The sequence below is a fragment of the Parasteatoda tepidariorum genome, chromosome 9 (genome assembly GCF_982258835.1).
Source record: "Parasteatoda tepidariorum strain Cologne lab strain chromosome 9, Ptep-v5.0, whole genome shotgun sequence".
NCBI classification, from domain to species: domain Eukaryota; kingdom Metazoa; phylum Arthropoda; class Arachnida; order Araneae; family Theridiidae; genus Parasteatoda; species Parasteatoda tepidariorum.
In genome coordinates this window covers 15,242,104-15,448,000 of record NC_141763.1, presented here as the reverse complement: position 1 = coordinate 15,448,000, position 205,897 = coordinate 15,242,104, and the positions used below count along the sequence as shown (strand labels likewise).

Here is a 205,897-nt window from a genome sequence, read left to right as displayed (position 1 = left end):
AATATCGAACAATATTGTTTTGCAATATTGAATATACGTTATAAAAGGGGTCCATTTTTATATAGTACAATATTTCGCTACGATATTGCACAATGTTCAAAGCTAAGTTTTTACGATATCGCATTTGTGAATCGTGCTACTTGGGATTTGGAAGAGATTTGTTGCTTAAAACTATATGAAATTAAAATGCCCGCCTTTAGTTATAATTTTTAATATATATATAATTTTTAATATATTTAATATATATATAGTATAAAAGTACTTTATGACATATGGGGCATTTATACAACTGATATATTTCCATGTACAATTATCTAAATAATTAAATTTTTAAAGGCATAGTTTTTTTAAAATTTTAAAGTTTCGGAATATTTGTTCCGATTATGACATTTTCCTTCTAAAAACTTTTTATCTTATTCACCATATCACCGACGTCGATTCTCTCCTATCATCGGCAGATGGCAGCACAATAGTCGTCATTTATAACTTCTGAGTGTTGATTTATGCTTATGTGTACTAAGAAGTTTATTATATACGATTTCATTTAAAATTTAGAAAAAAACAATTCTTCTCAATGGTTTAAGTTATCGATAATATGTCATGAAGGGGAAGAATAAAAAAGATTAAAATTACACGAATAAAGATGATAATGATGATTAGCATAATCCCCTTGATCATAGTGTAAAATAAAAGTATTTTTAATTGAATTTCAGTTACATTTCTATGGTTGCTTGCGGCTTCATGATATCCATAATAATAAAACTCGGATTCTTTTGCTCATCAATACAAGTCAGTTAGGAAAACGAAACTAAACATATTTTTTATTTGACCAGAAAAAGAGAGATTCAAATTTAATTACTCGATGTAATCTTTTTTTCTTTTTCTTAAAAGAAATTTTTTTAAAAAAAATAGCAACGAAAATTAAAAACAAACGCAGTTAATACGGCTATAAATCTACCGTCTGTAACTGCCGGTCAAGTAACCCGCAGTTAAGAAAACTACGGTCAAAAAATAATGGTGGAATCGCTTTTGATCTCTCGGTCAAAGTTTCCAAACCGGGTTTTTGGAACTGGGAGTTAAGCGTTAGGTCAGAGTCAATGGTGAATACGGGGATTAGAATACAGCATCAATGACATACAAAAGGTGGGTATACGCTCGGTGAAATAGGAATGTAATTACTAAAGAAAACAGAAATAAAATCTAAATGAAATTTTAAAGAAAATAGATGGTAGAAAATAGATTCATAAAAATCAAAATCCAATTTATATGTAAATATGAGCAGAAATTATTGTTCCTGAAAATATTTCCAAAATAATATCCTAATTTTGTTTTAAATGTAAAGGAAATTTAATTTTGAAGAATATATTTATTTTCATATTTTAACGTTCTAGAATTTCCTTTATTAATTCTTAGCTACTAATTTCTACTTACTAATTTCTTAATAAAATCTTAAATAATAACAAATTTAATGTTTTATTGACATTCCATTTTGTCAATTGGATTAGCCTTTATTTGGTAGATCTCCAAGAACTTTCTGCATACCCTAAGAAACTCTTTGAAGTTTGGTATGGTGTTCTAAATTATGTTTTTCACAATTTACCTTTTGTTAATTCCAAAGAAGCTTCATAACCATATCTGTAGGCTAGAGTGAGTGATTTTTATAAGTCATATCTAATACCAGCTGAATGAATAGTAGAAATATTTCTACACAATATAATGAATTTTTATTGTCTTATTATTTGTGTTATTACCACCATTCGCATTCTGTTGACCTCTCATCATAGAAATTGAAAAGTATGGGGCAGAAATTTTCAAAAATTGATTTAAAAATCGAAGCAAAATTTATTGGTTACATTCTCACGAAAATGCAATTTTCGGTAAAAAACACTACGACAAAGTCAATAGTTTCCAAATACTTGATAGTACACCCACAGTAATCATCCCTAAACAGTTTACAGAGAGGTTGGAAAAAAATAAAGACTTAAAACATAAACAATTAAACCTATGCAAAGACAGAAAGTTCTTACATATCTTTTAAATGCTCGAAGTTTTATTGACGTTTAATTTTGTAAATTGATGGAACCTTTATTGGCTAGATGCCAGGGGGAGTTCTCCGTTTGACTCTCCAGGAACCTTCTACATGCCATTAAGAACTTCTGTTGATTCCAAAGAAACTTCATAACATTCTCTGTAGGCTAGAGTGAGATTTATCATATCACTTTCAGATAAATATGTTGCCAATGCTTGAATTGTATCACTGTTTAAATTCACTTTATATTTTTCTAAAGAACAATCAGATATCTGCTGCCAAGTGTAAATTTTCTCATTACATAATTCCTCTAATATACAACTTTTTTTTAAAGAAGCAATGATAAGATCTTTACAATAAGGGTATTGATTAAATTTTGATAAAACTTTTTTAGTAAGAAATGTCTTTAAATCATCTTCATTTACTTTTGCAGTACAGCATTGCTCATTTATGTACGAAAACAGAGTATAATTTTCACTTATCCCTTCTCCCTTCATTGCATTTAATTCTTTTAAGCAACCCTGTTTGTATGCAACCAACTCGTCATAAAATGGAAAATTGTGATAAAGTTTCAAACTCAACAAAGAAGAATAGGTACTAAAATCAGCCAAGTTAGGTTCTGGTTCAGCATTTGATATTCTTTTGATGAGAATATACTGTATCAAAAGCTTCGCTACAGGCATTATCTTGTCTAAAAATCCTACACAGTCATTAGCATTAGCCCCAAACTCAGGTAGCATGTTTTCAGCACATAAAAGTGTACAGGTGTTTATAATACCTTCATCGAGGATACTATTAAGTTCATCATCAACATCTGCTCCATTTGATAGTAATAGATGAATTGTGCACTCTTGAAAATTTTCATTCATCACCTCCAGCAAATCATATAAATCATCTCTATTATTTATTTTTACTGAACCAATATCTTGAAGTGTCATCACACGACCTTGTAAAGACTGCATTCTAACTAGGGAAATCAATTGTATGAATTAGTCAAACTTAAACAGTAAGATAAAGACAAAATATATGTGGGCACACAATCCAAAAGTATCAGCAAGCTCATAATATTTGTGATAATAGAATAATTTTATTAAATGGGGAGATTTCCAAATCCTGATCCGAGCCAAAATTATCGCCAAGTCTTGGCAGAGGCTAAATTGTAGCCACCCTCCGGCAAACATCTACATATCTATAAGATTTGCAAATTTAAAATCTATTTGGCAATTGTAGTTGGCGCGTCAGATCAAGATACGGAAATATCTCCACATTAAGAACATTAGAGAAAGATTAATATTAATAGTTATACACCTTTCGAGTTCGTCCCCTTTTGTGATGTTTTTTTTTTCTTGCGGGCCACTGCCCGGAAGATGCCAATACTTGGCGATTATTCTGCCACAGATTACGAAAATCTCCCCCTACATACATATACAGTAATTATCATATTAAGTAATAATAATTTCGCTCCAAACAAAATTACATTAAATGATTTCCTACTGTCACCGCAATCGTCTATTTTCGTTGCATTTTAAACTCGTTGATTGTAAAGCGATAGTCGCATCGAGGGCGCTAACGATGGTATCGCTAATCTTTGGTTCTTTGGGATAAAGTGTCAGCTGTGTCTCTCTTTGGAAGCAGCCTGCATACAACTTAATACAGACTTTCTTCTACCTTGCTACCAATGGTATTTTCTCCCCCCCCCCACTGTAATTTTTTTTTTTACCCTGGGATACTTTTTATCATATTACAAAAAAAAAAGTTTTAAAAAGTGTCTCCAAAATTGGATAATCACCATCAATGTATCCGCGCACGACTTGCGCCTATATTATCTAACTATGGTCACTAAATTGAGTTGTTACGCTCCTGCATGCATTAAAAGAAATATCTATTCTCATGATAAATTTTAATCTCTATACATAGTAGTACATTAATACTAGATTTTTAAGGAGAAATGCTATGTAACCAGCAATATAATTTAATGCTTTTTCTTGGGAATTGATCATCTTGTTTCCCAAATTAAGATCAATATCCAAAGACATAGGAATGGAGTTAGTTAAGTTATGCATTATATCTTCAACGTTGTCTGGAATATCATTCTTTTCGGAAACTATATATATATATATATATATATATATATATATATATATATATATATATATATATATATATATATATATATATATATATATATATATATATATATATATATATATATATATATATTTATTTATTTATCTTTTAACCGCTTTTTCTAACAATTCCTCAGTCAAATAACAATCTATTTCTGATTTTTTTATTTCTGTGCATACTTTTGACGAAAGATTCGATAGCTTATTTGCAATTAACAAGTGTTTATATCTTTTAATTACTTCGATAGGACTAGGATGGTCATTACATCCGCCACGACCTCTTATTTGGCTAAACAAACTCTCCAGAGCATCTTGAGTTAATCTAGTAGTTAAAATGTATCCTACTCTGACGGATTTCAAATCTTCTAATAATGAAGATGTAGAGATAATAATTGCTTTTTGAAAGTAGACATTTGTTACCGCGCACTCCCATTTTGCTTACAACTTCTCTGACTTCATTTAGAACAAGTGATTGAAATGAAATTGAATAAAACCTAAATTTCCGAAAGCAGATTTCATACTTTTTGCTGGAGGGGACACTAAGCTGTTACTGTTCATCAAATCAAAAAAATCATCGATTAATTTAAAAAAATCATGTGCTTTCTTGTTTCCTGTAAACTTTAGTAATACTTTTGCTATATCGTGGCAGAGAATAACACCTTTGCTGTATAACTTTCCGGCTATAATTACTTTTAACTAATAGATATGACTCTTTAAGTTTGTGGTACAATTTTGTTTCTCCGGTATCTTTCCTTAATACTTCTTCAACAGTTCCAGAGTGGATAAAAGATTCATTATCTAAAATTATTTCAGAGTCCAATAAATGATTCCACAGTAACTTTACGTACTGAGGCATATCAGCAAAAACAAAAATTTTTGACGATAGTCCGATAAGATTTAAAAAATGAACAGATTCAATTGTTATTTGGAAATTCTTCCAAAGTGTCCCACATCCTCCTAAGTCAGAAACAATTGCTTTTACTTTGATTTAATTATTTACAAGCTTTATATGATTTTGAAAAGTAAGTTAATATTTTACATTTTGTTAATAATTTTAAACTTTTGTAATCCACTTAAAAAATCTGAGGTAAATCATTATAGGAAACAACGAATGTCTTGGAATATGTCAAAAGGAATGCTCCAATATTAGTTAGAGCTAATTAATCCAAACGTTCCGTTCATGAAGTAAAAGTGCGAGATTTGCGCCGCCGTGATGTCACAGACGAAAATCGGGGGTTTGGCACTGCGAGAGTTTCTTCGAAGGAGTGAACCAGCCCTTCTTCTCTTTAGCCCTGGATGCGAGGTCCATCATTAAGACTGGTTTCGGCGAGAGAAAAGTAGACTTCTTTCTTCGGTCTATTTTATTTTATTTTATAACCGTCGGTGAACAGCCGACCCAATTTCATGGGTTTACGACTACTTATGTTCAACTCCGAAGCCTTGTAATTTTGAACCAATCCTGAAGACAAGGAAACTCCTGGATCAGTACCCCCAGAGGTTTTGATTTGTTATGGGAACATGGAGGACTTTGACACGGAGAGTCTTCGGCCGGCGAGGATCGAACCCTCGACTTCTTGGACACGGGTCCAGCGCCCTACCGACCAGGCTATCCCGGCCTCTCTTCGGTCTATTCTATTAGCTCTAGAGTGAAGAGAAATGAGCATTCGCGCTTGAAACATCGTTTAGAGCAAAGATACGCTTCGCGATCGCTCTGTGTCACAGAAAGAAGCATCATGTTTTTTAGAGCTTTTAGACTTCATTCGATTTCTCTACGGAATATTTAAAACGCGCGCACTACATTTATAAATAATTTCAAGGGCAGCGCGTGCCTAGACAAGCGAGAGAGATAGAAAGTAACGCCTTATCGATATAAAAGGAGTGCGTTGCGTCGGCGTGACGTGAGTCAGTTGAGTAGAGTAATCGAAGGATTTTAGTTCAACTGCAAAGTAGTGATTGTGAAGGTATTTTGCATTTGTTTGTGTCGTGCTATATCCATAATTGTTGTATCGAGTTCCATTGTTGTTATGATTTTGCCATAATGCAACAAAAACGTAAAGTTGATAGTGAGTGTAGAGTTTTTCAGTCTAAATGGGAAATTGCATATTTTTTTCATAGAACAGAAAAGTAAACCAATGTGTTTGATTTGCAATCAAACAGTTGCTGTTTGTAAGGAGTTTAACTTGAAGACGCACTATGTTACGAATCATATATCAAAATTCCCTTGTTACACTGAAAAAATTAGAATGGACACATTGTCATCTTTAAAATCTAAACCTCAGTGTCAACAATCGATGTTTACCAAAGCTAATACTGAGAGCGAAGATGCCCTGAAATCAAGTTTTGTTATTGCATTAGAAATTGCGAAGAGATCAAAACCTTTCACTGATGGTGATTTTATTAAAGACTGTATGTTGAAAGTTGCCGATGTTTCATTTCCATTTCAAAAATCAATAATTCAAAATATTTCGCTGTCAAGAAACACCGTTGCTTCAAGAATAAATTATTTATCTCAAAATTTGGTTCTTCAAACTGAAGGAGAAAATTAAGGAATTTATAAACTTTGCGCTGGCTGTTGACGAGAGCACTGATACTGTTGATACAGCTCAACTTGCTGTTTTAATACGAGATATTAACAGTAACTTTGAAATAACTGAAGAACCATTAAAATGCGTTCCATTGACAGTTACTACAACAGCAAATGATATTTATTCTGCAATTCAGCATTTGATAGCAGAATATGAACTCGACTTGACAGAGCCGTTTTTATGTTTATAGGGGCCCTGGGCCTGTCATTATCTGGGGGCCCTTTATGAGTAAATTTAGAGAAAAAAAATTCAATTTTGAATGATTTTTAAAAATTATTAGTAAAAAACATGTAAATTAATTATAAAAGCTTATATACATTATTTTTATCGAAAATTTAAGGTAAAAATACTTTTCGCGCTTTTTGAGAGGCGAATCTTCTAACACATCGTCAAAATCAATTTCCTATAAAACATTTTGCTTTGCAGCTCAAAATCTGTAAAAGACTTAGAAAACATTAAACTATAAAGGTGTGTAGAAAATATGCAAGAAGTTAGAAAGAATACAAGAACATACAATTTGATTATTAGTTTTTTTTTTCTTTTTTTTTTTATAATCGCCGTTGAAAACTGACTCAATTTTGAGCCAATGTTTAATTACTTAGGCTTGAAATTTTAAAACCAATCCAGAAGACAAGGAAACTCCTGGATCAGTACCCTGAGGTATTGAATTGTTATGTGAACTTGGAGGAGTTTATGACCACGACAGATTTAACATGCACCAGTCACCATTTTATATTTGGGTATTATTCGACCGGCTCAATTCGATTACCCATTCTCACGAACACGATTCCATAGCCCTACCATTAATCAAGCTATCGTGGCCAAATTATTAGTTTATTTTATATCAGTCATTGAGCAGCCCACTCGATTTCGAGTTTACTACTACTAATGTTTAACTCAGAATAATTTTGAACCCAATCCATGAGACAAGAGAACTCCAGGATCGAGTATTGGAAGAAATTTTTGCCTTCGTGGAGGACGTTTTGATGGAACTAACCCATTTTTGTGTTACATAGAAAGGAAGAACACGAGTACCTCCCACGGTTAGCCTGACGGCAAAGGGACTCTAACCCATGATCCGCCTACCACTGAGGATATTTCACGTCAGCACTGTATTCGGTAAAAGCCGAGTGTGGAATTCATATCGATCAGCCATCACGGGGATTCGAACTCGGTGCACCTCATTCGGAGGAGAATGCACTATCCCTTGAGTTCATCTTTATTAGTAATAACTCTGCGGCAGGTACCAATTTTCATTGGAAAAAATGGGAAATAAAATTGGAAAATTTTCATTTTTATAGATTGGTACCAATTTTTCAATAAAATTGGAAAATTTTCATTTTAATAGATAGGTACTAATTTTAATGATTTGCCTAAATTTAATTATCTTCAAAATGTAAATGGCAATTCAATCGTAATTTTTGTAGAATAAAAATGGAAATAAACCGTTTTTCCTCTTAACCTGCAATGATTGCAGAAGTAACCACGAGGGTTAGTGAGCAAAATAAACAGGGAGAGGAGCCTTCTAGTTTTTAAATAATTGTTAAATTATTAGTTATTAACATGCATACTTAAATAAAAATACGAAAAACATTTTTCAGTATTAAGAAATAATAATTAAAAACTGTCATCAGCTGGAATAGAACCCACGATCTCACAGCTTTGTGTTAGATTTCATAATCATCAGCCCCAAATATACACACCTGCCTTGTGGATATTTTTAAAAATTTTTTTTTAAAAATTTATTAAATTCATTGGATATTTGGCATTCTTGAAAAATGCTTTCCAAATTACCATTTTTAACATTTATAACAAGTATCTTCAGTTCATTTAGAAGTAAACCATAATTTGACTCATCTTATTCATTTTCAGCCTATGTATATGCGCCAAAAATAAATTCGAAACTAGACTAGATGCAAATTTAACTGTCTGATATAAAACCTTTTTTAAGATTGATAATGATAAAACGATGAAAAATCTACATTTCTCTAATTAAATATTTTAAAAATAGTCTGTTTTTAGGTTATAATATTCATAATTACCTTAATAAACTTTAATCGTAATGTCGGGGTTTCGCCGATAGAAGACATTTAATATATCAATGGAACACACTTAAACTTTATATCAAGTATCAATTAGTTTTAGAATTACAATTATAGAATAATTATTATAAGATTATTATACAATGAAAGGTTTTAAAAGATAAATATTTGTTAATATTTAATCAAAGAAAAAACATTACCCATATTGAAATCTAACGAATAGCCCCAGATAAATTTTGTGACAAAAAAAATTGAAGCCTGATTGTTTTTCTGAATTTTAGAAACACCTTCTAGTTTTACTATTCAATCAAATTGATTGGTTTCGAAGTCTTTCATCCTACCTTAGCCACTAGTGAATCAGTATATTTCGATATCATTTTCGTTTCGTTTTGACTAAATATTAATTTATTTGCGACATTTTTATTATTTTTTTACTACATTTTTGCGAGAAGTTTAAAAATATAATATTGAGGGCATTAACTGATTTTTTTTTTCTTTTTTGTATGATTCTTTTACTTATATCATCCACACCCACAAGCAACTGTCTGCTCTAAATACTGCGATAATATAAAATGAGATAGCAGAAAAAAGAAAAGGTATGGAGTTATTTAAATTCATGTTCAAAAGTATTAATTGTTTTTCGAATTGGCAATTTCAGTCATCTTTTTGGTATTTAAAACTGCAGGATATCACATGAAAGTTTTAAATATATCATTTTTACTTTAAAGTAAAATGAAAAAGAATTCTGATCCTTAGGAACAGATATTAAATAGTCTCATGATCGAAGGATGGAGCATAATTACCTTTTTAAACAAATCAAATTTTGTTTTCACCTTCTAAACTAAAAATTTGCTTATTTTTGAATAATTTATTAATACTCTAATTGTCATTATTAATTGTTATTATTTATTAATACTCTTTCTGGTGCATAAAAGGGAAAAGAAATGCTCGCGATTTTTCCATTTTCATTTGTTAATATGAAAAATAAAGTAAAAAAAAATCTCTTTTTTTCCCCCTCTCCTCTGATTTATCTCAAAAGATGCCTTATTTTTAATCGGAAAGAAATGTTCGTGATTTTTCTCTTCTCATCTGACAATAATCAAAAATTAAGAATAATGAAGTAAAAATTTTTTTTCCGTTTCTCCAGATATTTCCGAACGATTTTTTTCCTCATCCAGAATTATTTTCAAACGACGTCTTTCTGGCGCATAAAAGGGAAAAGAAATACTCGCGATTTTCCATTTTCATTTGTTAATATGAAAAAAAAAGTTAAAAAGAATCTTTTTTTTTTTTTACTTTGTTGAACTAGTTTCAAAAGATGCTTTTCTCACTCATCATAGGCGGAAGAAATGCTCCTGATTTTTCTATTCTTATTTGAGAGAAAAAAATTCAATAATGACTACCTCCAGCTAGAATCTAAATTCGATAATATTAAAAATAAAAAAAAAATTGAATAGATAAGATAGTTTGCTCTAGAAATCACGTTCTTTTTTTTAAAAAAAAAACTCTATATTGTACATTTAAATAAACGTTTGATTGACTAAATAAAAATCTCTATATAGTACATTTATTGATAACATTTTTTGATTTCGCTACAATTTCAGTTTTTTTGCAAAATAATTAATAAGTGTGCTAATTCCATCGAAATATACGTAGTATGGTGATAATTCTTTTTTTCGGAAATAATTGCTACGAATGTATGCGTGTTTTTTTTTATTTTTAATTAAATTATTTTTAATTAAAGCTTTCGAGAATTTCTTTTTGACAAATATTATTACGGCACGCTAAAAGTTCAAATCGCTGATTCAAGAGAACTGATTCAAGAGAATTGTTCTAGGAATTTTCCGTGTTTAAAAAAAAAAATCCCGATGTTCTTTTATACAATTGAAAAAAGCTTGAATCACCTATCGCAAAACTTAAACTAATTTGTTTTATTATTTTTAATGTGACAATTTCGTCGTATTTTGTAAATTTATTTTATATTATTTATTTATTTTTTTTCCCAATTTTTCGGCATAGTTATTTATCGCTTCACATTATTTCTACACGTGAAATTTGAATCGCGCATTTAAATAATTATTATTTCACGTGTTGAATTTATGCTAATAATATCAATAATTTCATATTTAATATAATTCATAATAATTCATACCATGTCATATTTTCGATCAGGTTTTCAGCGATAATTGTTATTAATTTTCTCGGGGTTTTTTAATATCCTATTATAACTCTGAAAACATGGGAAATTTTAATCGCGCATTGTAATTTTAATTTTTATCGTCACGATTCTATCGATTATTTTTTTGTTGCAATTATTGCTATAGATTTCCACTTAGTTTTTAAAATCTGATATTTTTAATCCCACAATTTTTATTACAACTATCAAATCTTGAAACAAAGCATTTAGTATCCCGTTTTTGAAGAATGATTCGAGTAACTTCGCCGTCGATCTTTTTCTCGGTAGTTAGTATACTATGGATCTTGGCGAACAAAGAACACAGGAAGAGCTCAAATGATCAGAAAGTCGGATCCACAATCGTGGTTGCCGGGAGAAAAGTGTTGAACCAAGCAGACTCCTCAATTCTACTTTTAACATGTAAAGTCTATGGCTGGCTTGTCATACTTTGAATCAATTTTTCTTGTTTAAGAATCGGAGTGATCAATTGAAAAAAAATACTAATAATTTTTTCAATCTTTCCTATCCACGAAAATGTAGGTCAATTTTTTTTAATCTTTATTACTTTTTGTAATACATTATTCCCCCTTTTTCTTAAAACTTTTTTTCTTGTTTTTTAAAGATGTTTCAGAATTAAAAAAAATTTGCTTCTGAATAAAGTAAGATTAATTAAAATCGTGACAATGACGTAAAGATCTTCCAATATACTAGAAAGCATCACAAAACTGCAGTTTTCCTCTTTAAAAAAAAAAAAAATAAATAAAATATATATATATATATATATATATATATATATATATATATATATATATATATCGTACACTTATTTGTAGGTTTAAAAAAACATTTACATTATAAAAATTTAAAAGGCTGCAATTTTTCCCATCCATAAATAGTTTTAATTACTCCAATAGCTGGGATAGTTTATTTTTCCACAGTAAGGAAAAAAATAGCTAGTACACAAGAGCGCACATCATCCAAACATCAACAAGCACTTAGCCTTGTGTTTAGGGCTTTAATGTACAGTCAGCAAAAAAAAAAAAGATATCACCCTGAATAACTTTCGTTCTAATGATCAGATTTTCACGAACTAAGTTACGAAATCAGACACAAAAACATACTTTCTCCGAATAAACATATATTTTTTTTTGCATATTTGGATTCTCAACCTTAAAAATATAGGGGGTAGCCGCAATCTGGAAAATATGGTCGCCATAGTTTAGTCTGGAGAATGCACCCCTTAATGTCAATTTCACTTTTTAGTCATATTTTTAAACCTAATATAGCAATTCAAAGAAAATTTCACCCCGTCATAAAACTCATTTACCCAAAGATAATTTCATGAAAAAATAATTTTTTATGATTGTTAATTATTTTTTATTATTTAATTAAATTGAGGATGAAAAATTTTTGAATTATAAGGTATGGATTTTTTTTAAACTATATTAATCTACTTATTTTTCAATTGAAAAATCTAAAGTTTCAACTGTTTTTATTTATTAGAAGCTGAGAAAAATTAAAATTAATTATTTTTAAAAAAATAATTTGGCGACATTGAAGAAATAATTAAATGGAGCGATTGATATTAAAATGTGATAAACTTGCGAGGAACTTGACTTCGCGCGCATAGCGTAAAATTTCATTCATATTTTTTTGGCTAATAATCGTTTGCTAATCTTTCCATTTTTTTTTTTTAAGCTATAAAATACGATGTTTCTTTTTCAGTCGTCTAAAAATCTATTTGCAATTTAGTAAAGAAATTTGAATAAAACATTTTATTGAATAAAAAACATTTTATTCAGCGAATGTGGAGTTTTATAAAAGCATGCTTCTGATAAAATATGATAATACAACAGATTGTGCTTCTTTAATGTGATTATTTTTAATTTTTTAGTTTTCTTTTCTCAATAACTGATACAATTTCAATGATACACATACGCATGAATAAATTTGGAATAAAATATTCATCAATTTCTTGAATATATATTTTATAAATATTAATAAAAATACGTAGTCAACATTTTTAAGCATCTCTCACAACATCGCAAATTTCTCAACATCTTATAGGATAAACTAACCAGTGAAGGAATACTTAAGCTCAGCTTGCCTTTAAAAAAAATCATAAAAATTTCAAAACTTCTAATTTTAGCTAAATGATGGTGTCGACATATTTGTTATTAAATGCAAATTATGTAAAAAAAATTTAGATAACTTTCATAATATTGTTTTAAGCTTTTGGTGGTTGAAATAATAAGTAGTAAGATAACCAAGTGATGGAACAGTTCTTACATTGAATAAATTTTCCAGTGAATGAACACTTAATTTTGAGAATGTTTGATGCTCGTTAGGAATCCTTAGGCCACACAGATATCTGTCGCCCTGTAGATGCTTGAATTGAGGGATGTTAACACAGGCGGGCATTAAGAAAAAAAAAATCTTTCAAGTTTTCGTGCCCCTATTTCAGTATCTTACGAGCTCTGTTTAAAAAGAGAGTGTCATATCAGATATATATTATATATATTAGGAAAACAAAAATAGTCATAGTAGCAGTATTTGGTGGTAAATGTAGCTTATCGTAATTAAAGAATATGCTGTGCGACATTTTATGGTGAATTTGCAAGCGTAAGTTTCAGAATGTATCGAAACATGAGGATGCTATTTGCTAATCATCTTTATCCAAAGAAAACCATGTAACGTAAATACCTAGCATAATGAAGCGATATTTTAAACAATGAATCATACAATATGCAACATATTATTTCAATATCTTATTCTTAAACTAAACATATTTCAATGTTTTTAAAATGCCACTAAACATTCAGCAATTCCTTGAGTTATAGAAAAAAGAAATATCGTAAATTATAGAAAACCTTGTGAATGTGCATTAGAATTACGATACAATCTACATTTTATTTTTCAAGCACTTTTTTGTCTTCAAACTTTCATGCCTAGAAGACTCGATTAAAGCTGTAAAAATGATTATCCCTAAAATTTTGTATATAGCTATTATAAGTTATGTTAATTTGATTTTAGTATGAAATCCTCGAATAAACATAGCAAAAATAAGATAATCTAAATAATATCAGATAAAAAGTTCATGTATTTAAATTCTAAAAACTTAGAAAATCATAAATAATTTATAAATCGATTCAAATTTTCTTTTCAAAGGAGATTATTATTATTATTATTATTTTTTTTTTTGCTTTTCGAACATAAATCAACTTAAAAATTGTCTATTGCCTAGAAACTTCGAGATGTTTTCTATTAACTATTAATTAAACCTCTCTGAGCAATCACAAAACATTATTTCAATTTTTTTACAGTCAGAGATTGGTTGCCTAGCAACGTAGTAAACTTAAGCGTTCCTCTTTTGAATGAGACAATGGGTTATCTTAAAATATTCATATGCGCAGGCGACTTTTTTTGGCGGTTTTCTGGACTATCGCCAAATATATAAACCTTAATTGCAACCCAATTTACGACCCAATTTTTTTAAAATTTTGTCTACCCCCCCCTAATTCAAGTGTCTAGATTCCAAATACGTAAAGAAAAATATATGTTTATTCATAGAAAGTACGTTTTGTGTCTGATTTTGTAACTTGATTAATAGTTAGCACTAATTAATTAGCATATTTGAGGTCACCCCCAGAAATCATTAAGATTGACACTTAGTTCGTGAAAATCCGATCATTAGAACGAAAGTTATTCGGGGTGATATCTTTTTTTTCTTGCGGACTGAACATACACAACACTAAATATTATGACACTAAGTATAAAATATGAAAAAATACGCATGTATTGTAAAATTCATTAAAAAAAAGGAAGTAAAATAACATCAGTGGTCATAATTAATATTCACGAGAGAAAAATACAAACGGTATCAAAATATAATGAACCGCTGCTTAGGAACGCGACACTGAAAATATTGAAACCAGTTTGATTGCCAGATGAAATAGAAAGAATGAGAAATGTGATTATTCTAAACACCACGAAATTTCATCACGATAAATTAAAAAATAAAAATAAGTTGTAATACTTAGAGCTAAGCTTCTCTTTGTTACTTCTCACAGTCAAACTGGTTTTGATGTTTTCAGATCTGATTCCTTAGTTGATTCACTAAATTTTGAAACTATTAGTCTTTTTTTATTGCTTTAACATTAATCTGTAATTCCTAATTAAAACACTTTTTAAAACTTTTTTTCGCAATATTCAAAAAATATATATTAAAACTAGTGATTATGCAATATCTTATGTATTTAATAACCAGAAATTTTTCGAATTCATATTAAAAGTGTGTAATGTAATTTTTATTCACAATTTTTCGCTCTTTTATGTTGATAGAACAAAGTATGTAATCAATGTGTTATTTTAATTTCTCTTCCCTGACCCTCTTTTGCCATTCATGGAGAAGAGTTTTCTGAGTAGAAATTTCTGCACTGTAAACTTTAATTAACGTAGTTATAGTTAATTAAAATCCGCATTAGCATTGCATGGAGAGGAAAAACCTCCCAGGGTTAGTGATAAAATTTTGTAAAGTATACTTGTCTCAATCTGTTGTTATGTTGTAAGTTTTAATTAAAATCAATAAATGCCTTTTCTTTCAAAAATTGGGGTATCGTACTTTTTTTATAAATTAATTTCGATTATTTTGAAAAATCTTTATATTAATTACAGTGAGCAACTTCAAAAATCTATGTATTAAAATGTAAAATAACATAGAATTGTTCTAGTTTGTTGTTTTTAATGATTTATTAGAAAAATAAATTTCAGCTTATTAGTCGAAAATGTTATAATTTATTTTTACGACACAACGTTTTATTTATTTTTAAACACAACGTTTTTACTACGTAATTTGTATATCTGTTATTAGAAGTATTTTGCAGAAACTCAGAAAAAACTCTGCCACAGGGTAAATAATAATTGTAAAATTCAATAAATGATAGAACATTAATAAAATCTAAATTTCTTTAACATAAAGAATTTCGTTGCCAAAATAACTGTTGAAAAAAATTATTTATGAAATGAATGTATTTTTAATATTATAAAATAATAGTTTCTAATATAAGAATATTTTATTTATAAAATGCAAATTTGGCAGAAACAAATTTTTGATGAACTTTCTTATTTCAATTATCATATTATTAAATTATATTAGTATTGTTAAAGTCTCTTTAAAAGTAAAATATCTGTCCTAGTTAAAGAATTTTTGATCTTTACAGCAATTTTATTTTAAACCACTGTTTTTAAAATTTATATTGGTTATGTAGGTAAATAGATAATTTTTAATTTAAATTAATATTCATCAAAATTTATTTAATTACATCAAATCATAATCATTATTTTAGAAATCTTCCTATTTTGTGAAAATTTCGGCTGTTGTCCCTGCATGTAACACTAATACATGGATTAAAAGAGATATCTATGCTCAGGATAAATTAAAATCAATAAAAATATTAAAAATAAATTTTATAATCTAAAAAAGAATTGAGAAATAAAATTCATTATAACACCAACGATGTTAAAGTGATTAAAATTCCGCTTAGATATGTAAAAAATCACACTCGATAAATTGAATTAATACTTCTCACATTTCAATATCAAAAATTAATGTCAATTTCAAACACAAAAGTAATATATTTCAAATTAACATTAATACCAGTTTTATTTTAATTTTAATAAAATAAAAATAGTAGAATAAGAAAAAGCCTATTATACACGTGCGTTACGAAAAAAAAATTAAGGTTCAATATATTTTGTTACATTACTATAGAATATTAATTACATTAAGAAAATCTTTAAAGAAAAGAAATATCAAAATAATTTATAATCCAAATTAAATCTGATAAATTCCACTTACTAAATTTATTGCCGACTGTATTTCCAGCTTATTTTTCCACTTTCTTAGAGGAACTTCCTTAACTCTTATCAGACACGGAATGAATAAGAATTTCATAGTACGGTACGGGGCGAGGGAAGGAGTGGGACTATCACACTAATGCGCATGCGCGACACATAGGTGCACGTCTAAACTCGCAGCCTACGAACGCGGACGGTGACGTCACTATTCACCGACGTCAATAATATACCCCCGTTCGATCAGGATCAGGCATAGATCAGGGCCCTCAAAAGGAGGAGAAGTTACAGGCAACAAAAAATTCTACCCCCTTCAAATAGTGACATCAATTATTGAACTCTCCTCCTTACCGAAATTCGACTACGGGAGGGGAAAAAAAGTTGGAAGTACAATTCAAAGAGACTAGTTTAAAAGGGTAGCTACAAAATTGGCTGTTTTTCGCCAAAAGATATTCTTTCTCAATATTCTCTCATTCCTTTCTTTTTTTTTTTAATTCTTCCGATTGTTTACATAAGTATGATATTGATAGAAACTTATTTTCATAATTTAGAATCAAAGTTTCTTTTCCAAGCACATATAATAAATAAATAAGTAATAAATAAATAAAAATTATATTGAGAAATGTTAAATAAATATGTTTAAATGGGCCAGAATTCGACGGATTTATATTAAGATCCCTCTTTATGCGGGAATAGCTGATAAGTTTTGGTTTAATTCGTTTAATTAGAAGACAAATTAAAAATGTGAATCTCTAAATATTATGTTTCAATTTTGAGGATTTCCCCAAAGTGGGAATCAAATACTGTTTGCACCTATTTACGTTAAAATAATTTTATTATGAAAGTATTTGTATTCAACAATTGCAAACATATTGACATATTTGTATTCGTGAGTATTTTGACAAAGTTTTTTTTTATATATATATATATGTATATATATATAACATTTCTTACTTTTTGGAGAAAAAAAACGAATTAATAATATTTAAAAAAATACAAAATATATATTAGTTTTCAAGTTACAATTATAATACGAAATAGCAATGGTATTATAGAAATTAAATAAAGTTTTTTACTCAATAAAAAAATTTTTACGTTTACTCAATTATTGAACATAAAAATATTGAATAATTTTAAATATTATAATGTTTTATGCTTGAAATTGAGATATGGTTAGAAATTTTACATTAAAAAGTAAATGCTATTTATTTCATAAAAATTAAAATAATTAATATTTATTTTAAAAAATATCTATTTTGTTTCTAAGGCAAATGCCTCAATTCAAGTAAAATCAATAGAACCTTAGTCTCTTTTTAATTTATTTTAAAAATTTTTGTTCGAATTTTTCTTTAAATTGTTTTTGTTCTATATGACACTACATTTAAAAAGTCAAAATATCCTATTTTTCCGTTCTTAAACTCAGCAATTTTTTCGCTAATAAATAGTTCTTTTCTTGCTATTTTTCGAGGTCCACTAGCCTCGGCAGTGTTTATTCTAATGTAAGTATCACTTTGTATTAAATTAAAGTTTTTGACAAAAAGAAAGATGTTACGGTTTGTTGCTCCAAAAAATGAACTATACCTGCTGTGAAAACTCTCACAAGAATTAGTTGTTCGCCACAGATCAGAAGAGTCAGCTGCCCACATGGAAAGAGGATACGGCGTGTTATCATCTACGTCGATGTAGTTTTTTGCTAAATAATCAGAAAATTCCATCACTTCTGATGTCTGATTCCCAATTAATAAAAAAAATGCCACTTCGACATCTTCTGGACCTAAATATGTAAGACCAAAACAATAGCGCTGCCATCTTCCAGTTGGAGAATCTCGGTCTTTGTGGTGCCTACTAAGACCTAATTGCTGTATTTTTCTCCACCTGAAAAAGATCACTCTTGTAGTATTATGAATTTGAAATAAGTAATAAACAAATAAAAAAACGCAATGTTGCAAAATGCAAATACAAATTAAAGAGCATGCACTACAGTATATTTAAGTAGATGTTTTAAACTTAATACTAGATTAAAATAATAATAATTCATTTTAAAAGTTTGAATGCGTGTTAAATATGAAAGAGGGACAGTGTTTATTATGATTTTTACAATTTGCAGCTAATTAAAATTAAACAGATCAACAAATCAGTATGTTTTAAAGCTTAAAATTCTATTTAGGATTTGTTATGTACTCCGATTTGTCATATATTTCATAACGATATTTTATTTTCATTGTTTATTTTATCGAGGTATGTCATTTTTTACGTTTTTTGTGTTATTTGTATTATTTATTTATCAAACATTATGCAAAAAAAAAAAAACACGAAATCCACCTCCGGTTTTTTCCACAAAATAATATGTAAACTGGGTGGTGAAAATCAAAGTAAAAATTGATAACTATTTCCTTATTAACTTCTTTGTGTTATAGATTGCGTTGCTTTAACTTCTTCACTTAATATGTTCACTTAAAAATTATCCTGGCTTAGGATGGCAACACGATGGTGTTGTTTACTCGAATATTCAAGGTTTTAATAAAAAAGCAAAGTAAAAAAAAGCTTATGCAAACTATAAACAGAAGTTATGCAATGTATGATTGATATCGATATATGGTATTAATATGTTTGATTTGAAAATCATTTAAAATCAATGTAAATTAAACTAAAATGTGCATTGATATGAAATAATGAAACATTAGTGTTCTTCCTCCTTAATTATTTGAAGAAATATTTCTCCTAACTCAGAATAAGTTCACAATTATGTTATTAATTAGTTTATTAATTGTTTATTAATTGATTAATTGTTTTGCACATTAATTTAATGAGCATATTTTAAGCGTATTTAATATCCGTCGTCGTATTTTTGGGTTTACGACTACTTATGTTCAACTCCGTAGCCTTGGAATTTTGAACCCAATCCAGAAGACAAGGGAACTCCTGGATCGAATAATGGGAGAAATTTGACTTCGTGGAGGACTTTTTGACGGAGCTAATCCGCATTTGTGTTACATAGAGAGGACGACTGCGAGAACCTTCCACGGTTAGCCTGACAGCAAGGCGACTCTAACCGATGATCTGTCTATCACTGAGGATATTTCACGTCAGCACTGTGGTCAGTGCAAACCGGATGCGGAATTCGTATTCGCTGGGATTCGAACCCGGTTCGCCTCAATGGAAGAAAAACGCTTTATCCCCAGAGCCATCGCATTTTGCAGAAGTTTTAATCTTAACGAAAATGGAACAACTGTTTTAGTAAAATTTTTCCTACGTACACACAAAACATTATTGATATCAACAAATTTACCTTGTAAGTTATCTTTCCTTTGGGCTTCAACAATTTCATTCAATTTTAACAAATGTGAAACATGAACATTATTATTTTTACCATCAATTTTGACAAGTGAATGAGTTGCATCTCTCGAAAGCCAATCAGCTTCAAAATTAGCAGAGCCTTTTGTGTATTTAATATCATATTCATACATACTTAACAATAATGACCATCTAAATAATCTACCTTTTATATTTTTAACATTTCTTAGCCAAACTAAAGCAGCATGGTCAGTATGTATGGTGAATTTTTGTCCAAAAAGGTAATGATGGAATTTATTTAGAGAATCGACAATAGCAAGACTTTCAAGTTCTGTAATTACATAGTTTTTATCATAGTCCCTTAATGAACGAGAATGAAAAGCTACAGGATGCAATACACCACATTCATCTGTCTGTTTTAACACAGCACCAATTCCAAATAACGATGCATCAACAAAAAGATGACATTCATGATTAGGGTTAAAAATTTTCAAAATCGGTTTACAAATAATAGCATTCTTTAAAAGTTCAAAAGATTGTTGACATTTTTCTGACCACACCCATTTTACATCTTTCTTTAACAAGTTATTTAAAGGATGTCGAATACTTGCATAACAATCAATAAATTTATTGTTAACATTTATTGATCCGAGAAATCTTTGCAATGATTTTACATTTTTAGAGGGCAATAATTTTTTAATCACTTCAATATTATGGTTATCGGGTGATACAATTCCATTTTTAATTTCATATCCTAAAAATTCTATTTGTTTTTGCAAAAATGAACATTTTGAAAGTTTTAATTTTAAGTTTTCTTGTTTACAAATCTCAAAAATCTTTTTAAGATGGGTTAAATGTTCATCATAAGAATTAGAAAATATAATGATATCATCAAAGAAGTTTGTAGCAAATTTAATTTTATGTTTATTTAAAATTCTACGAACTGTACGTTGAAAAATGCTCGGGGCATTCTTCCAGCCAAAAGGTAATCTTAAGTATTCAAATAGACCGTTGTGAGTAGCGAATGCTAATTTCTCAGTGTCATCAGGATGAATACGAACATGATGATATCCCTGTGATAAATCTATTTTAGAATAATAACTACTATTAGACAATTTTTCTATTAAAGTTTGTATTAAAGGTAGAGGTTCAGAATCGGTTTTTGTAATTTGATTTAATCTTCTAAAAATCAATACATAAACGACTCTTTTTATTTTCATCTTTTTTAAACACTAAAGTTACTGGGACAGCATAAGGGGATGAACTTTCTTTTATAATGTTATTTTTTTAACAATTCCTCTATTTGTAAATCAATTTCTTGTTGTTGTTTTGGGGATGTTTTGTACGGCCTTAGAGATATAGGTAACTCTGAGATCAACCTGACTCTTTGCGGTTCCATTCTGATTTCTCCTACGTCATGTTTGTGTTTCGCAAAAATATCATCATAACTTTTTAAAATTTCTTTTAAGTCCACATTTTCCATCTCGCTTCCATTTTTTATTTTTTCGCCGATATTAACCAGATAATGTGTGCACCCATTACCTAGATCTATCTTCGAATCATTTGAAATTTTTGGACATTTTCTCTTTTTCCTATTTTTCTTTTATTTTTGTTACGCTTTACATTATTTTTTTCAATGTTTACTTTTACTGAAACATCTTAAACTTTTATTTTTTCAACTCTTTTAACCTTAACATTTTGAGAATTTTGCTGTCTAATTTTCAAAGATAAATTGTCACTGTTAGAATTAGCAGAGGTGATCAATCTCTTACCAAATTGAGTAACAACTGGCCCGACACAATCAATAAACAAACAAAAATCTTTGCAAGTCTGCAACCCTAGCAAAGCATATGGTAAATCAGTATCAATTACAAAAAACTTCACTGAATTAACAATTTCGCCTAACTGAAGGGGAAACTCACAAATTTTGTTAAGCGTTAGTTGTCCTTTCGTTTGGGTAACCTTTAATTCCTCACATTTTTTAATAGGAATATTCAATTTTAACACCAAATCTTTTGGTATAACATTCAGTGTTGACCCGGTATCAACATTCAATAATATCTCTTTGTTTACCTTTTTATTTTGTTTTGGCTTTGGACGTCCCTTTAGGTATTTATTTTCCACTTTACCTCCATTTAGGTATTCATTTTCAACTTTATATCCATTTAGGTACTCATTTTCAACTTTATATCCATTTAGGTACTCATTTTCAACTTTATATCCATTTAGGTACTCATTTTCAACTTTATATCCATTTAGGTACTCATTTTCAACTTTATATCCGGATATTAGTAATTGCTATTGGTTATTTGTCATATTTTGGATGTTTATATCAACCACATTATTAGGGTTGTTTACACACGTGGAGCCCATGTGAAATTGATTCAAAAGTCCTTTCTTTGAGCAATATTTACATTGATTTAAGGGGCCGTTCAAAAAGTACGTACATCCCGAAGGGGGGGGGGAGGGGATTTGCTATTATGTACGGTTTTGTACGATGGGGAGGGGGGGAGGTATTATACAAAGTACGTACTTTATAAACATACACCAAATTTAAGTTTGACTTTATCCTACACACTCCTTAAGTAAATATTTAATTTTATTTAAAACATAATTATTTTAATTTTTATGAAAAAGGGGGGTAGACTAATAAAATGTACGTACTCTAAGGGGGGGGGAGTAAGACCTTCTGTACGGTAATGTACGAAGGGGGGGAGGGGTTTGAAATTTCTCCATTTTTGTGTACGTACTTTTTGAACGCCCCCTAATGGGTTCTCTTGTGTTGTATGATGTATTTAGGGTTTAGTCACATTTGGGGTCACATTTTTATTTTTAGGACAAGCCAGCGCTTTATGTCCTGGTGCACTACACTTAAAGCACTTAATGTCATATTTCGGGTTTTCTAACTTCTTCACATATGGTCCTTTATTAGCTTGAAATTTATTTTTATCTAAGTCACTTTTAATTTTTTTATAAAGTTTAAGTTTTTGTTTAAATTCAAAAAGATTACTGGCTCCATAAAGAATTGTTTTATTATTTGTTTGGTCTGGTATTCCCTGAATTATGTAAGTGATTAGAGCTAAGTCATCAATATCACTTTGAGTAGCTATTTCTCTCATTTTTAAGAAATATTCTTGAAGAGTTTCATTATACCTTTGTTTTCATTTCTGCAACATTGCATGTACTTCTGCACTATTGCAACTAAGTCCAAATTCTTCAAGCAAAAGATTTTTTAATTTTTCATACGAATTTAACTGAGTTTCACTTCAAATTAAAGTTAATGCTTTTGTTTCATACATACTATTAAACTCATAGTTCGTGCCCAGTTTGAAGTTTATAGGTTAATATTTTAGAGAGTTACGGGGTGTGATGTGTGCATGCCTCTAGATACAATTTTTGAACCTTTTTCAGCCATTATTTGCTCTTTAGCAAAGAAAAATAATTCTTTTTATATATCGAACCCTTTATTCATTTCGCTAACTCCCAAAGAAAAAAAAATTATTTTCTTATACAGAACTATTTATCCACGTTAAATAATCGAAAAATATATAGAAAAAATAATATAAAATAAATTTTAAAAAAATGGAAAGCCGACCCTCGCAGGGATTCGAACCCAGCGTCTCCGGGACTACAAATCTAACTTCCCCAAAGCGCTACTAACTTCGCCACGTTTCACATGCCAGTCTCACGAATATTTAGCTTAAAACACCTCCTCCCGGTTAGTCAACAAAATATATTTTGGGTCATTGTGGGCCCACTAATAGGTCTATAAAAAATTTCTTTGGTTCAGTTGTTTGGTAAATTAAGCTCTAAGTTCGTGCCCAGTTTGACGTTTATAGATTCATATTATAGAGAGTTATAAGGTGTGATGTGTGCGTGCCTCCTGATTCAATTTTCGTCCCTTTTGCTGCCATTATTAGCTCCTTAGCAAAGAAAAATAATTCTTTTTATATATAGAACCCTTTATTCATTTTAAAATATTGAAAAAGAAGTTAAACAAATAATACAAAATAAAATAAATAAATAAATAAAAATTATCCGAAATTTATCCCTTTATAAGCTATTATTCGCTAACTCCCAAAGAAAAAATAGTTATTTTCTTATACAGAACTTTTTATCCACTTTAAATTATCGAAAAATATATAGAAAAAATAATATAAAATAAATAAATAAAAATGGAAAGTCTACCCTCGCAGGGATTCGAACCCAGCGTCTCCGGGACTACAAATCTAACTTCCCCAAAGCGCTACTAACTTCGCCACGCTTCACATGCCAGTCTCACGAATATTTAGCTTAAAACACTTCCTCCCGGTTAGTCAAGAAAATATATTTTGGGTCATTGTGGGCCCACTAATAGGTCTATAAAAAATTTCTTTGGTTCAGTTGATAGGTAAATTAAGCTCTAAGTTCGTGCCCAGTTTGACGTTTACAGATTCATATTATAGAGAGTTATGGGGTGTGATGTGTGCGTGCCTCCAGATACAATTTTTGACCCTTTTTCTGCCATTATTAGCTCTTTAGCAAAGAAAAATAATTCTTTTTATGTATAGAACCCATTATTCATTTTAAAATATTGAAAAAGAAGTTAAACAAATAATACAAAATAGAATAAATAAATAAATAAAAATTATCCAAAATTTATCCCTTTATTAGCTATTATTCGCTAACTCCTAAAGAAAAAATAGTTATTATTTTATACAAAACTTTTTATCCACGTTAAATAATCGAAAAAAATATAAAAAAAAATAATATAAAAAAAAAAAAAAATGGAAAGTCGACCCTCGCAGGGTTTCGAACCCAGCGTCTCCGGGAATACAAATCTAACAACCCCTAAGCGCTACTAACTTCTCCACGCTTCTCATGCCAGTCTCACGAATATTTAGCTTAAATCACCTCCTCTCGGTTAGTCAACAAAATATATTTTGGGTCATTTTGGGCCCACTAATAGGTCTATAAAAAATTTCTTTGGTTCAGTTGTTTGTTAAATTAATCTACAAGTTCGTAACCAGATTGACGTTTATAGGTTCATATTATAGAGAGTTATGCGGTGTGATGTGTGCGTGCCTCCTAAAACGATTTTTGTCCCTTTTTCTGCCATTATTAGCTCTTTAGCAACGAAAAATAACTCTTTTTATATATAGAACACTTTATTCATTTTAAAATATTGAAAAAGAGGTTAAACAAATAATACAAAATAGAATAAACAAATAAATAAAAATTATCCGAAATTTATCCCTTTATTCGCTATTATTCGCTAACTCCCAAAGAAAAAATAGTTATTTTTCTATACAGAACTTTTTATCAACGTTAAATAATCGAAAAATATTTAAAAAAAATAATGTAAAATAAAAAAAAAAAATGAAAAGTCGACCCTTGCAGGGTTTTAAACCCAGCGTCACTGGGACTACAAATCTAACTTCCCGAAAGCGCTACTAACTTCGCCACGTTTCACATGCCAGTCTCACGAATATTTAGCTTAAAACACCTCCTCCCGGTTAGTCTACAAATTATATTTTGGGTCATTGTGGGCCCACTAATAGGTCTATAAAAAATTTTCTTTGGTTCAGTTGTTTGGTAAATTAAGCTCTAAGTTCGTGCCCAGTTTGACGTTTATAGATTCATATTATAGAGAGTTATTGGGTGTGATGTGTGCGTGCCTCCAGATACAATTTTTGACCCTTTTTCTGCCATTATTAGCTCTTTAGCAAAGAAAAATATTTCTTTTTATATATAGAACACTTTATTCATTTTAAAATATTGAAAAAGAATTTAAACAAATAATACAAAATAGAATAAATAAATAAATAAAAATTATTCGAAATTTATCCCTTTATAAGTTATTATTCGCTAACTCCCAAAGAAAAAATAGTTATTTTTTTATACAGAAATTTTTATCCACGTTAAATAATCGAAAAATATATTAAAAAAAATAATATAAAATAAATTTAAAAAAATAGAAAGTCGACCCTCACAGGGTTTCGAACCCAGCGTCTCCGGGACTACAAATCTAACATCCCCTACGCGCTACTAACTTCTCCACGCTTCTCATGCCAGTCTCACGAATATTTAGCTTAAATCACCTCCTCTCGGTTAGTCAACAAAATATATTTTGGGTCATTGTGGGCCCACTAATAGGTCTATAAAAAAATTTCTTTGGTTCAGTTGTTTGGTAAATTAAGCTCTAAGTTCGTAACCAGATTGACGTTTATAGATTCATATTATAGAGAGTTATGGGGTGTGATGTGTGCTTGCCTCCTGATACAATTTTTGTCTCTTTTTCAGCCATTATTAGCTCTTTAGCAAAGAAAAATAATTCTTTTTATATATAGAAAATTTTTTTCATTTTAAAATATTGAAAAGGAAGTTAAACAAATAATACAAAATAGAATAAATAAATAAATAAAAATTATCCGAAATTCATCCCTTCATTAGCTATTATTCGCTAACTCCCAAAGAAAAAATAGTTATTTTTTTATACAGAACTTTTTATCCACGTTAAATAATCGAAAAATATATAAAAAAATAATGTAAAAAAAAAAAAAAAAATGGAATGTCGACCCTTGCAGGGATTCGAACCCAGCGTCTCCGGGACAACAAATCTAACTTCCCCAAAGCGCTACTAACTTCGCCGCGCTTCACATGCCGGTCTCACGAATATTTAGCTTAAAACACCTCCTCCCAGTTAGTCAAAAAAATATATTTTGTGTCATTGTGGGCTCACTAATAGGTCTACAAAAAATTTCTTTGGTTCAGTTGTTTGGTAAATTAAGCTCTAAGTTCGTGCCCAGTTTGACGTTTATAGATTTATATTTTAGAGAGTTACGGGGTGTGATGTGTGCGTGCCTTCTGATACAATTTTTGTCCCTTTTTCAGCCATTATTAGCACTTCCGCAAAGAAAAATAATTATTTTTATATATAGAACCCTTTATTCATTTTAAAATATTGAAAAAGAAGTTAAACAAATAATACAAAATAAAATAAATAAATAAATAAAAATTATCCGAAATTTATCCCTTTATAAGCTATTATTCGCTAACTCCCAAAGAAAAAATAGTTATTTTCTTATACAGAACTTTTTATCCACTTTAAATTATCGAAAAATATATAGAAAAAATAATATAAAATAAATAAATAAAAATGGAAAGTCTACCCTCGCAGGGATTCGAACCCAGCGTCTCCGGGACTACAAATCTAACTTCCCCAAAGCGCTACTAACTTCGCCACGCTTCACATGCCAGTCTCACGAATATTTAGCTTAAAACACTTCCTCCCGGTTAGTCAAGAAAATATATTTTGGGTCATTGTGGGCCCACTAATAGGTCTATAAAAAATTTCTTTGGTTCAGTTGATAGGTAAATTAAGCTCTAAGTTCGTGCCCAGTTTGACGTTTACAGATTCATATTATAGAGAGTTATGGGGTGTGATGTGTGCGTGCCTCCAGATACAATTTTTGACCCTTTTTCTGCCATTATTAGCTCTTTAGCAAAGAAAAATAATTCTTTTTATGTATAGAACCCATTATTCATTTTAAAATATTGAAAAAGAAGTTAAACAAATAATACAAAATAGAATAAATAAATAAATAAAAATTATCCAAAATTTATCCCTTTATTAGCTATTATTCGCTAACTCCTAAAGAAAAAATAGTTATTATTTTATACAAAACTTTTTATCCACGTTAAATAATCGAAAAAAATATAAAAAAAATAATATAAAAAAAAAAAAAAATGGAAAGTCGACCCTCGCTCCGGGTTTCGAACCCAGCGTCTCCGGGAATACAAATCTAACAACCCCTAAGCGCTACTAACTTCTCCACGCTTCTCATGCCAGTCTCACGAATATTTAGCTTAAATCACCTCCTCTCGGTTAGTCAACAAAATATATTTTGGGTCATTTTGGGCCCACTAATAGGTCTATAAAAAATTTCTTTGGTTCAGTTGTTTGTTAAATTAATCTACAAGTTCGTAACCAGATTGACGTTTATAGGTTCATATTATAGAGAGTTATGCGGTGTGATGTGTGCGTGCCTCCTAAAACGATTTTTGTCCCTTTTTCTGCCATTATTAGCTCTTTAGCAACGAAAAATAATTCTTTTTATATATAGAACACTTTATTCATTTTAAAATATTGAAAAAGAGGTTAAACAAATAATACAAAATAGAATAAACAAATAAATAAAAATTATCCGAAATTTATCCCTTTATTCGCTATTATTCGCTAACTCCCAAAGAAAAAATAGTTATTTTTCTATACAGAACTTTTTATCAACGTTAAATAATCGAAAAATATTTAAAAAAAATAATGTAAAATAAAAAAAAAAAAATGAAAAGTCGACCCTTGCAGGGTTTTAAACCCAGCGTCACTGGGACTACAAATCTAACTTCCCGAAAGCGCTACTAACTTCGCCACGTTTCACATGCCAGTCTCACGAATATTTAGCTTAAAACACCTCCTCCCGGTTAGTCTACAAATTATATTTTGGGTCATTGTGGGCCCACTAATAGGTCTATAAAAAATTTTCTTTGGTTCAGTTGTTTGGTAAATTAAGCTCTAAGTTCGTGCCCAGTTTGACGTTTATAGATTCATATTATAGAGAGTTATTGGGTGTGATGTGTGCGTGCCTCCAGATACAATTTTTGACCCTTTTTCTGCCATTATTAGCTCTTTAGCAAAGAAAAATATTTCTTTTTATATATAGAACACTTTATTCATTTTAAAATATTGAAAAAGAAGTTAAACAAATAATACAAAATAGAAAAAATAAATAAATAAAAATTATTCGAAATTTATCCCTTTATAAGTTATTATTCGCTAACTCCCAAAGAAAAAATAGTTATTTTTTTATACAGAAATTTTTATCCACGTTAAATAATCGAAAAATATATTAAAAAAAATAATATAAAATAAATTTAAAAAAATAGAAAGTCGACCCTCACAGGGTTTCGAACCCAGCGTCTCCGGGACTACAAATCTAACATCCCCTACGCGCTACTAACTTCTCCACGCTTCTCATGCCAGTCTCACGAATATTTAGCTTAAATCACCTCCTCTCGGTTAGTCAACAAAATATATTTTGGGTCATAGTGGGCCCACTAATAAGTCTATAAAAAATTTCTTTGGTTCAGTTGTTTGTTAAATTTATCTACAAGTTCGTGCCCAGTTTGACGTTTATAGGTTCATATTATAGAGAGTTATGGGGTGTGATGTGTGCGTGTCTCATAATTCAATTTTCGTCCCTTTTTCTGCCATTATTAGCTCTTTAGCAAAGAAAAATAATTCTTTTTATATATAGAACACTTTATTCATTTTAAAATATTGAAAAAGAAGTTAAACAAATAATACAAAATAGAGTAAATAAATAAATAAAAATTATTCAAAATTTATCCCTTTATAAGTTATTATTCGCTAACTCCCAAAGAAAAAATAGTTATTTTTTTATACAGAACTTTTTATCCACGTTAAATAATCGAAAAATATATAAAAAAAAATAATATACAATAAATTTAAAAAAAATAGAAAGTCGACCCTCACAGGGTTTCGAACCCAGCGTCTCCGGGACTACAAATCTAACTTCCCCAAAGCGCTACTAACTTCGCCACGCTTCACATGCCAGTCTCACGAATATTTAGCTTAAAACACTTCCTCCCGGTTAGTCAAGAAAATATATTTTGGGTCATTGTGGGCCCACTAATAGGTCTATAAAAAATTTCTTTGGTTCAGTTGATAGGTAAATTAAGCTCTAAGTTCGTGCCCAGTTTGACGTTTACAGATTCATATTATAGAGAGTTATGGGGTGTGATGTGTGCGTGCCTCCAGATACAATTTTTGACCCTTTTTCTGCCATTATTAGCTCTTTAGCAAAGAAAAATAATTCTTTTTATGTATAGAACCCATTATTCATTTTAAAATATTGAAAAAGAAGTTAAACAAATAATACAAAATAGAATAAATAAATAAATAAAAATTATCCAAAATTTATCCCTTTATTAGCTATTATTCGCTAACTCCTAAAGAAAAAATAGTTATTATTTTATACAAAACTTTTTATCCACGTTAAATAATCGAAAAAAATATAAAAAAAATAATATAAAAAAAAAAAAAATGGAAAGTCGACCCTCGCTCCGGGTTTCGAACCCAGCGTCTCCGGGAATACAAATCTAACAACCCCTAAGCGCTACTAACTTCTCCACGCTTCTCATGCCAGTCTCACGAATATTTAGCTTAAATCACCTCCTCTCGGTTAGTCAACAAAATATATTTTGGGTCATTTTGGGCCCACTAATAGGTCTATAAAAAATTTCTTTGGTTCAGTTGTTTGTTAAATTAATCTACAAGTTCGTAACCAGATTGACGTTTATAGGTTCATATTATAGAGAGTTATGCGGTGTGATGTGTGCGTGCCTCCTAAAACGATTTTTGTCCCTTTTTCTGCCATTATTAGCTCTTTAGCAACGAAAAATAATTCTTTTTATATATAGAACACTTTATTCATTTTAAAATATTGAAAAAGAGGTTAAACAAATAATACAAAATAGAATAAACAAATAAATAAAAATTATCCGAAATTTATCCCTTTATTCGCTATTATTCGCTAACTCCCAAAGAAAAAATAGTTATTTTTCTATACAGAACTTTTTATCAACGTTAAATAATCGAAAAATATTTAAAAAAAATAATGTAAAATAAAAAAAAAAAAATGAGAAGTCGACCCTTGCAGGGTTTTAAACCCAGCGTCACTGGGACTACAAATCTAACTTCCCGAAAGCGCTACTAACTTCGCCACGTTTCACATGCCAGTCTCACGAATATTTAGCTTAAAACACCTCCTCCCGGTTAGTCTACAAATTATATTTTGGGTCATTGTGGGCCCACTAATAGGTCTATAAAAAATTTTCTTTGGTTCAGTTGTTTGGTAAATTAAGCTCTAAGTTCGTGCCCAGTTTGACGTTTATAGATTCATATTATAGAGAGTTATTGGGTGTGATGTGTGCGTGCCTCCAGATACAATTTTTGACCCTTTTTCTGCCATTATTAGCTCTTTAGCAAAGAAAAATATTTCTTTTTATATATAGAACACTTTATTCATTTTAAAATATTGAAAAAGAAGTTAAACAAATAATACAAAATAGAATAAATAAATAAATAAAAATTATTCGAAATTTATCCCTTTATAAGTTATTATTCGCTAACTCCCAAAGAAAAAATAGTTATTTTTTTATACAGAAATTTTTATCCACGTTAAATAATCGAAAAATATATTAAAAAAAATAATATAAAATAAATTTAAAAAAATAGAAAGTCGACCCTCACAGGGTTTCGAACCCAGCGTCTCCGGGACTACAAATCTAACATCCCCTACGCGCTACTAACTTCTCCACGCTTCTCATGCCAGTCTCACGAATATTTAGCTTAAATCACCTCCTCTCGGTTAGTCAACAAAATATATTTTGGGTCATAGTGGGCCCACTAATAAGTCTATAAAAAATTTCTTTGGTTCAGTTGTTTGTTAAATTTATCTACAAGTTCGTGCCCAGTTTGACGTTTATAGGTTCATATTATAGAGAGTTATGGGGTGTGATGTGTGCGTGTCTCATAATTCAATTTTCGTCCCTTTTTCTGCCATTATTAGCTCTTTAGCAAAGAAAAATAATTCTTTTTATATATAGAACACTTTATTCATTTTAAAATATTGAAAAAGAAGTTAAACAAATAATACAAAATAGAGTAAATAAATAAATAAAAATTATTCAAAATTTATCCCTTTATAAGTTATTATTCGCTAACTCCCAAAGAAAAAATAGTTATTTTTTTATACAGAACTTTTTATCCACGTTAAATAATCGAAAAATATATAAAAAAAAATAATATACAATAAATTTAAAAAAAATAGAAAGTCGACCCTCACAGGGTTTCGAACCCAGCGTCTCCGGGACTACAAATCTAACTTCCCCAAAGCGCTACTAACTTCGCCACGCTTCACATGCCAGTCTCACGAATATTTAGCTTAAATCACCTCCTCTCGGTTAGTCAACAAAATATATTTTGGGTCATTGTGGGCCCACTAATAGGTCTATAAAAAATTTTCTTTGGTTCAGTTGTTTGGTAAATTAAGCTCTAAGTTCGTGCCCAGTTTGACGCTTATAGATTCATATTATAGAGAGTTATTGGGTGTGATGTGTGCGTGCCTCCTGATTCAATTTTCGTCACTTTTTCTGCCATTATTAGCTCTTTAGCAAAGAAAAATAATTCTTTTTATATATAGAACCCATTATTCATTTTAAAATATTGAAAAAGAAGTTAAACAAATAATACAAAATAGAATAAATAAATAAATAAAAATTATCCGAAATTTATCCCTTTATTAGCTATTATTCGCTAACTCCTAAAGAAAAAATAGTTATTTTTTTATACAAAACTTTTTATCCACGTTAAATAATCGAAAAATATATATAAAAAACTAATATAAAAAAAATAAAAAATAAATGGAAAGTCGACCCTCGCAGGGTTTCGAACCCAGCGTCTCCGGGACTACAAATCTAACATCCCCTAAGCGCTACTAACTTCTCCACGCTTCTCATGCCAGTCGCACGAATATTTAGCTTAAAACACTTCCTCCCGGTTAGTCAAGAAAATATATTTTGGGTCATTGTGGGCCCACTAATAGCTCTATAAAAAATTTCTTTGGTTCAGTTGATAGGTAAATTAAGCTCTAAGTTCGTGCCCAGTTTGACGTTTACAGATTCATATTATAGAGAGTTATGGGGTGTGATGTGTGCGTGCCTCCTAATACAATTTTTGACCCTTTTTCTGCCATTATTAGCTCTTTAGCAAAGAAAAATAATTCTTTTTATATATAGAACCCTTTATTCATTTTAAAATATTGAAAAAGAAGTTAAACAAATAATACAAAATAGAATAAATAAATAAATAAAAATTATCCGAAATTTATCCCTTTATAAGCTATTATTCGCTAACTCCCAAAGAAAAAATAGTTATTTTCTTATACAGAACTATTTATCCACGTTAAATAATCGAAAAATATATAGAAAAAATAATATAAAATAAATAAATAAAAATGGAAAGTCGATCCTCGCAGGGATTCGAACCCAGCGTCTCCGGGACTACAAATCTAACTTCCCCAAAGCGCTACTAACTTCGCCACGCTTGTCATGCCAGTCTCACGAATATTTAGCTTAAAACACCTCCTCCCGGTTAGTCAACAAAATATATTTTGGGTCATTGTGGGCCCACTAATAGGTCTATAAAAAAATTTCTTTGGTTCAGTTGTTTGGTAAATTAAGCTCTAAGTTCGTGCCCAGTTTGACGTTTATAGATTCATATTATAGAGAGTTATAAGGTGTGATGTGTGCGTGCCTCCTGATTCAATTTTCGTCCCTTTTGCTGCCATTATTAGCTCCTTAGCAAAGAAAAATAATTCTTTTTATATATAGAACACTTTATTCATTTTAAAATATTGAAAAAGAAGTTAAACAAATAATACAAAATAGAATAAATAAATAAATAAAAATTATCCGAAATTTATCCCTTTATAAGCTATTATTCGCTAACTCCCAAAGAAAAAATAGTTATTTTCTTATACAGAACTATTTATCCACGTTAAATAATCGAAAAATATATAGAAAAAATAATATAAAATAAATTTAAAAAAATGGAAAGTCGACCCTCGCAGGGATTCGAACCCAGCGTCTCCGGGACTACAAATCTAACTTCCCCAAAGCGCTACTAACTTCGCCACGTTTCACATGCCAGTCTCACGAATATTTAGCTTAAAACACCTCCTCCCGGTTAGTCAACAAAATATATTTTGGGTCATTGTGGGCCCACTAATAGGTCTATAAAAAAATTTCTTTGGTTCAGTTGCTTGGTAAATTAAGCTCTAAGTTCGTGCCCAGTTTGACGTTTATAGATTCATATTATAGAGAGTTACGGGGTGTGATGTGTGCGTGCCTCCTGATACAATTTTCGTCCCTTTTTCAGATATTATTAGCACATCCGCAAAGAAAAATAATTCTTTTTATATATAGAACCCTTTATTCATTTTAAAATAATGAAAAAGAAGTTAAACAAATAATACAAAATAAAATAAATAAATAAATAAAAATTATCCGAAATTTATCCCTTTATAAGCTATTATTCGCTAACTCCCAAAGAAAAAATAGTTATTTTCTTATACAGAACTTTTTATCCACTTTAAATTATCGAAAAATATATAGAAAAAATAATATAAAATAAATAAATAAAAATGGAAAGTCGACCCTCGCAGGGATTCGAACCCAGCGTCTCCGGGACAACAAATCTAACTTCCCCAAAGCGCTACTAACTTCGCCACGCTTGTCATGCCAGTCTCACGAATATTTAGCTTAAAACACCTCCTCACGGTTAGTCAACGAAATATATTTTGGGTCATTGTGGGCCCACTAATAGGTCTATAAAAAAAATTTCTTTGGTTCAGTTGTTTGGTAAATTAAGCTCTAAGTTCGTGCCCAATTTGATGTTTATAGATTCATATTATAGAGAGTTATAAGGTGTGATGTGTGCGTGCCTCCTGAATCAATTTTCGTCCCTTTTTCTGCCATTATTAGCTCTTTAGCAAAGAAAAATTATTCTTTTTATAAATAGAACACTTTATTCATTTTAAAATATTGAAAAAGAAGTTAAACAAATAATACAAAATAGAATAAATAAATAAATAAAAATTATCCGAAATTTATCCCTTTATAAGCTATTATTCGCTAACTCCCAAAGAAAAAATAGTTATTTTCTTATACAGAACTATTTATCCACGTTAAATAATCGAAAAATATATAGAAAAAATAATATAAAATAAATTTAAAAAAATGGAAAGTCGACCCTCGCAGGGATTCGAACCCAGCGTCACCGGTACTACAAATCTAACTTCCCCAAAGCGCTACTAACTTCGCCACGTTTCACATGCCAGTCTCACGAATATTTAGCTTAAAACACCTCCTCCCGGTTAGTCAACAAAATATATTTTGGGTCATAGTGGGCCCACTAATAGGTCTATAAAAAAATTTGTTTGGTTCAGTTGCTTGGTAAATTAAGCTCTAAGTTCGTGCCCAGTTTGACGTTTATAGATTCATATTATAGAGAGTTACGGGGTGTGATGTGTGCGTGATTCCTGATACAATTTTCGTCCCTTTTTCAGATATTATTAGCACATCCGCAAAGAAAAATAATTCTTTTTATATATAGAACCCTTTATTCATTTTAAAATAATGAAAAAGAAGTTAAACAAATAATACAAAATAAAATAAATAAATAAATAAAAATTATCCGAAATTTATCCCTTTATAAGCTATTATTCGCTAACTCCCAAAGAAAAAATAGTTATTTTCTTATACAGAACTTTTTATCCACTTTAAATTATCGAAAAATATATAGAAAAAATAATATAAAATAAATAAATAAAAATGGAAAGTCTACCCTCGCAGGGATTCGAACCCAGCGTCTCCGGGACTACAAATCTAACTTCCCCAAAGCGCTACTAACTTCGCCACGCTTCACATGCCAGTCTCACGAATATTTAGCTTAAAACACTTCCTCCCGGTTAGTCAAGAAAATATATTTTGGGTCATTGTGGGCCCACTAATAGGTCTATAAAAAATTTCTTTGGTTCAGTTGATAGGTAAATTAAGCTCTAAGTTCGTGCCCAGTTTGACGTTTACAGATTCATATTATAGAGAGTTATGGGGTGTGATGTGTGCGTGCCTCCAGATACAATTTTTGACCCTTTTTCTGCCATTATTAGCTCTTTAGCAAAGAAAAATAATTCTTTTTATGTATAGAACCCATTATTCATTTTAAAATATTGAAAAAGAAGTTAAACAAATAATACAAAATAGAATAAATAAATAAATAAAAATTATCCAAAATTTATCCCTTTATTAGCTATTATTCGCTAACTCCTAAAGAAAAAATAGTTATTATTTTATACAAAACTTTTTATCCACGTTAAATAATCGAAAAAAATATAAAAAAAAATAATATAAAAAAAAAAAAAAATGGAAAGTCGACCCTCGCAGGGTTTCGAACCCAGCGTCTCCGGGAATACAAATCTAACAACCCCTAAGCGCTACTAACTTCTCCACGCTTCTCATGCCAGTCTCACGAATATTTAGCTTAAATCACCTCCTCTCGGTTAGTCAACAAAATATATTTTGGGTCATTTTGGGCCCACTAATAGGTCTATAAAAAATTTCTTTGGTTCAGTTGTTTGTTAAATTAATCTACAAGTTCGTAACCAGATTGACGTTTATAGGTTCATATTATAGAGAGTTATGCGGTGTGATGTGTGCGTGCCTCCTAAAACGATTTTTGTCCCTTTTTCTGCCATTATTAGCTCTTTAGCAACGAAAAATAACTCTTTTTATATATAGAACACTTTATTCATTTTAAAATATTGAAAAAGAGGTTAAACAAATAATACAAAATAGAATAAACAAATAAATAAAAATTATCCGAAATTTATCCCTTTATTCGCTATTATTCGCTAACTCCCAAAGAAAAAATAGTTATTTTTCTATACAGAACTTTTTATCAACGTTAAATAATCGAAAAATATTTAAAAAAAATAATGTAAAATAAAAAAAAAAAATGAAAAGTCGACCCTTGCAGGGTTTTAAACCCAGCGTCACTGGGACTACAAATCTAACTTCCCGAAAGCGCTACTAACTTCGCCACGTTTCACATGCCAGTCTCACGAATATTTAGCTTAAAACACCTCCTCCCGGTTAGTCTACAAATTATATTTTGGGTCATTGTGGGCCCACTAATAGGTCTATAAAAATTTTCTTTGGTTCAGTTGTTTGGTAAATTAAGCTCTAAGTTCGTGCCCAGTTTGACGTTTATAGATTCATATTATAGAGAGTTAGGAGGTGTGATGTGTGCGTGCCTCCTGATACAATTTTTGTCCCTTTTTCAGCCATTATTTGCTCATTAGCAAAGAAAACTAATTCTTTTTATGTATAAAACACTTTATTCATTTTAAAATATTGAAAAAGAAGTTAAACAAATAATACAAAATAGAATAAATAAATAAATAAAAATTATTCGAAATTTATCCCTTTATAAGTTATTATTCGCTAACTCCCAATGAAAAAATAGTTATTTTTTTATACAGAACTTTTTATCCACGTTAAATAATCGAAAAATATATATAAAAAAAATAATATAAAATAAATTTTAAAAAAATAGAAAGTCGACCCTCACAGGGTTTCGAACCCAGCGTCTCCGGGACTACAAATCTAACTTCCCCAAAGCGCTACTAACTTCGCCACGCTTCACATGCCAGTCTCACGAATATTTAGCTTAAATCACCTCCTCTCGGTTAGTCAACAAAATATATTTTGGGTCATTGTGGGCCCACTAATAGGTCTATAAAAAATTTTCTTTGGTTCAGTTGTTTGGTAAATTAAGCTCTAAGTTCGTGCCCAGTTTGACGTTTATAGATTCATATTATAGAGAGTTATTGGGTGTGATGTGTGCGTGCCTCCAGATACAATTTTTGACCCTTTTTCTGCCATTATTAGCTCTTTAGCAAAGAAAAATAATTCTTTTTATATATATAACCCATTATTCATTTTAAAATATTGAAAAAGAAGTTAAACAAGTAATACAAAATAGAATAAATAAATAAATAAAAATTATCCGAAATTTATCCCTTTATTAGCTATTATTCGCTAACTCCTAAAGAAAAAATAGTTATTTTTTTATACAAAACTTTTTATCCACGTTAAATAATCGAAAAATATATATAAAAAACTAATATAAAAAAATAAAAAATAAATGGAAAGTCGACCCTCGCAGGGTTTCGAACCCAGCGTCTCCGGGACTACAAATCTAACATCCCCTAAGCGCTACTAACTTCTCCACGCTTCTCATGCCAGTCTCACGAATATTTAGCTTAAATCACCTCCTCTCGGTTAGTCAACAAAATATATTTTGGGTCATTGTGGGCCCACTAATAGGTCTATAAAAAATTTCTTTGGTTCAGTTGTTTGTTAAATTAATCTACAAGTTCGTGCCCAGTTTGACGTTTTTAGGTTCATATTATAGAGAGTTATGGGGTGTGATGTGTGCGTGCCTCCTGATTCAATTTTCGTCCCTTTTTCTGCCATTATTAGCTCTTTAGCAAAGAAAAATAATTCTTTTTATATATAGAACACTTTATTCATTTTAAAATATTGAAAAAGAAGTTAAACAAATAATACAAAATAGAATAAATAAATAAATAAAAATTATTCGAAATTTATCCCTTTATAAGTTATTATTCGCTAACTCCCAAAGAAAAAATAGTTATTTTTTTATACAGAACTTTTTATCCACGTTAAATAATCGAAAAATATATAAAAAAAAATAATATAAAATATTAAAAAAAATAGAAAGTCGACCCTCACAGGGTTTCGAACCCAGCGTCTCCGGGACTACAAATCTAACTTCCCCAAAGCGTTACTAACTTCGCCACGCTTCACATGCCAGTCTCACGAATATTTAGCTTAAATCACCTCCTCTCGGTTAGTCAACAAAATATATTTTGGGTCATTGTGGGCCCACTAATAGGTCTATAAAAAATTTTCTTTGGTTCAGTTGTTTGGTAAATTAAGCTCTAAGTTCGTGCCCAGTTTGACGTTTATAGATTCATATTATAGAGAGTTATTGGGTGTGATGTGTGCGTGCCTCCAGATACAATTTTTGACCCTTTTTCTGCCATTATTAGCTCTTTAGCAAAAAAAAATAATTCTTTTTATATATAGAACCCCTTATTCATTTTAAAATATTGAAAAAGAAGTTAAACAAATAATACAAAATAGAATAAATAAATAAATAAAAATTATTCGAAATTTATCCCTTTATAAGTTATTATTCGCTAACTCCCAAAGAAAAAATAGTTATTTTTTTATACAAAGCTTTTTATCCACGTTAAATAATCGAAAAATATATAAAAAAAAACTAATATAAAAAAAAATGGAAAGTCGACCCTCGCAGGGTTTCGAACGTAGCGTCTCCGGGACTACAAATCTAACAACCCCTAAGCGCTACTAACTTCTCCATGCTTCTCATGCCAGTCTCACGAATATTTAGCTTAAATCACCTCCTCTCGGTTAGTCAACAAAATATATTTTGGGTCATTGTGGGCCCACTAATAGGTCTATAAAAATTTCTTTGGTTCAGTTGTTTGTTAAATTAATCTCCAAGTTCGTGCCCAGTTTGACGTTTATAGGTTCATATTATAGAGAGTTATGGGGTGTGATGTGTGCGTGCCTCCTAAAACGATTTTTGTCCCTTTTTCTGCCATTTTTAGCTCTTTAGGAACGAAAAATAATTCTTTTTATATATAGAACACTTTATTCATTTTAAAATATTGAAAAAGAAGTTAAACAAATAATACAAAAAAAATAAATTAATAAATAAAAATTATCCGAAATTTATCACTTTATTAGCTATTATTCGCTAACTCCCAAAGAAAAAATAGTTATTTTTTTATACAGAACTTTTTATCCTCGTTAAATAATTGAAAAATATATAAAAAAAATAATATAAAATAAATATAAAAAAATGGAAAGTCGACCCTCGGAGGCTTTCGAACCCAGCGTCTCCGGGACTACAAATCTAACTTCCCCAAAGAGCTACTAACTTCGCCACGCTTCACATGCCAGGCTCACGAATATTTAGGTTAAAACACCTCCTCCCGGTTAGTCTGCAAAATATATTTTGGGTCATTGTGGGCCCACTAATAGGTCTATAAAAAATTTCTTTGGAACAGTTGTTTTTTAAATTAAACTCTAAGTTCGTGCCCAGTTTGAAGTTTATCGGTTCATATTATAGGGAGTTAGGAGGTGTGATGTGTGCGTGCCTCCTGATACAATTTTTGTCCCTTTTTCAGCCATTATTTGCTCTTTAGCAAAGAAAACTAATTCTTTTTATGTATAAAACACTTTATTTATTTTAAAATATAGAAAAAGAAGTTGAAAAAATAATTCAAAATAGAATAAATAAATAAATAAAAATTATCCGAAATTGATCCGTTTATTAGCTATTATTCGCCATATGACAAAGGAAAAATAGTTATTTTTATATACAGAACTTTTCATCCTCGTATCGAAACATATATAAGAAAAATAATATAAAATAAATAAAAAAAATTGAAAGCCGACCCTCGCAGGGTTTCGAACACAGGGTCACCGGGACAACAAATCAGCCTTTATTTGCTCTTTAGCAAAGAAAAATAATTCTTTTTATATATAGAACACTTTATTCATTTTAAAATATTGAAAAAGAAGTTAAAAAAATATTACAAAATAGAATACATAAATAAATTAAATTTATCCGTTTATTAGCTATTATTCGCTATCTCCCTAAGAAAAAATAGTTATTTTTTTATACAGAACTTTTTATCCACGTTAAAATATCGAAAAATATATAAAAAAAATAATATGAAATAAATAAAGAAAAAATAGAAAGTCGATCCTCGCAGGGTTTGAACCCAGCTCCTCCGGGACAACAAATCTAACTTCCCCAACTTCGCCACGCTTCACATGCCAGTCACACGAATATTTAGCTTAAAACACTTCCTCCCGGTTAGTCAACAAAATATATTTTGGGTCATTGTGGGCCTACTAATAGGTCTATAAAGAAATTTCTTTTTTACAATTGTTTGTTAATTTAAACTCTAATTTCGTGCCCAGTTTGAAGTTTATAGTTTAATATTTTAGAGAGTTACGGAGTGTGATGTGTGCGTGCCTCCTGATACAATTTTTGCCCCTTTTTCAGCCATTATTTGCTATTTAGCAAAGAATAAATAATTCTTTTTATATCTAGAACACTTTATTCATTTTAAAATATTGAAAAAGAAGTTAAAAAAATAATACAAAATAGAATAAATAAATAAATAAAAATTATCCGAAATTGATCCGTTTATTAGCTATTATTCGCTATCTCCCCGAGACAGCTGGTTTTCGAAACCTTGCACCTTCGCTCGAGGCATAAGTCACTAGCACATGGTCTTAGCCGTTTGACTACGCTTATACTGGGGTCGTGCTACTATATAGCTTCAAGTGCCCTCTTGCGGTTAGCTAAACAAAAGACTTAAGGAGTCAATGCGCCCCCCCTGATTTATCTATAAAAATTTCCTTTGGAAGGGTGGTTCGGCTCATAGAGGCCTACTGTCGTTCAGAGTTTGAAAATTATAGCTTATTATTAAAAGGGTTTAGTTGGTCTTGAAATTTCAACAATTCCCCCCCCCCCCATTTTACTTCTTTTTATTTTTTATTCCATTATGCGTTCTTTTTCAAAGAAAGACAATTGATTTTAACTCCTTTGGCATGCTAAACTATCGTGAAAATATTGTAAAACAAGTTTTAAAAAAATAATATAATATAAGTAAACTAATTTTCCCGTTTTTAAGCATTATTTAAATTTCCCGAGTAAAAAAAACTATTTTTAATATATAGGATCCTTTAATATATCGAAAAACACATTAAATAAGTAATATAATGAAAAATAAGTAAAAGAAGAAAGGAAATTTTTCTTTAAAGATTGACCACTGCCGGGGTTCAAACCCTTGCCCCCTCGCTCCAGGCATAAGTCACTAGAACACGGTCTTAACCGTTGGGACACGCTTATGCGGGGATTGTGCTACTACATAGCTTCAAGTACCCGGGGGCCACTGCGGCCCCCTAATTTATCTATAAAAATTTCCTTTGTCTGGGTGGTTCGACTCATAGAGGCTTACTTTCGGTCCGAGTTTGAAAATTATAGCTTAATATTAAAGGGAGTTAGGCGGTCTTGAAACTTGAAACTTTCTCCCGCCATTTTATTTTATTTTATTTTTTATTCCATTATGCGTTCTTTCACAGAGAAAGACAATTGATTTTATACAAAGAACACATTCCGTTTGCTAAACTATCGTGAAAATATGGTAAAACGAGTTTAAAAAAATAATACAATATAAATAAACTTATTTTCAGGAATTTTTCCAGTTTTTAAGCATTATTTGAAGTTTCCAGAACAAAAAAAAATATTTTTTATATATAGGATCCTTTGATATATCGAAAAACACTTTAAATAAATAATACAATGTAAAATAAACAAAAGAAAGAAAATTAAAAAATTTTGGACCACGCATTATATTACGCCTTTTTGTTCCCTACCAGAGGAAATAATTATAAACCTCATAAGGGGTACACAATGTGGCCCTGTAGTTTACTATGTATGTATATCTAAAATAGTCTTCTGAAAAGCTTTAAAATGAGGAAATTCGTCTTCTAAAGAGCTTTAAAAATTCGAAGTCATTTTTCAATATTAACTAACGCAAGGCCCGATATGAGACCTTATTGAGCCATAATATTTTAATTGGACCACGTATTATATTACCTTGTAATAGTGTTCCCCACCAGAGGAAATAATTATAGACCTCATAGGGGGTACACAATGTGGCCCTGTAGTTTACTATGCACGCATATCTAAAATAGTGAGCTCGATCGCTTTAAAATGATTAAATTCGTCTTCTAAAAACCTTTAAAACGAGGCGATTCGTTTCAATATTAACGCCTGTAAGTCATTTTTCTATATTAACACAGTGCCCGATATCAGACCTTAATATTCACCCATAATATTTTAATTGGACCACGTATTATATTACCTTGTAATAGTGTTCCCCACCAGAGGGAATATTTATAGGTTAATTAGGGGTACACAATGTGGCCGTTTTGTTTACTATGCATAAATATAATAGTGTGTTGAATAGCGTTAAAATGAGAAAATTCGAAGTCAATATTCTGTTTCAACAGATAGCCGATATCTTATCTTAATATTGACCCATAATATTTATATTGGGCCACGTATTATATTACCGGCTACCTGTGCACCCTGCCGGAGGAAATAATTACAGGCTTATTTGGAGTATACAATATGGCCCTATAATTTACTATGTATTTTAGTATAAAATAGGATGTTTAATAGCTTTAAAATGAGGAAATTTGATTTCAATATTCCGTTTTAACGCATGGCCAGATATCTCCCCTTAATATTGACCTATAATATTCAAATTGGACCACGTATAATATCACAGGTTAATAGTGTACCCAACAGAGGAAATAAATATAGGCTTATTAGGGGGTACACAATGTTAAGTATGTGCAGGGATAGTGATTGAAATTCCAAGAAATTTTGATTTATAGAAGTTTTGGAGACAAAGAGGTTAGAGATAGGCAGGTTGATATAGGGCCATGTTGTAATACAGAATATTGAACTCGAATTTTCTCATTTTAACGTTATTCAACGCCCTACTTTATATATACATACATAGTAACCTATAGGGCTACATTTTGGTCCCCTATTAGACCTATAATTATTTCCTCTGATAGGGTACACTAGTAAACGATAATATACCTGAATACGATAATAGGATACCTGAATACGATAATATGATATCTAATTTGAATATTGTGGTTCAATATTAAAGTGAGATATAGGGCTGTGTTTTAATACAAAATATTGACTTCGAATTCCCTAATTTTAACTCTATTCAACACACTATTATATAGGATTATTCATAATTCCCTCCGGCGTTTCGAAGCGTTATAGTAAAAAAACGAAGATGAATACGGCAAAAAAGAACATATGAAATTATTCCGAAAGTATTCAAGTTTTAATTTAAGCAGTTGCCGGTAGATGGCAGTAACATGTACCACTGAAGCCAGTTGTAGTAAAAAAAAAGGTGTTTACAAGCGGAAGGAATTATGAATAACCGTGTATATATCCGTAGTAACCTCTAGGGCTACATTGTGAGCCCCTATTAGGCCTATAATAATTTACTCTGGTAGGGTACACTAGCGCCCGGTAATATAATACATGGTCCATTTTTAATATTAAGGTGAGATATAGGGCCATGTTTTAAGCCTATAATTGCTTCATTAGGGTATTTCCTCTTTACAATGTATATAGTTAAATAATATACTGTATTAATACTTGGCATTATATCCCTCTTAATATGGACCCATAATTTTCAAACTCAACCACGCATTATATTACAGAGTACCCTACCAGAGGAAATAATTATCGGCCAATTAGGAGGCCTGTGATGATGCTATCACAATCCACCCAAATTTGATACAGTTTGGCTCTCCTCTAAATTTAAAAGCATTAATTTTAACGGTGCCTTGCACCTAGTTTATCTTAACTACAACCGAGTGTTACGCCAAGCCGGTTCCCCGGATGGACGCTATCATTCAAAGATTCGAAGTGTTTTTTTCACTCTGTGTTGGTGATCGAAAAATTTTGTAAGATTCTCTTTCCTTCTCTGCGTGCTCGTTTTTCTGAACTTTATGATTGTCTGCAAATCACTAAGGTTGCGCATCTTATGCGAATCTGGTAATTAGGATGTAACAAATTTTATATATATATATATTTATTTTTGAGATATAACCAGCCGAGCATGCAGAGAAGGAGACACGTGTTCCCGGATAGGAAATACACGAGGTGATCCAGTGCTCCTCTTTCCAATGAATATGTTTTTTTGTTGAATGGTGACAAATAAATGATTAGCTGTGAAGAATCCAGGACTCTTTATTTTTCTTGGACCAGTGTTCCTGTGGCCCCACTCATACGACACGTGCACATGGCAGCAACGTACCAATCTGGTGCCGTGACCAGGATGGCTGTCTGCCAGATAATCTCATCGTAAAGTGTTTTTGAAGGTAAATATTTTGTTTCTTGAATTTCGCAGAACCATTTTCAATTTTTTAAAAAGTTAAACGGTAGTGTTACTATTTTAAGCATGTATTTATATTTGTTTGGGCATCTAAACTAAAATGTAAAATTGTTACTGTATATATATAATTTTTGGTTGTAAACATACATTTTATGTATTCACAGATTTTAATTTTATTACATTAATGCGTACTAGATCTAGCATGGCTGAAGCAAAACATTTTAATGTAAATATTCAAAATTTTACGGGAGACAGTGAATCTATCTCCTGGTTTCTTGAACAAATTTGTGAGGTAAAGTCTTTATTTGGATGGTCAGAAGAGGTGGCCCTTCTCTTTTTAAAGGGTAAACTAATAGGTACAGCAAAGGAATTTGTAGCCAATAATCCAAAGTTTGCAAATGCCAATTTCGAAACTACTTGCAAATATTTGAGGGAGTATTTTGATTCAGAATCTAATCCCACTAATAATCTTTTAACACTAAATCAATTGTTTTTATTACCCGGCGAGAACATCAAATCTTATGCTCATCGCATTGAATCGTTGGTAGCTAAAACATACACATCAGTTACTGATAGTAAAGCACTCAATCAGATTAAAGCCCTACAATTTATTAATGGAGTGCCACAAAATTTAAAAGAAGCCCTAATAATGGAAGACACTAATGACTTTAATAAATTAGTTACTAAGGCTACAAAATTCTCAGCTGCAAAGGCCACTCTTCAGACTTTTGAAATGCATAATATTTATAAGCAACCAACTGTAGTTGAAAATAGTAAATTTGATGAAATTCAAAGACAATTAGATTCTTTAACTTTAAAAATTAATCATATTAAGTGTCAATTCTGCTGTGAAGCACACAGTCTGGCTGATTGCCAAAAGTTTAGGGATTCTTTTCAACAAAAATCTGTAGAAAGTATAAATAGTATTAATTCTACTGTTCAACCATCTCACTCTGTTGTGATGTGTTTTTTTTGCAATAAGAAAGGTCATATCATGGCACAGTGTAGATCATACCTAGCTACAATTAGACCTAATTCTAATTTTCAATATCAGCACCCCAGGTATATCACTCCTAGATATCCTTACCAAAATAGATATCCAGGCAGTCGTCCTCAAAATCAGTTTCGACAAAATTTCCAACGTGACAATCAACAAGCTTTCCAGCAGGGTGGTTTTAAGAAAACTAAACAAAATTCTAATATGAATACTGTACCTAAACAAATGTATCGGGATAATTTAAACTAAATCTGAGGAATCTTGAAGGTGACCTGGTTTCCTCACGTTCACAGAACTGTTCACCGAAGAAAGTTTTTCATAATTATATGGATTCAAAAATGTACTCTGAAGAATATGCAAATGTTGGTGAATTTCTTGATAGTTTTAATAATGATAAACCTCATGAAATAATTTACATTAATAATGTTTTTGCTCAAAAACACCTCCCGATCATTAATATTAATTTTGGATCACAAACTTTTAAATTTTTACTTGATTCTGGATCTAGTGTCTCTCTCATGTCTAGAGATATATACTCAATAGTTAAATTATCCAACAAAACCCGATTATTGTCAAGTAATGTAAAAATTCGTACAGTAAATTCTGAGTTGTCATTTTTGTTTTGCTCAGAAATTTCATTCAAAATTGATAAACATCATTTCAAAACACCTTTTTATGTTTCTAATTTCTCTCATAAAATGTTTGATGCAATTCTCGGCTATGATTTTATTACCAAGCATAATGTAAAGATTTGCCCGCATGAGAATATGGCAGAATTTCAAAACTTTAAAATTAATTTATCTGATATCAATGGAGAATTTTGTAATAGTATTGGTGAATCTAAGGCCATTCTCAATCAAAAGATTATTTTGGAATCTCAACAATCTGCTCAAATTTCTTTAAAAATTGATAAATTTAATAAACAACATAAAACTTTTCTTTTTGAACCCGAATTGGATAACCCAAATATTGATATTTCTGCATCATTACATAATGTGGAAAAACCGTCATTTGTAATTGTGATAAAAAATATTGGTAATGACACAGTGCGCATGAATAAGCACACAAAATTTGGTAAAATAATTTTTGATCCTGATATTGAGGAACATAACACTCCAGAGGACATTAAAGAAATTACTGTTGATGAATTTTGTAGTTTTATTTCTGCCTCTCCTGAAGTACTTCAGATGAGAAAAAATGAATTAAATATAGGTGATTTTGATATAGCACATTTAACATCTGAACAACAAAATAAGTTGTCTGGCTTATTTATTCAAAATTTTGCTGCCTTTTCTAATTCCATGAAAACGTTAGGACACTCTGATCTTATAACTCCTGAAATTAAATTTAAGTCTAATAATCCAATTAAATGTCAGCCATTCACTATTCCATATGCAATTCAAGATCAAGTGAAGCAGGATCTTTTAGAAATGGTTGAAGCAGGCATTATTCATCGTAATATTTCCTCTTGGTCATGCCCCCTTATTGTTGTAAAAAAAAGACCTGACCCTAAAAACCCAAGCGCCCCCGTTAAATTTCGCTTAGCATTAGATTTAAGATTATTAAACACCATAATTGAGTCGTCTACCTATCCTTTGCCTCGTATATCTACGATTATTAATGAAATTTCAGAATATAAATTTTTTAGTGTAATGGATATGCCTCAAGCTTATCAACAGATTCACTTGCCAGAGCACTTACAAAACAAACTCACTTTCACAACACCTTTTGGCACTTTCGGAAATAAAAGACTGGTATTTGGCTTAAAAACAGCCGCCAGTATCTTCCAAGCCCTAATTGATACCATCATAGATGAGTTAAAAAATAATGGGATGAAAGGAATATTTGCATATCAAGATGATGTTATAATTGGTGCAAATTCTTTTGAGGAGATGTTAGAGAAGATAAAAGCTATTTTAGAAATTTTTATTAAATATAATTTAACACTTTCTCCAAGAAAGTAAACATTTTTCAAAACTGAAACAAATTACTTAGGATTTAACATTTCACATAAGATCATCAAGCCCATCTCAACAAATATTGCCAAAATAACAAAATTTCAAACTCCTAAAAGTGCTTCTCAACTAAAATCTTTCTTAGGTGTCTGTGGCTTCTACCGCCACCTGATTTACAACTATGCAGATATCACTGATATATTGTTTAAACTTGGCACAACCAAGTCAAAATTTAAATGGACTAGTAGTCATCAAGAAGCATTTGAAAAGCTTCAAAACATTTTCTTTTCAGAACCATTTGTACATTTGCCCAATTGGGACAAGCCTTTCTTGTTAAATACTGATGCAAGCAAGCAGGCTATATCTGGTGTTTTATTGCAGGAATTTGATGGACAACTCCATCCCATTTCTTATTACAGTAGAGCCCTTTCTCCCTCGGAAAGAAATTATCCGGCAATCAAAAGGGAATTGTATGCTATATATAAATCTGTAGTTGCTTTTAAGGATTATTTATACAATAGAAAATTTAAAATTTTAACCGACTCTAAACCTCTCCTGCATTACAGAAAAGTAACTTCTCCAGCCGACATAGTTACTCGTTGGCTTTTGGAATTATCTGAATATTCATTTGATGTAGAATTTATAGCTGGGAAACGTAATGTTCTGGCTGATTACTTTTCTAGAAGAGAAGATCCTAACCATAGAATAACTGCCCTAAATGTAAATAATCAAAATGATTTAATTCTCCCCTTTGTTGATTCAAATGTTCAAATTGAAAATGTAAATACAATTCAAAATGAAGACCCAAATAATGAAATTTCTAACGACACCTTCTACAGAGAACAACAAAAAGATGATTTCCTCAAGGAAATTATAGATTTATTAGAATCTCCTTCTTTGATTAATGCAAATAAAACTAGAAATTTTTCGATTGACCCTGAAACAAAATTGTTAATTTATGTCTCTAATAAAAAGGATTTATGCCATTTAATTGTCATACCTAAATGTTTGCAAGGCAAAATTTTAAAGATTGCACATACTTCTCATTTTGGTTTAAAAAAAACTTACGAAATTATCTCTAACAGGTACTTCTGGAAAAATATGTATCGAGATACTAAGAATTTCGTCTTATCATGTGATACTTGTATCCGAAACAAAATTTACAATATTCCTAAGGCTCCTTTACAGAATGTCCCTATACCTAAAGCACCAGGTGAATTTATATCCTTAGACATTGTGGGACCTATTAAAGATTGTGGGTATGCTTTAACAATATTAGATCATTTTTCAAAATTTTTATCCCTATATCCTTTAAGAAATCTAACAACGGAGACAGTTTCTCAACATCTCATTGAGTATATATCTGTACATGGCAGACCAGCAATGGTACTAACAGATCTGGGTACCCAATTTAACTCAGAAGTTTTTCACTGTGTAAATAAAACTTTAGGCATATGTTTAAATCACACCTCTTCCAAAAATCCCAAAGCAAATGGTGCTTCAGAGGCTTTAAATAAATCTATAAAATCATCTCTTGTAACCCTTCATGAGGCTGGTGTATCTTTTCGGAATTCTTTACTAATTCATCAAAACATGTATAATGGTGCAATACACCCTAGTACAGATTTCTCACCATCCTTTTTGCATTTTGGAAGATGTGTCCCTCTTTATTTTGACACATATAATCCTGAGGTGGAACCTCGACAGTTGCAGAACGCCTCATTTATTCAAAATTTTATCTCCGACCTACGAATTGCTTATGAAAAGGCTTATGGCAATTTAAAACAACAACAAACTTTCCAGAATGAAAGACAGATACAGAAAGCTAAACTTAGAATTTTTAATATTAATGACATTGTTTATTTAAAATCGAATGATACCTTTAAACCAAAATTTCTTGGACCATATGTAATCATTGACAAGCTAAGTGATGTGAATTTTAAAATCCGGCTATTAGATAATGTTTCCAATGAAGGCTTTGTTGTCCATTGTGACAGGCTACGAGGGTCTGTTCAAAGACTTACACATCTTGAACTTAATTATTCATCTAATGCTCCCCATTCCGTGAGTAATCCTCATCATTCATATAATATTAGATCTAGATAAAAAAAAAAAAAAAAAAAAAAAAAAAAAAAAAAAAAAAAGAGAGAGAGAGAGAGAGAGAAGAAATCTTGCATCTCTGCTGCAGACACCATTAAACAATTTAATTTGTACTCCCCAATTAGTAATTTTTGGCTTTAAAAAAAAAAAAAAAAAAAAAAAAAGAAAAATATCAAACATGAGTTAATAATTGTTTACTTATTGCTGGCAATAAAAGTAGGCGCGCGACTACTCAAACATTATTTTCAAATGGTTTGATGGCAAAATTTTAATGAATCTCAATATATTTTTAAAGAATTTTACTTGTTTAAAGATCTTTTGTTGCAGTTTTGGGAGATTTAATTTCAATTTTTCTCTGTGAATGTGAGTAAACTAGCACCTTACATATTCAAATTTTTTTACATTGCATAAAATTTTATTTTGGTAATGTTTTTATTAAGTATCTAGCATTATGTAGTTATTTCTTTTATTTATTGGTCATAATGTTGCTTGATAATGATTCTTTAAGTATTAAACTATGCAAACTTAATCAGGATAGTGTTGAGAGTCAATATTGAAAGAATATTAAAACTCTAATAATAATTATGTCTAATATAAACTTTTAATAAATAAAAATATAAATAAATGGAAATATAAATTTAAAAAAAAAAAAAAAAAAAAAAAAAAAAAAAAAAGTTTTTTTAAATTTGTTTCAATTTAAGCTTATTTTAATAAGTTTAGTTTCTACTGTACAAATTGCAGTACCTTTTCAAAAAAAAAAAAAATGTATTTTATTTGTTTATTTTTTAATGAAGAACAAATGGACTGTTTACAAATTATATTGTTTACATATTTGCAAATATCTTATCTTTTGAATAACAGCAACATTTATTGTTTGAAATATGACATTGGAATAATTTTTTTGTATTAGCAAATCACCTCTAATGAGGGCTCATAAAAATTTGTTGTGTATACAAATTTCATTTTAACAAAAAAAAGGCTAAAATGCGTATAAATTCGAATCTCAATCAATTGGTTGTTTTGAGTCAATATATATGGAATACCATTGGTTATTTAAAGATATATTTGCTATTTAATGAACATATACTTATTGCAGTATTATTTTTGGTTTCAATGTATTTGATATTTCAATTAGTGATCTTTTTAATTTAACATTTAAATAATGGTTCTGCGGAATTTACCTGGAAACAAATTAAATTTTTTTGCGAGAAAAGCCCACTGCACATGGTAAAAGATACAATCTTCAGTTGAAAAGATTACTTACTGGTACTGTGAAAAACTTTATGATTTTTTTAACACTTTTGAAGCTTCTGAACTTATCTTCCTCCATGACAATCTTATATGAAAGGTGTTAAAGTGTTATCTTCAATCCTTAAGTGCACGGTCTTCATCAGTGTGTGATCTTCAAGTGCACAGGATGTGAGTTGTGGACTTTTTGTATAGTGTGATCTTTTAAAGAAAGAAACTTACTAGATTTGTACATTTCGGACGGTACCAACTACGATTCCAAGATTTATGATAATCAAATTCAGTGGACCAGTTTCAGTGATATTTAAAGGAAAAAGAATATTTCTTTTTAGACTGTTTATTACTGCACATGTGTGGGCAGCTTTGTGTTTTTTTCATAATAACCCAGAAAATTTTTCATGTTTTTTTATATACTAGATATTTCTTTTCAGTATTGTTTAATTGATACACTTTTATTAATATGTGGTTTCATTGATATTTTTAGTTGCGAGCACTGGAACTCTAATTTAGTTAGATATGTTTAAAAAAATATATATATGGTTAAAAAAAAAAAAAAAAAAAAAAAAAAAAAATTAATATGCAATTTTTTTCTCCATTCCTAGGGGGAATTTGTGATGATGCTATCACAATCCACCCAAATTTGATACAGTTTGGCTCTCCTCTAAATTTAAAAGCATTAATTTTAACGGTGCCTTGCACCTAGTTTATCTTAACTACAACCGAGTGTTACGCCAAGCCGGTTCCCCGGATGGACGCTATCATTCAAAGATTCGAAGTGTTTTTTTCACTCTGTGTTGGTGATCGAAAAATTTTGTAAGATTCTCTTTCCTTCTCTGCGTGCTCGTTTTTCTGAACTTTATGATTGTCTGCAAATCACTAAGGTTGCGCATCTTATGCGAATCTGGTAATTAGGATGTAACAAATTTTATATATATATATATTTATTTTTGAGATATAACCAGCCGAGCATGCAGAGAAGGAGACACGTGTTCCCGGATAGGAAATACACGAGGTGATCCAGTGCTCCTCTTTCCAATGAATATGTTTTTTTGTTGAATGGTGACAAATAAATGATTAGCTGTGAAGAATCCAGGACTCTTTATTTTTCTTGGACCAGTGTTCCTGTGGCCCCACTCATACGACACGTGCACATGGCAGCAACGTACCAAGGCCCTTTACCTCATGGCCCTATTAACACATGACCCGATATCTTTTCTTACCATTGACAAATTGTATTAATATCATATTCCATTAATATTGTATTCCATTGACAAATATTTTTATTGGACCAAGTATTATATTACTAGAGGAAATAATTATATGTTTATTATGGGGGTTCACAATGTGGACCTATAGGTTACTATGAATGTATATATGTAATTGTGCGCTGAATATTGTTAAAATGACGAAATTCGAGGTTAATATATAAATTAACCTTGAATGCCATCATCAATTGCAAGAATTGTTAATTTTTGTTCAGTAGAATAAAAAAAAATTTGCCTTATTCATTATTGAATTTTTTGATTTCTATGTTGTTATATCTTGATTTAGAATATTTTTTCCTGGTTTAATTTAAGCAAGGATTTGTATAGAATATCTATTTCAGCAACATAAAAATAAACAGATGAAATTGACACTCTTCAGTCCAAAATCAGTCTTGAGAAAAGTCATGAGACTAAATTTCATCAATTAAACTTATTTTCATTTGTTCTTTATATTAAAATGTTCCTTAACCGCTTCCCTTAACAATTTTTTTGAAACAAAAAATCCAAAAAATCAACATATTTTTTAAATTCATAAATAAATACCATGAACTAAAATAAATCATAATGCACAGGTTCTAAGTTGAAATTTCAATTTTTTTAAGCACAAAAAATATTTAATTTACAATCAGTTTCAATCACGTGCAACGCATGCACTCGATTGCTAAAGGCAACACAGGAGTGACCACGACCGTGAACTTAATACAGCTCTCACGAACAGCACTGAAAAGCGCAGTGATCTTAACACAGCTTCTCACGAAGCAGCAATGAATCAACTAGTAGTATCCATTCATCAAATTCTATCCCTGCTAAAATTCTGGTAGGGGAGTACTGTAGTGTGTCAGTGTTATTTTAGTGTTGAATTGAATAAATTAAAAAAAACATAAAAAGGAGATACTTTTTTAATTATTTTATGAAGAATTCGTAATGAGATATTATGAAGATTCTTAATGAGATGCATCATAAACTATTTTAAATGAGATGATGATATAATTCAAAGCCAACAATACTATTCATCAAGCTGATACAGTTTTTTTCCTTCTTTTGGAAAGCAAACACTACATACATACCTGTAATAAAAATTATAATTATAATAATTCAGCTTAAAAACATTCTTTTGTAATCACTTTATTTATTTAAAAAAGATGACAGTAATAACACCACAAAAGTTTCAGTGAAAATAATCTTGACTGGGCAAATTTACACAATATTACATAATACAGTAAATCCACGCTAAAACAATATTTTGGGGTCCAAATATACATATTGTTGTAGTGTTATATCGAGGGCCAACATGCTTTGGGGACACAATAAGATTTTTTTTTTAAATTTTAATTTTATACAATATGTATTAACTTTATACATTATGCAAAAAATTAATTTGAAGTGTGTTAATTATCGTTAAATATTAAAAACCATCGAAATTAATTCAGAAAATAAGATCGTGAACATACCTAACAAACCATTTTTATTGAAAATAATCTAATACAGACAAACCCCGCTATAGTGAACCTTCAAGGGATCGAAATTTCGGTTCACTATAACCGGGAGTTCACTATATCCGTTACGCAGGCAATTTAACTAATGGTTCCCGAACTATTCCCTTTTATTACACATTATTTAAATAAATGACTGAAAAATATTATGTAGTAGCGAAAAATGTGTTATTTTTCATTACTCTTCGTATTGCTTACAAAAAAATTTTTTTTAATCTTTAGCTGATGAGCAATCCTCAACATCAGATATGGAAATACTTCCCGACTCTCAGATAATTTTTTCTGAATTTCTGTTATTCCGCTTTTTAAACCTGTCGAATCTGCCATTCGAGCACATAAAAGTAGTCTCATAAAATCGCTTAGCAAATTCATCGATATTTGTCCAGATTGTTGCGGCTTCATTGAATGCTGAAGCACTTCAGTAATGTTTCTTCAATATCCTTGTGATCTGCTTTTCTCAACCAATAATGAATAATTTACTCATTCCCTCTGACAGAAAATGCATATTGATCCCACTGACACCTTACAGGTGCATCATCTGCCTGAGTTGGAAATATCTGCTTGGTTTGTTTAGGGATTGGAAGTGAGATAAAAGAAGCTTATAGCTAAATTCCCCTCTATAGATGGTTTTAAAAATCGGTGTATGTGTTTATTTTAAAGTAAAAATTTCAAAATTATTACAAAAAAAATGAAAAAAAAATCAGTTGAAGACAGAAAAAAGTTCATTATATCCAACTTCCTGACTTTTTTGGTTCACTATATCCACAAAAAATTACATTATACGTGTATAGCAAGGCACGGGACCGAACATTTAGTTCACTATATCCGGGACTTCACTATAAACCATGTTCACTATAGCAGGGTTTGACTGTATTTGTGTTTGTTTATTCATTTTTTTGACAGTTAAGTCAACCAACAAAATATGTATTGAGTCCAAAGCACGAAAATGATTTTCGTTTGTGAATGTTGCTCCACCCACCCTCTGCAGAAAAGATTCTTTCTGGTGTGATGCTTGTGGTCATTTGTGACTCATGATCAGCTTTTAACATAAAGGAAATGAAATCGGATAGGAATGTTACATCTTCTCAAGAGATAAGGAAAGCAATATTAAGAACGGAATATCTTGGGGTGGTCAGCAGTGAAAAGATGGAAAAAACGACAAAAGATGATAAAATAAGATTTTTTACATTATTTAATAATTAATAATAAATGGAGAAAATAAGGTTGAAATTTAAAAACAAAATCGTTTGTTGCTTCAGTACCAGTAGTAGTAGTAGTTAATTTACGTCGCACTAGAGCTGCACAATGGGCTATTGGCGACGGTCTGGGAAACATTCCTGAGGATGATCCGAAGACAGGCCATCACAATTTTGATCCTCTGCGGAGGGGATGACACCCCCGCTTCGGTAGCCCGACGACCTGCACGCGAAGTCGAGCACTTTATGGTAGAACAGTTTAACGAGGACCAATACCGCACACCCTCGTTCCCTACTCAGACTGATCCAAGTGGTCATCCACCCGCACACTGAACGCAGCCAGTGATGCGTGACATCGGTGATCTGCTGGGAACCGTGTCTTACCGATCAGTGCACTGCGGGACTATTTTGGGAGTAACTGTAAGAAAATAATCGAACAAAATAGAATAATTACGCTTTATATTTAAGCTATGAGCATTCAATGTATATATAAGATAAACTAAATTTATAATTAAAATAAAAGAAATAGTTTGATTCGACCTTCTTAAAAAGAAGTTTGATTTAACATCGCACGCTACTGTACTAGTTATGTAATAGTAAAAGAAGATAATAAAAAAAGTAAAGTTAAATAATAGTAAAAGTAGCTTAATAATTTGCTTTGCAAGTTCGTACCTATATTTGTTTAGATTTATTTATATAAAATATTTCATTCTTTGAAACTAATTAACCAAACTAAATAATTGAATTAATAAGAAGATAATTGGATTAATAATTGAAGGAATAGAAGAGAATTCAATTTGATATGTTTATGAAACATAAAACGCATTAACTTAACGCCGTCTGTAATATTTTAACACATTATAACTCTGGTTCATATCATGAGTTTAATCTGAAATACGGATTTAATTTTTTTAAACTTTATTTATATCGTTTTTTTAAAGAATTTAAAGAGTTATTTTGTGCTGTGCACTTAACTTGATTACTATTAAAGTTTATATGTTAAAGAGGATAATTTTAGAAGGTGACCAAGCTGGTCGCTAAAGGCAGCAAGGTAAATATAATTCATATTTTACGAAAACATTAAATGAATTTTTAAAAAAAACTAAAACTTATTTTATTAGATGACACGATTACATGAGCCGTTTATTGAACACATTGATTAAAATCATGAAATAAAATAAAAAGCTTAAAATGCTATGAAAAATTCTACACGATTCCTCAAAAACAAAAACGTAATACTTTTTACAATTGATCTATAAAAAACCAAGTTAACGAAAACCAAGTTACGGGAAAACGGTAAAAGCAAGATGAAAATCAGTAAATTTACCTTCCGTATCAAAAATTTAAATTGTAAAAATTATGTACTTCTTGAAAAAATATTTGCCTTAGAAAAAGGATAAATAAATATATTTATTTAGTAAAAGCTGGCTTGATTTAGTATGACTATTTTTTATTTAGTTTCACACAACAGATTTATTTATAGCTATTTTAGATATTCCACTGTAGGAAAAAATTTCAAGTTGCGTAGATTAAGACATAAAAAACCTATTACTAGAAACTTATATTAGGTATCTATATTAGTATATAAGGAACTTGTTTTTATAGTACCAGTAGTACTTATAATCGCTATTACTTCAGCCCTTCTCGTGCTAATAAAAGTTCCTTTGTGTGGCACCTACACTTACTGCTTTTTTACTTTTGAACTTAAAAAAATTATGAAACCAATAAGCAACGAATTAAGTTACTCAAAAATACATTTTAAATATTGCCTTTCCCTAAAATCAGTTTGATCATTTAAATAGGTACGGTCATTAAAGGCAACAAAGAAAGTCATTTTCGCTAATTCTTGAAATAGTGAATACTGAAAAAATTATTAGTTTTGAATAAAATATATAATCTATTAAAAAATTATTAAATTGCAATAACTTTTTCACGGTATTAGTTATACCTCAACCAATTAAAATTCATTTTATAAAATGGCCCAAATCGTATGATGTACCAACCAATCAAAATTCGTTTTATATGATCTCATAATGACGTCATATATTCTAAACTTACCATCCGATCAATTGCTAACAAATTGAAGATAGAACTGTCATAATTTTTGTACTGATTTTCTGAGCGAAATTGTTAAGTGAAAATGTTCAAGATGGTAAAGAAAACGTAAGTTTTATAAGTTCTATTTTAATAAAAATGTAAATATTATGACTACGTTTTAAAAATGTCATTAAAGTATCTAAAATAGTTTTTTAAGCTTTGTAAACATATCGATTCACTGTCAAAGTAAAATTTGACAATATAAAAGAAAATCACGATGTATTTTTAATTATAATTCTAAGACGCTTTCAGTTATTTTGACATCCTAATTGGGAAAATGTAAATGAACTAAACAGCTAACATTAAACTATTCTACTTAAGTACTTGGTATCTCTATTAGATATTTACATTTTATAAATCGTTGAGAAGCGAAAGTTTTCAACTTGCAAAAATGGAAGAAATATGATAAATAATAAATTATGTTTTCGTAGATTTTATATTCGTAGTTGTTGGTATTATATATTTCAATTTTTAGCTTATTAGTTGTAATACTTGTTCTAGTAGTGTAATTCAAGCTTCTAATGTAATATCTTTTATTGCGCTTCTTAATTTTAAGTTATGAAATAATTAATGAGATGATCTCATAATGATACGTGCTTATAAAGTACCAATTATTCATTCCCTTTTGATGCCAATGACTTTGATGCAATAGGTTTTACTTTGCTCAATTGTTTACATTTTAATAGTAAACAAAATTCTCTCGCTACATTTAATAACTTTCGAAATAAATTTCCTCTGCTTAAGCCAATGAAACTTTTTTTAAGCACTTTGATTTTCACGAGAATTAAATATTTTGTTTTCTCTTTGAGGTAAGTCAATACAAAATAAACTGGCAATTCAAAACAAAGTAATACCGGTTCATCTAAATGGTATTACTTTGTTTTGAACTACGCCCATTAAGTTATTAAATTATATTTGCTTACATAGTTTACATGCATCCTATATTCTTCTTCATAACTGCTTCAAATAACATTTAGCAGTTTTATAAAGGAACTTCATTCAGCTTCATCACCAAAATTAATGGCCATACAGCTTCATCGCCAAATTTGACGAAGCAACTAATTTATGCGTTATATAACTATAGATAAGAGAAACACCGTTTCAACCAAATACTGTTACTTAAATCTTGGAAGATAAAAGTTTTAAAAGGCAACACAAAACATTTAGAAGATGTTAAATAAATGAATATTTAAAACTTAAGCCCCATCAGTTTCCTGGGCATTAATGCAGGGTTATTCATAATCTACTCCGCCTGTAAACGCTATTTTTCCTTACTGCAACTGGCATCAGTGGTACATGTTACTGCCATTTACTGGAAACTGCTTAAATTAAAACTTGAATACTTTTGGAATAATTTCATATGTTCTTTTTTGCCATATTCGCCCTCATTTCTTAACTATAACGCTTCGAAACCCCGGAGGGAATTATGAATAGCCCTGTATTATAGGTTCATAGCCTCAGTTTTAATGCATATTTCTAAGATTTAAATATACATGGTCTTAAAAATGTTTAAAGAAATAATTGAGGTAAAAATATACTTGAGGGTGCCCCTTGGCGAAATTGGCGACTTATGTTTGGCACCATTCCTGTTTGCGCGAAACACCATGGTTACAGGAATGGCGGCCAAAACATAATGATATTTCAATAAAACATTGGAAAATTTCAACAAAACTCAATGAAATTGCAATAAACCCAATGTAAGCAAAATTAATAAACCCAATAAATTGCATTTTGAATCAAAACAAAAATTAATGGAGTAAGCACAGAAAGAAAAGGAAAAAAAAAATCCCACAAACAGGACATTTATAATTACTAATTAAACCTTCATTCATACACCAGTCAATCACTGCTTTTCTTCCATTGTTATTCAAATCGTACAGAAACTTAAGATTTATCTTATTTACCGTAGTCGCATTTTTAGGACCAGCAGCAAAAGTAACCTTACCAGCCGGTACTCAACGTAGAACTAACGGACCTCTGAAATTACATATAACGTTGAACATTTAAAAATGAAGCTAAAATCTAAACCTATCAGAATCACGATTGGGTTTCAAAATCTCCCAGCTTGGCGATAATGAAAAAATTTCATTCTTCTTTCATTCATTTGATATTTTCAAAATAATTGTCTATCGTTAATTAATATGTTCCCAATCGCTAAGGAAATGTATTCATTAAGTCTCAAGGTTTCGTGAAAAAAAAGTTTGATCATTTAGTATTCCAAAGCTCAAAAAATTTGGGAACCTCTGTCTTAAACTATAACACTTTATCTTTGAGCATTGGTGCGGTTAAGAAATTATGAAAGATTTGGAAATCTCTTTGACTCCTCATGAAATTTAGCCTTATCGACAAACTTAATCTATGTGACAAAAAGTAATATTCAATTTTTGAAGTTCTTTTTATTCAAAATTATTCCCATATTTACAATATTACATTTATCCAAAATTATTCATTATTGGCTACTTTATACTTTATATAATTTCATTTGATAAAAAAGAATTGCCAATTACATAATGCAAATAAGATCTTGATAACTTATTTATATTTGGTATTTTGATTTTATTTTCTTAAATACGTAAAAACTAATATTTCATTTGAAATAGCATTGTCATAAGTGTAAAGAGGTACAAATACAAAAATGCACTTTTTTTCCTTCATTACTTTTTATGTGTTTATTACTTCTAAACTGTTAGCTCTATCGTCTTGGAAATGGTGTCAATAGATTAAGCATAAAAAACCTGCATCGGAAACGAAATCTTATAAGTTTAAAAGTAGGGAGTAATTCTATAAAACTTCTTTCTTTCTCCCACTGAAGTCGGTCGCATTCAGAACATGGACATTCTAATCACTTAGTATGAGGAGGATAGTTCACAGTTGTTTCTGGTTAGAAATTTCTTTTTCTGGATGTCCAGTTTAGTTTTTCACAATTTTTGATTAATCTTTGTCTATTTTTTGAAATTTACAATTAAATGACAAGTTTTGTACAGTACTATAAATACAATCAAACTATCTAGTAGAAAACGAGAGTAAACTATCTCGTAAAGTAAACTATCTCGTTGCAAAAAAACGGGTAATTGAAAATCCGATATTAGGAAGTAAATAATTGAAATAAATCCCCTGTTCAATAAAATTTGTAATTTTAAGAAGAGAAATTTTAAAATTTAGAGACATTCAAAAGGTAAAGCATATAGAAAAGTCTTCCTTTTTCAATTTTTAAATATTTTGGCCAAACCGCTGTATAAAAAATTAATGAGTTTTTTTAGGAGTTTACCTGAATTTCAAACTATAATACAATTTATAGTTAAAATTTAACTAGTTTGATTTAAAAAAACTGCTTAGAAATTACATAGGGTTGACCGATTTTTAGAATGACAGAGCTAAAAATACAAATGAAAGTGCTTCCGTAAATGTTAAGTAGATGTTTTGGTCTAAACAGCTGCGATATCTTATTAACGCACTACTAAATGAACTGATAAAATTTTTGATTAAAAAAGGTGTTAAACTTGTAAAAAAATTTAAAAATTCTTAAAAATTCCCTTTTAAACTATGAGAAGTAATTTCAAAAATATCTGCTTTATCAACCAATCAAACTGCATTTTAAAAAATGGCAGAAGACTTCAAATACCAACCAATCAAAATTTAGTATCAATGATCTCATGACGTCATGCATTCACACCATCACACCATCAGATTAATTGCTATACAATTCATATGATTGAACTGTCCTAGTTTATATAATAATAATTTTGTCATAAATTAAAGCGAAGATGTTCAAGAGTGTAAGAAAAACGTAAGTTTTATAAATTCTGTTTTAATTTAAGAGTAGATATTTTCAAACTTCTATGCAAATTACCAACATGTAATTAAGACACTTTTCTCTTATAAACTCTGTAAGCTTTAATAGTCACTTGTCAACTACTATCTGACAATTTTAAACAAATCGTGAAGTATTTTAAATTATAATTCTGTATTCTCATTTAGTCTTTAGCTGTATGTCATCTATAATAGAAAAATGTATATTAACGTTATACTTTTCAATTTCAAAGCTATCAGTCTCGACCATTACATCCTTATATTTTATAATATAGCTTAAAATTGAAAGCTTCTGACTTGCGAAAAGAAAAGTAAATTATAAGTAAAGAAATAAAAAATTGCATTTTCGAATATATAAGATCATTATTATAAAACAAATGCGATGCTTGTTTATTTAGAACAAATTATTCGATTTTCTGTTTTGATTACATTAAAGTAGTAAACAAAAATAAAATTCCCGCGCTACGATAAATATATTCTAAAATTAATTTTGCCAGCTTAAGTTAACGGAAGTATTCATTATAGATATTTCTCACGCGAATAAAAGTACTTGGATCTCTCTTTATGTTAACAAGACTTAGCTTTGCATTTAAACAGTACCACTTTGTTTCTCATTTCGCTCATAAAATTATTTCAATATATTTTTTGATGTAGCTTGCATATATCCTTTAAGAAACGGAATAATTCATTAAGTTTAAATGAACTTCGTGACTGTTTCAAATGTTAATTTGCATATATATAATTGAACTCAAATACAGCTTCATCGCCAAAATAGAAATTGCCGAGTGTAGGGTAGACTATATTATCTAGGTTAGTGATTTATATTAAAAAAAAGACTACAAAAGCGAAATAATGTGCAAACACATAAAAAATCTTGGTAGTAAATATTCCAAATCTTTAAATTTTAGTAGATAAAAAATAACACATAATTGAAAATGATACATAAATAAATGAAAATTTAAAACTTTAGGTCTGTCGATTAATAATAGCTAATATAATTCACTAATATGATAGCTTCATAAATTAATACGTATAGTTCAACTATATTTTTTATTTATTTATCAATAAATGGTGTCAGAAGAGTCGATTAAATTACAATTATTAAATATATTCCACTTTTAGTTTCATTTAGTCAAACGTGAAATATTTAGATTTTTCAGAAAAATCCTAGTACACGCTTGCACAGTGGGCCAGCATCCAAAGTTTCATGGCCAAAATTAGTTTTTCGATAAAATTTGTTTCAAAATTTGGTTTTTTTTTTACTTAGCGGTTTTTATGTGCAGGTAAATTGAATTCATAGTTGAAATTTTGAAATACACTAAAAATACCAACAAGAAAAAACAAAATGGTGACTGAAATATGGCGAGCAAAAATAAAATAAAAATAATATAGTACGTTTAAATAAATAAATATAGCAATGAAAATATAATTTTCGTAATTTTATATTAAAAATGAAAGGCAAATTATATTTCTGAAGTAATGTTACAAAATAACGGGAATTAATTACAAAATATCGCGAAAACATGAAGGAAAAAAAAACATAATTTTTGTTTTTCGGTATATTTAGTCCTCCTTTGCAAAATGAAGCAGGTTTTTTCGAAAGAGGAAACATCAAGGAAGACAACAACAAAAAAGTTTAGCTAATTACCTCGTGGAACTTTTTGGAACTATGTTTCGAATGTCATTCAAACATTGTGAAATGTCAAATGATAAAATATAAACTATAAGTTTGTCAAGAGTATTAACTAATCCAACACATTGAAAAATTGTACTATAATTTCAGACTAATTACCCTGATAAAAATGTAACAGTAAGGTGAAATTGCTATATATATATATATATATATATATATATATATATATATATATATATATATATATATATATATATATATATATATATATATATATATATATATATATATATATATATATATATAAATTTAAAAGTTACATTTAAGAAAAATGTACATATTTTTCACTACATTGTACTCTCGTCGGTTCGAAAAGTAAATTGTAATGTTTGGAATGATTATGAATACTTAATTTGGGCTATATTAAAACTGCCTACACATATTTTAGTTGAAAATTTAATTTTGACTTTTGGCCAAAGATCATGGTTTTCTGGCCCATAGTGGCTTGGCGCAATTAGGAAAAATGTCGCTTATACCTAAAATGACGTTATAACGATTTCTGCCAAACATTGGCGTTGGCAAAAGTATAGAAAATCGTAACTTGAAAACGGCATTTTCAAAGTTAAAGATCTAAAGCAAAGTACAATAATATACTACTGCTGCTATTTAAAGATTTGTAGCATTGTGACCGACACTCTTTTCATGGTTTCTTAAGTACTTATCAATTTTGAGAAGCTCTAAAAAATTAACAAACTACAGATAAGTGATTTTAATGTTCAATTAATTGAATTAACAGGTATTACTGATATTGTGCTAATTGATATCTAATAAGTACATTTGTAACAGGTGTTTTTGATCCCTTCTTAGAACGGATTAGTACCAATTTTTAAAGCGTGTGATCACCAAAAGTTCACTTTAGTAGTACTCCAAAATATTTTTGACAGAAATTTTTAAATTCCTAAACTAATCTTCTCTTTTAAATATTTTATATTTACGTAATTTTTATTAAATTATGTATTTAAAAGGCTTGCATAGGAAGAAAATTCAAAACATTGTTTTTTAATAATTACATTATGAATAAATTATGCATGAACAAATTGCATTAGTATGTCAAATAGACTAAAAATATTTAAATTGATCAATGAATAAGTATGTTTTTTTGTTAGCTTTGTTTCGTATTACTCTTTTTTATTTTTATTTTAATTCAAAATATATTTCAGCTCACTCACTCTCAGTTTATGCATACACTAATATCAGAGTGTTGCCAAGAGTGACTAAAGTCACAAAAAACTAATATAATTCAAAATTCTATTAAAAGAAATAAAAATTAGCTACTTTTTACAGTACATATTTTCAGTTTAGTATTGAAAGTGAGACCAAATTTTGTTTTCGTTTAAATATGACTAATTTGAAATATTAGTAATAGTGGTGGTTGCGAATGAATAATTACTACTTTGGGATTATCCAACGCCTCCTACAACTGAAAGCCTCCACGCGGTTTCTTTTAGGTAGTCCGATCAGACCAATATGAAAAAAACTAGTGTAAGAAAGAGCCATTTAATACAAAATCTAGTAAAAATAAGAAAGTGGTAGCAAATATGTCTTAATTTTTTCTCTCAATTTCTTAATATAATTGGTTTGTATTATTTACTTGTCTACCACGACAGATTCAATTCTCAAATGTATATGATAAATTTCACTCAAATACTATTAAAGATAGAATTTAGGCTCATGTGCACAACTGGTTCTCTTTTAAAACAGTCTGCGCAGACTACTTATAAAACACCGTGTGGAAGCTTTCTAATGTAGGAGAAGATGGATTATCCCGTCGAAAATTTTCGCTAAACCCGATATTATCGCCAATATGTAGCTTCTACTCCAATAACAGCAAATTTTATTATCTTTACTGTGCAATCCTTGACTATGCAAGTTAATTTTCTTCAGCGTGTTGAAGTATACGAGGGTTGCTATTTATATTTCTGGCCTAATAATGAAAAAACAAACATGTAGGATCGAAATTGGTTTTATTGTTTTTCAACATATTCTCCATGATGATCAATACACTTTTGCATGCGTTTGAACCAATTTTCAAAGCACTTTTTCCAGTCCGATTGAGGTAACTCCAAAACATGCGTCTTGAATGCATCAACCGCTTCTTCGGGGGTCGAAAATCGTTGTCCACGTAATTTATTTTTGATGTGTGGGAATAAGAAGTCATTGGGTGCCAAATCAGGGCTGTACGGCGGATGACCCATCAGTTCGATCTTTCGCTCCGTCAGAAATGCCTTTGTTTGAGTCGATGTGTGAGAGCTCGCATTGACATGATGAAGAATGATTCGCCTGTTCTGCTTTTTTCAAATTTCTCCGATGACTTCTGGCAAACAAATGGCCGTGTACCATTCAGAATTGACCGTTCAGCGTTGCTCTAACGCCACTATTGCCACATGACCGTTAATGCCGAAGAAACAGGCAATCATTTGTTTCGATGTGCTTCTTCCTCGAACAACTTTTGTTGGTTTTGCCTCGTCTTGAAAGACCCATACAGTTGATTGCTGTTTTGTTTCCGGCTCATATGCTTAGATTCATGATTCGTCACCTGTGTAGATGTTATACACAGCCTTTGATGTACCTTGAACGTATTTTTCCAACATTTTCTTGCACCAATCGACACGAGCCTTTTTTTGAGCGTTTGTCAGATTATGCGGGATCCAACGCGAACAAATTTTTTTTACGCTCAAATGTTCACGCAATATTTTATTGATGCTAGTCATACTAATGTCCAAAGACGCCTCTATCTCACGGTATGTCACGTGACGATCTTGCTTTATCAGTTCACGCACAGCATCGATCTTTTCTGGCACAACAACGGATTTTGGACGACCTGCACGGGATTCGTCCTGGATCGAACATCGACCACGATTAAATTCGTTATACCAATTTTTTACAGTGCTGTAAGATGGCGCTTTATCGCTGAATAAAGAATTAAGTTCATCGAAGCACTCTTGTCTTGACAATCCACGTCGAAAGTTATAAAAATAATGGCACGAAAATGTTCACGATTCAATTCCATTTTTTGAAAGAGAAGAACATTTCAATTTACTGTTAACAACACAAATGAAGCTATAATGGTAAATCGTCTGCTGAATTTATGTTCAAAAATATCAAACTTTCGATTAAAATCGTCTGCGGTCGCCCAGCAACACTTACTGTTGCCAAGGCCAGAAATATAAATAGCAACCCTCGTACTATTTTTTTACTCTGGTGCTTAACGATTCGAATTTGACTAGCACCGAAGAGATTATTGTTATTTAACACAGCGCAACTACCCAAAAACATTTGAATTCGTATGCAAACGAATTTATGTGGCAGCGACTGCACCGGAATAAGGACTTGTTTGTTTGCGCTTCGAAAGCTATCAAGGATTTTTTTGCCACCAAATTGATTGATAATAATATATATGGTTAGATTCAAAAATAATTCAATGTGTAATTACAAAAAAAAGAGGTTTTCACTTCATTTTGATTTAATTTATTATACTTTATTATTACGTACTTTTACTCTTGCATTTTTACGTTATCATTATTTTATTACTATTATTACTTGATAAATATAATGAGTTTAAAGTGTTTGTTTTGGAAAATGCTTTTCATTATGATGGTGCCAAAGAATTCACAAATTAACGGGTCGCCGGGATAATCCCAAGCTACCAAATAACTAAAGAGATAATAAATAAGTAAAAGTGAAACCAGTTTCTACCACTTTTTACACTTTTAGTCGCCTGTGGTATTCCTGTGATTTCAAATTAAAGCAAGCTCTCCAGACCTGTGAATTTAACAGTGTGATATAAAACCTAATTTTGAGACGCAAAGAAATTGATAATTTAAGATATTGACCAATTATATATTATTGGTAAAACGATATGATGAAAAAATTTCATTCTTCTTTCATTCACTTGATATTTTCAAAATAATTGTCTATCGCTAATTAATATGTTCCCAATCGCTAAGGAATTTTATTCATTAAGTCTCAAGGTTTCGTGGAAAAAAAAGTTTGATCATTTACGATTCCAAATCTCAAGAAAATCGGGAACCTCTGTCTTAATTTATAACACTTTATCTTTAAACATTGGTGCAGTTTAGAAATTATGGAAGATTTGGAAATCTCTTTGACTTGTCATAAAATTCAGCCTTATCGGCAATTATAATCTATGTGACAAACAATAGTATTCAATTTTTGAAGTTCTTTTTGTCCAAAATTATTCCCATATTTACATTATTACATTTATCCAAAATTATTCATTATTGGTTACTTTACACTTTATATAATTTCATTTAATAAAAAAGAATTACCTATTGCATAATGCAAAAAACATCTTGATAACTTATTTATATTTGGTACTTTGCTTTTAATTTTTTTTAAATACGTAAAAACTAATATTTCATTTGAAATAGCATTGTCATAAGTGTAAAGAGGTACAAATACAAAAATGCACTTTTTTTCCTTCATTACTTTTTATGTGTTTATTACTTCTAAACTGTTAGCTCCATCGTCTTGGAATTGGTTTCAATAGATTAAGCATAAGAAAACCTGCATCGGGAATGAAATCTCAGAAGTTTAATAGTAGGGAGTAATTCTATAAAACTTTTTTCTCCCACTGAACGCAGTCCCTTAAAAACATGAACCTTCTTATCACTTACTATAAGGAGGATAGTTCACAGTTGTTGCGGCTTAGAAATTTCTTTTTTTGCATGTCCAGTTTAGTTTTTCACAATTTTTGATTAATCTTCGTTTATTTCTTGAAAATTACAATTAAATGACAAGCTTTGTGCGGTACTATAAATACGGTCAAAATGAGTATACTCTTAGAAACCGAGTTATGTTCATCGCAAAAAATCGGGTAAATGAAAATCCAATATTAGGAAGTAAATAATTGAAATATATCCGCAGTTCAGTTTCTAAATTTCCAGAAAAGAAATTTAAAAATTTTGTTACATTCAAAATTTTTTATTGACTATTGAAAATCAAATATTAGGAAGTAAATAAATGAAATAAATAATAATTAATTTCAAGAAAAGAAATTTCAAAACTTAGTGACATTCAAAAGTTAAGGCGCAGGAAAAACCCCTCCTCTTTCCATTTTTAAATATTTTTGCTAAACTGCAAGATAGAAAATTGATAATAAGTTTGCTTTAGAGCTTGGCTTGAATTTTTATAATGCAGTTACAAATAATTATCAATTAACAAGTTAAAAACTGCTTAAGAATGACAGGTTTATGGAATCTTCGAAGCTAAGCATATAAATGAAAGTGCTTCCGAAAATTTTAAGTAGATGCTTTGGTTTAAACCGCTGCGAAATCTTAGAAACGCATTATTAAATAAATTGAAAAAATGTTTAATTAAAAAAAGACTAAAAAGCTAACTTCAGAAATATTTGTTGCATCAACCAATCGAAATTCATTTTAATAAATGGCAGAAGACTTCAAATACCAACCAATCAAAATTTAGTATAAATGATCTCATGACGTCATACATTCTAAACATCACACCATTAGATTAATTGCTATACTATTCATATGATTGAACTGTCTTAGTTTATATAATAATAATTTTGTGATTAATTGAAGCGAATATGTTCAAGAGTGTAAGGAAAGCGTAAGTTTTATAAATTTTGTTTTAATTAAACAGCAGATTTTTTTAAATTTCTATGCAAATTACCGTAATGTAATTAAGACAGTTTTCCATTATAAACTTTTTAAGCTTTAAAAGTCGCTTGGCAACTACTATCTGACAATTTTAAACAAATACTGAATTATTTTAAATTATAATTCTGTATTTCCATTAAGTCTTCAGCTGTATGTCACCTAGAATAAGAAATACTTTTATACTTATATACATTATACTTTTCAATTTCAAAGCTATCGTTTCAGCCATTAGATCCCTATATTTTATATATAGCTCAGAAGTAAAAGCTTCTTACTTCCGAAAAGAAAAGTGAATTATAAGTAAAGAAATAAAAATTTAAATTTTCGTTTATATAAGGTCATCATTATGAAAACAAATGTGATACATGTTTATGTGGTACGAATTATTAGATTTTTTTGGTGATTAAAGTAGTAAACAAATATAAAATTCTCGCGCTATGACAAATAATTTCTAAAATAAATATTACCTGCTTAAGTTAGCGGAAGTATTAATTTATCTATATAATTCTCACTCAAAATATATACTTGGAGTTCTCTTTATGTTAATAGAACCTAGCTCTGCACTTAAATAGTACCACTTTGTTTTGCACTTCACTTAATAAGTTATTTAAATACATTTGTTTACGCAATTTTCATAGATTCTTAAAGTAACGGAATAATTCATTAAGTTTAAATGCTCTTCGCATTTGTTTCAAATGTAACTTTGCACATATATAACTGAACACAAAGATAGCTTCATCGCCAAAATAGAAATTCTCGAAGGATATGATATCTAAATTATCTACATTAGTGATTTATATGTAAAAAAAAAAAAAAACTACAAAAGAAAAACTCTGTTACGAACGCATAATAAATTTTAGTAGTACACACATTCTAAATCTTTAACTCTTAAAAGACAAAAATAATGCATGATTATAAATGATAAATATATAAGTGAAAATTTAAACTTTACCTCTGTTGATTTAGTGTCCATTAATATTATAGTTTAAAAAAATGAATACGTATAATTTAAGTATATTTTAATTTGTTTATCAATAGATGGTGTTAAAATGGTTTATTAAATACCGATTATTAGCTATATTCCAAATTTAGTTTCAGTATTTTTGAATTATGCCTTTTGTTTAAAACGGGTGTTTGCGTTTTAAAAGTTAAGAAAAGAAAAATCGTCGCACTCAGCAAGCGAACAAATTCTTAAATAAATTTCATCTGTTTTCTTAATGCTTCAAATTTAAATACAGTTAGGCAAACGTGAAATATTTAGATTTTTCTGTAAAATCCTAGTATACGTTACACCCTTGGAGCGATAACCAAAATGAGGTTTCAACGATTTTCGCCAAGAATTGGTGTAGGCAAAACCATAGAAAACCATAACCTGAAAACGGCAAATAAATTAACATAACATTCAAAAAGAATATAAATGAAAAAAGTAATAAAACACCGAATCTCACCTTATCTACAAACACGGATTATAAACTTTATAGAATTTCAAAATATCGCTAAAGTCGCCAAATCCACCGGTTAACTTGTACTAGGATTAAGCCGATTTTTCCTCACAGAATTACATCTTCAAGACTCTTCTAAATAGAACAGTTTCCTTTTTATACCTCTCATATTGAATTTTATAAAGATAATTCAGATCTTTTTTTCTAAATTTGATAAATCGATTAACTTAAATTAAATGTACTTTTTTTTACCCGATTATCAAATTTCTTTGCGTATGTAACCTTAATTGATCTTTATCGCTCAAGAATAAATTTGCTATAAAGGAAATTTGAACTGTCATACCGTATTCGATCAAGTACCGTATTCGATCAAGAAGGTGGGAAATAGAGCTTTAAAATTTATAATTTTACAAGTACTATATACAAATTAATCTGTAAATTAACCTTTTTTCTGAAACCTGTTTAACACAGTTGTGGCATCAAATTGAAGTAAATGAAAACAAATTTATCGTAAGAGCGTAGAAAACAACACAATCCATCAAATATTTAACTCAAACCAGCTTTGCAATCTTAAGCAAAACTTAGATATAGACAGGCTGTTAAAATTTTCAAATTTAATTTTTTTTAAATATTTGTTGCCTTTTTTCAATTATTACATTAATAGAACATATCGCTGGTTCAAAATTAAAACGACACTTCTGCAAACATAATACGTTGCAGTAGTGTCGTTTTAATGTTGAGCCAGAGACATGTTTTTAGAAAATCAGTTTGACCATAAAATTAACATTGTATACTCGATAATAGGAAAGTAATTATTAAAGACCTTATAATGTCTCAGTGAAACTCGTTTTTAGGTAAATTCGTTTTAAGCTGACAAACATCATAGAAATTATCGTTCAAATAATTGAAAAAAGCGTCTGCAGTTTAAATTTCAACCAAACTTAATGCTAACTCTATGCAACAAATTCCTTCTCCACGCTTTTCTCTCGAACGCACGAAAATTTTTTAAACATTTCTAGTAAAGGGAGCTGAAATTATCATTTGCAAACACTTTTTTATTCTAGGATCTTAATACAAATACATTATGAAGATAGTCTCACAAATACTTAATTTTATAACCATAGGACAAACAAATTGTTTTTATCATCGATAAATTTCTACAAACGAAATTATGTTACTTGTCGGTATTCTTGGCAATAAATATTTTGTTTAAACTGCTTAAAACTCTTTCTTACTTACTTACTTATTCTCTACGTGCCTTTGGGCACTTAAGGCCTCTAGCATATCCCTCCAACGCCTCCTGTCTCCAGCAATAGATCTTGCTTCCTCTCAGCCAGATATTATATATTCTTTTAATTCACCCAAACATATGCGTTGGATGGTAAGTCTGGGTCTTCCTCTTGTTCCTTTACCACCAGGGGCCCATGTAAGCGCAACAGATGTAATTTTTTCTTTGGGCATTCTAAGGATATGTCCGAGCCAGCTCCATCTTCGTTTTTTAATTTCATCTTCTATTGTTTTTATTTTAGCTTTCTTTAATAGATTTTAATTTGATACTTTGTAAGGCCAGAAAATTTTAAAAATAAATCTTAAACATTTGTTCTGAAAGGTTTCTAATTTTTGTATTTCGTTCTTAGTCTGTTTCCAGGTTTCTGCGCCATATAATAGTACTGCTCTAACAATAGCTTTGTAAGCAACTATTTTTGTCTTTATTTCAATATTTGACTCTCTCCAAAATTTATGTAATCCCTTAAAACATGTTCTTGCTTTGATTATTTTCTGTCTAATATCTTCACTACTTCCACCTTTTTTTATCTACAATAGAATCTAAATAGCTAAATGACTCTATGTCATTTATTTCGTGATTTTCGATTTTAATTTTGACATTTTTCTTTTGATTTATTCTCATTACTTTAGTTTTCTTCTTGTTTATGAATAAACCTACACTATTTAAATATTTGTTGAATTTGTCTGTTTTAAGCTGAAAGTCTGTACATTTGGATGAAATAAGTACGATGTCATCAGCAAAATCAAGGTCTTCTAAAGTAGTTGTGAAATTCCACCTTATTCCTCTTTTTTCATTTTTCAAGCTGTTTCCCATAATCCAGTCTATCACCAATATAAATAAAAATCTTGATAAAACACATCCCTGTCTCACGCCAGTTTTTACCAAAAAGAATTCAGTTAATTCTCAAAAAACTCTTTCTAGTTATTTTAAAATAAAAATCATGCGTTAAATTTCAACCAAATATCTGTAAAAAAACTCATTTTACTTTCAATTGTCAACAGCAGCTTCCGTTTTTATAAAAACTTAATACTGGCTATCTGTTAGTACAGTAACTTGATATTTATAAACTACTAATAGTTTTAAAAATAATATATATTAATGTAATATAAATAAATGTAAGTTCTAAGTACATGTTTGCATGATCCAAAAAATATATCCTCCAAATAAATCTTATTTGCTAAACATAAATTTGTAAAGATGGTTTCAAAAAAAGTAAACTTGTGTCAATTCATTATCGAAATGAAAATATTTTAAGATTATTCAAAAATTTGTCTTCATTTTTTTCTTTCTATAGGTTTTCAACGAAGAGAGCTTACAACCTTGAAGAGCGGAACAACATGTGGTTGGAAAAGACTTACGGTAGAAAAGATCACAAGACGAAAAGGAGACAAAAGAAGAAAGAAGACGACTTAAGCACGACGTACCTGTTGTTGAAAGGTCCCGAGATCTGGATACCAGGTAAAAACTCTGATGTGTTCACGTGGAAGGAACGTGGAACCTACAACCAAGAAGTCTACGAGAAAGTGATGAATTGGTTGAAATCTCAGGATTTTGAATCATCACCCATCGCTCAAGACCAAGAAACAGTAGAGCCAAAGAAGACACGAAAGGTCTGGTCCACCTACCTGTTTTCTGCCTTGTAAGTATTTCACAACAAAATAGTTAGCTATAACAATTTCAACACGGCTTGGGAACCTTAGCTGCCCATCACAATGTCAACACGGCTTGGGAACCTTAGCTGCCCATCACACAGCAGCCCGGCTTGGGAACCGTAGATGCCTAACACAATGTCAAAACACGGCTTGGGAACCTTAGATGCCCATCACAAAGTCAAAACACGGCTTGGGAACCTTAGATGCCCAACACATTGTCAAAATACGGCTTGGGAACCTTAGATGCCCATCACAAAGTCAAAACACGGCTTGGGAACCGTAGATGCCTAACACAATGTCAAAACACGGCTTGGGAACCTTAGATGCCCATCACAAAGTCAAAACACGGCTTGGGAACCTTAGATGCCCAACACATTGTCAAAACACGGCTTGGGAACCTTAGCTGCCCATCACACAGCAGCCCGGCTTGGGAACCGTAGATGCCTAACACAATGTCAAAACACGGCTTGGGAACCTTAGATGCCCATCACAAAGTCAAAACACGGCTTGGGAACCTTAGATGCCCAACACATTGTCAAAATACGGCTTGGGAACCTTAGATGCCCATCACATTGTCAAAATACGGCTTGGGAACCTTAGATGCCCATCACAAAATCAAAACACGGCTTGGGAACCTTAGATGCCCATCACAAAGTCAAAACACGGCTTGGGAACCTTAGATGCCCAACACATTGTCAAAACACGGCTTGGGAACCTTAGATGCCCAACACATTGTCAAAATACGGCTTGGGAACCTTAGATGCCCATCACAAAATTAGAACACGGCTTGGGAACCTTAGATGCCCATCACAAAGTCAAAACACGGCTTGGGAACCTTAGATACCCACTACAATGTCAACACGGCTTGGGAACCTTAGATGCCCATCACAAAATTAAAACACGGCTTGGGAACCTTAGATGCCCATCACAAAGTCAAAACACGGCTTGGGAACCTTAGATACCCACTACAATGTCAACACGGCTTGGGAACCTTAGCTGCCCACACACTTTCAACACAACCCCCTCCGAAAGGTCCCACCTTATCGCGGTGGAGGGGTTTAAAGTTCCCATTTTTTAAATGGTGCAATAGATTATTCTTATGAAATGTCTGTACGTTATTTAATAAATGGGAGCTAACCAAGTGGACCTACCAAGTATCCTCTTCTTTCACCAATAGGCAACACAACAAAAAAAATGTGTAAAAAAAATTTATATATCAATATTCGTATTACAACTCATCACTGATAATTTTTTTCACCCGGAAATGGAATATGCATTACTGTATCAGAGTGGCCAAAATTTAAAAAATATACCTTTCAATTTCAATTAAATTGTATTAAATTAGTTAATTTTAATTCCTAGATTAAATTTTGGAAGATAAAAGTTAGTCAAAACAATCTGCATCTAAAATGTTTCCATACCACTTTTTAAACTTCTCTCGGTAGTGGGCATCCTGAATTATAGACTAGTTTAGAGGTTACCAAGTGAATAAATTTGTGCCTTTATTTAATAATTTCATATAAACTTTTTTTATTAACATTAATTTTTAGGATTAATTTTAAATGCGGCTAGTGCACAATGGTGACCAAATAACCACAATACCATTGATCAAGAATTTGTGCATTCTTTAACTCAGTGACGTTGACGTAAAATTTATGCAATGTTTTATCACGTTTATTTGTTTTAATTTTGCTCTTACTTATCTCAAAAAGTTTCGTGTGTTGCAGAGTTCAGATTAAATTGATTTTGGTTGTATTGAATGTAAGGTTTAATAGAACGTCTGACAAGAAACAGGCTGTCACAAACCTTACAATGCACTGTAGATCGAAATCTAAAATACAACAAAACTTTATTTGTTGAATAACCACAAAAGTAAACACTAAATGCATAAGTTTCCTTTTTATTTTAAAAAATAAATTGTAACAATTTGAGTAAAAAAATGAATGTGTTTTTGTGATCATGCATTTTTTTTATTAAAAATTTCAAACTCTTCTTAAACTGATAGCATTTAATGAATTTATGTATTAAAAATATATCTTCAATTTCTAAAAAAATATTTTTACGGTTTTGTCCCAATAGAATAGGCGATACATCTGTGTAGTTTCTTTACCTAGATGGTGTTGTAGGATATATTGGACAAATGTATATCGGACTAGTTTACAGAAATTTATCTTTAATTGATTGAAAATAATTTGATTTTGAGATGCTCATTTATACTAAACTAATTAGAATGATTGATATTTTTAGATATTTATGAGAGGAACTTCGTTCGTTTTTTATTTCAATTAATACACATTACTAACATTAATTGAGCATTGATATGAATAATAATATGACGAATTGGTATGAATAATATTCCAAAAGCAAATAAGTGTCTTTTTTCCACAAACGTTCCTATTAAGTAGATATTTTTTAGTTCAATTAATATATATTATCGAGCCGTGGTGGCTCAGGAGATAGAGGGCTCGCCTCCCAATGAGGTGAACCGGGTTCAAATCCTGGCAATGGCTGGTTGATTCCACTTCCGCACCTGGCTCGCCCCGTCGACAGCGCTTACGTAAAATATCCTTAGTTGTAGATGGATCATAGATTAGAGTCCCCTTGCCGACTGTCTAAACGGGGGAGGTTTTCGAGGTTTTCTTCTCCATGTAACACAAATTCGAGTTAATTCCATCCAAAAGTTTTCCACGAAGGCAAATTGTTTACCCGATGCTTGATCCAGGAGGTCCCTTGTCTTCTTGATTGGGCTCAAAATTACAAAGTTACGAAGTTGCAAATCCAACTTTGGCTCGGCTGTTAAACAACAGGTAATAAAATAAAATACATATTATCAACATTTATTAATAATCATTGTTGTCAATAGTATGGAAAATTTTTACGGTTCCTGTAAACAAATAAGAACCTTTACTCAATGAATTTTGCCTTTTAGTACATACATACACATGACACTTTTAGTACATACATACGCATACATACACATGATAAATATGAAAATATATACATATGAGAATAAACTAAGAACCAATCACATAACGGTAAATAGAAATTGTGGTAACCCAATGCTGACTTCATTCAAAGCAGAGAAAGCAAGAAAAGAATATCATGGTAACCAAAAATTTTACTACGATTGAAATTTGTCGCCAAATCAAGGGGCCTTCGATTCTGCACTTTAACCCTTAAATGAATTACTACAATTTATACTTACTAACAATAATTTATTACAAATAATAACGAAAAAATATCAATTACTTGTAATCATGATTACAAACAGTCACAGTTTTTCTAATACTAGTAAGTACCATAATTACTATTGTAATTGAAGGGTTAAAGGCGCATCAAAATATCTTTTCATTCACAATATCTTGCTATTATTCACAATATATTGTTCCACATGAGATGCATATCAATTTCTCAGAGAAAATTATCGAAGCAAAGAATAACATTCAGATAAAAAAAAAAGAATGTTTGATTTTTAGAGGAGAATAAATATTAAACAATATAAAGTGGTTTCTTCTGATATTACTGATGGTAATTATCGTTTAGACCCAAAAATAAGCTTCATTATGTAAAACTTCTGCAAAATGGCCGTTGTGAGCTAAGGATCGTTATGTTTAAAGCTTTGCAATATCGTTTTAAAAGGCAGGATGGAGTCAATACGGAAAACATTGCACATAGGTCGCCTTCATTTTTCAGACCAGCTGGTATCCAACGAACTGAAGCTGGTGGGATTTAAGCTGTTACCACTGCATTACACATCCTCTCGATAATAGCTAAGAATACGTAAAAAACTGCTTGGGGAATGATTAAAGAACCACATAAAATGGCTCAGAAATTTTAATAATTTGATATCTACGTAAAGAATTATAGGGCTTGGGAACCAAATGAAATTATTTTGGAACCTTTATGCCTTGGTAAATAAATGGGGGACCTGCACAATTTAGGAAGCATAAGAATGTGTTAGGCACATACAAGATTTAGGAATCCATATGGCAGAAGACATGATAAATGTTTAGTTAGGGAAATAGTTAACTATGCAAAATGGGTTGCGAGCCTATTCGTTTAGGAACCACATAAAATAACTAAGAGACTTACATTGTCAGGGAAGAATACGAAATACCTATATTGCTTGGAAGCCATACAAAATAACTTAGAGATATATGTGGTTTGAGAATTTGTGTGCATTCAAAATGACTTAAAAATTTATGCAGTTAGGAAGTCATATAAAATGGCTTATGAACTCTTATTTTGAACTGTTGGGATTATATAAAACAATTAGGGGTCCCATATGGCATGAGAAAACATAAAAATAGTTTGGAATATCACATGGCTTTTTATCCATGTAAAACACTGGGGAAAATATATGTCTTGTGAGTCACGAAAAAAGTCATGGAAACATATATGGCTTAGGAGCGACATAAAATGGCTTTGGGACATAGCTAAGGTAGTTAGATAATTTCGGAACCATATAAAATAGTCAGGGGTTTACTTATAATAGGTTTTGAAATCATGAAAGAATATCTTAAAAACCATATAAAATAGCTTGGAAACATATGTGGCTTAGAAACCATATAAAATGATTTGGGAAACTATATGACTTGCTAAACACATAAATTCCCTTCAGACTTATATTGCTTTCAAAAATATAAAATAGTTTGAAATCTTGCATGGCTCGATACCCATGTAAAAAATTTGGAATATATATGGTTTGAGCAGAACGAAAAATGTTGCGGCAACTTAGACTTAGGAATCGTAACTGGCTTCATAGGACTTCTTATGGCAGCAAATATATAAAATTGATGAAGAAATTACATAGAAAATGGAGCTATAGAAATAACTTATGAAGCCAAATTTTTGACAGTTATAGAAAATGGTTTAAAAACTTACTTGTCCATCGAACCGTAAAAGAGGATTTGGGAATCGTAATCGCACTTCATGCTATTTTAAGATATATATATATATATATATATATATATATATATATATATATATATATATATATATATATATATATATATATATATATATATATATATATATATATATATATATATATATATATATATATATATATATATATGTAAAATGATGCAGTCGGACCGAGCAGGGAAACAGACACAGGATTTTAATTAAATCAGAGTAACTTTTATTTAATCATTCTTAGTTGAGTGGGAGCGAAAAAGTGATGTTTACTCCATCAGCAAACAGTTTTTCTGGTAGGGAAAATCTTGCAAAAAATCCTAAAATGTCTATATTTAGGGAAAAGAGGGAAAACTCAGAAATTACTATTGGTTAATTAAATATATCACGCGATTCTCACAAGGCTTAAAAGGAAAAATATCTTTATTTAAATTTATGTATAGTTGGCTAAAAATAGATTTAGAAACAGGATGTGGTTTCTTAAAAGTATCATAAAGTGCTTCGATTTGAAGAATTAAGTAGTAATAAATTAGGAGTTGTTTTATAACGAAGAAACTAACATAAAAAGATTAATTGAAGCTTTTTATGTTACATCCCCCCTCGCCGAAAATTTTTTAACTATTATCAAAAATTTTAAAATTTATCTTTTTGCAAAACTTTCCCTATGATGACACAATAAAAAAAATCAAATTGTACTTTTAACAAGATTCCAAAGTAATATGAACTATAAAAAATACATATAAGTACACAATATAAAAAAAATTTCATGAAAGTCTCGAGGAAAAAAAAATTGATGTAGCGCTACCATCAAAATGAAGTGTTAGATCTTCATTTTCAATAGTTTTTTGTGATTTAAGTTTTTTCAGTCCTTTTTGAAATCACAGTAAATAGAGTTATTACTCATGCTAACACAATTAAAATAAACTTTTCACTATAAGAAAATTTTTTTAAAAATTTTCTAAAAATGCAAATATTAAAAACAGGAAAATACAAGTGATATGAGATATACAAATACCAATTGACACTTTTTCCAAAAAAAATTTTTCTTCAGGATTTGTACATCTTGAAAATAAAATGTATAAAAAAATTTGACACAATGGTCTTTAATCTGAAATTTAGGATTTCAGTGTTGTTAGGGGAAAATTTTTGCTGGATTAGGGGCTGTATTCCCCAAAAAGAGGAAAACAGTCCCTAGTCTCAACAATGATGTGCTGGAAGATCCTAGTTTCAATAGATGCTTAAGTTTAAATTTTCTTGGTTTTCACCACAGAGAGAAACTACCATCGCCCCAGATCCTTTAGATTGGGTAAACATTGAACTTGAAGAAAATTTGAAAGGTCGGATCTTCCAGAAAAAAGGGGACCACATGTTCATTGAACCATGTGTAATGTTGTCATATTCGGTGTTTTTAATTTATTTTAACAATGAAAAATCATTAAATTTAATATAAAATATAGTCAATTCCATTTAAATAATTACATGTTTTTTATTTGTGACATAATTTCAGTTTGTCAGGTGGGTGGTACCTTCGCAATTTTGATATATGCACTATTTCTGAATTTTCTTTATTCTGAATATTCCTTTTATTTATTTTATAATTAACATCAGAAATTTTTTCAAGAATTATATATGGACCGGAAAAAGTTGGGGTAAGTTTCCTAGTATTGGGGTATTTAAAATCTTCATACATTACAGTATCATTCGGGGAAAATTCAATATGAGTGAATCTTGCATCATAATAAATTTTATTTTTTTCATGATATTGTTTTGTTCTTTCAACTGCAATTTTCCTTGCTTCTTCTATTGGGGGAAAAATTTCTTCAGATAAAGGATGATTAAATGGGAGAGTGCCAAACATTAAATAAGCTGGGGAAAATTTAGTTACTGAATGTGGAGTTAAATTATATTCTTCGGTTACTTCTTTTAATAATTTAGGCCAAGGAATTTTTTTAGAAGAATCATTAATTTTACATTTTAAACGTGTTACAATGGTTTGTCCTAAACGTTCAACTTTTCCATTAGTTTCGGGTCTATGGGCTGTAGTTAACAATTGTTTGATTTTGCTATGTTTAAGAAATTTTTTAAAGTGGGAAGAAGTAAACGCGGCATTTCTATCACTCAAAATACTGTTAGGGGTTTGAATTTGAAAAATTTGGTGCAAAAAATTTACATAAGTTTCCGTAGTTATTGATTTAGATGCAAAAGACCACATATATCGAGTGTGATGATCAATTACTAAAGTTAAATATTTTTTGGTAGAATTGTAATAATTAAAACCACCTACACTATCGATTGCAATTATTTCAAAAGGTTTGTCAACTGGGGGCATTTCCTGAAGTAACCCAAATCTTTTCTGTCTAGGTTTTTTATTAATTTGACAAGTATGACAATGTTTGTTAAAATTTGTAATGTCCAAAGTAATATTTTCCCAATAGTAAACAGGAGTAAGTAAATTAATAGTTTTTTGAATTCCGGGATGGCCAAATTTTTTATGAGTAATTTCAAGTAATTTATGCCTTAAAGAAAATGGAACAACAATTTTGGTAAAACCCTTTTTACGTATACACAAAACATTATCTATTTTAATAAAATTTCCAGTTAAATTATCATTTTGTTGGGCTTCGCGAATTTCGTCTAATTGCAAAAGATGTGAAAAATGGCTTACATTATTTAAATCAACATTACTATTGTGTTCAATATTGTCAGGAATATCACGGGATAACATGTCAGCTTCAAAGTTTAAGGTGCCTTTTGTGTATTTTATATCATAATCATACATACTTAATAGTAAAGACCATCGGAACAATCTACCTTTTAGATTTTTAACATTTTTTAACCAAACTAAAGCCGCATGATCTGTATGTATGGTAAATTTATTTCCAAATAAATAATGATAAAATTTGTTTAATGCATCAACAATAGCAAGACATTCCAGTTCTGTGATAGCATAATTTTTCTCATAGTCTCTAAGAGAACGAGAATGGAATGCTATTGGATGTAAGACACCTGAAACATCTGGCTGTTTCAAAATTGCTCCAACACCACTTTGACTTGCGTCAACAAAAATATGACATGGTAATTTAGGATTAAATATTTTCAAAATTGGTTTACAAACTAAAGCATTTTTTAAAAATTCGAATGCTTCTTGACATTTGGGAGTCCAACACCAGGGTATATTTTTCTTTAAGAGATTATTTAAAGGTGCTCTAAGTTTAGCATAATTATTTATAAATTTGTTATACACATTTATTGAACCTAAAAATCGTTGAAGAGATTTAACATTAGTTGGAGGTTTCAAGTTTTTAATTGCTTCAATGTTGTTGTTATCAGGAGTTACTACACCATTAGATATTTCATATCCCAAAAATTGAATTTTAGTTTGCAAAAAAGAACATTTAGAAGCTTTTAATTTTAAGTTTTCAAATCTACATATTTCAAAAATTTCCTTTAGATGATTTAAATGTTCTTCAAAATTATTAGAATAAATTATGATATCATCAAAATAGTTAGCTGCAAATGAAACTTTATATTTAGTGAGTATTCTACGTATTGTTCTTTGAAAAATACTAGGGGCGTTCTTCCACCCAAATGGCAATCTTAACCATTCGTATAACCCACTATTGGTGACAAAAGCAAGTTTTTCAGTGTCCTCAGGGTTGATTGGAATTTGCCAATAACCACTTACCATATCTAGTCTACTAAAATAAACACTGTTCCCTAATTTATCTATAAGAGTTTCTATAAGAGGTAATGGTTCTGCATCCGATTTAGTAATTTGATTTAATTTTCTGAAGTCTATACACAATCTACTTTTTTTATTTTCATCTTTTTTATAAGCTAGAGTTACTGGAGCAGAATAGGGAGAAGAACTTTCTTTAATTATATTATGCTTTAACAATTCTTCAATTTGTTTATCTATTTCCTCTTGTTGTTTTGGGGAAGTTTTGTATGCTCGTAAGGATACTGGTAAGTCTGATGTTAATCTTACCCTTTGAGGTTCAATTCTTATTGTCCCTACATCATATTTATCTTTAGCAAAAATATCTGAAAAATCTTCTAAAATTTCCTGAAGTTGGAAATTTTTTTCATCATCTTGAATTTGCATAATTCCATCAACATGGTTTTGACAATGTTGCGCACCATTATCACATTTAGTCTCAAGAACATTTGAAAACTCAAGATTATTTTCAGTTTTGCTATTTAAATCGTTATTTTTAAGTCTACTTTTTGTTTTATTTTTCTTAGAATTCTCTTTGTTAACATTTTTATTTTTGTTTATTTTCACGTCCAAAATCTTATTTTCCATAACAAATTCTTCCTTTTGTTTATTTTTATTTGATTTAACATTTTTTTTTTTATTTCTACTTTCCTTATTTTTATTCTTAGCTTTATTTTCTTTTTTGGTATTTTTATTGCAATCATTAACCGGGATTTCAGGAGAAATGTGTAAAGACAAGTTGCTTTTATAATCCGAAAAAGTGATCAGTTTTCTCTGATTTTGCATTACAACTTGTTTATCACAATCAATCACAAATTTAAACCCATTACATTCCTTTAAACCCAATATGGCATAAGGTAGATCAGTATTTAAAATATAAAATTCCACTGACCTAGCTATATTTCCAATTTTTAAATTTAAAGTACAAGTGTGGTTAAGTTGCAAAATACCTTTTGTTTGTTTTACATTAACACAGTTCTTTCTTTCTTTTTGGACATTAAGTTTTTCAAAAAGTTTAGTTGGGATGATATTTAAAGTACTACCTGTATCAATATTTAACAGGATAGTTTTATTTGTCGTAATCGGGTATTTGTCACTTTTATAGTTGTCATAAGTATTTTGTATGTATCCGGATACTATTCGCGATCGCAACGAACTATAGGGGGCGTTGTTGTATGAGACGCTTACCTGCGATTTCCATATGAACCGTCATTCAGTTACTCTGGAGACGTCGTTAATGTAGCGCGTAGCATTGCAACGTTCCTTCTTTAATGTGGCTTATTAAATTTAAAAAAGAAAAATGCTTGATCTTCTTTCTTGTACAACCGAAAACAAAATGGTATCTCTTTTTATTAGAGAAGGAATATCCAAAACACATCGGAAAAATATTTGTACATTAACAGAAAAAAATATGTATATTCTTATAAGAGTTAAAACCTAATGCCCGAGAAATAGTATTACTAAATTTAATGATATAACATGAAAGGCCCATTTAAACTTTACATTCTATAGTTTTAAGAATCATATTAGTTCAAAAATTAAAATGAACAAAAAGTATACATAAGCCTCATAATTTTATGAAATTTAATTTTGTAAACAACGTTTTTTGACAACAATTTTTATCAAAAAATTTCAAGTTTCAATAAAAATTATTATTTAGAAACTAAGAAACGTAAAATAAAGAATGCTGACGAAACAAAAAAAAAAAAAAAAAAAAAAAAAACAATTCTTTTTTGTCGCCATTTTTAGTGCTACGAATATTCGTCTTTGGGATTTGCCAAAAACAAAACAAGATGCAATTTTATTTTTTCAGGAGGGAAATATTTTACCGAAAAAACGAAAATGTACCAATTCCCACAACATAAAACTTTATCTTGGCAAACGTACGTTTTGGAAATGTTATTTCATTTGGAATCTAATTCATCAGAGTTCATATGGCGATATGATTGTTTTGAATCTATGCTAAACTCTATATCAGCTCATTTTCCACCGAAATCCAATTAACTATTTTGATTTTAAATAAAGTGTTTTATTTTATGAACTGTCGCAAAAATTTTAAGTGTAGATTGGCGGCACTTAAAAATCGCCAAATCTGTAGCGGCGGTGGCGTTAATACGTCGTAAGTACCGAATTTTTATTCCATACTTTTCTGAATCATATTATTTCAAACATTGGAATATACAAGAAGTATACATAAACACATAATGTTATACCATTTAATTTTTCAAAAGTATTTTGAGAACAATTTTTATCAAAAAATTATAAACTAAAAAACGGAAAATAAAGAATTCTTAGGATAAAAAAAACGATTTTAAGAATTATTAACATTGAAATAAAAACTTTCATATTGTTTCTTTTTTTATTATTCTTATAGTTCTTAATCAGACGTAAAAAACCATTCTGTAGAGAACCATCATCAAATGAAAAAAAAATATTTACAAGCAAATTTTTTATTGTAAAAATCATTGCACTTACCTGATTTATGATTCCCGGAGAATTCCAAAATGATAAGTTCCTTGTTTGAAAACTTCATTCTCAAATAATAGATACATAGTTTATACCTTCATTACTTTTAGATAACATACTACACAGCAAAATTTTATAATTGATATGAATTTGAATATGTAGCTAAAACTAGAATAGCTGAATTCTAGTTGAACTTATTCTTTCAAAATTAAAAAAAACTTACCAAGAAAACGATTTAAATTAATTAAGAATCAGCACAAATGGCACTATTTCAAGTAACTTGAATAATTTTTTATTGTTGTTTTCCGAATTATATGGATACAGAAATATATGCTATTCTATAACGAAGGAGAATATGCTATAACTATTACAATTCTGTATGTTCTGAATTCATATTTATTCACTGGAATGACGAAAGCAATGTTGACTTCACTTTAATTCGTAATGAATAGAAGACAGAAGAAATGCATTTTACCTTAATACACACATCTGTAACAATATCCGAAATCGGAAGTCATCAGTTGCAAGTTTGTTGATAATAGAAATTAAAAATTATTCAGGAATTTTTCTTCAAATGTTTGGCGTGTTCTGTTCCTGAAAGATTTACTAATATTCTGGAGATTTTTTTCAAGTTCTTCGGCCTTTTCCTTAGGGAAATTTTGTTTCTTATTTGCTGCTAAAAATGGCGTCTGATTCAGTCAATGACTTTGATGGAACTAAATGAAAACGTGATAAATTAATGTCCGATATTTACAGGCTCCCGCTAGACGGCGTACTCGAGCGTTGCGATCGCGAATTAGTTGTCAATTTCGTGGTTGGTCACTTTCTTGTTTATGCTGAGTTTGATTCTCAGTCATAAAAGAATTAGGTTTGTTTACACAATTTTGGCCCCAATGATAAGCATTGGTTATACCGAGCTTATCACAGTATTTACATGGCTTAGGAGGCAACTCCTGGGAAGCCTGGGCGAAATGATTAGTTTGTTGTTTATTTCTTTGAAACTTTTCATTTTGAATTCTAGGTCTAAATTGGGATTGTTGGTTATAACTTTGATTAGGCCGGGGAAAATTTTGATTTTGTCGAGGATTATAATTTGGATTACTTGAGTTGTTAAAGAATGGCCGCCTTGGTACCCAGCCTTGATATTGTGGTCTATATACATTAAATTTAGATTCTGGTAATTTTTTAGTTTCAGTTTGGGGTAAGACCGTAGGTACATCGTGAATTATTTTCGAAACAATAGTGAGCCATTCAATTGGGGTTTTAGGTTCTTTTAAAACCAAAAGTGTTCTGATTTGGTGGGGCAAACCAATAGATAGACCCTCAATTATATGTTCATTACTTAAATTTATTTTTCGACCCAACTCTACCTTTTCGGTAAAATACGAATTTAGGTCTTTAGCTTGGCCCGAAAATTTTAGATTTTGAAAATCGTTAAAGCCAAATGGAGGTGAAAAATAATGCTCTCTAAAAATTTCAACTATTTCTTGATATGAATTACAATTAAGACAGTTATTAATATACAATTTTAAAACTGAACCCTTAATGAATTTTTGAAAATTTCTAACTTTCCATTCGTCATTACATTTAGCATCTAGAGTTTGTTTTTCGAAGTGTTTGAGCCAGGATGTGAATTGAACACCAATGTCAGGCTCAAAAACTAGTATGTCTGGTTTATCCTGTACACTTTGATCCATACTTAATTTTAGTAAATTATCACTCAATTCTTTTTCAGAATTATCTGTATTGCTTTTGGCATTTTCATCCATTTTAAATTTGTAATTTTTGCCACTCCGTAAGGGCATTCAAATAACCAAAATACATTTTAACAATTAAATATAGCATTTAGAAGTAAATTAAATCTCATAGTTGCTTATTTATCGTTACTTTACGATAAACACTAAAACAAAATTTTTTTTTTAAAAAAATATTCAATTGATCATATATTACAACACATAATATAATTAAAACGAAACTAAATATCCTATAACATTTTTATGCTAATCATATTAAATCAATTTAATAATATAATATTCCTCGAAGAATAAGTAAATTTCAATAATTATAAGTTTTTGAAAATGCATAAATAAACAATCAAAATAAGAACAATGAATAAAAATTAATAATCATGTAAAATTCATAATCATAAAAATTAATAATCATCACAATGAAATATCAAGAATGAGAAGAAAAAAATTTCCGAATATAACCAAAATCTATTATTATTTTCGCTGTTCAAACACCACATATTTTGATAATCAAAAAATATTTGTAAATTATTATAAGCACGGATCGAAGTAAAAGCACGGATCGAAGTAAATTTTCATTATATGAATACCATTGAAGAATTTTCCATCGAGGATTATCACTAAACACTGGGAATCACTGCGCGAATCACTGTATTATCACTAAACTGTACACGCGAACAGAATCGTAGCCATTAAGATGAACTTCTGGAAATGTAGAATCGCTGTCACTTTGAAATAAGCAGGAACTCACAAATATGGAACAGATGGTCTTTAGAGGCATGGAATTCTCGAAAAGGGTAAACGAAACATTTTTTTTTTCTTTCTTAATGTTTTCTCCATAGTCGCACCATTCCAAGAGTAAACACGAGAAGAGTTAGTAGAAAAGGGGAATAAACCATCTTCTTCGTTAAGATGAGTCACTGACTAACGCCGAAATTGATAAATTTGCAGACTATGCTTTCAAGGTTCATCCAAATCCAATTAATTTCGCAGCATTGGCAATGAACTGCTAAGCATTCTCTGTGAAGTCTTCGATCCGTTCGTTAATAGGCTCAAATCTTCTAACATAGTAGAAGTGTGTTCTTTTAGTTATTTTTTTTTTTTTTTTTATGTTTTGAAGAAGCATTTAATATTATCCTGCGCCCGCTTCATCAGTTCTTAAAATCCTGCTCGGCTTGTAAAATGATGCAGTCGGACCGAGCAGGGAAACAGACACAGGATTTTAATTAAATCAGAGTAACTTTTATTTAATCATTCTTAGTTGAGTGGGAGCGAAAAAGTGATGTTTACTCCATCAGCAAACAGTTTTTCTGGTAGGGAAAATCTTGCAAAAAATCCTAAAATGTCTATATTTAGGGAAAAGAGGGAAAACTCAGAAATTACTATTGGTTAATTAAATATATCACGCGATTCTCACAAGGCTTAAAAGGAAAAATATCTTTATTTAAATTTATGTATAGTTGGCTAAAAATAGATTTAGAAACAGGATGTGGTTTCTTAAAAGTATCATAAAGTGCTTCGATTTGAAGAATTAAGTAGTAATAAATTAGGAGTTGTTTTATAACGAAGAAACTAACATAAAAAGATTAATTGAAGCTTTTTATGTTACATATATATATATATATATATATATATATATATATATATATATATATATATATATATATATATATATATATATATATATATATATATATATATATATATATATATATATATATATATATATATATATATAAATTTATATATATATGTGTGTGTGTGTGCGTGTGCGTGCGTGCGTGCGTGCGTGCGTGTGTGTGTGTGTGTGATATAAGAGAGTGAAATGATAACACGCACATAGCCAATCACAGAATGCGGTTACTAACGCACAAAACAGGCAATCAAAATTGAGAATGCATGCGTGTGAAAAGGTAATAACTTGCGTGTGAAAAGGTAATAATGCTGCCTACTGAAATATTACAACTAAATTCACCAGCGAAACCCCTGCTGCAATTTTTATTTTGTTTTAAGTGATGGTATAGCTGTTTTCCATTGTTGTCTGTGCATTTTTATTGAAGTGGACTGATCGTTAAGACACGGTTCCCAGCAGATCACCGAAGTCAAGCATCACTGGCTGCAGTCAGGGTGCGGGTGGGTGACCACTTGGATTAGTCTGCGTAGGGACCGAGGATATGCGGTATTGGTTCTCGTTAGACTGTTCTACCGCAAAGTGCTCGACTTCGCGTGCAGGTCGTCGGGCTACCGAAGCGGGGATGCCATCCCCTCTGCAGAGGATCAAAATTGTGATGGCATGTCTTCGGATCATCCTCAGGGATGTTTCCCAGGCCGTCGCCGATAGCCCATTGTGCAGCTCTAGTGCGACGTAAATGAACTGCAACAACAACAACACTTTTATTGGCCTGAAAATCACGTGGTAGCATCCAGTTTTTCCTCATTCCATGTTGCAGTTTTTCCTCATTCCCATCACTTCCATGTTGCTTATGTGAAACTACATTTTCAGTTAGGAGAATTATTAAAACAAAACATCGAAATCAATTTAATTCTTTATCTGTTATATGTGTTGTTGTAACTAGATTTGACACCTGGAATTAACATATTAGTCTACAACAAATAACAACCAAAATTAGATTAAATTCATTTATTTATGTTTGAAAGTTTATTATTTTAATTTTTTCGTATTTATTTATAGTATTTTGCTACCCACTCATGGTTTCCTAATTTCATTTCTCTATTTTGTTATTAGAATAGAAAAATTAATTCTTGTATTAGAATTCATAAAAATTTTATTTATATTTAAATAGGTTTCGTCTTTAACAATTTAAAATTCGCGATCGCAACGAACTATAGGGGGCGTTGTTGTATGAGACGCATACCTGCGATTTCTATATGAACCGTCATTCAGTTACTCTGGAGACGTCTTTAATGTAGCGTGTAGCATTGTAACGTTCCTTCTTTAATGTGGCGTATTAAATTTAAAAAAGAAAAATGTTTGATATCCTTTCTTATACAACCGAAAACAAGATGTTATCTCTTTTTTTTTAAAGAAGGAACATCCAAAACACATCTGAAAAATATTTGTAAATAAACAGAAAAAAATATGTATCTCCTTATTAGAGTTAAAACCTAATGCCTGAGAAATAGTTTTACCAAATTTAATAATATAACCTGAAAGGACTATTTAAACTTTACATTCCATAGTTTTAAGAATCATATTACTTCAAACATTAAAATAAGCAAAAAGTATACATAAGCTTCATAATTTTATGTAATTTAATTTTGTAAATAAAGTTTTTTTACAAGTAATTTTATCAAAAAATTTTAAGTTTTAATAAAAATTATTATTTAGAAACTGAAAAACGTAAAGTAAAGAATGCTTACGATACAAAACAAAAACAAAACAATTCTAAAAATTCAGTATATTGAAATAAACGACTTTCATTTTTTTCTTTTTTGATTCATAATCGGAAGTAGAAAACCATTCCATAGAAAACTATCATCAAGAAAAAAACTACTTAAAAGTAAAATTTTTTATTTTATAAAAATTAACGCTTACCTGCTTTATAAATCAGAAGAATTCCAAAATGATTTGTTCTTCAATTTTTGTTACCATTTTTTAGTGCTACGAAAATGCGTCTTTGGGATTTGCCAAAAATAGAACAAGATGCAATTTTATTTTTTCTGGAGCGAAATATTTTGCCCATTGTCCACCGAAATCCGATAAACTACTTTGATTTTAAATAAAGTGTTTCGTTTTATGACTTGTCACAAAAATTTTAGGTGCTGATTGGCGGCACTTAAAAACAGCCAAATCTGTAGCTGTTGTGGCGTTAATACATAAGTACCGAATTTTTATTCATACTTTTCTGAATCATATTACTTGAAACATTAGAATATGCAAGAAGTATACATAAACACATAATGTTATACCATTTATGTTTTCAAAAAAAGTATTTTGACAACAATTTTTATCAAAAAATTATAAACTATAAAACGGAAAATAAAGAATTCTGAGGATAAAAAACGATTTTAAGAATTCTTTACATTGAAATAAAAACTTTCATATAGTTTCTTTTCTTATACTTCTTAATCAGACGTAAGAAACCATTCTGTAGAGAACTATCATCAAATAAGAAAAAAAAAGTTTTACAAGCTAATTTTCTTATTATAAAAATCATAACACTTACCTTCTTTATAAATCCGTAGAGTTCCAAATGAAATGTTCTTCGTTTGAAAGTTTTATTTTTAAATAATATGTGCATAGATTATCCCTTTATTACTTTTAGATAACATACCACACATCAAAATTTTATAATTGTAAGATCTCGATATGAATTTGAATATGTAGCTTAAAAACAGAACAGCTGAATTCTAGTTGAAATTATCTATTCTTTCAAAACTAAGAAATACTTACCAAGAAAACGATAAAAAAAAATTTATTAATCATCAGCACAAATGACACTATTTCAAGTAATTTGGTTGATTCTTTATTGTTGTTTTCCGAATTATATAGATACAGAAATATATACTGTTCTATAACAAAGAAGAATTCTATAACTATTGCAGCTCTTGACGTTCTGAATTCACATTTCTTTATTGGAATGACGAAAGAAATGTTGACTTCATTTTAATTTGTAATGAATTGAAGACAGAAAAAATTATTTTACCGTAATATACACATCTGTAACAGCAAGTGATCATGAAATTGTAAGTTATGTTGTTGGTAATAGAAAGGTTAAAATTATTGAGAAATTGTTCTTCAAATGCTTGGCGTGTTCTGCTTCAATGTTTGGCATGTTCTGGTTAGTTTTTTCAAGTTCTTCAACTGTTCCTTAGGGAAATTTTTATTTTTATTTGCTGCTAAGAAAATGGCGTCCGTCATGGCCGATGATTTTGATGGAACTAAATGAAAACGTGATAAATTAATGTCTGATATTTACAGGCTCCCGATAGAGGGCTTACTCGAGCGTTGCGATCGCGAATTGTAAGGAGTTTGTGAATGATCAAAAAGAAATAGGTCAGAAATTTGTTTAAGTGCCACAATGTGATAGTAGTATAGGTATTGTAACGTATCTCTCAACAAACACACAGACAAATATGATTATAAACAAAAACAATTTATTAAAACACAACAAAAACAAAAAAACACACAAATTTCCAATCATGATTCAACAGAAGAGGGAAAGGATCTCCCACGACTTACTCGCTCAAAATTTACTGACTGACTGACAACCACGCATGCGCAGTCCGCATCTGCCCAGCTGTGGTTAGGGAGATATTACAGACTCCTCCCTTCCCAAGAACTTTTTCAGGTAAATAAATGAAAAAGTTAAACTTTCAGAAATGTTACATTACTTTAACGTATCAAATATATAAAATAATATCAATATCATATATGAAAACGCAGCACATATCAATAACATATATAAAAAACACAGCATACAAATACAAATATTCAAACATCATTTTTTACAGAATTTCAGATAAACACATTATAAAGAAAATATTAATCATTATCTTTATAAAATAAAGAGATATATGAAAATATAGCACATAAAATAAACACAAATGAAAAATGAATAATTTTTAAATGTTATGATTATTGTGATTTTAACCTTCACTTTTATGCAAATTATTAACAAATCGTTATCATTTTTTTTCTCTAATCTAAAGGAGCTCTACTTAAACTATCCGCGTTATTATTCAATTTCCCAGCTTTATGAATAATTTTAAAATCATAAGTTTGAAGGAATAAAGACCAACGCATTAAGCGTGGATTTGTACTTACATTTTTTTTAACCAAGTTAAAGGATTATGATCAGTTTGAATGGTGAAAGATCGTCCATCAATATAATAATGCAATTTTTTTACAGCAAAAATAATGCAAGCACACTCTTTTTCTGTTGTGCTATACTTTTTTTCAGTGGGAGAAAACTTTTTACTTAAGTATAATATAGCATGTTCCTTCTCCCTTTTATCATACTGTGTCAAAACAACCCCCATACCTAAGTCGCTAGCATCAGTTTGAATGATGAGTTCGTATCAAAGTTAGGAGCATACAGAATAGGCTCACTTGAGAGTTTTCTCTTAAGTTCCTGAAAAGCATTTTCGCAGTCATTATTCCATTGAATGAGTCCTTTTCGAACTTTACCCTTTAAAGTTTCTGTCAGAGGGGCAACGATTGATGAAAACATGGGTATATATTGTCTGTAATACCCGGCTAATCCTAAAAAGGCTCGGACTTCTGTTTTACTTGTTGGTTTAGGAAACTCCCTAATAGCCTTTAGTTTCACTTCTCCAGGCGAACGTTTTCCGTTTCCTACAATATGGCCAAGATATTTAACTTCACTTTGAGCAAACTGGCACTTTATTGGTTTAATTGTTAAATCAGCTCTTTGAATTCGGAGAAAAACTTCCTTGAGGTGCTCGAAATGTTCCTCCCAACTATCTGAAAAAACTGCTACATCATCAAGATATGGAACAGCATATTTTTCACAGCCTCTCAACAATTGTGCCATCATTTTGCTGAAAGAGAATGGAGCATTCTTGAGTCCACATGGCATTCTAAGAGGTCTATAAGTCCCAAAACTAGTACTGAAGGCTGCTAATCTCTGAGCATTCGGAGTCAAGGGGATTTGCCAATAACCTCTAGTTAAATCTACTAGAGTAATGTATTTTGCTGAGGACACCCTTTCAATTAATTCCTCAGTATTAGGTAAAGGATAAAATTGTGTTCTGGTCACTGCATTTAATTTGCGATAGTCCACACACGGTCTTGGATTTCAACGACTATCATAGGTGAAGTGTAGTCTGATTCACAGATTTCAATAATACCACACTTTAGCATTTTATCGATTTCAGACTTCAATATATCAGTTTGCCTAAGAGACATTTTATAAGGCTTAGAGAGGATAGGGGTATCAGAAGTCAGTATAATATCATGTTCAATCGAAGTGGTTTTTCCTGGTATGTTTGAAAAGTTCTTTGCAAACTTGTTTAACAATTGTTGAAGTTGATCAATTTGTTGTGAAGTCAGTCTTTCTTGAAGACTACTGTTGCATACAATGTCATTAAAATTATAAACGTTGGGACTTGGTTCAATATGCGGAAAGTCTATATCACTATCCACTTCACTTTCCTCAATTTTCACCGATACTAAGTTGACATATTCACTTCGTTTATAATAAGGCTTCAGCATATTAATATGGTAAACTTGGGATCCGTCTTTTCTCCCTGGTAAGTTTATGACGTAATTTGTTTCAGATATCTTTTTTTTTACAGTTCCAGGTCCTAGCCACTGAACAGATAATTTATTTGGTCTTGACGTTGCTAAAACTAAAACCAAATCTCCTTCGAGAAACTCACGCTTGACAGCATTTTTGTCATACCATAATTTTCTTTTTATCTGTACTTCTTCCATTTTCTCTATAGCTAGTTCTTGACATCTTTTCAAGCGATTAATTAACTGAAAAACATAATCTGTAACTTGGTTGGATTCTATGTCTAATCCTGTCCATTTTTCATAAAGCAAAGTTTCTGGTGTTCTGAGTTGTTTTCCATGCACTAATTCTGCGGGTGAGAATCCGGTGCTTTCGTGAGTCACTGTTCGAATGGCGAAGAGTGCTGAGGGTAGATGTTTTTCCCAATCATTTCCTGCTTCCAAACATAAAACTCTCAAAATACGTTTTATTGTTCTGTGAAATCTCTCGACAGGATTGGATTGCGGATGATGTACAGAACTATGGCATACCTTTATACCGAAACGATCAAAAAATTCGCTGGTTAAATTGCTAACAAATGATGTCCCTTGATCACACTGAATTTCAACAGGAAAGCCTGATCTACTGAAAATATTAAGTAATGCATCTGTTACTGATATGGAAGTTAAATCAGTAACCGGTATCGCATCAGGATATTTAGAAGATAAACAAATGGAAGTGATGATGTAACGCTTCCCAGTTGGTGTGATGGGAAGAGGACCACAAGCGTCAATATTCAATTTGGAAAATACTTCCTGAATTATAGGCACAAGCTTTAAGGGAGCTTTCTTTTTCTCATTCGGTTTGCCAGCCCTTTGACAACTGTCACAAGATCTTACATAATCTTCAATATCTTTATAACATTTAGGCCAAAAGAAGTGACGGTTTAGCCTATCCTTCGTTTTTGTGACTCCCAGATGACCAGAAGTATCTTCGTGGCATAAAGTCATAATCTTGGCTCTGAACTTTTTTGGTATCACTATTAATTCCTTTATTTTCCCATTATGATCTTCTTGAATTTTCATTAATAGTTTATTTTTGATGGAAAACCTTTTACTTCGATCTTCAACTTCTTTATTTTGATTGGCAATTTCGAAGAGAGGTTGCAAATCCGGGTCTTCTACCTGTAAATTGGCAAGCTGATCTGTATTTATTTCTAGCAGTGAATCTCCACTTTCATCAGGAGGAGGAAATTGGAAATCATTCTCGATCATTGATTCAGAAGTAGATTCGAAGTTTTCAGCATGTTCAACTTTTTCTGGCTCCATTGCAGACGTAGTATCCTTAAAAGTTCCTTTTTCTGTGACGATTATTTCTTCTTGACAATTGTTCTCTCTCCTCTGTTTTCGTAATGTTTGTGCTCTTGTTTCAACAGTATTTATTGCTAGGGGTGCAGACATTTCTCTTAATTGGGAATCAGTAAGTAGAGACGCTGTACGATTTCCCATTATATAGCGTCCTTTGTCTAGTTCATGACGAACAACAGCGGCCTTTGTACTTAGGTCTCCACTTGGAAATGAAATTGTAACTTGTGCAAGAGGCAAACACACAGGGCCTTCATCAAGAGGTTGTTGCACCCAAATTGTCTCACCTGTAAACTTATTTGGAGATGTATATTTTCTACATATGACATCGATACTAGCACCAGTATCTCTTAATATAGGCATTAAGTGGCCATTCACTTTACCAACAACGGTATACGGAGCTAAATATTCATCTTCTATTCCTTCCACGATTCTGTTGATATTTACAATACCTTTTGGATTCCTTAGTGTTGGACACTGAGGACGAAGATGGTTGCTGGATCCACATTCATAGCACTTCGGAGTCCTTCGTTGATCAAATGTTTTATCTATCCCTGTTTCCCTACGATCATTTATGCGGTGGACATCCTTGTTTCTACTATCTATATATTCTTCTCTTCTATCATACACATTATCTTTCTTAAAGTTCTTATATCTTTCAGACAAAACTCTATCAGTTCTATAATTATCATATTTCGTAAAATTTCTGCCATATGCTGGCGGACTTGGTAACACTTTTGGCTTTGTAGGAATACTTCTAGAGTCTTTTGATTTTATCGTTTTTCGTACGTCATCAAATTCTTCTAACTTTCCAGCAAGTTCTACTGGAGATGTAATGTTACTCCATTCATCCAAATAGTACTCTTTAAATTCTTGAGGAACTCGTTTCTTCATCTGGTCAGTTATAATCAAATCTTTTAACTTTTCAAAAGTATCTACTTTTAATCCCGTTATCCACCCATCAAAATAATTAGAAAGTTCGTGATAGAAGTCTGGCCAAGTTCCTTCAATTGATTTTAGATGCTTCATAAAAAGTTGACGAAATTTTTCAGGTGTAAGCTTGAACCTCTTCAGTAAAAGTCCTTTAACGTGTTCATAATCTTGGGCTTTATCATCAGGTTCACGGGCAATAATTTGTGTTATTTCATAAGGAAGTAAACCCAACAAATGTGTTATCCACAACTCTTTTCCTATTTCCGCCCTCCGTGCTTGGCGCTCAAATAACACCAAATACAAACTAATATCTTCTTTAATGTCATATTTATGAATTAACGAGTGTATATCTTTTGAATTTCGCGCACCTTCTACTTGAGGAGTGCCAGCCATCTTTAATTTAACTTCAAGTTTCATTCGCTCCAACTCAAATTCTCTCTCTTCTTTTCGCCGCATTGCCTCTGCTTCAGTTGCTTCTTTTAATTTCAACGCCTCTGCTTCAGCTTCCTCCTTCAACTGAACCTTCTTCTCCTCTTCCTTTCGTTGTTTTCTTTCCTCGATAAGGGTAAAAAATAATTCTTTAGCGAACTCCTCTTCATACATATCATCTTCTGTTATGGCTTTTTTCAGTGAAATTATTGTCATAGTTGGATTAACATCTATCTCTAACTCTGATGCTAACGCTAATAAATCTTCCTTTAATCCCTTGCCCAAGAATGCCATGGTTAAGATTGAATGATAAATCAAAAATTTAAGCCAACGAATTTTTACTTAAATGTGTAGATATTTTACCAAAGAAAAAATTATACCCTTGCTAACTCAAAGTAAATAAATATATTTACCTCAATTAAGTACTTAGCTAAACAATAAAATAATCATAAAATTTAAATTGAAACAAAACTGTAAATTTTATGACACTGTAATTTTATATTTTTTTTAAATAGGTTATTTAATAACAAGGAACAGCAATGATGAGAACCAACCCAAAAACAATAAATAATAAGAAAAATATTATTCACCCGAGAAACAAAAATTTTCATGACTAAATCCAATTATAATGAATAATGTATCTCATAAAAATATTATATCAAAATATAAATCGTCATTTAAATCCTTAATTAAGCTAAAAGAAATGTCTAAAGATTGATAAAACAAAATATAAATGCTTCTACTCTTTACCTTCATAAACTCAAACACAAATTTGAAAGAAAAAAATATATAAGCAATCAGTATCTGTAGAAAAATAGATTTATGAACGGATTAAATAACAGCTCTTTCAAAAGTAATAAATACATCAAAGCAAGAAAGAAGGGGGAAAAAAAAAAGTATTCGATTTCTTTCGAAACCGCAATGATGAGTAAGCCAATTTTCCCCCTACTTCCTGTTTAAAACAGAAATGTTTCTCATGCTTCGTTATTAATTTTATAATGATTTTACTTACAGAAATCACTTAATTTACTACACTCAATACATAGAAAACTATATAAATAAATATTTGCACTTTTCTAAGAGAAAAACAAATAACTTTCTTCAATATTATTATCAAAAAAATGATTAGATATACAAAGTAATTATTTTACACTGTTTCAAAAATTTTTTCGACACTTCTATTATATACTAGCACTCAAAATCAATATACTTACTGTTCTATTCACATAAAAAAAATTGTCAAAACTCTTTAAACAGTACCGGTTTGTACACAGAAGACAAAACTAAATTTTACGATCAGGATTATCACTTTAATGTCTCGACGATTTTCACTTTTTATATCTGGACGATATATTTTCGCATTATATATCTGGATGATATATTTTCACATTCTATATCTGGACGATATTATATCTAGATATTATTTCAGATATTATAAGGAAGGGTACCTTTTTTAACAAATCGGAACACTTGCATTCAGGATGAATATTACTTTGTAAACAAATCGAACGAAAAGATAATACTGGTATAGGCCAACCATTGAATTATCTCAAATATAACAAGGAAGGGTACCTCTTTCACAAATTGGAACACTTGTATTCAAGATGAATACTGCTTCGTAATTAAATCGAAATCGGAACACAAATAACACACACAATAGCACATTCCTTAATCTTCGGTGCAGATTTTCTGCTTCGTAATTAAATCGAAATCGGAACACAAATAACACACACAATAGCACATTCCTTAATCTTCGGTGCAGATTTTCTATCTTAAACGATCTCAAGGGTTGAGATTATCTTTTTGCCAGGATTTTTATTTATTTCCATCATCAAATATTTGCACTGATTGGATTTTTAATCACCGAACCACAACGGTTCAGCCACGACTTTCGTATCTCGTCAGGTGCCTCCAATTTATTTGTCTGTAACGTATCTCTCAACAAACACACAGACAAATATGATTATAAACAAAAACAATTTATTAAAACACAACAAAAACAAAAAAACACACAAATTTCCAATCATGATTCAACAGAAGAGGGAAAGGATCTCCCACGACTTACTCGCTCAAAATTTACTGACTGACTGACAACCACGCATGCGCAGTCCGCCTCTGCCCAGCTGTGGTTAGGGAGATATTACAGTATCTCAATCCTGATTGGTTGCTCAAACGTGGCATTTGCTTACGTTAGCAACTCTTCCTTCCATTCTATTTCGAGTAAGCAAGCCCGTCAAGCATCAATTCTCTTAAATGGCACATTATATATTATTACACAAAGGTTTTTTTCGCAAAGATTTCAATTCTTTCACTATACATTTACAGAGAACATGCCATGAAGCCATGCATAACATAAATAACCTAATTATGCAAAATGCCAGGAACCAAAATCAAAATTATTTCAATGTTACAATAAAGTACATAAGCATATAACAAATCTAAGTTAAATAAAAAACGTGAGCGAGAAAGATTTATATTTTAATAAATTTGATGAGCGACACTTCGCTGCATTTAATTAACTTCGCATTAATTAACATTCTAACTTACATGGAGAAACTTAGCTCAACTTTAACACGCCATTTTGCTTATGAACTATCCGCTGTCGCTGACGTTATAGGTCACATGTGTAGGTATCCGTGATTTTCTAATTCTTGAAGTGCAAGTACCCAATTATGTTTAGGTGAAAATGAAGCTAATATTTCAACCTAAACGGTCTGCAATAAAACTGTAAAATATTTTACCGATTTTTCGAATAAATTGGATTCAGAAACGCTGATGCAGAGTTTGATAAATTAATGTTAATTCAAGTATTTTGTAAAAACATGTGAGGCCTTAGCAATAAAATAGTTTCCCCCAAAAATGAAAAAGAATAACAAAAATATTACGTTACACGTTACAGTTAAACTTAAACTGTGCTTTAATAAAAAAAATAACTATCTATTTAATTGGTATGCAGCAGCATAAATTTCCACATTTATTGACTTGCAAATATATCAAATCAGCAACAAACATCTAAACTCTCATATTCTAAAATCGCCATTTTGAACTGAATAATTTGACATTTTAAGCTTTAAGGCGAATCTCACGTTCTGAAACAAAGTGAAATTAAATATTATTCAACTTATTCTTAAGATGAAGGTTCTCAAGTGGATAAGGAAGACTGTGTAAGTGTTATTTTTAATACAACCCTATATAGTTTAATTTCTTATAGTTCTGAGATAAAAATATTCTTCGATTACAATTAGCTTGATTTTATATTTAAACAATTTTGTATCAGCATACCGCATTCTAAGTTTTTAACTCTAAAACGTTTCTGATGTATTTTTCTTTCAAAAACTGTATTGATTTTGTACTACTGAATAAACAGTTTTGTATTACGTAATGTAAATTTGTGTTTTAATTTCTTTAAAAGAAAGTTTGAAATTTCTTTCCTTGTTTCTACTGCAAAACATTTAATTTGATTTTTTATTAAAATAAATCATATTTGATATGATTATTTAAGATAAAACTAAATACTAAGTACTTTGAAGTATTCTGTAGTTCACAAAATTTGACGAATTAATAAATTCGAAAACATATTTGTTAATTTCAATTTCTGCTTTGAGTTGCATTTTCAATAGGGTAAAAATTTGAATCTGAAGTAAATAATATCTGTTATATGTAGGAATTGGGTAAAATTCTAGAATAGCCCACCTCTTGGCAACTTTATGAAATCTCGTCAAGTTGGTGATTACTGGTATCAACGTAGCTTTTTGAGTATTGAAAAAAAAAATTTAGATTACTTCAAGTTTAAAGTATTTTTAATGGAATAAAATATAACATATTTTTATAAAATGTTTGTAAATTAAATAATATGGTTAAAAACTGAAATAATATTCATGATTCTAACAGCTAGAGCATAAAGGGTTAAAAAATGAGACCCTTTTACCTCTCTTCTAACGAAATCACGTAGGTATTATACATATCAAATAACCTATCACGTATAAGAATTATGGTTGAAATTAGAAGAATTCTCTCCGAAATATCTTCCGGAAACCGAGATTTTAAAAAAAATCACCAAGGAGTGGGGTATTTTAGGATCCACCCAAAAATTTAATAAATGCTTAATCCATCCGCGGTTATGATTTGTGTGTTTATTTTAAATAATACGTTTAATTAAAACCATGATGCAAATAAATTGCCAAGAATGAAATAAAATCTAAAGTTGTGCGGGATTGCAAAAGACAACATACATAAAACTTTTCATATTTTGAGTGTTACCTGAATTCAAAGGTACTATACTTTATCTAAAGAGCAGTAAAACAACTCACTTCAATATTATTGACACCAGTGATGTGTAATTAATTGATTCTGATAATAGATAGTGCTCATAAAGTCATAATAGTTTATGGTAATAGATACCTGATGTACTAATATAAGTACCGTGGTAATTTTTTTTCTGCAGCGAAACGGAATAGTACATATTTGAACATATTAATTACCGTATAACAAACTAGCCTAAAAGCTTTTTATCCAATATTTCCTAGCATAATTACGTAAAATTTCAATTGCGTTGAACTTAACCATTTCCAGTGCAGTTTAGCCAGCCTGGCAACACAATTTTAACAAATGTTACAAACTACTAGAATTGTAAAACTAAGTACTTTAAAATGTTTAGAAACCATTATTCTATAAACTGTAAAGAGTATGACGATTTGCTTAGAATATACTGTCTAAAGACTCACTTGCTAAAGTCCTGCCGTCTAAATCGAAATTTGCAGTTTCAGAAAGGATTTAAACAAACAAACAAACAGTTAACATTATGCAAAGTACTTATTTTAGCAAATTAGGTATCGATTACACATATATAATTAGTTTCTGAAGTCAATAATTGTTTGACGACTTGGTCTGATAATATTTTGAAAGTGTCTTTTGGATTATCGCCAATTTGGTCACCAGGATAAGCGATGTTAGTGAATCAAATATAATTCTGCGTGAAATAAATTCATAAGCTTTAAGATACCTATGATAGAAATTTGCTTCTTTACTCTCAGTATATCTTTACTCGAATGGTTATTATTATTGTTGAAAAATCAAGTTTAAAAAACACGCATTTTTCTTAAACCTCTTGCATGATGACTTTTCTTGTCTATATGCCAATCTAATATGTGAGTTAAATTGAAAAATGGTAACAAATGTGTGTTTAAACTGGATAATTTACATTTAAACCTTTAAAAAACAAAAATGCCATAGAAACTTAACGAATTACTAATGAGGAAGTTGGGATTCAAAACATCAAAACCTCTTTGATTGTCGAGGAAAAAAGAATAGATTTGAAAGGCGATAATTAGAAACTCTTCCAAATTCCACCAGATAATCTAACTGAGAATGATTTTTCAAACTGTTTTGCTGAACGGGGGATTATGACAGTTAAATTACTAATCTAGTTCAGCTATGGTGGTGTAAAGATTAAATACACAAAGAAGAATTGAGAGTGCAAAGTTTTAAAAACTTGAAAAGTTTCAAAAAGTTTATCCAAAAATACAGAAATAAATATATTGTTAATGAAGTTTATGTAATAGTTCAATAAAAAATGAGCTAGTTATTTAATTGGTACACATCAGCATGATATGCCACTTTTATAGACTTGACTTTTCAATCAGTAACGAACATCTTAACTCTCATGTTCTAAATTCACCATTTTGAACAGATTGATTGATGTATAAATTCAAAGGCGGATATTAAGCTTTGAATTTGATTGAAATAAACTTACTTTCGAACTAGAATAACGATGAAGGTATTTAAATGGATAAGAAAGACTGTGTAAGTTAATTTTTTTATATATATAATTTCATCTAGTTTTACTTTATACCCATCGAGAGAAAATATTAATTTTCTAATATTATAATTTGCTTATTTTAATATTAAAATACTTTTTTACAAGAATATCGCATTTTTATGCTTTGTTTTGTGCATTTTATATTGATTTAACTTTATGGAGTTATGTATTAGGTATTTCAATTTTGTAACTCAAATTTAATAAAAAAATATTTGAATGCATGTTTTTTTTTCTTACTCGTAGTGCAAGACATTCATGCTATTAGTATATAAGGTATTGATTACCACATTAGCAGTAGTATCTGTCGTCAATAATTTTTTAGCAACCCGAAACGAAATAGCACCTAAAGTATTATTTCCGAGTACACTTATTTCACATAAATTTTATGGTCAAATAGGTATTGTGGAAAATAGAGTGATAGTTTTTATAAATATATGTCTGACTTCATAAACTTATTTTATATGTTCTTTAAGTTGTAATTATTGTATTTGTTAAAAGAGAAAATGGCAAAGATGTTTGTCTTCTAATGTTGATTAAATAAAAATGGTGAAAGTTAATGCATCGTGTCAAGTTATTTTCTACTAGAAATATTGTAATCTTGCAAAATATAGAAATTAAATGGAGTAGGCTGAATAAATAGGCTGAGTATGACTGAATGAAACAATATTCAGGGAGACACTAACGACATTTGTGGTGACCGGCGGACGTGATTCTTTAAAAGGTACTGTGCCATTAAGTTTTAAATTATAGAACTCATGATAAAGAAACGCTCGCCAATTAGAGGCAATTTCACCAAAACTTACAATGCATTAACTAAATTGTTGGCGGAAGAAAATCCTCAGGAGGAAAATATTAGAGTAAGTTACGCTAACTTAGAAAGAATTTACCAGTCTTTGGCGATATTGGACAATGAAATCTGCGACACGTTATTAGATACTTCCGAACAGCAAAAATACGATGATGAATATAATGCCATCGAAGAATATAATAAAAATGGTGAAAGCTAATGCATCGTGTCAAGTTATTTTCTACTAGATTTATGGCAATCTTGTAAAGTATAGAAATTAAATGGAGTCAGATAATAAATAGGCTGAGTATAACTGAATGAGAGAATATTCAGGTAGATAGTAACGATAGTAATAGGTATCTAAAGTACTAACAAGTATTTTATAACCGTTGCTGATAAGCCAACCAAACGTTTTTGGGTTTACGTCAATTAATGTTCAACTCCGTAACCTTGAAATTTTGAACCCATCCCAGAAGGCAAGAGAACTATCCTTGATCAATCATTGGGAGAAATTCGCCTTCGTGGAGAACTTTTTGATGTAGACCCCAGCCCACTGTCAATTTCACATGTATAGAATATTTTTTCAAGTCAATGGGCCATCGGACATTAATTGTTATATTAAAAAAAGATTATTTTCAAAGTTTCAAGTATTTATGCAGCTGGTAACATGGTAAACAACAGTTTTGAAAATATGTTGAATACAGTAGTCATGAAATTAAGAAAAATTGGTTGAATGTTTCGATTAAACTTCATTTTAATACTAAAAAAATAATTTTTTCTATACATACAGCATTAAAGTAGATGGTCTTAAGTTTAATTTGCACAAAGAAAGAAGTTTATATGTGAAAAATTTTTCGAGTAATTACAAATTCACAACAAAATTGGATTTCGGGTAGCCCCGCTCACATGAATGTCGGGTATCACCGCCCAATTTTATTTCGTCGATAAATGTACGGTTGCAAGGATTATTATTTTATTGCTTCGATATTGAATGTTATATGCATTTTTAACGACAAATATATGTCTTAATATTATATGAAACATAAATTTATATGTTTAAAAATGCAAATTAAATATTTTTGAAATGTAATTGATATATCCAAATTAAATTTAATATCAAGAAATCACAAATATTATGATAAACTATTTGCTTACTTATTTATTTTCACTTATTTGTGAACGAATCAATCTACAGAATCATTTGAATGCAATCAAAATAAATACAAAGTGAATTTGTAATTTTATAAGAAGTATTTTATATTAAGTTTATAAGAGGAAGTCAACCAAATAAGTTTATATTGAAAAACAACTATTGTTATAAATTATTGTTACTTAAATTAAATTATTTTCGTTAAATATTTAATATAAATATATAGTATTAATATTGTAATATATTAATATGCATTAATAATGATAAAATGTATATCATTTGTTGTTATTAAATGATAGAATTCACTAGAAGTATATAAATATGTAATAAATAAAATAATTTTGTGATTAAAATGATAAATGAGGTTTATCTATTGTTAATACATTGTTCATTCTCATTTACACCTGAAAAAACAGTCAAAAAACATAATTTTTGTAACTGGGTGGGGCTACCCTACACATTTTGAAAAGAGCTGAAAAACATGTTTTTTTAAATTTCTGTTTTTTTAAGTTGAACTATTCTTTTTTTGGTTTATTCTTTTTGTATTAGATGATAAAACAATTAGAGGAATTATGATAAAACAATGATAAAACAATTAGATGCATTAGATGATAAAACAATAGAAACATACAAAAATATTGATTATTACTCAATATTATACAGAAATATAAGCAATACTCCTTAAGTGAGCGGGGCTACCCGACTCTCCCCTAACTCTAATCACAATTGCTTTACATGGAGAGGGATACAACGGAAACTTCCCACATTTGGCATGAAGGCAAGGGGATTCTAACCCATGATCCGTCTACCACAGAGGTATTATACGTCAGCAATGTGATCGTTGCAAGCCGGATGTGGAATTCGTATCGACTAGCCTTCGCTGGAATTCAAACCCGTTTCACCTCACTGGAAGGCTCTAGCCCTTGAGCCATCACGGCTCTAATATAAATATTGAAGGTTGTTGACGGCTTCTCAGTTTTGTGCCAAAAAAAAAATTCTTCTCTTATAATGTTCTTTGGGATTATCCCGTCGACCTGCTAACGCTCGCCAAATCGTTTGGCGCTAGTTTTTTACAAAATCAACATTGTGAACGCAATAAATTTATCAAATCATAATAATAAACAAATAATAAATTAATTTTAAGTAGTAAATAAGCTACCTTTTGGCAATAATATCGGTTTTGGCGAAAATGGTTGAAGGGATAATCCCAAAGAACCTGTATTTCTAATCCCCTTGCTAAACTAATGAGTTAATCGTATATTTAAGCCAAGAGCTAGTTTTTGCGAAGATTTGTTATTTTTAACTTAATAATTTTAATTTGACGAATAAAGAGTGACGACGTAACGAGAAAGAGCGAAAATCCATGTATCATTACTCTTTTTCCTTACTGTCCTTCTTAAAGTTTCAAAAACTTGGATATTAGCTTAAACATATTTGTCTGGAATGAAGCTAACTAGTATCTGTATAAAAACGTCAAGAAATTGTTTACAAATTATCTTTTTTCGATTGAACTTTGCCTTTAATCATAATTTTCCAAACATGTATGCCAGATTTAAGTCTAGCCAAAACATTTTCAAATTATTTGTTATTTAACATATTCTTTCCTTGCTCTATTTCATTTCTTGGTTCAGAAGAGTGTAGAACAGGAAGCATCATAGATTGGGCAATGTACCTTGAAACCATTACTGTTTATGAAATTTTCCATTATATAACTATTCCTATCTAGATTCCTTATTATTAGACAATCTCACCTTTAAATATTTTTCCTGTTGTCTACAAAACATAAAAAATCGCCAAAATAAGAGGAGCACCCAACTGTAAAGTTTACCATTTTATTGTAACTCTGCACATGTTTAATACCTTAAATAAGGATTATAGGCATGTTATTCGAGTGCGCAAAAATTAATGAAACAAACATTATGAAAATTTGATTTAAAGGTATGGATTTCAAAATTGCTTTTTTAACTCTTTAGTTTCTTTCTTGTTGCTGTTCTCTGTACCAGAATTACGAAAACTACATTATTTAAAACTGTCAATTAAAAACCACTAGCTGGTTCTTCATAAAATTGGTTCATATTATAATAATAATTATTACATTTATTTCGTAAAGTATTAAGACATTGGCATTTTGTCTACTACAGTTTTGAACTTTTGGTAATAAAAGTTGCTTTTTTATTCCCGATCTTGGCGAAAATAAATGGATTATAATAATGTTGTAACTGTCAAATTATTAAAAAAAATTACATCTTGAAAGTGTCTCTTTACAAAGATGCAATGTTTTTTGATTTTCTTTTTTTTTCGGTAACAAAACGCAATTTGACATTTAAAAAAATGGCTTGAAATTTACAAATGCTTGATATTTTACAATAAATCTAATTAAATTACTCATTTCAAAATTTTGCCAACTGTGTTTAATTAAATATAATTAATACATTTATAACGTTTTCGATAGCTTTGCCAAAAAATCGAATGTTTCTCCTCAAAGTTGTTATTTTTGTAGAAAAATCTTCACAAGACATGCGTTTTCACAAAACGTTTTACATCATATTTGAATGTCTACTTCATACTTGATTGAATTTTAAGGCATGTTAAACGGAAGAGAAAAATAGTAACGAATGTATGCTTGAAATCTATTATTAATATCCAAGCTAGGAAAAAAAGAAAATCGCGATCGAAATCTAATCAGTAACTACAGAAATAGGCGGAACAAAAACATCAAAACCTGTTTGATTGCAGGAGGAAATAACAGATTTGAATGACGATTGTGAGAACATCTACAAATTCTTTGATTTGTTTCTTCTGTATCAGGACTTTATGGCAAACAGTGGAGAAATATCATATAATATTCATAAAATTGAGTGTGACATGAATTTTGTTACTTAAATTATTTATTTATTTTATTAGAATGATACGTAACTGAAAAAGAAAAATAATGAAATTACGAAATAAAATTAGTCTTTATGCTCATACCTAGAAATTAGCGTAAATATTCTACGATTTAAATAGTTGTTAGTTAAGTATTAAGAAGTTGAAATAAGTATTTGACAGCATAAATTGATTTATTTGTTCACCTACATATCTTAAAAGCAGCTTGAAACATCTAAACTCTTACCAGTGTTTTCATCGCAGAAAAAAAATGGGTGAGAATTTCTCACCCTTTCTCAAAAACAGGGTGAGATTTCAAAAAGCTAAGTGAGATTTCTAAAAATTAAAAAGCAAAAACACAAAGAGACATGAAAAAAATCATTTCTTTAATTATAATAAATTTTTAATATCTTCTAATCTTTAAAGTATTGAATATTTTTGCTGCATCATCATATGGAAAATGTTCTATATCTACTTTTTCATCAGCTATTCTCATTAGGTAACTCAAATGCGTATTTATTTCGTTTTGATCGTTTCTACCCACATTTGTTTCATTTTCATTTGTCCGTTTCGGAGTAGAAGATATTGCCTTTACAAGGTATTTGTCCATCTTGCATTAATGCGCAAAAAATTTTAACGTCTTACATGAAGAAACCTTACCTACAGTAAACACGTGGTTGCAGAGAAATGCGTTCTGAAAGAGGTTCGGAGGGATGGTGTTCTGTAGTTCTTAAAGATTTTAACAATACTGGTAAACAGGGAAGCTAGATAATGGGGCAGATGTTGAAAATAATGAAAGATCCAGGAAGAAAAGTGAAACGGATTTTATTCTAAATGGCGCAATGAGAAATTTTTTTCAAAATGCGAGAAATTCGCGAATTTCGAAATTGGTTTATAGAATGCGCGAATTTCTCGCGGTAATCATTTTTTAATGCGAGAAAAGAAAAAAATATGCGAGATTCTCGCGTTCTCGCGCTGTAGTGAAAACACTGCTTACCAAACATATCTTGTTCCAAATGCTCCATTTTGAAAAAAAGTGATTGACGCTTTTAGCTGGAACTTAATTTTAGAGTTCATAATATCATTGAAATCGATAAAAGATTAATATGAAGGTTTTTAAGTTTCTTAGGCAGGTTGCGTAAGTGCATATTTTAATGAATTTAATACAATTTATATTTATGTTCCAGTTGTAATTCCAATTATGCGATAATGTTTTAGTACTATTATATGCATGATTTGATTATTAATATTTTTGTATTATAAGATGCATTGTGATTTGTATCTTTTTTACCAAAATGTTTTGTAAATATTTTGTTTTAACATAGAGTTTTGTTTTACCTATGTTGTTATCTTTCTGAATTTTAATAAAAATTATTAAATACTGTGTTTTTTTACTCGTAGTATAAAACATTTTCTGAGATAGAACACACACAATAATTTGATTTATAATAATTTAATCTAAACTAAATTAACATACATATATATTTTAATTTCAATTATCTGACAAAATTTTTAGTCAGAAAACAATTCTTTATCTAAAGCCAGTGACTATTTTACATTTCGCATAAAAAATTTACCAACTACTTTCAATGTTACTTATCAAATTAACATTCAATCGTGATAAAATGTGCACAATATAGGAAAATATATTTATGGTAAACATTTACAATTGAGTGACCCTTTTTGACGGTTTTTCTTACACAGTGAAAATCACTTACAAGTAAAATTTCCTTTTAGTAATGTTTCAGTAAAAGCCCCAAGGTGCTCTCCTAAATCCAGGAGACGATATTAATTATAAATAAAAAAATATGTTTTGATTTTTTTTTTCGGAAAAATTTTACAAAATTCACTTCTTGCAAAGCATGTAAGAGTTTGGATTTCAGAATTCAATTTTAGAAGAATATTTATTAGTGGATATTTTACTAGATATTGAATATTTTGAGTAATTTATTAGGTTTTGAATAATTTTTCACTGAAGCAATGATAAATAAGTAAGATAGTATTATCTTATAAGTTAAAATTTTTACTCAGGAACACATTAGAAGACTAATTTGTAATTTTTCTGTTATATTCTATTATACTGTTGTGTAGCTTACTTTACCATCATGGTAGAACAACGTCGCCATACTCTGGTTAGACAGCTTACCAATAATACATATAATTGTATCAAATATGACAATATCGTGTTTATTGACGATAATATTGCGATCTTTATTGATAACTATGAACTTTAATTATGATAATATGGCTGTCAGTACCATAATCATTTTCATTGTGCGGATCCTATATCAAAAGAATAATAAAGTTCATATTATACACAACACTAATTATTGAATACCACAGGAAGTCTTGATAAATTTTAACTAGGCAATGAAAAAATTGACCCATGCAAAAACAATATTTATTATTTAAGCTGGTTCGCACGTATTTTCTCGACGACCATTTTCGGCAAATCTGAAAATAAATATGGAAATAGTTGACATTAAAATATTACTTTTTAATGCATGTGAAAAGTTATATTACAGATTTTCAAATTTCTTTATAATCAATTACTATGTAGAAACAAATTTGAAAGAAACTTAAATGACTTTGGTTCAACGTTAGCAAAAATGGTTGACGGGATAATATGTAAGTACTGTTAAATTGAAAAGATATCCTGATATATTTTAAAAAAAAGATATTTTCTTTACAACATATCGTGATATTAAAATCAGTAAGATTCGATTAAAGGGACCAATGTTCGTATTGGTGATTATAAGAAAAGCAGTTGTCAAAACACGATTCATATATTCGATCATCATATTGTGCTAAGTAAATATATTTATGCTTCTCAAGTAGCTAATGCAGCCTTTAAGACTCCAAATATTTATTGCCAGGATTTTCCAGAAAATATAGCTATTTCTAGTCCTTAATTACAGCTGAAATTAAAGTCTAGTTCACAGCAAATCACGGGTTTTAATGAATGAGATGATTCAAATCAACTCACCCAGATACTCGCAAATAAAACACTATAGGAGTCACAAGCAGACTAAATACTCTTTCCTTTTCTGCTTGGCACACTTCTATTTAAATAGGCTTGTGGAGGAAACTCACGAGATTTCGATATGATTCTTGACATTTCTCGTATAACTTCGTAAATATTAGCCTTTGAAACTCGAAATTTCCATAACTACCACTTTGTCGCCAAATGAAGTATGAATAACGTGCAATCCTAATAATTTTTCTGATTAAATTATTTTTTTAGGGTCCGTCTGATATATTTAGCCTCATGACTAAAAGAATATTTACGAAATTACACAGATATTTAGACATTCGTATCACTTTAAAAGATTGGTGTTGTATTTCTTTTCACATAGTATTTGACGAAAGTAATTTTATTTTATCTACAGAGTCACTAACCAAAACAGCAAGTTACGAATCTATGAGCAAACAGATGCATAAAAATGTTTTTTTTTCTTATTTTTTTTATCAAAAAAGTTTTACGTTTCGGGAGTTAATTTTTGTGTGAGAGAAATTCTATATTACTTAAAATTTGCTTTAAATGTTTCGGTACAAATTTAATTAGATTTAAAAATCTAAAATTGAATCAAAATTTTGGAAATCTTGGGATTTTTCAAAGCGTATTCTCTTTTTAGAATTTACAAAAGCTAATTAATTTAATATTTCGAAGCCAGGCAGATTGATAGTACATTTCGACCTAAAACATACATTATTTTGCTGCGATTATGAGCTAAACTATTTGTTGACGATTTTTTTTTATGTAATAGAAGGTGATGTAGTAGATATAATTTCATTTCTTGATATTATTGGTTTTGCATATCATGAATACATGAGATCCCATCTTGATTCGAATTTTTTTTTAAAATCAAAATTATGCATAAGAGCATTTAACTTTATAATTATACATATTATCGTAACATTAATAGAAAATAAACCGACAATCCAATAACTTATTCAGAGTCTACTTTTTGAATCCTTATCATAAACAGACTTGTTGTAAGAGAGCGTTTCTGTCATAAGGGGGAAAAGAAACTTCAAACAATGGATTGCCATGTTGTCCGAAACGAATGTCCCTACATACTATTCGTTCATGATTTCTATCAACAAACTGTAGAAAGTGGTTTCTTTTGTGTGCGAGTTGAACATTTCAATTTCATTAACAAAGACCATCAAGAATGAAATCTAGTTAACAGCATGAATAGAAAGATTCAATGAGAGTTTGATTAAAATGATAATTCAAGAATTCGCAATTTTTGAACGAAGCAGAAAAATTAATAATACCCTATAGAAGCCAGTTGGAATAAAAATTTGCGATGATAAAATAAATCAAGATAATAAAATATAGAATATCACAATATCGAGAAGGAAAGTACAAAACTAGTATTATTATGAAGTAGTTGCAGGTAAAAAGGAAGACGAATTCACTAATTTCCTTGTTTCTCATCAAGTTAATTAAAATTTAGAGATGCATATCACATAAAAATGTTTCCTACGAGTTGCATTTAGACAAAAGTATTATTTAATTTAAGATAACTAAAACTGGAAACAATGTTCAAGTCCGGTATTTTTACGTTCTAGTAGTTTTTACGATTCTCTTTTATATATATATATTTTTTTACTTTTTTCATAATGTATATTTTAATGACAACTTTTGCAATTGTTATTGATTCGATTTGGCGAATCTCTTTAAACTAAGGTTATAAAACTGATAAATATTCAAGTAGTAGTAGTAGTTTATTTACGTCGTACTAGAGCTGCACAATGGGCTATTGGCGACGGTCTGCGAAACATCCCTGAGGATGATCCGAAGACATACCATGGCAATTTTGATCCTCTACGGAGGGGGTGGCACCCTCGCTTCGGTAGCCCGACGACCTGCACGCGAAGTCGAGCACTTTACGGTAGAACAGTTTAACGAGGACCACTACCGCACACTCTCGGTCCCTACGCTGACTAATCCAAGTGGTCACCCACCCGCACACTGTATATTCAAAGTTAATATAAAGATAAATATTTAAAGATCAGCTGATTGGAATCTAATCAGCAGTTTTATACAAATTTTAAGAACTGAATCATTAAATCTATTTCAAAAAGAATGAAAAGGAATGGAATAAATTGATTCCACGTTCTGATTAAGTGTCATAGCACTGATTTAACAGATTCGTACTAACGGATCCGATTAACCTAATTCCATTCGTGATCAACTTATTCGAATCAGGGTTAAAATAATTTTTCGAATGGACAAATCACTTTGAAGTTTCAAAGCATTATAATTAAGTGCTAAATGCCATTGAATGAAAAACTTTAACAGATGTAATACTTTATTTAGTATTTAAAAAATTATCTTCTCTTTTCAGGAGGCGAATCTTAGGAAAGCCTAAGAAGTTTGGTAAGTTGGAGTCGACTGGTGGTATTCTTTTGGAACCAGAGGTGGAGACCTCAGGCACCTCTGATGTAAACCCCATATGGATTGAAAATGCTTGTGAACAACAGGAGGAATCTGATCCAGGTTGGGTAGCAGATTTTGGTGAAGAAGAATTCGGTTTGACTCCATTTGAGTTCACTAATGAGGAACGCGATCCCGGATGGGTCGCTGATTTTGACATTGATAGTTTAAGCGAGGACGATCACTCGAGCTATGAGAGCACAACTCTGGATGACCATCCTCCTATAATGGTTGACTGGTGGAATGACAATTTCAACCTTGTTAACAAGGTAAGCTAACTTAATTAAATCAACACGCAGACCGTTATCGACGCGATATATATATATGCATATTTGGTTTTCCATATTTTTTCTAAACAAAATTTTGCTCGTAATAGATTTTCAGGGTTTTCTTTTTATTAAATGAGATATTGTTCTTATACCTTTGAATTCTTCATTTCATTCATATTTTTAAACTTTATAATTTTTTTTAAATTAAAGGGGACTAAAATTAATATTTTTTCAATGCTATTAGTAAATTAATTTCCACGCACGGATGCATTTTTTTTTAACCGACGACTCATGTAAAAAAACAATTATATGTTGTTTTCAAGGAATAGATTGGTTTAAAGTATTTTAATTGAAAAACACAAGTGATAATAATTTTTAATAATCAATTTAGAGAAATTTGCGTTGAAATTTAATTTTTAACTTTTATTTAATGTTCGGAATTCATTAAAAAAAATTACTTTAAATAACAAAAATATTTATCTTTGCGAACCCTTGTATTTTTAGGCATGCAATAAAATTGATATTTATATTTCTCTGGAATTTAATGTTAATGGTATGAACACCAATATTGAGAAGAATTACGAATGAATTCCAATTCCAAGTTTAGTTAATATTGTAATATGTAATATTTTTTGTATTATTTTACTCCCTGCAGGGCCGGATTAACCTAAAGGCACACTAGGCACGTGCCTAGGGCCTACGAAAAAATTGGGAAAAAAAAATTAAAAAAAAAAATCAAACGTAGTGGAATCAGAAAAACAGTTTTGTTTTTCTGATTCCATTGCGTTTGATTTTTTTTTTCTTTTCACGATAAATTTCGCACTCAATAAATTCTTTTTATTCATAAATTTTATCATTAGTTTTTTTTTTTTTTTTTAAATTCCGTTGATCTTGCCTTGTTCCGGGTTTTAATATTTATGCTAGTGCCTTTTTTGACTATCGTTTCGGTTCGATAATTTTCAAGTGTTTTGATTTAGATTAATAAGTTTTCCTTTTATTTTATTTCCCCCCCCCCCGTTTAATTAGGTATGAAATATATTGCGTTATTTAATCATTGGTTTTGTTTATATAAGTTAATTTAGGAATTGTAATTATTTTTAAAAAATAAATATGAGAATTTTGTATTTTTTAATCTTGTTTTTCTTGTCTAAACTGGTAAATTTTTTTATTCTTTTAAATGTTATATTTCTACCATTTTTTTTTTCTCTTTAAAGTTAGGAGTACCTTTCTTTTTTCTCTTACTTTATGCATTACACTTGTCGGTATTGCAGATAAAGTTCGATAAACAAATTCGGAAATTAAAATCCATATTAATAAAAATGTAAAAAAAAAAAAATATGCAAGAAAATTTTAGCATATATTTTGAAAAGAGGGGAGGAGTGGGGGAAGGAAGGGAGGGCCTAAAAACGGCTATGCCTAGGGCCTACGAAAGGTATAATCCGGCTATGACTACCTGTAATGTGTTTCCTAAAATTCAGTTAGAAATTTTATTCATTTTTTGCTTAATAATTTTTGCTTATAAAATGCGTAATAGTGCCTCGAAAAAAAAATGAATGCAAATATTAAAAAAAAATAATAATAATACTTGATACCTTAAATTATCAACTTTGATTGATAAATTCCAGTAAATATATTTTTGAGAATCAAATCGAGCAAAAAAATTCACAAATGTCAACTAGTTGGTTAATAAGTAAGATATTGGTGTTCCTATTATTCGCCACAAATTAACATGGGTGCATGCAGGAAGCAGAATATAACATCAAACAAACGTATAAGTAATTCACAAGAATAATAATAAATACGTAAAATTAAGTTTGCCCGAATATTAAAGAATAAATGTCTGTTTCCCTCTATTTTACAGGTTGAGTTGTACTTTAAAATGAGAGCGGACTCTACTGGGTGTTTGAATCTCGGACATCCTATCGCTTTCCCGATCACAACCTTAGAGTACTATGAGACGCCAGTTAATCCTGAGTTGCGACGCCACTCCTGCCCGGATGAGGGAGGTAAGTGGGACTAGTTATCTCAAAATTATTCACGATAATTATAATCAATAATAAAATATCGTAGGTTGCAAAAGGCAGTATTTGTAGAATTCCTAAAGCTTTATGATCTAAATTATTTTTTTCTCATGAATATTAATTTAAATAGATATCATTAATCATAATTTAAAATCATTAATAAAAAAATTTTTTTTTTTGAATATCCTTCATTTTCCATCATTGAAACACAAAATAACTTTTTATTCGTTTACGAAATATGCACTTGACTCTATTTTGGAAGTAATATTTTTTATAATTTTTCCGGTCAGAAAAGTATGATCTCTAATCATTCTCATTCAAGAATATAAATTACTAGTCACAGCAGTGGCGTGCAGAGGTGCGTAGATGGGTAGTTGGGTTGATTCTTTGGTAAAATACCTAAAAAAAACAAGATTATACACTACATGGTTTAAATCACAGATGCTCTAAATTTTTCAATCTTTTAATTGAATATTCAACTTGTGGCATTTAGTTTCATTTTGCAGTTCTTTATTGCATTTCCTAAAGTGAAAGATAAAATAGACATGATGATGCAAAATTGGTTCATCCTTAAACTTGTTGGACATCAGAGTTCACCGTTTGAAACTTTTTACGGCTGATTTACCCCAATAGATAGCAGAAACATAAATAATTATAAATTCAAATCAAATATTCGGATGGTGTTGGCTTCTGCAGTGAATTTGTTTTGCCGAATCATTAACTATAGTTCGTTCATCAGAAGTTAGCCCTTGGCTCCATCTTCTCGGGAGCAGAGTCCATTTCAGCGAGGGAGTAAGAAGAGAAAAATCTCTGCGCTTGAAATTGAAACAACACTCAATAGGCGCCAAACGCAAACAGTGAATTCTTTTTCAGTCACTTACTTCGCTTTATCATCTGCTATTATTCTTTTCGATTCTCTAGCTAGTTAAATATATTTTAAATTTAAAAACTGCTATTTTCCCTGAAAAATGTCTCAAAAAGGACAAACTATTTACTCAAAAGAGAGAAATATCGTAAAAAATGGCGCGGAATATCATCAAAATTATTAAATATTTATTGTTAAAAGATACATATAAAGTTAGCGAAATAAATATTTTTGCCATACCATCGCCAAATAACAACCTTGTTCAGGATTGCTCACAACCCTCTCCCAAAAATAGGGAAATAATATCGTCGCATACCGCTTGAAGGTGGAGCCTAGTGCCAACTCCTGGTGAACGAGCCCTGAATGCCTTTTTATTCTATCAATGTTTTATGATAACGTCGATATTAGATTTTTTTTCTCTCACACAACGAGATAATTATAGTGTTTCAATATTTTCCTTTTTTTTTCGAAAAAGAATATTTTTAATTTTACACTTTGAAATGTGTTTCTTTAACTGTTCATTTCTTGAATTTTGAACATTTTCTTTTTTATACGAAGCAATAAAACATTTTTTTGGTGAAGTATAATTTAAAGTTCTGGTGTAAGTAAAAATTTATTAAAATGTAAAAAAAAGCAAATTGTAATCTGACCCAATAATTAAAATCTAAATCTACTTTTCAATTTTTTTAATAAATTTAATCAGTTAATATACATAAACAAAATAGTTATCTATTAAAAAGAGCAATTTTTATATGAAAAACTATTGAAATAAAATTTCAATGAAGAAATTATGTTTTTTGAGTATCCTGCTTAAGACAATGTATAATATCATTATTATTTTCTTTTTAGTTATAGTAGATTAACGTGATAAATATTGGAACCGACTGATATCTCTCCTAAGAGAATAATCTCAAAATGTTCCATTTATATTATTAAATTCAGTTAACATATCTTTAAAATCATTCTTTTCCCAATTTTTGCTATTTACGGAAAGAAAATTGATATTAAAATTTTTTATAATGCTAAATTTTGATATTCCTTAAATAAATTTTTACTTAATTGACAGTTTAATGTCCCATTAGCTGGATATCTGGGGCTTTTTTGTTGTCTTTCCACCCCCCCCCCTTCAGCACACAACCTCAGCATCGAGTCGAAGCACTCCCTGCTCGACACAAATCGCAACAACTTATTAAAATTAAATTATGATAGTCATTTTTTATTTAATTAAACTGATTTATTTAGAAATCTTTCGAGTAATTTTAAACAACGTAACATAACAGTTTTTGGAGTAAATTATAAGTAACTATAAATAATAGCTTTGTAGTCAAAATGCCATTTTTCACTAAAAACTAGAAAAATAACAATAAGTTCATAATTGTACAATCCCTAACCTTTTTAGTCCTAATCCAAGGTCATAGATGTGCATCTCTAGTGCGACGTGAATAAAACCAACAACAACAGTAACAAAAACAACAACAACCAAGGTTATAGCTTGAAACTTTATTTTATTACAAATGCAGGGCTACCAGTGCACAGTTAAAGCTATTTAACTTCTAGCAAAGTGATCATTAAAACATTTTGAAATCTCTCATATCAGCAAACGTTTTAATTTAAATATTATATTAATAAATATTATATTAAAAAATTGTTCATTGTGTGTAACAAATTAACAAATTAAGAAATAAAAACATACTAGAATAAAATAATGTGTAACAAGTAATTAAAAGAATAGCATTCTGTTTAAATCCCTAATATATTAAATGGAATTTTTTCTGGATTTAAATATGCTAAAATAACCAAGTGAAGCTTGTAAATTTCACCGAATTAAATATCTGTCTCATCCCTTATCACGCGAAATAGACACGCCAAACTCACAAAAAAAGATTTATTACGAAATTCAATCATTTATTAATAAGGTATAGTAATCTTGAAATTGTTCAGTCTAATTTTATATTAAAAATTTTGTTACACATTTTTAAGGACAGTTGATCCTTTGGATACAAAAAAATGTCTTAAAAATACATAATTGTGAAATTATATACATATTAAACAATATTTTTAATTAAACATTTTTTAAGAATTTGTTTGATAATGCTATTTAATATAAAAACATGAAATTAAATAAAGCATTTTTGTTTAAAAGAATTTTGTTTTTGCGCTAAAATATAAATATTATACTTCTTTTTTTTGGATAAAGTATGTATAGACAAATAACGCATCTAAATTTCAAAATACTTATTAATAAAAAATAGCATATTAATTGATTAAACACAAACATAAAAAACGCAGATATTAATTACATAAATGATTATTAAGGAAAAACTATAAACAATTTTTTTCGAAAAATAAGTTAATTAGGGTTTCATAATGTTAATAAAAGTTTCACTTTACCAAAGGAATGTAGAGGAGTAGAGATGACAATCTAAGATTTCGTTCGTCCTACATTATCATGTCACGAAAGAGTTTTGTAGTGCGTTCTTCCATTTAAAAGACATTGCGGCCTGCCATATTCTAAATTATTTTGAAAATCTTTTGATACTTTTACTTTGTAGTTTTAAGCATTGTTCCTCTATTTAGAGATTTAGTAAGTAAGCAAAATTTATCATCATTCTCTTTTGGCTTAATATCTTAAGTTATAGAACATAAAATATCAAAGTTTTCCTTTGGCACTTTTGATATCAAAATCACGTGTTTAGTAATTTTTTAGTTATATTTATTCTTTCTTTTCATTGCTTCTTGTGAAATATCTTTTTAATGGCATGGACGTGCAGCATTCTCTGTAAGGATATGTTATTGTGGGATACACGGGGTCCTTGATTCTCTCTACTCCTCGGGGGGCTGTAGCGATTGTAACAACTGGAATGTGATTAAGAACAAAACGGACAGCTCTTTTGGGGAACTATTTTGACTGCTTAATGTCAAGCTTTTATCACCTACTTTGAGTAACTGATATCAGAAATTTTCAAAAATGTATGACATACTTAATGTACAAAAATGTTTTAAAATATCCAGAAACGTTCTATCTACTCTTCGAAAAAGTATTCGTAGAATTGTGTATTCTGCAACTAAAATCGAAGTCTTTCATCTACGTTTTTGATTTTTCTATCACAAAAATATTTTGAAAAATTTAACTAATTTAGTGTCGAAAATATTGTGTTGCCTTCTATGACTTAAAAAAAATAACTCAGTGATGAACTAAGACTAAGAAAATTAGTATGAGAAATTAAGAATAAAACTTGTTCAGCTTAACCAAAATATTTTTCCCTCGCATTTCTCTTTTTTTAACCAAAGAGAAAAAAATTAAAATACATTTGTTTGGAATTGAAAATGTTTCTGAAAGAATAAATGGGATTTCCAATATAAAAAATTGTCTTCAAAGATTAAATTTCTGGTTTTCACAGTTTGCAGAGCATATTTTTAAAATGATAATAATATTTCAAATCCTATTACTTTTATTTTTTTTCATGAATTGTGCTTAATAATTTAGCAGTCAAAATAAAATAACCTCGCCTTCACGCTTGGCGTTCCCTGGGCAACATTGTGATAACAAACAAAGAATACATAAATTTTATTCTTTTTTATCATAGTGGCTAAGAAGGTTATGAAAAAAGAGGAACTTTGAAAAGAGAACCATATTCTCATACTATGTAAGGGAGTTAAAAATAATTTATTACAAATAATAACGATAAAATTATCGTTTAGACCCAAAAATAAGCTTCATTATGTAAAACTTCTGCAAAATGGCCGTTGTGAGCTAAGGATCGTTATGTTTAAAGCTTTGAAATATCGTTTTAAACGGCAGGATAGAGTCAATACGGAAAACATTGCACATAGGTCGCCTTCATTTTTCAGACCAGCTGGTATCCAACGAACTGAAGCCGGTGGGATTTAAGCTGTTACCACTGCATTACACATCCCAGGGCTCGAAAAACAGCCCGTCCGCCCGTCCTCGGCGGTCAAAAATTCCCCGCGGACAACGAATTTCTCGAATCCGACGTCCGCGCGGAAGGCCATTTTCCCGTTAATGTTAGTGATACATTTTCAATTTTTGTTATCTTATAAGAGTCTACCGCCTCACTTCTAAAATGACCCTCTAATCTAGAAATACAGCAACATACTGCAGAGGTTGAAAGGGCTTTTCAGCAATAAACTTACAAAAAAAAAAACACATCACTAACTGGTCTTAAACAAGAAGCATTAAACGCAATTGTGAGCATCTACCTAAATGGAAAACCTCTTTCAGATTTCTGGGCAGAAATCTCTGTAAATCATAGACTTGATTGTTGAACTGGCAAACGTCATATTTTATTCATTTAAAAAACGCAGTACCCTCGGATAAATTGACATTCCAGATAACTTGACCTTTGTCATTTAAATTATTTCATAAAAGAAATAAATTATTTCACAAAAGAAATACTATGTCACTATTAGTAACCTAGTATTTCTTTTATTACTGTATAATGTAATCCTAGTAACTACTAATTCATTGTGCAATTTATATAAATGTTTGTAATAAATAAGACAAAATTACATTTTTATTTATTTAGAAGCTGCGGGTTAATTTCAAAGGAGGGCGGGTACAATGTTGGATATGCCGTCCTCGGGGACGGGTAAAATTTCTGAGTTTTTTCGAGCCCTGACACATCCTCTCGATAATAGCTAAGAATACGTAAAAAATTGCTTGGGGAACGATTAAAGAACCACATAAAATGGCTCAGAAATTTTAATAATTTAATATCTACGTAAAGAATTATAGGGCTTGGGAACCAAATGAAATTATTTTGGAACCTTTATGCCTTGGTAAATAAATGGGGGACCTGCACAATTTAGGAAGCATAAGAATGTGTTAGGCACATACAAGATTTAGGAATCCATATGGCAGGAGACATGATAAATGTTTAATTAGCGAAATAGTTAACTATGCAAAATGGGTTGCGAGCCTATTAGTTTAGGAACCACATAAAGTAACTAAGTGACTTACATTGTCAGGGAAGAATACGAAATACCTATATTGCTTGGAAGCCATACAAAATAACTTAGAGATATATGTGGTTTGAGAATTTGTGTGCATTATGCAGTTAGGAAATCATAAAAAATGGCTTACGAACTCTTATTTTAAACTGTTGGGATTATATAAAACATTTAGGGGTCCCATATGGCATAAGAAAACATAAAAATAGTTTGGAATATCGGCTTTTTATCCATGTAAAACACTGGGGAAAATACATGTCTTGTGAGTCACGAAAAAAGTCATGGAAACATATATGGCTTAGGAACGACATAAAATGGCTTTGGGACATAGCAAAGGTAGTTAGATAATTTCGGAACCATATAAAATAGTCAGGGGTTTACTTATAATAGGTTTTAAAATCATGAAAGAATATCTTAAAAACCAAATAAAATAGCTTGGAAACTTATGTGGCTTAGAAACCATATAAAATTATTTGGTTAACTATATGACTTGCTAAACACATAAATTTTCTTCAGACTTATATTGCTTTTAAAAATATAAAATAGTTTGAAATCTTGCATGACTCGATACCCATGTAAAAAATTGGGAATATATATGGTTTGAGCAGAACGAAAAATGTTGCTGCAACTTAGACTTAGGAATCGTAACTGGTTTCATAGGACTTTTTATGGCAGCAAATATATAAAATTGATGACGAAATTACATAGAAAATGGAGGTATAGAAATAACTTATGAAGCCAAATTTTTGACAGTTATAGAAAATGGTTTAAAAACTTACTTGTCCATCGAACCGTAAAAGAGGATTTGGGAATCGTAAGGAATAGCTTGGAGAATCTAATTGCTTTAAAAACTTCTTTGGGAATAATAGAAGAGAACTGGAGGTTATACATAATTTGGGAATCATATAAAGAGATTTGAGAATCTACATGGCTTGAGAACTATTCTTTTCAATTAACAATTTTTAATTGGAATTCTAGAGTGGAACACTTCTTGAAAAACTTCATTATTTATAAATAAAAACTTCTTTGCGAAATATCGTAGGTTGGCATCAATGAGGTATACATCCATGCGCAGTTACATAAATACACTGTGAATGCTTTAGTTGAAATTTGTCAATGTTTTCTAAATTAGAGAGATTCTGTAGAATGATTTAACTTTATAAATAGGGGTTTCAATCTCAAGCAAAAAATTTGGGTTTTAAGTAAATGCAAAAGAAACATTTCATCATGCAGGTTAAAAGAATGTAATTCAGTATAGATTAATTAAAAATGAACAAAAGGTTTTTAGTATATATTTTTGTTTTGAAATACATCAAATTAAAACACCAAAATTTCTTCTATTTTGAGAGTTGTTTACAGTGATCCAGTTATGGAAATATTGCAGAGCCTTGCACTCCGTATATGCTCCATTTGAATCATTTACACATCTATTTAAAACTAGTTATTAAAATTGATCCAAATTAAAATTGGTTCAGCATTTGTCAATGCAACAGAAATAAGCCATTTCAAACTTATCTCAACCAAACAACACGTTTTAAAAGCCACGCAAGTTGCTTTCAGAGAAAGTGAATGTGAAAATTAAACTTGAAATTCCCTGACAATTTTGTTCCAAAGAAACAGTGCTGTGCTTAATGCTGTAGAGTGGAAGCTATTTATAGATACGGAGATTATGATCTTCAATTAAGCAGAAAAGAGGGATATCGTGTGTGTGTGTGTGTGTGTGTGTGTGTGTGTGTGTGTGTGTGTGTGTGTGTGTGTGTGTGTGTGTGTGTGTGTGTGTGTGTGTGTGTGTGTGTGTGTGTGTGTGTGTGTGTGTGTGTGTGTGTGTGTGTGTGTGTGTGTGTGTGTGTGTGTGTGTGTGTGTGTGTGTGTGTGTGTGTGTGTGTGTGTGTGTGTGTGTGTGTGTGTGTGTGTGTGTGTGTGTGTGTGTGTGTGTGTGTGTGTGTGTGTGTGTGTGTGTGTGTGTGTGTGTGTGTGTGTGTGTGTGTGTGTGTGTGTGTGTGTGTGTGTGTGTGTGTGTGTGTGTGTGTGTGTGTGTGTGTGTGTGTGTGTGTGTGTGTGTGTGTGTGTGTGTGTGTGTGTGTGTGTGTGTGTGTGTGTGTGTGTGTGTGTGTGTGTGTGTGTGTGTGTGTGTGTGTGTGTGTGTGTGTGTGTGTGTGTGTGTGTGTGTGTGTGTGTGTGTGTGTGTGTGTGTGTGTGTGTGTGTGTGTGTGTGTGTGTGTGTGTGTGTGTGTGTGTGTGTGTGTGTGTGTGTGTGTGTGTGTGTGTGTGTGTGTGTGTGTGTGTGTGTGTGTGTGTGTGTGTGTGTGTGTGTGTGTGTGTGTGTGTGTGTGTGTGTGTGTGTGTGTGTGTGTGTGTGTGTGTGTGTGTGTGTGTGTGTGTGTGTGTGTGTGTGTGTGTGTGTGTGTGTGTGTGTGTGTGTGTGTGTGTGTGTGTGTGTGTGTGTGTGTGTGTGTGTGTGTGTGTGTGTGTGTGTGTGTGTGTGTGTGTGTGTGTGTGTGTGTGTGTGTGTGTGTGTGTGTGTGTGTGTGTGTGTGTGTGTGTGTGTGTGTGTGTGTGTGTGTGTGTGTGTGTGTGTGTGTGTGTGTGTGTGTGTGTGTGTGTGTGTGTGTGTGTGTGTGTGTGTGTGTGTGTGTGTGTGTGTGTGTGTGTGTGTGTGTGTGTGTGTGTGTGTGTGTGTGTGTGTGTGTGTGTGTGTGTGTGTGTGATATAAGAGAGTGAAATGATAACACGCACTAAACCCTGTTGCGATTTTTATTTTATTTTAAGTGATGGTGTAGCTGTTTTCCATTGTTGTCCATGCATTTTTATTGAAGTGGACTGATCGTTATGACACGGTTCCCAGCAGATCACCGAAGTCAGGCATCACTGGCTGCAGTCAGGGTGCGGGAGGGTGACCACTTAGATTAGTCTGCGTAGGGACCGAGGATATGCAGTATTGGTTCTCGTTAGACTGTTCTACCGTAAAGTGCTCGACTTCGCGTGCAGGACGTCTGGCTACCGAAGCGGGGATGCCATCCCCTCTGCAGAGGATCAAAATTGTGATGGCATGTCTTCGGATCATCCTCTGGGATGTTTCCCAGGCCGTCGCCAATAGCCCATTGTGCAGCTCTAGTGCGACGTAAATGAACTGCAACAACAACAACACTTTTATTGGCCTGAAAATCACGTGGTAGCATCCAGCTTTTCCTCATTCCCATCACTTCCATGTATCTTATGTGAAACTACATTTTCAGTTATGAGAATTATTAAAACAAAACATCGAAATCAATTTAATTCTTTATCAGTTATATGTGTCGTTGTAACTAGATTTGACACCAGGAATTAACATATTAGTCTGCAACAAATAACAACCAAAATTATATTAAATTCTATTATTTATGTTTGAAAGTTTATTATTTTATTTTTTTCGTATTTATTTATAGTACTTTGCTACCCACTCATGGTTTAATAATTTCATTTCGCTATTTTGTTATTAGGATAGAAAAATTAATTCCTGTATTAGAATTCATACAAATTTTATTTATATTTAAATAGGTTTCGGCCTTAACAATTTAAATTTGTAAGGAGTTTGGGAATGATCAAAAAGAAATAGGTCAGAAATTTGTTTAAGTGCCACAATGTGATAGTGGTATGGGTATCTCGATCCTGATTGGTTGCTCAAACGTGGCATTTGCTTAAGCTAGCAACTCTTCCTTCCATTCTATTTCGAGTAAGCAAGCCCGTCAAGCATCAATTCTCTTAAATGGCACATTATATATTGTTACACAAAGGTTTTTTTCGCAAAGAATTCAATTCTTTCACTATATATTTACAGAGAACATGCCATGAAGCCATGCATAACATAAATAACCTAATTATGCAACCTGCCAGGAACCAAAATCAATATTATATCACTGTTACAATAAAATACATAAGCATATAAAAAATCTAAGTTAAATAAAGTACGTGGACGAGAAAGATTTATATTTTAATAAATTCGATGAGCGACACTTCGCTGTATTTAATTAACTTCGCATTAATTAACATTCTAACTTACATGGAGAAACTTAGTTCAACTTTAACACGCCATTTTGCTTATGAACTATCCACTGTCGCTGACGTTATAGGTCACATGTGTAGGTATCCGTGATTTTCTAATTCTTGAAGTGCAAGTACCCAATTATGTTTAGGTGAAAATGAAGCTAATATTCCAACCTAAACGGTCTGCAATAAAACTGTGAAATATTTTACCGATTTTTCGAATAAATTGGATTCAGAAACGCTGATGCAGAGTTTGATAAATTAATGTTAATTCAAGTATTTTGTAAGAACATGTGAGGCCTTAGCAATAAAATAGTTTCCCCCCAAAATGAAAAAGAATTCGCGATCGCAACGAACTATAGGGGGCGTTGTTGTATGAGACGCTTACCTGCGATTTCTATATGAACCGTCATTCAGTTACTCTAGAGACGTCGTTAATGTAGCGTGTAGCATTGCAACGTTCCTTCTTTATTGTGGCTAATTAAATTTAAAAAAGAAAAATGCTTGATATTCTTTCTTGTACAACCGAAAACAAAATGGTATCTCTTTTTATTAGAGAAGGAATATCCAAAACACATCGGAAAAATATTTGTACATTAACAGAAAAAAATATGTATATTCTTATAAGAGTTAAAACCTAATGCCCGAGAAATAGTTTTACTAAATTTAATGATATAACATGAAAGGCCCATTTAAACTTTACATTCTATAGTTTTAAGAATCATATTACTTCAAAAATTAAAATGAACAAAAAGTATACATAAGCCTCATAATTTTATGAAATTTAATTTTGTAAACAACGTTTCTTGACAACAATTTTTATCAAAAAATTTCAAGTTTCAATAAAAATCATTATTTAGAAACTAAGAAACGTAAAATAAAGAATGCTGACGAAACAAAAAAAAAAAAAAAAAAAAAACAATTCTTTTTTGTCGCCATTTTTAGTGCTACGAATATTCGTCTTTGGGATTTGCCAAAAACAAGATGCAATTTTATTTTTTCAGGAGGGAAATATTTTACCGAAAAAACGAAAATGTACCAATTCCCACAACATAAAACTTTATCTTGGTAAACGTACGTTTTGGAAATGTTATTTCATTTGGAATCTTATTCATCAGAGTTCATATGGCGATATGATTGTTTTGAATCTATGCTAAACTCTATATCGGCTCATTTTCCACCGAAATCCGATTAACTATTTTGATTTTAAATAAAGTGTTTTATTTTATGAATTGTCGCAAAAATTTTAAGTGTAGATTAGCGGCACTTAAAAACCGCCAAATCTGTAGCGGCGGTGGCGTTAATACGTTAGTACCGAATTTTTATTCCATACTTTTCTGAATCATATTACTTCAAACATTGGAATATACAAGAAGTATACATAAACACATAATGTTATACCATTTAATTTTTCAAAAAAGTATTTTGAGAACAATTTTTATCAAAAAATTATAAACTAAAAAACGGAAAATAAAGAATTCTTAGGATAAAAAAACGATTTTAAGAATTCTTTACATTGAAATAAAAACTTTCATATTGTTTCTTTTTTTATTATTCTTATAGTTCTTAATCAGACGTAAAAACCCATTCTGTAGTGTAGAGAACCATCATCAAATGAAAAAAAAATATTTACAAGCAAATTTTTTATTGTAAAAATCATTGCACTTACCTGATTTATGATTCCCGGAGAATTCCAAAATGATAAGTTCCTTGTTTGAAAACTTTATTCTCAAATAATAGATACATAGTTTATACCTTCATTACTTTTAGATAACATACTACACAGCAAAATTTTATAATTGATATGAATTTGAATATGTAGCTAAAAACAGAATAGCTGAATTCTAGTTGAACTTATTCTTTCAAAATTAAAAAAAACTTACCAAGAAAACGATTTAAATTAATTAAGAATCAGCAGAAATGGCACTATTTCAAGTAACTTGGATAATTTTTTATTGTGTTGTTTTCCGAATTATATGGATACAGAAATATATACTATTCTATAACTATTACAATTCTGTATGTTCTGAATTCATATTTATTCACTGGAATGACGAAAGCAATGTTGACTTCACTTTAATTCGTAATGAATTGAAGACAGAAGAAATGCATTTTACCTTAATACACACATCTGTAACAGTATCCGAAATCGGAAGTCATCAGTTGCAAGTTTGTTGATAATAGGAATTAAAAATTATTGAGGAATTTTTCTTCAAATGTTTGGCGTGTTCTGTTCCTGAAAGATTTACTAATATTCTGGAGATTTTTTTCAAGTTCTTCGGCCTTTTCCTTAGGGAAATTTTGTTTCCTATTTGCTGCTAAAAAATGGCGTCTGATTCAATCAATGACTTTGATGGAACTAAATGAAAACGTGATAAATTAATGTCCGATATTTACAGGCTCCCGCTAGACGGCGTACTCGAGCGTTGCGATCGCGAATAACAAAATTATTACGTTACACGTTACTGTTAAACTTAAATTGTGCTTTAATAAAAAAAATAACTATCTATTTAATTGGTAAGCAGCAGCATAAATTTCCACATTTATTGACTTGCAAATATATCAAATCAGCAACAAACATCTAAACTCTCATATTCTAAAATCGCCATTTTGAACTGAATGATTTGACACTTAAAGCTTTAAGGCGAATCTCACGTTTTGAAACAAAGTGAAATTAAATATTATTCAACTTATTCTTAAGATGAAGGTTCTCAAGTGGATAAGGAAGACTGTGTAAGTGTTATTTTTAATACAACCCTATATAGTTTAATTTCTTATAGTTCTGAGATAAAAATATTCTTCGATTACAATTAGCTTGATTTTAAATTTAAACAATTTTGTATCAGCATACCGCATTCTAATTTTTTAATCAAAGGTACTATACATTTCTGATGTATTTTTCTTACAAAAACTGTATTGATTTTGTACTACTGAATAAACAGTTTTGTATTACATAATGTAAATTTGTGTCTTAATTTCAATAAAAGAAAGTTTGAAATTTCTTTCCTTGCTTCTATTGCAAAACATTTAATTTGATTTTTTATTAAAATAAATCATATTTGATATGATTATTTAAGATAAGACGAAATACTAAGTACTTTGAAGTAATCTGTAGTTCACAAAATTTGACGAATTTACAAATTCGAAAACATATTTGTTAAATTCAATTTCTGCTTTGAGGGGCATTTTTAATAGCATAAAAATTTGAAACTGAAGTAAATAATATCTGTTAGATGTAGGAATTGGGTAAAATTCTAGAATAGCCCACCTCTTGGCAACTTTATGAAATCTCGTCAAGTTGGTGATTACTGGTATCAGCGTAGCTTTTTGAGTATTGAAAAAAAAAATTTAGATTATTTCAAGTTTATTAAAGTATATTTAATGGAATAAAAAATAACATATTTTTATAAAATAATTGTAAATTAAATAATATGGTTAAAAACTGAAATAATATTCATGATTCTAACAGCAAGAGATCTGAAGCATAAAGGGTTAAAAAATGAGATCCTTTTACCTTTCTTCTAACGAAATCACGTAGGTATTATACATATTAAATAATCAATCACGTATAAGAATTATGGTGGAAATTAGAAGAATTCTCTCCGAAATATCTTCCGGAAACCGAGATTTTAAAAAAAATCGCCAAGGAGTGGGGTATTTTAGGATCCACCCAAAAATTTAATAAATGCTTTATCCATTCGCGGTAATGATTTGTGCGTTTATTTTAAATAATACGTTTAATTAAAACCATGATGCAACTAAATTGCCAAGAATGAAATAAAATCTAAAGTTGTGCGGGATTACAAAAGACAACATACATAAAACTTTTCATATTTTGAATGTTACCTGAATTCAAAGGTACTATACTTTATCTAAACAGCAGTAAAACAACTCACTTAAATATTATTGACACCAGTGATGTGTAATTAATTGATTCTGATAATAAATAGTGCTCATAAAGTCGTAATAGCTTATGGAAATAGATGCCTGATGTACTAATATAAGTACCGCGGTAATTTTTTTTCTGCGGCGAAACGGAATAGACATATTTGAACATATTAATTACCGCATAACAAACTAACCTAAAAGCTTTTTATCCAATATTTCATAGCATAATTACGTAAAATTTCAATTGCGTTGAACTTAACCATTTCCAGTGCAGTTTAGCCAGCTTGGCAACACAATTTTAACAAACTTTACAAACTACTAGAATTGTAAAACTAAGTACTTTAAAATGTTTAGAAACCATTATTCTATAAACTGCAAAGAGTATGACGATTTGCTTAGAATATACTGTCTAAGGTCGCACTTGCTAAAGTCCTGCCGTCTAAATCGAAAATTGCAGTTTCAGAAAGGATTTAAACAAACAAACAAACAAAAATTATACAAAGTACTTATTTTAGCAAATTAGGTATCGATTACACATATATAATTAGTTTCTGAAGTCAATAATTGTTTGACGACTTGGTCTGATAATATTTTGAAAGTGTCTTTTGGATTATCGCCAATTTGGTCACCAGGGTAAGCGATGTTGTGAATTAAATATAATTCTGCGTGAAATAAATTCATAAGCTTTAAGATACCCATGACAGAAATTTGCTTTTTTACTCTCAGTGTATCTTTACTCGCAGGGTTATTATTATTGCTGAAAAATCAAATATAAAAAACACGCATTTTTCTTAAACCTCTTGCATGATGATTTTTCTTGTCTATATGCTAATCTGATATGTGAGTTAAATTGAAAAATGGTAACAAATGTGTGTTTAAACTGGATAATTTACATTTAAACCTTTAAAAAACAAAAATGCCATAGAAACTTAACGAATTACTAATGAGGAAGTTGGGATTGAAAACATCAAAACCTCTTTGATTGTCGAGGAAAAAAGAATAGATTTGAAAGGCGATAATTAGAAACTCTTCCAAATTCCACCGGATAATCTAACTAGGAATGATTCTTCAAACTGTTTTGCTGAACGGGGGATTAGGACAGTTAAATTACTAATCTAGTTCAGCTATGGTGGTGTAAAGATTAAATACACAAAGAAGAATTGAGAGTGCAAAGTTTAAAAAACTTGAAAAGTTTCAAAAAACTCGAAAAGTTTCAAAAAGTTTATCCAAAAATACGGAAATAAATATGTTGTTAATGAAGTTTATGTAATAGTTCAATGAAAAATGAGCTAGTTATTTAATTGGCACGCATCAGCATGAAATGCCACCTTTATAGACTTGACTTTTCAATCAGTAACGAACATCTCAACTCTCATGTTCTAAATTCACCATTTTGAACAGATTGATTGATGTATAAATTTAAAGGCGGATATTAAGCTTTGAATTTGATTGAAATAAACTTACTTTCGAATTAGAATAACGATGAAGGTATTTAAATGGATAAGAAAGACTGTGTAAGTTAATTTTTTTATATATATAATTTCATCTAGTTTTACTTTATACCCGTCGAGAGAAAATATTAATTTTCTAATATTATAATTTGCTTATTTTAATATTAAAATACCTTTTTACAAGAATATTGCATTTTTATGTTTTGTTTTGTGCATTTTATATTGATTTAACTTTATGGAGTTATGTATTAGGTATTTAAATTTTGTAACTCAAATTTAATAAACAAATATTTGAATGCTTGTTTTTTTTCTTACTCGTAGTGTAAGACATTCATTTTATTAGTATGTAAGGTATTGATTACCACATTAGCAGTAGTATCTATCGCCAATAATTTTTTAGCAACCCTAAGCGAAATAGCACCTAAAGTATTATTTCCGAGTACTTATTTCACATAAATTTTATGGTCACATAGGTATTGTGGAAAATAGAGTGATAGTTTTTGTAAATATATGTCTGACTTCATAAACTTATTTTATATGTTCTTTAAGTTGTAATTATTGTATTTGTTGAAAGAGAAAATGGCAACGATGTTTGTCTTCTAATGTTGATTAAATAAAAATGGTGAAAGTTAATGCATCGTATCAAGTTATTTTCTACTAGAATTATTGTAATCTTGTAAAATATAGAAATTAAATGGAGTAGGCTGAATAAATAGGCTGAGTATGACTGAATGAAACAATATTCAGGGAGACACTAACGACATTTGTGGTGACCGGTGGACGTGATTCTTTAAAAGGTACTGTGCCATTAAGTTTTAAATTATAGAACTCATGATAAAGAAACGCTCGCTAATTAGAGGCAATTTCACCAAAACTTACAATGCATTAACTAAATTGTTGGCGGAAGAAAATCCTCAGGAGGAAAATAACAGAATAAATTACGTTAACTTAGAAAGAATTTATCAGTCTTTGGCGATATTAGACAATGAAATCTGCGACACGTTGTTAGATACTTCCGAACAGCAAAAATACGATGATGAATATAATGCTATCGAAGAATATAATAAAAATGGTGAAAGTTAATGCATCGTGTCAAGTTATTTTCTACTATGGCAATCTTGCAAAGTATAGAAATTAAATGGAGTCAGATAATAAATAGGCTGAGTATAACTGAATGAAACAATATTCAGGTAGATAGTAACGATAGTAATAGGTATCTAAAGTACTAACAAGTATTTTATAACCGTTGCTGATAAGCCGACCAAACGTTTTTGGGTTTACGTCAACCAATGTTCAACTCCGTAACCTTGAACCCAACTCAGAAGGCAAGAGAACTATCCTTGATCAATCATTGGGAGAAATTCGCCTTCGTGGAGAACTTTTTGATGTAGACCCCCGCCCACTGTCAATTTCACGTGTATAGAATATTTTTTCAAGTCAATGGGCCATCGGACATTAATTGTTATATTAAAAAAAGATTATTTTCAAAGTTTCAAGTATTTATGCAGCTGCTAACATGGTAAACAACAGTTTTGAAACTATGTTGAATACAGTAGTCCTGAAATTAAGAAAAATTGGTTGAATGTTTCGATTAAACTTCATTTTAATACTAAAAAAATAAATTTTTCTATGCATACAGCATTAAAGTAGATAGTCTTAAGTTTAATTTGTAGATAGTCTTAAGTTTATATGTGAAAAATTGTTCGAGTAATTACAAATTTACAACAAAATTGGATTTCGGGTAGCCCCGCTCACATGAATGTCGGGTATCACCGCCCAATTTTATTTCGTCGATAAATGTACGGCTGCAAAGATTATTATTTTATTGCTTCGATATTGAATGTTATATGCATTTTTAACGACAAATATATGTTTTAATATTATATGAAACATAAATTTATATGTTTAAAAATGCAAATTAAATATTTTTGAAATGTAATTGATATATCCAAATTAAATGTAATATCAAGAAATCATAAATATTATGACAAGCTATTCGCTTACTCATTTATTTTCACTTATTTGCTAACGAATCAGTCTACAGAAGCATTTGAACGCAATCAAAATAAATACAATGTGAATTTGTAATTTTATAAGAAGTATTTCATATTTAGTTTATAAGAAGAAATCAACCAAATAAGTTTATATTGAAAAACAACTATTGTTATTAATTATTGTTGCTTAAATTAAATTATTTTCGTTAAATATTAAATATAAATGTATAGTATTAATATTGTAATATATTAATATACATTAATAATGATAAAAAGTATATCATTTGTTGTTATTAAATGATAGAATTCACTAAAAGTATTTAAATATGTAATAAATAAAATAATTTTGTGATAAAAATGATAAATGAGGTTTATCTATTGTTAATACATTGGTCATTCTCATTTACACCTGAAAAAACAGTCAAAAAACATAATTTTTGTAACCCTACACATTTTGAAAAGAGCTGAAAAACATGTTTTTTTAAATTTCTGTTTTTTTAAGTTGAACTATTCTTTTTTTGGTTTATTCTTTTTGCAATTAGAAACAATTAGAGGAATTATGATAAAACAATGATAAAACAATTAGGTGCATTAGATGATAAAACAATAGAAACATACAAAAATATTGATTATTACTCAATGTTACACAGAAATATAAGCAATACTCCTTAAGTGAGCGGGGCTACACGACTCTCCCCTAACTATAATCACAATTGCTTTACATGGAGAGGGAAACAACGGAAACTTCCCACATTTGGCATGAAGGCAAGGGGATTCTAACCCATGATCCGTCTACCCTAGAGGTATTATACGTCAGCAATGTGATCGTTGCAAGCCGGATGTGGAATTCGTATCGACCAACCTTCGCTGGAATTCAAACCCGTTTCACCTCACTGGAATGCTCTAGCCCTTGAGCCATCACGGCTCTAATATAAATATTGAAGGTTATAGACGGCTTCTCATAGTTTTGTGCCAAAAAAAAAAAATTCTTCTCTTATAATGTTCTTTGGGAATATCCCGTCGGCCTGCTAACGCTCGCCAAATCGTTTGGCGCTAGTTTTTTACAAAATAAACATTGTAAACGCAATAAATTTATCAAATCATAATAATAAACAAATAATAAATTAATTTTAAGTAATAAATAAACTACCTTTTGGCAATAATATCGGTTTTGGCGAAAATGGTCGAAGGGATAATCCCAAAGTACCTGTATTTCTAATCCCCTTGATAAACTAATGAGTTAATCGTATATTTAAGCCAAGAACTAGTTTTCGCGAAGATTTGTTATTTTTAACTTAATAATTTTAATTTGACGAATAAAGAGTGACGACGTAACGAGAAAGAGCGCTTTTATTCCCGATCTTGGCGAAAATAAATGGATTATAATAATGTTGTAACTGTCAAATTATTAAAAAAAAATTACATCTTGAAAATGTCTCTCATTAATAGTTCTCTTTACAGAGATGCAATGTTTTTTGATTTTCTTTCTTTATTCGGAAACAAAACGCAATTTTACATTAAAAAAAAATAGCTTGAAATTTACAAATGCTTGATATTTTACAATAAATCTAACTAAATTACTCATTTCATAATTTTGCTAACCGTGTTAAATTAAATATAATTCTATCTCAAATTACATTAATAACGTTTTCGATAACTTTGCCAGAAAATCGGGTGCTTACGTATTATCGCAACCAGGATGGCGCGATTTGTAAGTTTGAGTAAGAAAGTATGAATAGAAAGAAAATGTACATTTATTAATTACAGTTAATTTTTAATACAGTTTTTAATATCATTTTGCTTTAAAATATAAAATAGCAATTAAACCCTTCCGGTTTCGAATTTGAATAAGTTGCATAATTATTTTTTCGGCGGAAATCTTTTGGCTATTGCTTTTAGCACTGATTGAAAACCGTCTTCGCCATTAACAGCTTGAGCTTGGCGCCATATAAATTCGATAAGGTATGAGTCAAGATGATGACGGGCTGTTCCTCTCTGTTTTTTGTTGCGCCATTTGGCTGAGCCCCGCATGCGCTCTACATGTTGTGTGTGAACACCCGTGTCGGGATCCACAAAGTTATATTTGCGATTAACAGTTCCATCCACATCAATAATTCATATGACCGGCGAACACTTCAGTTAACAGCCATGTTAAGCCTCGCAAACAACACAAGTTCAATATTTTCACCAATTATTATTCAAATTCACAAATTTATACCTTGATATGCTCCTCAGACGATATAAAACACTTTATTACACAAATTATTCCTCAGAATTGACTACTCACTGCATGTAAACAAACCTCATAAAACAAAAACACAACCTACTTTCTCGAAGGGATGTTGGCTCCTCCTAATTCAGATACGGCAATTTCAGCCAAACTTGATGCAAAAGCCATATTCAAAGCTTGCAATGTACTAGAACTGGTCTTTCCCGCTTCTCTCATAGTATATACGGAAGTCTTTATTATGTCTTCGATGGTTTGACCAGCACTACTCGTGAAATTATTAATGAATGCACCAACAGTATCTAGACTTTCCAATGGAGTGGGATGTCCCACAGCAAACTTGCCGTGAATGCATAAAGCTAACAGAAACGCTAGTGAAAGTTCAGTAAACCAAGTCATATTCTTCTATGGAAAAGCTTGATTGAATACTTTCAACAGCGACTTGCCTGCTTTTTATACTATATTGTTCGTGAGAAGAAACAGGTTTGTCAATAAATCTAGGAATTTTCAGATAGTATGATTTTTTCTCTTGCGCAAGTTGTGACGCAAGTACCACTGTTAACACACCCGCCTGCCTTTTTTGTTTTGCCTTTTAATGAACCTATTCACCTCATTATGATTTCTATTTCAATTTTTGAATTTTTTTGAATTTTTCGATATCTCTTATCTTTAAAAATTCGATATGATTTCTTTTCATATGCATTTCAGAATAAACATATACATTTCTACTTAAAATAATTTTTTTTTCTTTCATTCTTTTGTTTTTCAAACTACATTAATAATTACGTTCTTTACATAAATATTGTGAATGAAAAAAAAATATACCATTGAGAGAATCAAGACATAATCTCTTAAGATTTTTGTATATTTTAGATAATCACCTATAACCTTTGGAATTGACGACGAAGTTTTGGTTGAATGATTATTTTTAATGTTTATTTCTAAAGCTTAAGAAATATGCTTTAATTTAATGAAACCTGTCAAATAATTGCCATTTTTCCGTAAAAGTCATTTTTAGAAATAGATGTACTTTCTTTTACTGTTTGAACCATTCTTCTTAATCTGACTTTTCAATATATTTTAATGCATGTATATATATATATATATATATATATATATATATATATATATATATATATATATATATATATATATATATATATATATATATATATATATATATATATATATATATATATATATATATATATATATATATATATATATATATATATATATATATATATATATATATATATATATATATATAAGTTCAAAATGAAGAATAAAACAAAGAAAAATTAAAGACATATGAAAAAGGGGGAAATAATAAGTAAAAAAATAACAAACAACAGTTTAAAACAGTTTTTTTTTAAACTGCTGTTTGCTATTTTTTCACTTATTATTTCCCCCTTTTTCATATGTCTTTAATTTTTCTTTGTTTTATTCTTCATTTTGAACTTATCTAATGGGTTCTGTTTGCTTGCAGCTTAAGCGCAATAAATGAAACTTATTATTTTTCTTAACTTTCTTTGTGTTTTCTTGTATTTATTTATTTATACACAAATTTACATGAAAAACATGAATAAAATAAAAAAACTAAATTGTAGAGAAACAAGAATGGTAAAAGCAAATAGTCGTTATCAAGACGCATCTATTGCTATAAATGCGATATTTCTGAATAAAGAATAATTATCCTAAGATAAAAATTATTCTTTATATGTGTCGATATCGCAAAAAACCTTATGTTGTAAAAAATCATGAAATAAAAGAAAAATGTAAAAAGAAATCAAACTTACCGGCGTGAATTAAAACGCGGTTTAGGTTTAAAAGTACAATAATAAAACAGTTAACAAAAATCGCGAAAATGGAAAATATTGGAGGTTATGCTTATAGCTTGAATCGAATAAAATAAAATTAAGAAATAAATATATATTTGATCGATTGTTGTTGTTGTTGTTGTTAATTTACGTCGCACTAGAGCTGCACAATGGGCTATTGGCGACGGTCTGGGAAACATCCCGGAGGATGATCCGAAGACATGCCATCACAATTTTTGATCCTCTGCGGAGGGGATGGCACCCCCGCTTCGGTAGCCCGACGACCTGCGCGCGAAGTCGAGCACTTTACGGTAGCACAGTTTAACGAGGGCCAATACCGTACACCCTCGGTCCCTACGCAGACTGATCCAAGTGGTCACCCACCCGCACACTGACCGCAGCCAGTGATGCTTGATCGAAGAAGAAGAAAAAAAAATTTTAAGTAAAATATTAGTGCTGCCATCTATGAGAAAAAAATAGTAAAAATGTAATAAAATTGAAATAATAATAAAAATGTTTAACGGATTGATTAAATTGGCAGACTAAAAAAAAATAATGATAATAATAATAATCATTCATAGGGAAATTAATTTTAAAGTCAGTCTGTCAGGATAGAAAGCCGTTTATAGACTTTATCCTTCATTCATAAATCCTTACATAATTTTACAGAATACACATATCCATCTTTCATAGGGTGACTTTATATATATATATATATATATATATTGAAAAGTCAGAAAAAACGGCTTAAGTAGAATGGTACAAACTGCAAAAGAAAGTACATCTATTTCTAAAAATGACTTTTATGGCAAAAATGGCAATCTCTAATTTAAGGGTATTCTGGAAAAAATCAGACTCGCCGCCGCTGTAGGTTTCTCCTTCAGGAGAGGAGATGCAAGTTCGCACCAGCTGAGCAGCCCCGCAAAAACCCGTGGCAATTATTAAAACAAACACGTTACAAAGTAATACATGCTCTTACGGTAGCGAAATCTTCACATGACAATACCGCATCCGGCTTGGAAGATCATGTGTTTGTTAATAGTAGTTTAAAAGACCCTTATAATATTTTTTTAATGACGGCAGGCACTGAATTTTTCGTTCTTCGCCATAGAAGATGCCGGAATTGTTACTCATTTAGCGTTACCCAGTGGGCCCCTGTGAACCAAAGTCACGAAGGAGAGCAACGTTACCCACGCCATAATGCCACAAACCCGTTCATAGGGTGGGCCACATTCACTCATTCACACAACAGAAGACAACACAGAGAGAGAAACATCCATGCCCAGAGCGGGATTCGAACCCGCGGCCATTGGCTCCGCAGCCAGACACGCTAACCACTCGGCCACCTGGCCGCCACCTTTATAATATAACCAGGTTAATGTTCTCTCTCTTTCGGTTGACTGTTAAGGCAGAGGGGTGCCATATATGGCCAAAAATTCGACTTCTGCCACACCATACGTCACGCCCGTTTATAGGGCGGACCCATTCATACATTCAGTCATCCACAGATCGTAATTCTGACCTAAATAAGAGAACGATCAATCTCCAACTCAGTACCCCCAGAGGTATGGATTTGTTATAGAGGACTTTGCGACTCGACAGATTTAACGTGCATCAGTCTCCATTTTACTACACGGGGAGTCTTCGGCCGGTGGGGTTCGAAAACACGAACTCTGGGACACGAGCCCAGCGCCCTATGGACCAGGCTATCCCGGCCCTAGGATAATGTGGCCTGATGTAATCAAAGTAGTCAAGAAGTGTTCAGACTTATCAAGTCACGATCGTTTAAAAAGAAGCAAAAGGTTCCTAAAGGAACAAATGTATTAAAATTTGGAAGTAAAAGAAGTAATGAAATTTAAAGTTTAAGATCTTTCGATTTTGTGACAGATTCAATATTTTTTTTAATACACTTGTTGTTACCGAGGGAAAAAAAAACACCGTGACATATTTACAACACGGAAGACCACTAGTTCCAAAACTTGATCTGCTAAGGAAATTAAAGATAACTAAGCCCCACCCTTGATATTTCTAGAGAAAAATAAAAATTCACAGTTTATGACGAATGTCAGCAGTTTGAAAAAGAAGAAAAGTTGCAATATATTTCAAAAACAAGTATCGAAAATTGAAAATATTTATATTAGTTTCCCAACACTTCTTCATATGTTTCATAGTGGGCTATAATTTAGAATAATTCTAAGAAACTTATTGTGTTCGAAAATTAAGTTGTCCTGAAACTCATTCTGTGGAGTAGGCTAAAATTTGGTTGAATATTAAGGTTATTCAATTAGCAAAGAACAACACGCTCTAAATTGAAGAAATTATTAGAAGAAAGAATTACCAACGATTGAAAAACTACCCATTCGTCTGTCCGGGGTCAAAAATACACGACACTCTTACCGGCTGTTTTAATATAGAACCCAGCCCAGGAAAACGGGGTTACATGCTTGATCATAATTATATAGTGTGTGCCCAATAAGTTATCGGAACTTGCACAAAATAAAACACGAAAATCTCATTACGATATAAGTTTTCTTCGTTCAAATACATTAAAAAAGGGAACTATATAGCAATGTATTTTATACATAACTATATTTTATACGTAAGTAAAATTATTATTAAAGAGTCCAAAATTTCGTTCTCTTGACCAATTGATTTGGACCACATTTTCCAGATTGTGGCTCCCTTATCCACATTTTGATGGTCAAGAATACAATTCCGTCCGGAAAAATGCTTATTCCTTATAAGTACGTTTTTTAACTGATTTCGTAACTTAAAGTATTGCCTGCATTAAGTATTTAGCATGTTGGTGGGCCTCCCTCGAACCATTAAGATTGAGTCCTAGCACGATCATTAGATAAAAAGTTATTCATGTTTATGCAATTTATTTCTTAATGAACTAAAAATTATATTCCAAAAATAAATCACGTAATGCATTAAATAAATTAATAGTATTTAATTATAGCTTAAAAAATATGCTCATGAAAAACATATTACAATTTATGAATAAGCAAATTATGAGCTTAATTGGAAATTATTCTGTCATTACGAGCACTAAAACATTAAATTAAGTATTAATAAATGTATAACGCGTTCTAAATTAAGAACTGAGAATGATGACTTATTTTATTTACAATTAAGAGCATTGAATATTTAATAACCTTAATTTGCGCAAGATCAGCTTTCTGAAATAATTTATTCAAATATACAGTGAATTGCATAAAAATGATTTTCAAATTTCGAAACTTTTAAGAAATCTGTTTTTCTATAGCGAAACTTAGATTGATCAATCTGCCTCTTACGCAAATAGTCACGACACGACATTCCCACGAAACAAATCATATCTGCATGAAATTCGAAAGCTTGAAATTTCAGAGTAAAGGAATAGCTGTAATATTCAATGCCTCTTATCTATAATATGGTAATTTAAGCTAACAATTCGTGCAGCCTCCAAACGTACGGAGCAATAGTTGTTAATCATTGAAAATAAGAGGAAAACACTGAACAAAGAGTATAAATGATAAGATTTATTTTATATACAACAGGTGATTATTAATTCTAGATAAGATTTCTTTAGATTTTAGTACTTCTCAAAATTTAGAATGTTCGGTACCTGTTTATGTTATATGTTCTACCGCCTTTAGAAATCAGTTATTCTAATGATATCATGTTAATGCGCAAATTAACTAGGATGATAACTTTCAAAGTGCCAAAAGAATTGTATAATTAGAATTAATAAGAATTGTAAGTGCCAAAAGAATTATCTAATTGAGATTTAGGACATAGTATCTTATGAGAAAAAAAATAATGGTGTTGCGATCTCTACGTGATTTGGACTTTTTGCTATCTTACGGATATGAAAATGGTGTTTTGATGCACAAATATTTCCTAAAAACATAAGAAGTATTTTAAAATATTTCAAAAGTTAAATAGCTGCATTTGGAGTTGCATCAAAACGCTAAATACTTTTTCTAAGAATATTTCAATTAATAAAATATAGCTGATTGGCTGTTGCCATTTGTTAAAAAAATTATTAAGCAATCGTCCAATTGAGACATAATTAATTTATTTTTCTCTTTTAAAATCCGCTAATCACTTATAAAAATTTTTAAAGTAAGGTGGTTAACGTAAATTTTTTTCAAATGTAAGAATTTAAAATTTGAGACTTTTCCTAAAGGAAGGAAATATGGAGTGCATTTATTCTAATAAAAAAAAAGTTACTGCGATATTTAGAACTCACTATACGTCAAAATAAAATTTCATAATAGATAACTAAAATATAATCTATATTATATAAAACGCTAATACGTACGTACGTATGTATGTATGTATGTATGTATGTATGTATGTATGTATGTATGTATGTATGTATGTATGTATGTATGTATGTATGTATGTATGTATGTATGTATGTATGTATGTATGTATGTATGTATGTATGTATGTATGTATGTATGTATGTATCAATAAAACCGATGATATTTCTTTTCTCGCGCTGGCAACAGTTTTCATTTTTAATTGATTGGATTCGGCGCGCAAGAGCACGTAGTGAGAACCCAGAATAACCAGAGTGAGCATTATCAGGTTGTTCAATTCAGATTCATGCACTAAAAACATGACAATATTTAATTTAAACTCAATTAGGAATTAATTAATTGAAGTGAGAATGCTTCAAAAGGCCGCTGTTGAACTGATATTTTTCTACTGGGAGCTACCTAAACGTCTAAAAAACGTTTAAGTGTTTGTATTGAATGCATTGAATTTTTTTTATATTTCGCGTTTATTTATGCATTGAATTTTCACGCTTTAAAATGCAGAATATTAGTGAAGCAATATTTGATAATTTATTTTGCTAATATGTTTCTTATTTAGCTAATGTTTTGATTTTTTCACCATGTACAATCTAAATGGCTAATATACTTTTTTAAAAGCCAATAAGAACATTGGTAGAAATCTTCTACATAAGTACAATACTATGTCTTTGATGATAAAATACTATGTCTTTGATGATAATATATTATGTCTTTGTGCTAGAACATTGTGTTCATTGGCGAGCGAGAGCAGCGAGCCATGGTTCACGGCGTGAACCACATAGGATTGCGTAGCAATTCTCGGGGGTTGGCGAGAGTTAGCGAGCAGGGGGCGGAGCCTCCTAGTTTAAAGAAAAACTTTAATTATTTTTTTTTAAAATTCTTTTTGTTTTTTATTTTTAATGAAGTTTCTGGTAAATAAATTATAAATAGAAAGTCTGAATATGAGAAATAAAGAGACACACTATTAATGGTTAAGAATAAAATGAGTTCAGGACAAAATTGCTTTTCCGCTCTTTTTTTTTACCGTCAGATGGAAGGATTTTATTTTCATTTTTCCAACTTTGACCTGAAAATAGTTGAAAGATGCTGAATTGTACAGCATCTAATCTAAAATTTGTTGTTAGCCTTCTTGGAAGTAATTGCACGTAGTTAAGAGCTGATTTGAAATGTTTATTATTTATAAACAATCAATTAGTCGAAAGCACAAAGTCACCCCGGGATGAGGTGACTTTGTGCAATGCAATAAAATAATGGCTTAGTTCAGTTATTTTCATTCACTTTGACTTAAAATCGTTAAATAAACAATATTTAACATTGTTAATGTACAGTACTTATTGATGTACGTATTAATGTACAATATTAGTTGTACAATACTGCGAAAAACATCCCTCTTCATCGTGGGTCAATAACATTTGACCACCTACACAAAACAAGGCTTAGTATCAACGAAAATATTTTAAACAATAAACATATGGAAATTGAAATGAAAAATAACAATATGAAAATGAAAATTAATAGTCACCGTGAGATTTCAAATGCTTCGCATGAATTTTGTTCGAAATCGTGTTTCGGTGATTTCCGAACTTTCCTGACACTTTCGAAACGGATAAAACCATTTTCTACTTTTGTCAAACATTTTTCTAAAACTTCTTTGGTGTAATCACAATAATTTCTTGCTCTGGGCTTTCTTTTATAAATTCTTGGCATGTTTTTCTCTGGGAAAAAAATTGCACAAATTCTCCCCAGGGTGCATTTTTTTATTAATTATTAAATAACTAACATTATAATAATTAAAAACAAGACAAGTATGCATGATTTGTTATCTCATTTGATAAGACTTTTAAAGTATAACCAACCTTTTTGGCCAGGATAGATAGAACTTCTTCAACCGAGCAGACTTTCCAGCATCCGATTTTGGGACGTTAAAAAATTTGAAACTGTTTGTAACTCGAGCTCACAATTCTCCAAGCACGATGATGTTTACATTGCCAGTTCTTGGTAAACCATTAGTTCATTATGTTGACAACTCAAATCAGTTGATACCGAGCTTTAAAAAAAATACCCCTAGATGGCACGACGCAAAAATTGAAAAAATGACAGTTTGCACGAAGTCACCCCATCTGACGGCATAGAGCTTTCTTATTTATGTCCAAAAAATAGAGAACAGTGTACTACAACATGATATATATATATATATATATATATATATATATATATATATATATATATGTGTGTGTGTGTGTGTGTGTGTGTAATACAAAAATAATAAATACTTTTGTATTAATAAAAGAATTAAAACTCTTTCGGTTTCATAAAATGTCTTTGTTAAAGGTTAAAGAGTAAGCATAGAGCTATTCTATTTTGGGAATTCAAGGCTGAAAACATACCATTGAATAATAGTTAGATTTATATTTGAAAGAAGGAGTTATCTTTAGAATCTTGTCCCTCTTTCACTTAGGAAACATTAAATGATTTTCCATAGCGCGCAGAGTTACAATGGCATGTACGACTGTAACCTAATTACACCAATATCTGTAATATTTAATGTGAGAGCGAAGGTTTTCGCATGTCTCTTGCTAAATAACGTGTTCCACAAAACATCTGTCGGAACCATCCGGAGTTACGTCCACACCCCCTCCCTTGGGGAGGGCGGATGTGAACTAGTATAACCACCAGCATATCTTTTAATAAACCTTTTGATAACTTATAATGGTTTTGACTGCATTTATTAATATGAATACACCAATGATAACAGAGATGTAGCCCTGTTATCACACACACATATATATATATATATATATATATATATATATATATATATATATATATATATATATATATATATATATATATATATATATATATATATATATATATATATATATATATATATATATATATATATATATATATATATATATATATATATATATATATATATATATATATATATATATATATATATATATATATATATATATATATATATATATATAATCGAAACTCAATTTCGTACTTCGTTGGTTGACTTAACAATCAGAAGAATGAATAAAAAAAACAAAATATCGGATTATTTTCAATGAAAACGGTTTTCACGTATCTTTGCGATCTTAGTTTATTTAAATTGTTTTTAATATTTAACCATAATTTAACCTATCTGCCAATTAATATATACATTTATAGTTAATTCACATATAACATTAAAATTCAAAAAAAATCTTATTGTGTCCCTAAAGCATGTAGGCCCTTGATATAGCAATATATCAACTCTGCAACTATATATTTATTTGGTACCAAAAATATTGTTGTAGCAAGGTTTTAGTGTATATACATACTGATGGTCGATCCACAGCCCTCCCCTAGAAGGACTGAGGTTAGATCCTCAGTGGTCGCTTAAAACCCCTTAGTACTAGAGCTTGTCTGACCACATTATCTAAACCAAGCCATTGGTCAGGTGTTTTATGAGTTTTACCTCCCTCGTTGTTCAATCTAAATGAATTCCTGTTTTCAATATGAATAGTGGAAAATGTTCCACTTACCTTTAGACCGCCAATTTGATGATTCATAAACCTTTATTGGTTTTAATTACAAATAGATGAAGATGAATTTACATGAAATGATAAATGATGAAGAGTGATCAAAGCATTGAGTTAGGTATTAGCGCTGCATGGCGCGTCTCTAGATACATTACATCACATCTACTGTTTTTAAGTTTTTGAAAAAATAAAAAGTTAATACTTCTGATGCGCCTGTGGCGCCATCTGGGGATTGTTTTCTGAAATGAGGGGGGATGAGGGCTCGTTACACTCGTGAAATTCAGTCGATTTTATGTATTCTTTTGATTTCATGAGTTCTAATTCCTTCTGGTTACTACTTATTTGCCAGTTTTCGTGGAAAAGTGTTCAATCGACATTTTAGGATGGTGTTTCTGATGATATATTTAATCAAATCACATATTTGGGCATAAATTTTGACTAAAGGATATCCGAGCACTTAAGTTTTAATATTACGTGATGGACCTTCTATCGTTGGAAAATAAAATTTTCATAACTTCAAATTTCGTTGGCCATTCTTTTGGCAAGCATAGCTCAAAACGTTTCTAAATTTAAATAATGTCATTTCAATGTATAATTTAAGCAAAATGTTACAAGGATTATTCAAATGCCGATCGTACCACAAACGCTTTATTTCCATTAGTATTAGCTTCACAGATTAATAGATTGTACAGTGTGAAGAAAACTCCGAATAGCCACTCTGAATAGCTTGATCTAATGATCGGATCTTCACGATATCAATCTGCGTGGATCGAAGGGGTGACTTCAAAAATGCTAATTAATTAATGCAGAGCTGTGGTGGCTCAGGGGATTAAGCACACGCCTCCCCATGAGGTGAGCCCAGTTTGAATCCCATTGATGGCTAGTTGATACCAGATAAATACAAAAGAAACAAAGAGAAAAAAAACGAAGGAAATTAAGAAGAACAGTAGGCTAAAATTTTGTGTAACAGTCAATTCATATTTCTTTCTCTTTTCTATTTTATTTTGTTTTTTTCTTAAATAAGAGCTAATTTTCTAAAATTATTAATTTTCACAAATTATTAATTGTCAACAACTTTAAATTATCCAGCATAATATTACGTAGCTCTCATCCATTTTTGGGCCCATCCTTTGTGACTAACAAATCCAACACTTTTCAGTACTCCAGTAAGAACGCACTATAAAGCAAAATCCCTCTATTTACGCTTTTACCTTATTTTGCGCTTCTATTTTCATATTTTGTAATCTGGCAATCTTATTACGAAAATAATTTAAATCATTCTTGAAAAATTTCTCGTTCATGTAAGTTCATTTGCATTCGCTACTCGCTTTGTAGATTTCGTTTTATGTTTCATTCTGTTTTTTTCTTTATATTTTGTTTTCTGTTTTTACGTCATATTTATATTAATGTAATTGCCTAAATTATAACCCCCATCCCTAACAGTATGCTGATTGCGCTTCTAGTTGGTTACGCCTCTATGTAGGTCTCTCTTCCATATAAAGTATAATAATTATTATGTTTCTAATTACGTGAATAAGTGTGATATGAAACTTTTAAATAGTAGTTTTTCATTTAATATATTTAAAATAATTTTATGGCTAAAAACATATCTCAATTACACCCATTTACTTTTTTGCTAATTAAAATGCAGTGCTTTTATATCTTATTGAATATGTAGTTAGAGTTTATCAAGACATCCTCAAACCAGAAAGACGTTCTTTTTCAGTTATGTTTTCTTACCTAAACTAGTTAATTTTTTAGTTGAAAAACTGTCTCCCGATATTTAACAATCATTACCAAGTTGAGCCTGAAAAATATAATTGTGATTTTCTAACTCAGTGATTAGTTTGTAATAATGTAATAATTTTATCCATTTTGGTAAGAAATATTAACTATTTTAGTTCTATTTCTTTTAAACAATAGTATTATTAAAATCTTTTGTCAGATGCTTTGAGTGGTAAATTTTAAAAAATCCAATAAATTTTATTTAAAAAAAAATATTTGATTCAAATCAAATATATATGATTTTGGAGTAAAAAAAATAATGTTTGCCAAACATGGCTTCTGGTCAGAGTTGTAGTCATTAACTTTCTAATGTGTTAACGGTAAAAATTCGAACATTGTACGTGGAAATCTTTTTTGTTTTTTAATAATATGCAGAAACTTGGTTAATATAGACTGGTTCAAAATTCATTAAAATCAAAATGTTAAATATTAAAGTAAGGTTTTCACAATTTAATTAAAATTTGATGCTGCACCCAGAATTACTACTTTTTAACCAATTTAAGACGATAAGTTGGCAAAACTTTTTGACCAATATTCTTGAAAGAATTGCTTGGTCTCATTAAAATTTAGTCCGATTTTCAGAACTTTAAAAGCTCCTTGTCGCGCTCCTTAAAATGAACAAAAAAAAAATTCTTTTCTTCATAGTTTGAATATAGTTTGCATTTTAAAATTACAGAAATATCAAAATTTACTACATATAAAAAAGTCCGTTGAGTTGAAAACTACCAAAAGATGGTGGAACACTTATTGACATGTCCCCCCACCACACTTAGCTTGTTAATAATATTTCTCAATGTAAATAATAATAATTTCTGAAACTATACAGATGGCGCTCTGCGCAGCAATGTGAAATCATATCATTAAATGCCATTGTATCATTACCATCATTCGTGTTTGTTATTAAATATATTTTATGTTAAAGGCGTTTTGTAATGATTAAACCCCGAGATCATCTCACCATATTTAACATAGTTTCTGGCGAAATATATTGGCGAGACGACGTTTTTGTCAGAAATTGTTTTACTGCATAATTGAAGTAGAAGGGATGGTCATAAGAGTTACCTTGAGCGCTGTGCACCAACCTTTCTCATGGGATATAAGATGTTAAGCGCAGTCCACCGTGTTTTAGAAAACCATTTGCGCAATCCGCTGTCACCGTTTTTTAACTTATTATGAGGTTTAGTTAGTTTTTCCCCAATTTTTGATTGAATCTTTGCTCATATTTTGAGATACTTTATATACAGCGGATACTTTACATTCTAATATTAGGAAGTAAATAAATAGTTCTCCAAATAAGGAAAATTGTTAATTTTTAGAATAAGAATTTCACAATTTAATGGCATTCAAAAGGTAAAACATATGTAAAAGTCCCACCACCAAATTTTTAAATATTTTTTGCCAAATTACACTGTGGAAAATTTTGAATGAGTTTGCTTTAGGGGTTGGCTGGAATTTTAAAACATAATGCAATTAAAAATTAGCGTTTAATAAGTTTAAAATAAAAATTCCCGAGGAATGACATAGAGTTGACAGATTTTTGGATTGCCAAAGCTAAAAATATAAACGCAAGCGCTTCCGTAAATTTTAAGCAGATATTTCTGTAACATAGCTACGATATCTTCTTAACGCATTATTAAACTAATTTAAAAAAACTAGTGGGCTGCGCCCCCTGCTCGCTAACGCTCGCCAATCCCCGAAAATTGCTACGCAATCTTATATGGTTTGCTTCGCAAACCAGGCTCGCTACTTACTTAGGTACATTGCAAACGCACAAAATTCTAAGAATTCAAAACAATCATTCAAATCCATATAACAACTTTTTTTTAAAGAAAAATTACATCTTTATAAATCCAGTAAATACTAACTTATCAAGTAAATACTAAGCCATTAAAATAAATTTGAATTCAAATAAATGACATGTAATTCGTTAAACCTATTAGAAATGTGCCATAGTATAAAATCTTAAGATAAAATTTCTAAAACTGATATTTCCTTAAAAAGGTTAAAATTTTGGCTATAATTAAGTCTATTAAAAATTTAAATAAGTGAATTGCAATGGAAAAACCTGCATAAACAAATCATTATGTTTTTAAAAAATAATAACCATGAACGATTCACGTCTTTGTTAAAAACATAAATATAAGTCTTAGAATAAAATTCGTGATAAAACAAACAAATTCGTGATATAAATCAAAAATCGTTAAATAAATTCGTAATATATAAATTCGTGAAAAAAAGCGTTTTCGACAAAATACTACAATAGCTATCTATGGACAAAGACTACTCACTTCTGCCTAGCTTAATAGTATGAGATTGATTATTTCAGTTCTCTCTGGTTATTTCAGTTTCCGTTTTTAAAAGCGCTATATGTTGAGCCACTTCAGCTAGATTTGGCATGTGACATTTTTAGCTGCAATCATTGGTCGATTTTCTAGCGTTGCCATTCGTGGAGTTGTAATGAGGCCTTTTTTTGTAGCCGTGTAAGAGAAATAAATATATAGATGTTTAATGAAAAAGGAGTTAAACAAAAAATTTCAATAATTACTTTTAAATTTGAGGCAAATAACTTTAAAAATATCTGCAATAACAACCAATTAAAATTCATTTTAAAAAATGTGTGGAAACCGACTTCTAATGCCAACCAATCAAAACTTATTTTAAATGATCTCATGACGTCATACATTCTAAACATAACACCACTTGCCATACAATTCTTATGATTGAACTGTATTAATTTATATGTTGATATTTTTGTGATGAATTAAAGCGAATATGCTCAAGATTGTGAAAAAAACGTAAGTTTTATGAATTCTGCTTTAATTAAACTGAAGATTTTTAAACTACTACGCAAATAACCGTAATGTAATTAAGACAGTTTTCTAGTACAAACTTGTTCGCAACAGAGTTACAGGATAAAAATGATCAGCAGACATTTTTTAGAACACTCATTTTTTATTATTATTTTTTGATCTGTTGCCATTCACAACTCTCATAAAAGTAATATGAATAGTCATGTGACATATGATGTTCCTACAATACTCCCTCACCAGTAACTAAGTTACGATGCTTGGCAAGTATGTCAAATTTGTCATATAATGATAATATAACAGCATATATACAGTTCAAAAATTCTACTACATAATGACTCATCATAATACGAAAACATATATACAAGATATTAATATAACATATATACAAATTATACCTTTCTAGTTTCAATGCAATAAAAATATTTATATATAAAATAAATGTATATGTATCTAATTAATACAGTTTTGTTCTAAAAAGCGAACAGGCTTTTTTATTTTTCTGCCAAATCTAGACACTTTAACATTTTGCTCGGAATTGGCTGCATTTTCTTGTAATTTATTTGATGTTAAACATTCGTTAGGTTTTGCAGCTTTTAGGTTTTCATCGTAATCTGGATTCTCATTTTCAGAATTCAGTAGATAAGCTGGTTTAAGTCTGTCTATTGAAATGCTTACGTTTTTTCCTTTATAACTAATTACAAAATACTTTTCTGACTTATCCATCACTTTATAGGGTCCTTGATAAGGAGACTCTAATGGCTTCCTGACTCTATCAATCCGCATAAAAACATGTGAACATGAACTTAAATCTTTGTGCACAAATACTTTGTTCCTTTTGAAATATTTTGACTCTAAAGGTTTTAATGTTTCCATTTGATTTTGAAGATTGCTAATAAAGTTTTCCGTGGATGTTGTCACTTTTGAGTTATCAAAAAATTCACCAGGAAGTTTAATGCATTTACCATAAACCATCTGAGATATTGAATAGTTGGTGTCATCGCGTAGAGCAGCTCTGAGACCAAGTAAGACAGTAGGAAGAGTTTCAGACCATTTAATAGAGTTGTGTGCCTTTGTTGCAGTTTTCAATGTACGATGTTGACGCTCAATTTTGCCATTGCACTGAGGATGATATGCAGTTGTTCTGTTGATTTTTACTCCACATAAGTTGGTAAGAGATTTAAACGTTTCAGAATCAAACTGTGATCCTCTATCGGTAATTACTCTGTATGGCACTCCAAATCTAACTATCCAATTTTCATAGAAACATCTGGCGACTGTTTCAGCTTTGATATCAGGTATAGGAACTACTTCTATCCAGCTTGTAAAACGATCAATACAAGTCAAACAGTATCTGTTTCCATTGGATGGGGGTAACGGTCCAATTAGGTCAATATGTATCTCGTTAAATCTTTCATCGGGTTGTCGATATTCTCCAAACTGGGATTTAGTATGTTTTGAAATTTTGTTTTTTTGGCAATCAATACAGGATTGTGCCCAAATTCGAACATCTTTTCGAATTCCAGGCCAAATAAATCTTGACGCTATCTGTTTGATAGTTGATCTGATTCCTGGATGAGATAAACCATGTATCAGTTTGAAAATAATCATTCTTGAATTTTTAGGTATATATGGTCTAATTTTATTAGCAGAGATATCACACCATAGAAATTTACCAGACTGTAGTGGTTGTTGTTTAAATTTTAAGGTTGTGTCTGATTGCATTAGTTGTTTTAATTCTTCATCACTACTTTGATCATCAGCAATTTTCTCATAATCTACACTAGTTACTTCTTGAATTCGGGATAACGCGTCTGCGACGATATTATTTTTGCCAATAATGTGTTGAAGGTTAGTCGAAAACTGGGATATGTACTGGAGATGTCTATTTTGTCTTGGAGATGCTTTTTCATTTTTTTGTTTGAAGGCAAAAACCAGTGGCTTATGGTCTGTAAATATAGTAAATTCTCGACCTTCTAATAGATGTTTGAAATGCTTTACAGAAAGATATATCCCTAATAATTCTCTGTCGTAGGTACTATATGATTTCTGTGCATCATTGAATTTTTTTGAATAGAAAGCTATCGGTTTCCAAGCACCATTTTCGTATTGCTCCAATACAGATCCGATTGCGAAATCTGAAGCATCTGAGCAAAGGCATAGAGGTAATTCAAACTTCGGATATGTTAGCAAGGCTACATTGGATAAGTCTTGTTTGCATTTTTCAAACATGTTAATAGCTTGTTCAGTCCACATTATTTTTCTTTTGTCATTTTTATGAGCTCCTTTCAAATATTCGTGGAGAATTGCTTGTGTTTTAGCAGCGTCTTTGATGTATCGTCTATAATAGTTTATTAGACCAAGAAAGGTTCTCAGTTCACGTATGGTTTCTGGCAACTTGCAATTATGGATTGCTTCTACTTTTTGGGAAAGGGGCTTGGATCCTTCCGAACTGATTTCATATCCCAAAAACTCCAATTTCTCCACAGCAATGACTGACTTGGAGATATTGATTCTGAGGCCATATTTATCTAATTTATCAAAAAGTTGTTTTAAATGAGATTGATGCTCTTCTTTGTTTCGAGATGCCACTAATATATCGTCTAGATAAGGAAAAATGAAATCAAGTCCACACAGAACTTCATTTATGAAGCGTTGAAACGTTGAAGGTGCATTTCTGAGGCCGAAACTCATAACGTTGAATTCAAAGAATCCGAAAGGGGTAATTATTGCGGTTTTTTGTTTGTCCTCTTCATTTATAGGAAGTTGATAATAAGCTTTAAATAAATCGAATTTAGAAAATACTTTGGTGTCTTTTAAAATATGATGGAAATCTTCGATTCTTGGTATTGGATATCGGTCTGGTATTGTTTGGTCGTTTAGTCTTCTATAATCTCCACATGGTCTGTAAGACCCATCCTTCTTTTTAACCATATGTAAGGGACTTGCCCAGGGCGATTTTGAAGGTCTAATAATCCCGTTGTCTAGCATGAATTGAAATTCTTCTTTGGCTATTTTCAATTTTTTTGGATCTAATTGTCGTGCCTTAGAAAACACAGGTTTTCCCGTTGTGGCGATAAAATGTCGAATTTCATGTTTAGCATCACTAATTAATAAGTTTGGCTTAGTTAAATTTGGATATGAAGAGAATAATTCAGAAAACTTAGAATTTTTATCCATAGTGGAAATTGTTTCCGTCATGCATATTGGAGAAATTTCTCCTTTAACTATTAAATTGGTTACTCCATCAATTAATCTTTTTTCTTTAATGTCAATTAATAAATTAAACTTATTAAGGAAATCGGCCCCTATTATTCCTTTATTAATTTTGGCGATAATAAATGGGAAATTAAATGAGCGGCGAAGTCCTAAATCAACAGTTAATATTTTGATTCCATAGGTTGTAATCTCGGATCCATTTGCTGCATATAGTTTAAAATCTTCTACTGTTTTATTTCGATGAGTTGCAGGTATTAGACTAACATCAGCTCCTGAATCAACTAAAAATCGTAATCCTGACTTTTTATCCTTTACAAATAATCTGAACTTGCGGCTTTCATTAACATCAGCAACAGTTGTAGCCGCTAATCCTGTTGCATCATGGAGTTTTCCGACTTTTCTCGCCAAGCACATGGTGAATAACATTTCTCAGGTCGGCAACGATTACCAAATTTAAAATGATAGTAACAATATTTACCTTTCCTATTGAATGCTTTTATTGAATGACTGCGACTTCGAGATGTATTTCGGTAATTATTTCTAAATTTAGATCTACTACGGTAATTTATTTGCAGTGAATCAATTTTCTGTTCTAATGCTGCTATTCGTGCAATTAAAGCATCATTGTTGGTAACATTTGGTGAAACAGCACATATTTCTTCCCCAGTTTTCATTTCGTGAATTTTATCCGCCATCGTAGACAGTTTATCTAAACTTTCTTCACTGACAAGCAGAATATTTCGTATAAAATTCGGCATTTTATCAAGCCATAAGGATTTTAACACTTTTTCTGAAAAATCGTCTGCTCCTAAATTTTTCATTTTTTGCAAAAGTTGGCTTGGCTTGTAATCTCCAAGTTCTAATCCTGTAACTAAGCGCTGAATTCTCTTGTTTTCGCTTTCCTTAAACGTATTTAAAAGTCTTTCTTTCGCCAAGGTATATTTGTTAGGCTTAGTGTCTTTAATAATGTCCCAAATATTTTCTACATACTTCGGTTCCAGTTGGGATATCAAATAATTAAATTTGGTTTCTTCAGTTGTGATCTTATTTATTTGAAACTGTGCTTCTACTTGGTAAAACCAAATGTCGGGTTTCTCTCTCCAAAAAGGTGGAATTTTAATGCTTACTTTATTAGCTTCGGCGTCCATGACGATCATTGCTTCGATCTTTTCACTGTTTTTTTGTAGCCATGTCAAAAATCCGGGTCACCAGTTGTACGCAACAGAGTTACAGGATAAAAATGATCAGCAGACATTTTTTAGAACACTCATTTTTTATTATTATTTTTTGATCTGTTGCCATTCACAACTCTCATAAAAGTAATATGAATAGTCATGTGACATATGATGTTCCTACAAACTAAGTAAGCTTTAAAAGTCACTTGCCAACAACTATAGGATAATTTTAAGCAAATCGCGAAGTATTTTAAATTATAATTCTTTTTTTCATTACACCTTATGCTGTATGTCATCTAGATTATGAAAATGTATATCAATGTTATACTTTTCAATTTATACCTCTAAAATTCGATCCCTGTATTATATATATATCTCAGAAGTGTAAGTTTCTGACTTGCGAAAAGAAAAGTAAATTATGAGTAAAGAAATGAAAAATTAAATTTTCGACTATATAAGATGCAAGATCACAGTTATAAAACAGGATTATAACTGTTTATTTATTACAAATTATGAGATTTGTTTGGTGATTAAAGTAGTAAACAAAAATAAAATTCTCGTGCAATGATAAATGTTTTCTAAAACAAATTTTTTTCTGCTTAAGCTAACGAACATATTCCCTTATATATATAATTCTAAAGCGAATTAAATATTTGGATTTCTCTTTATGTGAATTGTTTCTCTTTGAGTTAAGACTTAAGAGGTTCATCCAAATAGTGCCATTTGGTTTTGCACTTTGCCCATTAAGTTAGTACTTTAAATTTGTTTATGCTGCTGACATACATTCTTTAACTAACGAAATAAATAATTTCTTTTAAATATTCTCATTTGCAACTATTTCAAATGTCTCTTAGCTTATAAATAACTGAACTTTATCTATCTTTATCGCCAAAATGTACACCCGTGAAAGATACAGTCTGGTATTTTAGAATGGTAGTTTCGCCGGCGCAGGCGTAAAGTTACCATTGCAAAGTTATGGACTGCACGTACATTCAGCTGTATTTTTTAAACTTTTTTCTGGAAAAATAAATAAATAAATAAAATAGATAAAATTACTTAAGCCGAGGAAATCAAAAAGTACTCTTATAATTTGTCAAAGCAACTCCTTTATGCGTTATATAACTGGATAAGAGAAACAAATAATGTTATTTAAATCTCAGTAGCTAAGAAAACATTTTAAAAGAAATTTTAATTAAATAAAGGAGAATTCAGAACCTAAGTGTGTTAGTTTTTTTGACCATGAATGTTATAGATTCATCTCTTAATAGATAGTTTAAATGCGCAGTTTTAAAGCTAATACTATAAAGAAAGTTGAAAGTGTTTAATCGGCAAAATCAAAAAAATGGCGCCAAACAAACACGATTTTTCGCCAACAATGTAAAACAATATACGAAAGACATGGTTATTCTTTTAAAATTTTTCATTGAAATAACTTTTTTGTTGTTGATAATATATACTGAATTTAAAGTACTTAAAAGTTTGGTTATTATTTACAAATAAACTATGCCACTATCTATGCCTATTTCAATTTTTATTTCTATAAAAGCAACTTTTTGTTTTAAATTACATGGAATAAGTACTGGTTACAATATTCAACGATTTGGCATCAATTAAGCTGAATTAGCGCCAACTTTCCTTGCAACGGGATTTTACAGATGTACCGATTTTTTTGTTTTTTTGTTTTTTTTTGTTTCTGATATTTGCATGCATTCTCCTTAAAATGATGAGAGGGTTTACTTAGATCAAATGTGCATTTTATACACGTTTACTTAATTTTTTTGCGTTCTAAGTGAAAATTTCCGTAAGACGAAATCTGGGCATTCATAAATTGTTTCATGTTCTGTTTTCTGAGATAACGATATGAAAGAAAAACATATTGCAATAACATACGAATGCTACTATTTAAAGATTTGTAGCATTTAATATGAGAGCAAGTTTTTTAGTTAATTATCAGTTTTTCGAAGCTACTGATTTCAATAATGTTTTATTAATAGGTGTAACTGGTTTTATGGTAATAAATTTTGGAGGTAATAATTTACACCTTTCGTAGAACGGATATGTAAATAAAACTATAGATAGCAAAGTTCAGATTAGTAGTTCTCCTATTTTCGATAGAAATTCTTAAAATTTTATATATAAAATGTATCTTTCTTAAACTAAACTATAACACTTTTCCTTTAAGCATTAGTGCATTTTAGAAATAGATTTGGATATTTATTTGGATCGTCATGAAATCTACCTTTATCGGCAACATAATTTATGTGACAAAAAATAGTATTCAATTTTTGAAGATGTTAAATATCTATCCAAAATTAATCATTATCGGCTACTTTATATTTTACATAATTTTATTTGATAAAGAAAGAATTATCCACTACATAAAATAAAAACATCTTGATAACTTATTTAAATTTTATAATTTGCTTTTAATATTTTCAAATACATAGAAAACAATATTTTATTTTCTTAAATAGCACTGTCTCTAGAAGTGTAAATAGGTAGGTGTATAAAAAGCACTGTTTACGCTTAAAATATTTATTACTTTCACTGTTAGCTCTATCGTCAAGGAATTGGTTTTGATAGATGCGTAAAAACCTGTATCAAAAACAAAATCTCACAGCAGAGTATAATTCTATACACCCTTTCTTCTACCTACTGAACCCGGTCTCGCTAGACCATGAAACATTTTAGCACTTACTATGAGAAGGGTAGTTCAGTTGTTGCAGGTTGGAATTTCTTTTATGGTCAGTTCGGTTTTTCCCAAATTTTTGATAAATCTTTGCTCATATTTTGAGATACTTTATATTCTTTCAAAACGGACACTTTATATTTTAAAATTGGGAAGTGAACCAATAGATCTAAACTAATGAGAAAAATTGTTAATTTTCAGAATTAGATTTTCACAATTTAGTAACATTTAAAAGCTAAAGCTTGTGAAAGAGTCTTTCAACGGAATTTTTAAATATTTTTTTTGCCAAACTGCACTATAGAAATTTTTTTATGAGTTTGCTTTAAGGATTTGCTTAAATTTTAAGATATAATGCAATTAAAATATAGAATTTAACAAGTTTGAAATAAAAACTGCTTAGGAATGACGTTGGGTTGACAGAGTTTTGCAATGCCGGAGCTGAAATATAAATGAAAGCGTGTCCGTAAATTTTAAGCAGATATTTCGGTAACTTAGCTACGATATCTTCTTAACGCGATATTAAACCAATTTAAGAAATGCTTAATGAAAAAGGAGTTAAACATCACACTTTTTTTAAAAAAAATGTCAATAATTCCTTTTTAATTAGAGGCAAATAACTTTACAAATATCTGCTTTATCAACCAATCAAAATTCATTTTTAAAAATTGCGCTTAAATTAAAGAATGAATTATTCGAATGATTAAAAATAATTGAAAAAGAAATTTTAAAGAAATGCGAAAAAGTGATTAATTTTATGAAGTTTTATTAATAAAACTCGTCAGTTACTAAATGTCTTGTTTATGTTATTCTTAATCAAGATATCATAATTGGGTACTTGCAACTCGAGAAGAAGTGAAGTGATTATGCTTAAAAATGTGATTTAAATCAAATTTAATGGAATTCCTGTATGCGACGTCACGTGTGTGTGTGTCGAACCTGATTGGCTTTTGAATCGACAAATGCTGCCATATACCTACGATGACGTTATTTACTGGCATCCAATGGAATGCAAGTGACGTAGTGTGGGTATCTCGATCCTGATTGGTTGTTGAAACATGGCATTTGCTTACGTTAACACTTGTTCTTTCCCTTCTATTTCGAGTAAAATAAGCCGTCAAGTATCAATTCTCTTACGTGACACATTCTGTATTCTTTTACAATGATTCTTTCACAAATATTTCAATTCCTTCATTATATATTTCTTACTTAACAATACAAAGACCACGAAGCCATGTCGAACATAAGCAAACTAGCATTGAAGTTGCCAACATTGAAACAAAAATATCTCACGGTTACAATAAATTATATAAACAAATAATAAATATAAGTTAAGTAATAGACGTAGACGTGAAAGAATTTGGCACTATATTTAATTAACATTACGTTAATTAGCATTCTAACTGATGGAGAAACGTAGATCAATTTGAACATGCCATTTTGCTTATAAATGATCAGCTAGCATTGATGTCATTGGTCAAATGTATGGGTATACATGATCTTCTTCTTGAAGTGCAAGTATCCATTTAACTAATTGATATCACTCTTTGATTTTAATTTTACTAACATTCTTCATATTTAGGGCGCTTTTTCATTACACGACACGATAACGACAAAACGGATCCGATTGTCGGCTAACGACATTGGGTCAAGTAAAATACATGGTCAGCAACGGCGCGTTTTTTCATTCACCGATACGATAACGATTATGTCGTATCCGACAAGGCGATATCGTTTGTCGGAATCAAATGTTGGTTAGGCAATCAAGTTTCTCCTCAAATCGTGGCGATTTTATTTGTTGTTGTGTATCTTTCCTGTTTTATCTACTCTTTTGATATCATTAATTTATTCTTTTAATCAATTTTAATCGTTTATTTGATCGTATCAAATATAAATTTGAAAATAAAAGATTTATATAATTTATTCTCATGTCTGGTTAAAAATTTTTAATCTTATGATGTAGCATTCTTTACATTATAATGAGGTTGAAAGACTTAAACAATCATAAAAATTTTATTGAAATTTTTTATAAATTCATTATATGCTTTAATGAAGAGATAATATTTTTTATAATAGTAATGGTTTGACAAGAAGGCAAATAAAGGCCCTTATGTATTACAAACAGAACTCTATCTAACTACTGGTTTCTGCTTGATTGAATAATAAAAAGTCTGTTCCCTGATTCAACTGAAACTTTTCTTTAAAACATGATAGAGCGGCTTCATAAGATAAATTTGATAAAACTCATTTAAAAAATCATCTAAAAAGATTATTCTAAATTAAACTAAAATTTTAATTCGATTAAAAAAAACGTTAATACTTCAAAACATTTAAAGAATTTAAGTAATGTTAAGTGATTACAGATATAAATTAGGGAGCAGACGCCAACTCAAAAGCCATGTAAAAATTATTCCTCATTAACATCACTCTTGTTCTTGGTTTCTCTTATTCGGACGTAATTAAATAGTTTATTTGGGACTTTTTGTAGCTTATGGAAAAGCACATAAAAATCTCATTCAACATATCTTGCCTCATTTATTTTGTGGGTACTTCGCAGCACCCATGAAATAAATGTTGCAGAAGTTGTGCTAATGCGCCAATAAAGAGCAATCCTGTTGTTCGCGCACAGCAACCCCGTTTTTCCACGCAGTTATCTTTTGGACTCCTTGTTGCCTTGTTTGCTGATTTCTGACGCCATTTTTTAGTGCTACGAAAATGCATCTTTGGGATTTGCCAAAAACAGAACAAGATGTAATTTTATTTTTTCAGTTGCGAAATATTTTACCCAAAAAAAAAAACGAAAATGATTCCCATGACATGAAACTTGATTTTAGTAAGCGTACGTTTTGGAAATGTAATTTAAGACAGTGTGATCAGCAAGTGGGGCTTAGATGGTAGCACAATTTATTTCGACAGTTGGAAAGGTTATCAAACAAAGAGAATAGAAGGATTCCTACTTGCTAAGGTTTATCATAAATACAAATACCTTAGCAAGTAGGTATTTGTATACATTTTATTAATCCTGATACAGGAGTTCATAATACACAAACAGTTGAGAGAATAAGGGGCAGTGCTAAATGGAGGAACAAAATACATAGGGGATCAGTGAGACATCATTTGGAATCTTATTTATCAGAGTTCATATAGTCTCTTTGAAACTAAACCATGGTAACTAAAAAAAGCAAGTTTCTCAGGAGAGCGATTTCTAACTTTTCAGGAACTTCCGCAACAGGTTGACTCAAAGCTATGGCGACTATTACAAAATAGTTTACTTTAAAAAAAACCTGTTTCTTTACATTTTTCAATGAACCAGGGCAGACTCGTGTAGCATTAATTTTGTGGTCATTTCGAAATAAGTTAAGGTACTTTGAGTTGCAACACTTTTCTCTAAAACTTTTATTAATTGTGGAAAGTTATTTCAAAATACAACGATATTCTTCAAAATATCCTCCCGAATATTACATATTTCATTTCAAATTTTGGCATACAACAGTGTAGGAGAAAAATCACCCCCTTGAAAAACTTGCTTTTTTGAGTTACCACGGTTTAGTTTCAAAGTGATGTTATCTTCTCCAAGGTTTTGTTGCAGCTGACACACTGCTACACTATTCCCTAAAAACTAAGATGCCGAATCGCACCAATACGATTTCGATATATCTACTGTCTAAATTAATTTTATGGAACTATGAAAATAACACGTTGTCTTTCTAAAAGGGTGATTTTTTTTTACACAAAATGACCTAAATATTTCATTTTTCGATTTTGAGTCATTACGGTTTAGTTTCAAAGCAACGATATGGCGACAGCATCTGATGAAAGAAAAGAGACTGTTTTGAATATATGTTTAACTCTATATCGGTCCATTTTCCACCGAAATCCGATTGACTACTTTGATTTTAAATAAAGTGTTTTGAATTTTTAGATTTTAAATAAAGTGTTTTATTCCATGATTTGTCGCAAAAATTTTAGGTGTAGATTAGCGGCACTTAAAAACCGCCAAATCTGTAGCTGCGGTCGCGTTAATACGTAAGTACCGTTTCGTGCACCCAAAAACGCTTCTGTACTGCTAGCTTTTTTACTTCTAAAATAAAGTAAGAAGTTTGGGACGACGATTATCATCCGACATATTTAAAGTTTTCAGAAAAATATCACAACAGGACACAAGCAACTACTCAAAGCATTGAATGAACAAGAATTTCTACTTCTCGGACGAACGATATCGGACAAGTGAAAAAACAATTGCTTGAACGATCCGTCAATGATATTGTCGTTCACACATTTGTCGTCCGATTTTGTCGGTATCGTGTCGTGTAATAAAAAAGCGCCCTAACGTATAACATTCTTTGCATAAACAAATAACAATCTTTACAGTTGAAAATTAAATAATCTTCTTTAATTATGATTTCAATGGAGAAAAAAAACATTTTATATATAACGTATTCTGATTTGCAAAGACGTCAGACGTTAAAGACGTTATTCCCATATCTACAATCTAAATATATATATTTCTCTTACACGGCGATAAAAAAAAGTCTCATTACAACTCCCGAATGGCAACGCTAGAAAATCGACAAATGATTGCAGCTAAAAATGTCACATGCCAAATCTAGCCGAGGTGGCTCAACATATAACGCTTTTAAAAACAGAAACTGAAATAACCAGAGTGTAAAATATTATGTGCTTATGCTCATCTTATTTTTTGTTAAATAATTTATTTATTATATATTAGTTTATAGATGATAACGAGAAGAGTTTTGTGGTTGCTATGGAGACTATTTAGAATGTAAATTGCTTTTTTTTGAGTGAGTGTGAGATTTGATTTTTGGAACTGCGATGCTGTAATTTTATTGTTTAGTAAATAAATCTTCCTTTTATATTAAACGTGATAGTAGTTTCCTTAATTATTTGATTCGAAGTCCTTTGAGTTTTATTTGAGGTCAGTTTATTTTATATTTTTTGACAAGAGAGAGCATTCTCACCAAATATGATTTCTTCCGAAATTTAATGTTTTGTTTATGCAGGTTTTTCCATTGCAATTGGGTATACTATAGCCTACGTCACAGGTTGTATTATTCCTACTAAATTGAACCCATGAACGGCATTTTCTGCGAGCCTAACTTCAAGCCACAAATAAACAAACGAAGTGTTTGATCGTTTAAATAGCTGCTGGCCAGATTTTATAGCATTATAAAGAAAAGTAATTGATATTCGATTTTTGATTAATAATTGATTTATGTGGATAGTGACATTTATGTGGATAGTGGCATAGAATTTAGCATTGCGTCATGGTAAATGTTATTCCTACTAAGTGGAAGTAAATGTGTTTTTTTAATATCATATCCAATTCACTTATTTCAATTTTTAATAAAATTAATTATAGCCAAAATTTTAACCTTTTTAAAGAGATATCAGTTTTAGAAATTTTATCTTAAGATTTTATACTATAGCACATTTCTAATAGGTTTAACGAATTACATGTCATTTATTTGAATTCAAATTTATTTTAATGATTTAGTATTTACTAAAAAGATGCAAATTTATTTTTTTTTTAAAGTTGTTATATGGATTTGAATGATTGTTTTGAATTCTTAGAATTTTGTGCATTTGCAATGTACCTAAGTTAGTAGCGAGCGAAGCAAGCTTGGTTTGTGAAGCAAACCATATAAGATTGCGTAGCAATTTTCGGGAGTTGGCGAGCGTTAGCGAGCAGGGGGGCGCAGCCCACTAGTATATTATATTAAACACTTACTTGTACAGGGTTACAAAACCAAGGAAATTTCCATAACAATTAAAAAATGAAACAAACTGAGCTAGAAGTTGGTCAGGGATGAAAAAATAACGGGAACTAGTTCATATATAGCAAGAGCTGAACTCGATCGTTAGAGTTATAACCAAGTTTAAGCCTTGATATAAACTGAGTACTATTTATATTATCTTTTTCAAAATTATGCTTACTATTTATGCGAAGTTAACATAATAATCTACAGCTAAATTTTAATTTAATTGCCCTGACCACTTTGATCAGCCTGCGTAAGGACAGATGGTGCACGGTATCGGTCCTCGTTAAACTGTTCTATCGTAAAGTGCTCGACTTCGCGCAGGTTGTCCGGATACCAAAGTAGGGGAGCCATCCCCTCTGCAGAGGATCAAAATTGCGATGGCACGTCTTCCAGTCCGTAACCGATAGCCCATTGTGCAGCTCTAGTGCGATGTAAATAAAATGCCTGCCTACTATTTTTACCAAACGTTGCTACTGTGCTTTTTTTCTGGTTTTTATTTGCTTTATAACTTTATGTTAGAATAAATGAATTAAAATTGCTGTGTCCAGAAAAAAAATCTATCGATTATTTGATCCAAATTTAATTTCCTTGTAACACTGTAATGAACACAAACTAAATCTTATTCTATATAAATTGAATCGAAGGTTTCGCAGGATGTATGTGTTGTATATTTTCAGAACTTCATTTCAGAAATAAATTGTGCGCGTACATTCAAAGTTAGACTAAAATATACAGGCATTCTACGAGGGAGTTAAGCGAGCTTGAATTGCTAAGCAATCCCAAATTAACTGCACAAGCACTTCCGGGGTTTGGAAAGCGTAGGCAGGATCATTTTATTATATATCTGCATTATAGTGTGTTCCAAAAATAAGATTTTCGCGTTATTTCATTTAGTTGAACTTATTTAATATATCTAAATTCTAAGTCCATAGTTTTTTTAAAAAATTTTTTATTTACTAATCTTTGATTTTTTTTAAATGAAATTTACCCTACCATATTTAAAATTGCAAGTGGTTTTTTTTCTTCTTTTACGTAATATGGTGAATTTTGCTTAAGAAGATTTTTTAGATACTCAGATAGATGGAAAAACCATATTTGTATCTTTAAAAATTGAAATTTATTTTACTGCTTTTTAATTTGTTAAACTTAGAAATATCCGTCTTCGAATTTCATAGACTGCTTAGCATAAGGAAAATAAATTATTCTGTTTATAATTTATAAATATAACTTAGCAATTAAAAACATCGTTTTTTTTACTCCTTTAAGCAACATTATTGCCATTTCTTTCCATAAACAACATTAAACGACAATTATTTTTATTCTATTACTAGGTTTCCAATCCCCCTGTTCGCCGATGATCACCAAATCCTACAATTGCATCGTAATAATTGCTCTTTCTTGGCATAAAACGGTTGAAATTATTCAACTAAAAATATACGTACTAACCAGAACACTTGTCCCGCCACTTCCCACTTCCAAATAATTCCCTTATGATACTATATTAAGATCTACCAGTGAACATAAATCATTTTTCTAAGTAATCATTTTTTGAAATAACATTCAAAATTAAAAGTATATTGTAAAAACAAATTTTTTGAGTTCACAACTGTCATTTAATATTTTTTCTTTCCAAACGAGGAGATGAATATTTTAATTACAATTTTTTGCATTCACTACTTTGCGCATGAAGTTAAAAGTTAAGTTCTAAATCATTTAAAGAATCTCTTTAATCGTTATTCATAATACTATATTAATGTAATTTGCACCAAGGAATAATAATCAATTTATAATAATGTAAATAGTATAATAATGTAATTTTTACCAAAAAAATAGTGATAGTAAAACGGTTAATAACTGATCAGACACCAGGGCCGGATTAAGGTTGCGCGGGGCCCTAGGCCATTCAAATTTTTGGGACCCTTAGATTTAAAAAAAATTTTCTCGTATATTTTTTATTTATTCAAATATAAAAGTGTTTATATATATTTTCATTTAAGAAAGCATATTTAAAATTAAAATAAATAATAATAAATTGAATTATACTTTATTTTGTTAAATTAGAACTAAAAAAATTATCGTATTTTATTAATATACATTTGAAATAGATTTTTTTCAAAAAAAATCATTGTTTTTTCTTAATTTTTTAAAATTTATTTTCAAAAAAATTTTTTTAAGGGGGCCCCTAATCATTGGGGGCCCAGTCTGGCCTAATGGGTAATCCAGCCCTGTCAGACACTGATTTAAATAACTTTATCTTGAAATGTCACGTAGAATTACGCTGTTATAATAATAATAATAATAATAATAATAATAATAATAACTATTCTCTTAAACTCTTTATTTAAAAAACAAACAAAACCAAAATCGTATTAATAACAGTAATACCTTTAGATGATGGATGCCGAAATATTTATAGGAAAACAATACCTTTATGATTTGTATCAATTTTGTGCTGATGGCAACCAAATCAATATGAAAATTAATGTGGGAAAACTGGATCCTACCACGTGATTTTCCGACCAGTAAAAATGCACCGACAACAATGGAATACTGCGACGCCATCATTAGATTTTTATGCATAGTTAGAAATTATATAATGTTATTAAATAGAATACAGTCATTGTCATTATTAGACGCACTACAAGATTCTCTGCAAAATTATAGTTATCAGGTGATACTATACAGCTGTATTGTTTTTACTCAGATGAAACCGGTTTGCACTTGTTTACGTTCCTGTATCAATGGGTTAACATTGTAACGCAATACGTTAAAAATAAATACAAATAGGGAGTATATAAGTATATAAAAAATATCCCGAATAAAAGCTCAGTACATGTATGTTTAACTGCTAAAGTATTGCCTATAAACTCGTGCAAATCATCCAATTATTAAAAAACTACAATGCGTTGTATTATTATATTAAGAAAATTAGCTATATTAAGAAAAAGTTCTTTGTTTTATTAAAAAAAACCTTTATTTCACACCACAACAAATGCAGTAACAAATATAAAGTATCCGTAACGGGATAGATAAAATCTTATAAAACAAACTAGATAAACTAGATTATATGAAAACTCAAATCCCAAAACAAAATTAATTTCTAAAAAAACCAACAACTTTCTTGTTCTAAAAAGGTCTTGTAATTTTATCGTCTGCTTTTATTTTATTCACCATTTATCCTAAGAAAACAAACAAACGTTACTGGAAGTCTTGAGATCCTCCTCTGACGTCATAGCATTACAGAGACTATTTCTGTTTTTGACGCTCCTGCTTTGTTTGTATACACTCGGAATACTTAGTTTTTCTTGATTTAATTTTTATGCTGCGTTTTTTTTGTGAAAAAATGTGCTCCTCATATTTTAAAATTCGCGATCGCAACGCTCGAGTACGCCGTCTAGCGGGAGCCTGTAAATATCGGACATTAATTTATCACGTTTTCATTTAGTTCCAAAGTCATTGACTGAATCAGACGCCATTTTTTAGCAGCAAATAAGAAACAAAATTTCCCTAAGGAAAAGGCCGAAGAACTTGAAAAAAATCTCCAGAATATTAGTAAATCTTTCAGGAACAGAACACGCCAAACGTTTGAAGAAAAATTCGTCAATAATTTTTAATTTCTATTATCAACAAACTTGCAACTGATGACTTCCGATTTCGGATACTGTTACAGATGTGTGTATTAAGGTAAAATGCATTTCTTCTGTCTTCAATTCATTACGAATTCAAGTGAAGTCAACATTGCTTTCGTCATTCCAGTGAATAAATATGAATTCAGAACATACAGAATTGTAATAGTTATAGCATATTCTTCTTCGTTATAGAATAGTATATATTTCTGTATCCATGTAATTCGGAAAACAACAATAAAAAATTATCCAAGTTACTTGAAATAGTACCATTTGTGCTGATTCTTAATTAATTTAAATCGTTTTCTTGGTAAGTTTTTTTTAATTTTGAAAGAATAAGTTCAACTAGAATTCAGCTATTCTGTTTTTAGCTACATATTCAAATTCATATCAATTATAAAATTTTGCTGTGTAGTATGTTATCTAAAAGTAATGAAGGGATAAACTATGTATCTATTATTGGAGAATAAAGTTTTCAAACAAGGAACTTATCATTTTGGAATTCTCCGGGAATCATAAATCAGGTAAGTGCAATGATTTTTACAATAAAAAATTTGAGTGTAAATATTTTTTTTTCATTTGATGATGGTTCTCTACAGAATGGTTTTTTACGTCTGATTAAGAACTATAAGAATAATAAAAAAAGAAACAATATGAAAGTTTTTATTTCAATGTTAATAATTCTTAAAATCGTTTTTTTTATCCTAAGAATTCTTTATTTTCCGTTTTTTAGTTTATAATTTTTTGATAAAAATTGTTCTCAAAATACTTTTGAAAAATTAAATGGTATAACATTATGTGTTTATGTATACTTCTTGTATATTCCAATGTTTGAAATAATATGATTCAGAAAAGTATGGAATAAAAATTCGGTACTTACGACGTATTAACGCCACCGCCGCTACAGATTTGGCGGTTTTTAAGTGCCGCCAATCTACACTTAAAATTTTTGCGACAGTTCATAAAATAAAACACTTTATTTGAAATCAAAATAGTTAATTGGATTTCGGTTGAAAATGAGCCGATATAGAGTTTAGCATAGATTCAAAACAATCATATCGCCATATGAACTCTGATGAATAAGATTCCAAATGAAATAACATTTCCAAAACGTACGTTTGCCAAGATAAAGTTTTATGTTGTGGGAATTGGTACATTTTCGTTTTTTCGGTAAAAGATTTCCCTCCTGAAAAAATAAAATTGCATCTTGTTTTGTTTTTGGCAAATCCCAAAGACGAATATTCGTAGCACTAAAAATGGCGACAAAAAAGAATTGTTCATTTGTTTTTGTTTCGTCAACATTCTTTATTTTACGTTTCTTAGTTTCTAAATAATGATTTTTATGGAAACTTGAAATTTTTTGATAAAAATTGTTGTCAAAAAACGTTGTTTACAAAATTAAATTTCATAAAATTATGAGGCTTATGTATACTTTTTGTTCATTTTAATTTTTGAAGTAATATGATTCTTAAAACTATGGAACATAAAGTTTAAATAGGCCTTTCATGTTAGATCATTAAATTTAGTACAACTATTTCTCGGGCATTAGGTTTTAACTCTTATAAGAATATACATATTTTTTTCTGTTAATGTACAAATATTTTTCCGATGTGTTTTGGATATTCCTTCTCTAATAAAAAGAGATACCATTTTGTTTTCGGTTGTACAAGAAAGAAGATCAAGCATTTTTCTTTTTTAAATTTAATAAGCCACATTAAAGAAGGAACGTTGCAATGCTACACGCTACATTAACGACGTCTCCAGAGTAACTGAATGACGGTTCATATGGAAATCGCAGGTAAGCGTCTCATACAACAACGCCCCCTATAGTTCGTTGCGATCGCGAATATCATATAAAGATATAAAAAGAAGTACTTTGGGAAATTATCCTAAATTGATATGCAATTTCATGATCGTTACGATGCATATTTACACAATTTGGTTTACATCAGCAGAAATTCTTCTATCTGAATCTTATACCGGAAGTTGAAACGACCTCTACAAATACTACCTCCTACCGTGGAGAACATGAAACGTGGTCGAGAATAAGGTGAATTGTTTATCTCTTTATGTGCTTATTTTATTTCATTCATGCTTTTGCTAGCCCGTTATTTATTAATATTTTTACTTTTATTCATGCTTTTAGTAGCCAATTATTTTTTAAATATTTTTAGACTTCATAGCGTCAAATAATTTGATCTAATAATTGGGTATAATATAGCCTACGTCACAGGTTGTGTTATTCCTACTAAATTTAACCCATGAACGGCATTTTCTGCGAGCCTAACTTCAAGCCACAAATAAACAAACGAAGTGTTCGATCGTTTAAATAGCTGCTCGCCAGATTTTATTGCATTATAAAGAAAAGTTATTGAAACTAAATACAACTAAATAAACAACAACAACTAAAACTAATAACAACAACTACCAATAACAATAACTAAATAAACAACAACTAAATTCCATTCGTTTAGCATTGCGTCATATGTTGTTCCTACTAAATCGAAGTAGTTGTGTTTTTTTCATATTATACCCAATTATAATCTATTATATATAATTCTCTTACGTGGCTCCCAAATTTTGACTGTATTTCTTTTCCGCCGGCAACGTTTGCTTTGTTTTGTTTACGTTTTGAAAACATCAAAGCATTCTGTCTTTTAATGATGTGCTTCTGATCTGATATATATAATTCTCTTACGTGGCTCCCAAATTTTGGCTGAAGTACTTTGTACAACTAAATTAGATTCTTTTCACAACACTTAAATATTTACTTTATTTTCTTCATTCATAGAGAAAACAGTCGGCAAAGAATTCTGTTAGGTTAAAAGACATTTCGCTAAAAAAAAATAATGAATTCTAAAAGAAATAAAAATAAGCAACTTAAAAAATAAAAATGCTGTTGCCAGCCATAGAATTTTTTGAAAGTTAACTTAGCAACATAAATCAAAATGACATAGAAGCGCAACTAGATCAAAATTATGATACCTGAGCGCTTGAAGTAACAAATACTTCAATTCTAAAAGTGTTGTATCGCCAAATGCCCAAATTAACAATTGTGCTCTTAAAGAAATTCTATAAAAAGTTTTAAATAAACAACCTACTTCTACAACTGCTTCTTGAAGAACTTGGCTCATTGATTAAAAATATTGTTTTAATTTTACAGTACTAACTTTACTTCTACTTTCATTATTGCTATGACCCTCTTTCATTACATTTTACAACTTCATGCTAAATTTGAGGACTTTAAGTTATTTTGTGGTTGAATACTGACATTTAGAAATGTGTACATAAAAAAAATAATATTTAGAGGTTAAGAGTTGCCTCAGAAAAATTTGAATTGTTGACATTGAACTTAACAATGGAAACAATCGTTTTTGTGAAAAATTGAATTGTATTGTTGACATCAAAACTAAAAATATTGTGTTTCAACTTAACAATACTACCTTAATTTATACTTTAGAATTGCCTCGGAGAAATTTGAATTGTTAGCAATGACTTAAACAAAAAGTTTTATTTTAACTGACAAATACTATATTATAATTTTAACTTTTTCTATGACTATACTCATTTTCTTACTCCTTTCATTGTTTTTTATACATTTTATTTTTTTGTGATAAAATAAAAAATTTATAGTTGTTCTGCTTCTGAACACTGATGAAAACACAAAATGATGGGCTTCATCAACAATCAAAAATATATACATTTATTTTACAAATTCCATGTTATTAAGGTGGCGCCCTTCAGAGAATTAAAAATATAAAATTATCTTCATCAAAGCCGATGCTTTACATCCGGCGTTCAGTGGCAGACTACTATTTCATATTGTTTTACAACACATGGCTTTAGCACTCTGGTGGGAAAGACTTTAAAACAAAGCTTACAACAGTTACTTTTCTCAACAACTGGAATTTGGAATAGTGTGATTAAGAAAAATATGTGAACTGTTTGCAATTACAAATTAATATTGAAATGTACAGGTTTAGAATTTTCTACAGTGAAAAGTTTTCGGAACTTCAGTATTCAAAAAAGTATACAAAAACTAGACGTTAAGAACGTATCCAATGAGCGAGCAAAGCGAGCATTGGATTGCGAAGCAATCCGAAATGAACTGTGAAAGCAGTTCCGGGGGTTGGTGAGCGCCAGTGAGCAGGGGGCGAAGCCTCCTAGTTTTATGTAATTTACTTTAGCAAAAAAAAAATTTCTGACAACAATTTGTTTCAAAAAATTTTAAGTTTTAATACAAATCATTATTTAGAAGGAAAAAAATGTATAGTAAAGACTGCTTACGAAAAAAAAAACGATTCTAAAAATTGTTAATGTAATGTAAATTGTAATAAAAAAGGTAACATTTTAATGCAGAATTTAAAAAGGAAATTTAAACGTCTTTAATTTAACTCAAATTTTTAATTAAATAATAAAGCAAGAACAAAGTTTCTCTAATAATTATTTGAAAATATGCCATCATTCTATTTAGTTTAGCATAAATGAGCATCTCGAAATAAAATTATTTTTAATCAACTAAAAATAAATTTCTGTAAGCCAGTCCGATATAAATTTGTCCAATATATCCTACAACACACTAGTACGTAAAAAACAACTCAGTATCACTTATTAGGAAAAAACCGTAAAAATATTTTTAAAAAAAATTTCAGATATATTTTTAATGCATAAATTTATTAAATGATATCAGGTTAAGAAGATTTTTAAATCTTTAAAAAAATGCATTAGAGAGAGTACAAAAAACATTCATCTTTTACTCAAATTGTGACAGTTTATTTTTTAAATAAAATTTGCATTAATTTTTTACTTTTGAGGCTATTTAAAAATACACTTATGTCGTATTTTAAGTTTTGATCTATAGGGCATTGTAAGGATTGGGACAGCCTGTTTCTTGTCTTGCTAAATCTCACAATCACAATCAATCAAAATTAATTTAATCTGATCACTAAAGCACGCAAAATTTTTTTATATAAGTAAGAGCAAAATCAAGCCAAATAAAAGTGATAAAGCATTGTCACAGTTTATTTAAATTCAAATTTTTAATTAAATAATAACGAGAAAAATTTTCATCAATCAATGTAGTTTAGTATAAATGAGCATCTCAAGATCGAATTATTTTTAGTCAATTAGAAATAAATTTCAATTGACTAGTCAATTAATAATTTTCAGTCAAATATACATTCGACCTTAAAAAATGAATAAATAAAAAAAGTGGAGACATATTTTTAATATAAGTTCATTAAATGATATCAGCTTTAATTTACAATAAAAAATGCAGAAGAAAATATTCATATGTTTCTCAAACTGTGACAATTGTTTATTAAAGAACTTCCTTCCGTTTAATTAACAAAATCTATTTTGGCTCTATATGTGCCCCCTAATTAGTGTATAAAAATTCACTTTGGTACGATTGTTTGGTATATAAAACTCTAATTTCCGGCAGAGTTTGAAAATTATAAGTTAATATTAAAGGGAGTTACGGATTGAGTGGTGTGCGTAGCTCCGGAGTCGAAATTTATCCTTTTTTCAGCTATTAATCACTCTTTCCGAAAGAAAAATAATTATTTATATATATATAACACTTTATTCACATTGAAATATCGAAAAAAAATTTTAAGAAATAAAATAAAGTAAATAGAAAAAAAATTTAAAAGTAATCCGTGACCAGCACCGAACCCCTGACCACCGAGTCTACAGACTGCTTTACCCATAGCGCTAACATCCAGACCACGACTCACACGATGCTTTCACGAATATATAGCTTAAGGAGCTTCCGTTCGTTTAATTAACAAAATCTATTTTCACCCTCTATGTGCCCCCTAATTAGTGTATAAAAATCCCCGTTGGTACGATTGTTTGGTATATAAAACTCTAATTTCCGGCAGAGTTTGAAAATTATAAGTTAATAATAGAGAGAGTTACGGAGTGAGTGGTGTGCGTAGCTCCGGAGTCAAAATTTATCCTTTTTTCAGCTATTAATCCCTCTTTCCCAAAAAAAAATAATTATTTTTATATTTATAACACTTTATTCACGTTTAAATATCGAAAAATAAATTTTAAAAAATAAAATAAAGTAAATAGAAAGCAACTTAAAATTAATCCGTGACCAGCACCGAACTCCTGACCATCGGGTCACCAAACCTCTTTACCCTTAGCGCTAACAACCGGACCACGACTCACACGATGTTTCCACGAATATATAGCTTAAAGAATTTCCTTCCGTTTAATTAACAAAATCTATTTTGGTCCTTTATGTGCCCCCTAATTAGTGTATAAAAATCCCCTTTTGTACGATTGTTTGGTATATAAAACTCTAAATTTCGGCAGAGTTTGAAAAGTATAAGTTAATATAAAAGAAAGTTAGGGAGGGAGTCGCGTGCGTAGCTCCGGAATCGAAACTTATCCGTTTTTTAGCGAATATTCCCTCTTTTCATAAGAAAAATAATTATTTTTATATATATAACACTTTATTCACATTGAAATATCGAAAAATATATTTCAAGAAATAAAATAAAGTAAATAGAAAAAAAATTAAAAATTAATCCATGACCAGCACCGAACCCAAGGCCACCGAGGCTAGAAACTTCTTTACCCATAGCGCTAACAACCAGACAACGACTCACACGTTGCTTTCACGACTATATAGCTTAAAGAACTTCCTTCCGTTTAATTAAAAAAATCTATTTTGGTCCTTTATGTGCCCTGTAATTAGTGTATAAAGATCCCCTTTGGTACGATTGTTTGGTATATAAAACTCTAATTTTCGGCAGAGTTTGAAAACTATAAGTTAATATTAAAGAGAGTCACGGAGTGAGTCGTGTGCGTAGCTCCGGATTCGAAATTTATCCGTTTTTTAGCTAATATTTCCTCTTTCCCAAAGAAAAATAATTATTTTTATATATTTAACACTTTATTCACGTTGAAATATCGAAAAATAAATTTTAAAAAGTAAAATAAAGTAAATAGAAAAAAAATTAAAAATTAATCCGTGTCCAGCACCAAACCCCTGACCACCGAGTCTACAAACTTCTTTACCCACAGCGCTAACAACCAAACTACGACTCACACGATGTTGCCACGAATATATAGCTTAAAGGACTTCCTTTCGGGTAATTAACAAAATCTATTTTGGCCCTTTATGTGCTTCCTAATTAGTGTATAAAAATATCCCTTAGTACGATTGTTTGGTATATAAAATTCTAATTTCTGGCAGAGTTTGAAAATTATAAGTTAATATTAAAGGGAGTTACGGAGTGAGTGTAGTGCGTAGCTACGGAGTCGAAATTTATCCGTTTTTCAGCTATTAACCCCTCTTTCCCAAAGAAAAATGATTATTTTTATATTTACAACACTTTATTCACGTTTAAATATCAAAAAATAAATTTTAAAAAATTAAATAAAGTAAATAGAAAAAAAACTAAAAATTGATGCGTGATCAGAACCGAACTCCTGACCACAGGGTCTACAAACTTCTTTTCCCATGGCGCTAACAACCTCACCACGATTCATACGTTGCATCCACGAATATGTAGCTTAAAGAACTTCCTTCCGGTTAATTAACAAAATCTATTTTGGCCCTGTATGTGCCCCCTATTTAGTGTATAAAAATCCCCTTTGGAACGATTGTTTGGTATATAAAACTCTAATTTCTGGCAGAGTTTGAAAATTATAAGTTAATATTAAAGGGAGTTACGGGTTGAGTGGTGTGCGTAACTCCGGAGTCGAAATTTATCCGTTTTTCAGCTATAAATCCCTCTTTCCCACAGAAAAATAATTATTTTTAAATATATAACACTTTATTCACATTGAAATATCGAAAAATAAATTTTAAGAAATAAAATAAAGTAAATAGAAAAAAAAATTTAAATTATTCCGTGACCAGCACCGAACCCCTGACCACCGAATCTACAGACTTCTTTACCCATAGCGCTAACAACCAGACCACGACTCACACGATGCTTTCACGAATATATAGCTTAAGGAACTTCCTTCCGTTAAATTAACAAAATCTATTTTGACCCTCTATGTGCTATCTAATTAGTGCATAAAAATCCCCTTTGGTACGATTGTTTGGTATATAAAACTCTAATTTTCGGCAGAGTTTGAAAAGTATAAGTTAATATTAAAGAGAGTTAGGGAGTGAGTCGCGTGAGTAGCTCCGGAGTCGAAACTTATCCGTTTTTTAGCGAATATTCCCTCTTTCCCAAAGAAAAATAATTATTTTATATATATAACACTTTATTCACATTGAAATATCGAAAAATAAATTTTAAGAAATAAAATAAAGTAAATAGAAAAAAAATTAAAAATTAATCCGTGACCAGCACCGAACCCCAGACCACTGAGGCTAGAAACTGCCTTACCCATAGCGCTAACAACCAGACGACGACTCACACGTCGCTTTCACGAATATATAGCTTAAAGAACTTCCTTCCGTTTAATTAACAAAATCTATTTTGGTCCTTTATGTGCCCCCTAATTAGTGTATAAAAATCCCCTTTGGTACGATCGTTTGGTGTATAAAACTCTAATTTCCGGCAGAGTTTGAAAATTATAAGTTAATATTAAAGGGAGTTACGGAGTGAGTGGTGTGCGTAGCTCCGGAGTCGAAACTTATCCGTTTTTTAGCTAATATTCCCTCTTTCCCAAAGAAAAATGATTCTTTTTATATATATAACACTTTATTCACGTTGAAATATCGAAAAATAAATTTTAAAAAATAAAATAAAGTAAATAGAAAAAAAACTAAAAATTAATGCGTGATCAGCACCGAACTCCTGACCTCTGGGTCTGAAAACTTCTTTACCCATGGCGCTAACAACCTCACCACGACTCTCACGATGCTTCCACGAATATATAGTTTAAAGAACTTCCTTCCGTTTAATTAACAAAATCTATTTTTGCTCTTTATGTGCCCCCTAATTAGAGTATAAAAATCCCCTTTGGAACGATTGTTTGGTATATAAAACTCCAATTTCTGGCAGAGTTTGAAAATTATAAGTTAATATTAAAGGGAGTTACGGAGTGAGTGGTTTGCGTAGCTCCGGAGTCGAAATTTATCCTTTTTTCAGCTATTAATCCCTCTTTCCGAAAGGAAAATAATTATTTTTATATTTATAACACTTTATTCACGTTTAAATATCGAAAAATAAATTTTAAAAAGTAAAATAAGGTAAATAGAAAAAAATTTAAAATTAATCCGTGACCAGCACCGAACTCCTGACCATCGTGTCAACAAACCTCTTTACCCATAGCGCTAACAACCAGACCACGACTCACACCATGCTTCATCGAATATATAGCTTAAAGAACTTCCTTCCGGTTAATTAAGAAAATCTATTTTTGCCCTTTATGTGCCCCCTAATTAGTGTATAAAAATCCCCTTTGGTACGATCGTTTGGTATATAAAACTCTAATTTTCGGCACAGTTTAAAATTATAAGTTAATATTAAAGGGAGTTACGGATTGAGTGGTGTGCGTAGCTCCGGAGTAGAAATTTATCCGTTTTTCAGCTATTAACCCCTCTTTCCCAAAGAAAAATAATTATTTTTATATTTATAACACTTTATTCACGTTTAAATATCGAAAAATAAATTTTAAAAAATAAAATAAGGTAAATAGAAAAAAAACTTAAAATTAATGCATGATCAGCACCGAACTCCTGACCACAGGGTCTACAAACTTCTTTACCCATGGCGCTAACAACCTCACCACGATTCACACGTTGCACCCACGAATATGTAGCTTAAAGAACTTCCTTCCGGTTAATTAACAAAATCTATTTTTGCCCTTTATGTGCCCCCTAATTAGTGTATAAAAATCCTCTTTGGAACGACTGTTTGGTATATAAAACTCTAATTTCAGGCAGAGTTTGAAAATTATAAGTTAATATTAAAGGGAGTTACGGATTGAGTGGTGTGCGTAGCTCCGGAGTCGAAATTTATCCTTTTTTCAGCTATTAATCCCTCTTTCCGAAAGAAAAATAATTATTTTTATATTTATAACACTTTATTCACGTTTAAATATCGAAAAATAAATTTTAAAAAATAAAATAAAGTAAATAGAAAAAATTTAAAATTAATCCGTGACCAGCACCGAACTCCTGAGCATCGGGTCAACCAACTTCTTTACCCATAGCGCTAAATACCGGACCACGACTCACAGGATGCTTCCAGGAATATATAGCTTAAAGAACTTCCTTCCGTTTAATTAACAAAATCTATCTTGGTCCTTTATGTGCCCCCTAATTAGTGTATAAAAATTCTCTTTATTACGATTGTTTGGTATATAAAACTCTAATTTCAGGCAGAGTTTGAAAATTATAAGTTAATATTAAAGGGAGTTACGGAGTGAGTGGTGTGCGTAGCTCCGGAGTCAAAATTTATCCTTTTTTCAGCTATTAATCCCTCTTTCCCAAAAAAAAATAATTATTTTTATATTTATAACACTTTATTCACGTTTAAATATCGAAAAATAAATTTTAAAAAATAAAATAAAGTAAATAGAAAGCAACTTAAAATTAATCCGTGACCAGCACCGAACTCCTGACCATCGGGTCACCAAACCTCTTTACCCTTAGCGCTAACAACCGGACCACGACTCACACGATGTTTCCACGAATATATAGCTTAAAGAATTTCCTTCCGTTTAATTAACAAAATCTATTTTGGTCCTTTATGTGCCCCCTAATTAGTGTATAAAAATCCCCTTTTGTACGATTGTTTGGTATATAAAACTCTAAATTTCGGCAGAGTTTGAAAAGTATAAGTTAATATAAAAGAAAGTTAGGGAGGGAGTCGCGTGCGTAGCTCCGGAATCGAAACTTATCCGTTTTTTAGCGAATATTCCCTCTTTTCATAAGAAAAATAATTATTTTTATATATATAACACTTTATTCACATTGAAATATCGAAAAATATATTTCAAGAAATAAAATAAAGTAAATAGAAAAAAAATTAAAAATTAATCCATGACCAGCACCGAACCCAAGGCCACCGAGGCTAGAAACTTCTTTACCCATAGCGCTAACAACCAGACGACGACTCACACGTCGCTTTCACGAATATATAGCTTAAAGAACTTCCTTCCGTTTAATTAACAAAATCTATTTTGGTCCTTTATGTGCCCCCTAATTAGTGTATAAAAATCCCCTTTGGTACGATCGTTTGGTGTATAAAACTCTAATTTCCGGCAGAGTTTGAAAATTATAAGTTAATATTAAAGGGAGTTACGGAGTGAGTGGTGTGCGTAGCTCCGGAGTCGAAACTTATCCGTTTTTTAGCTAATATTCCCTCTTTCCCAAAGAAAAATGATTCTTTTTATATATATAACACTTTATTCACGTTGAAATATCGAAAAATAAATTTTAAAAAATAAAATAAAGTAAATAGAAAAAAAACTAAAAATTAATGCGTGATCAGCACCGAACTCCTGACCTCTGGGTCTGAAAACTTCTTTACCCATGGCGCTAACAACCTCACCACGACTCTCACGATGCTTCCACGAATATATAGTTTAAAGAACTTCCTTCCGTTTAATTAACAAAATCTATTTTTGCTCTTTATGTGCCCCCTAATTAGAGTATAAAAATCCCCTTTGGAACGATTGTTTGGTATATAAAACTCCAATTTCTGGCAGAGTTTGAAAATTATAAGTTAATATTAAAGGGAGTTACGGAGTGAGTGGTTTGCGTAGCTCCGGAGTCGAAATTTATCCTTTTTTCAGCTATTAATCCCTCTTTCCGAAAGGAAAATAATTATTTTTATATTTATAACACTTTATTCACGTTTAAATATCGAAAAATAAATTTTAAAAAGTAAAATAAGGTAAATAGAAAAAAATTTAAAATTAATCCGTGACCAGCACCGAACTCCTGACCATCGTGTCAACAAACCTCTTTACCCATAGCGCTAACAACCAGACCACGACTCACACCATGCTTCATCGAATATATAGCTTAAAGAACTTCCTTCCGGTTAATTAAGAAAATCTATTTTTGCCCTTTATGTGCCCCCTAATTAGTGTATAAAAATCCCCTTTGGTACGATCGTTTGGTATATAAAACTCTAATTTTCGGCACAGTTTAAAATTATAAGTTAATATTAAAGGGAGTTACGGATTGAGTGGTGTGCGTAGCTCCGGAGTAGAAATTTATCCGTTTTTCAGCTATTAACCCCTCTTTCCCAAAGAAAAATAATTATTTTTATATTTATAACACTTTATTCACGTTTAAATATCGAAAAATAAATTTTAAAAAATAAAATAAGGTAAATAGAAAAAAAACTTTAAATTAATGCATGATCAGCACCGAACTCCTGACCACAGGGTCTACAAACTTCTTTACCCATGGCGCTAACAACCTCACCACGATTCACACGTTGCACCCACGAATATGTAGCTTAAAGAACTTCCTTCCGGTTAATTAACAAAATCTATTTTTGCCCTTTATGTGCCCCCTAATTAGTGTATAAAAATCCTCTTTGGAACGACTGTTTGGTATATAAAACTCTAATTTCAGGCAGAGTTTGAAAATTATAAGTTAATATTAAAGGGAGTTACGGATTGAGTGGTGTGCGTAGCTCCGGAGTCGAAATTTATCCTTTTTTCAGCTATTAATCCCTCTTTCCGAAAGAAAAATAATTATTTTTATATTTATAACACTTTATTCACGTTTAAATATCGAAAAATAAATTTTAAAAAATAAAATAAAGTAAATAGAAAAAATTTAAAATTAATCCGTGACCAGCACCGAACTCCTGAGCATCGGGTCAACCAACTTCTTTACCCATAGCGCTAAATACCGGACCACGACTCACAGGATGCTTCCAGGAATATATAGCTTAAAGAACTTCCTTCCGTTTAATTAACAAAATCTATCTTGGTCCTTTATGTGCCCCCTAATTAGTGTATAAAAATTCTCTTTATTACGATTGTTTGGTATATAAAACTCTAATTTCAGGCAGAGTTTGAAAATTATAAGTTAATATTAAAGGGAGTTACGGAGTGAGTGGTGTGCGTAGCTCCGGAGTCGAAATTTACCCTTTTTTCTGCTATTAATCCCTCTTTCCCAAAGAAAAATAATTATTTTTATATTTATAACGCTTTATTCACGTTTAAATATCGAAAAATAAATTTTAAAAAATAAAATAAAGTAAATAGAAAAAAAATTAAAATTAATCCGTGACCAGCACCGAACTCCTGACCATCGGGTCTACAAACATTTTTACCCATACGCTAACAATCAGACCACGACTCACACGATGCTTCCACGAATATATAGCTTAAAGAACTTTCTTCCGTTTAATTACCAAAATCTATTTTGGCCCTTTATGTGCCCCCTAATTAGTGTATGAAAATTTTCTTTGGTACGATTGTTTGCTATATAAAACTCTAATTTCCGGCAGAGTTTGAAAATTATAAGTTAATATTAAAGGGAGTTACGGTGTAAGTGGTGTGCGTAGCTCCGGAGTCGAAATTTATCCTTTTTTTAGCTAATATTCCCTCTTTCCCAAAGAAAAATGATTCTTTTTATATATATAACACTTTATTCACGTTGAAATATCGAAAAATAAATTTTAAAAAATAAAATAAAGTAAATAGAAAAAAAACTAAAAATTAATGCGTGATCAGCACCGAACTCCTGACCTCTGGGTCTGAAAACTTCTTTACCCATGGCGCTAACAACCTCACCACGACTCTCACGATGCTTCCACGAATATATAGTTTAAAGAACTTCCTTCCGTTTAATTAACAAAATCTATTTTTGCTCTTTATGTGCCCCCTAATTAGAGTATAAAAATCCCCTTTGGAACGATTGTTTGGTATATAAAACTCCAATTTCTGGCAGAGTTTGAAAATTATAAGTTAATATTAAAGGGAGTTACGGAGTGAGTGGTTTGCGTAGCTCCGGAGTCGAAATTTATCCTTTTTTCAGCTATTAATCCCTCTTTCCGAAAGAAAAATAATTATTTTTATATTTATAACACTTTATTCACGTTTAAATATCGAAAAATAAATTTTAAAAAGTAAAATAAGGTAAATAGAAAAAAATTTAAAATTAATCCATGACCAGCACCGAACTCCTGACCATCGTGTCAACAAACCTCTTTACCCATAGCGCTAACAACCAGACCACGACTCACACCATGCATCATCGAATATATAGCTTAAAGAACTTCCTTCCGGTTAATTAAGAAAATCTATTTTTGCCCTTTATGTGCCCCCTAATTAGTGTATAAAAATCCCCTTTGGTACGATCGTTTGGTATATAAAACTCTAATTTCCGGCACAGTTTAAAATTATAAGTTAATATTAAAGGGAGTTACGGATTGAGTGGTGTGCGTAGCTCCGGAGTAGAAATTTATCCGTTTTTCAGCTATTAACCCCTCTTTCCCAAAGAAAAATAATTATTTTTATATTTATAACACTTTATTCACGTTTAAATATCGAAAAATAAATTTTAAAAAATAAAATAAGGTAAATAGAAAAAAAACTTAAAATTAATGCATGATCAGCACCGAACTCCTGACCACAGGGTCTACAAACTTCTTTACCCATGGCGCTAACAACCTCACCACGATTCACACGTTGCACCCACGAATATGTAGCTTAAAGAACTTCCTTCCGGTTAATTAACAAAATCTATTTTTGCCCTTTATGTGCCCCCTAATTAGTGTATAAAAATCCTCTTTGGAACGACTGTTTGGTATATAAAACTCTAATTTCAGGCAGAGTTTGAAAATTATAAGTTAATATTAAAGGGAGTTACGGATTGAGTGGTGTGCGTAGCTCCGGAGTCGAAATTTATCCTTTTTTCAGCTATTAATCCCTCTTTCCGAAAGAAAAATAATTATTTTTATATTCATAACACTTTATTCACGTTTAAATATCGAAAAATAAATTTTAAAAAATAAAATAAAGTAAATAGAAAAAAATTTAAAATTAATCCGTGACCAGCACCGAACTCCTGAGCATCGGGTCAACCAACTTCTTTACCCATAGCGCTAAATACCGGACCACGACTCACAGGATGCTTCCAGGAATATATAGCTTAAAGAACTTCCTTCCGTTTAATTAACAAAAATCTTGGTCCTTTATGTGCCCCCTAATTAGTGTATAAAAATTCTCTTTATTACGATTGTTTGGTATATAAAACTCTAATTTCAGGCAGAGTTTGAAAATTATAAGTTAATATTAAAGGGAGTTACGGAGTGAGTGGTGTGCGTAGCTCCGGAGTCGAAATTTACCCTTTTTTCTGCTATTAATCCCTCTTTCCCAAAGAAAAATAATTATTTTTATATTTATAACGCTTTATTCACGTTTAAATATCGAAAAATAAATTTTAAAAAATAAAATAAAGTAAATAGAAAAAAAATTAAAATTAATCCGTGACCAGCACCGAACTCCTGACCATCGGGTCTACAAACATTTTTACCCATACGCTAACAATCAGACCACGACTCACACGATGCTTCCACGAATATATAGCTTAAAGAACTTTCTTCCGTTTAATTACCAAAATCTATTTTGGCCCTTTATGTGCCCCCTAATTAGTGTATGAAAATTTTCTTTGGTACGATTGTTTGCTATATAAAACTCTAATTTCCGGCAGAGTTTGAAAATTATAAGTTAATATTAAAGGGAGTTACGGTGTAAGTGGTGTGCGTAGCTCCGGAGTCGAAATTTATCCTTTTTTTAGCTAATATTCCCTCTTTCCCAAAGAAAAATGATTCTTTTTATATATATAACACTTTATTCACGTTGAAATATCGAAAAATAAATTTTAAAAAATAAAATAAAGTAAATAGAAAAAAAACTAAAAATTAATGCGTGATCAGCACCGAACTCCTGACCTCTGGGTCTGAAAACTTCTTTACCCATGGCGCTAACAACCTCACCACGACTCTCACGATGCTTCCACGAATATATAGTTTAAAGAACTTCCTTCCGTTTAATTAACAAAATCTATTTTTGCTCTTTATGTGCCCCCTAATTAGAGTATAAAAATCCCCTTTGGAACGATTGTTTGGTATATAAAACTCCAATTTCTGGCAGAGTTTGAAAATTATAAGTTAATATTAAAGGGAGTTACGGAGTGAGTGGTTTGCGTAGCTCCGGAGTCGAAATTTATCCTTTTTTCAGCTATTAATCCCTCTTTCCGAAAGAAAAATAATTATTTTTATATTTATAACACTTTATTCACGTTTAAATATCGAAAAATAAATTTTAAAAAGTAAAATAAGGTAAATAGAAAAAAATTTAAAATTAATCCATGACCAGCACCGAACTCCTGACCATCGTGTCAACAAACCTCTTTACCCATAGCGCTAACAACCAGACCACGACTCACACCATGCTTCATCGAATATATAGCTTAAAGAACTTCCTTCCGGTTAATTAAGAAAATCTATTTTTGCCCTTTATGTGCCCCCTAATTAGTGTATAAAAATCCCCTTTGGTACGATCGTTTGGTATATAAAACTCTAATTTCCGGCACAGTTTAAAATTATAAGTTAATATTAAAGGGAGTTACGGATTGAGTGGTGTGCGTAGCTCCGGAGTAGAAATTTATCCGTTTTTCAGCTATTAACCCCTCTTTCCCAAAGAAAAATAATTATTTTTATATTTATAACACTTTATTCACGTTTAAATATCGAAAAATAAATTTTAAAAAATAAAATAAGGTAAATAGAAAAAAAACTTAAAATTAATGCATGATCAGCACCGAACTCCTGACCACAGGGTCTACAAACTTCTTTACCCATGGCGCTAACAACCTCACCACGATTCACACGTTGCACCCACGAATATGTAGCTTAAAGAACTTCCTTCCGGTTAATTAACAAAATCTATTTTTGCCCTTTATGTGCCCCCTAATTAGTGTATAAAAATCCTCTTTGGAACGACTGTTTGGTATATAAAACTCTAATTTCAGGCAGAGTTTGAAAATTATAAGTTAATATTAAAGGGAGTTACGGATTGAGTGGTGTGCGTAGATCCGGAGTCGAAATTTATCCTTTTTTCAGCTATTAATCCCTCTTTCCGAAAGAAAAATAATTATTTTTATATTTATAACACTTTATTCACGTTTAAATATCGAAAAATAAATTTTAAAAAATAAAATAAAGTAAATAGAAAAAAATTTAAAATTACTCCGTGACCAGCACCGAACTCCTGAGCATCGGGTCAACCAACTTCTTTACCCATAGCGCTAAATACCGGACCACGACTCACAGGATGCTTCCAGGAATATATAGCTTAAAGAACTTCCTTCCGTTTAATTAACAAAAATCTTGGTCCTTTATGTGCCCCCTAATTAGTGTATAAAAATTCTCTTTATTACGATTGTTTGGTATATAAAACTCTAATTTCAGGCAGAGTTTGAAAATTATAAGTTAATATTAAAGGGAGTTACGGAGTGAGTGGTGTGCGTAGCTCCGGAGTCGAAATTTACCCTTTTTTCTGCTATTAATCCCTCTTTCCCAAAGAAAAATAATTATTTTTATATTTATAACGCTTTATTCACGTTTAAATATCGAAAAATAAATTTTAAAAAATAAAATAAAGTAAATAGAAAAAAAATTAAAATTAATCCGTGACCAGCACCGAACTCCTGACCATCGGGTCTACAAACATTTTTACCCATACGCTAACAATCAGACCACGACTCACACGATGCTTCCACGAATATATAGCTTAAAGAACTTTCTTCCGTTTAATTACCAAAATCTATTTTGGCCCTTTATGTGCCCCCTAATTAGTGTATGAAAATTTTCTTTGGTACGATTGTTTGCTATATAAAACTCTAATTTCCGGCAGAGTTTGAAAATTATAAGTTAATATTAAAGGGAGTTACGGTGTAAGTGGTGTGCGTAGCTCCGGAGTCGAAATTTATCCTTTTTTTAGCTAATATTCCCTCTTTCCCAAAGAAAAATGATTCTTTTTATATATATAACACTTTATTCACGTTGAAATATCGAAAAATAAATTTTAAAAAATAAAATAAAGTAAATAGAAAAAAAACTAAAAATTAATCCGTGACCAGCACCGAACCCCAGACCACTGAGGCTAGAAACTGCCTTACCCATAGCGCTAACAACCAGACGACGACTCACACGTTGCTTTCACGAATATATAGCTTAAAGAACTTCCTTCCGTTTAATTAACAAAATCTATTTTGGTCCTTTATGTGCCCCCTAATTAGTGTATAAAAATCCCCTTTGGTACGATCGTTTGGTGTATAAAACTCTAATTTCCGGCAGAGTTTGAAAATTATAAGTTAATATTAAAGGGAGTTACGGAGTGAGTGGTGTGCGTAGCTCCGGAGTCGAAACTTATCCGTTTTTTAGCTAATATTCCCTCTTTCCCAAAGAAAAATGATTCTTTTTATATATATAACACTTTATTCACGTTGAAATATCAAAAAATAAATTTTAAAAAATAAAATAAAGTAAATAGAAAAAAAACTAAAAATTAATGCGTGATCAGCACCGAACTCCTGACCTCTGGGTCTGAAAACTTCTTTACCCATGGCGCTAACAACCTCACCACGACTCTCACGATGCTTCCACGAATATATAGTTTAAAGAACTTCCTTCCGTTTAATTAACAAAATCTATTTTTGCTCTTTATGTGCCCCCTAATTAGAGTATAAAAATCCCCTTTGGAACGATTGTTTGGTATATAAAACTCCAATTTCTGGCAGAGTTTGAAAATTATAAGTTAATATTAAAGGGAGTTACGGAGTGAGTGGTTTGCGTAGCTCCGGAGTCGAAATTTATCCTTTTTTCAGCTATTAATCCCTCTTTCCGAAAGGAAAATAATTATTTTTATATTTATAACACTTTATTCACGTTTAAATATCGAAAAATAAATTTTAAAAAGTAAAATAAGGTAAATAGAAAAAAATTTAAAATTAATCCGTGACCAGCACCGAACTCCTGACCATCGTGTCAACAAACCTCTTTACCCATAGCGCTAACAACCAGACCACGACTCACACCATGCTTCATCGAATATATAGCTTAAAGAACTTCCTTCCGGTTAATTAAGAAAATCTATTTTTGCCCTTTATGTGCCCCCTAATTAGTGTATAAAAATCCCCTTTGGTACGATCGTTTGGTATATAAAACTCTAATTTCCGGCACAGTTTAAAATTATAAGTTAATATTAAAGGGAGTTACGGATTGAGTGGTGTGCGTAGCTCCGGAGTAGAAATTTATCCGTTTTTCAGCTATTAACCCCTCTTTCCCAAAGAAAAATAATTATTTTTATATTTATAACACTTTATTCACGTTTAAATATCGAAAAATAAATTTTAAAAAATAAAATAAGGTAAATAGAAAAAAAACTTAAAATTAATGCATGATCAGCACCGAACTCCTGACCACAGGGTCTACAAACTTCTTTACCCATGGCGCTAACAACCTCACCACGATTCACACGTTGCACCCACGAATATGTAGCTTAAAGAACTTCCTTCCGGTTAATTAACAAAATCTATTTTTGCCCTTTATGTTCCCCCTAATTAGTGTATAAAAATCCTCTTTGGAACGACTGTTTGGTATATAAAACTCTAATTTCAGGCAGAGTTTGAAAATTATAAGTTAATATTAAAGGGAGTTACGGATTGAGTGGTGTGCGTAGCTCCGGAGTCGAAATTTATCCTTTTTTCAGCTATTAATCCCTCTTTCCGAAAGAAAAATAATTATTTTTATATTTATAACACTTTATTCACGTTTAAATATCGAAAAATAAATTTTAAAAAATAAAATAAAGTAAATAGAAAAAAATTTAAAATTAATCCGTGACCAGCACCGAACTCCTGAGCATCGGGTCAACCAACTTCTTTACCCATAGCGCTAAATACCGGACCACGACTCACAGGATGCTTCCAGGAATATATAGCTTAAAGAACTTCCTTCCGTTTAATTAACAAAATCTATCTTGGTCCTTTATGTGCCCCCTAATTAGTGTATAAAAATTCTCTTTATTACGATTGTTTGGTATATAAAACTCTAATTTCAGGCAGAGTTTGAAAATTATAAGTTAATATTAAAGGGAGTTACGGTGTAAGTGGTGTGCGTAGCTCCGGAGTCGAAATTTATCCTTTTTTTAGCTAATATTCCCTCTTTCCCAATGAAAAATAATTATTTTTATATATATAACACTTTATTCACGTTGAAATATCGAAAAATAAATTTTAAGAAATAAAATAAAGTAAATAGAAAAAAAATTAAAAATTAATCCGTGACCAGCACCGATTCCCTGACCACCGAGTCTACAAACATCTTTACCCATAACGCTAACAACCAGACCACGACTCACAAGATGCTTCCACGAATATATAGCTTATATTAAAGGAAAAAGTATGCATTAAGTGTTTACTTGAGTAGTTATTTAACAAATATAGCTTTGTTGTAATTTAAGTATCGATCTATAAGATAGTAAGGTTTTGGATATCCTGTTTCATGTTTTACTAAACCCCACATTCAATATAATCAAAGAATTGCTACAAAAATTTGTCTTTCGGATTTGCCCAAAACAAAACAAGATGCAATTGTATTTTTTTAGGAGGGAAACATATTACCGAAAAACGAAAATGTACCAATTCCCACAACATAAAACTTTATCTTGGTAAACGTACGTTTTGGAAATGTTATTTCATTTGGAATCTTATTTATCAGAGTTCATATGGCGATATGATTGTTTTGAATCTATGCTAAACTCTATATCGGCTCATTTTCCACCGAAATCTGATTGACTATTTTGATTTTAAATAAAGTTTTTTATTTTATGAATTGTCGCAAAAATTTTAAGTGTAGATTAGCGGCACTTAAAAACCGCCAAATCTTTAGCGGCGGTGGCGTTAATACGTAAGTACCGAATTTTTATTCCATACTTTTCTGAATCATATTGCTTCAAACATTGGAATATGCAAGAAGTATACATAAGCACATAATGTTATACCATTTAATTTTTCAAAAAAAGTATTTTGAGAACAATTTTTATCAAAAAATTATAAACTAAGAAACGGAAAATAAAGAATTCTTAGGATAAAAAAAACGATTTTAAGAATTCTTTACATTGAAATAAAAACTTTCATATTGTTTCTTTTTTATTATTCTTATAGTTCTTAATCAGACGTAAAAAACCATTCTGTAGAGAACCATCATCAAATGAAGAAAAAAAATATTTACAAGCAAATTTTTTACTGTAAAAATCATTGCACTTACCTGATTTATGATTCCCGGAGAATTCCAAAATGATAAGTTCCTTGTTTGAAAACTTTATTCTCAAATAATAGATACATAGTTTATACCTTCATTACTTTTAGATAACATACTACACAGCAAAATTTTATAATTGATATGAATTTGAATGTGTAGCTAAAAACAGAATAGCTGAATTCTTTAGTTGAACTTATTCTTTCAGAACTAAAAAATACTTACCAAGGAAACGATTAAAATTAATTAAGAATCAGCACAAATGGCACTATTTCAAGTAATTTGGATAATTTTTTATTGTTGTTTTCCGAATTATATGGATACAGAAATATATACTACTCTATAACGAAGAAGAATATGTTATAACTATTACAATTCTGCATGTTCTGAATTCATATTTATTCACTGGAATGACGAAAGCATTGTTGAAAGTAAGGTAAAATGCAAAGAAATGCATTTTACCTTAATACACCCATCTGTAACAGTATCCGAAATCGGAAGTCATCAGTTGCAAGTTTGTTGATAATAGAAATTAAAAATTATTGAGGAATTTTTCTTCAAATGTTTGGCGTGTTCTGTTCCTGAAAGATTTACTAATATTCTGGAGATTTTTTTCAAGTTCTTCGGCCTTTTCCTTAGGGAAATTTTGCTTCTTATTTGCTGCTAAAAAAATGGCGTCTGATTCCGTCAATGATTTCGATGGAACTAAATGAAAACGTGATAAATTAATGTCTGATATTTACAGGCTCCCGCTAGACGGCGTACTCGAGCGTTGCGATCGCGAATAGTTCAATGAAAAATGAGCTAGTTATTTAATTGGCACACATCAGCATGAAATGCCACCTTTATGGACTTGACTTTTCAATCCGTAACGAACATCTCTACTCTCGTGTTCTAAATTCACCATTTTGAACAGATTGATAGATGTATACATTTAAAGGCGGATATTAAGCTTTGAATTTGATTGAAATAAACTTACTTTCGAATTAGAATAACGATGAAGGTATTTAAATGGATAAGAAAGACTGTGTAAGTTAATTTTTTTATATACTATATAATTTCATCTAGTTTTACTTTATACCCGTCGAGAGAAAATATTAATTTTCTAATATTATAATTTGCTTATTTTAATATTAAAATACTTTTTTACAAGAATATCGCATTTTTATGTTTTGTTTTGTGCATTTTATATTGATTTAACTTTATGGAGTTATGTATTAGGTATTTCAATTTTGTAACTCAAATTTAATAAAAAAATATTTTAATGCTTGTTTTTTTTCTTACTCGTAGTGTAAGACATTCGTTTTATTAGTATATAAGGTATTGATTACCACATTAGTAGTAGTATCTGTCGTCAATAATTTTTTAGCAACCCGAAACGAAATAGCACCTAAAGTATTATTTCCGAGTATACTTATTTCACATAAATTTTATGGTCACATAGGTATTGTGGAAAATAGAGTGATAGTTTTTGTAAATATATGTCTGACTTCATAAACTTATTTTACATATTCTTTAAGTTGTAATTATTGTATTTGTTAAAAGAGAAAATGGCAACGATATTTGTCTTCTAATGTTGATTAAATAAAAATGGTGAAAGTTAATGCATCGTGTCAAGTTATTTTCTACTAGAATTATTGTAATCTTGTAAAATATGGAAATTAAATGGAGTAGGCTGAATAAATAGGCTGAGTATGACTGAATGAAACAATATTCAGGGAGACACTAACGACATTTGTGGTGATCGGCGGACGTAATTCTTTAAAAGGTACTGTGCCATTAAGTTTTAAATTATGGAACTCATGATAAAGAAACGCTCGCCAATTCGAGGCAATTTCACCAAAACTTACAATGCATTAACTAAATTGTTGGCGGAAGAAAATCCTCAGGAAGAAAATATTAGAGTAAATTACGCTAACTTAGAAAAAATTTATCAGTCTTTGGCGATATTGGACAATGAAATCTGCGACACGTTGTTAGATACTTCCGAACAGCAAAAATACGATGATGAATATAATGCTATCGAAGAATATAATAAAAATGGTGAAAGTTAATGCATCGTGCCAAGTTATTTTCTACTAGAATTATGGCAATTTTGTAAAGAATATAGAAGTTAAATGGAGTCAGATAATAAATAGGCTGAGTATAACTGAATGAAACAATATTCAGGTAGATAGTAACAATAGTAATAGGTATCTAAAGTACTAACAAGTATTTTATAACCGTTGCTGATAAGCCGACCAAACGTTTTTGGGTTTACGTCAACCAATGTTCAACTCCGTAACCTTGAAATTTTGAACCCATCCCAGAAGGCAAGAGAACTATCCTTGATCAATCATTGGGAGAAATTCGCCTTCGTGGAGAAATTTTTGATGTAGACCCCCGCCCACTGTCAATTTCACATGTATAGAATATTTTTTCAAGACAATGGGCCATCGGACATTAATTGTTATATTAAAAAAATGATTATTTTCAAAGTTTCAAGTATTTATGCAGCTGGTAACATGGTAAACAACAGTTTTGAAAATATGTTGAATACAGTAGTCATGAATATAAGAAAAATTGGTTGAATGTTTCGATTAAACTTCATTTTAATACTAAAAAAAATAATTTTTTCTATACATACAGCATTAAAGTAGATAGTCTTAAGTTTAATTTGCACAAAGAAAGAAGTTTATATGTGAAAAATTGTTCGAGTAATTACAAATTTACAACAAAATTGGATTTCGGGTAGCCCCGCTCACATGAATGTCGGGTATCACCGCCCAATTTTATTTCGTCGATAAATGTACGGCTGCAAAGATTATTATTTTATTGCTTCGATATTGAATGTTATATGCATTTTTAACGACAAATATATGTTTTAATATTATATGAAACATAAATTTATATGTTTAAAAATGCAAATTAAATATTTTTGAAATGTAATTGATATATGCAAATTAAATTTAATATCAAGAAATCATAAATATTATGACAAGCTATTTGCTTACTCATTTATTTTCACTTATTTGCTAACGAATCAGTCTACAGAAGCATTTGAACGCAATCAAAATAAATACAATGTGAATTTGTAATTTTATAAGAAGTATTTCATATTTAGTTTATAAGAAGAAATCAACCAAATAAGTTTATATTGAAAAACAACTATTGTTATTAATTATTGTTGCTTAAATTAAATTATTTTCGTTAAATATTAAATATAAATGTATAGTATTAATATTGTAATATATTAATATACATTAATAATGATAAAAAGTATATCATTTGTTGTTATTAAATGATAGAATTCACTAAAAGTATTTAAATATGTAATAAATAAAATAATTTTGTGATAAAAATGATAAATGAGGTTTATCTATTGTTAATACATTGGTCATTCTCATTTACATCTGAAAAAACAGTCAAAAAACATAATTTTTGTAACCCTACACATTTTGAAAAGAGCTGAAAAACATGTTTTTTTAAATTTCTGTTTTTTTAAGTTGAACTATTCTTTTTTTGGTTTATTCTTTTTGCATTAGATAATAAAACAATTAGAGGAATTATGATAAAACAATGATAAAACAATTAGATGCATTAGATGATAAAACAATAGAAACATACAAAAATATTGATTATTACTCAATGTTATACAGAAATATAAGCAATACTCCTTATGTGAGCGGGGCTACACGACTCTCCCCTAACTATAATCACAATTGCTTTACATGGAGAGGGAAACAACGGAAACTTCCCACATTTGGCATGAAGGCAAGGGGATCCTCACCCATGATCCGTCTACCACAGAGGTATTATACGTCAGCAATGTGATCGTTGCAAGCCGGATGTGGAATTCGTATCGACCAACCTTCGCTGGAATTCAAACCCGTTTCGCCTCACTGGAAGGCTCTAGCCCTTGTGCCATCACGGCTCTAATATAAATATTGAAGGTTATATACGGCTTCTCATAGTTTTGTGCCAAAAAAAAAATTCTTCTCTTATAATGTTCTTTGGGATTATCCCGTCGACCTGCCAACGATCGCCAAATCGTTTGGCGCTAGTTTCTTACAAAATAAACACTGTGAACGCAATAAATTTATCAAATCATAATAATAAACAAATAATAAATTAATTTTAAGTAGTAAATAAACTACCTTTCGGCAATAATATCGGTTTTGGCGAGAATGGTCGAAGGGATAATCCCAAAGTACCTGTATTTCAAATCCCCTTGCTAAACTAATGAGTTGATCGTATATTTAAGCCAAGAACTAGTTTTTGCGAAGATTTGTTATTTTTAACTTAATAATTTTAATTTGACGAATAAAGAGTGACGACGTAACGAGAAAGAGCGAAAATCTATGTATCATTACTTTTTTTCCTTACTGTCCCTCTTAAAGTTTCAAAGACTTGGATATTAGCTTAAACATATTTGTCTGGAATGAAGCTAACTAGTATCTGCATAAAAACGCCAAGAAATTGTTTACAAATTATCTTTTTTCGATTGAACTTTGCCTTTAATCATAATTTTCCAAACATGTATACCAGATTTAAGACTAGCCAAAACATTTTCAAATTATTTGTTACTTAACATATTCTTTCCTTGCTCTATTTCATTTCTTGGTTTAGAAGAGTGTAGATCAGGAAGCATCATAGATTGGACAATGTACCTTGAAACCATTACTGTTTATGAAATTTTCCATTATCTGACTATTCCTATCTAGAATCCTTATTATCAGACAATCTCACCTTTAAATATTTTTCCTGTTGTCTACAAAACATAAAAAATCGCAAAAATAAGAGGAGCACCCAACTGTAAAGTTTACAATTTTATTGTAACTCTGCACATGTTTAATACCTTAAATAAGGATTATAAGCATGTTATTCGAGTGCGCAAAAATTAATGAAACAAACATTATGAAAATTTGATTTAAAGGTATGGATTTCAAAATTGCTTTGTTAATTCTTTAGTTTCTCTCTTGTTGCTGTTCTCTGTACCAGAATTACGAAAACTACATAATTTAAAACTGTCAATTAAAAAACACTAGCTGGTTCTTCATAAAATTGGTTCATATTATAATAATAATTATTACATTTATTTTGTAAAGTATTAAGACATTGGCATTTTGTCTACTATAGTTTTGAACTTTTGGTAATAAAAGTTGCTATTTTATTCCCGATCTTGGCGAAAATAAATGGATTATAATGATGTAACTGTCAAATTATTAAAAAAAATTACACTTTGAAAATGTCTCTTTACAGAGATGCAATGTTTTTTGATTTTCATTTTTTATTCGGTAACAAAACGCAATTTTACATTTAAAAAAATAGCTTGAAATTTACAAATGCTTGATATTTTGCAATAAATCTAATTAAATTACTCATTTCAAAATTTTGCCAACTGTGTTAAATTAAATATAATTCTATCTCAAATACATTTATAACGTTTTCGATAGCTTTGCCAGAAAATCGAATGTTTCTCCTCAAAGTTGTTATTTTTGTAGAAAAATCCTTCACAAGACATGCGTTTTCACAAAACGTTTTACATCATATTTGAATGTCTATTTCATATCTGATTGAATTTTAAGGCATGTTAAACGGAAGAGAAAAATAGTAACAAATGCATGTTTGAAATCTATTATTAATATCCAAGCTAGGAAAAAAAGAAAAGCGCGATCGAAATCTAATCAGTAACTACAGAAATAGGCGGAACAAAAACACCAAAACCTGTTTGATTGCAGGAGGAAATAACAGATTTGAATGACGATTGTAAGAACATCTACAAATTCTTTGATTTGTTTCTTCTGTGTCAGGACTTTATGGCAAACAGTGGGGAAATATCATATAATATTCATAAAATTGAGTGTGACATGAATTTTGTTACTTAAATTATTTATTTATTTTATTAGAATGATACGTAACTGAAAAAGAAAAATAATGAAATTACAAAATAAAATTAGTTTTTATGCTCATACCTAGAAATTAACGTAAATATTCTACTATTTAAATAGTAGTTAGTTAAGTGTTAAGAAGTTGAAATAAGTATTTGATAGGTATACAGCAGCATAAATTGATTTATTTGTTCACCTAAATATCTTAAAAGCAGCTTGAAGCATCTAAACTCTTACCAAAGATATCTTGTTCCAAATGCGCCATTTTGAAAAAAAGTGATTGACGCTTTTAACTGGAACTTAATTTCAGAGTTCATAATATCATTGAAATCGATAAAAGATTAATATGAAGGTTTTTAAGTTTCTTAGGCAGGTTGCGTAAGTGCATATTTCAATGAATTTAATACAATTCATATTTATGTTCCAGTTGTAATTCCAATTATGCGATAATGTTTTAGTACTATTATATGCATGATTTGATTACTAATATTTTTGTATTATAAGATGCATTGTGATTTGTATCTTTTTTACCAAAATGTTTTGTAAATATTTTGTTTTAGCATAGAGTTTTGTTTTACCTATGTTGTTATCTTTCTGAATTTTAATAAAAATTATTAAATACTGTGTTTTCTTACTCGTAGTATAAAACATTTTCTGAGATAGAACACACACAATAATTTGATTTATAATAATTTAATCTAAACTAAATTAACATACATATATATTTTAATTTCAATTATCTGACAAAATTTTTAGTCAGAAAACAATTCTTTATCTAAAGCCAGTGACTATTTTACATTTCGCATAAAAAATTTACCAACTACTTTCAATGTTACTTATCAAATTAACATTCAATCGTGATAAAATGTGCACAATATAGAAAAATATATTTATGGTAAACATTTACAATTGAGTGCCCCTTTTTGACGGTTTTTCTTACACAGTGAAAATCACTTACAAGTAAGATTTTCTTTTAGTAATGTTTCAGTAAAAGCCCCAAGGTGCTCTCCTAAATCCAGGAGACGATATTAAATATAAACAAAAAAATGAAAAAATATGTTTTGATTTTTTTTTCTCGGAAAAATTTTACAAAATTCACTTCTTGCAAAGCATGTAAGAGTTTGGATTTCAGAATTCAATTTTAGAAGAATATTTATAAGTGGATATTTTACTAGATATTGAATATTTTGAGTAATTTATTAGGTTTTGAATAATTTTTTACTGAAGCAATGATAAATTAGTAAGATAGTATTATCTTATAAGTTAAAATTTTTACTCAGGAACACATTAGAAGACTAATTTGTAATTTTTCTGTTATATTCTATTATACTGTTGTGTAGCTTACTTTACCATCATGGTAGAACAACGTCGCCATACTCTGGTTAGACAGCTTACCAATAATACATATAATTGTATCAAATATGACAATATCGTGTTTATTGACGATAATATTGCGATCATTATTGATAACTATGAACTTTAATTATGATAATATGGCTATCAGTACCATAATCATTTTCATTGTGCGGATCCTATATCAAAAGAATAATAAAGTTCATATTATACACAACACTAATTATTGAATACCACAAGAAGTCTTGATAAATTTTAACTAGGCAATGAAAAAATTGACCCATGCAAAAATAATATTTATTATTTAAACTGGTACGCACGTATTTTCTCGACGACCATTTTCGCCAAATCTGAAAATTAATATGGAAATAGTTGACATTGAAATATTACTTTTTAATGCATGTGAAAAGTTATATTAGAGATTTTCAAATTTCTTTGTAATCAATTACTATGTAGAAACAAATTTGAAAGAAACTTAAATGACTTTGGTTCAACGTTAGCAAAAATGGTTGACGGGATAATATGTAAGTACTGTTAAATTGAAAAGATATCCTGGTATATTTCTAAAAAAAGATATTTTCTTTACAACATAACGTGATATTAAAATCAGTAAGATTTGATTAAAGGGACCAATGTTCCTATTGGTGATTATAAGAAAAGCAGTTGTCAAAACACGATCCATATATTCGATCATCATATTGTGCCAAGTAAATATATTTATGCTTATCAAGTAGCTAATGCAGCCTTTAAGACTCCAAATATTTATTGGCAGGATTTTCCAGAAAATATAGCTATTTCTAGCCCTTAATTACAGCTGAAATTAAAGTCTAGTTCACAGCAAATCACGGGTTTTAATGAATGAGATGGTTCAAATCAACTCACCCAGATACTCGCAAATAAAACACTATAGGAGTCACAAGCAGACTAAATACTCTTTCCTTTTCTGCTTGGCACACTTCTATTTAAATAGGCTTGTGGAGGAAACTCCCGAGATTTCGATAATGATTCTTGACATTTCTCGTATAACTTCGTAAATATTAGCCTTTGAAACTCGAAATTTCAAAAACTACCATTTTGTCGCCAAATGAAGTATGAATAACGTGACTTCCTAATAATTTTTCTGATTAAACTATTTTTTTAGGGTCCGTCTGATATATTTAGCCTCATGACTAAAAGAATATTTACGAAATTACACAGATATTTAGAAATTCGTATCACTTTAAAAGATTGATGTTATATTTCTTTTCACATAGTATTTGACGAAAGTAATTTTATTTTATCTACAGAGTCACTAACTAAAACAGCAAGTTACGAATCTATGAGCAAACAGATGCATAAAAATGTTGTTTTTTTTTTTTTTTTATCAAAAAAGTTTTACGTTTTGGGAGTTAATTTTTGTGTGAGAAAAATTCTATATGACTTAAAAATTGCTTTAAATGTTTGTCAAATTTAATTAGATTTAAAAATCTAAAATTGAATCAAAATTTTGAAATTCTTGGGATTTTTCAAAGCGTATTCTCTTTTTAGAATTTGCAAAAGCTAATTGATTTAATATTTCGAAACCAGGCAGACTGATAGTACATTTCGACCTAAAACATGCATTAATTTGCTGCGATTATGAGCTAAACTATTTGTTGACGATTTTTTTATTTCATAGAAGGTGATGTAGAAGAAATAATTTCATTTTTTGATATTATTGGTTTTGCATATTATGAATATATGAGATTCCATCTTGATTCGAAATTTTTTTTGAAATCAAAATTATGCATAAGAGCATTTAACTTTATAATTATACATATTATCGTAACATTAATAGAAAATAAACCGACAATCCAATAACTTATTGAGAGTCTACTTTTTGAATCCTTATCATAAACTGACTTGTTGTAAGAGAGCGTTTCTGTCATAAGAGGGAAAAGAAACTTCAAACAATGGGTTGCGATGTTGTCCGAAAAGAATGTCCCTACATACTATTCGTTCATGATTTCTATCAACAAACTGTAGAAAGTGGTTTCTTTTGTGTGCGAGTTGAACATTTCAATTTCAATAACAGCATGAATAGAAAGATTCAATTAGAGTTTGATTAAAATGATAATTCAAGAATTCGTAATTTTTGTACGAAGCAGAAAAATTTATAATATCCTATAGAAGCCAGTTGGAATAAAAATTTGCGATGATGAAATAAATCAAGATAATAAAATATAGAATATCTCAATATCGAGTAGGAAAGTACAAAACTAGTATTATTATGAAGTAGTTGCAGGTAAAAAGGAAGACGAATTCACTAATTTCCTTGTTTCTCATCAAGTTAATTAAAATTTAGAGATGCATATCAAATAAAAATGTTTCTTACGAGTTGCATTTAAACAAAAGTATTATTTAATTTAAGATAACTACAACTGGAAACAATGTTCAAGTCCGGTATTTTTATGTTCTAGTAGTTTTTACGATTCTCTTTTACATATATATATTTTTTTACTTTTTTCATAATGTATATTTTAATGACAACTGTTGCAATTGTTATTGATTCGATTTGGCGAATCTCTTTAAACTAAGGTTATAAAACTGATAAATATTCAAGTAGTAGTAGTATATTTACGTCGCACTGGAGCTGCACAATGGGCTATTGGCGATGGTCTGGGAAACATCCCTGAGGATGATCCGAAGACATACCATGCCAATTTTGATCCTCTGCGGAGGGGATAGTACCCTCGCTTCGGTAGCCCGACGATCTGCACGCGAAGTCGAGCACTTTACGGTAGAACAGTTAAACGAGGACCAATACCGCACACCCTCTGTCCCTACGCTGACTGATCCAAGTGGTCACCCACCCGCACACTGTATATTCAAAGTTAATATAAAGATAAATATTTAAAGATCAGCTGATTGGAATCTAATCAGCAGTTTTATACAAATTTTAAGAACTGAATCATTAAATCTATTTCAAAAAGAATGAAAAGGAATGGAATAAATTGATTCCACGTTCTGATTAAGTGTCATAGCACTGATTTAACAGATTCGTACTAACGGATCCGATTAACCTAATTCCATTCGCGATCAACTTATTCGAATCAGGGTTAAAATAATTTTTCGAATGGACAAATCACTTTGAAGTTTCAAAGCATTATAATTAAGTGCTAAATGCCATTGAATGAAAAACTTTAACAGATGTAATACTTTATTTAGTATTTAAAAAATTATCTTCTCTTTTTAGGAGGCGAATCTTAGGAAAGCCTAAGAAGTCTGGTAAGTTGGAGTCGACTGGTGGTATTCTTTTGGAACCAGAGGAGGAGACCTCAGGCACCTCTGATGTAAACCCCATATGGATTGAAAATGCTTGTGAACAACAGGAGGAATCTGATCCAGGTTGGGTAGCAGATTTTGGTGAAGAAGAATTCGGTTTGACTCCATTTGAGTTCACTAATGAGGAACGCGATCCCGGATGGGTCGCTGATTTTGACATTGATAGTTTAAGCGAGGACGATCACTGGAGCTATGAGAGCACAACTCTGGATGACCATCCTCCTATTATGGTTGACTGGTGGAATGACAATTTCAACCTTGTTAACAAGGTAAGCTAACTTAATTAAATCAACACGCAGACCGTTATCGACGCGATATATATATATGCATATTTGGTTTTCCATATTTTTTCTAAACAAAATTTTGCTCGTAATAGATTTTCAGGGTTTTCTTTTTATTAAATGAGATATTGTTCTTATACCTTTGAATTCTCCATTTCATTCATATTTTTAAACTTTATAATTTTTTTTAAATTAAAGGGGACTAAAATTAACATTTTTTCAATGCTATTATTAAATTAATTTCCATGCACGGACGCGTTTTTTTTAACCGACGACTCATGTAAAAAAACAATTATATGTTGTTTTCAAGGAATAGATTGGTTTAAAGTATTTCAATTGAAAAGCACGAGTGATATTAATTTTTAATAATCAATTTAGAGAAAGGTGTGTTGAAATTTAATTTTTAACTTTTATTTAATGTACGGAATTCATTTAAAAAAATTACTTTAAATAACAAAAATACTTATCTTTGCGAACCCTTGTATTTTTAGGCATGCAATTAAATTGATATTTATATTTCTCTGGAATTTAATGTAAATGGTATGAACACCAATATTGAAAAGAATTACGAATGAATTCCAATTCCAAGTTTAATTAATATTTTAATATGCAATATTTTTTGTATTATTTTACTCCCTGTAATGTGTTTCCTAGAATTCAGTTAGAAATTTTATTCATTTTTTGCTTAATAATTTTTGCTTATAAAATGCGTAATAGTGCCTCGAAAAAGAAAAAGAATGCAAATATTAAAAAAAATAATAATAATACTTGATACCTTAAATTATCAACTTTGATTGATAAATTGCAGTAAATATATTTTTGAGAATCAAATCAAACAAAAAAATTCACAAATGTCAACTAGTTGGTTAATAAGTAAGATATTGGTGTTCCTATTATTCGCCACAAATTAACATGGGTGCATGCAGGAAGCAGAATATAACATCAAACAAGCGTATAAGTAATTCACAATAATAATAATAAATAGGCAAAATTAAGTTTGCCAGAATATTAAAGAATAAATGTCTGTTTCCCTCTATTTTACAGGTTGAGTTGTACTTTAAAATGAGAGCGGACTCTACTGGGTGTTTGAATCTCGGACATCCAATCGCTTTCCCGATCACAACCTTGGAGTACTATGAGACGCCAGTTAATCCTGAGTTGCGACGCCACTCCTGCCCGGCAGAGGGAGGTAAGTGGGACTAGTTATCTCAAAATTATTCACGATAATTATAATCAATAATAAAATATCGTAGGTTGCAAAAGGCAGTATTTGTAGAATTCCTAAAGTTTTATGATCTAAATTATTTTTTTTTCATGAATATTAATTTAAATAGATATCATTAATCATAATTTAAAATCATTAATAAAAAAATTTTTTTTGAATATCCTTCATTTTCCATCATTGAAACACAAAATAACTTTTTATTCGTTTACGAAATATGTACTTGACTATATTTTGGAAGTAATATTTTTATAATTTTTCCGGTCAGAAAAGTATGATCTCTAATCATTCCCATTCAAGAATATAAATCACTAGTCACAGCAGTGGCGTGCAGAGGTGCGTAGGTGTGTGGGATTGACTCTTTCGTAAAATACCTAAAAAAACAAGATTATAATCACTACATGGTTTAAATCACATATGCTCTTTCACATATGCATTTCAACCTTTTAATTGAATATTCAATTCGTGGCATTTAGTTTCATTTTGCAGTTCTTTATTGCATTTCCTAAAGTGAAAGATAAAATAGACATGATGATGCAAAAGTGGTTCATCCTTAAACTTGTTGGACATCAGAGTTCACCGTTTGAAACTTTTTACGGCTGATTTACCCCAATAGATAGCAGAAACATAAATAATTATAAATTCAAATCAAGTATTCGGATGGTGTTGGCTTCTGCTGTAAATTTGTTTTGACGAATTATTAACTATAGTTCGTTCATCAGAAGTTGGCACTTGGCTCCATCTTCTCGGGAGCAGAGTTTATTTCAGCGAGGGAGTAAGAAGAGAAAAATCTCTGCGCTTGAAATTGAACACTCAATGCGCGCCAAACACAAACAGTGAATTCTTTTTCAGCCACTTACTTCGCTTTATCATCTGCTATTATTCCTTTCGATTCTCTAGCTAGTTAAATATATTTAAAATTTAAAAACTGCTATTTTCCCTGAAAAATGTCTCAAAAAGGACAAACTATTTACTCAAAAGAGAGAAATATCATAAAAAATGGCGCGGAATATCATCAAAATTATTAAATATTTATTGTTAAAAAATACATATAAAGTTAGCGAAATAAATATTTTTGCCATACTATCGCCAAATAACAACCTTCTTCAGGATTGCTCACAACCTTCTCACAAAAATAGGGAAATAATATCGTCGCATACCACTTGAAGGTGGAGCCTAGTGCCAACTCCTGGTCAATGAGCCCTGAATGCCTTTTTATTCTATCAATGTTTAATGATAACGTGTATATTAGATTTTTTTTCTCTCACACAACGAGATAATTATAGTATTTCAATATTTTCCTTTTTTTTTCCGAAAAAGAATATTTTTAATTTTACACTTTGAAATTTGTTTCTTTAACTGTTCATTTCTTTAATTTTGAACATTTCCTTTTTTATACGAAGCAATAAAGCATTTTTTTGGTGAAGTATAATTTAAAGTTCTGGTGTAAGTAAAAATTTATTAAAATGTAAAAAAAAAGCAAATTGTAATCTGATCCAATAATTAAAATCTAAATCTACTTTTCAATTTTTTTTAATAAATTTAATCAGTTAATATACATAAACAAAATAGTTATCTATTAAAAAGAGTAATTTTTAATATGAAGAACTATAGCAATAAAATTTTAATGAAGAAATTATGTCTTTTGAGTATCCTGCTTAAGACAATGTATAATATCATTATTATTTTCTTTTTAGTTATAGTAGATTAACGTGATAAATATTGGAACCGACTGATATCTCTCCTAAGAGAATAATCTCAAAATGATCCATTTATATTATTAAATTCAGTTAACATATCTTTAAAATCATTCTTTTCCCAATTTTTGCTATTTATAGAAAGAAAATTGATATTAAAATTTTTTATAATGCTAAATTTTGATATTTCTTAAATAAATTTTAACTTAATTGACAGTTTAATGTCCCATTAGCTGGATATCAGGGGCTTTTTTGTAGTCTTTCCCCCCCCCCCTCTGCACACACCCTCAGCATCGAGTCGAAGCACACCCTGCTCGACACAAATCGCAACAACTTATTAAAATTAAATTATGATAGTCAATTTTTATTTAATTAAACTGATTTATTTAGAAATCTTTCGAGTAATTTTAAACAACGTAACATAACAGTTTTTGGAGTAAATTATAAGTAACAATAAATAATAGCTTTGTTGTCAAAATGCCATTTTTCACTAAAAAATAGAAAAATAACAATAATTTCACAATTGTACAATCCCTAACCTTTTTAGTCCCAATCCAAGGTCATAGATGTGCATCTCTAGTGCGACGTGAATAAAACCAACAACAACAGTAACAAAAACAACAACAACCAAGGTTATAGCTTGAAACTTTATTTTATTACAAATGCAGGGCTACCAGTGCACAGTTAAAGCTATTTAACTTCTAGCAAAGTGATCATTAAAACATTTTGAAATCTCTCATATCAGCAAACGTTTTAATTTAAATATTATATTAATAAATATTATATTAATAAATTGTTCATTGTGTGTAACAAATTAAGAAATAAAAACATTCTGGAATAAAATAATGTGTAACAAGTAATTAAAAGAATAGCATTCTGTTTAAATCCTTAATATATTAAATGGAACTTTTTCTGGATTTAAATATGCTAAAATAACCAAGTAGAACTTGAAAATTTCACCGAATTAAATATCTGTCTCATCCCTTATCACGCGAAATAGACACGCCAAACTCACAAAAAAAGATTTATAACAAAATTCAATCATTTATTAATAAGGTATAGTAATCTTGAAATTGTTCAGTCTAATTTTATATTAAAAATTTTGTTACACATTTTTAAGGACAGTTGATCCTTTGGATACAAAAAAATGTCTTAAAAATACATAATTGTGAAATTATATACATATTAAACAATATTTTTAATTAAAAAATTTTTAAGAATTTGTTTGATAGTGCTAATTAAAATAAAAACATGAAATTAAATAAAGCATTTTTGTTTAAAAGAATTTTGTTTTTGCCCTAAAATATAAATATTATACTTCTTTTTTTTGGATAAAGTATGTATAGACAAATAACGCATCTAAATTTCAAAATACTTATTATTAAAAAATAGCATATTAATTGATTAAACACAAACATAAAAAACACAGATATTAATAACATAATAGATTATTAAGGAAAAACTATAAAAAAAAATTTCGAAAAATATGTTAATTAGGGTTTCATAATGTTAATAAAAGTTCCACTTTACCAAAGGAATGTAGAGGAGTAGAGAAGACAATCTAAGATTTCGTTCGTCCTACATTATCATGTCACGAAAGAGTTTTGTAGTGCGTTCTTCCATTTAAAAGATATCATTGCGGCCTGCCATATTCTAAATTATTTTGAAAATCTTTTGATACTTTTACTTTGTAGTTTTAAGCATTGTTCCTCTATTTAGAGATTTAGTAAGTAAGCAAAATTTATCATCATTCTCTTTTGGCTTAATATCTTAAGTTATAGAATATAAAATATCTAAGTTTTCCCTTGGCACTTTTGATATCAAAATCACGTGTTTAGTAATCTTTTAGTTATATTTATTCTTTCTTTTCATTGTTTCTTGTGAAATATCTTTTTAATGGCATGGACGTGCAGCATTCTCTGTAAGGATATGTTATTGTGGGATACATGGGGTCCTTGATTCTCTCTACTCCTCGGGGGGGCTGTAGCGATTGTAACAACTGGAATGTGATTAAGAACAAAACGGACAGCTCCTTTGGGGAACTATTTTGACTGCTTAATGTCAAGCTTTTATTACCTACTTTGAATAACTGATATCAGAAATTTTCAAAAATGTATGACATACTTAATGTACAAAAATGTTTTAAAATATCTCAGAAACGCTCTTATTTACTCTTCGAAAAAGTATTCGTAGAATTGTGTATTCTGCAACTAAAATCGAAGTCTTTCATCTACCTTTTTGATTTTTCTATCACAAAAATATTTTGAAAAATTTAACTAATTTAGTGTCGAAAATATTGTGTTGCCTTCTATGACTTAAAAAAAAGTTAATGCAGTGATGAACTAGGCAAATTAGTATGAGAAATTAAGAATAAGACTTGTTCAGCTTAACCAAAATATTTTTCCCTCGCATTTCTCTTTTTTTAACCAAAGAGAAAAAAATTAAAGTACATTTGTTTGGAATTGAAAATGTTTCTGAAAGAATAAATGGGATTTCCAATATAAAAAATTGTCTTCAAAGATTAAATTTCTGGTTTTCACAGTTTGTAGAGCATATTTTTAAAATGACAATAATATTTCAAATCCTATTACTTTGATTTTTTTCATGAATTTTGCTTAATAATTTAGCAGTCAAAATAAAATAACCTCGCCTCCACGCTTGGCGTTCCCTGGGCAACATTGTGATAACAAACAAAGAATACATAAATTTTATTCTTTCTTATCATAGTGGCTAAGAAGGTTATGAAAAAAGTGGAACTTTGAAAAGAGAACCATATTCTCATACTATGTAAGGGAGTTAACAATAATTTATTACAAATAATAACGAAAAAATATCAATTACTTGTAATCATGATTACAAACAGTCACAGTTTTTCTAATACTAGTAAGTACCATAATTACTATTGTAATTGAAGGGCTAAAGACGCATCAAAATATCTTTTCATTCACAATATCTTGCTATTATTCACAATATATTGTTCCACATGAGATGCATATCAATTTCTTAGAGAAAATTATCGAAGCAAAGAATAACATTCAGAAGGAAAAAAAAGAATGTTTGATTTTTGGAGGAGAATAAATATCAAACAATATAAAGTGGTTTCTTCTGATATTACTGATAATAATTATCGTTTAGACCCAAAAATAAGCTTCATTATGTAAAACTTCTGCAAAATGGCCGTTGTGAGCTACGGATCGTTATGTTTCAAACTTTGCAATATCGTTTTAAACGGCAGGATAGAGACAATACGGAAAACATTGCACACAGGTCACCTTCACTTTTCAGACCAACTGGTATCCAACGAACTGAAGCTGGTGGGATTTAAGCTGCTACCACTGCATTACACACCCTCTCGATAATAGCTAAGAATACGTAAAAAACTGCTTGGGGAACGATTAAAGAACCACATAAAAATAGCTCAGAAATTTTAATAATTTAATATCTACGTAAAGAATTATAGGGCTTGGGTACCAAATGAAATTATTTTGGAACCTTTATGGCTTGGTAAATAAATGGGGGACCTGCACAATTTAGGAAGCATAAGAATGTGTTAGGCACATACAAGATTTAGGAATCCATATGACAGGCGACATGATAAATGTTTAGTTAGGGAAATAGTTAACTATGCAAAATGGGTTGCGAGCCTATTCGTTTAGGAACCACATAAAATAACTAAGTGACTTACATTGTCAGGGAAGAATACGAAATACCTATATTGCTTGGAAGCCATACAAAATAACTTAGAGATATATGTGGTTTGAGAATTTGGGTGCATACAAAATGACTTAAAAATTTATGCAGTTAGGAAATCATATAAAATGGCTTATGAACTCTTATTTTAAACTGTTGGGATTATATAAAACAATTAGGGTCCCATATGGCATGAGAAAACATAAAAATAGTTTGGAATATCACATGGCTTTTTATCCATGTAAAACACTGGGGAAAATATATGCCTTGTGAGTCACGAAAAAAGTCATGGAAACATATATGGCTTAGGAACGACATAAAATGGCTTTGGGACATAGCTAAGGTAGTTAGAACCATTTCGGAACCATATAAAATAGTCAGGGGTTTACTTATAATAGGTTTTAAAATCATGAAAGAATATCTTAAAAACCATATAAAATAGCTTGGAAACTTATGTGGCTTAGAAACCATATAAAATGATTTGGGAAACTATATGAGTTGCCAAACACATAAATTTCTTCAGACTTATATTGCTTTTAAAAATATAAAATAGTTTGAAATCTTGCATGGCTCGATACCCATGTAAAAAATTTGGAATATATATGGTTTGTGCAGAACGAAAAATGTTGCGGCAACTTAGACTTAGGAATAGTAACTGGCTTCATAGGACTTTTTATGACAGCAAATATATAAAATTGATGAAGAAATTACATAGAAAATGGAGCTATAGAAATAACTTATGAAGCCAAATTTTTGACAGTTATAGAAAATGGTTTAAAAACTTACTTGTCCATCGAACCGTAAAGAGGATTTGGGAATCGTAAGGAATAGCTTGGAGAATCTAATTGCTTTAAAAACTTCTTTGGGAATAATAGAAGAGAACTGGAGGTTATACATAATTTGGGAATCATATAAAGAGGTTTGAGAATCTACATGGCTTGAGTACTATTCTTTTCAATTAACAATTTTTAATTGGAATTCTAGAGTGGAACACTTCTTGAAAAACTTCATTATTTATAAATAAAAACTTCTTTGCGAATATCGTAGGTTGGCATCAATGAAGTATACATCCATGCGCAGTTACATAAATACACTGTGAATGCTTTAGTTGAAATTTGTCATGTTTTCTAAATTAGAGAGATTCTGTAGAATGATTTAACTTTATAAATAGGGGTTTCAATTTCAAGCAAAAAATTTGGGTTTTAAGTAAATGTAAAAGAAATATTTCATCATGCATGTTAAAAGAATGTAATTCAGTTTAGATTAATTAAAAATGAACAAAAGGTTTTTAGTATATATTTTTGTTTTGCCATACATCAAATTAAAACAACAAAATTTCTTCTATTTTGAGAGTTGTTTACAGTGATCCAGTTATGGAAATATTGCTGAGCCTTGCACTCCGTATATACTCCATTTGAATCATTTCAACATCTATTTAAAACTAGTTATTAAAATTGATCCAAATTAAAATTGGTTCAGCATTTGTCAATGCAGCAGAAATAAGCCATTTCAAACTTATCTCAACCAAACAACACGTTTTAAAAGCCATGCAAGTTGTTTTCAGAGAAAGTGATTGTGAAAATTAAACTTGAAATTCCCTGACAATTTTGTTTAAAAGAAACAGTGCTGTGCTTAATGTGGTAGAGTGGAAGTTATTTATAGATAAGGAGATTATGATGTTCAATTAAGCAGAAAAGAAGGATATAGTAGACATTTCCTAAATTTCAAGAAAAGAAATAGCAAACATTATAAAGTTACAAAAAACCTACAATTATTCTGCAAAATCGAGAGCTGTATAATTTACTTATACAAATATTAATTTAAATTTTTTCACTTCATGCTATTTTAAGATATATATATATATATATGTGTGTGTGTGCGTTTGCGTGTGCGTGTGTGTGTGTGTGCGTGCGTGCGTGTGTGTGTGTGTTGCGGTTACTAACGCACAAAACAGGCAATCAAAATTGAGAACGCATGCGTGTGAAAAGGTAATAACTTTCAATAATGCTGCCTACTGAAATATTCCAACTAAATTCACCAGCTCAACCCTGTTGAGATTTTTATTTTGTTTTAAGTGATGGTATAGCTGTTCTCCATTGTTGTCCGTGCATTTTTATTGAAGTGGATTGCAGTCAGGGTGCGGGTGGGTGACCACTTGGATTAGTCTGCGTAGGGACCGAGGATATGCGGTATTGGTTCTCGTTAGACTGTTCTGTCGTAAAGTGCTCGACTTCGCGTGCAGGTCGTTGGGCTACCGAAGCAGGGATGCCATCCCCTCTGCAGAGGATCAAAATTGTAATGGCATGTCTTCGGATCATCCTCAGGGATGTTTCCCAGGCCGTCGCCAATAGCCCATTGTGCAGCTCTAGTACGACGTAAATGAACTGCAACAACAACAACACTTTTATTGGCCTGAAAATCACGTGGTAGGATCCAGTTTTTCCTCATTCCCATCACTTCCATGTTGTTTATGTGAAACTACATTTTCAGTTATGAGAATTATTAAAACAAAACATCGAAATCAATTTAATTCTTTATCTGTTATATGTGTTGTTGCAACTAGATTTGACACCTGGAATTAACATATTAGTCTGCAACAAATAACAACCGAAATTAGATTAAATTCATTTATTTATGTTTGAAAGTTTATTATTTTAGTTTTATTTTTTTCGTATTAACTGTGTTAAATTAAATATAAGTCTATCTCAAATTACATTTATAACGTTTCCGATAACTTTGCCAGAAAATCGGGTACTTACGCATTATCGCAACCAGGTTGGCGCGATTTGTAAGTTTGAGTAAGAAAGTATGAATAGAAAGAAAATGTACATTTATTAGTTACAGATAATTTTTAATACAGTTTTTAATATTATTTTGTTTTAAAATATAAAATAGCAATTAAATCCTTCCGGTTTCGAATTTGAATAAGTTGCAGAATTATGTTTTCGGCGGAAATCTTTTGGCTATTGCTTTTAGCACTGATTGAAAACCGTCTTCGCCATTAACAGCTTGAGCTTGGCGCCATATAAATTCGATAAGGTATGAGTCAAGATGATGACGAGCTGTTCGTCTCTGTTTTTTGTTGCGCCATTTGGCTGAGCCCCACATGCGCTCTACACACCTTAGGTAGATAAATAAATACCACAACAACTATATAAATCTATACCTGAGGTTGAAAAATAACAGCCTAAAGTAGAACATCGAACACCTCACGTTCACAAAAATCAAT

The 205,897-nt window shown here is 30.2% G+C and overlaps 2 protein-coding genes across 3 annotated transcripts; both read right to left on the bottom strand.

Moving 5' to 3' along the window:
• Positions 1 to 1,818: 1,818 nt before the first annotated feature.
• Positions 1,819 to 16,956, bottom strand: LOC147803332 (uncharacterized). 2 transcript variants are annotated; one of them, XM_087150935.1, is made up of 2 exons: positions 16,816 to 16,956; positions 1,819 to 2,996 (listed from the first exon to the last, which is right to left on the bottom strand). In XM_087150935.1, the coding sequence occupies exon 2, from the start codon at positions 2,989 to 2,991 to the stop codon at positions 2,137 to 2,139; it is 855 nt and encodes a 284-aa protein (XP_087007061.1). In that variant the 5' UTR covers positions 2,992 to 2,996; positions 16,816 to 16,956; the 3' UTR covers positions 1,819 to 2,136. The 2 variants fall into 2 exon arrangements, with proteins under 2 accessions (XP_087007061.1, XP_087007062.1); XM_087150936.1 differs by having other exon boundaries at positions 1,819 to 2,992; positions 16,816 to 16,953.
• Positions 16,957 to 18,160: 1,204 nt separating this feature from the next.
• On the bottom strand, positions 18,161 to 133,738 carry LOC139426899 (uncharacterized). Its single transcript, XM_071187034.2, has 2 exons — positions 133,385 to 133,738; positions 18,161 to 18,686 (listed from the first exon to the last, which is right to left on the bottom strand). The coding sequence occupies exons 1-2, from the start codon at positions 133,681 to 133,683 to the stop codon at positions 18,161 to 18,163; spliced, it is 825 nt and encodes a 274-aa protein (XP_071043135.2). The 5' UTR covers positions 133,684 to 133,738.
• Between the last annotated feature and the right edge of the window lie 72,159 nt (positions 133,739 to 205,897).

Excerpts from the sequence above, each read along its gene's own strand:
- LOC139426899 (XM_071187034.2), bottom strand. The coding sequence starts at position 133,683 with ATGACTTGGTTTACTGAACTTTCACTAGCGTTTCTGTTAGCTTTATGC. Across the intron at positions 18,687-133,384 it reads GCCAACATCCCTTCGAGAAA|GTGGAGAAAAATACAGCAAT; the intron begins GTAGGTTGTGTT and ends GATCTTTTTCAG.
- LOC147803332 (XM_087150935.1), bottom strand. The coding sequence starts at position 2,991 with ATGCAGTCTTTACAAGGTCGTGTGATGACACTTCAAGATATTGGTTCA.